This window comes from Peromyscus maniculatus, chromosome X, assembly GCF_049852395.1.
Source record: "Peromyscus maniculatus bairdii isolate BWxNUB_F1_BW_parent chromosome X, HU_Pman_BW_mat_3.1, whole genome shotgun sequence".
Lineage (NCBI taxonomy): Eukaryota > Metazoa > Chordata > Mammalia > Rodentia > Cricetidae > Peromyscus > Peromyscus maniculatus.
The window spans coordinates 109,173,239-109,461,596 of NC_134875.1; the positions used below are offsets into that span (position 1 = coordinate 109,173,239).

Genomic DNA, 288,358 nt, shown 5'->3' on the forward strand with positions numbered 1-288,358 from the left:
TAATATTTCAAGTTATTATCATGTGCTAGAACTTAGTTACATACATTTTGTGGTTCTATACCTTTATTCTTGTTGTCAATTTGGCAGGACCTAGGGTCACCTTGGGAGAGGATATCACAATTTAGGAATTGCATATATCAGATTTGCCCATGGATATGTCTATAGGGACATTCTTTATTTGCTAGTTGATGTAGGAGAGCTCAGCCTTCTGTGGGTGGTGCCACCCATAGAGAGGTAATTTGGGTATGAGAAAGCCAGGTGAGCAACATGGTAAGCGACATTCCTCCATGGTCTCTGCTTCAAGTTCCTGCCTTCAGGTCTTGTCCTTACTTCCCTCAGTGATGGAAAGTTTGCTGGAAGTGTAAGATGAAATTAACTATTTCCTTCCCAAGTTGATTTAAGCCAGACTGTTTTATCACAGCAACAGAAATGCAAACTAGAAAAACACCCATGCTGTTGCAATGGCTCCCATTTACATCTAGAGATTAAATCATTTGCAGAATGTCCCATGACTAATGAGTGATGAATCCATGTTTGGGGTCTTTCTTTAGAGCTCATGCTTATCACCATTCTCTAACTCTACATAAATTTACTTTGTAAATGATATATCTTCATGCCACAAGAATCCTTTAAAGTAGGTGTCCAAATGTATAGAGTTAGATAATAAATTTCTGATCCACACAGCTAAGTTATATTATCCATGTGCTGTTGAAAAGAAGTCATCTGGGGAGAGAAAGTTGTATGCAGGTTGTGACTAAAGCTTCTTTCTTTTCTTTTCATTCCTTTGTTTTTTTTTGCCCTTCCCATTCCAAAACTATATCTATATTATGCTGTTAGTTCTTAAGTTGTCTTAGTTTAAATCAGTGTTGAAGAGGGAGGGAAAATACAAAGTATAAATGGAACTATTTCAAGAATTTTTATTTGTAAATTGTGACATTGTTAAAATACCAATTCTGATTCTGTCTATCTGTGTATAGGGAGACCAGATGTTCTGCATTTCTGCCAAGCAACCAGTTTATTCCTTGATTCTCCATTTTTTGAATATCAATGAACTGGGGCAGAAGATCTCCTATTAGAAGCCTATGATATTGCTGTTTAGGAATATGGGAAAGGTATTTACAAGAAGTCATAAAGTCAACTGCAGAAAAACAGGACAGTAGGAGAAGGCTCAGAGAAAGTACAAATGGAGAAATATTTTTATTATTTTTTCTTTTATTTTTTGTGATTTTAAAATAATTACATCAATTTCTCCCTTCTCTTTCTTCCCTCCAAACCCTCCCATATACATATACATGCATATACATATATATGCATAGTATACTGTAAATACAGTGTTGTGAAACATGAGCATAAAAATGGGTGACAGCAAAGAAAGGCGAATATGTCTGATTTGAAGGAAGGTGCATTTAATTTAATTCTGGCTAATAAATACATGAGGATGAATGTTCCACTTATAACCATAGCTTTATGCAATTGTAAAAATTTCCACTGGTATTATTCTTTTCACAAGTTCACAAAAAGGAAAATGTAGCAATTTATTATCAACTTCTGAGTTTCTATATGTAATTACTCTAGTTTGTGGTTAAGTCTCCAAAAAAATATCCTTCTTTATCATTCAAGTTGTTTTCTCCCACCATCACATTACCTTGTGTGTATCCTGAAATCATAAAATAATTTTAATATCATCAGAAGCAAATACATATAGAGGATAAAGGTGAGTAGTTTGGTTTAAGTATGTTAAGAACTCTTGCATAATCAATGTAGACTTTAAGATATATCTATGTTGGATAGAATGGATTTGTGTGTGTGTGTGTGTGTGTGTGTGTGTGTGTGTGTGCGCGTGCGCGCGCGCGCATGTATATATTTAACATACATATATTACAAATTGTTGAATAAATTTGAATAAGCTCTGTAGAAAAACTTTTCTGTATTTAAAAAGGAAAATTCTCAAAGTCGCTGTTGTGACAAGCTATATCCTTTGGAAAGTGAAAGACTGAATAAGCAAAGGAGCCATTTTCTAAAGACCCTCCCAGATTTGACAGCTCACCTGTAATAGGCTTTCATTAAAACTGTTAACTGAGAGAAGCAATTAACATTTCACCTGTATAGGCTAACATGATTATTTATTAGTAAGGTTTGAAAAGCATTCTTTATTCTATGGAAAATTTATGCAAATAATAGAAAGCAATGTTTCTGGCCCAGATGTCACTATCAATTATAAGTCAGACTTCTATAAATTGAAGATGAACTTGGAGCGTACTCTGGAGGAGGGGGTTGAAAATATATTAAAGACATATATGATTTTTTAAAGTCACTAAGCTGGGTATGTAAAAAGGAAGGGAACTTAAACTTATATGAAAAGTCTGAAGAAATGTACTCCCCATTTTGGAGATGAGCTAAAACATGTCAGAATGAGCAGTGAGGGAGAGGGCTGAGAAAATAGGCAGGTGAACCAGGAGGTTGACAGCATGTACTGCCGGGTGAATTGGAATGAGGTCCACTTAAGGAGAAACACTGAGAATCAGTGGAACGGAACCACTGAAGTGCAAAGATAGGAACAGAAGACAAGTAAAGGAAAGCTTCAGGCACCCATAGCACAAGTGATTTCAAGAACTCTTGAATCAAGATCGTTAAGTCCCTGCTGCTACAACCGCAGCTTACAGAACAGCTGGGAGACTAGGAGCTGACAACTTCCTGTGGTGGCCCCAAGAGACTGAGAATAGCACTTGAAGGAAATCTGGCAAGAAGGCTGATCCAGTCACAACTGAGAATAAAAGGAAAAAATTAACTAGTCTTCAAAGTGAGCTATTTTGCTTTGAATATACAAATATATTGGAAGAAATCATAAAACCATGTGTGCCTCTGTTTTCCAGGAACCTTATCTACATACAGAAAAATTTTTTTTGTTCGTTTTCACTTCAAGTTGGCGATGTCTTTAAGTTTGGTTTCTGTGTTTTTATATTTCCACATTGCCATGTCTACATACCCCTTAGGTTTGCCATTGAGCAGAGAATGACCCCATGAGTCTCCAGAGTTGATATTATTTTATATTGTTCTTGGAGACACCAATTTTTTTTACCTAGCTTATTAAATGTATCTCATAAACACTGTTATTATATTTAGGTCTCTAATTCTCTGCCAGGCTATGTATTAGAATCATGTGAGAAGCCTTTTCCCGATGCCTTGTCTCAATGCCCCTATCCCTTCATGAACACACAAGAAAGATAATTCCAATTTACTATTCTAGGGCAGGTGCCAGATTTTGTTTTAAAACTCTGTACATAGTTTCAATGTGCAGCCAGAGTAAAAATTGCTGTTTTAGGTATGCTTGGAAGAGTTAAATAATAGTGTAATTTAATATTTGTGAAGAAGAAAACTATTAGAACTTCAGATATGAGAGATTCATATCATGTCAGTACACATGGCAACAATTAGAAAGTTCAATGAAAATGGTAATAATCGCAATAAGTCGTGTGCTCAGAGTGAACATTCATAAAGAGGATCAAGGATTTAATGATTTTATAGATCTCTCACTTATGGTAATGTTTCTTAAAGAGTCCTCTTTCCAGTATGACCAGCTAACCAAGGAAAAGGAACTATGAGAGTTTCTTGTTGGTAGACTTCATTAGGAGCAGAGAGAAAGAAATGATATTGACTATCTAATACATTATTCACCTCTGAAGTATGTGTTGTATTTTAAAAATCACAGGAAGGAGTCAAATCATACAGCAGGGCTCATGTGGGAGGTTTATTGAAGGGATGGGAGAGAAGGGGCAGAAGAGAGGCAGAGATCAGTCCCTGGGGACAAGAGCAAAGGAAGAGAAAGACAGGGGTTGCTCTTAGTGGCTATAGCTGAGATATATCCTGTCAGGACCCTAAGGGCAGGTACAGATGCCTAAATGCTAACAGCATGATCCTATGAGGCTGGTCTTATAGGCCTTCTTGAACTCTCATACTCACCGTGGCCAGCAATTCACATAATTCACCACCAGAAGCCTGAGGATATTTACATTAGACCATCATCTTAAAAATTCAGGGTGAACAGTTTCTCCACATGGCCATACATTAAATATTTGAGACTGCACAATCTATATTGCAACTATTCTGTACTGCTGTTATAGCCTTTGACAATATTCCAGTGAATTGGTTGGCTATGACCAGTAAATTACTTACTAAGTAGGCCACATTTGATATACAGACCATAACTTGCCATCCTGTACTATAACTGGGTAAGTTTGTTTTCATGAGTGTGATAAATGAGTAGTGCATCAATCATTCTTCTTTTAGCAAAATATAAATATGAGCCCCAACTAGCACAACAAAATACAAAACAACATTAAATTATCTAGAAGCAACTTACTATGTTGCTCACCCTGATGCTTAATTTGATGTCTGCTTTCTTTCAAGTCTAAAGTAAAAATCTACCTTTTCAGAAACATTGAAACACTTTAAGTCTATTTGCCATAGAGGTGTAAGAAGGCATTGTTAGGAGTTTTCATTTAGTTGTTTAGAATCCATGGTCTCTATTTCACCCTGTTTCCTTGGCTCTAACTGCCTGCTTACAGTTACCAGAGAGAAGCTATTACTTACCTTATAAATCCTAATAACTTTGAGTCACCTTTTTGACTCCCATTTAATTTTTCATATCCTACAGTAAAATTATCAGGAAAGGAGGTGCTTTCTGCATTATAGAGCTTGCATAAAAAATATAACTACTTTTCCTACTAAAGATTTCTCTGGAAACTAGCTCTAGGACCTACTGAGCAGAGGCTCAGTGCCCTCTCCACTCTGATACTATTGTTAAAGCAGAAAGGACTGCAGGAGTTCTGAGCAGATTTGATTGGTGGAGCTCCTGTATATGACTAAAAGGTATTTGTTTCATTTTGTAAGTAGAACTCATAGAGATGAAAGGGCTGCAGTTCTCATGGGGAGGAAACCATGCCAAGATTATGTAACACAGAGTATATTTTTCTAGGAAAGGTCTAGATGCAAATACTGGCAGACCATTCTGGTTTATTGGGCATGAAAGGATACATAAATATTTCTTCCATTATTTCTTCCTAAGGGCATGGATATATCAAATATATAGTGAGAAGGGAAAGGAGGAAGAGAGAAACATGTATATATATATGTATATGTATATGTATATATATATATATATATATATATATATATATATATATATATATATAGACAGAGAGAGAGAGAGAGAGAGAGAGAACCAGAAACACAGTACTCAACCATCCAATAGGCCTGACAAGCTGTGAAAAACCCAGGAGAACAGGAGACACATCTTTAGTGACATGACAGGGATAAAGCTAATGCCGAAGGTCAGCTCATATCAGCAAAAGACAATAGACAACAACAGCTACCTGATAACAAAATGCTTATGTCATTTAATGCCTGAAAACCATGTAAATATCCTCCACACCATGTCCCAAATTTGGCTGCCACTTCAAGGAGAAAGGACAGAAGATGTAAAACTCAAAATTGGTTTAGTAATTCTGATATACCTCAGTTTTCCCAAAAATATAGTGTTAAGTTTTCGATTCTTACTCTAAGGTAAAAAGAAAAAAAAAATCCTAACTTCTACATTAGTAAATTAAAGAGCATGTCATGGTTTAGATGTTTCTGTTTATATTGTACAGCTTCTCCTACTACCTATACCTGGGGATAGTGGAAAGATTAGCATTCACAGAAAGGGAACTGATCCATGCATCACCGTGTTGTGAGAACAATCCTAAGTAGTGTTTGCAGGCTATAGAGGGGTAAGAAGAAAAACCTCTCTTGAAAAGCACATGGAGTCCTAGTTTTAAACTCTGTGGCATAGCTGTAGACTCCCCAGAGAAAAAGGAAACTGACAGATCTGCCGTGCAAAGAGCAGTTAGGATTTCTGACACAAAGCTCAGAGCTTCCTCTAAGGCAGAGCCCATAGCAAAAAAAAAAAAGCATCACCAAATACTATAAGCCCTCCGTGTAGAAGCAAAGCCAAAAATATTCTTTTCATGTGGGAGGGCGGGGCTTCCAGGACTGTTTTGGCCTTTCACCATGGTGATCAGAAACAGGAGCTGCTGATGTAAAGGTCAGCAGAGCTTGTTTCTACCCTGGTGAGGAGAGATTTCCCTGACTGAGGGAATCTTATTGGTTGCTGATGAGTCACAGATGCTGAAGTCCACAGGCAGAAGCATCTGATTGGCTGCCTCTCTGTTTCAACATTTCCAGTCACGCAGGCCTGTGATGAATGGTACACAAGGAGCAAACGCTATGATTTGGATCAATTAATATGATGAGAAGGGTTGGGAGAGATAACTCTCCCACACACCTAAACTAATAGCTTTTCCTGCTGTTTCATTTCCTCCTGCTCTGTTAAAGGAGGCTTTTATAAAAACAATCATTGAGGAGATAGGAAACTTTCAAATGCTGCATGAATGTCAACTGTTCTATTGTTGTTCTGCTTCCATCAGAGAAGCGAGGGTTACGTGCAGGAGGACAAATACAGCAACAGTCGTGACGAAAAGCTCAGAGTACTCTGGCCAACAGAAAGGCTGGGGGATATGAAATAGAGCCTCTGGGACTCAGTTCCAATCTTAGCTTGGTTTGACGCTTGTCTCGGAAACCTGCAAGAGACATCTACAAGATGGATTTCCTTTCTTTCTCTCTAATTGCAAGACTGTTGTTAATTTCCACAAGGCTTTGAAGCTGGACCACACACTGAAGTCTCTCATACATACACTAAATCCCAAATGCTTAATTACTAGATCATAAGAAAGGTAATTAGCACGAAGATTGGATTTAACATGCACAGTTCATTTTGTATTCATAGCAAGACTGCAAGAAAATGCTATTATCTGAGTTTATAAGACTGAAAAATCTGAATGGTTAGAAAACTTAAAGGTGTTGGGCCAGTGAGGAAGCCAGTGGGTACCCTAGCATCTATACTGATTGTAACACATAAGAAAGCAGTCACTTCCAGAGATAAGAGAGTCCACCACTTAGTTCTCATGTATTGATCCTATGATAGGGATTTCTTTAGCAAACATTTATTAACCATTTTTGTACTAGGCCCTAGTGTGAACTAGAGCTATAAAAATAAATAGCTGGATTTGAGCCTTGAGATATTTACATTCTAGTGGGGAAAGGGGCCAGTGTGTGTGTGTGTGTGTGTGTGTGTGTGTGTGTGTGTGTGTGTGTGTGTGTGTGTGTATACCATGTGAGTCTCAGGGAACAAACATTGAACTTTGCAAAAAATGCCCTAAACTTGCTAAGTCATCTCCCTGGTTCAGAGGGTAATATTTTCTGTCAGCAGTTTTGTGGGTTTCACCACTAGTATCCTCACTTAATGTGTATGGTCCAGTCAAGGAACCATAACCCGGTGTCCCTCAGCAGTTAACATGGATTTTTGTTAGTCCTAAATATCTCTGTGAATTTGGTATCTATGTACATTTTTAGATAATGACTCTTTAACTGTTTTCTCACATCTACAAATCTAGACATTGCATGAAACATCAATCCAAGAGAGATATAAATAACATAAAATACTGATGGCCCTTTATAGACCATATATCATGCAAAGGCAGTGTCTAATTAAATTCATACCATGTAGCTATCATTTTAGAAGACTTCAAATAAAAAGTCTTACTAACTGAGTGACCATAAAAACTAGAGTTTCTAATTCAGAGAGCCTGTGTCTGTGTGAAACTTCAGGGAAAAAAAAAAAAAAACAACCTGAAGGTCACATCTGGGACATCAGAATCACTTTCTTTTCAGTAAAATATATTAAAGGATTTTATTTACTATGGAGAAGATAATTAACCCCACGGAACAATTAGGGCCATAAGCCATTGAATCAAGATGAATTACCTCAGTGAAAATTAAGTAAGGTTAAAGGGCATCTGGCTGGAAATCCTTTTCTAATTCATAATACCAGCAAGTCCAGTTCCCTCTTAGGCAGACTTCCAGACCTCACAGGTGGAGTCTAGTAACCCCAACCCCTGGGCTCAGCCAGACCTGGCCACTTAGAGTCTAGAAGCATAATGATCTGAAGTTAGGGACAAATGAAAAATCCCATAACATAAATTTGGAATCTTTGTGCTTTTTGACATTGTGTCCTACTCTGAGGATCAAAGTTCTACACTTCTGACAGTTGTCATGAGCAAAAAGGTAGATACACATATTTAGTAGAACAGAAATTATATTTTATTATGCTGGGAGTCACCACACAAAGTTCACACTCTGAATTCCTAACTGTTGTGCTAAGCCTATCTTCCCAAGGCTGCGCAACTGTGCAATGTATTTTAGCTGAAGGTCAGGTCCAGGCTCCTGGGGGAGACTCTCTAGTCACAAGGGCAGATCAAGGTGGCACCTCTCCAGATGTGCAGAGTAAAGAATTTCTCTTGGTCTCTGCATACAGACTCTCCAGTAGGTGTCACAGGGTTCTAGAACTGTGTCTGGTTATTTTGAGAGAGGTGATGCCAGTGGGTTCTGGGTATCAGGTGCAGCCTTGGATATAGTGATGATCTTGACCAACCTAATTTTACATGTCTAAAGGCACTTTTTTTTTTACTATGCTCATTACAACTGTGGACTGTTCTTTCATGGTAGTGTGCTTGGTCATTTCATGTATAAGGCCTTGCTTTGGCTTCTACAAGGTATTCTAGCAGGAATATAGAGTTCTCTATTGACTCAAAGCTTTTCACTTTGTGATTAGGGTTTATATAACAGGCATGCTTCACTTCTGTAACACCACAGGTTGTCGTACAGCCTTCCTAAACTAACCTCAATTCCTTCCTCAGGCTCCTCTAATTTTGTAACTAGACTCTTCCTGACTGTACTGTAGTTGATCTATTTAGTAATGTAACCTTAGTTACTTCCTGTGTAGCCTTTCCAATTGCCACCTGAGTTCCTATTCTGCCTGATGGAAATTAAGATTTGGTAACTAGGCTATGAAACTAGAAACATGATAAAGTACAAAACAGCATATGGGAGAACAAAATAGTATAATAAAAAGACCAGAATTCAAAATATTGGAGAATGACCAAAAGTAAATTAAACTTTAGAGATTAACCGGGCATGGAGGCACTTACCTGTAACTTGAGCACCTGCTAAACTGAGGGAGAAGGATCACAAGTTTTGGGTAGCCCAGATTAACTAGCTAAACAGGCCTTGAGACCAGGCTGGGTTTGCATAGTGAAATCCTGTCTCAAGAAAATGAAGTTTTAAGTTCAGAAGCTCCATATTGAATGAAGTTATGTGGAAAAATAGGCAAATTAGCATTAGGAATATGCATAATGATCAATAAATCATTTCTGGCTTATAAAAATCCTAACTTCATGAGTATGTTATTTTTTATAAGCACAGTTCAAGGAGGAAGATAAAGGCAAACTAAAAAATTTCATTATTTCTATTAAAAGCTTATTGCTATTCTACCCAGAAGATTAATGTGTGATGACAGTCATGTAAACATTCACATGGCATTAGATAAATGGCTTGAGAGTGATTACAGGGTTGAAAACCAAGAAGGATGGACAGAAATCACTGTCAGATGATGCAAGCTGAGAACTTGGATGCTGAAAAGACCATCATTTGTTGGCAAGATGATAGTGTCATATATCACTTTCCAAGTATTAGACAGGGCTGTGTGGTTAGATTTTGATAAGAGCAACATTTAAAACTTGATAGTTCATATCTAATTCTATAAAAAGAAAACTGGAACGAACAGTAAGCCCTTAAGAAGAGTGAAGTTGACTGAGATTTGTCCCAAAATAATTAATAGCATTTAATAAAGAATTTACACATTATGAAGCTGGAGAAATGGCTCCACAGGTAAAAAGCCCGATGCACAAGCATGAGATCCTGACTTTGGCTCTCCACCAGCACCCATGTTAAACAAACTAACAAAAAAGGAAAAAAAAACAGGCCTGAAGGCACAGCTGCAATCTCAGCACTGGAACTCAGAGAAAAGAGGATCCTAGGGATTGCCGGCTAGCCTGGCTAAGAAATAAGTGATCTCCAAGTTCAATGAGACCTTGTCTCAAAAACTTAAGATGATTTGGGAAATGTGGGGATGTGGGGTGGCTTGGGAGAGAGGGGTTGGGGGTGGGAGGAAGGAGGAGGGAGGAGGTGGGATCTGTGGGTGGTATGTAGAGTGAGTAGAAAACTTCTTTTTTTTTCATTTTTCTTTATTAAGAAATTTTATACTCACTCCACATACCACCCACAGATCTCCCCTCCTCCATCCTTCCACCCCAGCTCCTCTCTCCCAAGCCACCCAGCATCCCCACATCCCAATGAAAAAAAAATTAAGATAGAAATAAATAGAGGAAGACATTGACCTCTGATTGACCTCTGAAGTTCTTGCACACAGCTCTCTCTCTCTCTCTCTCTCTCTCTCTCTCTCTCTCTCTCTCTCTCTCTCTCTGTGTGTGTGTGTGTGTGTGTGTGTGTGTGTGTGTGTGTGTGTACAAGAGACAGATATGGAGGTGGGGAGGGAGAGAGAGAATGGGAACAACAGACATCATCAAATACCCAAAGCATACTAGGAAATGCAAATTGGGATTCTAGCACTAAACATAGTATTCATAAACTGTATACTGTTGGACCTCAGTTTCCCCAATCTAGACAAGGGATTCTTAGTCCATATCTAGGACATTATCATTTTCCCAGCATGAGAAAGTCACGATCTGAATTCACTCCTGAGTTGCTACATCACCAACATCAAAGCAAAAAACACTTATTTTCTAATTTTTCCTTTCCTCGCGTCTATGCCTATTTTCTGAAATTTACCAAGTATGTTCTAACTATAGCACCTCTTCTTTGTGTGTGTGCTGGAGAAATTATTAACCCTGAGAAATGAATGGACTCGAGTCATCTATCCCATATCCTGATTTTCTCAAAGAAGATCAGGAGGAAAGGCAGTGAGTGTACAATGCCAAGAAGTAACTACTCTGCGCCAAGAGTTCAGATCTCAGAAATGGATGGTTGAGGACAGAGTTTTTTGAAAAAGAACTTTGCAGAATATCATCCTACTATAGTAGTGGTAAATGCATTTGCCTTTGTTTCTTCTACCTTCTATTCAAGAGGACTTAGCTAACGACACCATTTCCATAGTCATGCTAATAGAAGCTGTATTTTTTTAACTGAATTGATAGAGGCAGAATGGGAAAAAGCATTGAGCTATAAGAAAGTTAAGGCATTTTGTTTTTGTCTGTTTAGTTGGTAGGTTTGTTGGTTGTTTGTTTGGTTCATTGGTTTTTTGAAACAAGGTTTCTCTATGTAACAGCCCTGGCTGTCCTGGAACTCACTCTGTAGACCAGGCTGGCCTCAAACTCACAGAGATCTGCCTGCCTCTGCCTCCTGAGTGTTGGGATTAAAGGTGAGTGCCAATGTCACATGCCCTTCGAGAATTAAGGTTTCTTACACCATAATAAAAGTATTACTTGGTGAGTTTTAAATTTAGCTGTTATACAATAACATAATTATTTAATTAACAATTATTTTCGAAGTATGTGTGATGTGCATGACATTATTACACACACAGAGGCCACTTGTGAATGGCACAGACAAAATTTTCTACCCTGATGTAGCTTCTACATGGGTAGTAAAAAGAGATTAGTCAAGAGAAAGAAAGAAATTGCAGACTTTGTTAACTAAAATAAGAGAAGGAAATGAAGATACCAAGTACTGATATGACTATGAGTACCACTGAGTATTTTAGCTAGATAAGGAAGTCTTCATTGAGACAGTGACTTGTGTAGGAAGTCCCCAAAGTGAGTGTTACATATAGATAGTTTCAGGAATAACATTCTAAGCACAAGGAATGGACAATGAAAAGCCATCCAGATGTGCATAACAGAGCAATCCTTTTGGTATATTTGGTGACAAACATGCTCCACGTGTTTGAGGAACACCAAGGAAACCACCATCATGGAGAAGTGAGCAAGGGTTAGAGAAGGGTTTGATGGTCAGAGAAGTAAGCACTGTGTTATTTAGAAGTATTAAGGTGAATATTAAAAGATGGTGTGCCAGTTGAACATAGTTACATTCAGGAAGAAAAAAAAACTTTACATGGAGAAGGGACAGCATCTTTCATTATAAATGCTACAGCCTTTACATTATGTGCTTGCCTTCCCAAACCTTTCTCCATGCTCCTTAGAGCCTCATTAGTTACCGGCCCCTGACCATTTGCAGCAAATCTAACTCTTTAGTTAATGGAATGAATAATCATCTTTTAGCCTCGAAATCTGGATTCCTTCTAAACCTTTCCTTCATGCATCTTTTGTTAGTAGATGTGTTGGCCTCACATAGTCAAGAGTTCTGATTCCCTCTTGTGCTGCAGGGTCTCTGGATAATAACCTCCATTGTTGATAGTTCTGTATTTCCTCTATGGGCTAGAATTGTGTAGTTCATCTGTGGATATTCTTCTCAGGGATCTCTTGAGAATGCTTCCTTTTGTTTTCCTCAGTGCCAATGGCAGACTCACATGTAAACTCAGCTTCAGAAACCATGCAGATTCACTCCAAAGTGCTTAACTCTAGGTCTTTTCCCAGACTAGATCTACTATGTATTAGGCATGAGCAGTTTTATAAATCATGGTGTGTTGTGTAGTCTAACAAAATAAGTCAAAGCCCTCCTTCAAATATACTTCATTACTTTTCTTTGCCTAGTCCAGTGAACTACTATTTGCTACTGTTTCAGACATTGAAAAAAAAAAACTGTTTTCTTCCTCACTCTTCTGTCTTTGCAGTGAGCTAGCCCAGTTCATTCCTTTCCCAATGAGCCCTCACTGCTATAGCCACCACTATTAACATTAAACTGATCCTCTGCATTTCAGTGTTCGCTGGAGTTACATAGTGTTTCTGATAACCATGCTCTCTCTCTCTCTTTTTTTTTTATTTAATCTCAGAGTAAATTTCAGGATATTGTTAGGGAAACAAAAGATTTTTTATTTGTTTTTATACCAGATGCCGTAAGTTTAGTGTAGGAAATAGTGCTCCATCACTTTTGGAAGAAATGGATGAGAAATGGTTAAGGAAGGTGATGTTGAAATTACAAAAGCTAATGCCTAAAGATTCAGTTAAAGTACTTAAATCAGTGGCTCCAGCAGCTCATTAGGACACTGCTGTAAATGTTCCATTTTCCCTTGGGTCTTACTGCAACTGCTTCAAGAGCGTAATAACCTTGCCTGCTTACTCATCTTCAAAATCTCAAGTTTCTGTCTTTCATTAGCTAACTGTACAATAAAGCTGTGAGTGCAACCGAATCATACCCGTCCCCACTTAAACTCCCTTCTCACTGCTCCCCAACTTACCTTCAGTTCACTCTGTGTTTTAAAATGCCTTCAGACCTTTTTAGAAAAACAGAACTCTCCTTCTCAAAACTTCTCCTAGAACACTCTCCTTCTCAAAACTCTTCAGTGGGTCTTCATTTATTTTAGGTAAAAAGCTTTAACAATATTAAGATCTTTGGGAATATTGTCCTACCTTATTTGTCTGAGTCAGTTGTTTATATTAGCTACCTTCAATTCTTTTCAATCTATTTTTAGTGAATGATTTCATGAGAAAATATGATTGCAAAAGAAAATTAATATACTACTATCTGGAGAGGTTCAAGTTTACAACCTTGTTATATATAAAGAGTAGACAGTGACAGTCACAAAGGGATGGCAGATGAATGGGGGGGGTAAATGATTTTGATAAAATATATGGAAGGGTAGGATGAATAGGTTTGTAATGCATAAGTATATTAATATGACTGAATGTAATGTGTTTGAAATGGGAAGGAAACCAATAGGTACATTACAGTTAATAGAATACTGAAAATAAACTCAGTTATTCACCCAAATTGTACCTCAAAATTATAGCTAATTATGCCAAAATCATGCTGTTGTCCTAAAGTACCCCTATTGTCTGAATTATCCATGTAATTGTGCTACTTCATACCCACACTTTGTCCACAGAAAACAGCCACAGGACTAAAAAGGTACTTTACTTTTAGACAATTCCAATACATCTTCTTAAGAAGAAAACGTTACCAAAGGTGGCATAATTTAAGTGTGATGCTTGCTCTCTTCTTTCATAGATTATTCACCCAAAAATACAAATGTTTTCAAAGCTGAAGTGAAATTCACTTGCATGTGTGTGTCAGGGCTTCCTCTATAGAATTCTTTTTTTCCATCTTTCAGAGAGACTCCAGGATATCATTTGACATAGACTCAACAGTTCAAACTTAAAGGTGCAAATTAGGAAAACTGGATACCTAACAGACAGAGAGGTTACGCTTTTTTAAAAGCAAGTGCTAATTAAATTTCCAGGGAGCATTAAGAAAATGATGTTCAGAGGAGTAATGCTCTTTTTAAGAGTTGGCAAGATTAGATTAATTGTATATTTTAAACAAGGTAGAACTATCCTTTTGTACTGTCTACTGGAGGGTTTTTTATCATTATTACTCAACACTTTAAGGAATATATTATACTTTTACACCAACTAACCTACAGTGTTGTATATTACATGAGGAGAGAGGAAGCATCTGCTGGGGTCCCCTGGAAGAAAAGGAGAAGGAATAATTTCTCTTACAAATTATTTTTATGTGGCTGTCTGGAGTCTTCACAAGATAAAAATGCCAGGAAATTTGGCAGTAGTCACTGACTGGTGACAGAACTTCTACAAAGATGACATGTTCATCACATACTCTTCTTGCTCTGGGAAGGAACCATAGGTGATGATGCACTTGAGCCAGAATGGTGACTATTTTTTTTTTACAGAACATACATGGCATATCCCCTTTATAAACAATAGTGAAGTTGGCAATGCTGATTCAGGCTGTGAGCTTGCCAACTCTAACAGTAAGTACATTGACATTGGCAGGAAGATTTTTGTGACTGTCCTTGAAGTCCAGTTGAATCTTTATTGAATTTCTAGATGCCTGTTCTTATATAGGTGAAGCATTCTTTAAAAATAAAAATATGTTTGCTCTCTTTAATAAAAAACATAACCATATACCTATTTATTGCAATTTCACTGTAGATTCTGCAAAATATGACTGACCTGACGTTATTTTTTAATTGATTTAAAACACCAATGTAATAGCAATGCATTATCATCACTGCATATTTTCAACATATATTATCTTTAATATAAAATGTAACATAGTTTAATATAATGGAGGACAGTGTACTACAATGATTTTGCAACTAGAGGTCTAAATACCTAAACTTAAGTTCTAGTTCAGTCACTTCATATGATGTAGCAGATATTATCTCTCATGTCATTACCCTTATTTTCTCATTCTTACTATGCCAGGGCACAACATCTATCTGCTAGCACATGCACCTACTTAAAATGGTTGAGAACTCCCTCTCATGGCTAGACCTTACTCCAATCCCAATATAAAAAGGTTGAATTCTGGACTGTTGTTGGCTCTTGGGAGCAGCCCTCAAATGAAAGGATATAAAGTTTCTAACTTCCTTGTCCTTAGTAGGATAACATGTACTCTAAACTGGCTCACAGTTTCCACAGTAGAATTAAGCTCCAGACTCCTGCAAATGCAGCTGCCTTGATAGTGCACCTTCCACTGCCTGTCTGTCCTTCCTTATGTCACTTCTCCACATCTTTCTTGAACTATACTTGGTTGTAAGGAAACACAACACAGACTATAGGTACTAGTTTACAAAGGCCATCCAACTGCTCAGTATCTCATATAATAAATGACAGAATTTAGCAAAACTTCTAACTATGAAACATTAGGGTTTGAATATTTCTCCTTGTATGGACTTTGAGTGAGAAATCTGAAATACATTAAAAGGGGGAATGTTTACTGAGAGCAGCAACCAATTGTTTATTTTATTATCATTTTCCCAAACTGTTTAAAAGGTGGGAAAGTCTCTACTTAGACAATTATCCCAAATGACAGTCTCAGATGACATTCTTCTCCAGCATTTTGTCCAGTTTTGAGTTTCTGTTTTGTTTGACAGAACTATGAGGCCTTAACAAAAAATATTTCAAAGTATACCATGAAATGACTCTTTAAAAGCTGTTTGTCAAAAACTGGAACACTTATTTCCTCTGTGTCAGGTCATCTGTATACTATACATATAATTTGTACTCGTGTATTTTAAGAGATCTCATCCATGCAACATGCTTGTAAAGTGGAGAGAAGAAAACTGGATAGCCCCAATTGCTACATGTGAGATCTGAAGTGTAAAAATCCCAATTGAGCATTTGGGAAACCAGGTCTTTTGTGTCTTTTCACAGGGACAATTTCTGCCCAATTCTATATCTTCCCATTACCCAAGAGTGCCTACATTCTTTGTTGAGCTTTCTTTCAGGGGTGTGGTGATATGAAGAAGAAAGCCCCTGAAAACTCATATATTTGAATGTTTGGTTCCCAGTTGGGGGACTATTTAAGAAAAATTTGGAGGTATGGCTTTGTTGGAAAAGATGTGTCATTGGGGGTGGACTTTGAGGCTTCAAAAGCCCAAACTATTCCATTAACTTTCTTTGCCTCCTCCCTGAAGATCAGGATGTAAGTTCTCAGCTACTGCTCCACTACCATGCCTGCCTACCTGTCACTGTGCTCCCCACTATAATGACCATGGACTAATCCCCGAAAACAGTAAGCAAGCCCTAATTAAATGCTTCCTTTGATAAGAGTTTGTGTCTTAATAAAATAAACATCCTTGTACAGGTTTCAGAGTAGAGGCAGCTATTGTTCTTTTCACTCTAATATTTTAGGTTCTTTTTGTGAAAGCAAATCTGTCATAGGAAAGGCAAACACCCACAAATTGATCATCTTAAATGGCATAGGAACAAAGGGAAGATTTTTGCATACAGAAAATAACAAAGAACAGCATCCTGGCACATTTGCCTTTATTATCTGTTGGAACTGCAAAAGGTCACAGGATCTTTGTCCTGGACATAACATAGGAAAGTCATTTACCTTTTTGAATGACAGTTTTTCCATTTATAAATGACAGGGCAGGAGTACATGATCTGCAGGATCTTCATAGTTCTAGGATGCTTTGATTCAATTTATTATATGCTGCCATAGACACTGTAACAAAAATGAATGACCTAATCCATTTGGCATCTGTTTTCTTGAATATTATAGCTAAGAAGCTAAAAATTGGTAATGAGATTCTGTGTCTGAGTAGGTAATCTACAGAAGAGTCTTCAAAGTGAAAAATGGGAAAAGGCAAAATGCAGAACTATAAGTCCGCATTATTCACAATGGACCCCCAACAATTTGGTAAAGGACATAAATCTGAAAGGGTGTATCTACTGCTATGAGCCTGACTTCTTATCAGTTTTTTTAGTCTAGATGCAGCTATAGGGCTGCAGGAAATACCTAATCAGAAGGAAACAATACTAGCATACAGTATTCACTATCCACTTTGTATGTTTTCCTATGCCAAGTACTAGGATCAGTTTTTGTGTTATCCCAAATGCAAAACTGAATTAAGGATTCCAGAGCAGCTGACTTATTTGGAAAGTATAACCAACATTGCTAGGGGTAAAGACCTGGTCCATAGAAGGGATACCAACAGGTTCAAAAGTCCATTATAAAACCTGCTACCACAATACTTCAAAGAAACCCTGAAAACTATATAAAACATATCCTTTAGACTTAGCACATTCTCTTCAAGGCTCAGTGGATCTATGTGGAAAAGGAGGTGGAAGGATTGTAAAAGCTAGAGGTGGTGAATAATTCCAAATAAAGCACATTTTCCAGACAAACAATCTAGTTCACATATGAACTAACAGAGGCTATGACAGCATACACAAGACATGCACAAGTTCAAACCAGACAAAACTCCAGAATGGAAATGAAGAAGCATAGACAAAGCCCCGCTTCTAAAAAATATGTTTGCAATTGATAACTATTGAGAGAAGGGAAGTCAGAGTTTTCTTTACAATGGGGTGACAATCACACCCAGGGGAATGATCAGAAATTGTTGGCCAATAAGAAGTGGACTCCAGGGTTTGTTTAGGTGGTTGTTTTTTTTTCTTTTTTTGAGTGCTTTTGTTTGTTTCTTTGTTTAGGTTGTATGTGTGTTGTTTCTTTTTTTTAGAGAAAAAGAGTACAAAGTTTGGTGGTAGGCAGGGAGGGGGTGATCTTGGAGGAGTTGGGAAGGGAAAATAAGATAACCAAAATATATTGCATTTAACATTATTTTTTTAAAAGGTCAAGAAAGCTGGGATAGTTGTACCCCAATTACAACAGTCATTGACTGCAGCTCTTGTGAATTGTTAATTTTTTAATCACTTCTGGAGGCAATGTAAGTCCTAGTAGCCAGACAAGACAAAGCTATTCAGCAAAGACCAAGACAAGAAGTTAGACCAACCTTCATGGAAGTAGTAACGAGATGTGGGTCAGGTATGGAAAAACATCACCAGACAAATATCATTCCCAAACTCTGAGGCCCATACTATTTTGTCTACATATCAGACAGCAGAGGTTCAGAGACTGTAAAATGTAAGGGGAGAGCTGAATGAACATAGGTATCTGTGACAAAATACAGGACATTGTTAAACACTACACCTGTGGATAATACAGAAAGAGACAAAAAGTGCCATCTATTGAAATAGCGCAAGTGCCCTTCCTCTAATGAATTACTCCTTCATTTTTGTCATTATTCTTCCTAGGTGTTGCCACAGACCTCTCTTGTCCCCATAAGAACAGTTATTATCCCTCACTGTAATTGACCATTTATATTTGCCATCCTTACTAAATAGATTCTTTTAGGAAAACAAAACCATTGGTTTCTCCATTTTTGTGTCACCATATAAACAAAGAATTAACACATAAATGAATGTCCATTAATCTGATAAGGTGATGCAAGTATTGAATTCTTTTCTGAAAGGCTTCAAATGATTCATAATTTACCCTTTAAAGGCAGCAAATATCGACAGAGTACCTACTGTATGCTAAATAGAAAAAAAATCCATAAAATGAAAACAATTATTGATCAAGGCACAATTACATATGTAAAACACAATTACTCCATTTCCAACATGTCTACCTGGGTTTGATTAAAATTTTCTAGGTCTTTGAGATATTACAAAAGAAGAGGCATTTTTCTTTTGAATCTTATTTTCCTCATCTGTGATGAATACTAACAAACATGTGAGTGATACAATGTGCTTCTTTTATGCAAGCTTGGCATGCATGTACATATCTGGTTCTAAGAGTCTACATTTTGTGAAACTGTGGTAGTGAACCTATTTCTAATATACACTATCTTGGGTTTCTACTGCTGTGATAAATATCATAGCCAAAGCATCTTGGGGAGGTAAAGGCTTATTTGCCTTATACTTATATGACACTGTTCATTATCAAAAGTAGTCAGAGCAGGAACGCAAGCAGGAGGGCTGGAACTTGGATGCAGAACATGAATAGAGTCCATGGAGGGGTACTTCTTACAGGTTTGCTTCTCATGGCTTGCTCAGCTGGCTTTCTTATAGCACCCATGACCACCAGCCCAGAGTGGCCTTAACCACAATGGGCTGGGTCCTCCACCATCAATCACCAATTAAGAAAATGACCTATAGCCCCATCTTATGGAGGCATACTCTTAACTGAGTCTCCCTCCTCTTTGCTGACTTCATGTTGTGTCAAATTGACATAAAACTAGCCAGCATGTACACCCAAATTTTATTGGTAGTTTGTGGCTCATATTTCTTTTGGGTTGTTGATATACCTCACTGAGTATAGTTGAGGTGGGCAATCATTTTCTACATATTTCTGTGCACAGCAAGAATCAGTTAATTTCAGTTAGACCAATCATTTTTCAGTACAGTACCAGGATCATATCTGCCAGGGGCTGTAATTTTGTAAGAGCAGAACTCTGGAAAATGTGTGGGAAAGATTAGTGGGCGTGCCTGAAACACTTTCTTTTCACTTTGTACTTGAAAAGCCTGAGGCAGAAAGTTTAGGAAGTGCTTCCATTTGGAGGTATTGGTTGGTTTTAGGGTTTTAGATGAACTCTAGAGGCAAACTCAGAGTTTCCTAGGAATGTAATTATCACAATTGGGAAGTGATCATAAATAGGCCAAAATGATATGTGAAAACTGTACAGACCCCATATTAGAGCATTTTTTCCTCTGGTGTTTCCTCCATTGTTTCAAGAACATTGATTCTCAATTTGAGTAGCAGTAAAAATGAAGAGTAGGGTTGTTCTGTGTCAGTCAAAACCTCTAATAGAGACTGGGTGAGAAGCAGGAAGTTTGTGACAGATCTGAGAAAATAAAAGCCAAATGCATGTACCAAAGACAGTGTCCAGTACTGCCCTAGAACCCAAAAAGGTTTATGTAACTGCATGCATTAGCACAGTGGCATATGCCAGCAAAAGGGCAATGTGTAATGACACCCGCTGAAACTGTAAGTAGGATGTCAGAACCCATAGCATACTTATGCTGTGTGCTTTATAGAAAAGGACATATCTCAAATACAGCATGACCCAGAGTCCAAGTTACCAAGTGAGAAGCATATATCTCATTTGTCTGATTCTTTTTGGCAGGAAGACTTTTAAGGACACTGGAAGAGGAGATGTGAAGAAAATGTCAATGTCACAGATACATATTCAACAAATACGTGTGCCTGTGATGTGGTCTTTCAATATGCTTCACTGTTTAAAATGCATACTCAAGCCCATTGGAGGGCCTAGAAAGCAATTTTTTGGTTAGAAATTGTATATTAAAAGAGAATAGAATAAAAGACAATAAATACAACAGATTACATCTCACATAATGAGAGTATTTTATGAAACTTTCTAAAATATGGATGTTCTCTTATGTTTGTGAATGTGTATTTATATACATACATATATTTAGAGTTACAGATATGTAAAATTTTTCTATATTTTATAATAACAAATCAACTAAGGCATAATACAAGTGATTTTTATGGATTACCATAATAACTATTGCAAAAAAGTTTGAAAGCCATTGTGCTTCCCACACTAAATCTCTGCTCTTCAAATTCTTACAGTGTAGTTAGGAATAAGACACATGAAATAAAAAGAAATAATTTATTTTATTCATCACTCACCACAATCAAGGTGAATAGCTTGTCCTAGCTGGTTCCCATGACATTCTCAGACACTGGATTTATTCTTATCATCATTTTATAGAAGAATAAACAAAATGTCTTGACTAAAGCAAAGCAATCAAGCCTGAGGCCAAATTAGTAGAGGCTATATTTACAGTCTTATCTGATGCTTAACACTACCATTTGTTTTTTCTATATAGCTTACTGCTTCCCTAATAAGGTAGCAAATATGCATGAAATAGGTAACATGAACAAGACTTTGGAATTTCAAAGAAGAGGTCACTATTAGCTGTCAAGAGAGTGAGGGGCTGTTTCTTGAAAGAGATGAGATTCAATTTTAAGATTCAATTCTGAGGACAGGAAAGGAAATAAGAATGAATTCCAAGTAATAGGTAGGGTGTGACCGGTTTTAGAGTAGGGAATGAAAATTGGGATCATAGGACCCAGAGAATTTTGCTAGTCTAGCTCAAGGGGAAAAAGTAACTATTTGGAAAAGAAAGAAAGACTACATACAAACTCGACCAGAAGGATATATCATAAACTGCTTTGCAGGCACTGTGCTAAGTTACTGTGCATCATTATGATTTATTTCCCATGACAACCATTATGTGTGTTTTGATGCTCATTCTGATGAGTTGTGAGACTTAAAAATTTCTAAAAACTTACTTAAGTATTATTGTGATGCTACGTTGAAAGGACACACATGGCTGAATGCACCTCTCATGTTGCTGGCCATTTTTGCTTTTCTTCCTCTTTTTGGAAATGATTTACAAATAAAGCTTATAATACAACCCTTTATTCCAGGATTGCATAGCCCCACTGGTGTTATTCCTATTTCAGTTCACATGAGAAGAGCTCTTGAGCTTTGTCTGTGGCAGGGTATGCATTGTTATACCCTTGGGGGGGCCCACTTTAGTCAAATGATGGAAATAACAAGGAGAGGAGAGGAATGAATTAATGTGGCATATTGATGAAATAATTGATTCAACTTGTAAACAAAATAAAGCAAAAAAAAATTCAAAGGTCATGTGGAAGTCTCAAGCTGAGAAAATTGAGTAACATTTGTAAGATCAAGAAATTGAGGTTTGGAGAGATGCTTCCAGGATAAGTGCACTTACAGAGGACCTGGGTTCAATTCTCAGCACCCACATGATAGTTCAAAACCATTTTAACTCCAGTTCCAGGGGATCCAATGCCCTCTTCTGAATTGTGCCAACAAGCATGCACGTGGTATAAAGACATACATGCAGGCAAATGACATAACATAAAATAAACACACAATTTTAAAAGAAATTAAGCACTATATTTAAAATACTCTCAAACAGATGAGATGCTGTCTGTGTGCATTCTAAAATTAACAAAGTATCTATGCTTGTTGTTTTCTCACAGTATGCCAGCCATGGGCCTAAGGATGTTAAAGCAATTCATTTATTTAATTCTCACAACAACTCAGATTAGGAAACCGAAGAGTGGGGTAGCTTAGCATCTTGCCACAGACCACACAGCCTATAAATGTCAGAAGCAGATTTCCTGCCCCAATGGAGAGTCTCCAACCTCAACTTCTCTTCTAAATCTCAACCTCACATATGTTAGAATTCCTAGCCACTCCCCTATGACTGCACATGCGCTAGCAAAATGCTTACTCATAATCTATGCGCATGTGTGGTGTAACTATATGTAAGCCCATGTGAGGGGAATCCATAAAAGCGGGTCCCACACATACCCCCCACTTCCTGCACAATCTTTCAATAGGCCTAAACACCCCCTTCTGTTTCCCCTAATAAACTCTTATAGTGAGTTTTGTTGTGCCTCGTGGCTTTTCTCACATGGTAAACAGCACCGCTTAATGAATAGCACAGTGCCACCTAATAAATAACAATATACCCATCTAGCTTCTTCGTGTTTACACTCAAATGATACCAGGAATCTCAAACTTCACATGCTTGATCCTTCCATTATCCCCCATCATCCCACCAAAAATGGGCTTCGAGCTAATCAACTGTCTCACTTATCCAGAGGGCCTGATTCAGTTGGGGGCCCCCCAGCCTTTGGTTCATAGTTCATGTGTTTCCATTCGTTTGGCTATTTGTCCCTGTGCTTTTTCCAACCATGGTCTCAACAATTTTTGCTCATACAATCCCTCCTCTTTCTCGCTGATTGGACGCCCAGAGCTCCACCTGGGACCAGGACCTGTCCTTAGTGCATGAGCTGGCTGTTTGGAACCTGGGGCCTATGCAGGGACACTTTGCTCAGCCTTGGTGTAGGGAGGAGGGGACTGGAACTGCCTCCACTGAATCTACCAAGCTGAGCTGAATCCCCAGGGGAGTCCTTGCCTTGGAGGAGGTGGGAATGGGGGATGGGCTGAGGGGAGGGGGGGGGAGGACAGGGGAATCCGTGGCTAATATGTAAAATTAAATTAAATTATAAAATAAAAAATTGGCTTCGGTTTTTTTGTTTGTTTTTGTTTCTTTCTTTTCTTTTTTTTTTTCCTTGCCTTAGGTAAAGATAGGCGCATTTGTTTTCAGGTGCTCTTTGAATTGTTGAGTCATTCTTGCCCAGTTTCTTGGAGCAAAAAACTTGGCGTCCTTAACACCTCTCAGAACAAGCAATGCACCATGTCTGGTATTCTTTCGGGTCAGATGCAGAACCTAACTAATTCTCACAGTCTCTGTCCACTTAGAAAAGGACATCCATAATATTTCAAACAGCATCCAATGGTTGTTAGAACCAAATCAAACAACACAAAATTAAACCGTGTCCTCATTACTTCTTGTTGCTGAGTGCTTTTTTAAGAATAATAAATTTTATCTGATAAACATATTCATTAAAAATTAGCCCAGGGCAAATTTACTAATTTAAATCCTTTTACTTGGAAGCAACAATCTTTTATGAAACTTTCCATCAGACTGTTAAACAGTTCAAATACCCCTGTCTCAATTCTGTGTTTTAAATAGCTGATAAAATTGCATTTGCACATTCCAAGTTTCTTGATAACTGTTGAAAACACTTACATCCTGGCTTAGGTTAAAGCAGTGTTCCCTAAAGTGCATTTCACAGAACAGTAATCCTACAAGTGTTAATTGGTACTGTTCAAGGAACAAAAAACTGATCCCAGGCAAATGAATGCTAGAAATGCATAACTACTCCAGAAACAAATATTTTAAAAATATTTTTAAATTTTAAACATTTTATTTTGAGATTTTCATACACTGATACTGTATCTACAATATTCCCACCCCTCTCCTTCCTAATTCAAGCTCCTTCTGTGTCCCACCCAACTTTCTATCACATTCATCATCTCTTTTTCTTTAATTAACACACACACATACACACACACACACACACACACACACACACACACGCAAACACAAATACACAACCATTACATTCTGTGCATGTGTATGAAATATACTGAGCCTATTTAATGCTGATCTTATGTACATATGTTTTGACCTGGTCACTTAGGATTAGACAACACACCTAAGGACTTATCCCTGGAGAAAACTGATTCTCCCTCTCTAAGTAGCTATGGATTTCCTATAATTTGTCATTTAAAAGTAGGATCTTGTGAAATGCCCCCATCTATATTGACATGTCAACCAACTAATGTTGTCATTGTGCCAGCCCTGTTTAACTCCTCTTCTTGTTAAGATTTTATGGGTGCACTTTTTCTGTCATATCTAGAAGACACTATTAACAAAAGCACCCTAGTCCATTGGTTCATTAACCACCCCCCATGATTTTCCTTGAGTCTTTGATATAGGGATGCTTTGTAGATATATTAATTTGGGTAATTTGGGTAACCCAAGGTCACTTATTCTCTGCATTTTGACCGGTTGTGGATATCAGATGAGTAGGATTATTAATTATTTTTATGCCCTTAGGAGCTTGCATAGCGCTTTCAAATACTATGAGAGATGGTGATGGAGGAGGCTTTCATTCAGCTTTAAGGAAAATGAAATTATGGAAATGGCAGGTAAGTGGATGGAACCGAAAAATATACTGAGTGAGGTAACCCAGAGCCAGAAGGACAATGGCAGGATATTCTCTTATTTATAATTCAAAGCTGTGAATATTTACACTTGAGTATATAATCTGATGCAATTGCAGAAGTCAAGGAAGTAAAAGGGCATTACAAATGAGGAGGAGCTTTATGCAAGAAATCCACGGGAGTCTGCTTAAGAAGTATCAGGGAATGTATTAAGATACAAGTTTGGGAAGTACACTCATGAACTACAGAACCAAGTAAACAGCTGAAATCTTCCTCTGTTCCTTTGGGGAGCTAATGCACCTGGCAAAAGCACCTGGCCATCTTGTCTCTGATCACGCCAAGCAGAGAGCATGACCCCTCTAACTTTCCTTTTAAGAGGTCATGTCTGCAGGCAAGAATCACTGCCTCCTTTAGGAGCAAATACCACTACATTTCCCCTATTTGTCTAAATAAGAAGGTTTTAAACCTAATGCAAACTACAAACAATAAAAACGATTATCAAATATTGTTCAGGAGAAACAAAGGGTAATAACATAAACAAAAATGGAACAAGAACAATGTCAAGTAAGAAGCATACTAAATGTCCAGATCATAGGTGAAAGACAAATTGCAGAGATTACTCCAAAAGCTGTCCTATCCAGAAGAATTTGAATATATTACCGAATATGCTCTTAGCTAAGATATGAGAGGCTTGTGACTGTAACTATCTAGTCTTTAACCCCATTGAATACCTGAGAAGGAAAATATTACCTGAGTAAACAGAAAGTACAAATGAGCAACTTCCAAAAATTGCAAGAAATGACAGAGACAGCTGGCAGCCTGGACAGTCACCCAGTGTTTCTCTGGAATATCAGGGCATCTATTTTTTGGCTATAGACCTAGAATATCTGACCAACCATTTTCAGAAGCAGGAATTTTGAAAGACCATCTTACCCTGTCTTGGTGAAGTTTAGCAGTCACTTATTCTTTGTCCTGCTTGTCCAGATTAGACAGCATGCTTACTGTCAGCAGTCGAGGCAAGGGCAGTCCTTTGTCCAACAGGCCATTTTTTGGCCAAAAAGAAGAAAAACTCCATATGGAGTATCTTCAGTGACCAACATCCTCTCAGGAGTAGATCAGTGCTCCCAGGAGCAATCATGTCTCATGTCAACAAAATTTTAAGTTATTAGAACATTTAAAGCCATATTCTCTAAGTCTATGAAATGTTTGAAGATTACCTATCCATCTAAAATATATTTCTGTATATCTACAAAATCTAACATGACTATAAATATGACAAACATAGGTGACTATTAACCTGTATTTCTTATCAACCTAAATAACTCAAGGACTAAAGCTTCACATTATAAGAATAAACAGTCTGTAAACAGATGTACAGTATAAGAACAATGACCTTGAATTTGTGACAATATACAAAATGTCTTAATCAGAGGTAGAAATGTATAGTGCAATATGACAATAATATCCTTAATATGTATCAATATACAAAATATCCTAAACAGGGGTAGAATATACATATAGTATGACAAATACAATTTTACATTTATATCAACATACAGAATATTTCAAACAGGATTAGGAACATATGTACAATATGACAAATATAGTTTTGTATTTGTATCAATATACAAATTTTCTTAAGCAAGAATAGAAAATAATTTAGAGTAGGATAGAAATACATAGGAAAAGGAGGAAGGAGATAGAACACTAACAATGTTTGAAAAAGCCATAGGGAAATATTAGTAAGCATATATAAAAATACATGATATATATATATATATATATATATATATATATATATATATATATATATTGCATGATATATTACATATGTGTGTGAGAGTTGAATTTGTTAGCTGAGATTATATAAAGTTGTTTATTGGGGGAGTTATTAAAGCAACTCCACATAGTTAAAAAGGAGGTTTATTTGGGGGTAACTTACATCTACCATCTCAGTCTACCATCCAGCATCCAAGATCACCAGGAACCAAGAGAGCCTGCACATCCAGATCCTGGGTCTTAAGGGCTCCTGTCTGGGACCTGCCCCATGGGGCAAGTCATAGGTAGGCATGGCAGTTACTAGAAACCTCATGAGAGGTAGTACTTCCAGGTCAAAGCTGGAACAGCTACCAACTACAGTTGTTGGTTAGAAGGGGTCCAAGAGATTCTCCCAACAATATAGACTATTGCCATTGCCTCTGGTTTCTGCTGAGAACGTGAATGTAAGGCTCTATTGCTGAAGCTATCATACACTTTGGACATAGGAATTGGGATACCCAAGCTTTAACTATTTGTTATCTGAGACGTCTCCAGAAAAGATAGTAGGATCTGGGGATCCTAAGAGAATGAATGAAATTCAGGGAGATTTCAAATTGTTCTCACTGTGGAAAATACTTTCAATAAACCAGCAAGCTGTAAAAGTGTTCCACAGAATACACTATGAGAAGCACCAAGGTAAAGTCTTAGCAAGAGTAGAACTATTAGCAGTCAGCTGAATATCTTCATAGAGGTTAAAGTATCTGGTGTTCAGACACATTGAAAAGTCTGGTGTGTGTGTCACTGATAATATTCTCAACTTCAAACTTAAAATATTTGACTCTCTGTGGGAAGAAAAGGTATCCTAGCCAGGATAAAATGAGAAAAAGAGCACAGCAATTACAAGGCATTTTTGCATCCTGATTACTCATTTTTAAAAATAAAATTTTCTGAGGTCTGTGTATTTTGTCTTTGTGAGATAAAGGTCCTGAATTTTTATGAGTCAGATTCTAAAGGTGATGTATTTTTTAATAATATTTTCAGGTATACAAGGCCCAGTGCAATTCTTGTGCTTAATTGCCCTGTTACCAAGGTGACCATTTGTCATGATACATCCAGTACATTCTGAACTTTCACCCTTCACTATGTGATTACTAATAACACCGCCTCCCCCGCCCTTTGGTCTATTTGGTGTGACAAACTAAGCTGTTACCATCCCAGCTATACATGTTTGGCATATTATGATTTCCAAAGAAATCCTTTCCTTTCCCTTTGCTATTCTCCCAACAAAAAATGGAGACTAGTTGTTCTCTTCTGGAATCTGGGAGGCCCTGTGGCAAACTTGTCAACAGTAGAATATGGCCCAAGGGACATTTCCTAACCAGCTGAATGCATAAAAGGCAATTCTATTGCATCCTTGCTCAATGGAAAATTCACATTGGAGCTGTTAGTCACTTGGTAAGGAATCTGACTGCACTAAAGCCACCATGCTGTGAGGAAACCCAAATTAGCTCCCTATATGAGCTCATGCAGAGAAGGCTTCAAACTGCTACTCTTTTCTCATTTCAGCCACATAAGAGATCAGGAGCAAGAAAGATCCAGCCACAAACGTTTTGGAAAACTGATATGATGGAATCATAAGCTAGCAGAATGCTCATTGCTATTGGCAGACACTGAGGTATGAGGTGATTTATTATACCCCCACATTAAGTGGATCACTGGAATGTATATGAAATAGGAAGTTGGAATGCTTAGGGTCTGTTTTACTTTGATTAAATTTGAAAATTGACAGCAGAGAGATATTTGCCTTTCTAAAATTCAGATAAAATATGTACACTATTATAAATGGTATATTGTGGACCCTCCTAACTAAAGATGAACTTGTAAAACAACAAAATTCTAAGGGACAAATGTATGGCTTTTCCTTTACCTTTACCTAAAAGCTTTACTTTTACTTTTGTTTCTGTTAAATATGCACAGAAAAGAGAATATAAATACTATCAGTCTAGCTTAAAGACTGAGTCAAAATGAATACTTGAGCAAAATGAGGTTTTCAACTTGAAAATTGAGTATGCCTAGTGATTTCAAATGTTCTAATCTCTTTTCATGGTCTGTCCAATTTCCATCTTTTCCATGACAAATGAATTCCTTATTGTCTTCTTTCTCCACAACTTACCTACAGCTAGATTTGAATGCATTGTGATTGAAGGATTGTTCCTCACAGTGACATTACTGGAAAGTAGTAGAACCTTTGAAATGTGGAACATAGTAGGAGGTCATTCGATCTTTGCAGACACACCTTTTGAAATTAGTTCTAAGGCAGCAATTCTCAACCTGTGGGTCATGACCCCTTTGGTGGTTAAATGGTCCTTTTCTCAGTGGTCACCTAAGACCATCGGGAAACACAGATATTAAGATTAAACATTAAGACATTAATGTTTAATTAATTAACATTAAACATTAAGATTCATAACAGTAGCAAAACTGTGGTTATAGAGTAACAATGAAAATAATTTTGTGGTTGGAGGTTACCACAACATGAAGAACTGTATTAAAGGGTCACAGCTTTAAGAAAATTGGGGGCCATTGGTCTGAGGAAGCACATGATTGTTCTTCTGAGAGGACTAATGACAAAAGAACAACTCTTCCTCATGTTCTCTGTTTCCATATGTGCCATTGGCTGTTGGCTATGAAGCTCTTAACAGATCTGCTCCCATACTGGCACCTTGCTTTTGAGCATCTAAGGAAATCTTTTGTTTTTATGAGATTAGCTGCTTTGTGGATTTGATAACACAAAACTCAATAAGTTGCTTACTTTTCCTTTAATATATTATTTAATTCTTCTAGGTATTGAACACAGAAACTATAATCTTGCCACTTGGTTATTTTGCTCAAATATATGGTTTGGGATATACTGATATTATCAGCATTAATGTGTATAGTTATATTCTTCTTCCACCCTTGTTACATAGCTTTTGTTTCAGTAAACTAAACTGATGTGAAATAAATGTTTCCTCAGAGTTTCCACTGAGTAAAGTGAATTAGCAAGTTAATGAATAAGGAACAAAAGCAAGAAAATATGAGAATGTTTGAAAAGCATCCATAATCCACAGATAAAGAAGAAAATGATCTATTTATTTCTTGCCGCTAAGGGACTTAAGTTGAAACAGTTTGGCCTCTGAGACAAGCTCAGATGATATCTAGATGAGAAAGAAGCTTAATATTTGCATTGTGTTAACTCAGCTTCAACAGAAATCCCCTAATGGATCATTATTTTCTCAGTATTATTGTCCTAATAGTGCCATAGGCTTCTGAAATGTTCATTTGTCCCACTTTTTATCTTGGTTTCACAACTAAGTTACTATCATGTGACTTATTATCAGAAATATGAAGTTAGTGCTTGTGGTATATCCGTATCTGAGGCCTCAGTATACATAGTCTACCATAACACTCCATGCTATTTTTTCTCTTTATGAGGACATCAGAGACAGCCATCCTATAAGATGAATAAAGCCTAGATCCCACAGTTGCCCTAAAAAATCAAGCAAGGAAGAGTTGTTAGGATTGAAGTATAGCTCAATGGTAAGTATGTTTGTGGAGCATACATGAATCTCTAGTTTTGATCCTCAGAACCACAGAAAAAGGAGAGTTGATCATCTAACTGACACTGGGTTGTGCCATAACAGATTTTAGAATTGTCAGAAGAGTATGATCTTGTTTTCTATTTTGATAATTATAATCATCAACTAATATAGAACACATAGCTAGAACTGGAAAATATTGTTTGCTTTTTTCTTTATTATTAATCCTATTTTAATAGGATACCAGAAGTGGTGTGTGCGTGGTGGTGGGGGGTGCACATGTGCACATATGCATGCATGTACACACATGTATGTGAAATTAGAAGAGGATATGAGATTAAAAGCTCTATAAGAAGCTGGGCGGTGGTGGCGCACGCCTTTAATCCCAGCACTCGGGAGGCAGAGCCAGGCGGATCTCTATGAGTTCGAGGCCAGCCTGGGCTACCAAGTGAGTTCCAGGAAAAGGCGCAAAGCTACACAGAGAAACCCTGTCTCGAAAAAGAAAAAAAAAAAAAGCTCTATAAGAGTAGCAAGTATAGTATTATTGTCTAATTCAGATATGTCTGACTTGTAGCCAATGGGCTACCAGTAGCTGCATGCATAGCCTAGGTTAGCTATGAGTACAGCCCAACACAAAATTGTGAACTTACTTAATCCAACATGAAATTTTTACTGTAGACTTCTCTAGATAGCTCTGCTCTGAAGTTTAGTCTCCACAGATTGTGTGGTGATGGCCAGGTGATCATGGGGAATCCTTACTGTATGTGGAGTTCCCTTATGAGAGTAGCCTCATGGTCCATGGAGTCTGTAATTATTCTTAAACTCAGTTGCACTGTTCTCAAGCATTAATTTTGTAGATGGCAATGACCTACCTACCACAATGTCAAAAGGTTGGACATTTCTGGAATCCTTACTATTTTCCTGGTAATGTGATAAAAACCTGTTATAAGTAGCTACAGTGCTTCTAGTCAGACTATGGTGATTTTATTTCAGCCATCAACACTATTTTTATGAGGAACCTGAAGTCTAATCATGACAGGACACTAATAGAAATTCTAGAGCAAGAGAGTTTACTAGTAATGGCTGGAACTCTGGTTCTTCTTTAGCAAAGTTAAATGCTACTAACAATAATGCTTAGCTGTTGAGCTTCCAGGCCTATGCCATGTTAGTAAGTCCAATAGGAGTTGGTCACTGAAAAGACTGGAGTGTTTCTCTGCTATAGTTGCCACATTTTGGTGCTTGCACTCTGCCACAAAGAGAGAAAGAGAACTTATTGAGGTTGTGTAGTATAGAAAACATCCATACTATGACTATTTATTTGCCCATGGATACATCATTATTGTCACTTTCAGGATAAACTCTGAAGAGAGAACAGACTAAAAATTTTAAAAAATGGCAAAGGACGAGCCTTGTGATATATATAAAATTGTGCTTGAAATCATTCAGAACAGCTGGTGGTCCACAGATATATTGACTTGTGTCTGGGTAGGGTTTCAAAGTCTACTAGTATTTTACAGATGAGTATTTGAAATGTCTAAATGTGTGTATGTCAGGGCACTATGGCTATTTGATTATTACAAATTATGTGGAAATTGATGTGTGATTGTCACTTAATACAATTTGCAGATACATGTTTATTAGGTATTTATTAATCTAAAAAATTGGAGACATTTAGATAAGTATTCTGAGAATCTGAAATTCATCAACTGCACTTCTGAAATGCAAATGGTCTCTCCTTTTAGTATAGAAGTGAGGTAATTTTATGATGCTCTCTGAGTGTGATTTTTTTTTCATGAAAACTACCCTTCATGTACTAAAGAGATCTAGGTCTATATGCTATGTATGGGGAAACAAAGAGAATTTCAGAATAATAAAACACCATGAAAATAAGAAGCATAGAGAAAGAGTAAAATGGAATATTCAAAAGGCAAGTGAAACTGTAATTGGAAGTGGGGCAAGTAATGAATTCATCTGTAATGGGAGAAACAAATGAAGAATGAATTTTTAGAAAATAAAAATTTAGGGTGTGTGTGTGTGTGTGTGTGTGTGTGTGTGTGTGTGTGTTTATACACATGAGTGTACATACATGGAAAGGCCAGCTGCATCTGCTATCCTGGGGCTGGAGTTATAGGCAGTTGTGAGCTGTTTGATATGATGTTGGGGGTAGACGTAGGGTCCTCTGAAAGAGCAGTATACCCTTTTAACTGCTCTGTTAAGCCCAAGAATATTTTTAAAGGAGAAAGACCACCACAAATTGGGACTATCCACATCCACCATGGCAGGTGTGGGGCTCATGAAGTCCTGCCCATTTACAGGGGATTTTTTTTTTTTTTTTGGTTTTTTCGAGACAGGGTTTCTCTGTGTAGCTTTGTGCCTTTCCTGGAACTCACTTGGTAGCTCAGGCTGGCCTCGAACTCACAGAAATCCGCCTGGCTCTGCCTCCCAAGTGCTGGGATTAAAGGCGTGCGCCACCACCGCCAGGCTATACAGGGGATTTTTACAAAGTTAACAGAAGACTGAGAAACATTTTCTTCAGTGGTGAAGTCACTGGTAGGTTACCTATGTACCTGTGAATAACCCCTTACTGATGATCTTGTAAGCAATCCTAAAGAAACTCATTGGATCACCACCAAGTATGAAAACAGACATACAAATAGAAGGGATAGTAAATATGAAGAAGGGAATCAGCAAGAATGGAAGGGTATAAGAGGATAATGTGGAATGGGTATGATTAAATGCATCTTACATATGATAAAAATGTCATTATGAAATCCACAATATGTATAATTAATATATGGTAATAAAATATTTATGCTATCACTTACAATATCTGTGAAGAAATATATGTGGTAACTAAGAACATTTTATAACAAGGAGCTTAAGAAAAGTCAGTAAGTTTTTCTTACTAAAGAAAGGTAAATATTTTAAAACAGTTGATAATCTGAAATCATTTTTTCTAGTCTTGATATAGACTATTTCACACACAAAGGCTATTACACACACACACACACACACACACACACACAAATAGTAACAAATACATGTCTGAACTCTTCCATTCTTGCCCACTGTATTCAAAAGTGTTTACATGGAAGAATCTCCTCCCAGTTGTAGCCCATATCAACACAGATAAGCCACTTAAGAAGGAAGAGATTAATCTAATCAGTTGCCTTATAAACCTCTGTAAGCTATAAAGTTTTTCTTTTGGAAAAACAGATGAAATAATATTACTATGGTATCAGGCCAATGTTCCCTGTCAGCAGAGGGGGAAGGGAGAGAAGAGATAAAAGAAGTCCTTTTAATCTGAATTACTCTGTGCCTGGAAATTCCCAAGTGCAGCCTGGAAAGCCTGGTCAACTGCTGCACTGCTGCTCACACCATGCTGAGAAGCTGTGCGGTTTATTTCCACCACCTCAGAACACTAGCAAGGAGGCCAGCAGCCAGCAGGTGACATAAGAAAGAAGGAGGGATATGAAGTCTCAGGGGATATCTCCTCTGATAAGCTGGCTTTACCACCCTTTATTACTGTTTTCCTAACTCCTTATCACATTCTCTTTCCCTTCCTAATGGTTCACCTTAGCGCACACACACTGGAGAGTTAATAATGAAGCTGGTTAAGGGGGGGAAATGGTGAACTTGTAGAAGTCAATTCCAAAGTCTGTCTTTCTTTCTTTCTTTCTTTCTTTCTTTCTTTCTTTCTTTCTTTCTTTCTTTCTTTCTTTCTTTCTTTCTTTCTTTCTTCCTTCCTTCCTTCCTTCCTTCCTTCCTTCCTTCCTTCCTTCCTTTCTTTCTTTCTAAATTTTGGTATTTCGAGACAGGATTTCTCTGTGTAGCTCTGGCTGTCCTGGAACTCACTTTGTAGACCAGGTTGGCCTCAAACTCAAAGAGATCTGCCTGCCTCTGCCTCCCGAATGCTGGGATTAAAGGCACGTGGCACCATCACTTAACTTGTTTTATTTCTAAACACATAGTTAGCATACACAAATTATTAGTTTTCTTCTTTTCTTCTCATCCCTGTTTCCTGCAATTTCTCAAGTTGGTTTTAGGAGGCTGGCATTGTGTAGTAGGTTGAATAAATGCCCACATATTTTTGTGTGTGTGTCAGCAAGTTCTATAGAGCAAGTTAAATCCAAAAACTGAGAACCACTATTCAATAATAAAAAAATAAGCCCTGTGTTCTTACATTTCACAGTTAAAACTAAGAGGTAAGAAATCTTTCCTCCTTCTCACCTGAGTTCTAGTGAAAGGATTTTTTTAAAAAATATTTTATCTTGTAAATTTCTTGGATTAGATTTTCCTAGAAGAAAATTGATACTATTAGTAATAAACAAAAGACTATCAAGCAAAGAAAGCCAGTCATTGGCAGTAACATGGGTAATTATATACATTTTCTTATGTTTTCCTTACAACAACCTTCATAGAAGGTATTATTTTCTTTATATTTTTCAGAATACAATTAAACTAAATAAGAACATTGGCTAGGTATCAGAAACAATTTCACACGTATTATCAAGCCCTAGTGATTTTTAAACTAATTCTTACTCAAGAGGAAAAGTTCAAAGATGCAGTGTTGCCTTCATCAATGGCGCTTTAATAATCATGAGCTAACCAAAGTTCAGCTGAGCTGGAAAATGCAGAGGACTCATTTAGGATCAACCCCTTTCCTTTTCCTCCCTGTAGTGAACACTATCAAGCACTTCCTTATGTCACCATTTAAACTCATCCAAGTAAATTAATTGATGGAAAAATATTGGAGATTATGTAATTACTTCCTCTGGCTCAGTGGTGTTGCCATCTGACTTCCAGTCAGCAAGACGAGATCTAAATTAAATGCAAATAATTGTTCACAATTAGGAAATGAAATGCCTAGAGAACCCCATGGTATTTTAAACAAGCTGATGTACTTCCCATCAATCAACAATTGAGACTTTCTAACATGTACTTGGCTAGAGTCCCAATGATTACAGTGTGCATAGCAGCAAGATACCCTTCTACATCAGAGATAATAATTCCCAAAATGCATTCTTCAGTCAGAAGTGGACACGAAGATTGTTGTATACAAAAAGTATTCATCATTCAAATTAGTGAGGGTCACCAAATGGTCAATAACAAGTCATGCGATGACTTGTATTGTAAAAGGATCCACTTAATCACCTAGGATATGTTGGATACATCTGGCCTTGAGGCCGTTATTTGAGTACATTTTGTATTGCTTTGTTTTAGTTACAAGCGAAGAAGCCATTCTTTTAAAAAAATGTTTCTCAGAATCCTTGGTGATGACCTTGCTGCATTGGATTCATCCATACCTACCTACAATGACTACATCTAATAATATTTTAAAGTTTTATTGCTTTAGGACATAGAAAAATATGATATCTTTTCAATAGAGAAAAAAGAAGGAAAGATGAAGGGAAGACATAAGCCTGAAAGAAGAAAGCATTTCCAGTAAAAAAAAAAATGGCCTTAACAGGCTAACAACTTAGTTGGCTAGGGAGGTTTTATAAACATCATTAGTATCCATTTGATATAGGTAGCAGACAGCAACAAGAATTGGAAAATAACTTGAATGTGATCACTGAAAGCACAGAGATAGGCAAAAAATATAAGTTCTTCATGAACACAAATCTCAGTGTCACTGGAGAGCACAGTTGGAATGTCCTCCTTTCCTGATTAGTAACCATCTAATCAAGGACACTGAGTGCCTGCCAGCTCTATATACATGCCATGCCGAGAAAAAAAACAGAAGGGATCAGGTCATGATGTTTGCAACCTATTGTAATACAACAGGTTAAGAGTGATTTAAAGTAAATCATTTGTGATGATGAGTTTGTTTAGCTGAGAGAGAAGTAGTTCTTTTCTATTTTTTTGTGTACAATAAAGAGAAATTTTGTTAAATGATCAAATAACTCACTGTTTATCAAAATTGTCTAAGGCAAGAAGGAATAGAGATGGGGATCATATTATACATACATATACATATTTATATGTGTGTATTCAAATACAAATCCATGTTCAGCAATTATTTATAAAAAAAAGCTCTTCAGCCTACAGATTCTGAAATATTATATAAAATCCTTCAACTAGAACTTTTGTTAAGACTTTCTTACAATGTCACAGCAGTAGGGCTATAATGTATAGGCTGCAGCATTAATATATTTGATTGCAATGTGAAATAGCACACTGTCCAGGACCTCCTCCACTAGTAGATACTTGACTGAGGCCATAAGCAAATGCATTTGCCCATTTTGTTTTACAATAAAGGAATGAAAAATCATCATAATCAGGGTGCTTTCTGAAGAGAAGTGATGCAAAGATTTCTGGCATGAGCCTCAGCTGCTCCATACATACACCTGCCAGAAGGACAGAAATGTAACATATGCTCACCTAGGCATTCTCTGTTGTTCAGCATTAATGCTTAAATAGAACTGGCTTTTAAAGGCTCCCCTTATCTCTTTGACCCACATAAAGTGCTTCAAGGCTCAAAGGCAATCTGAATAGTGTTTTAAGTGCAAGTGAATTAGTCAACAACCTCATGTTCTAATGGGAAATTATATTCAAAATAATCTTGTTCTTATATTCAAAAGTTGTTCCTTATATTAAAAATAATATTGTTCTGGTCAAGAACCTATATCCTATGCCTTAATGTAACTTTACTGTGGTGATATTTTATTTGTGCACCTCAATAAAGCTTATCTGGAGATCAGAGGAAAAAGCCAGCCACTATATTAAACATAGAGATCAGGCAGTGGTAGCACATACCTTTAATCCTAGCATTCAGGAGGCAGAGATTCATCCAGATATCTGTGAGTTCAAGGCCACACTGGGAATAAGGCCAGACATAGTGGTACATGCCTTTAATTCCCAGCACTAGTTAACCATGGAGGTCTAGAGGTCTGTACAGACACAAAGGAAGTGATGTAGCTGGGTGGAGAGAGGAAGTAAGAAGGCAGGGCACAGAAAGGATATAGGTGTGAGTATACAGGAAGTAGGCCTCTTTTGGGCAAAGGATTTCCTAGTGGTAAGAACTTATGGCTTGGCTGATCTCTCAGTTTCACCCCCAATATCTGGCTCTGAGTTTTTATTAATAAGACTGTTTAGCAATTCGTCTTACACTTTACCTATCTGTATGCCTTAATGTAACCTTGTCTATCTGTGTTTTAATCCTGCATGTTCTTTTCCATGTGACATACAAACTAAAGTCTGAGCTACAAAATTTGCATTTAAGAGAAATGCCAGAGTGGTAATTTTGGTAGACACTTGGCAAATAAAAATATCTTCTCTGTAAAACAAAGGAAAGGCTGTTTTAGAGAGCTGACACACTTCTAAAGGTCTTTGAGCTTATTGATTTGTTCATTTTTATAGATTTACTCACAAAGATACACTAAGGCTGAAATATATAATTTGAAATATTATTCTATTAGATCCTACTTCAGTTTCCACTTACTTTTCCAAATTACAGTAGTCTTCTTTTTTTCAGAATCATAGGTTAGTCTTTAGGTTGTCATAACTTTCTCCAGCCAACTTCAAATAGAATAGAAAGTTGAACTTCTCCAGGAAGGTAAGCCCTCCTTGGGGGAGTCAACAGAGCCTGGTACTTTCAGGAGAGGCAAGTCTAAGCCCCTCCCCCTGCCTCAAGGCTGTGCAAAGTGTTCCACCATAGGTAGTGGGAATGGGGGGTGGACTTGGGGGGGAAGGCTAGAGGGGCAGGAGGAGGGAAAAGGGGGATCTGTGATTGGTATGTAAAATGAATAAAAAAATTTTCTTAATAAAAAAGAATAGCAAGGAGATAAAATAAAAACAATGAAAAAAAGAAAGTGGAATTTCTGTTTAGCCTTTTAAAGGGACATATAAATAGGAATTATGTTACAAAATAAATTGTATTTAAGTCCCATGCTTACACTCAACCTAATTCATGCTAACAATGTATGCTAGGAAATAGAGAGTCAGCTGAAGTTTCTCCAGAGCTCTGAGGTACATTCTTTGGTGAATCATAAGTACTTGAAAATTGTGTCTAGATATAAGATATTTCAAGCATCATACTGTCTTTTGAGCTCATAATACAACCTAAGAAACACAACTGTATTGGCAATTAAACTATGATTGGGGGATACTTTAATTCTTAAGCTCTCTGTGTCTGATCATGCCATAAGACTGATTTTTCTGTAAAGATTTCTGGGTGGTTACTTATACTCAACAGGAAAAATTTGTAGAGTTCTTATTCTTATGTCATTCAAAATATGGTATAAACATTTAGGTCTGCTGGCAGCTGCCTATAATCCAGCATTTGGAAGACAGGGACAAGAGGACCAGGTCATTCTAGACTATATGAAACCTGTCAAAAGCTACCAAACAAAAATAGTCAATAAATCAATTGTATATTACAATTATATATTCTGTGAATGAGACAAACATTTGTAGAACATTACTGATCTTTTGCAAAATTCTTCAACCATACATTTCAGACTCTCTTCAAGTAAATAAAATAAGATATTGTTTATTTTTATATTTGGAAAAGAAATTTTGAATACTCTAGAGAACTGTAGATCCTAAATTAATGATTAGTTCCATATGTCAAATGTTCAATGAAACCAAAGATCCAGGTTTTCCTCTGTTTTATAGCTTCATGTATTATTTTATTTTTGCTATGTGAGCATTTTGCCTGCATGCATTTCTGTTCATCATGGTGCATACCTGATACTGGAAAATGTTAGAAGAGGACATAAGATTCCCTAGAACTGTGGCCACATGTTTTTGTGAGCTGCCACATGAATGCTAAAGACTAGATCTAAGTCATTTGCAAAAGCAGCTAATGCTCTTAACTACTGAGTCATATCTCCAACCTCTCATGCATTGTTTCTGCTACTTATTTCTACCACTTATTTCATTTTAAATGGTTTGAACATCTTAACTATTATTCAATTATTCTTGAATCTCTGGGCTTCAATCTTTCTAAAAATAAGACATAAAGTACCTTTTATTCTAGCCACATTCTTTCACATGCATGTGAAATATGTTTTGCATGCTCAAGAAGTAGCATACAACAAAGTTACTCAAAGATCGCTGGTATTTGGTATTTGTAAATGTCCTTACAAATATCTTCCCAAAGACTCTGTACATTTTGAAAAGGGAAGCAAAACAATTTCAGGCAGCTATGTAAATATGTCAAGTAAAAATGAAGCTAGTATTTATTTGTGGAAGCATTTTCCTTATTTAGACGGACAGACATTTGACCACTTTTAGTCTTCCTTCAAATTGAATGACAAATTTCTTCCAAAGACTACAGGATAATTATTGTGGGTGATGTTTTCAGTGGATAGGTTTTTAAATGAAAAAGGGGCATTAAGAGTGCAGTTTAACTCTTGAGCAAATATTGAGAATCTTTCAAATAATCTGAGTGGGAATAAAAAAATATTCCTTTACATAAATCTATTAGGAGCAAAAAGCCTTCAAATGCCATCACTGGGTGATGTATTAATGGATGAGGGAAAAAGAAAAGCATGGCAATTAAAGAAGAAAAGAAAGGAAAAGTAAAGAATGACAGCTATATTAGTATCCAAATGGGTACCTTGGCTAAAGCAAGGCAGTGTCCTAAATAAATGATTTTATAATGGTCCCATCTGTCTGCTTTGCAAAACTACCCTGTAGCATGGAACAGCTATTCTCATGTCTGTTTAGAAGAAACTAGGGAATGAACATTTCTTATGTGCAGTATATAAGCATCCTTTGTTCTCATTTGCTTTAAATTATAACTGATCATAATAGCTTGACTAATCATATTGAATAGTTTTTCCAAGCCCACACTTCCAAATTAAAATACTTGCAATCATACATATTTATTTGTTTCCTTTGCCTCATTCATTTGTGTTTCTCCTTTCTTCAAAGCCTATGTACCATGGTGGGTTAGCCTAATGACTCCAAGGTCTCAAATTCAATCACAGTTGTAGGCCTTACAGGTGTAAGTAAAGTAGCAACTTCTTGTCTCTTCAAACTGATAAGACTCTTTTCTCTGTTGTACCAATGCTCTCTGATACCACCATTTAGTGACTCACAGTTGTAGAGCAACTACATATATTAAGTCTAACCATGTCAAGACACAGAGGTCACAGAGAACAGGAATGTGGTGGTAATCTAATTGTATTGAAATATTATTTTAATTTGTACTGAAATATTAATTTGATTGTATGTTAATAAATAAAGTTGTCTGGGGGTCAGAGCTATTAGAGCCATAGCAAGAGTGTGGCGGTGGTGGCACACGCCTTTAATCCCATAGATATCTGTGTGTTCAGGGTCAGAGCTATTAGAGCCATAGCAAGAGTGTGGCGGTGGTGGCACACGCCTTTAATCCCTTAAGATCTCTGTGTGTTCAGGGATACAGCCAGCATTGGAGACATATGCCTTTAAGACCTAGGGGGCTGTACATTCAGACAGTGACGAGGCAGTCATGTGTTTGGGTTTACAACCAATGAGAAGGCAGAACAACATACTTTAAAAATACGAATGGACAGGAAGTAGGTCTCTTTTCGCGAAGCTGGGACAGCAGGAGGAAGGGTGAGATTTTAGCTCTGAGCTCTGACCTCTCGGCTTTCTCTTTTACATTGTTTCTGTGTTTCTTATTTAATAAGACGGTTGGTTACATCTACATCTGGCGCCCAACGTGACAAGAATCCATTAAAAACTGCTTGGCTTGGCGGCAGGTCCGCTTTCCCGCAAGGGCGGCAGGCGGCCCGCGGCGGCGGCGGTGGCGGCAGCGGCACGCGGCAGCCGGCGGCGATCGGCTTCTTAGTCCGAGCTGCTGGCGTCCTAGTCCGGGTAGCAACTTCTAGCCCGGGCCTAGGTCTGTGAGCAGCTTGCCTAAAGCCGGTGCTACAAACAACTCAGACCTGCCCTGCCGAACAGGGCCCTGCCTGTAAAGCCAACGCACGTGGTCGGAGCTTAAGGAAGCCAGACCCAAGCCTTGACTCGGCACAAGAGGGAACACGTGGCTGCATTTAAGCTTTAGCCGGCTACGCTTTCTTGTGCGTTCTCTCTTTTCTCTCTCTCTCGCTCTCTCTCTCTCTCTCTCTCTCTCTCTCTCTCTCTCTCTCTCTCTCTGGATTTACACCTGGGACACTAGGTGGCTGCTTTGAAAATCCCCTCGGATTTCTACTGTTCTACGCAGATTTGGTAAGTCATAATATATCAGATATTTTAAAGGAAACTATCTAAAAGAGAATTTTTTTCCACATTAAAAAACAAATGGGTTTTATGTGTACATTGGAAGAAAATTGGTTTTTGTTCGAAATTTTAGGCAGTCTGGCAATGGAACAACTATATAATATTAGTATTGGTGGAATTATGCACCTCATCACTATAATAATCCACATTTTAATATTTAAAAAGATAGTCAATTTAAGTGCCAGGATAACAGCGTTAGAAGAACTTGTTAAACCTGTAAAAATTCAGACAGAAGAAATTAACAGTGAAGTTGTTTCAAGTCGGGATCATAAGGTTGCAGAAAGAAAGCCTGTTTTCACACAGTCACCCTTAATTTATCCTGTAACAGTACAGCAGATGCCTGATCAAATGGCTACACAAAATACTTGGGCTCCAATTGAAATGTTGGATTTAAAAAGGTTTAAGGAGGCAATAGTATCTTATGGCATGCATTCCCCATATGTAAAGCAAATGTTAAACACTTGGTCAACATATAATAGGATAGTACCTCAGGACTGGCGGGACCTCGCACAAGGTGTTCTGGAACCCAGCCAGAGACTTCAATTTCTGACTTGGTTTAAGGAGGAGGCTAAAAACATAGAAAAACAATGGAGGGATAAAGGAGTACAAGTTTGCCAGGATCAGCTTATGGGCGAAGGCCAATATGCTTCAGCACAAGCACAATGTTTATATTTTATGTCGAACGGCAGCCTTGAATGCATGGGACAAAGTTGAGGAACCAGGAAAAAAATCTGAGTCGTTTACAAAGGTGAAGCAAGGCCCAAAAGAGTCTTTTACAGATTTTTTACAAAGACTGGCTTCAGCAGTAAAGAGAACGGTCTCGGATTCAGAAGCTGGTAAGGCAATAATTGAATCTTTGGCCTTTGAGAATGCGAATGCAGCATGCAAAAGAATAATCAGGCCATTAAGGGCAAGATCTGCACCTACGGAAGATTGGATTAGAGAAACAATTAATGTTGAAGCTGATGAGCATGATGATACATGGGTAGGAGAAGTAATTTCAAAAGGTTTGAGGAGTGTTAGATGTTTTGGATGTGGAAAGCAAGGACATTTGAAAAGGGACTGTAGACAGGTCATTTCCAGAAACAATGTTTCTTCAAGGAACAATGGCAACAGAATGCCCCTTCCTTCTGGAGTATGCAGAAGGTGTGGTAAGGGAAAACACTGGACCAACGAATGTAGATCAACAAAGGACAGACAGGGTAATCCTTTGCCTCAGTCTTCGGGAAACTCCCAGAGGGGCCTCAGGCAGGCCCCCAGTGCAAATCCAGTTCAAACCTTTCCGGCAGCCATAGAGGAAATGCCTGCTCTGGAGAGCGATTAAATAACCAAATGCCTATTGGAATAAATCATGCTGGTCAGAATGATGAAACAGAGAGAATAGAAAATTCAGGAGAAAACATAAAGAAAATTTTTTGGCAAACTTCTATTAATGAACAAAGACCAAAATTAACGATAAAAATAAATGGTGTTTTGTTGTCTGGTCTGGTAGACACAGGTGCGGACATTACCATAATTGCACCAGAATTTTGGCATCCAACTTGGCCTCTTCAGGAGGTAAACGTTCAACTGTTAGGAATTGGGACATTATCTCAGGTGAAACAGAGTGCAAGATGGCTCGAATGTATAGGTCCAGAAGGACAGAGAGGAAAATTAAAACCATATGTGGCTAACATAACTATGAACCTGTGGGGTCGAGACTTGTTGCAACAATGGAATACTCAGATTAACATCCCTCCAATCTCAGAAACAAATCATAAACTAGCACATGTTACTGAGAGAAATATTAGAAGATATTGTTCTAATGAGTGGTCACCAGCCATCCATATTATACAAGAACAGGGCACAATAACTGATGATCTTCCAAAGACACCAACAGCTCTACCTTTAAAATGGTTAACAGACAAGCCTGTATGGGTCCAGCAATGGCCTTTAACAACAGAGAAACTCCAGGCTTTAGAAGAGCTGGTAGAAGAACAGTTAAATGCTCAGCATATTGAAGAATCAACCAGCCCTTGGAATTCTCCTGTATTTGTTATTAAAAAGAAATCTGGTAAATGGAGAATGGTAACAGACCTTAGGGCAATTAACAAAGTAATTCAGCCAATGGGTTCTCTACAATCTGGGATGCCTTTGCCTACTCTGTTACCAAAAGGATGGCCTCTCATAGTTATTGATTTAAAAGACTGTTTCTTTTCAATACCCTTACAAGAAAAAGACAGAGAAAGATTTGCTTTTACAGTGCCTACTTATAATAATTCTCAACCAGTTAAAAGATTTCAATGGAGGGTCCTCCCACAGGGAATGTTGAATAGCCCAACTCTGTGCCAATATTTTGTACAACAGCCATTGGAAGTGATACGTAAAAAATTTCCTAAATCTATAATTTATCATTATATGGACGATATTTTACTAGCTGACTCAAATGCAGATACTTTAGAAATAATGTTTGAAGAAGTAAAGAAAATTTTGCCTCGCTGGGGATTACAAATTGCTCCTGAAAAGATACAAAGAGGAGATTCTATTAATTATTTAGGATATAAAATAGAGCTACAAAAAATTAGACCCCAAAAGGTGCAAATTCGGAGAGATAGACTACAGACTCTTAATGACTTTCAAAGATTATTTGGAGATATTTCTCATCTACGAACTATTGTTGGGGTAAAAAATGATGAACTGACTAATTTGTTCAAAACCTTAGAAGGTGACAAGGACTTAAATAGTCCAAGAGAATTATCACCTGAAGCTGAGAAAGAATTAGCCTTGGTAGAAAAGAAAGTGCATGAAGGACACGTGAATCGTATTGATCCAAAGCTGGATTGCATTTTGGTTATCTTACCTTCTAGGCGTTCTCCTACTGGAATATTAATGCAGAGGGAAGATATTATATTGGAATGGATATTTTTACCAAATAAACCAAATAAAAAATTAAAAACTTATGTGGAAAAAATCTCTGACTTGATTTACAAAGGAAAATTGAGACTTCGTCAATTAGCAGGCATAGACCCAGCAGAAATTGTCGTACCATTAACTAAGGAGGACATTGAAAAATTATGGACAGAAAGTGAACCTTGGCAAAGAGCTTGCAGTAATTTTTTGGGAGAAATTAACAGCAAATATCCCAAAAGCAATAGAATTGATCTTATAAAGAGAGCTGAATGGATCTTGCCTCGAATTGTACGGCAAAAACCCATATCTGGAGTTCGTACATTTTATACAGATGCCAACAAAGAAGGAAAGGCAGGTTACAAATCAGAAAATTTAAGTAAAGTGGTTCAAAGTCCGTATAATTCAGTGCAAAAATCAGAATTGTATGCTATTCTGTTGGTATTAATGGATTTTTCAGAACCTCTCAACATAGTAACTGACTCTCAGTATGCTGAAAGAGTGGTGTTACATATTGAGACTACAGAATTTATCCCTGATGCTTCAGAATTAACTTCACTATTTATTCAATTACAAGATACAATCAGGAAAAGGAATCATCCTTTATATATAACTCACATTCGATCCCATACTGGTCTGCCAGGCCCTCTAGCACAAGGCAATGAAGAGATTGATAAATTATTGATAGGAAATGTGCTGGAGGCCTCAGAATTTCATAAAAAACATCACGTTAATAGTAAAGGTTTAAAAAAGGATTTTTCCATAACCTGGCAACAAGCCAAAGAAATAATAAAGAAATGTCCTACTTGTTCCTTCTACAATCAGACGCCATTACCAGCAGGATGTAACCCAAAGGGTACTCAGAGAAATGAAATCTGGCAGATGGACGTGTTTCACTTTGCAGAATTTGGAAAATTGAAATATGTACACCACACTATCGATACTTATTCAGGATTTCAATGGGCAACTGCTTTGAGTTCTGAAAAAGCTGATTCTGTAATCACTCATTTGCTAGAAGTTATGGCCATCATGGGTATACCTGCACAAATCAAAACTGACAATGCTCCATCATATGTCTCTGTTAAAATGAAACAGTTTTTTGCTTATTACAATATAAAGCATATTACAGGCATACCACATAATCCTACAGGTCAAGCAGTTATAGAAAGATCAAACAGAACTCTAAAGGATATGTTAAATAAACAGAAATGGGTAACAAAAACCCCCAGAAATAGACTGCATAATGCTCTTCTAACTTTGAATTTTCTGAATGCCAATGAGAAAGGAACAACAGCTGCAGAGAGACATTGGATAATAGAAAAAACTACAGAATTAAATCAGCCTATATACTTTAAGGATGTGCTGACCTCAGAATGGAAACCAGGGTATGTATTACATTGGGGACGGGGTTTTGCTTTTGTTTCTACAGGAGAAGATAAGCTGTGGGTACCATCAAAATTGATAAAGGTTCGATTTGAACAAGAGAGACCTCTTAATTAGAGGAGGTGATAGTTCATCAACCAGCATGAACATCCAATTTAAACTAACTTGTATCAATAACACATGCCTTTTCATTTAATCAGATAATAACTTGTCAAAAGGAAACATCCCCAAAATTAGTCTTGGGGAAAGGTTTTTGTTTTTGTCTTTTAGGAGAATGAAGGTTAAGGAATCAGAAGAACACTGGACAAATGAGACAACTGAAGAAAAGGGACAAATCATCTATCCCAAGAAACAGAGTGAAACGGTGTATGGGTATATATTATCTAAAAAAAAATTTTATGTCTTCCTAAATGTTTGTTTCTGCTTTTCTCTAAAGATTTAACACTATTGGTCTTCTAACAGTCCCAGTTCAATTAAAATTTAAAGCTGACTTTGGAGTTGGAGAATGGCTCTCTCCTTCTTTAAAATCAAGCATGTTGTTAAAAGGAAAATGCAAACTCCCTGTATCATGCCAGAATAAGAGCCATCTTCTGCTATGGTACAGGACAAAAGCAAAATTAATTAAGGGACTATTCTATTACTAATCTCAACTCTTTGATTCTATTCTGATTCTTTAAACTTTTCTCAAAGTATAAATTTTATATCAAAATTTACAAGATTAATATATATATATATACATTTTAAACTTTGTTAAGATATGAATGGTCACATAGAGTACTAACTAATTCTAGAAAAAAGGCTAGCTGCATATATATGTTTTTGTGTTCGAGTCTCTTATCAGTTTTCTGCAGGAAATCATGGCCAGGCCTAACATCAACTGAAGTCTCCAGAAAGAAGATGGGGCCCCACAACAACAACAATTCCACGTGGACAATAATAATATCATTAAGCTGACAAACATCATCCATAGATCAGCTTTGAACTACAAGGTGCTCAGAGCAAATTTGAGATGACTAGCTGAGATGATCCAGTCTCAAAGACTACTTGAATAAGGACTTGAGATAAATCCTCAACTTTGGCATTATACACAGACTGGATAATGAAGGATATAGTTACCTCTCCTAGAATTTGACAATTAACCTAAAATTTTTCTTTCAGGATAAAGAAAATTTCGCCCATACCCAGCAGGAAGCAATTTTAAGAATACGACGCCCACATTCCCAAAGAGGTGGTGTGGGGCGGGTGGTTTTTTGGTCTTTTTAATGGGTTTTGGGTCTGGGATAATTTTCAGTATTTAGGGGGGTTGGTTACAAGTTATTGTCAAGGGTTAGGAAAAAGGCTAAGCAAAGGAGATTAGATTTAAGGTTCTTGTTTAAAAAAAAAAAGAGAAAGAAAGAAAAGAAAAAGACAATTACTAGTTTTAAATACTTTACATTGGATTGAATTGTTTTATATTATACACAAATTTGAAACTGATATTGTTAGAAAATGCTATATGTATATTTCTAATTGTATTTATTCCATCCATTTAACAATGTAATGCAAATTTCTGATCCTTGAATGTTATTATCAACTATTAGGATATAAAGAAATGAAAGCTAGTAGTTAGACATTATCATAGAACTTGTAGTCATATTAGATATGTTTTAAAAATTGAGCAGAGATGTTTTAGACAGGTCATCTTCAAACCCTTCAGAGATCTACAGAATATGGCATTTAAAATGTTTTAATAACTTAGAAAATTTTTCTTTTTTGAGACATGTCGGCTCCTGGCAGTACCAATCTACTTTAGAGAAAATATGGGCATTGAAGAAACTGCATATGGAGTCAACTTTCATTCTGGCAAAAGTTAGCCACTGGACAACAAAGTATCCTCGAATCAACAGGACAAAATGGACAGACAGATCACGAAACAAGGGACTACTGATTCTTGCCAAAACAAGTGTGGTTATGGCTTTATCAAAAGGCATCTTCTGAGGCCAGGACAATATGGCCCCATCCCTGAAGTGGCCTTCGCATCCGGAAAAGGTACGGTGCCCTTTTCTTCGAAGGCAGCTTAACAGGCAGAGGGCCGATGGATTCTGTTGTACAATGGAACAGCAGCTGAAAGCTCATGCCTCTCAAAAGTAGACTGGCATTTAATAGAGGGATGTGGAGAAGAAGGGGATGCTGAGATGAAGCCATATATACACAGCCAAGAAGAATGGACAGCTGAATTAAAAAACTGTCAACAATTTCCAGAATTTAAAATCCTGAATCATGACAGGACACTAGTGGAATTCAGGTGTTTCTGGTACGTGGACTGCTCTCACCCAATGTGAGGTTGAACTGTTGACCTTGTGTACATCCTACTTCACAAATGAGTCTGTCAGATACCCTAAGCCTATAGGCTGAAGATGATGCCCCAACACTGCGGAGAAACCTCAGGTGACTGCCCAGGCAGCTGGCTGTTTCTGTCAACTCACAAAATTTTTTTGGAAGTTGCTTGCATGCACTTCCTGTTTTTATTTTTGTTAGCTAATATTATTCCCTTCTTGGGTCTCTGAGGGAGTTGAAGATTAGTTAGTTATGGTTGAAGATTAGTTAGTTATAGTTGAAAATTAATTAGGATAGAAAGTACATTAGATACATCTTGGAATTATCAAAATAGGATAGATAATGGAATTATTTTCTCTGATTCGTCAAATACCTGTTTAGGTATTTATTACTTGTATATATTGTATATAGTTATTGTACTTTTGTATAAAGTTTTTCTTTTGTTAGTCATAACCTTTTGCTTTTTTTCTTTTTATTAAAATAGAAAAGGGGAAATGTGGTGGTAATCTAATTGTATTGAAATATTATTTTGATTTGTACTGAAATATTAATTTGATTGTATGTTAATAAATAAAGTTGTCTGGGGGTCAGAGCTATTAGAGCCATAGCAAGAGTGTGGCGGTGGTGGCACACGCCTTTAATCCCATAGATATCTGTGTGTTCAGGGTCAGAGCTATTAGAGCCATAGCAAGAGTGTGGCGGTGGTGGCACACGCCTTTAATCCCTTAAGATCTCTGTGTGTTCAGGGATACAGCCAGCATTGGAGACATATGCCTTTAAGACCTAGGGGGCTGTACATTCAGACAGTGACGAGGCAGTCATGTGTTTGGGTTTACAACCAATGAGAAGGCAGAACAACATACTTTAAAAATACGAACGGACAGGAAGTAGGTCTCTTTTCGCGAAGCTGGGACAGCAGGAGGAAGGGTGAGATTTTAGCTCTGAGCTCTGACCTCTCGGCTTTCTCTTTTACATTGTTTCTGTGTTTCTTATTTAATAAGACGGTTGGTTACATCAACACAGGAAATAAGATTTTCTGTCCCCAAAGAGCAAAGACACAAACACATAATTACAAAAAGTTATCAACTTGCAGGAAGACAAAGTTAGTACCTATGTAAGGGCTGAATATTTGGGGATGTATGTTTAAAAGATGTCTCCAAAGTAAACGTAAATGGAAAACTTTCTTAAGGTCTATAATATGGCAATACCAACAATAGCTGCAATTTTTAAATGCACAATGGAGTTCAGACACCATGCTGAGCACCTTATAGGATTCATTTCATTTCATCTTTTCAATGGCACCAGGAGATTAAAAGTTATCATTTCTCCATTTACATAGGAAAAAAAGAAAACTTGAGTATGACAAGTACACTAATCATAGGAATGGAGGCTTGAATCAAATTCTGTCCAAAATCTATCACTCTCCACACATTGTCCAGTTGTGGGTTTCTGTGTTAATTCTCATCTACTGCAAGAACAATCTTCTCTGATGAAGACTAAGCAAGGCAATGAACTATGAGTATAATGGTATACCATTATTAATCATTTATTGCCATGTTTCTTTAGCAGAATAATAATATTAGGTTTTCTTCTAGGCCCATGGCCTATCTTGTTTCAGATTCTTGGCCCCTTTAGAAGTGACAGGTATGGTTTCCATCTCATAGAGTTCCTTAACTCCAATAAGAAAGTTATTGGTCACTCCCACAATATTTGTGCCAATATTTCACCAGTTTATCTTGCAGGCAGGTCACTGTTGTAGATCACAGGTTTTGTAGTAGGGAAATATTGATGACTACCTTCCTCCTACCATAGCATGAAGCATGTGTTCCAATACCATGAACCCTAGATAGTAGGGATGAGGCTTCTAGTTAGGCACCAGCTCAACTTCTCTATGTTTGGTGACATGCATAAGTGTGTCTTCAGCAATAAGGCTTTATCATCACATTGTGGAGAATAATTAGAAACTTTGGCAATAAATACCTTGTGCTGTTTGAGGGTTTCCATGGGGCCCCTTTGATCAACAAGTAAACAAGATGTAACCCATTCCTTCCTCTCACTGGAAATTTTACTTGATGGCGCAAGATGTCTATCTGGAACATTTTCTTATCTATTCTTTGGTGAATTCATTTATATCCTTTTTTGTTGTTGTTTTTTTGAGACAGGGTTTCTCTGTGTAGCTTTGGTGCCTTTCCTGGAACTCACTCTGTAGCCCAGGCTGGCCTCAAACTCACAGAGATCCACCTGCCTCTGACTCCCACATGCTGGGATTAAAGACATGCACCACCACTGCCCAGCTAGATCCCTTGTTTATCTGTAGTTTTAGGTAGCTTCTACCATTGTCTGCTTCAATATGCTTTTTCAAAGGGCCTTTAGTATTATTGTCCCTCCACATAGTCCCTCATTTACCCTTCTCTTCTACTCCCCTCCCCATTTAATTCTCCTGTTCTGGTTTCCTTTTTATTGCTCCATAACACTGTATTCTTGTTCCCCTTCCTCAGGAGAGCCTCTCTTTCCTCTCTTCCCTTACTAAGGCACACAAACTCTGTGGTGATTTTGATTGTAATACACATGACAAAAGCTTTGTAGTGGTTAGCCATTCCAGCTTGGATCTGGAAGTTCCAACCCCCATTGAGACTCTGGCAACTGTCAGGCCTACAAGGCGGGGCCAGGGGAGGCACCTGGAGACCCAAGAGCTGGATGGGCCAGCGCTCTCTCTGTGGGCTCTCTCTGTGCCAGGAAGCTGAACGGTGGAGGTTGACTGAGCAGAGCTCCAAAGAACACCGCTGGACTGCGATACACCTTCCCCAGACCCTGCGACCTACCTATTACTTAATTTGTGAGTTACATCATTAAATAAATATCCTTTTAACTACGTGGAGTGGCCAAAATAATTTCGCCAATAAGCTTAGCTGTTAACATCACGTATAAGAGAAAACATACAATATTTGTCTTTTAGGGTTTGAGTTACCTCATTTAGCATATTTATTTTCCTGCTCCATTCATTTACCAGTGAATTTCATAATTCATTTTTTTTTCTTAAAAGCTCAACCATATTCCATTGTATAAATGTGCCACGTTTTCATTATCAAGACATCTAGACTGTTCAAAATTTCTGGCTATTATGAAGAGAGCAAAACACCTTTCCTCAAGGTTCAGGAATATATGAGGAAGTGGAATCGTAAAGAGTTTAAGAGCCAGAAATGATGCATGACTCCAAGGAAACAATGTCTTCTAGATATGACAGGACTGATGCACATATGAACTCACAGAAACTGTGACAGCATTTACAAGGCCTGCACAAGCTCAAGCCATATGAGATCCCATCACTGAAAATGGGAAGTGGACATGAGGTCCCAACCCCTTACCAAAAAGTTATCTGTAACTGATACTGCTAGCAAAGGATTATAAGTTTTCTCCAACAGAGTCTCATTGGGTATATCAACCACACATCATGGAAGGCCCCATACTCAGGAGTGGTTGGCCAACACAAAATGGACTCTTTGGTATTTTTGTGTACTTTTTGTTTGATTTTTCTTTGTTTGGGCATTGTTTGTCTTATTGTTTTTTTGATTATTTTGACTTTTGTTTTTGTGTTTCTTGGGTTTTTTTATTTTTGAGAGAGAAAAAAGAAAAAGAGTGTGAAGTTGAGTGAGTAGGGAGGTAGAGATGATATAGGTAGAACATGGAACTGAGAGAGGTAAATTACATGACGAAAATATTTTGAATGAAAAATAATTTTTCCATGAAAATATCTGTCAATTGTAAAGCTGTTCTTTTTTATTTAAAGATACGTTGAAATAATTCTATTTTAAAGAAACATTGCAAGAATTTATGAAGATTTCTAATGTCATCATCTAGATTCCCTGATAGTATTTTCTTATATGTTTTATTCATAAGCTTCCTCAATAGATACAGAGATAGATAGATAGATAGATAGATAGATAGATAGATAGATAGATAGATAGATAGATATATGGATGATGGGTGGGTGTGTAGATGGATGGATGGATGGACAGACAGACAGACAGATGGAGGTGATAGATGATAGGTAGAAAGATGATATATATATATATATATACATATACATATACATATATATATATATATATGGATGGGTGGATGGATGGATAGATAGGAAAGGATAGATAGGAGATAGAGAGATGATAAGTAGAAAGATGATAGATTAATATATAGAAGATAGATAGATAGATAGATAGATAGATAGATAGATAGATAGATAGATAGATAGATAGATAGATGATAGAGATAATTTTATTTTGAATCTGTTGAGAGCAAATTTCAGGGATGATGCCTGTTTATTTCTAAGTACTTCAGGATATACTGCAAAAAAAAAAGAAAATTCTCTAATAGATTTACATTACAAGAAACAGTATCAGAAAATGAGTATTGATACAATATTATCACGTCATCGGCATATTAAAGTCTCAATTATATACATTTCAATAAAATGATATTTTCTTCTAAGTGGAAATTATTCTGGAATCATATTTCTCTCTCTTACTTGTTCTGTATACTTGGTCTCTTATAAGAAACACTTCTTCAAGTATTCTCTATCTTTCATGATGCTGGCAGTTTACAGAGGACACTACAAATATTTTTGGGGAATCTTCATTAGGGCAGTCTTATGTTTTCTCAGGAAATTTCTGGTAGGATTACCACAGACAGGAGGAGGCAGTGTCCTTTTCAATGCCTATAATATATGGTTATTTTGTTTCTGATTATATTAACTTTGAACACTTAGTAAAATAGTTTCAACCAGGCTTTTTCTGTACTATAACAATAATATTGTTGTCTTTGTAACTCCTAAGTATTTTATGAGGAATATGAATAGCCTATTAAACATTTACCCAGTAGTTTTAGAGTTTTTTGTTGTTTAAATTAATTTACTATATTAGTACTATCATTGGCATTACACTACCAAATAGCAATTTTCTAATTCCAGTATTTCTTCTGCATTAATTAACTGGCATTCTACTGGTTAAATGCTTTCCCTTATCCCTTATTAATTTATATATTACTTATTAATATATACTTGTGTGAATGCTTGAAATTTTATTTTTTTCAGGAACTATAATTTGTTGATATGACTATTTACTGTTCTTATTGCAGTAGGTTTGACCAAAAGCCTTCCATCCAGACTTTTTCACACATTTTTATAAACATGTTTCCACCATTAAAGGCCCCTTATTTATGACACCATAAACAATACCCAGAAAATTCTCTATTCTTAGCTTGGAATCAAACAATTCTCTGAGATAAGTACTTCATTTTAAGTGGTTTTTCCTTTTACTTCTTTTTAATTGATTTTTGTTCTGTATATTTAAGGTATACAATATGCTGTTTTAGGGTGCATATATACAAAATTAATGTATCTATCAGTATACACAGTTGCCCATTTTCCTTACCTTGTGCTTACTAAGTATGATGCTGTGAACAGTGCAACATCAGACAAGATCTAGGGTCATATCTTACTTTTTCTTTTTAATAAATCAGTTTTTTTTCAGCTTTATATGTTTATAAAGTTATCTTAATATCCCTAAATGTCTATTAAAAACTTAATTTCACAACTATTACTATGACAATGAACTCACCAATGGTCAGTTTATAAACTCCCCAAATACTTTCCAAATCCTTGAATAAAGGTGAAGATAAAGGAAAAAAGAAAAGGAGATAAAAAGATGAAAAGATGAAAGGGTAACTAAAATAGGGGAAAATAGACATACAAGAAAACTGATAGAAGGAAATTTTGTAGTGTTTTCTTTGATCAAATTCTAGTATAAATACTTCCACATTCAGCTGCTCACTATATTATTATAACAAATTATTGGGGTATGTATTATTAACTTTGCTTAAAATAGTTCTATCTTGCACTTGAGGGAGAACTAAACATGGAATCGGCATTGAATTACAAACCATTCTTCTCTCCAACACTGCCCCTATCCAGTTGCATGGTAATCCATGTCCTACACTCAAGTTTGTAGTTGCATATCTCTATACAACTTACAAAATGGTGCTTGATTTACCCAGTTTTCAAATACCACAACACCATATGCTCAGACAGATGACAGGTTTTCCTTCGTTTTAAAAACGTGTTACACTACTCATCTTTCCTTGAATTAGGCTTCACCACCTGCTCTTTGGGTTTGCTTTAAATGGTGAACTCTGTGGTACAGTTATGTAGAATCAGTTGACACATCATAAGCATCAAACTGCTGCCAAGATTCTTATAATAAACACTACACATGTTATTTCTTAAAAACTAGAAAAGTTTCACACGGAGGGTTCATTTTGCTTCTAAAAGAGCAGTTAAGAGCACAGAAGTTTTTATTTCTCTAACAGGGCAGAACTAAAATGTTTGATTATATAGGAAGACAAGGTGATGGTGATGGTATTCATTCTGGACAGGAACTGATTAGAGATCAAGAACAAAATGCATTCACAAATATGTATAAGTTAGTTAAAACAGAGTTCTGGCATGATTCTTTCTACTCTGTGAAGAAACATGAAGAAATGCCTTATAGTAGAGACAATAATTTGCACATTTTTAGAAGTCCATTCATATGCATTTGCATTTCTATTGGAACTCATGAATGAGGGGAAACCTCATTGAATCCTTGTTTTATATCAAGGTTCAAAGAGTTGAAGTGACTCACCCAAGACTTTTTAGCCAATGAACTGGCAGTTGATACTCAAATCTTTATACAGTAACATCCTTATAATCCTACAGATTAAATGATTTTCTAGAATCTCACTAGGCTTAATCAAATCAATGTGAGATGATGTCAATCATAAGAAACTATATTCTCACTTTGTGCATTGAAGCCTGTTCATAGAGGTGAAAGAAGTGATGTCAAGCCTTTCACGGCATCCTTTCAGTAAAAATTATCTTCTGATTTTAGTATACAACAATATGATATATTAACCCTAATTATATCAAATTAATAGTATCCCTTGCAGAGAATTAATTTTGTTACTAATGTGAACATTTCATATAGAGATTATTATCTTCAATCATGTGAATAAAGATACATGTAAATCCAATGATAAGTAGTGGAGTACTATAAAAGCACAAGGGTTTAGAATTAAGCTACACACACACACACACACGAGAGAGAGAGAGAGACAGAGACAGAGACAGAGACTATAGTTACCAATTGGCATATGATATTAGAGATTTATATGATAATAAGCTTATTGTACTATAGAAATTTTGTGTTGATGTATGGTTATTACATTGATAATTATGTATAAATCATTTAGAGAAAACAAGATAATCAGTACCATGAATCAAATACTTTCTATGTGCTAATAAAAACACAAAATGTTTTATTGGAATTATTGGTTCTTATTAGCCAAACCTTTTATAATGGATATTTTTTTATTCCTATTTTGTAGATAATAATTCTAAAACCTAAATCTTTAAGCTAATTATCAAGAAATCCAGGATTACAATTTTATTGTTTTGTTTCTCAACAATATGACTATGCTACACAATTACAATATTTTAGATTCTCTGGTAGATATAGAGGTACTCTTGATTCCCAATATTTCCTTAGAAAGGAAGTTAGTGAATTGCTTCCAAATAAAAGAACTTGGATATCTCTTCATATTATCATATCTTTTTTAATATAGTAGTTTAATCAATTCTTTGAGAATTTCATACAAAGTATTTTGATAATATTCACCCCTCTACTCTTTTCTCTAGCCTCTACCCCCACTTTAACACCTTTTTCCTATTTTTAATAATCCACCAAGTTAAATTTGTGCTGCCATATATATATATTTCTACCTTTCAGGGACCAGGAGTCACAAAACAATATAGTCATCTTGTATATTTACATCCTACTCATGCTTTCTTAATGCATGCTCTTCTGTTCTCCAGTGTTTCAATCCTCTTATTTTTACCTCTCTCTTCTGGTGCACTGTGCTCCATTTCAATTACCTTTCGTTTGTGGATTTATCTGTTTTTCGGAGACACGCTTAATGCCTGTATTCTGTAACATTCATGTCAATGAACATGCACCTTGACTTTCATTGGCCAGTTTTTAGAACTTATTCATAACTAGTCTATGAAGTAAAGAACTTGCTCATATGAAGTTACTCCATCTCTTTATTGGGAAACAGCTATAACCACCAAACAGACTATCAGTAGAGAAGGTATTTTTTTGTTTGTTTGTTTTTTTGGGTTTTTTTTTTTAGATTAATTGTTCCCAAAATTCAAAATTACCTGGATGATGAAATAACCATGAAAATTTGGGCTATGTGCTCAAAGTATTTGTTTAATATTTGTTGGTAGATGATTGATATGGGTCTGAAGATGTTGCTTTTATAAAAGATTACAAGGTACTGTTTATATCACCAGTCTCATAGTCCTTTTGTTGGGAACCCAGTTGCTTCAATTTCTTTTAAAAAATAATCTGTCACATCTTAACACCTTTTGATATTGTGTATGAATAGATAAAAATATCTCTCAATAGACTCATGACTTGATGGGAAACAGGCATATAAAAATAAATGCAGTAAAGTATGGTGTAGATTATGGTAAAGGTAAAATAAGATGCAGATGAAAAAATAAAGGAGTGGTGACTTCTCAGAAAGTGCAGAAAGCTCCTTTTTGGAGGAGATATAAGAGGTCCATTCTAGGCAAAAATCAAATATGTTCAACATCACACGCAAAGGTTTGAGGGACTAGAGTGACCTTGTTGATCTTGATATAGTTGAATGAGGTGAACAAAAAGAGATATTAAGGAGCTATTATTGAACAAAGTGAAATTGGACCATGTGTAGGATCTGATATACCCCTTTCATAGGGTCATGAGAGTAACGAAGGCTTCAATTAGTAAAGAATATTATTAGACATGAGCTTTAGAAATATCATTATGGAAGTTAGTTGGGAGGACAAAAAAACACTGACAAGTAGAAAGCATGGGGACTCTTGAGCAAAGAAAGAGGCATCAATTAGGATAAGAAAATATTTTGATACTAAGGATATTTCCAATTAGTTTGGAAATATTTTGCATATCTTGTAGTGTAACAATTTTTGTTTAAAAGCTTATCTTACAGATTAGATACAAACTCTTTCATCTTTGTATCACTAGTAACTATCATAGCTTAGTTTTAGTAAAATTCAAGAAATGATGGCTGACTAACTGAATGTATGAATGAATGAATAAATAAATAAATAAATAAATAAATAGGTATACAATCAATCTACTGTCCATTAGATTTCAATCCTATTGTCTGTAAAATGGGGAGATGAGAAGAACTTATTTCATTCATTTGACAAACTATGGCATATTACTAATATGGTACATGCTTATTAGGAAGCAAATAGAAATGGGTAGCCTTTTGATGATAGGGTTTACCTCACAAATGATAACCAGTTGAACCTCTACTTACTTGAATAAAATTTCCTAAATTATCTCCAAATTGCTTTAATACAGATAGGGAGATTGAATTAAAAGTGTCATTACAGAAGCCTTCAAATGCCCACTAATTCTTTTATACCAGTAGACTCATTTGCAAACTTACCTATTCCTATATGAAATGAAGGCACGGCTGTTTCTGTCAGATAATTCCCTCAATTACATGTCTAGGAAATTAAATAAATTGCAGAAGAAGTCATTTGCTTCTAGAAACTCCATTCTGAGAGAAATTAAATTCTTACTTATAAGAGGCGATCAATGATCTGAATATAAATAAAAGAAATTTAAAATAACTTCTTTGAATCTTATCTACAAACTTTCCTAGTCAATTTTTTTGACACCATGGCATTATCAAAACCAAGATTTTTCATATTTCTATGGTTTTGTTCATTCTATCTAGTTAAAATGAAATTTCAATAGTACAAATTCTAAATAAAAAGAAATAATAAAATGAGAATTAAATTCAGACATATGATAGGAGGAGTTCTAATCCAAAATATCACACAAACAGAATTTTTAAATAACTGCAAAATAAAAAGAATTCATTTCTTTCAGAGTTAATGATACTGGGCAATGCTGAAATTTTTTCAGAAGTATGAGATCAAACGATTCTAACTATAGAACTCTTGACCTATCCAATCACAAAAGACAGAGAAATTTTTAAACATGAAAGGATTTGAAAAGTACACTAGATCCACTGTTTTCCTGAAAAAAAAAAAGAAATGGCTGAAATATATAATTTAGCAATACTAAAAGTCAAGAAGGAAAAACAAGAAGGACATCAGATACATGAAACTGTGTGAACAAAATCTATCCTTAAACTGAAACTACTGACATAACAGTTTTGGAAAGAATTCTGAGCACTGTAGGCACAAAACCTTTTTAAAGTGAATTGAGAGAGTAGAGCTACAATTGCAAAGTGCTACAGTGTGGGTAAGTGTTCTTCAAAGGCCACATGTTAACAGCTATGCCTGTACTCTGTGATGTTATTGGGAAGTGGTGAACTAGTTACAGAGACAGCACACAGTCAGAAGTCTTTAGGTCATTGGGAGCATGCCCATCAAAACGACTTGGGATCCTGGTTCATTCATTTTTCCCTATCTTGCTTTCTAGACATGAGGTTACTTACAAGTTACCCAAAACTCCTATCAATCTCTAGGACCGCTTTAAAAAAGGAAAGGAACAAATTCCAGCTACAAGGTTTCTGCCCCTATAAAATAATCACTTGCCTAAATTTTAATACTCTCAGCTTTTAGGCAGGATTTCAATATATAAATTATCCAAGGTCAGGGTAGGCACAAACATTCAGACCCTAGCATAGCACTGTGATATACTCATACAATGAAGCACTGATAGGCACTAACAAGAAATGAACTGTCAAGCCATGAAAAGACATCCTTCTTTTAATTTCTTATTTTATTTTGTTTTGTTTTGTTTATGTTTGAGAGAACGTGTCACAGTGCACATGTGAAGGAGGTCAAAGGCTATACATCTTTATAATTATATTACAATAAAGTATATGGATTAGTCATGTATCTAAAGATGACCTATGAATTTGGGGAAATAATAATAAAAGAATGTCATTTCATCAGACATAATAATTGTGCTACTCCAGCGCTGTATGTTGATAATGGCTGTGGCTGTGTTATCACAGAGAATTAGGCATAATTTGGAAACTAACGGATTTTCTACTAATTTTTCCTGTAAGGGCTAAGACTACTTTTAATAACAAACCTTGTTAAATTTTAAATATTTTGTGAGAGGTAATTTTCCTTTTCACAAATGAAAAATGGCCAAAGGAAAAATAGTGTAAGTAATATTCTAATTTAATATACTAATTAACGAACACCTATGTGGTAAGCCAGGATAACTTTCTGTTAGGGCAATGTTTCCTACTGGGCCATATTTTAAAGTCCCCCAAAAATTACTAGAAGAAATTTGTGGTGACATATATTAATTTCCTCTTTAAAAGCAGTAGAATATTCCTTGCTCTGGGACTTTATAGGTTTCCTCGAAAAAACCAAAACGAACAAACAAAAACAAAAACCAAAAAACTAAAGACTCACATAAAGAGGTCCAGTGATTGCTGAAAGAGAGTGTAGCTGTGACTGGTTACTAATTCTTGCAACTGAGACTTCAGATGACACTGATGACTAATTTGGTACATATTTGTTACACTTTTCTATAAAACATAGTCACTGTACCTGATAGTGTTGGGAAAAAAGACCTAGGCCTTTGCTTTCTAGATAATCCACACCTAGCATTACACCCCACCTCTGGGTATGTTATTGTAAGGGAGTTGCAAGCAAGACTGGGATTCTTTTCTGGGATCTTTCTATACATTTCAGTCTAGAAATGTTACAGCTATGTCTGATGGCTGAAAAAAATGACTAGGAGAAAGAATGATCCAAGATGTGAGATCCAGGCTATTGAAAGGTCAGGGAACTCTAAGGATTGTTGCCTCATGAATCTCACCTGATCTACAGACTTCTGGCATCTCTAGGGCTTAAAAATATCCCATATTTGTATTGCTGGACATCAAAGCAAAGATCCATCATATCACATTTTTGTCTAGGTAAATAGAACCACTTATTTTATCAGCTAAAGAAATGTATGTACATTCTATTAAATGTTTGCATCTGGCTTAGAATAATGCATGTTTGTAGTTTGTTTTCCAGCTTTAAAAAGCATTACAAATTAAAAAGGAAATTTTAACTTCTCCAAAACTATCAAGACTATTTCTTTCCAACAACTAAGGTCACTTCATTTAGCTATTGAAAATCACATTTACCACCTATTATATGGCTTAGCTTTGGAACAACCTCCATTGTATTTTTTGACTGCTGTTTTATCACTTTTTTCTGACACACAAAGAGAGTAACTCTTAATACCTCCTGGGAATAGGGCGATCATGTCCCTCAGCCATTCCTATGTGTATATCTTATGTATCTTCTATTTGCATCTACTCTAACTTTGCAAAGCATGCTTAATTTACGTAATTAAGTTTATTTATTTCAATATGGCAGGTTTGGGCTGCCTAAAAGTTAACCTTGAGCAAAATAATTCTTATTGACACTGTGGGGAAATACAACTATTGAAACATTTTCCTTTGATGGGGCTTAAGTAGCATGTTCAGAGAATAAGTGATGTGAGGACAGAAAGTTGTCATGTCAACATGATTTATGCTCTTTTAAAAATCTGCCACATTAATAAGATGATAACAACATCTATGGTTCTTCCCACAATTTCTGAAATTTTACTACAAGTATATGGTTGTTTGGGAACAATAACCCAACTTTTGTTTTACCTGTTGACAACCGAGTTTACTTCTCTAAATTATCATGTTTTATTATCACATATCCCTATAGCTTCTATGGGAGAGATATAGAATACTCTAGAGAAATTCAGAATAATGTAATCTCCTATAGGTTTTCTCAACAATATATTTGAAATGATGTAATTCTGCTTTTCCATATAATTTATTTCAGCAAATATACTCATAAGTGACTAGACTATGTGTGAAATTGAAATGTGAGGTGTGGGTGACCTTGAATATTGTCTGGTTCCTTTCTCTTTTATTCATTGTGATTTTTTTCATAGTTCATCTATCAAATGAGTCTACACCCTTTGCACCAGAAATATTTCATGAAAAGTGAGAGAAACAATTTTAAATAAAAAGAATCAGAGAGGTCTACATTTAAAACAACAGGGAGTATAAATCGCACTAGCAACGAAGAACTGTCTGCCATATTGAGACACTGTGGGAGACTCCCATGTTAACCAAAGATGCAATAAAGTTCCTTTTGCCTGATTTTATTTTATTCTCTTGGGATTTACAGCAACTGCCAGAAGCCACTTTATGTTTCTGCAGCCTATTTTCCACTTCTTCCATATTCTTTTTTTTTTTTTTTTTTTTTTTTGGTTTTTCGAGACAGGGTTTCTCTGCGTAGCTTTGTGCCTTTCCTGGAGCTCACTTGGTAGCCCAGGCTGGCCTCGAACTCACAGAGATCCACCTGGCTCTGCCTCCCGAGTGCTGGGATTAAAGGCGTGCGCCACCACCGCCCGGCTTTCCATATTCTTTTTAAGGCATATCTTTTTAAAACATTTTTTTTTAAGATTATGATATATCACATCATTTCTTCCTTCCATTTCCTTTCTCAGAACTCTCCCATACCCCCTCACTTCCTCGCTAATTGATGGCCTCTTTTTATTATTGTTACATATATATGCATAAATAAATAAATGCAACCTGCTGAGTCTGTCTAGTGTGGCTTATGTGTAGATGATTGAAGAGATGACCACTTTGTATTAAAGAGCCAGTTGGGGGTTCATCTCTAGGAAAGATTATTTCTCTCAGTAGCCATAAGTAACCTTTATACATCCCTGGCTGCCCTGAAATTTACAATGCATACCAGGTTGGCTTTGAACACTCAGAAAGCCCCCTGCTTTCCAAATAGTAGGATTACAGCTGTGCATGACCAGAGTAATGTGGTAACACATCCAACTTTTCTCAGCTCCCCTGACCAGAATTTGAACAGAGGCTGCAACAATAAGAGCCCTGAATCCTAGAGAGCATCCTTAAGTAATATTTTAAGGACTATTTATTCCAGAGATACTGCAACACCATCAATTAAAATATTTCAATAGGAAGATCAATATCATGAAAAGAAGATAAATCACATAAATTTTATGTTTCCAAATACATTCAAATGAACATGCCAACTACTTTAGCAAGAAATGCTTTTGGTGAAAAGAAATGGTGAATTCACTCAAGAGAATAATTAGAGGAAATGCTAGTAAGCAATGCTGGCACAGCTATCCTCCAGCATCATGGGGATTCAGAATCTTCTTTTTGTCTCTACCCTCTTGGGTATGTTGAATTTGAGCCTCCATGCTTTGGTATTATGATAGCAAAATTCTCTGTTGCATCAAGACTGAAATTTAGGAAAAGGGAAAGGGCTAATTCTGCAGCTACTGTTTCTTTTATCTGAAAAAGTAAAATTTCCCTAGAAGGGTACTAGCAAACTACACCTTCCATCACTTTGAATAATATGCTCATTTCTAGTTTCAGGAGGGTTGATAAGCTGTTTGTTACCTGCTATTTTAAGTTATAATCATAAGGAGGAAAGACACAGAATACTTCTATAGTTTATAAGCCAGAAAACCAAGAGTATCTGCAACACAAACTAAATTAACTCTTGTGATACAGGCTGTGTATACAATGAATATGTGACTATAGGAGAAAATTTTATGAAACTGAATTGTGAAAGACAACTCAGGGCACTGAGTAGGGAAATTTTTACGAGGAATTAAAATAGATTTAAGTGTATTTATAATTTAGTATAATTTATAATGGCCCCTCTCTCATACTACCTTTGAATATTAAATGAGACAATCTACATGAAGCATTTGGAAAATTACCGTTAACAAAGAAAGTACTCAAGAGATGATAGGCTAAATATTACTCTGCCAATATACAAAGAACATTCTACACTAATTGCATTGAGTAATTATAATCATCATGAAACTCATGAAATGAAGGGGGGGTTCTTTCTACTTCTATTATTCATCTCAAACTTTGCATACTATTAGAAAGTTCTCTTTTCCAAATTTATTTTGTTAAAACTGATTATTTACTAAGAATTTGATACTTTAAATTTATAAAAAAATATGCATATCATACTGAAAAATGATTTAGTATCTCACTCATTTTCTTAAAGATAAGATAGTTGATTTTGAACTTAAAAAATTAGAAATAAAAAGTGCCAAAATTCAAGTGAGAACACAAAAGATTACTGTTGTCTTTGTTTAAGAAGAATATAATAATTAGGGATCTGAGAAATTAAGTGGATGTTACTGGAATCTATAATCATTACGTTTCTAATGAGGGTGCTCTGACAAACAATTAATCAAGCTTCAACAATCTGGATGAATCATTCTCATTCTTTGACTTTGTTACTTATGAGGCATATTCTCTTTTAATTGCAGACTGGATAGATTTTCAAATGATGTTGATAATAATTATTGATAATTGAATTGCACAGGATTGTAGAATTTAGTTTTTTGGGGGGCAAAGAAATTCAAACAATTGAGCAATTAGATTCAATCCAATCAATGTAGCTGCTACAAAATCAGCTGGCAACAACATTATAGAATTTAATCTAATGTTGACATATTATGGGTTAGTACAAATGTGGGCCAATGATTTAGCAACCTGACTGATAATTTGAAATTAGAGAGTTTGGAGATTAGTGTTACCTTAGATTGTAGAGTAGAAGTAAATGAAGTTTAAAGTTAACTTCCTTAAAATCTTTAATGAGTGAATGACTTGATCAAGATAGTATAACTAGTTACTTATATCAAGAACTGGCACCAAACTGCCTTGACTCTTTTATAGTTATATGGTCCAGTAGTTTTCTGTGTTTCTATGGTCATACCACTATTTCTTTTTTTCATGCATTTTTAATTGAACAAAATTTCAAACAATATATTCTGATCATGGTTTCCCCTTCCCTGACTCTTCCTAGATCCTTCTCTCCTCTGCATCCTCCCAACTCCACTCCCTTTCTTTATTATTCTTTCTCTCTTTAGAAAACAAACAGGCAAATAAACAAACAAACAAATATCAGAATAAAAAAGGAAAAACAGATGAAACACACACTAAAATAAATATAATTAATCTTTAAAAAATAAAGATAGAAAATTTTTCAGACTCCTGAATTTTACACAATGATACATTGGGGCCAATAATTGGGGTTGGCAAACATTCCTTTTGTAGGCCAGCTAGTAAATGTTTTCAGTTTTGTAGTTTGCACAGTGTCTGTCATGATTCTTCAACTCTGGCAATAATCAAACAAACAAATAAATAAATCAACCAAAGAGAACAAGGCAGCTAAGTTCAATAAAACATTATTCACAGAAACAGATAATAAGTGGTGTTTGTCTTTTAAGCAGTAGTTTGTCTGCTCCTGATCTAAAACTATGGCATTCTTCTCAACATCACACATTTCTGATAATTGATGAGGGGAGAAAGGATAAACATATTTCTTTTGTCACTTCTTTAGAGACATCTTTAGAGAAGCTCTTCTTGGGTATGAGATAGGGGTTAAATGGATAATAATTTCTCCAAAGTAAAATAAATAAATAAATAAATAAATAAATAAATAAATAAATAAATAAATAAATAAATAATATATACTCCGGGCACTTGGATTCTCTTTAGGCAGGGAAATGACTTTGTTTAGGAAACAGATTTATAGGTTATTTCTGGAAGAAGATGATCCCTTTAGTTACAGGTTTAGCAGGAAGCAATAAAAACAAAGGGGATGACTCAATGAGTCTTCATTAGAAGTGGCCATAACCAGAATTAGGAAAAAAAAAAAAAGTGGAGGAGGGAAGCCTGAGGAAAGGAGCCAGTCACCAGATCTAGGGGATAAACAGTATTTTAAGAAAAAGTTACTTACGAAGTTTGTAAGACGTGAATGTGCTATGAGATGTTCTCTATGCTGTGAATGTGTTGATCTGACTGGTTAATAAATAAAACGCTGATTGGCCAGTAGCCTGGCAGGAAGTATAGGTGGGACAAAGAGAGGAGAATTCTGGGAAGAGGAAGGCTGAGTCAGGAGACGCTACCAGCTGCCACCATGAGAAGCAAGATGTAAAGTATCAGTAAGCCACAAGCTACATGACAACTTATAGATTAATAGAAATGGGTTTATTTAAGTTTTAAGAACTAGATAGCAAGAAGCCTGAGCCATTAGGCCAAACAGTTTAAATAATATAAGCGTCTGTGTGTTTATTTGAATCTGAATGGCTGCCAGCCCAGGCGGGACTGGAGATAACTCCAGCTACATGAATGGATAAAATGTAAAATTTCTATTGTCCTAAAAATTTAGTAAATTTGACACACAAATCAAAAACTTTTATGAATGGGTCTTTAAGGATATATGTGTGGGAGGAGTAAGAATTAAATAGGGAAGCAAGTATCTTGTGTGGGCCAATTCTTTTGTGTGTGTGGCATTTAATTAAATGCAACCTTCTACAGAGCAACCATCTGTTTTCTCTATTTTTGTTGTTAAACCCTGCCAGTGAAAGTCCTGTTAACAGGGTATGATGGTCCAGTTATAAATAGAACCTCCAACCTCAAATGAGCTCTAACTCCCCAATCTACAACATCTATTTGAAACTTCACCATTCTACTTAAAAAGCTCAGGCAGGAGAGAATAACCCCTGTAATCCCTCTCCCACTACCTAACCTGAACAAGGAATCAAAGGGATCTTTACTTTTGTGATATCCTCTTTTCTTACTGTGCCTCTGTTTGCATATGAATTCTGTCACCTCATGATCTTTACAGTGTCTGTGATCCAGGTCACTTCTCATTTCAGACTCTCTTCTGGAACTGAATCCTTCATACTCAGAGCTTGAGTAGTTACTATTTTAAAAAGAAGTCCCCATGCCACTACCCTCTACTATCTTTTTCTTTTTCTCTCACAACATACCTTCTTAAATGAGACGTTCAGAAACTCATTTCTTAATCCCCACACACTCCTTATGCCACACTAATCTGAACCTTTTTCTAGTGCTCTTTTGTTACTAAATCCAATGGAAATTGAAATCCTTAAGGCCCTCTGTAGCACTTGCAGTTGTTAATCATTCACTTTTTGAAAAACTTTAATCCTTTGGCTTTCAAGCCGTAGCCTTTGTTACTATTGTAATTTTGTTGTTTTCTCTTTTTGTATTGCTGTTGTTTGGTTTCAGGATTTCTTTGTGTGTCTCCACCATCCTCACTGACTACCTTTTTAGCACAGTTTCACAGGTCATCAAGCTTGTTGACAAGTACTTTTGAGCCATCTCACATAATAATGGCTGCTTTTTATATGTAGGCTGTTTGAAAGGTTCTAGATAAGTTAAAATGTACATATTATTATGTTTTGTACCACCATACTCCTCTTATAATCAGTAATATTCTGTAATATTCTGTTTATTTTGTAATTACTTTAAAGATGTCTTTTTTTCACAGTAACATACTTTTACTCCTATATGTCGCTTGGTTCTATACATATTATACCACCCCAAAACAATATATCCTGGGGACAGAGACATGTCTCAGTGGTTGAGAGCTCCTATTCCTCTTGTAAGATGCCTCAGGTTCAGTTCCCAACATCTACATGGTGTCTCACAGACTTCTGTAACTTCAGTTCCAAGGGATCTGACACTGTCTTCTGACCTCTGTGTGCACCAAGAGTACACATGATACACATATGTGCATGCAGGAAAAAAATGTGTACTCAAAATAAAATAAGTAAACCTTAATTTTTTTAAAGCAATAGATCCTCAATAAATGAGGAATGAATGAATGAGTGGTAGTGGGAAGAATACACAGGATGATAAAATGGTGTGCAGAATAGTGGAGCCAGAGGCAGCCATCTGATTATCATCTCTCTGGGAATATATAGAAATTTAGGAAATGCTATTATATTTTCTAAAGTACATGATACCGATGATTAAAGAAAATTCTATAGGCTATAGCTGACATAAAGAGTGGAGAAAACTTTATCCAGTACAAACAAAGTGTGACACAAATATGAAACTAAGAAAAGCTGAAAAAAATAAGGAGGCCCATTAATGGGGAAAAAATGAGTTCTAGATTGAAATTTGCGATGACAAACAGATTTTTCCTGTCAAATGACTACTGAGCAATTTTGTGAATTTTTTTTAATGTTCACTTAATTCTACTTTGTAAGGGGATATTTTTAAAGGTATTTCTCATTAAAAATTAAAGAATTAATCAGTATGTGTTACCAAATAATGTTCAAGTCCACTTTACACTAGAGTTTTCTCACAGAGGGACAATATACCAGGTATATTAAGAGCCAGCCATGCTGAGTAAAGCCTACTTAAACTTGTCTTAATTCTCTATTTTGGCCAGGAGGACTCATTGCAGTCATGAAATATGTCATATTTTACATATTTATGCCTTGGGTTTTATAGGAATTAAAGAAAGGTATAATTCCAAGGTATTAATCCAAGTCCCTCATCAATCCTCTGGCAGGCATCCAATGTTCCCTGACTCGGTTCCCCCAATTAATCATCATCTTTTTTTACTCAGATTGCTCACAGCTGTGATCAAATGCTGGCATAGCTCCTAAGAAGGAGGGGCATACAAGAACTGTTATTGAGCAAAGAAAAGAAGCTGTCACACATCCTGTGTTTAGTTATAAAAAGTTTGCAAACTTAGAGTACTGATTGCTGGGTGAGTGAAAGAATTTCATTGGAAAGGAAATCCCACTATTTAGATGTTTATCACTTTTTTGCCCAAGGTCGGGAGTCATACCAGTTAGGTGGTGAATGTTAAGAGAGAATAATCCATTGCCACACTAGAGTAAAGGAAAAGAATGGATTGTTCCTTAATAGCATGCTGTTTTCAAGTTAATTTAGAAATTCATAAATATTCCTGGTGTCTGAGTTTCAAAGGTGTTGAATAATTTGCCCATATTTATACAGCTAGTAATTACAAATCTGAAGTTCAAATCCAAGTCAGTGAGTGTACTCTAGGTCTTAGACCTTTACCAGTCTCTCAATTATCCTCATATTTTGTTTCATTTGTTCATAGGACTGACATATGACATAAAAAGACAAAAATCATTAACAAGGATACATATAATGGCTATGGTAACCTTGGCCTTAACCTTGTATAAGACCAGATGTTTTATGACATCATTCAGTTACTGAAGAAGAATTGCACCTAACCTCAAAATCATTCTCTAATCCCTCAAATGCCATAGACTGTTGTTTTATGTCAATGGGTTACTGCTTTGAATAGGAGAATACAAGTTTGCAATGGTGTGAAGTGTGGATTCCCACTAAAAAAAAGGAGAGCATTCCAATATCCTTAAGAGTGAAGGAAGAATAAAGTTAATTCTGACATTTTAATGCACATCATTAGCTTCTCTCAGTCAAAAAAATTTTATAGAATCCGTTGGTTTTTTTTTTTTTTTTTTTTTTTTTTTTTTTTGGTTTTCGAGACAGGGTTTCTCTGTGTAGCTTTGTGCCTTTCCTGGAACTCACTTTGGAGACCAGGCTGGCCTCGAACTCACAGAGATCCGCCTGCCTCTGCCTCCCAAGTGCTGGGATTAAAGGCGTGCGCCACCACCGCCCGGCCCCGTTGGTATTTTAAATACAGCATAATATTGAAGTTTGCATTGGTTATTTGATAGATATTGTTAAAATGCTGAGATACTGTTGGCAATTGATTGCTGCTGGAAGAGGGATAGTTAAGTTTCCCATTAGAGTATGGTCCTGCTAGGTCAATCATACTACAGTGGATGGCCTTGCACCCAAGATTTGGGCAGCACAAATTGGACTTAATAATTTTTATTTTAAAAAGCAAGAACACAAAGTTGGGTCCGTAGGTGAAGTGGTAGATTTGAGGTGAGTTGAGGGCTGATTGAATATGATCAAACCAGCATACAAAATTTTAAAGTTAATAAAAGTACTTTTTAAAAAGTTGCGTAAGTAGGCCAGCAAAACGGCTAAGGTAGTGAAAGCACTTGCTACACATGTCTGATGACCTGAATTGATGCCTAGATCCCAAAGTGGAACCAATCCCTGAAAGTAGACCTCCACATGTGTATCATGATGTGTATGCCTGCACACACACACACACATACACACACACACACACACACACACACATTATACACAAGCCTGATGACCAGAGTTGATGCCTAGATCCCAAAGTGGAACCAATGCCTAAAAGTGGACCTCCACATGTGTATCATGGTGTGCATACCTACACACACACACACACACACACACACACACACACATTATACACATGCACACACTGTAACAATAACTTTTTATTGATAAAATGGTGATAACTTTTTAATTAAATCTGAGCAGGTAACATACATTAATGCCTTTTTGTTTACAGAAGATTCCACACTCAAGAAAGCTAGGGACTAACAACCAAGTCTCTGGAAAACAGAGAGAGCTTACTTGTACTTGAAAGAAATCTGTCATGAGAAAGGTTCAATATGTTACTAATATTATTCTCCCAGAAATTAGAACCTTAAACGAAGCGTCTAATGTTCTTGTGACCAACAGCATTGTAAGATATCTTTAGTATTACTTTTATGAAAAGATAGAACAATGAAATAACAAAATGGATAAAATGTGTTTTTATCTTTAAAACATATGAGTTTGTAGGCAAGGGAAGAAAGGAAATCCTCAGGGGAAAAGTAATGTAACATCAGCCAGGTGGTGGTAGCTCACAAGGAAACAATTCTGCTTCTAAATTTTGGGCCTGAATAGAAGGGAATGGGTTGAGATAATCTACTTAAGATATGTTGGAAGTTCTGGATTTTATTTTCTGAATGGTCCAAAGAAACCCTACACCTGGGAATAATATTAATATCAGTTTTAGTGGTGATACTTACAGGATCACAGGTGAAAAAACTCTTTACCAAAGGAATATACCTTCTACACAACTCTTGAAGTGTTTTCATAGTGTAAGTTCAAAAAACATAGCATAAATACAAGTAAGAAAGTAATACATTACTAGGGAATGAAATTCAGAGAAAATGAGCAACATTAAGGTCATAACAGTAGAAGTAGAAAAACACAAAAGATCTATTTACATGACCTGGAGTGGTTATAACTCCATTACAGTTACAATCTATCATTAATCGAAGAGACATTGTAAAAATGACATTTTTATATTTTCATTTTTTATTAAATTTATCATTCAGACACATGCTCTATTCTTTTTGATGCAACAATGACAACTTTACTGAACTTCAACTGAAAAGATTGTGAAGAAAGGATTTACAAAACATATCAGGCTGGTCTTGAGAGTCCAAGATTTTATTTAATCCATTTGATTGACTAAATGCTTCTATTCTGCATTTTATCTAACCCATTCTGTTCACAAACACCCATTTTTCTCTCCCAACCAGCTTTCTTTTTCAGCTGACTATATTATTGTTTTGTTTGATTTTGTTGTGCCTTCATTTCTGCTGGTAGATAAAGATAGTATTATTATGAATACCCCATGTGTATGGTTTGGATAATATTGTTAAAATGTCCATACCAAAGCCACCTATACTTTCAATTTAATTTCTATCACCATACCAGTTATAGCAGGATTAGGAAAAAATGATCACAAAGCTCATATGGAAACACAAAACAAACAAACAAAACGCCTGTATACAGTCAGACCAATCACAAACCAGAAGAAGCTTTACACAAGCCTTCTTCAAAATATTCTACAAACTTTAGAAATAAAATAGTCTCCTAGTAGACTATAAATAGAAACTCAGATGCTAGCATAGCACAGAGAGCCTAGACTTATACCTGTGCATTTACTACCATTTATTTTTTAAATATGTTTTTCATTGAAAAAGAATTATATCAGTTTCCCCCTTTCTTCCCTCCTTGGAGCCCTCATTTCCCTCTGACTTCTCCCATATTCCCCCTTTCAGGTTAATAGATTCTTTTTCTTTCATTTTAATGTAACAAATGTGTGTGTGCATGTATACAGACACAAATATACAAATACAACCTGTTCAATCAGTTTTTTCTTGTTTCCGTGCATGTGGTTTCAGAACTGACCTCTCTCCATTGGATTATCATTAAGAGAGAAAAAGAATCAGCCTCTACCATCTAATTTTTAATAGGGTGCTAATAATATGTATCATGTGACAGAACTATACTATTCTTAGGTGTATATCCTAAAGAGATTCTAAAGCAGCATAGTGTGGACATTTGCACATTCATATTTATTGCTGCACTATTCACTATTATAAATAAAATTATGACAATTTAAAGGAAAATAGATTGATCTGAGGTCATTATAAGAAAAGTAAGCCAGATTCAGACAGCTATCATACAGTTTCTCTAATATGTAGAATCTAGATCTAAATTTATATATGTGTTTGGGGAGTATTAAAGTAGAAGGTAGACTAGTCGAATGGAAGAAGAGGTCTAAACTGTGAGCAGAGAGGACAAGAAAGTGTAATGGAATGTAGCATGAAAACAGGAAGAGAAGCTATTTGGGGAGAGAAAGGATTCCAGCAAGGGAAGGGACAATGTAGCATAAGGGAAGGTTGCAATGGAGATAAATAAGACCAAAACATAAAGATATATACAGATAAAATTTTAAGAATGAAACCCATTACTTGTCTGCTTATGAAATTGGTTTTAAAATTAAAATACAAATCTGCCTTTTTCATTTTTTTTTAAAGAGCAAACACAATTAGGTGGAGTCAGGCAAACAATGTGGCATTTATACAAAAAAAAAAAAAAGAAAGACACATATGCACCTGTCACTCAACTTAGGAAAGTGATTATTATCAAAGCTAGTGAAGATTACTGGGTGTCTATTGTAGCAGACCTTCTCCTTCATTTATTCTAGAATGGACTATAAACCTGAAGGGAGTATTACTTGTGGAATCTATTGAAATAAACATAGTTTTAGAATTTGGTTTTCTTGAAGTTGCTCTTTTTAATATTTTATTAAAGAATGTTAAATTTCATTGTTTTCATACGTTTTAAAATGATGTAGCATTGATGGTACCCTCTTTACATTATATCTGTATCAAATAAAAGTTTTTCAAGATATAAAAGAAAAATGAAAATGATACTTGCACAAATCCACAGAACAATATTTAAGATTATCTTGATATAATTGGAATGGTAGGAAGGTTGAGGTTTTTGCATTTCAAAAAACAATCCAATACAGGTTTCCCACCTATTAAAGACAAACATCATATGTTTTCTCATTTGTGGATTCTTAATTTTTATCTAGATATATAAAATCATGAATGAATATATAATACGAAAGCAAAGCTGTCAGAGGAACCCAAAGATTGACCAGAAAAGGAAAGAATAAGGATGATAGGAAGTATGGACATGCAATTCTACAAGAGTCTCTTTTCTAGAAAAAGAATATTTTACTTTCAAACACTGAAGGAAAATTCTTGTAAAACCCAAATCTTTTCATCTATTTTATTTTATAATTGCTTCTAATACTTTAAAAAAGTAACATAATGATTCAAAATAGCAAAAGTGTCACCACCATATTAGCCAACCTAGTCATGTTTTTCAAACCAAATGTCAGATCATGCCCTTGTTACCACTGAAATGAAACAGCCATGGTTTAAAGCTTTATTATGTGAATAGCATTAATTACATACAAAGTGGTCACTGGACAATTCTGATGGCTCCAGTTATGGCACTGTTACTGATTACTTCATATGAGTGGAAAGATATAAATTGTGTTCTCAAGCACAAGTTGTCCAGTTTCAGACAGATGACCTATTAATGCATAAAATCTCCCTTATCTCCCCCAAATAAAACTTACTTGTACTTCTTTAATTCTGTTTCTCCAACCTAAAACCATGACTGTGGTGGTATTGTGTTCCCCAAAATATTGTGTACCCTAATAAACTTATGTGGGGTCAGAGAACAGAAAAGCCACTAGATACTTAGGATAGGCAGTGGTAGCACACACCTTTAATCCTAGCATTCCAGAGGCAGAAATCCATCTGTTCAAGGACACAGTCAAGCATGGCAACTCATGCCTTTAATCCCAGAAAGTGAGCCTTTAACCCCAGGGAGTGGTGGTAGAAAGCAGAAAGGTATATAAGGTGTGAGGACCAGAAACTAGAAGCATTTGTGTGGTTAAGCTTTTGGGTTTTGAGCAGCACAGTTCAGCTGAGAGCCATTCAGATATGAGGGCACAGAGGCTTCCAGTCTGAGGAAACAGGATCAGCTGAGAAGTTGGCCAGGTGAGGTTAACTGTGGCTTGTTCTAGTTCTCTGATCTTCTAGTTCACCCCAATAACTGGCCTCAGGTTTGGTTTTATTAATAAGACTCTCTAAGATTCATGCTGCACATGTCTTTTCACAAAACAGTTTAAAAAATTAAAGGCATGTCTGCTTTTTTCCTGATTTCTGTGTGAAGGTAGAAAATATTGCTTATGTCAGTAAAGCAACATGACATTTTTGGAATTGTAATTTTTCAACTACCTCTGTCTTTGGTAGACTCCAAAAATATTTTCATTATTTTGAATTGCTACATAAAGTCCTAGAATTTCTGGATGGTGATAATTTAGTTTCTAGTGAGAGTTTCTCTTTTAGAAGGGAAAAACTCAGTTTAACTAAAAAGAAATGTGTAAGTCTAAAGAAAAAGAGATCTAAAGTTTGCCCCAAAAATTTCACTTGCAAATAAAGCAGTAGAAATGAGAACCTGACAGGAACGTATAGTCTTTCTTTCAGGTAATACCAAAGCCAACAGCAATATGCTAACATTTATTCAGTGCATATTCTTCCAGAATTTATGTGCATTATCTCATGCAAGCATCAATAAGCTTCTATAAGGCATGTGTACTGATGTGTTTATTGAACATTTTTTTAATCACCATGCTTATAGGTAAAATTTATTTCTTTTTGGTCTATTAGAAGTGTCTCCCATAATGCTCCCTCTGTATGTGGTTCCCAAATTGAATCTGCCACCACCAAAAAAATCCATGAGATTTGATTTTTGGAAATGTGTAAACATCCAGGATCTCCAACTACATGCAAATGAATGGGAAGAAACATGTTTCTATCGTATTTAATAGATAAAAATCAAATGTCTTCTATTGTATCAAGAAGAAATAACATACAATGTGTTCAAATCAATTGTATTTCTTGGCCATTTACTGTCAAGATGGAGTGGGCTCCACTATTAGAGGGTAATATTTGGGAACATATGGGAACAACCTAAGGGGCATTTGGGAACAACATTGTGAACTGATTGTAAATCACATTGCTTTTTGAGATCTTACCTCAAAAATCATACAGCTCCATTTTCCTTGACATCTCTTTGTTTTCAATGCAGAACAGCTGATATTCAAGAGACTGGAATTTAGATCCTAGTCTCCATAGCAGACATTTCTAAGAATTTGCATATTTTTTACATATGCTGTTTTTATATGTATATATTTTATTTTATTTTATGTTTGGCTTACCAGCACATATGTTGTGTGCCATGGTTATATCAGGTACCCATGGAGACCAGAAGAGTGGCAAATCTCCTGGAACTATAGTTATACATGGCTATGAGATACCATATGAGTGCTGGGAACTGAATCCAGGTCCTCCAAAAAAGTAATATATCATCTTAAACATTGAGCTATCTCCCCAGTCACTGCATATGTATTTTAAAACTCTCCACCATTCTTCAAAAGTTATTTCCATCTTCAAAATTGTTTCTCTTTTTTCTACATTAGCTTTTTGCAAAGTACTTATATACATGCTATGTGAGCATGTATATGCATATAGGTGTGTGCATGTGCACACACACACACACAAACATAAACATACACATGCCTTTGCCTAATGAAAGATATATGACAATAGAAATTATTTCTTTCATTTATAGTACCTACACAGTGCATGGCATATGGGTGTTCACTAATATCTGTTCAATGAATGAATGAAATAATTGTTCTGCGTAATATTACATTATCTCAGTGCTATTCTTTTAGTATTTGCACATTTTTAATTGATAGTAGATTTTGTAGTGTTCTCAGAAAAAATAGAGAACAAATTAGGGAAACTTGATCTAAATAACCCAGTCATGAACTTGGATAATTAAAGTAAAAACTTTCTTTCCTATTAAATTGGGAATTATTTGCTTAATGCTCCAATAAGAACTTCAGCCTTTGTTAATTCATATTTGCATCATCCAATTATTTCTAAAATTTAATTGAGTTGGCCTCCAATTAAAAAAAATAAACGTGCATTCTCATGTCTCTGTAAACCAAAAAAATAAATGTATCTACAACCATTCTAAACAAGATAGAGGAAAACATGTTGGTCATTGTGATCAGTTTAGTTGAATATAAGTTATACTGCAAAATATTAATGCTAATGTCCTTCAAAAATGAAAAGCATGGTGTCAGAAAAGTCAATAGAATGGCTTGCCAGAGGTTATTTCCTGTCATTTCAATCAGTGTCATGCTGCTACAAGCATCAGGCAAATAGCAGCTTCGTTGTCCAGTCAGGCATGTTTTAACTTGACCAAACTAGAACAAATGCATTTTTTCATTATGGCATAGATTGAGGAGAATGGGAAAAATTTAGGCAAGTATGCAAATCTGTAATTTGATTAACACTAGACATACACACAGATGCATACTTCTGGCTTTATTAGGTTTCTAACACTTCCTAACTATAAGCATGTACAAATAATCTTACCTCTGCAAGCCTGTTCTCTCATCTGTGAAAAACCTTCCTCTTAGTGTTCTTTGGAGATTAGCTGAATACTGTATAGAAAACCCATTGGTGAGCAGTCTAGTAAATCTTACCACTTAAGATATGGTAGCTGTCATCGCTAGTGGTAGGTAGAGAGTTCAAAAAGAAAACATAATAGTTTTTCCAAAATAAAAAAAAATGGTTTTGATAATTTATGTATTCTATAAATGCCCACCATCCTCCTCTTTCCTTGCTTCACAGAGAAACTGTTGGGATTAAACACAGATTGATGTAAGTCTAAGATCCAGGCTCTCCAAGCTAATGTTATTCTCACAACCCCTGTGTGCTGCTACTTTGTATCAAGAACAAGTGTAAATCTGGGAAAATAAAAGCCCTCACTATTATGTCATGACCAAGGATATCAGTATCATTCTGTCAATATTTTCAAATACATTTTTTTCATCATTCTCACCACAGGTGCAATATGGATTGTTTCAATGAAAGAAAATGTAGCTTTATCCTACTGTGAATAGTTATGTTTTTTATAGTGTATGAGAATATGTATAGTCATGGCGTTTAAATCTCCCTCAAGTCATCTCTTTGTCTGCTTTGGCATGCTCTGTGCTGACATTTTCCAGCTGCATACTAATGAGCTGAGTGATGAAGGAAGAAACTTGCCCAGAAAAGACATAATGGCTCAACTCCCCAGCTCTGACACTAAAGCTGGAATTGATTACCTCTAGCTAATAATCCTTCCCTCCTTGCATGACTAAGTTTTGACACTGAACATGTACCTGCATTTAGTCAACTCTCCCTCTTTTTAAAAAATAGAGATGCAAAGTTAAATCACACTTCTGCTATAAGAAAGCATTTCAGATTAATGCCCAAATACAAAATGACAACAGTTTTATTCAGTGTTTTATTTTTTTGCCCTTCCCCCAAAGCATATATGTCTGAGAAGTACAGATTTTTGATTCATGTGTAGCTACCTCTAATTGCATGAAGCTATGCTCAGGTTTAAAAGAAACAGACTTGGATAGACCAAATCAGGGTCTTGGAGAATACAGGTTGAAAGTCACATTGAGATCTTGGGCTATCAACTTAATTTTGCTCAAGATACTTTAAAAACAGGTTGACAGTAAAAACACATATGAAGTATTTTAAGACTATAAAACATGACTATATTTTTTCTTGAATGATAAGAAAACTCACTCTGAATAGAATGTCAAAAGATGTTTTTTTCTTTCTAAAGTCAAGGATGAAATTCATTTTTTTTCTAACCAGTGTCCTTCCTTTGGTATTTATTAATTGTATTTTCTCTATGGCCATAAGCCACCAAATTCTCAAGGGTTCCTATTAGTAATGGCTGGATGATATTAAAGCATGGATAACCATCAGCTCAAGGTGAACCACAGACATTTATCATTTATTCATATTGTGTCTGTTTCTTTCAAAAGTGCTCTACTCTTTCTGCTTTCTTACAGCAATGATAGTTTCATGTATGCTTTATAAAAACTCTCCACAAGAAAATATTCTATGAAAAATATTTCAACCCCTCTCTCAAATATACAAGGCATTTCTGTATAAATCTGTGTTTAATTGAAATATGATCAGGCTTCTGATTACTGGCTACTCTCACATGTTTTTACTATGTTCGGATTTTCCCATATCTATAACAGTCATTTGTATGTTTTGGTCAGCATGAACCTTACTAAATAGATCATCCGTCATTTCATGTGATAAAGACTGATTTTTTTAGCTGCATTACAATATAACTGTGGAAATAAATTTCTCCAAAGAAACTTGGTTTCAAAGTTTAACTACATCTGTTTGCTCCCTGCTTCTAGGTATGCGTTATTTTTCCTAAACTCAAATTATAAACACAAGTTAGTTGCAAAATAAAACTACCTTTTGGTTTTGAAACATTTTATATGGGCTTGAATTTCAGGCAAAAATTAAAGTCTGGGGACATAATCACTAAACCATTTGAAAGCGTAGGTTTCCCTCCTCCTCCTTGACAAACAGAAGTAACACTTCACCAGGGACCAAAAAAAAATGCTAGCAAAATTCAGTGGGGTATACATTTGCATAATGCATCTTTTAACAAGGGATTGAGTGAGGGCATACTTGACAATGCTAGCATGATGTTTTCTCCTTCCTGTCAATTATCCTTGAGTCACCCTGTCGTTTAAACTTTAGGTCAATAAAATGAATTTCAAAGCAGAAGCCTTCAGAACCATGAAGGAATTAACTCTGTGGGGTTGCTTGAAAAGCAGCAATGAGTTTTCCATTGCTTTTTACCTCATGAAATATTTTTCCAGTGTTTGTCTTTTAGCCAAAGGATTCTTTATTCATATTTAATTCAATTTCTTGATCAAATTTTATTTCTATAAACAAACATTTGTTTTTAATTGTAATAAGATGGAATTTAAGTTGTAGTTTTGAAAGTTAGTATTGAATCAAATATTCACAAGTAACTCTTTGGAGATAAACATGTTTTTATATTTCAGTGTAATTTCCTATGCTGTACAATATACTGTTTTTCCATGCCTAAAGAAAAGGAGCTATCTTCCCATGGATGGAAAGCAAGGTTTAATATGACTGTTCAGTTGTTGAGGGCAATCAGAAACCATCTTTCTTCAGCGAACTCACTATTAAAAAAATCTTCCCACACAATGCTAGCATGAACCACTAGCATTTTTCTTTCACTGGAAGTATTATTTTTAACAGTTTAAAAACATTATTTTACAACAGTTTTAGAGAGAAAGTGTGAATAGGGTACAAAAGGTACTTCTTAATAGCAATCAATATTATTGTGGCACATTTGTTATAATTTATGAACCCATATTGATACATTATTAACTAAAAATGTAGTTCATTCATAACTTCTCAACCTGTACCCAGTGCCCTCTCTAACATCCAGGATCCCTTTAGTAATAGAACATTCACTGTCATAGTCATGTTTTCTTCAACTCATCTGCTTCACACCTGCACTGTGGTGTTCCCCAAAATATTGTGCACCCTAACAAACTTATCTGGGGTCAGAGAACAGAACAGCTACTAGATATAGAGGCCAGAAAATGGTGGCACACACACCTTTAATCCTAGCATTCCGAAAGCAGAGATCCATCTGGATCTCTGTGAGTTCAAAGCCACACTGGAAACAGCCAGGCATGGTGACACACACCTTTAATCCTAGGAAGTGATTGCAGGAAACAGAAAGGTATATAAGGCGTGAGGACCAGGAACTAGAGTCTGTTAAATTTTTAGGCTTTTGAGCAGCAGTTCACCTGAGATCCATTTGGATGAGGACACAGAGGCTTCCAGTTTGAGGAAACAAGATCAGCTGAGGAACTGGCGAGGTGATGTTAGCTTTGGCTGGTTCTGTTTCTCTCATCTTTCAGTGTTCACCCCAATACCTGACTCTGGGTTTGTTTTTATGAATAAGACCTTTTAAGATTCGTGTTACACTAGTCCTTAGATTCCCTTGCTTTTGACCAGTTTGAAAACTATTTGAAAGTGACAATCAGAGATTGGAAATAGGCCCCTCACTTTAGATTTGTCCTTTTTTTATAATTTAGACTAGGACTTTGAGAAAATATGGTATTTTTACCATATGGCATGTATATACACCATTAATATGACTTTTGGTTGATGTTGATTCTTGATCACTACACTGAGCTAGTGTTTGCTAGATTTCCCCTCTCTAAAGTTACAGTTTTTACTCTTTTTATAAGTTATTTGCAGAGAGGAAATCAATATTTTTAACCTGCACTTTAATTGTATTTTTTCATATAATGTATTTTAATCATATTCTTTACCTTCCCCCAACTCCTCCAAGATCCTCCCTACCTCCATACCCACCCAACATCATATTCTATGTTTAAAAACATACCCCCAAAACAAAATGAGAAATCTAAACAACAAAACATCTCAAAAAGTAAAATACTACTACTAATAATAACAAAACAGAACAAAGCAAAACAAAACATATCATGAATACCCACAAATAAAACAACAACAAAAATATGGAGTCTGTTTTGTGTTGGCCAACTACTCCTGAGCATGGGACCAGCCCTGGAGTCTGGTTGATATATCCAATGATACTTTACAGCGGAAATGTATTTTCCCTTTCCAAGGACATATCAATTGCAAATAGCTTCTTGGTTAAGAGTAGGATTTTGTGTCTACTTTCCCTTCTTGACACTGGGAATTTGACTGGTTATGAGCCTATGCAGGCTGTCACAGTCTCTTTGGGTCCATATGTGTTTCAGGCCTTTTATACCTGGAAGATGCTGTTTCCTTGGAGACATTGACAACCTCTGGCTCTTACAATCTTTCTGTCTCCTCTTCTGCATAGATCTCTGAGCCTTGAGTAGAGGAGTTTAATGAAAATATTCCCTTTAGGACTGAGTGCTCCAAAGTTTCTCACTGCCTGCCCATTATGAAGTTGTGGTTAACTATTTTTTTTTTTGAGTTTTGTTTTCTTTCTCTTTTTTCATTTTTTAATTTAATTTATTCATTTATTTTACATCCCGACTGCAGTTTCCCCTCCCTCCTCTTCTCCCATTCCCTCCTACCACCTCCCATCTGCCCTCCCACCCCAAATCCACTCCTCCTTTGTTTCTGTTCAGAAAGGGACAGGCCTCCCATGGATGTCAAAAAGCATGGCATATCAAGTTGAGGTAGGACTAAACTCCTCTCCTCATATTAAGGCTTGGAAAGGCAACCCAGTATGAGCAATAGGTTTCCAAAAGCCTGCCAAAGCGTCAGGGTCAGGCCTGGCTCCCACTGCTAGGAGTCCAGAAGTAGACCAAGCTATACAACTGTCTCACATATGTAGAGGCCTAGGTTGGTCCCATGTGGGCTCCTTAGCTGTCTGTCCAGTGTCTGTGAGCTGGTATGAGCCCAGGTTAGTTGTCTCTGTGGGTTTCCTCATGATGACCTTGATGCCCCTGGCTCCTATAATCCTTCCTCCCTCTCTTCAACAGGATTCCCAGAATTTGGCCCAGTGGTTGGCTGTGGACTCTGTATCTGTTTCCATCAGTTGCGGCACTAAGGCTCTCTGATAACAATTAGGGTAGTCACCAATCTGATTACAGGAGAAGGCCAGTTCAATTTACCTATCTACTATTGCTAGGAATCTTGGCTAGGGACATCCTTGTACATTTGTGAGAATTTCCCTTGCACCAAGTTTCTATCTGAAACCAAAGTGCCCACACTGATTCTAGTCATCTCTTCCAGTATTCTCCCCTTCTATCCCACCCCAACCTAATCCTTCATGCTCCACATCCTGCCCCTAGTTTACCCAAGATATCTCTTATCTTCCCTTCCCAGGGATAATTTATGCATCCCTCTTTAGGCCCTCCGTGTTACCTAGCCTCTCTTGGGCTGTGGCTTGTAGTGTGGTTATCCTTTACTTTACAGTAAATGTGGTTATCTATGTTAATTACTATCTACTGCAAAGATGAGGCTTCTCTGATGGTGGCTGAGCAATGCACTCATCTATGGGTATAGCAGTATGCCATTAGAAATCATTTCATTGCTGTGTTTTTTTAGCAGAACAATACAAGTAGCTTTTCCCCTATAGTCCATGCCATATGTAATCTCAGGTTCTTGGCCACTTTAGCAGTGTTAGGTATGGGTTCCATCTCATGGAGTGAGACTCAAGTCCAATAAAAAGGCAGGTGATTTTTCCTATCACATTTGTACCACTATTGTACCAGCATTTTTCAGGCAAATCATGTAAAGAATGAGAAATTGTATAAATGAGTGCATAATATCTATATAGATTATTTGGAATTTTATTGCTTGGTTAATTTCTCTTTTCATCATTTTAGTTATTTGTTCAACTGCCATTATGGATTTATGAATATTCAAATTATATTTACATTTATAATATATCTATTTACTATTGATTTGATGTAATTATTCTAATTTGGGTCATTTGATATCCTTTCACTTGGTTCCTATGTTCTTTAGACATACCTAACTCTCCTCACTTACTTTTTTCTTTATTACTTGTTTTCTTTCTAGCATTACCGAGTGATCTGGCCTCATTGCTTCTTTTCCTAGGCAAGTCCTAAATGGAGCCATTATCTCCAGGGAGTTCTAGCTGTCAAATGTGCTTACTGCTACTGATATGGCATTGTTTCCTTTGTCTCTCAGACAGAGTAAAAAAAAGGTACATGTGCATATAAATGTGGATATACATATGCGTGTGTAACTTTTTCCACATGTAACTATATGCATCTTTATAAATCTTGAACATGAGTTCATAATGTTGTTGGCCTTCTCTAATCTAGTGACAGGAAAATCATTCTAGTCATTTTCTCTCGACCTACCTGCAAACTCCTACTCAAAATATTAAAAACTGTCCCCTATATAGTCTATTTATTTTTTCAAATCATTGTAGATGTTTATTAGAATTTGGTTTTACTAATTCTTTGAAATTTTCAAACATGTATACAATATATTTTGATCATATCTACCCTATACATTGCAAAAAACAACAACAACAACAAAAAAAACAAAACCTCCTTCCAGGTCCTCTCATGCTCCCCCATACTGGTTAGTTAATTCTTCAACTTCACATAATCTAGAGTCTCTTGAGGAGTGGTTTCCATCCAAGGGCCTTTGAGGAGGTCTGTGGATAATTGTCTTGATTGATTATTAATGTGAGGGTGTCAACCCACTGAAGAATTTTCCAGCACTGGAAAGGGGGTACTGGGTTGTATAAAAAAAAAACTGAGTGTGAGCAGGTAAATAGAACATGTTAGTAAGCATCATTCTTCCTTGGTCTCTGCTTCAGTTTCTGCATCCAGGTTCTTTCCTTGGCTTGCCTTCATAATGGACCAGCAAAATAAAACAATCCCCTTCTTCCCCAAGAAATTTTTGGTCAATGTTTTATCACAACAATAGAAAGCAAACAAAAGTACTACCTACTTTCATGTCTTCTTATTTTTGTCTCAGAGATAGGGTAGTAAAATTAATTTATTCACATTACTCTGAATAGTATACTCAGAAGGGTACACTAGTTTTCACTGTTATGAATTTTCTTTTTTATTTTTGAGAATTTCCTACTTATATATACTGAATCTCCTAAGTCCATATTCCAATGGATATAACAATATGTAAGCATACATATTCGCCATGTTTTGTCTTTAATTTTCTCCGTATCCCCACAACACTTCCTCTACCTAACTTTGTGTCTTGTTTAATAAGCCAGTAAGTCCAATCAGTGCTTCCCATATATGCATTGGTTGGGCTACTGAGTGTGGCATGAGAAATGTATGAGCAAGTACATCTTCAAATCAAAAAAGAATATTACCTTTCAAATCAGCTATCAGCTGCCAATACCTCTTCAGTAAGGGATGGGGCCTGGAAATCATCTCCTCTATCTTTGTTGGAATTTTTCTGTCACTATATTGATGTAGTATAGACTATCTCCTCTGTCTGTGTTGGAATTGTCACTATATTGATGAAGTGTAGGTCTTCTGTAGATAACCACAGCTGGAGTGAGTTCATGAGTGTCATAGCTATACCATGTCCAGATGATAGCATTTCACAAAATAGTACTCCTCAGCTTCCAGCATACATTCCTTCTGCATCCTCTTCAATGATGTTCTCTAAGCCTTGGTGGGGAAGGATGGGAGAGAATAAAGATGATCAAATTTGGGCCTAAATACTTTGACAATTATGTATCTCTGTTCTGAGTCCTGCCTACTGAAAAAGGATGTTTCTCTGACAAAGGCTGAGAGCATTCCTGATCTATAAGTATAAACAGCAATATTTAGAAGGACAATTTTGCAACATGATCAATTAATAAAATAACAATATAAGGTTCTATCATAGGGCCTTATGACTCCTCCAAGCCATGAGCTTTTAACTGGGGATATAGCACGAGACATAAAATTCCCCTTTGTGGAGTGTCTTAGTTAGGGTTTTATTGCTGTGAGGAGATAGCATAATCACAGCAACTCTTTTTTTTTTTTTTTTTTTTTTTTTGAATTTTTCGAGACAGGGTTTCTCTGTGTAGCTTTGCGCCTTTCCTGGAACTCACTTGGTAGCCCAGGCTGGCCTCGAACTCACAGAGATCCGCCTGGCTCTGCCTCCCGAGTGCTGGGATTAAAGGCGTGCACCACCATCGCCCGGCCTCACAGCAACTCTTATAAAGGCAACATTTAATTGGGGCTGGCTTATAGTTTCAGAGGTTTAGTCTATCATCATGGCAGGAAACATGGTGGCATGAAGTCAGGCATAGTGCAGGAGAAGGAGCTGAGAGTCCTACATCTTGCAGGCAACAGGAAAATGATCTGAAAGTCACACTGGGGGAAACTATATCTTGATCTGCAGGCAACAGGAAGTGAGCTGTCACACTAGGTGTGTCTTGAGCATATGGGCCTCCACAGTGACATATTTCCTCCAACAAAGTCACATCTACTCCAACAAGGCCACACCTCCTAACAGTGCCACTAACTATGGGTCAAGCATTCAAACACATGAGTCGATAGGGGCCATACCTATTCAAACAACCACATGGAACAATCCTCTGATCTAATTTTTTTTAAGTAGTTGGTTACCAATGAGAGTTGTGTTGTACCACTATTTCTCCAGTGGACATATCTTACCTGGCAGGTTGGCATTGTAGCATGCAGGGTTTAGCACTGGGTAAGATCCTTGTTGTCTTTTCTCCATCAGCAGCCTAAAGAATACCTCCTGTCACTAGTCATCAGGGAGAAAGTTTCGTGGTCAGTTTAAGATTTGTTTCTTTCTATCCTTTGGCTAAAGTGTGCTATATTAGCAATAGGATACTACCATACAGTTTCTTGGGGTGCAACCAAGGGCAATGGCAACAGCTTATGTATTTTTGGAGAGCTCTTGGGCCTCCCTGACTGATGATTCATGTGGAGATAGTATATGCCTTGTTCTGAAAATTTTGTTTAAATAATTCACCTGTTCTTAGGAGAAGTATTATCCATCCATGCAAGGTACCTCCATTTGAACTCTTTTATTGTTGTTGTTGTTAAAGTTAGATTTTGTAATTACCTTACTAACTAGTGAGTTTCCATAGGCTTTTTCTTACAACCTGTGTTATCTTACTCGATATTGCCTTCTCTTTCCTTCTCCCAATGCCAATAACCCACTGACTCCAAAATTAGTTCTACTCAGATACACATGAGTGTGAAGTCATCCACCAGAGAATGCTCAACCACCTGTATTTCCATGGAAAAAATCAACTAGAATTATAAATAGGATTTTATTTTCTCATGAATTTCTTTATTTTTATTTCATCTTTTTTTTAATCTGAGAATTTTCTGCATGCACATTTCATTTACAGTATTTCCAACTCTCCTCCCTCTACCTCCTCCTATGTTCCCCAACTCCCTCTCAAATTCATGAACTTTTCTTCTTTATCATGAACACACACACACACACACACACACACACACACACACACACACACACACACACACTGATGACTCCATTTAATGTTGCTCATATGTTTATGTGCTTAAAGCTGACCACTCAGGATAGGATAACCTATCAGGTGGCTCATTCTTGGAATAGACTGATTCTCCTTCTCTCAGTCATTAATTGCCCATAGCTCTTCATCTAAAGGTAGGGCCCTCTGAGATTTCCCCCATCCACATTTGCATGTGTTGTCATAATGCAGGTCTTGTTTAGGTGACCATATTTTTGAGATTTTATGGGTGCAGCTTCCCTATCATATCTAGAAGACACTATCTCATAGAAGGCTTCCTGGTTCTCCGGCTCTTACAGTCTTTCTGGTCTCTCTTCTATGATTTTCCCTGAGCCTTAGACACAGGGGTTGCATTGAAGATATATATCGATTGGCGTTAAGCATCCCATTATGTATTATTCTCTGAATTTTAACCAGTTATGGATTTCTGTAATCATCTCCATATACTTAAAAGATAAATAATTTTGATAAGGAGCAAGAGATAAACTTATCTATGGGTGTAAGGATTTTTTTCATTTTAAATTTTTATTATTAAGAAATTTTCTATTTGTTTTACATACCAACCACAGATCCCCCCTCCTCCCTCTTCCCGCCCATTCCCATCTCCTGTAAGTCAAGGTTTCCCATGGGGAGTCAGCAGAGCTTGGTATATTCAGTTGAGGCAGATCCAAGTCCCTCCTCCTGCATCAAGGCTGTGCAAGGTGTCAGACCTTAGGCACTGGGCTCCAGAAAGCCCACTCACACACCAGGGATGGATCCCTATCCCCTTGCCTAGGGGCCTAGCAAAAAGTTCAAGCTAAACAACTGTCTCATGTATCAGAGGGCCTAGTTCAGTACCATGGGGGCTCCATAGCTATTGGTCCACAGTTCATGGGTTCCCACTAGTTTGGCTGGCCATCTCTGTATGTTTTCCCATCATGATCTCGATGTCCCTGGCTTAGAGAATCCCTCCTTTCTCTCATCGATTGGACTCCTGGAGCTTGGCCTGGCACTCGGCAGTGGATCTCTATATCTGCTTCCATCAGACACTGGATGAAGGCTCTATGATGACAGTTAGGGTATTTACTAATCTGGTTACTGGAGTAGGCCAGGTCAGGCACCTATTGGAGAAATTATTTTGGCCACTCCACATAGTTAAAAGGATATTTATTTAATGGCGTAACTCACAAATTAAGTAATGGGTAGGTCGCAGGGTATGGGGAAGGTGTAACACAGTCCAGCGGTGTTCTCCGGAGCTCTGCACAGTCAATCTGCACCGGTCAGCGTCACGGCACCGAGAGAGCGCCCAGAGAGAGCGCTGGCCCATCCAGCTCTCGGGTCCCCAGGCGCCTCCCCTCGCCCCGCCTCGTAGGCGTGACAGTTGCCAGAGTCTCAATGGGGGTTGGAACTTCCAGAACCAAGCTGGAATGGCTACCCACTACATCTCCCCCTTTTTGTCTAAATAAGAAGGTTCTAAACTAATACAAGACTATATACAAAGGAATGGTTATCAAATATTGTCCAGAAATAACGTGACAGTTGCCAGAGTCTCAATGGGGGTTGGAACTTCCAGAACCAAGCTGGAATGGCTACCCACTACAGGCACCCTCATGACTATTGCTAATAGTCTAAGGTGGGGTCATCCTTGTAGATTCCTGGGAACTTCCCTAGCACCCTGTTTCTCCCTATCGCCATGATGTCTTCTTTTATCATGATATCTCTTTCCTTGCTCTCCTACTCTGTCCCTGTTCCAGCTCGAACCTCCCATTTCCTTATGTTCTCATCCCCTATTCCTTGCCCTCCATTACCTCCCCTCACTCCCAGCTTGTTCATGTAGATCTCATCTATTTCTCCTTCACTGGGCTATCTAGGTGTCCCTCTTAGGGTCCTCCTTGTTAGCTAGCTTCTCTAGAGCTGTGGGTTGTAATCTGGTTATCCTTTGCTTTAAATCTAGTATCCACTTATGAGTGAGTACATACCATGTTTGTCTTTCTGAGTCTGGGTTTCACTCAGGATGATAGTTTCTAGTTCCATCCATTTGCCTGCATATTTCATTTTATCATTGTTTTTTACTGCTGAGTAATACACCATTGTGTATATGTGCCACATTTTCTTTATCCAATCTTTGGTTGAGGGGCATCTAGACTGTTTCCAGGTTCTAGCTATTATGAATAATGCTGCTATGAATATAGTTGAGCATGTGCCCTTATGGTATGATTGAGCATTCCTTGAGATAGCCCAAGAGTGGCGTAGCTGGGTCTTGAGGAATATTGATTGCCAATTTTCTGAGAAACTGCTATACTGATTTCCAAAGTGGCTGTACAAGTTTGCATTCCCACCAACAGTGGAGGAGTTGTTCCCTTGCTGTGCATCCTCTCCAACATAAGCTGTCTTCAGTAATGTGGCAGGATACAAGATTAACTAAAAAGAAAAAAATCAGTATCCCTCCTATATACAAATGATAAATGGGCTGAGAAAGAAATAGGAGAAACATCATCATTTACAAAGCCATAAATAATATAAAATACCTTGAGGTAACTCTAACTAAGCAAGTTAAGGACCTGTATGATAAGAACTTTAAGTCACTGAAGAAAGAAATTTTCTGATATCAGAAAATGGAAAGATCTCCCATACTCATGGATAGGTAAGACCAAAATAATAAAAATGGCAATCTTACCAAAAGCAATCTACAGATTCAATACAATACCCGTCAAAATCCCAACACAATTCTTCACAGACTTGAAAAGAACAATATTCAATTTCATATGGAAAATCAAAAAACCCAGGATAGCTAAAAGAATCCTGTACAATAAAGCAACCTCTGGGTGGATTAGCATCCCCAACTTCAAGCTCTACTATAGAGCTATAGTAATAAAAATACCTTGGTACTGGCATAAAAACCAACATGTGGACCAATGGAATTGAATTGAAGACCCTGACATTAATCTGCACTTGTATGAACACCTGATCTTTTACAAAGAAGCCAAAACTGTACAATGGAAAACAGAAAGCATCTTCAACAAATGGTGCTGTCATAACTGGATGTCAACATATAGAAGACTGCAAATAGATCCATATCTGTTGTCATACACAAAACTGAAGTCCAAGTGGATCAAAGACCTCAACATAAATCCAGTTACACTGAACTTGATAGAAGAGAAAGTAGGAAGTAGTTTTGAATGCATTGGCACAGGGGACCACTTCCTAAATGTAACACCAGTAGCAAAGACACTGAGAGCAACAATTAATAAATGGGACCTCCTGAAACTGAAAGTAAGAATATTTTTTAGAATGCAGTTAAAATTCTTTACTAGTTTAGAAAAATAACAACAGTATGTTTTTCTCTAGGGTCAAGGACCTCACCGGCTACTGGCAGTTGATTAGTTTTATAGTAGTGGGCATAAATTGCCTCCTATTGAACATACCTTCAGTTCAGTTACATAACTTTTAGTTATTCCCAACATATAAGCATCATTATTGCATACTTGGTGATACCTTTCTGTGCTGCTCGTTGTTGTGGTTCATAGACTTCACAGCTGAGGTGACCCCAATTCAGAAAGAGAAACGCCACATGTTCTCTGCTATTCTGGGAGCCTAGCTTCAAATCTTTATTTATGTGTTTATAATCAAGAGTAAGCACAGAAACCAGGAAACTAAATATACATCGTGGGGAAGAAAATAAGAAGGGGCTCTAGAGAGGAATATAAGTAGGATAGAGGTGCTATGAAGGGGGAAAACAGAAAAATGTAGGGGATTTTAGCAGGGAAGGAGATAAAGAGGGTAATATACAGGGAAAGGAAGGGAGAAGGGAAAAATAACACTAAGAATATTTGAAGAAAAATAGGGAAATATTATATGTTTACTTAAAAATTATTTATAAAAGACAGATAGGAAATGTTTTGTGTTTACTTAAAATTATTTATAATAGATAGGTAGATAGATAGAGAGAGAGAGAGAGAGAGAGAGAGAGAGAGAGAGAGACAGAGAGAGAGAGAGAAAGAGAATTTGTGTACACACATACATAGTTTAAATGGAGCTATGCCTTTGGAGTTGATAATGTGACTATGTGCCATTTCTTCATTTTTTTGTTCTATAAGCAGAATTATTGCATCAAAATAATTAAATCTAAAATGTTCAAAGTCATCTCTTTCTATACTTACAATTCTATTCCCCATAAAAAACCATTCTTCTACAAACTGGTCATATAGATACCCCCCATTTTTCTTCATTACAATTGCTATTTGTGTCAGAGTTTATCCTAATCTCTCATTGACCAATGTAAAACTCTGAGGTGTTTTTATTCATCAATAAAAATGGTTCTTTTCAGCATTGACTACTTACAATTTACTCTATCAGGACCTTAAAATGTGCTGTTTAAAGTGTGATGTCAGTTTTTGTTGGTAATAGAGTAGTAGAAGAAACAGACATGTGCAGATGGGAGATTGTGTGGAAAGTTACAAGGTTATTGTCTTGGTTTCTCTACCTGTTGTGATAAGATACCCTGACACAGAGAAAATTAAAGAAGTTCATTCTGGCTCACGGTTCAAAGTATAATCCATCATAGCAGGGAAGTCCAGGTAACAGGAGCTTGATGCAGTTTATTCCATTACATCCACAGCTAGAAAAGGCCAATGCTAGTTCTCAGTAGTTCTTTTTATCTAGCTCAGGACACCAAGCCCAGACAATGGGACTACTCAGAGTGGGTAAGTCTTCCACATCAGTGTACATAAGATAGTCCTTCACATATAATTTCAGTGGGCTTTTCCCAGGTGATCCTAAATGGATCAAGTTGACAAGTAAAACTAACCATCTCAGTCTTGTAAAAGAAATATCCTTTACCTCCATCATGCATCTCAGATTTTACTGCTACTGTTCTTTTCACTTTATTTACATACATGTATAGTTGCCATTTCTACTTTTTGATTATAATCCAAAATAGTGTCTTCTATATAGGACAAGGAAGATGCACCCATGAAATCTCAACAATATAGTGACCTAAACAAGACTTGTATGATGACAGCACCAGCGGACATGCCTACATGGGTGGAGGAATTGTCACAAGGTGCCACCCCTAGATGAAGAGCCACCAACAATGGCTGATGAGAGAGAGAGAGATTCATTTTTCTTCTCAAGGATAAGCCCTTTCCCATATATTACTCACTTCCAAGTGGCCAATCTTAAATACATGTACATATTAGCAAAACTAAATGGAATCAGTGTGTTCCATTTGTGTAACAATAATAAAGCAAGAGGTCAGGAATTCGGGTGGGGGGGGACATGGAAGGAGCTGAAGGATAGAGCGGTGAGTAGAAACAATGTATATATAATACCCATTATGAAATTCTCAAAACTCTTAAGTAAGCAAATACATACAGAAAAGAATAAGTAAAGGTTAATAGATGTAGGACAATTTAGAGAACATGGAATATTGTAAAAAGAAAGTGGTACTCTTGAAGGACAACAAAGAGGACGTGTTGGTCAGAGTGCTAAGTGATTTTGTGGAGTTATATGGAGCAAGATTGATATGTAAATTGCCTACAGATAATGACAAATGACAGGCCTAAATGTCAGGTCATAGAAACAAAGGGACACTGCAGAATAGAACTGAAAAGAAGCAAAGAACTTCAGCTATTCAACTAGGCAAAAGAAAATAATGTTTCTAATCATTGTATAATTTATTAAGTGTTGTAGCTGCAATGAAAAAAATAAAGATGCAACCTGTAGTGATACTGTGTTCCCCCAAATATTGTGCACCTTAATAAACTTATCTGGGGTCAGAGAACAGAACAGCCACTAGACAGACATAGAGGCCAGAAAATGGTGGCATACACACCTTTAATCCTAACATTCCAAAGGCAGAGATGGATCTCTGTGAGTTCAAAGCCACACTGGAAACAGCCAGGCATAGTGACAACGTCTTTAATCCCAGGAAGTGATGGCAGAAAGCAGAAAGGTATTTAAGGCATTAGGACCAGGAACTAGACCTGGTTAAGCTTTTAGGCTTTTGAGTAGCAGTTCAGCTGAGATTCATTCCGGATAAGGACACAGAGGCTTCCAGTCTGAGGAAACAGGATCAGCTGAGAAATTGTGAAGGTGAGGTGGCTGTGGTTTGTTCTGCTTCTCTGATCTTCTAGCATTCACCCCAATAGCTGGCACTGAGTTTGTTTTTATTAATAAGAACATTTAAGATTTGTGCTACAGCAACCCCTAAATAAGACTGAATGAGATTGTTAAGAAGTTTGTTTTGATTTTTATTCTTTGATTTTTGAGAGAGGGGGTAAGAAGAGAAAAAACATAGACCTAAGTGGTTAGGGAGAGACGAGAGTAGTTGGGGAAGGGAAAATATGATCAAAATATATTGTATGAAAATAGAATTTTTTTAGCCGGCCGGTGGTGGCGCACGCCTTTAATCCCAGCATTCGGGAGGCAGAGCCAGGTGGATCTCTGTGAGTTTGAGGCCAGCCTGGGCTACCAAGTGAGTCCCAGGAAAGGCGCAAAGCTACACAGAGAAACCCTGTCTCGAAAAAAACAAAAAAAAAAAAAGAAAGAAAAAGAAAAGAAAAAGAAAATAGAATTTTTTAAAAATATTTTCAGGGCTGGAGAGATGGCTCAGCAGTTAAAAGCACAGGCTGTTCTTCCAGAAGACCCAGGTTCAATTTCCAACCATCTGCAACTTCAGTTCAAGGGGATCTGACAACCTCTTCTAGCCTCTTTGTGTACCAGTATGCATGTGGTGCACAGATATATCCACAGGCAAAACACCAATAAATATAAAATAAAAGTAACATATTTTTATTTTAAAAGGAAGATATTCAGCTGTAAAACTCTGCAATAAATATATTCTTATTCTAAAATTATTTTGTCCACAAATATACCATATTTTCAATATCTGTTTGCCAGTTGAAGGATGTTTAGGTTGTTTCCATTTACTAGCTGTCGTGACTAAAGAGGACAATGACTATGGCTGAACAAGTATCTCTGTAGCAGGAGATTTAGTCCTTTGTAAATTGAGAGGAAGACCACATGGTGAAAGAGAATCTTTGCCAGCTATATATCTGATTAGAAGATTAATATCCAGAATATACAAAGAACTCAACAACAACCACCCCCCACCAAAGAAAGCAAATGGTCCAGTTAAAACCTGAGCTACAGATCTTGTGAATGAAAACTCCTGAGGAAAAAAAAAAGCTATGTCTCAGAGACTGGCTGATTAGAATGTCAATACTGTGGAGAGATTGGAATGTTGCAGGTCCAAAGGCTAGTAACCTTTTCTTGGACTGGTTCTAACAGTTAACTTCTTGCCCAATTCTGTGTTAGAATTAACACCCTGTGACTAATAATAAAAAACCTTTTGGAATCTATTAACTCAAAACCTCAGACAGTATCTTAGGCTTATAAAAAAGCTTCCCCCATCTTGCTGTACCTACCTCTCTGATATACCCACCAATGTATTTTAATTTTGCCTTGACTTGTGACTGTTTTCCTTCTGTAAAACAATTAAAACTTCATGAAACTGCTTCTATATTGGAAAATAGAATCTGGGGTAAGATGTTTTCACGGGGCATGATCACTCAAAATGGCTCCAGAACAAACTGTCTTTTATTCTTTTAAGATGAAAGCTGTGGTTTTGCATTGACAATTATGGGGCAACAATATGAGACTCTGAGAATGATCCACTTTTCACCAGAGGAATCAACTGAATGGAAGGCAGGTACCTGCATGGACCCATTGAGTCCAGACCATCTAGTGTTATTTCCTCAGATGAGTTATTAGTGAGCTCTTTCGGGGGCTTCAAACCTCCCTTGGTTTGGCTGATGGTCCACACAGTTTATCAGGAATTGGTTAGTCAGGATGCTACTCTGATAGATATTTTTTTTGTCTGCTTGCAAGGTATTTTGGTTTAAGGTATTGCTATAGAAATAATATGCCTTCTCAGTGAGAAATCAGTCCACACACTTACAGATGAAGTAAAGCTCTTTCCTTAAACACCTGACCTACTGGGGCTAATGGCCATGTAACAATCAACCTAAAACAGAAGAATTCATTAGCTTGTATACAACTCAGTCTCATGCACTTTACATATGCTGTCATCCTTAAATCTCTTTTGGGTCCAGGCTCCAGGTTATACTTCGACCAATTTAAACAGAGATAGGAGACTACAAGTCTGACCATGTAGGCAGATAGGAAATTTACACAGCAAAGGTATTAGATATTGCCAGAATTATTTGAAGTATGCCAGTGTTGTTCTTTTTCAGAGTTGTTACTTATGGTCATCTTACCAACCTAGAAGAATTATGCCTTTCCCAACAAGAGCTCAGGGGATTTAATGGCAGACCTGGACTTAATGATGATTATGACCCTATAGGGCTCCTCTTACTCCCCAGCTGCCCATTAGAGGTATGTCTTTGGTATGGAAATCAGGGCCTAATGAATGGTCTTAAGTCTGTGCACTCTCCTATGTCATGGGAATCAGAGACTAATGGTTTGGCCAATCCACTTGAGTAAACATTTACATGCCAGCATCCTAAATTTTCCTTATCTCTAACAGGCCTGATTAGCTTACTACCTTTGGAGTGTTTCGGAGGCAGTGCTCTTTAGCTAAATTCCACTTGTGTCACTTAATGTCTCTTAAGCAAATCTATTAGTAAATTCTTTATAATACTAATTCTATCACTTTGATTTTCCACTATATCAGTCCTCCCTCCTATTGGAGCTTTTCAAAATATCTTACAAAGTTCCAATTAAAAATTCTATCATAAGAAACTGAATACTCAGGGTCGTCTTGTTTTACTACCTGATAGACTAGCTCAGAAGTTAGAATGATATATAGCTTCATGGCCTCTATCCAAGAGGTAATAAACTGGGTCAAACAGTTCAGGATTCATGATCCAAATAATAGGTCTAATAAGATCAGAAAGAAGACCTCCATTAGAGATACTAGGCAGGCTTTCCAATTCCAGTAGCCACTCCAAGAACACCGGAATACTCTCTGGGGTTTCCCTTGCATTGACTATGCTTTCCTTTTGTGTTTTTTACCTTGTTGCTATCTATTCATTTCTTGGTATGGTAACAACACTCTTTATTCAAATAGGCACATAACACCTCTGTCCCTTTCTAAGCAGGAAGTAAGTACATTTTGGCTTTTTTATAGAGTTGTAAGGCTATATTATTTTCAGGAAAATATTTATAAAATCTATAAGAACCAACTGCTTTTTGCATGCATAGCAAGGCATAACTCATTAAATAAATCAGGCAATTAGTTTACAAAGCATTATTTCCAAATATAACAGAGCTAGTAAAATTCTTTGTCAGAGCCCAGTCCTTGGGAGCCATTGTGGCTAGCCCTATAGGAAGTAATATAGCCAATATTGCGAAGGCTTCAAAGACAGAAAGAGGCATATTGATCCTTATCTCCTAATGACTCTTCTTGAATATCTCAAGCTTCTGCTGCAGGATTATCTGTTGGCTTCCAGGCTGGACTGGGTGGATATTCACAGTCCAGGCCTCCTGAGGCAGTCTTGCTTTCTTTACTCAGGCATGATGGATCCATAGTATGGCACCTGCCACTTAGTGTTTAAACAAGTATCTATAGTTTAGCCTGCTGTGCAGACTGGCCCTGTGGCAGAGTCTCTGTCCAAATATTATCTAAAACTTGATTGGGAACATCTTACAGAATCAGGTGATTGCCTTTCAACCCTGGAATTATTTTTTGCTAAGATGAAGAGAATTAGAAGCTAGGGTAGAAGATGTGGCCAGCGGAACTAGCATTCAGGTCCCATGCCAGTGAGATGGCAAACTTAGGTACAAGATTCCCCTGTTCACAGCATCCTCGTATGTCAGTTCAGGAGAATTTGGGTGCACCATAATTGCTATTTGCCTCTCTGTTGTTTGATATATTTAGAAAGAATTTGGTTCCTTTGTAGGTCAAACCTCTTCCCTATTTTTCCCCTTAAGCTTATAAGTAACTGTATACTAATAAACAAAAACCCATAAAAACCCAGACATATAAGGGGACTTGGAAAACATTGACATTGGGTTGTTTTTATAACTAAAAAGTAGAAACAAAAGCAAGAGTATTCAGGCTTGGTTGGCAGAAACAAATACAGACCATAGGCATAGGTCAAAGGAGTGGAAAGCCTATTCTAGCTCAGTTAGAGAAAACAGGCTTGGAGATTCAGTAAAAGGAGCAAGCAGGAATTAGGACCCAGTATAGCTTCTATCTCCAGTCTCCCTCTAGTCGTACAGGAAATTGGCATGCACCTCTTGGCCACTCTGAGGTGCGGCTCCTGGCCTCCCTGGCTGGCAAGAACTGTGGTCTTCTTAGTGGTGTTAAAGAAGGGCAGGAGAGTGGCTGTTCCATTGCTGATGCCACTGTAGTTGCTACTCCAGGGGGTCCACCTGCTACTATGGTATACTGCCCAGGCAAGGCTCAGTGGAGGAGATGAGAGATTCACACAGCAAAGATACACATACTGCCGGAATTATTTTAAGCACACCAGTATTGTTCTTTTGCAAATGGCCCACTCCTGATGATCAGGAGGGATACTTCCTGTTCCTTTTAGAGATATCAGACTCACTTTCTTGTTCTGAGCAGGGTTAAATCCTCCTTCCTCCTTATAGAAGGGTATTAACTAGATCTTTTGTGTCAGGAAAAAAAAAAAAGAACTCTATGGGTCAGCAGCTACACCCTAGAGAACAGATGGAGTAGGATTTAGAGATGAAATTGAGTTTACAATCTAGTTTTATCCTGCTCAAACCAGCTCAACAGGTGCCTAATTTCCTCTAAGAAAAAGTTCTTCCTAAAAACTCTGAACAAAGAAGGGGTCTCTGTAACATGCAGACAACTCCCTAGCAGTTAAATAGGCAAATAATGTTTTTCTGCTTTCCACTTTTAATTTGGCCCTTTTTAATTGGCTTGTTGTGGTGGAGTGGCCAAACCTGACTTGGGGCACTGGCTGTGACCCCAGTTACCTGCCTAGGACAATGACACACTATTCCTCCATCAGCTATTTTAGGGAGTGTTTTAGTTAGGGTTTCTGTGGCTGTGAAGAGACACTATGATCATGGCAACTCTTATAAAGGAAAACATTTCATTGGGGTTGGATTACAGTTTCAGAAGTTTAGTCCCTTATCTTTATTGTCATGGCAAGAAACACGATGGGGTGGAGACAGATACGGTGCTGGAGAAGGAGCTGAGAGTTCTACATCCACATTGTCAGGCATCAGGAAGACAATACCGCACTGTACCTGGCTTGAGCATCTGAGACCTCAAAGACTGCCTCCAGTAACACACTTCCTCCAATAAGATCATACCTCCTCCAACAAGGCCACACCTCCTAATTGTACCACTCCCTATGAGGCTATGGGGGCCATTTTCTTCCAAACCACCAGAGGGAGAGAAGGGTTGAGGGGAAGTAAGAGAGAAAAATGCAAGAGGGAGGGGAGAGGAAGAGGGGAAGATGAGAAAGGGAAGGTCAGAGTGAGAGTCAAAGGAGGGAGAGGGAGGGAGAGAGAGGGGGAATGGGAGAGGAAGAGGGAGAGGGAGTGAAAGAGAAAGTACCTTAAGCATATATGGAAATCTTCACCCTTTGATCTTTCGTGTTATTAAGCCTCCCTGGCATCTTAAAGAAATAAAATTTTCTACCTTTTTATCTAAACTGGGTGAACCTAATTTCATAAAAATGTGTCATGTGTCTAAGATAATTGGTTTTTGTATATTTCTGATTGCTTTCATATGTTGTGTCACAATATTTTTAACAGACTGTGGCCATTTCAGTTCTCTTTTCAAATTCATTTTTGCTATATGCTAAAAATATTTTTGGCATGCCCAAATAAAGTAAACATGGAAGGTTCAAATTTTAATATTGTGATCATATATTAAGGCCTGATGAATGCATACTATTTAATAAATTTGAATACTCTAAAATAAACTTCATAAAACATATTAAAATATATTTGGAAATATTAAACATTTCATAATCTTTTAATGTTAAATACATAGATTTTTGTTAAGGATTTCTTTCCAAAACAAATTCTAAAAATATATACCTGAATAATTTTTTACATTGTGGGTAACATAAAATTCATATGCTTTCTTCAAAATATTTTAATATAAAACTGTTAAGTGTAAGTTATTTTTATTAAGACTGGATTATATATAAATGAATATATATGTTTACTGAAGATCTCTATACTAAGCTTCCTTTTCACAATGAGGATTATAGAAAATATAATCCAAACAAACAATAACGTTCAAAATGTTGGTTTGGCCTCATGGTGGTGGCACATGCCTTTAATCCCAGCACTGGGGAGGCAGAGCCAGGAAGATCTCTGTGAGTTCAAGGCCAGCTTGGTCTACAGAATAAGATCCAGGACAGGCACCAAAACTACACAGAGAAACCCTGTCTCAAAAAACAGAACAAAAAAAAATGTTGGTTTGTTAAAATATATCTTATGATTGTATATATAAATGATCATTCTATGTGTGGTTATGGTTTGTTTGTTTTTACATAATGTGCTTTTTGCCCAGTTGGCTTATAAGTCAGTGCTCATGTAAACTCAAGGTAACTTGAAGGTTCGGTTTCATTTTTGCTCATAATGAACTAAAATTTTAAAGAACAAAAATTATACAAAACAAAATTAAATATTTAATCTATGTGACAACATAGGTAAAACAAATAGAAATGGCTAATGGTCCTAAATCTTACTTTGGTACAATTAATATGAACCTTTTAAATTAAAATTTTAAAAATATGCTTTGAAGGACAAGACATACATAATTATACAATTCTGGTCACAATGTTATCTCCTTGATCTTTATCCCAATTCTAGTTCCACAATGTGGTCCTTGTTGCTTGAGAGTATAAAATAACTTTAAGAGCTGATTGTGCCTACTCCAGTATCTATTTTTTTTCCATTAGGCAATTGCCCACATTTGAGATACTAAACACTTTATGCCAAAGATTAAGAGGACAGCTTATGTCTATGTTTTTAGATATACTGTACATGTCTATGAGTGTGTATATATAAATGCAAACATTTAAAGGATTTTAAGAATGTTTAATGACCACTGCTTCTTTAAAACCAAACAAATAAACAGATGTGTTTTTTTTCCAAATAATATGTAATACTGTAAAAGACTCTTGAGTTGAATAATTAAATTCAAAATTAGAGTTTTCCTCAAAGGATTAAAAAAAAGATTCTTCAACTAAAAGAATAAAAAGACATCACATCAAATATTAGATTCTGATTTAAAGATTAGGACTGTATCTAGGTATGTGCAATTCACTCCTAGGAGGAGATGAAATTTCTCCCATCATCTAAGAGCTCATTCTTGATTTATGTGGACTTTGAAAATACTGAGTGAGACATATTGTCAATGCCAGTGAAAATTGAATACCCAGAGTAACTAAACATTACTCTCATTGTTTATATTTCTTAAATATTTTGGCTATTAGATTTTTTTAAATGTTTAGGCTATCCAATGTTTTATCTGGTAAATTTCTAAATGATAAAATGATAGTAATCTTGGTTTTAATGAACTTACAAATGAAAATAGTATGTCTCTCATTTGATCATACCTTTTTTATGACTATTTGCTTACTTTAAACCCGTACCTTATTCAAAACTAAAAATTTTAAAACTTAAAATTTTTCTCTATCTTTATAAATACACACATACATTTATTCTCATTGTTCAGTATAATATGAATAAAACAAAAATGTAGCTTTTAAATTAAATTAAATTAAATTTTAATACCATTTCCTCTAGCTAGAGATACACAATGATTTGGGTTAATTATTATCCAAATTATACAAATGGTATCTAATAATAACAACATCCATGATAATTTATACCTTAAGCACTATTTTTTTTTATTTAATTAGTACCTAAAATGCAATTAGCCAGGATTAAAAATTTAATTAAACAATATGTGTATTTTACTAATAAAAAAGGGAGACAGTACTATAGTGACTTCCTCAAAAGTCTCATTTCTAACTACTTAAATATAAATAAGGTGATAGTTCATAGAATATAAGTACCTATAAACATATGGGGAACTATATAGTCAATCTTGTTTAAATTAGGTAAGTTTTGGCTATTTTAGAAACGTTTTTTCATTATGTACTTTCACCCCATTAAGTCAAACTGTGTTCTTGATTACTTAATTTTAGATATAGTAGTCTATGGTACATGTAAATGTTATCTCAGCTACAGAGGGTGTAAAAACAATTCAGATGCAGATCATGATGCTAAATAGTTTTGGCATGGTCCAACTCTCTCTCTCCTGAGACTCTCTCCCATCCCATTTACATCAGATCCTAGGAAAGGCCCTTTCTAACTCTGAGCAACCTTGCAATGTTTTATATATAATATGTGGACCCTGTATTCACAAAATATGATGCTTAGCCAACAGGGAGAACTGTGAACAAAAAGCTCTTAAAATGAATTTGTGTGTTCAGAGACTGATTAGTGATTAGAATTTCACTGTGGAGAGATTGGAATGTTGCAGGCCCAGTGACCTTACTTTGAAGTAGGTCTAGCCCTCCAGAACAACCACTCCTTGCCCACTTATGTATTAGAACTAACACCCATGACTAATATAAAAACCTCTTGGGATCTATTATCATAGCAGACCACTGGCTTTCACCAAAAGCTCTGATAGCATCATGGGTCTACAGAAAAGCTTCCTCTGTTTCACTGCACCTGCCTTTCTTATGTGCCCTCAAATAAACATGAACTTGTCTTGACTTATGACTTTCTTTTTTCTGTAAATTTTCATGAAGCAGATTCCACATTGGAGCATGGAATTTGGGGTAACCTAACGATGTTTTCCCAGACCACAGTCACTCAAAATGGCTTCAGAATAAAATATCTTTTGTCTTTTAAGATGAGATCTATGGTGTTTGCACTGACAATCTGAATACAGAATTCTCAAAAGAAGAAATTTGAAAAAAAAAAAAAAAACAAAGAAGCATAGAGGTGAGTCCCTGGTTAAGAGAATTCCCTACTCTTGCAGAGGATCTGGGACCTCTTCTTAGCACCCACATAGCAGCTCACAGCTCCAAGGGATCTAATGCCTTCTTTGGGTTCCACAGGCATTGCACACACTCACACACTGGGCACAGATAATGCATGCAGGCAAAGCATCCATACACATAAAAAAATGGCTAAGAAATAGTTTTAAAACATTCCCAGCAATTAGAGAAATGCAAATTAAATCCACTTTGAGATCTTGTCTTACCCCAATCAGAATGACTAAGATCCAGAAAACAAATGACAACATATTCTGGCAAGGATCTGAGGAAAGTTGCATCCATTATACCTCAACAATATGGCTGCCTAGATAAGACCTGAACAAGTGCAACCATTGCCATTTTTAAAACTTAGTGGTCCCATTATCTTACAATTCTACTTCCCATAAATAAAACCCTTCAGCAAACTAGCCATCTAGACAATCCTCCCCATTTTTTCCCTCATTACAATTGCTATTTGTGTCATGAGTTTATCCTAATCTCTCATTGACCAATGTAAAATGCTGAGGTGTTTTTATTCATCAATAAAACAGGTCTTTTTAGCACTGACTAACTGCAATTTACGTTAACAGGACCTACTCTACATATAGAAATCTTGACTAGAACTAGATTTGGCATAATGATTGGACTTTTCATTTTAGTTCTTTGTTATGTCATGAAAATGTTGGCGAGTTTTATTTGTTCAGAATAAGAGTTGTGGCCATCAGTTTTTCTCTCTGTTGAGAAATACATGAGAGAAACTGTGTAAAAGGAGGAAAGCTTCAAAAGTTTCAACCCAATGGGAGCTTGACTGATTTCTCTGGACCGAAGGCAAGACAAAATATCATGATGGTAGGCACATGTGGTCAGTAAGGACAAAAAGAAACAAAAGAAGAGGCCAGGGACAACACACAGCTTTCTAGGCATGCCTCCTCTAACAGCACACCATTTTCACCTAAAGATGTTGTATGATGAATCCATCAAGAAATTAATACATTGATTACATCAGAGAACTAAAGATCCAGACACTTCCCTCAAACCTGTCAGCTGTCAATTAATCTCCCAACATATGAGTCTTTCTGTGCAGGTGGGGACACTTCATATCCAAATCATAACAAGAGATAATTTCAAAAATCTTTGTATTTTGGAGCTAAAACTAGAATTATTCACCAAATTTTCTTGTAAAGGCTTATACTGTATATATTTTCAGCTTTGTGAGACATATGATATCTATTTCCACTCCTTAACTCAGTTTTTGTGCCAAAGCAACCAGAGACATTATATAAGTGAATTAGTATGGTGATTTTTCAATAAAACATTATTTAGAAAGACAAAAAAATAGGATATGGCCTGCAGGCCATGTTTTGCTGGCATGTGCTATAAAGCATAGATAGAAAATCTTAAAAGCCAGAAATCAATTCACAATCTAATTTATGAAATGGAAAAATAGCCAAATGCACCACTTTGCAGTTAAATGTTTGCAAGAATCTTGATGATGCTACCAATAAGCTTCTCTGTTAAAACTACCAAGCAGTTTTATGTATATCCTATGGTTTTAATAATTGTATACACTTCTGCTGTTACAACCTTAAGCATGGGAGTTAGTACATATACAGCCACATTTGAAAAAAATGGGTAAAAAGTCACTTAGGCCCTTGAAATTATTTTTATTCTCTATTTTGCGAAAGAGTAATAGTTGGTTCTTAATATAGCAAAGCAAGCAATGATCTATTTTCCTTAATTAAAATTTAAAAATGATCATTTCCAATGCCTTCAGTAAGAAGTATAAAAACATCACAAGCACGTGTGATTCAAGAATTGGACCCTTAAAGAAATTAGAAGACATGCCTCCACCTACAAGTCCCTTCTGAGCTGTATCCAAACTTTCCACACATCCAGATTTCCCACACCCTTTTCCAGGCTGAGTGAGTACACTGAACCACCCCCCTCCATTCCATACCTGCTCCCTAACCCATCTGGCTAGACCAATAATAAATAAGAAGATTGAAATAATAATAAAAAGTATTTCAGCTAATTAAATATCTAGGGCCGGATAGATTCATATCAAAACTATACCAGACTTTCAGAAGATATCTACAGCCATTCCATCTTAAAATACCAAAAAATAGAAACAGAAGGAGCACTACCAAACAACTTCTATGCAGCCACTATTACTCTAATAAATACCAAAACCAGGTAAAGGGACAGCAACAAAAAAAAGAAAACCGTAGGTGAATATCCCTGATGAACAGATTCAAAAATGCTCAATAAAGTATTTTCAAATAGGATATGGACATACATCAAAAAGGTAAGTAGGGAAATGGTGGCACACACCTTTAATCCCTGCACTCATGAGGCAGAGGCAGGTGAATCTCTGAGTTTAGGGCCATCCTAGTCTGCTGCAGATTTCCAGAATAGCCAGGGGTACACATAGAAACTCTGTCTCAAAAAATAAAACAAAACAAAGATTATACACCATGACCATGTTGGTGTTAACCCTGAAATGCAGAGAAGTTCCTATATACACAAACCAAAAGAATGTAATAAACCATATAAGTAGACTTAAGGACAAAAATCACATAATCATCTCAATAAATATAGGAAAAGCCTTTGACAAAATCCAACATGCCTTCATGATGAAAGTCCTACAGAATGTAGAACTAGATGGAACATACCTCAAAATAATAAAAATTATATATGAGAAACCTACCACCAACATCATACTAATAGAGAAAAGCTAGAAACAATCCCACTGAATGCAGGAACTAGGTAAGGATGTCATCTATCTCTACTTCTTTTCAGTATTGTGCTCCTAATAGTAGCTGGAGCAATAAGGCAAGAAAAGAAAATCAAAGGATACAAATAGGAAAAGAAGTCAAACCATACCTGTTTGCAGATGACATGATGCTATACAATAGAGAGCCAAAAAAAATTCTACCATAAAACCTCTAGAAATGATAAACAAATTCTGCAGTATGGCACAATATAGAATCAGCTTGCACAAATAAATAGATTTTCTATAAACCAACATTAAATATACAGAAAATGAGATCATGGGCACATTTCCATTCTCAATATCCTCAAATAAGATTAAATACCTAGGAATAAAATTTACCAAAGAAGTGAAGTATGTCTATATTAAAGTCTTTAAACCTCTGGAGAAAAAGAGAAACAAACATGAAAATGTAAAAAAATCCCATGCTCATAGATTTGTAAACATTAATATTATGGAAATTACCATTTTACCAAAAGGTATTTACAGATTCAATACAATCCTAAACAAAATTCCCATTTCATTCTTCATAGAAATATAAAAACTATCCTAAATTTCATACTTCTATAAAATAACTTCTACCCAAACCAGAATAGCCAAAACAATCCTGAAGTAAAACAAACAAACAACAAAAAACAGTGCTTTTACAATTACTATTTCGAATCTTAAGATATATTACACAGCCAAGGTAATAAAAAAAATTGGTATTGGCTAAAATACAAACATATTGACCAATAGAATAGTGTTGAAGACCCAAACATGAGTATACATAACTTCAGACATTTAATATTTGACAAAGATGTCAAAAAACATTCTGAAGAAAAGAAAGAACTTTTAACAAATGGTGCTCAGAAAACTGGATGTCCACATCAGAAGATTGAAATTAGGCCTGTATCTATCTCTTTGAACAACAACAACAACAACAAAAAAGCAAACTCCAAGTGGATCAAAGATCTTAATGTGAAACCAGAAACACTAAAACAGCTAGAAGCAAACAAATATGATATAGAGGTAGGAAATGCCTTCTTGAATAGGACTCCATTTGTGCAAGAATTGTGGCCAAAAATTCACAAATGGGACTTCATAATACTAAAATGATTTATTTAGCACAGCTAAATAAACAGTCAACCAGGTGAGGAGGACACCCACAGAATGCAACAGAATCTTTGCCAGCTATATATCTAACATAGGGTTAATATTCTCAAGACATAAAGAACTCAAAAAATATATATATAAATCTAATTACCAATTCAAAAAAATGGACTAGGGACCTGAACAGAGAATTCTCAAAAGAAAAAAGAAGGGGGGATAAGAAGTACCTCAAAAAATGTTCATCATTCCTAGCAATTAGGGGAATGCAAATCAAGAAAAGTTTGAGACTTCATCTTACCTTAGTGAGAATGGCAAAGATCAAGAAAATAACTGACAATGAAGACCACTGGGGTGGGCTGAAAAGGGAACCTCAGTCACTGTCATTGGGATTGAAAATTGGTACAGCCACTATGGAAATCAGTTTAGAGAAGTCTAAAAATAAATCTACAATATTACCTAGTTAAAATGCTCCTTGGCACATGCCCCAAAGATTTGACATCCTGTTCCACAGATTGTTCAACCATGTTCAATGCTGCTCTAGTCACAATATCTAGGAAATGGAAACAACATCAATGTCCTACAACCAACAAATGGATAATGAAAATGTGGTATATATTTATGATGGACCACTATTCAGCAGTAAAGAAAAATGAAATTATGCACTATTCAGTTCTCATTGAAGCTCCAAATCCTTAGATGTCAGTACATAGTCTATAGTTAACTGCAGTGGCAGGGAAAGTAAGAAAGGACCATTTCCAGCGTAGGGGCATGGGGGAGTGATAGAGAGGGGAATAGCAGGGTACAAGTGATCTGATCACAGAAATGGGAAAAGGGAAAGGGGCTCTAATTAGTGAGAGAGGGAGATAAATATGTAAGAAGGAGAAATGAAAGTAAAATCACCATAATGGTGTCTGAAAATTTCTTTAAGGAATCATATATTAACTATCTACCTGAAAAACCTATAATACATGCAAGTCTGTGTATAAATATAGGTACATGGTTTAAATGAAGTTATCGTTTAAATTTTCTCATCTGGACTGAAAATGCTCCCTTGAAGAGCCAAAGACACCTAAAAAATGCCCCAACACCATACTTATTAAACCTTTTCTTGGTTTTGGTTGTTGGTTGGTCAAGGCTGCCCAAGAGAATCTCCTATTTCTATTGCCTTGGTTGCCTCCCAGAGGTGGACAGTAAATCCCTATTGCTGTAGACACAAGGCATTTCAGACAGGGAACCTGGAGTCCATGAGCTGGAACTGACCTGAAAGCCTTCTCCCTGAAGACTAACTTTCATGGTATCAGCTCCCATGCAAGCTTTGGAAGGAGGGAAGCAACTGACATTCCTCCTCAGCTATGATGACTATGAACCACAACAACCAGCATGTCATGATAACTCCGAGGGTGTAGTAGTGGCAGGCATACCTTGGTGGTAACCAACAGCTCTCTAATTGGGCTTAAGATCTGCTCAATAAGAATAAAATCATGTCTGGTCCTGGAAACCTAGCAAACTACTCAGTACTAGTAAAATCATGGATTTTGAAAGAAAATCTACAACAACTGCTATCCCTTTATTAAATCAGCATAATCCCTAATTAAATATTTATCCATATACCCACAAATAAGTATAGTCCACACACTTCCTTGAGTAGGTTTCTCTTTTCAATAGGAGAATATTACAGAAACCACACCCAATCAAAATGCAGAGTTGTGGAGCCAGATCTAATGAATACATCTACAAAACACTTCCACACACACAGTTCAGGGACATTTCAGAAAAGGGGATAGAAAGATTGTAAGAGCCAGAGGATCAGGGAGTTTGTTGTGAAACTGTGTCACCTTGTGATGCCAGGAGCCACACCCATACTGTCTCAACATCATGACTTCCTAACTAAACATGAGCTGAACAGAAGCAACAACAACAGGCATGCAAAAGTAAAAAGGGGTGGGAGGAAGCCATGAGGCCTCAGTCCTGTGCAATTAATTCCAAGCAGTTAAGGAATGCTGAGAGTAGGAGAAATAGTCTTCTCCTGGGAAGACCATATCAATTTATTATTCAGTGCCAAGTGGTTAGTCTTGAAAATACACATACAATTAACCTTACTTAGATTCATGAGATTATATTTAGAAATGTATGCATTCATGTAACAACAACTAATAATAAAAAAGATACCATGAATTTGAAAGACAGCAAGGAGGGATATATGGAACAGTTTGGAGGGAGGAAAGGGAAGGGGGAAATTATATAACTTTATCATAATCTTAAAAATAAAAGAAATAATAAAAATAAATCAGAATATTTACAAAATAAGAGGTCTTCACTGAATTAAAGTTAAAACTTCATTGTATAAGAAGATAAGCATGTAGTATCTATTCTCATAAATTAAATTGTTTGAAGAAATACTATACAAGAAAAATGCATAATTTTTAGCAGACTGCAATACTATATATGTTTTAACAATGAGGTAATCAATTTATAATTTTTCTTACAAATACTGTAATTATTTAATGGCTATAGTAAAAACATAATACTGTATAAAATCATCCACAGAATAACTGTTCTAAATACTTAAAAGATGAAAATGTTTCACTGTGAAGTACATGAAACAAACAGTCCTCTTTCTGTATCTAATATTTCAAATTTCAAACACACAAAACTGATCTCCACTGTTGAATAGTATTAAATGAAAATGTTTTATGTATGTAATGAATTTGCTCTCGTCCAGCTCCTCAGACCTGTATGTATTCCACTTTGATTTATTGTTCTCTAACTTCTGGGAGCTAATCTATCTTTCTTGACATTACCTAAATCCTGTATTACTTATTCATTACTCCAACAATTAGTCCTAGTTGTTAACATATATAAAGGTGGATGACAAGTGCTATATTAATCTCTACTAACTGTCTAGTTGAGGCAGAGTGGTTTACTTCAATGACTACTGTCACTTTTTATCCATGTTAAAGTAGAGAGATGTGCACACAATAGCAATAAGAGTTTCAGAATTCAATGTCTAAAAGATCTAGATTACTGGAAGGAAGATGGCAGTTATTAAAGTGCCTGCTGAATGAGCATGAACACTTAGTTCATATCCACAGAATCCAAATAAGAGAGACAGAAACAGACATGCAAAGTATTGCACATCCTAATCTCAGTGCTGGTGAGTATGTTGAGGGTGTAGAAGGTGTGGACACAGGCATATTTTGGAGTTCATTGGCCAGCTAGCCTATCCAAATCAATGAGCTCAAAATTTAGTAAAAGACTCTACCATGAAGAGAAATAAGACAGGGAATGATAGAGGAAGATACCCAATGTGGATTTCTGTTCTTCACACACACATACACACATCTGCACATCCACTCATATGAACATGGGCACAGAGCACACACAACAAATAAATTAAACTGGATTTCCTTTTCATTTCAATGGCATTAAAATTTTGATTTATTAGTATTTAACATTATTGCTAAACATAATATTGATTTAAATAATGTCACCTTATTAATTAGCCTCAATGTGTTGTACTTTTCCTCTACATGCTATAATTATTAATGTTTTCTATGCAGGTAAGCTTTCAAATGTTTATTCAGATGTCTCTTACCAATAATAACAGCTTCCACTATTTTTCTTTATGTCCTCAGTAGACAATTGTTATTTAGTATCAGAAGGATATTGAAAACATCCAGGAAGTGATAAGGGATGAGATTGGGAGAGAATGTTGGATCCATAATAGACACATTTAAATATATGAGTTTATTTCCCTGGTCATGGATAACTGTATATACTAGACACATGGTTAGTCAGCCACTCTTTTTCCTGGGAATTTATAATAATAACTGGAAAAAGTAAAATATCATCTGCAGGTGTATAAAATTTCAATATGTAAACCAAAGAGCTTTATTGAAGTTATTTCAAATTAATGTTGTGAATGGTGGATTTAGGTAGTATACCCTGAGAGGGACAAAGTGGGCAAATGGCTCTGACATTTTTTAGTTGAATTCTTCTCTCATTCAATACATTCCAACCAGTTTCTCCTCCCTCCACTCCTCTCAGCTCTCTCCACTCCTTCCCTCTCTCAGATCCACTCCCCCTCCATTTCCCTTCAGAAAATAGCAGGCCTCCAAGACACAACATCCAAACACGACAAAACAAGGGCAATAAGACAAGGCAGAAGCCCTCATATAGAGGCTGAGCAAGGCAACCCAATAGGATGAAGAGTCCAAAAGCAGGCAAAAAATTCAGAGAAATACCTGTTCCCATTGTTAGGAGTCTCACAGAAACACCAAGCTAACAGCCATAACATATACACAGAGGACCTGGTGCAGAACCATGCAGGTCCCATGCTTGACATTTCATTCTCTCTGAGCTCTGCTTAATTGATTCAGTGGGTCATTTCTCCTGGTATCTTCCATCCCCTCTGACTCTATCCTGATTCAAGTAATCTTTTCATCCTCTCTTCTGCAAGGGTACCCCAAGCACTGAGGGGAGGGTCCTGGTTGAGACCTCCAATTTAGACACTCTCTCTGTAAAATGTCTGACTGTGGGTCTCTGTACCCACTCCCATCTGCTGCCAGAGGAAGCCTCTCTGATGATGACTGGACAAGGCATCGATCTATGAGTAGAGCAGAACATCATTAAGAATCATTTCTTTCTTTCTTTCTTTTTTTTTTTTTTTTTTTTGGCCAGTCATGTTTGGTTCTACCATCCGTTAGAATGATAACTATTTAATAAGCAACCAATATTGGTGAAAATATGGAGAAATTAGAACTCTCGTGTGTTGTTGATCTTAATGGATAATAGCACAGTTGTTGAAGAACAGAAATGTGGTGGATGCCTATAAAAAGTAAGCAGAGAATTGTCAAATGAGAAATTCCATTTGGGGCTATAGGTCCAAGATAATTTATAGCAAATCCTTGAAGAAATGTGCACTCTGGTGTTCATAATAGCATTGTTCATAAAGGGTAAAACCAACTCAACCTTTTATCTATGGATTTAAAAAATGTGCTATATACATGAACATTGTAATGAGATCCTCAAAGGTTGTTGGCGGGGGGGTGTAGCAGTGCAAAGAAAAATTGTGTGCATGCCTAGGGAGTGTTGGGTCATGGGATAGGCAGCCTTGGAGACTGCAGGGAGTGGTGGGAGGCTCAGGCAGGGCACATGGATTAGCCACAGGCCATGAGTTTCAGGTCACATTGGGTGCTACTTATAACAAGAGCCTCAATGGTATATATAGGGGTTAGTCTATAGGGAAAACAGATTCACTGATACAGGATGAGGTAAATCCAGTTGTAGAGTCCTTGGAAAGCTGGGGACTGATCACACACCGCTTCACATCACCTGATCCAATATTCACCACCCAAGTGACCGTGATTCCTTTCTCCTTCCTTTTAAGCAGTCACCTAGGCAGATGAAAAGCACCATCTCTATCAGGCCAGATAGCCCAAGGTCAAGGGTGAAGCGAATTTCCAGTACAGAACATTATTCAGTCTTAAACAAGGAGGAAATTCTGACACAGTTTATAAGATGGATGAGCCTTTTAAGAACATTATACTAAGTGGAAAGAACCAGACACAAAATGATTAATTTTATTATGTTCCAATTCATATGAGGTACCTAGAGTAGTCATCTTTACAAACAGAACATGGAACAAAGGCAGTAAACAGCTGAGGGAAAGGGGACTTGGGAGTCATTTAATAGATACAGTACTTCGGTTTTTCAAAGTGAAAGTTCTTCTGGAGATGACAACATGAATGTACTTAATACTGAGCAGTGCACTTAAAACAAGCATGAAAGGTAAGGCAGAAACTAGAAAATCATATTTTTCCTTATATTAAATAATGCTCACAAGCCTTGTGTTAGCACTTCATTTACAGAAATTTAGTCAGTAGTTTTATAACATTAAATAGGAGAAATTCCTTATTATTTTTTCTACAAATTCCATGCATAAAGCTATGATTTGGGGAGTATAAGAATGATTTTCCCATATGCACATGGCCAATTTGTTTTTAAAATTAAATTGTAGTTTAAAATATAAGGAAATGAGTTCCATTAACACGTTTTCATATGTATTTTTTGAGCTGCCTTTCCCCAAATCTGTAGTCTCATAGAGATTGGCAATGTTCCTTTTGTTTCTACTGTGTGAAACAATTTGAGGAGTATTGGTATTAGCTCTTCTTTGAAATTCTGATAGAATTCTGCACTGAAACCATCTGGCCCTGAGCTTTTTTTTTGTTTTTGGTTGGGAGACATTTAATGACCACTTCTATTTTCATAGGAGTTAGAAGTCTATTTAAATTACTTCTCTGGTCTTGATTTAATTTAGGTATATGGTAACTTTCCAGAACATTGCCCATTTCTTTCATATTTACAATTCTCTGGAGTACAGGTTTTTGAAGCATGACCTGATGATTCTCTGGATTTCCTCATTGTTATGTCTCCCTTTTCATTTCTGATTTTGTTAATTTGGATGTTCTTTCTCTGCCTTTTATAATTAGTTTGGATAAGGACTTGTCTATCTTGTTGATTTTCTCAAAGAGCCAACTCTTTGTTTCACTGATTCTTTGTATTGTTCTCTTTGTTTCCATTTTATTGATTTAAGCCCTCAGTTTGATTATTTTCTGGGATCTACTCCTCCTGGGTGAGTTTGCTTCTTTTTGTTCTAGAGCTTTTGTGTGTTCTGTTAAGTTGCTAGTGTGAGATTTCTCCAAATTCTTTATATAGGCATTTAGAGCTTTGAACTTTCCTCTTAGTACTGCTTTCATAGTGTCTGATAAGTTTGGGTATGTTCTACATTTATTTTAATTGAATTCTAGGAAGTCTTTATTTCTTTTTATTTCTTCCTTGACCCAGCTCTGAGCATTATTCAGTGTCCATGAGTTAGTAGGCTTTCTGTAAGTTTTTGTTGTTGTTGAATTCTAATATTAAGCCATGGTGGTCTGATAAAATACAAGAGGTTATTCCAATTTTTTTGTATCTGTTGAGATTTTTTTTGTGTGTGACCGAGTATGTGGTCAATTTTAGAGAAGGTTCCATGGGGTGCTGAGAAGAAGGTATATTCTTTTTTGTTAGGATGGAATGTTCTGTAGATGTCTGTTAAGTCCATTTGAGTCATAATGTCTGTTAGTTCCCTTACTTCTCTGTTAAGTTACTGTCTGGCAGACCTGTCTATTGGTGAGAGTGGGATGTTGAAGTCTCCCACTATTAGTGCGTGCGATTAGTGTGTGCGATTTGAACTTTAGTAATGCTTCTTTTACATATATGGATCCCCTTGTATTTGGGGCATAAATGTTCAGAATTGAGAGTTCATCTTGATGGATTTTTCCTGTGATGAATATGTAATGTACTTCTCGATCTCTTTTGATTAATTTTAGTTTGAAGTCTATTTTTTTTTTTTAGAAAATGAAAAGATCTCCCATGCTCATTGATAGGCAGGATTAACATAGTAAAAATGGCAATCTTACCAAAAGCAATCTACAGATTCAATGCAATCCCCATCAAAATACCAACACAATTCACAGACCTGGAAAGAATAATACTCAACTTCATATGGAAAAACAAAAAACCCAGGATAGCCAAAAGAATCCTGTACAATAAAACAACCTCTGGAGGCATCACGATCTCTGACTTCAAGCTCTATTATAGAGCTACAGTAATAAAAACAGCTTGGTACTGGCATAAAAACTGACATGTGGACCAATGGAATCAAATTAAAGACCCTGACATTAATCTGCACAACTATGAACATATAATTTTTGACAAAGAAGCCAAAACTGTACAATGGAAAAAAGAAAGCATCTTCAACAAATGGTGCTGGCATAACTGGATGTCAATGTGTAGAAGGCTGCAAATAGATCCATATCTGTCACCGTGCACAATACTTAAGTCCAAGTGGATCAAAGGCCTCAACATAAATCCAGCTACTCTGAACCTGCTAGAAGAGAAAGTAGGAAGTAGTCTTGAATGCATTGGCATAGGAGATCATTTCCTAAATATAACACCAGTAGCACAGACACTGAGAGAAACAATCAATCAATGGGACCTCTTGAAAATGAGAAGCATTTTTTTAGATATTAGGATAGCTACACCAGCTTGTTTCTTAAGTCATTTGACTGGAAAGACTTTTCCTAAACCTTTACTCTGAGGTAGTGTCTGTGTTTGAGTTTGAAGTGTGTTTCTTGTATGCAGCAGAAGAATGGATCCTGTTTTCATATCCATTCTGTTAGCCTGTGTCTTTTTATATGTGAATTGAGGCCATTGATATTAAGGGATATTAATGATCAGTGATTGTTAATTCCTGTTATTTTTTGGTGGTTGTATTGTGTTTCCCTTCTCTGAGATTTGTTGGTGTGGGATTATCTATTGCCCGTGTTTTCATGGATGTATCTAACTTCCTTAGGTTAGATTTTTTTCCTTCTATTGCTTTCTGTAGGGCTGGATTTGTGGATAGGTATTGTTTAAATCTGGCTTTATCATAAAATATTTTGTTTACTCTGTCCATGGTGATTGAGAGTTTTGCTGGATATAATAGTCTGAGCTGGCATCTGTGGTCTCTTAGTGTCTGCATGTCTGTCCAGGACCTTCTGTCTTTCAGAGTCTCTATTGAGAAGTCAGGTGTTATGCTGATGGGTCTGTCTTTATGTGTTACCTAGCCTTTTCCCTTTGCAGCTCTTCATATTTTTGTTTATTCTATATGTTTAGTGGTTTGATTATTATATGGCAAGGGGACTTTTTGGGGGGACTAGTCTATTTGGTGTTCTTTGAGCTTCTTGGGTCTTCATAGGCATTTCCTTTTTTAGGTTGGGAAAGTTTTCTTCTGTGATTTTGTTGAATGTATTCTCTGTGCCTTTGAGCTGATAGTCTTCTCCTTCTTCTATCCCTATTATTCTTGGGTTTGGTCTTTTCATGGTGCCCCAGATTTTCTGGATATTTTGTGTTATGACTTCGTTGGCTTTAATGTTTTCTTTGAAAGATGAATCTATTTCCTCCATTGTATCTTCAATTCCAGAGATTCTCTCTTACATCTCTTGCATTCTGTCAGTTATGCTTGAATATGTAGTTCCTGTTCATTTACTCAGATTTTCCACTTCCAGCATTCCCTTGGTTTGTGCCTTCTTTATTGTCTCTATTTCACCTTTTAAGTCTTGAACTGTTTGCTTCACCTGCTTGATTGCTTTTTCTTGGCTTTCTTTAAGGGATTTATTGATTTCTTCCATTTTTTTGTTTGTCCTTTCCTTGATTTCTTTAAGGGAATTTTTCATTTCCTCTTTAAAGACCTCTATCATCTTCTTAAAGTCATTTTTAAGGTCATTTTCTTCTGTTTCTTCTACATTGGGATATTCAGGTCTTGCTGATGTAGAACCAATAGGTTTGGTGGTACCATATTGTTCTTTATGATGTTGAATGTATTCTTGCACTGTTATCTATTCATCTCTTCCTCCAATCAGTACAAATGGTGTCTGTGTCTCAGGGGGCCACTCTTTGTCCAATCAGGGTTCTTGGTCCAATCAGAGTTTGGTCCAATCTCAGCGAGCAGTTGTGGTCTTGGGAATGGGTGGGTTTGGGCAGTGGAGTAGGGCTTGTTGGTTACAGGGTCCAGTGGGGGCAGATGGAGGTCAGGCCTCCTGCAGGAGTCCTGCCTGATGGCCTGCAACTGGGTCTGCAATGGGTGGTGGTATGGGGGAATGGGTTGTGCCCCTGGGCCTAAAGCCTTGATCAGGCTAGGAGAATAAAGATTCCGAGAGTAGTCTTGTTCCACCTACTACTCCAGTTAAGCTGTCTCAATACAAAAAACACAGCCAAGGAGAACGCTATGGACCAGTAGGGACTTCTAAGTATCCCGCAATGGTAAGTAAACTGCTTGTTTGTGAAGTTTAGAGGAGTTTATCTAATCTGAAAAAAAAAAAACAAGAAACAAAAACTGTAATTTCCAAACTTTCACTTTGATCATATAGTTAAAAAGAAAATAAAAACTCACTTATAACCTTGCGGTTCCTACTTGCCTGCTTCTAGCTGTTCACATCTTTTCTCAGTGCCTTCGCCACTCTCATAACAACCTTCTTGTAGCTACCCTGAAGAGTAATGAATAGAAATGAGTTATAAATATAAAATGGTGTGTAAATCTTTTAGCACCAGAGACTTGGGATGTTTTAAATACACAAAGGACAGGTTAATAAGACCATCAATCCTGTCTCCAATGTATAGACATTTACAAAGTACTATCACATCCATCTCTGACTCTTAAAGCCTCAGTTTAAAAAACAAAATCTCTATGATTTTGGTCAATGTAGAAAAGTGTGATCCTTTGCCTTTCTTTGTAGGGCCAATTAATAAATTTTTCTGTATGTGCCAAGACCATGTCAGATAGGTTTACATATTATCTCCAATGGAGCTGTGAACTCATTAAGGACTGCTTTGTTAGTTCAGGGGATTTGGTTTTCCACTTCTCTAATAGCATCTGGATACATTACATTAGGATAAGGGAGTGTTGATAGTATAGTTGTCTGAATATTGTATTAGCTAAAATACTAAAATAAACACAATTCAAATATAAAAGAATCAAGACTGGCAGTTTTAAAACCTTCTGAGACCTTATTTCCAATTGTGTTAATGTTAATACTGAATAACTTGGTTTTCCATAAGGCCTCAATATTTTTTGTTGAAATTTTTTTCATATAGTATATTCTAATCAGTTTCCCCTTCCCTGCCTCCCCCAAGATCCTCTCCACCTCCATATCCACTCAACTCTTCTCTCCCTCTTTCTCTCTCACTTTAGAAAACAAAAATGAACAGAAAGGAAACAAAGAAACAGACACACACACACACAATCCCCACAAAAATACAAAATCAGAAACCATAGCATACAAGCAAAAGACCAGTAAGACAAAAATATGCCAGAACAAAGCAATATGAGACAAAAAGTCTGCAAAAATACCATTGAGGTTGTTTTGCGTTGACCATCTGCTGCTGGACATGAGGCATACCCTTAAGTGTCGTTAATATACCCAGTGAGACTCCATTGAAGAAAATTAATTTTTCCTTTGCAACTGATTGTCAATTGCAGATAGCTTCTTGGTTAGGTATGGGAACCCATGTCCTCTTCCCCCTCTCAATGCTGATAGCTCACATGGCTTGGATGCAGGCCCGATGTGTGCTGCCACAGTCTCAGTAAGTTTATATGTGCATCAGTCCTGTTACGTCTCGAAGACACTGTTTCCTTGGAGTCATGTATCACCTCTGCCTCTTAAAAATCTTTCTTCTTCCTCTTCAGCATAGCTCCTTGATCCCTGAGAGGAGCAAATAAATGAATACATTCCATTTAAGACTGATTCCAAAAATCTCTCACTCTTTGCACATTGTCCAATTGTGGGTCTTTGTGTTATTTCCCATCTACAGGATGAAGTCTCACTGGGTATATTAACGACACTTAAGGGTATGCCTCATGTCCAGCAGCAGATGGTCAACGCAAAACAACCTGATGGCTGTGTGGCAGTGATCTATAGGTATAGCAGAATATTAGGAATCATTTAAAAATAGTATTTGGTTTTCCCTTAGGCCCATGACCTATCCAATATTAGGATCCTAGCCACCAAGTATAGGTACCATCTGGCTGAATCTTGCTAATCAGAGTGGGTTGTTACTCACACAATGTTTGTGCCACTCTTACACCAGCATATCTTACAGGCCCATTACAGCTGTAGATTGCAGCATTTATAGCTGGGTTGATGACTATTTCCTCTGGTAGTATGCAGAGTACCTTCAAGCACCATGAACACTAGTCAATAGGAGTGAAGCCTCTAGGTAGGCACCAACTTGACTTTATGGTGTTCAATGAGATAGATAATTGTTATCTTCAGCAATAGGGCCTTACTACTAGACTGTGAAGAGTAACCAAAAGCCTTGGCAATAGCTTGAGATATTGAGGATTTCCATAGAATCCCTTTGGCAACAACACAGCTAGATGTAAACTGTTCCTGACACTGGAGGCTTCATTTAGTGGTGAAAAATGTCTAGTTGAGACATCATCTCCCTATTAATTGGTGGCTCCATTTAGATGTCTTTTATTTATGTATATATTTTAGGAATCTTCAATAGTAGAAAGTTTCAATATGACCCCTCAAATGGCCCTTAGTGTTGGCTTTTCTTCCCCATATTCACTCCCTTAGCCCTGTCTTCCTTACCCCTGCCCATTTAATCCTCCCACTCCAGTTTTTTCTCTGTTTCCTTCCCTCCCCAGTAGTCCCTTACTAGATATTTAACCTCAGTGGATATATGTATAATAGCACACATATGGAAGGCTTAAAAGCTAGCAGCCATGTAAAAGAAAAAAACAAAATATTTGTGTCTTGGAACCTGAGTTACTTTACTCAGGATGACTTTTTTCTAGCTCCATCCATTTACTTGCAAATTTCATAATTTTATTTTTAACAGCTGAATAATATCCCATTGTATAAATATATCATATTTTCACTATCCATTTCTCAGCGGATAGAGAAGTTGATTGTTTCTAATTTCTGGTTATTATGAACAAAATAGCAATATAGAGCAAGTGTCTCTGTAGTCTAATATAGAGTCCTCTGGGTATATGCCCAAGGGTGGTATACCTGGATCTTGAGGTACACCAATTCTCAGTTTCCCAAGGAACTGCCACACTGATTTCCACAGTCACTATACAAGCTTACACTCCCACCATCAATAGATGAGTGTTCCCCTTTCCCCTTGCCAACATGTGCTGTAATTTATTTTATTGAACTTTGTCATTCGAACTGTTGTAAGATGAAATCTCAAAGTAACTTTGATTTGCATTTCCCTGATGACTAAGGCTGTTCAAAATTTCTTTAAGTGTTTCTCAGCCATTTGGCTTTTATCTTTTGAAAACTCTGTTTAGTTCTATACCACATTTTAATTATGTTGTTTGTTTTCCTGAGATTCAGACTTTTTTTCAGTTCTTTATATATTTTAGATATTATCCTTCTGTTGGATGCACAAATGGTATACCTGGATTGTGAGGTACATGATGGTAGGACCCAATATTTTGAATTACATTTGTCTGAGTGTTTTTAAAATAGGACAGTTGAGGCTATTTTTAAATAATAAGTTACCCTCAACTTTGTTCAACTCTGTGTGTTTTATTAAAAGAAAACAATCTAGAGGCCATTAACTTTTAATAATTTATGCATAAGAAATTTATGTTAAAAAGAATTTACCTTTGTGTAGAACCTTCTGACACAGAATTATATATTTTAAAAAGCATTTAACAAGATGTCATGAAATGAAAAGTGCTTAATCTCAACAACTACAGCATTACCATGCTGATGCAATCAATGCATTAATGATCATTTCTCAAATGTTCAGCATGAGATTTTGAAGAAATAATGGGCAGGAAACGTATCCATATAACTTTAGTCCCTGTAGTAAAGTTGGTGCCGTTCCACTCTAAATGCATCTCTCTCTCTCTCTCTCTCTCTCTCTCTCTCTCTCTCTCTCTCTCTCTCTCTCTCTCTCTCTCTCTCTCTCTCCCTCTCTCCCTCTCTCCCTCCCTCCCTCCACCCCCCTCTCTCTCTCCCCTCTCTCCTTTTTTTTTTCGAGATTACACTGCAATGCAATATCACAGCAAACTCCCAGATCTTCTGGTTCTTACACTCCCTGACCCCTTTCTGCAATGTTACCTGAGCTTTAGATACTTGAGTGCTTTGTTTGGACTGCACTCCACAACTCTGTTGAAAAGAGAAGTTGGCTCAATTGGGCATAAGGACTACTACACCTCCTCATTTAGACCCTGGTGAAGGAGGTAGGAAGTCTGGATGTAGCACTCAATCTCCCTTCCTTAATCCAGTCTGGATGCATAAAGAAAAGGGTGTCTTAGTGGTTTATCAAGAAGATATCTACAGAAGTACTTTTCATTTTCCATGGGTCTCAGAGAAAATGTCCCTATATACTATTGGTAGGTGTAGAAAGAATACAATAAGGTGCCACAATCTCTCTCTCTCCCTCTCCCTCTCCCTCTCCCTCTCCCTCTCCCCTCTCCCCTCTCCCTCTTCCCTCTCCCCTGTCCCTCTCCCTCTCCCCTCTCCCCTCTCCCCTGTCCCTCTCCCCTCTCCCCTCTCCCCTGTCCCTCTCCCCTCTCCCCTGTCCCTCTCCCCTCTCCCCTCTCCCTCTCCCCTCTCCCCTCTCCCCTCTCCCCTCTCTCCCTCTCTCCCTCTCTCCCTCTCTCTCTCCTTTCATAAAATAAAAATTTAAGATAACAAATGTGATTTCAAAAGGAGTAAGTTACTATTGAATTCTCATCTTCCTGTCCCAGGTTCTTACTTCTTCCTGGCCCATATAACTAGTATACTAAACAGAAGATATTTATAAAGATACATATTATACACTAACTGTAATTAAGGCTCAGCTTACAGAAGCCATCATTTTAAAGGCCAGTCTTCTTTCTGAGATCAAGTTGAGCTATCTTCTCAATTGGGTCAAATCTATTCATAATCAGATCCAATAAAATCACAAAAGAGTTAACTGTAAACATTGCACTTCCTTAGTTTTCCCACCAGAATGACAGAAAATTAACTTTCATACAAAGTATCAGAGGCCATTCTGAGGGAAATATACCTAGTTGTTTCGCCATTTCAGCATCACCACCCAGACCAAGGAAGTGACCTAATCTTCACTGATTCCTCAGGCTTTTGTCTTCAAAATAACAAGTTATCTCAGTATTACTCCAAAAGCAAAAGAGCCTATTAAAATACTAGTAACCTTGTTATCTAGATGCCTTAGATAGAGACCAGTACCAAGCAAACTCTGGCCTCTAGATCTGACCTAAGATCTAACTTATTCATGATCCCTATGAATATATTTTCTACATCTTAATGATTAAAAATAAACTTGATATTTGAAAATCATCACTGCCATTTCTTGTTAACATATTTTATTTCTGGTAATTCTCAACAGGAAAAACATAAATGGAAATGCTCAGACACACATGAACAAGAAATCTTGCTTGAGAGCTGATATGTGTTCAAAAGACATTTCTGGATAAACCTGAAGAAATTCTTCTTTTAAAAATGCAAAAGTCAACCTGAAAACCTCCATTTCAGTTTTCAAGTGTTGCTTCCTTCTTTTCTAGACAAATTAAAACTTGTCAGTACAAGCTACAAGGCTCATCACATTCATTTTTACTAAGAACCTGCCCCCTGTCTTTATAGCTTTGAAATGTTTTCAATACATCATACCCTGGTCCTGAAGAAGATCCCTTTGAGGGGTAATAAGGTATGATTCGAAGCCAAAAGCTATTTCTCCTTCTGAAACTCAAGTCTTTGTGACATCCAATAGAAATCTGGCTCTTTCCCACAACAGTTTATGGTCAGTGAAAACTGAATTATTCAATGACCTGGGCTTAGAAAAGCTTCCCTCTCGTTTCAGGAGGGAAGAATGCCAGGACTACAAGTTCTCTCATTTGGAGTGCTGCACATGACACTGCTTTTCATAGGCGCTGGATAATGCTGAAGGGCATGGATGCCAGGAGTTTTGTTCTGTTTCATTTATGGTTTCACCATACCTTTAAAGCCATTTGTCTTTCCCATTTAATGTCTTTCCAAAAAGCCATTCCCCTGAGTCATTCGAGAGTAGGAAGAAGTATGCGAGCTCTAAGATATACCTAAGATTCTTCCCAATCTGGTTGGAGGGAAGTTTCCCAAAAGCATTACTTCTAACCTTCAATTATTTCCACTCACATTGTACCCCACTTTTTATGAAGACAAACATTACTGCAGTGTCTGGGTATAGCCTCAATGTTTACTTCTGGTAATAGTCAAAGATGTGCTAATTTGATTTTGGAAAGTGTAAAAATCATTTTGGAGGGATTTTTATGCCCTACACTCTTTTACTCTGCTACAGAGAATAATCAGGGGAATATTCCATAATGCACAGTATGTAATAGTTAGGGAAGCTGGAAGAAGATGGAAGCATGCAGAAGGCCTGGATTCTTCCTTTGTTTGATTTCACACAAATTATCATATAGTTAATTTTGAACTTTTCTTATCAAATATAGTGAATACCCCTCATCTCTACTCACATCCCAATCAGGCCTTCCCATCTCAGTAACATGCCAACTGCCAACACTTTTTATTTGGATTTTCTCTAGTCTCAGGCTCTTTGGCATTTTAAATTTAATTTCTTTATATATACAGGAGCTCAAAACCACCAAAAACCATTGCCTCCCACAATGTTCTTTGACCAATGAATGTGGTATATAAAAATTTAGCACCCTTGTCTTTAAGGCGCAATAACCTACTCTGGTGTACCTTGTGGATTTAAGCAGTACCAATAACATAGCCTTTATTTGCTGAATTCCTTTCATTATTTCACCTCTCTATTCCTATACTTGTGTCTCCTAAGGTAGCACCCTATACTGGCCTTGAATCTGTGTTTATGCATCTAATTTGAAGAAATGCTATTTGGGAATGTGTGGTTTAAGACAAGACAATGAGCATTTTTCTCAATGAGGCTCACAAACTGAGTCCACCCTTTCCTGTACAACCCTTGCTCACTTCCTTTACTATATCTACTCTACACACAGATTTAGCCATAATCAGCTCCTGAATCCTTAGAGATAGAAAGACAGAGATGTCTTAAGATGTGTATGCTATATACTCCTTTGGAATGCTGTGAACATGTATCAAAAGGCTTCTAAATTCACAAAATAATGTACAGGGGTTCTCCAAGGAAAACAGTAGCAATGAAATGTAACTGGAAACAGGCTTCCATATATGAATATATTTCTATATACTTGCATAAAGAGTCAAGACATGTCTATTCTTACTTTACTTTCTCCAGAAGGCAGTGAGACTTGTAAGTAAATCATGATTTTACCCAACTCCAAATGTTCAGGTTTCTCCAGGCTTGTCAGTACCAAAATAAGAGTAAAGATTCTGAGTCACAAAGGGTGAATCATTATGGAACTCACAGGTTATCTCTTTTTACATATTCTTTCATTCCGTCCATTTTGAACCTAGAGATAGTCTCCTCAATTTGTGCCTAATCTAAGGAAGTACACAATTGTATTTTCTGGACAGATATGAGATTTCTGCTTTCCTTGGTTACTGTGATTTCAATCTTTTTCAATATTTTCTCCAGTCTGTCTCATCACACCTCTAGCCCCACTTGCTAAGGCCATCTTTCTTATGATCACAGTATCTTTAATGATGCCTACAACGTTTTTCTTACAGTGAAATATATTCATCGTATATAGGGTTGAGCATTATAAAGACAATGTCTCTTAAGTTTATCATTTACTTTGATCACATTCATCATCCATATCCTCTCCCTTTTCACCCTTTTCCTCCCTCTAGTGCCCCCTTTTCCTAACCTTCCATTTGCTTTCAAACCATATGTGAATAGATATGTATATATGCATGTATATGTGTATGCATCTGTATCTGTATATAATTGTATAGATCTGTAGGTTCAACAAACAAAGAAATGGTGACCTTTGTCTTTCTGGTCTGGTTTATTTTTTGTTAATATTATATCTCCAGCTGCATCCATCTTACAGAAAATAATATAATTCCCTGCTTCTTTATAGTTTAATAAAACTCACCCATGCATATATATATAACATTTTCTTTATCCATTCATCTGTTGGTACTTAAGCTGACTCCATAACTTAGCTATTGTGAATAGTTATGCAATATATATGGATATGTGTGTATTTCTGTAGTATGTTTACTTAAAAATCTTAGAGTTTGATATATATACACTGAAGTGTTATAGTTGGGTCATAGTAGTTTTTTTTTTTTTTCATTTCTTAAAGGATCTCCTTTCTGGTAACTCAGGAAACAACATCAAGAAATAACAAAACAGACACAAGCAACCAACAAATCAATAAATGAGTCAATGAAATGAAAAGATGGCTCTCAAATGATGAAGTATAAATGACCAATAAACATATGAAGGAAAATGTTTAGCGTCATTAGTCATTAAGAAAATGCAAACTAAAAATACACTGAGATTCGGGCATTTGCAACAAAAATTTCAACGAAGACTACATGATACAAATGTATTGATTTTTACTCAAACCTTAGGAGCAAGCAGTGGTTATAATCAAGAATCCATATGCAAGGAATGATGAGGAACAATTAATAAGAAAAGCCCCTCTGGAGATGGTGTCTACATATATCTCTACTCTTATATCAACACTAAAACTTTTTCTTCCATCAACACTAAAACTTTGCTAATTAGTATAACTAATAGAAATGAATTTATACTGGTGAAATTGTAGGTTGATAATCATGGCATGAAATGTTAGAAGTACCTGCTAGTAGGTGAAGTTAGTGGTGTTCAAAATGCATTTATTGGATAAAGTACTTGAAAGTCACAACCAATCTTTATATAAATAAATTAAGAAAATATAACATATGTTTTATATTTTCCATTAGATTTTGCACATTCTTTTTAACTATTAATCCAGAACACAGAGCCATTTGGAATATTCTTGATCATATTTATATAGTGGGCAGTTTGTCAAAGTCTACCACTACAATAATAACATAATGTTTGCTTCAAGTAAACATTCTATGCAAGTACCAGCAAAGAAAGATTTCTGTTCTTTGGAATCATATGGCTCTTCTTGAATGCTTGCTAATAAGTGTCTGTATGTTTAACAATATTTGACTTAATTCTCATTACTATAAAGTGGTAATGGATATGTGCCAACCTTGCCTATCTCTGTATATTTATGTTCAATATAAGCATATGAACTGTAATAATCAGATTGTCTTTCACCTCTCACCCTATACCTTAATCAAAGATCCTCAGTTACAAAATAGTGTAGACTTCCAATTATGTACAAGAGCATCATGTTGACACCATAGTGTCACCATCTTCTGTTGTGATAACTGGATGGTTTGATCCTCTCCACTACTCTGGTTTCCAACTCTGGTCTAGGATGAGTCTGTCCTACCCCTAATTTTGCCTTCAATGATAAGTTTTGTACTTGTGATGGCTGATTTCTTATCATTACTGGTATTAGATTCCTTCATCCATTCATTCAACAATGAAGAATTAAACACCATTTTTGTACCATGTGGTATTCTCAACACAGGGGATGTGCCTTTTCCATATTGCTCTGTGATATCTATCATGCCATGAGTAATGATAAGTAAAAGTGTGATTTTTTTCATAGAATAATTTCATACAATACTAAGTGCCTTGAAATGTAAAGTGATGAGCTGTAACAGTACAGCAGAAAACCAGCTACTTTGGAAATGATGGTTAAGAAAACCCTCTGGAGGATAATAAGCAAACTAAGCAGAGATCTTATAGTGCTCTCCACTGAGCCTTCTGCTATTTTATTGGGATTAGCAATCAGTGTAATTTACAATGAAGTTGACTCCAAGGACCTTACAAGTTCAATTTGAACCTTTTATAACAGCCAGCTCCTCATCAGTGCTATACCTCATTTCTTTAATCAAAAATGGCCTAATCAAAATGTGAAAGAATCCCTAAGAAACCAAGATCTGCTTAGCTTTCTGGAGGAAATATAATGCACAATTATAATGAAATAATGACTTTTTTCATTGAATTGATGAATTGGATCAGTTTGTATAAACTGATTAGTTTAGTTTAGCATTTTGTAGTCATCACAAATAAACTAAAAATTCAGTCAAAACCCAGCTTAATTCAATTAGTACTGATGGGGCACTGAAGAGCATAAAAGCTGAGGTGCAGAAAGGTCTTTGGAGAATCATGTACCCAAAAAGAAAACAAGTTCTACAAAATTAACCTTAAAATGCTCATGCCCACTTCGAATATTCAAAGTCCTGCTTATATTGCTGCTTAACTATAAACATTTTAACTATCAGATGGTTTGTTGTGAACTATTCTTAATTATAAATATAAATATATGAAACATTAAAGGGAAAAATCACCCACCATTTTTATTTATCTCTCATTTCTGGTGCCAAAAAAATGTATTTTGTTTTAGACCTAAAAATTCATAAACTTTACTATTTCTCTTTTTTGAGATTTATATTCATTGGCATACAAATAAAATTGTTTCATCATAACATTTTTTTTCAAACCCAATTTGTATCTATTTCTCTTCCCCCTCTTCTCTCCTTTCTTGTGCCCTCCCACCACCACCTTTCTGCCTTCATGTCTCATGTGCCCTATTGTCCCGCTCCTTTTACAAACACCTTTTGTTCTCCTCCCATGGCAGCCTATCTAGTGGCATAGCCATTCTCTCCCCCCCCCTCTCTCTCTCTCTCTCTCTCTCTCTCTATATATATATATATATATATATATATATATATATATATATATATATACACACACACACACACACATATACATACATACATATGGACATAACACACATACGTATATATGGCCTATACATATATTTTTGTTGTGGTACCATAGTGTCTCTGTCTCTATAGCTCCATAGTTAATTTTATATATAAAACTTTATAAGCTAGCATCTGCACATGAGAGAAAAGGAGGCTTTGTGTCTCTCTGAATTTGAACCACCTAACTTAATACTTTATAAATCCATCTATTTATTTCCTGAAACTTTTATAAATTCATTTTTCTTTATAGCTGAGTAAAAGTCCATTGCTCACATATGCCACAGTTTGAATTTTTCATTTCTCGCAAATAATGCAGCAATAAACATGGATGTACAAGTATCTCTGTGGTAAGACTTAAGAGTCCTTTGGATACACATCCAGGAATCATATAGCCGGGTCATATGGTAGTACGGCTTAGATATTTTTATTTCCATTGTGGCTTTATTTAAACTCTTACCAGTAGTGACTATGGGTTCTTGTTTCCCACATTTCACCAGCATTTGTTGTCATTTGTTTTCCTGATCATCGCCATTTTGACTGGAGTAAGAGAGAAGCTCAAAGCAGACTTAATTTGCATTTCCATAATGACAAAGGATGTTGAACATCAAGAAAATTATTGGTCATTTGTGTTTCTTCTTTTAAGAGCAGTCAGTTCATTAAACAATTCATTGCTTTGCAGGGCTTTGGGGGAGGATCTGTGTTTACATTTACTGCTCTTTATATATTCTAGACATCAAACTCCTGATGGAGGTACAGCTGGCAAAGATTTTCACACATTCTGTCTGTTTACTCTGCTGATAGTTTCCCTTGCTGTGCAGGAACGTATAAATTGCATGTAACCCCATTTGTTGATTCTGGAGATTATTTCCTGTGTACTTCTAATCCTGTTCAGAAAGTCCTTACCTACACCTATAGCTTGGACTGTATTCTCTATGTTCTAGCAGTTGCAGGACTTCAAGTGTTTAATGAAGGTCTTTGATTGATTTTCGTTTTATTTTTGTGCAGGATGAAAAATGTGGATCTGAGTTCATTTACCTGAAATTCTGCCAGCACCATTTGTTGACTAGGCTGAGTTCTTTCCAGTATATGTTCTTTGCCTTTATCAAAAATTAAGCAGCCACAGCTATGTGGGTATACTTCTGGTTCCTCTCTTTTGTTTCATTTTCACTCCATTGATTCTGCCAGTCCAGGAGCAGGTAAGGTCTGTCTATAATATGGTACATTTTTAATTTTCTTTTTTCTTTTTGGTGTCATAATGTTTTTATTGTATAAAAGTACATCTTTCATATCCCCTATGGTAATATAACAATCTTTTCCTAATTCCCCCAAGATTTTTATCATAAGGCATGTTAAACTTGTTAAATACCTTTCTTGTATCTATGGGGATGATTGTGTGATTTCTGTCTTTAAGTATATCTATATGGTGGATTAGATTTATGATTTGCATGTGTTGAACCAAGCTTAAATTCCTAAGAATAAGGCTACTGTATTGTAGTGTATGATTTTTTTCTCATTTTCATTGGTTATTTGAAAATTTTATACAATATACTTTAATCTTATTCACTCCCTTCCCATTCCTCTCAGATCTGTCACCCTTCTCAACCTGTTTTAATATGTCCACTTTTATTTTTTATTAAGAAAAATTTTTATTCATTATACATACCAATCAAAGATGCTCCTCTTCCCTCCTCCCATTCCTCCAGCCTCCCTGTCCCAACTCACCCCCCCATTCCTTCCTACAAGAAGATAAGACCTCCCATGGGGAAGTACATTTAGGAGAGGTAGGTCCAAGCCCCTCCCCTTGCCTCAAGGCTGTGTGAGGTGTCCCATCATAGGTAGTGGGCTCCAAAAAGTCTGCTCATGCACCAGGGGTAGATCCTGATCCTACTGCCAGGGGACCCCCCATGCAGATCAGGCTGCACAACTGTCTCACTATGCAGAGTGCCTAGTTCAGTCCCATGCAGGCTCCACAGCTGTTGTTCTAAATTTCATGAGTTCCCATTAGTTTGGTTTGATTGTCTGTGTAAGTTTCCTCATCATTATCTTGATGCCCTTGCTCGTAGAATTCCTCTTCTCTCTCTTTGACTGGACTACTGGAGCTCAGCCTGGTGTTTGGCTGTGGATCTCTGCATCTGTTTCCATCAGTTACTGGAGAAAGGCTCTATGATGACAGTTAGGGTATTCAGTGATATGATTACTGTGATAAGCCCATTCAGGCACCCTCTCCACTATTGCTAGTAGTCTAAGCTGGGGCCATCCTTGGGGATTCCTGGAAACTTCCCTAATATCCATTTTTTCCCTATCTCCATGATATCTGTCTCTATCACAGTATCTCTTTCATTCCACTTTTAATTTTTAAAAACACACTATCAAGTCTTATTTATCCTTCCTACATGCTCTTGTATGTGTGGCCTTCACTGGAGGATAGTCAACTAACCAGGGAACACAACTTAAAGAAAACTAACTCTCCTTTTTCCAGTAACTATGAAGTGCCCATAGAACCCAAGATAGGGATGGAAGTTTATGCCTATCTTCCTTCAACATGCTAGAATTTTTGTCTGTCTTACATGAACTTTTATAGGTTTGTGCATGATGTCTCAACTGCTGTAAATTAAATTCTTATATAAAACTTCCCTGCTGTATGAAGAAAACTGTTTGTTTGTACCCATCCACCATCTCTGGTTCTTAGAATCTTTCCACAGTTGTGCTTTGGAAGAGGAGGTGTGATATATATGTCTTATTTAAGGATCAGCATTCCATAGTCTCTTATTTTCTGAAACTTGACCAGTTGTGGATCTCTGTGTTAATTATCATCTGCTACAACAAGAAAGCTTCTCTGATAAGAGCTGGTAGACATGTTAATCTAAGGGTGTAACAATGAGTCACTTAAAAAGCAGTTTAATGCTATGGCCACTTAGCAAAAATAATAGCGGTAGGTTTTCCCATAAGGACTATGATCTGTCTATAGCCACAGGTTTTGAGTTCTTATAACATTGCCAGGTATGGGTTTCATCTTGTGAAGCAGAACTTAAATTTGAGAGTGATTGGTTATGCATATGATACTTGTGCCACTATTGAACCAATAGGTGTATGTTATCAGGTTGGAAGTTATTGTAGCTCCCAAGGTTCACAGCTGATTAAGACTGATGATTATTTTTCTCTTCTGGTAGTGTGAGTAGCATCTTCCAGCACAATGAAAACTAGACAGTAGGTATGAAGCTTCCAGGTGAGTATCAAGTTCAAGAGAGTAACCAAGAGCAGTGGCAGTCACCCGCAATGTTTGAGGATCTATCTATCCACGAGAACTTGCTAACCGAAAAGTACAAAAGCAACATTCCTGGCACTAGGAGTTTTTTTTTTTGTTTACCTATGGTGTCTAGTAGAGGCACTGTTGCCCATTATAAGGTAACTCCATTTTATCTCTTTTTATTTAGACATATGTATATATTTTAAGAAGCTTCTATGGTAGAAAGTTTCCATTAGCTTATTTGAAAAGTCTTTAGTGTTGGTTATCCTTCTCAGTACACCCATCTCTACATTTCCCTCTTACTCACTCTACTTAACTCTTCTTGTTCCATTATTACTTTTTAACCCTTTGTACTGTTGAAATAAATATTCATTATCTTGAAAGACCCACCATGACACCATATTAATTTCCTGAACTTTGTGTATATTCCAAATGGAACATGCATATATGAAGATTCAAAGTTGATATCCATAAATGTAAGAAAGCATATGATGTTTGTCTTTCTGGGTCTTGATTACCACACTCAGAATGGTTGTCTCCAGCTCCATCCATTTCCCTGTGAATTTAATATTTTTTCTCTTAACAGATAAATATCATTCAATTGTAAAAATGAACCACATTTTCATTGTCTATTTATCAGGTTATCTAGGTCATCAGGCCATCTATTAATGATCATCTAGGTTGTTTCCCATCCTGGCTAGTTTGACTAGAGCATAAATTGACATTGATGAGCAGGTTTTCTATGGTAAGATATAGAGTTCTTTGAGAGTATTTCCAAGAATGTAGAGCTGAATCATATGGTATATCTATTTTTAAGTTTGTGAAGACCTCCACACTGATTTCTGTAGTGGCTGAACCAGTTTGCACATTCTCCAGCAATGAATAAGTCTTCCACTTCTCTGGACCCACACCAGCATCTGTCCCCATTTGGTTCTGCTGTTTGTTTTACAACTGATGAGGGAGAGATTTCCAGAGCCATACCTGTGTCAGTTTCTGCAGTGGAGAAGACTGAAGCTAATTCGTAGGTTGAGGTGAAGCCTTGTCTTACAGATTCTGAACTCACTGTGTGACAGGCAAGCAGGAGTGGAGCTTTGAATGTACTTCTTCTAACCTCTGAATTATATACCATTTCCACACTGCTGTGCAAAATCTATGTTGTATTTAGTGTTTAATAAAATATTCCATTGAACCATTATATCCTAATTGTGTTACTCTCTCTCATGTTTTGGCTATTAGGACTATTTTAAATTTTTATTGTTATTCTAAAAATATTTTACTGCATAAAACATTTCTAGAATTTGGATTATTTCCTTTTTCAAAAGTTCCAAAAGGAAAATTATTAGTCTAAAATTTTAAATAGATTTATATTTATCCAAAACAAAAGCTGTTAGTTTCCATAAAGAGTCTACTAATATTCAAGCAGCAATAGTAAAAGACAGCCATGAATGTACTCATACTCATTAACAATATTTGTAAGGCTTTGCTATTCCTTTTGATTATAACTTGTCACATTTTCTCTTATGAATTGTCTTTCACATCTTTTTCTTAATAATTCTTTGATTTGAGAATTGGTTCATATGTTTTGACCCTTTGTAAAATAGAAATAGTCTGAGACATTTCTGCAGCAAATATTTTCCTAGAAGCCCTTTTATTTCCTTTTGCATAGATTATAAAATATTATTTGCAGCCGGGCGGTGGTGGCGCACGCCTTTAATCCCAGCACTCGGGAGGCAGAGCCAGGTGGAACTCTGTGAGTTCGAGGCCAGCCTGGGCTACCAAGTGAGTTCCAGGAAAGGCGCAAAGCTACACAGAGAAACCCTGTCTCGAAAAACCAAAAAATAAAATAAAATAAAATAAAATAAAATATTATTTGCATATCTTCTCCTTTGTAACTATACATTTCCTGTGCTTAGTAAGTCAGAATCCTCTGCAATAATTTTGATAAATGGTCAATGTAATTCATTGTAAAATTTTATATGTAGAAACGTGTTCCATTGTATCAAAAATTTATTTGTAAATTTATTTACTGTCTTCATCTTTTTTAGTCAGGGTCTTACTGTGTCGCTCTGGCTGGTCTCAACCTAACTTGTGTCAACATATTTATACTGTTTTTTGTAGGATCTTCTATTTTTATCTACAATAATCACTATATATTAACTGTGGCAATAGAACATTTACATTCAATTTAATTATTAATATGGTGGACTTGAAGCCTATAACTTCCTATTTCTTTGTTATATCTAATATTGTCTCTTCCCTTCTTTGAATTAGTTGAATATTTTCATTGCATGCTACCTCATTTTTTGGATTATTATCCTACAATCATTGCTTATTTTGGTAAATGCTTTGGGTTATATTACTTTCACATATTTCTGTTTATCTTCAGATGAATTCTATGTCATATATAGTATAAAATCCTTACTAAAATTATATATTATATATATATATATGTTTATATATACACATATATATTCCCTCCTCGTGTGTGAGTGTGTGTGTGTGTATGTGTGTGTGTGTGTGTGTGTGTGTGTGTGTGTGTGCTGTTAGAATACATTGTTAATAAATTTGGTAGTTCATATATTTTATTATGGAAAATGTACATAATGAACACCTTATCATCTTAATCCTGTTCATTGCTACAATAAAATTAGGTGAACTTTGAGCTACTATCACTATCATCCATCTCCAAAATATTTTTGTCTTCTCATCCCAAATCTCAGTGCCCATTAACAATAATTGCCATTTCTTTCACCCCCAGCTTCCACTTTCTGACTTTATGAATTCCTGTAACTCATATACATCATTAAATCAAAGTATCCATTATGTTTTTCTTTTGTGACTGACTTGTTCCTCCTAGCATACTGTTTTTGAGTTTCACTTATATTTTAATGTGTATCAGATTTCATTGCTTATGAAGGCTAAGCCATAATCTGTTATACATAATGTAACACATATTTATGCATTTGTCTCTCTGTGGACATTTTGGTTGTTTCTCATTTGAGTTCTTGTGAATCGTGCTGTGATGAACATTGGTGAGCAAATGTCTGTAAATGTTTATGCTCTCAACACTTTCCAGTGCATAGTTTCTTTAGTTGCTGGACTATATAGACCTTCCATGACAGACATGTACCTTTTGAAAAAGTTTTAAATAAAAATTGAATTGCTATGTGCGTTCTGTTTCTACTTATAATCTGTTCTGGAGGTTGGCATTCTTTTGTGAAGATCCATATTTCCAAAGTGTATTTATAAAGGTTAACTATTTGTTCTTACTGTTGACCTTTAGAATAAAATCGTCAATTTCCAGAAAAGTCATTTAGGATTAAGAATTGAATTTCAGACCGTATAAAATATAACTCAGAGAGGAAAAGCAGAAAATAATCAGTCTTTCTGTCTTATAATAGATAACACTTTTCCATTTCAATGCAACAAGAAAATGTTTGTGATTTATGTATTCTGCTTCTATATATTTATTTCTTTGATTACACTTATTTAGTGTGTGTGTGTGTGTGTGTGTGTGTGTGTGTGTGTGTGTGTGTGTGTGTAAGTGTATATACATTCTATTGTACATATGTAGAGATTGGAATCAACTTACAGTTGACTCTCTCCTCCTATGACCATGGCAACTCTTATAAAGGAAAACATTTATTTGGGGTGCCTTGCTTACAGTTCAGAGGTTCAGTCTACTATCATCATGGTGGGACAAGGCAGCATGCAGGCAGACATGGTCCTGGAGAAGTAAGATGAAAGTTCTACATCTTGCAGACAACAGGAAGAGGTCTGAAACACTGGGTGGCATTTTGAGCATATGTGAGACTTCAAAGCCTACCTCCATAGAGACACACTTCTTCCAACAAGACCACACCTACCCTACAAGGCCACACCTCCTAATAGTGCCACTCCCTTTGGGGATCATTATTTCAAATCACCACAGTGGGTATTTTGTATATATGTATGTCTGTAAATCGCATGTGTGCAATGCATACAGAAGTCATTGTGGGTCTCAGACCTTGAGCTCAAGTCATCAAGCTCAGCAGTGAAAAAATTTACAACTGAGGAGTCTCCTGGCCCTATATATTTTAATGCATTTTTTAAAAATTGGTTCATTTTAGTGAATTAGATGAGAACCCTTCTAAGAATTTTTAAGTATGATCTGACATTTGTAAAATTTATTCTCTAGCTTTTGTGAAGCTGCAGCAAAGAAAAAGAATGGAGTCATAGAGACGAGTAAAATCTATTGTAGTAATCTAGTGAGAGACTGTAGTTGTAGTTTTTCTGTGCCTACCCAGTTCCCATGTCCTCAGGGTCCCATAGCCACTCATACCCAAATGAACACACAGAGGCTTATATTAATTATGAACTGTATGGCCTTTTGGCTCAGGATTCTTGATAGCTAGATCTTACATCTTAAATTACCCCACTTCTTTAAATCCATACTTTGCCCCGTGGGTCGTGGCCTACCAGTATCTTTACATCTTGCTTCTCATGGCAGTGGCTAGCAGTGGCTCCTCTCTTCTGCCTTTCTCCTTCCGCTCTCTAGTTAGAATGTCCTGCCTAACCCTATTCTGCCTCACCATTGGCCAAACAGCTTTATTTATCAACCAGTCAGAACAACACATATTTGCAGCATACAGAAAGACATTCCCCCATCAAGAGACAGTGGTGCTTAGAGTCTTGCTTGGTAGAGTAGCACTTTTTTTTCTTTTGTTGTCTTAATCCTTCCTTCTTGCTTTCAAGAGTATTTTATTTATTTCTATTATGAATGCTTAGAATATTCTTGGCTTCTGGTATTTATCATTTGCTACTGCCATAAATAAACATTCATAAAGACAAGTCATTGTTTTTAGCTGCATGTCTCTGATTTCTAGTTGTATAACCATTTCATCTCATAATAATAATGTTGTGTATTATTTTTTACTCATTTCTTTTATATTAAGCACTTCATTAATAAAAGAGTCCACCTAAGATCTTACAATTAAAGTAAAAGTAAGAGCAGATGGTAGAATGTATGTGATATAAAAGAACAGGGAAAGAATACTGGGAGCTAAAGTTTAAGCAGGGATGGGGTTAAGGAAAAGGAAGGCTGGGGTGAGTTAAACAAAACTAAGGATGTATGAAAATGACTTATGAAACTCCACTAGTTTGTAAGGAAATAAAAATAAGAAAGGTGTTTAGTGTGTCAGAGAGATTGCTCAATGGTTAAGAGCACTGGCCATTCCTCAAGAGGACCTGGGTTATAAACCAAGTACCCACATGACAGCTCACAACCATCTGTAACTTCAGTTCCAGGAGATCTGATGCCTTCTTCTGACTTCTGTGTGCATTGCACACATGCGATTTACAGACATACATATATACAAAATACCCACTGTGGTGGTTTGAAGGAAAATGATCCCCAAAGGGAGTGGCACTATTAGGAGGTGTGGCCTTGTAGGGTAGGTGTGGTCTTGTTGGAAGAAGTATGTCACTGTGGAGGCAGGCTTTGAGGTCTCACATATGCTCAAAATGCCACCCAGGGTTTCAGACCTCTTCTTGTTGCCTGCAAGATGTAGAACTTTCATCTTACTTCTCCAGGACCATGTCTGCCTGCATGCTGCCTTGTCCCACCATGATGATAGTAGACTGAACCTCTGAACTGTAAGCAAGGCACCCCAAATAAATGTTTTCCTTTATAAGAGTTGCCATGGTCATAGAGTCCCTTGACAGCAATAGAAACCCTAAGACACCCATACACATACATTTTTTCTTTATTTCTCAACATATTTTTATTAATTATTTGGGAATTTCATACAGTGCAACCCAATCACACTTGTTTCCCATTCCTTCCAGGACCACACTCCCACCCTTCTGCCCCTTCCAAAGGAAAAAAGAAAAAATTATCCCAAGTCCAATTTGTTTTGCTCATGTACTCATTGGTGCATAGTCAAACTCCCAGTGGCCAGCCCCTTAAAGAAAATGGAGTTCTTCCTGCTTACTAGAAGCCATCAACTACAAGGAGCTACACTTCAGCATCTTTATTGCAATTTTTAAGAATTCTGTTCTATAGCTTCCTGTCTAGACTGTTTTTGAAGAGGAGGGTTGGCTGGGAGGTGAGGAGGTTGTCCGTGGTTCATGCTGCAGCCAGCTGCTGTGTACAAGGAAGCTTATTTTACAATGATACTGATGACTGCAAACTCATAACTGAGAATGAGAAACATTGAAGGCTTCTGTCACTTACATTTTTTAAATTCAATTTTAATTAAAATACAGTGACACCTTTCCCCCTTCCCTTTACACCCTCCTCTAATCTTTCCAATTGCCCACCCCTTATTCTCTTTCAAGTCGATGGTCTCTTTTTCTTTGATTATTTATATAATATATAGATACAACCTGATGAATCCATTTAGTGGTGCTTGTCTGTATATGATTTCAGGGCTGAACACTTGATATTTCTCTTAGTGTGGTGATTTGAAAGAAAATGTCCTGCAAAGGGAGTGGCACTATTAGGAGTTGTAGCCTTGTTGAAGTAGGTGTGGCCTTGTTGGAGGAAGTGTGTTACTGTGGGGGGTGGGCTTTGAGGTCTCTTTTGCTCAGCTTCACTCATTGTGACATTCAGGCTACTTCCTACTGCCTTCTGATCAAGATGTAGCCAGCACCAAGTCTGCCTACATGCCACTATGCTCCCCACCATGATGATAACGGACTGAACCTGAAACTGTCTTAGTTAGGGTTTCTATTGCTGTGAAGAGACGCCATGATCACAGCAACTCTTATGAAGAAAAAAATTAATTGGAGTGACTTACAGTTTAGAAGTTTAGTCCATTATTATCACAGTGGAACATGGCAGTGTGCAGGTAGACATGGTGCTTGAGAAGGAGCTGAGATTTACACATCTTGATCCACAGACAATAGGAAGTGAATTGTAACACTGGGTGTAGCTTGAGCATAAGAGAACCTCATTGCCCACCCCCACAGTGACATGCTTTCTTCAACAAGCCACAACTCCTAATAGTGGCACTCTCTTTGTGAGCCATTTTCAAGCCACCATAATATTAAAATAACCAATAGGGGGCTCATCCCAGGGAAAGGCTAATTTCCCCCTCTCTGCAGTCATTAGTTGTCTGTAGTTCTTTGTTCAGGGATGAAAATCTCTTGATTGAATTTAATGTCTGCTCCACAGAAAAGGACTGATGCTTGTACTGAAAACGCTGTTAAATCCCATGAATAGGTCCCATAGACCTTAGGAGAGAACCTATTGATGTTGGCATTCTAAGTGGCCATGTTTTCAAACTGTTCACGCTTATTCAGAGAAGTTTCTTATAGCAATGGGTAATGGTTAAGCAGAAATTAATTACTGTCCAAAGTGCTGAAATAAGGGGACTCTGAGTGTTCAGCCATAGATGGAATATCTATGTCAACAACCTCCCCTCCTTGGGAAACATAATAGAAGAAAAGCTGGAAAGGATGCAAAAGCTGGAGGATGGGAAGTAATATCACGAAATGTTGTATTCTAGACATGGCATGGCTGTTTTCTACCAACTCACAGAAACCATGGTTATCTACACAAGATCTGTATCAAAAACTAGTTAAAACTTCCAACACAACCCCATCTCTAGCTGAAAAGTTATTGCCATCTGATGGCTGCTGAAGGATGGAGAATGAATTTTCTTTGGGGTTGTAGACACTGAAATGTTCCTGATTCCCCAGTAGATAACCCCACATTCATGCACAATATGGGCAGCACTCATTGGACTTGGAGAGTTAAAAGTAATGCACTAAATAACTTAGCAAAATAAATGAATGGATGAATAAATAGTAAAGTGGACATTAAGTTGTGGGTATATATGATGGGGGATTCTGGAGGCAGATGGAGGAGGGAGCTTAGATGTGGATATGATCAAGATACTTTGTATACATATATAAAAAATTTCAAAGAATATTTTTTTTTAAATTTCACAATGCTACTACATAAAAACACTGAATGTGAGTATTTTCCGTTCCTGGATTTACAAAAAAGACATAATGGATTAAATAATACTATAATGATGTATCTGTGATGTATGTGTGTGTATGTGGAAAACTTCTATTTAAAGTTCCATTAAATGCTCAGCTTTATCAAATTTGTTTCTGTTTCTGCAACTACTGTATTATCTACATAATTACATTAATGTGTTTCTTTGGACTTTATCATTCCTGTATTTTTAAGTTAAATCCAGCTTTACCATAGTAGGTTATTCTTGAATTATACTGTTATACTCTGTTAGGGTCTTACTTAAGGTGTTAAAATGTGTGGTGGTAAGCAAAGAAGCAGGGAAATTTGTGATGCTCCACAAATAGTAATAAGGAACAAAATTATAATAAAAGGGCAGTAGCCTTATTAAACAGTGGAGAAAAAAGATATTCTTTGTAGGATTTTTCTTACTGTAAGTCATTAAGGGCTCCATTCCTTAAATGTGTGATAATTAACACAACTATAGCAAATGGATGATCCAGAGTAATAATTAGGAAATTGGGTAGAATTCTAAAATATAACATTAAATTAACTGTTAGGACAGTAACAGGATTGTCTTTAGTGGCCACACTGACCTGTCCAAACACTCTGGACAGAGTGGGAAGCATTGTAATCTCTCAAAGCTGTGATTCATAAAATCAACTTTATTGAGAAGTTTTTCTCCAATTGAAACAGTCTAAGCAATCAGATCTTTTAATGCACTACCTTATGGTGCACTTTTCCCATTCTTTTCTACTGCTTTATGGCATTTTCTGGAAAGCAGAGACCCAGAGACCGTGTGTGTGTGTGTGTGTGTGTGTGTGTGTGTGTGTGTGTGTGTGTGTGTGTTTCTTCATAGCTTTGGGGCTAAGAACACATTAAGTATTCTATAAATACCTGAATAAATTAGGAGAGCAATTGGGTCCTAATAAGTGGTTACTAGAAATAGCAAAATAAGACTTGTGACAAGGCAGCAATGCAAACAACTGGAGGACAATTTCTTTTGTCCTACAAAATGAAAAATGTTACAGTTTTCTGTTCTGTAATTTTAATTTATACATGTATATTTCATTTATCCAGGGATTGTGTCTATTTTTATACTGCTAATTTAAGAATACCTTTTTGATAATCAAAATGCAGTCCCTTTGGCAATCAAAGTTTCAAGGATAATATATCTGTGTTGACATAAACCATGGGAAGTTTGCTTGCATGATTTCATTATCTGATTACAGTTGTGACTAAAGTAATCTCTTAGAATGAGCACATTTTTTCTAACACACTTTATTTTTTTAGAGCCCTTTTAGGTTCACAGTGAACCTGAGAAGAAAGTACAGATGTTTTCTATACATCTTCTGCCACTAGACATGCATAGACTCACCCATATCAATAACCTACCTGAGTGGCACAATTGTTATAATTGATGTACCAAATTGACGCATTATTACCATCAGACTCCACAGTTTACAAGTGTTCACTGTTGGTGGCATTCACTCTTCATTTGCCTAAGTGTGTAATAAATGTATTCATCATTATACCAGCATACAGATTAGTTTCACTACCTTGAAATCTCCTTATGGTCATTTACTCATTCCTCTCTTTCCAACCACTGATTATTTTACTGTCTTGTTTATTTTGCCTTTTGAAGAATCTCATATAGTTGAAAGAATCCAATCTGCAGCCTCTTGAGATATGTTTCTTTTACTCAATGTCAAATATTTAAGTTTTCCTCATGTCTTTTCATGACTTGAAAACAGAATGAGCACTTGTGGAAGAATGATAACTCACAGGCCAAGTCCAGAGTTATAGAAAAAGATTTGCAAAATTATTTGTTATCCCTGCCCTTTCCTTGTTGATTTATTCTACTATTTTCCGTCAGTACTTCACTTATTTTCTTGTTAAGCAAGAGAATGCATTGGAATTGACATTAGTTGCACACATAAAGAGTATTTGGCTAATACCACTTGGCCAGGCGGCTTGTGAGTGAGCTATAGTGGATCATTTTACCTGTTCTTCTACTAGGATCTGTTACACCACAGGGAGTTGTGTCTGATAAAATGTTCTCAAAGTAACTCTGGAGTAGTCTTATGGAAATCATCTGTTTCAGCATATTTTTGAAAAACTGACTGTTTTGTGCTTAATTGGTTGGAATGCTTAATTTTTGAAGTTTGTGGCAGTTGCCCATCAGTCCATATTTTTACCTTGAGTCTCAAACACTAGTATAAAAAATATCTTCATCAGAGTGAATTTGGAAACTATTCCATAATGAACAATTGTATTTTTATTTTACTTTTTATTGAGATAATTGCATAACATAAAATTCATATTTTTGAGATACAGCCTTGCTATGTAGCTTAAGATACTTAAGATAGCTCAGAGATTATCTTATCACACAGGCTACCATTGATCCACACTCCTGTTTCAATTTCTTAAATGCTAATATCACAGGTATGTACCACCACACCTTTTTTAACTATGTTAAATTAAACAACTAATGTATTTCCATTTTAATAGCCAAAGTGTTGACAACCATAAGCACCATGCAATACTAGAATATTTCCATCACTTTTAAAATAATTTTATACCTTCAAATTTCCTATTGTCTTCATTCCCTAGCAACCACCAATCCATTTCTTTCTCAAGAGATTTGCCTATTTTAGACTGTAGTACAAATGGAAACATACAAGTGGCCTTGTGCATCTTATTTCCTTTAACTGCATGAAATCTTTAAGGTTTATGCATGTCATATATATCAGATTGCCATTCTTTTTATGGCCTGAATTTTATTTACTTATTCATCAGTCATTTCCATTTGGGTGAGGTGTTATCAGCTTTTCATAACCTTAAAGACATACTTAATATAGAGTACTCAAGAAGAGAAATAACTCTATTTGGCTCACCATTGAAGTAGCTAGAAGTCAAAATGACATATTGCAGGCTCTGGTTAGCAAAAGGAAGAGTGGATAGTCTTTTTTTTTTTTTTTTGTCTTTCGAGACATGGTTTTTCTGTGTACCTTTAGAGCCTGTCTTAGAACTCATGCTGGAGCCCAGGCTGGCCTTGAACTCACAGAGATCTGCCTGCCTCTGCCTCCTGAATGCTGGGATTAAAGGCGTGCACCACCACCACCCAGCAGGAGTGGATGGTCTTATACCTTGGTGGGCTAAAGTTACTTTAGCTAAGCAAAAAGGGGGAAAGGTATAAGAAAATGTAGTCATTTCCTCAACAGGATAGACATCTGTTAAACACCAAGGGCAGACTCTAGAACAGCAGTTCCCAACTTGTGGGTCGCGACCCCTGTGCAGGTCATCCATCAGATATTCTGCATATCAGATATTTACATCACAATTCATAAGAGTAGCAAAATCACAGTCATGAAGTAGCAACAAAATAATGTTATGGTTTGGGTCACCACAGCATGAGGAACTGTATTAAAGTTGTAGCATTGCGAAGGTTAAGAACCACTGTTCTAGAAGAAACCACAGGATACTAGTACAGTGCACAAGTAACAGCCAAAGAATGCCAAGATTCTGCTAAGCTCCAAACAATTATGACCTCAAAAGCCACCGATTCCCTGTCAGAAGAACAGGCTAAGGCTCATAATAGTCCCTATGATGTAGTTCTAAGACAATGGATCCCAAAAGAGGAACAGACACAGAATGCATATAGTCCAAATATTCTTCTTGTCTACACTGCAAAGGTCTTAGAGTAGCCAAGGGGGTCCTCCTTACCGAAGGAAATAATCTAGATGGTTATGGTAAAGGGCACCATCCTAAATGACAAATAAATAAGAGACTCTAAGGGTTCCTAGGCACCTCTGACTCTAAAGGAAGTAGACTAAAAGTATCCTCTGATCACTCAGTAAGCAAGAAGACTGAGACTGGGATGACCAGGGTCATATCACATGAGCAGGATGATGCTTAGAGAGTCCCTATAGGAAACTATCATGAAGACTTTCTGTAAACAAAGTTTTATGGCTCTGAGAATCCCAGCAATCTAATAGGATGGACCGTTTAACCAGAGGAGCCACTAATGAATCAGCATTGTACTGGTAAGAAGACCTAAGGTGATCTTGGTTCAAAAGGAAAGGAGAAGACAAAAAGACATTAGTACAAGGATATTACTACAGATTAAATGAACTACAGTTCTACAGCACATAGTCCAACTTGTGGCACAAATTATACGATAAAAATCAGATGACAGCATTGATCAATTTACAGAAGCCTGCCTCCTTTGCAAATACTAGATATATATCACATTGTACCTCATAAAGATGTGTAATTACTATGTGTCTATTAAAAGTAAATATTTAAAAAACTGAAAAGTAAAGAAACCTGCCAAGGAATTCAGACATACAGAATAGATTTCAGGCCTCTTGGACTTAATGTATTCAAAAAGTTGAGTAAAGCATTTACAACAATTTCTGTAACTCATCCACATAAATTAAACAGTAATGTTTAGGTCACTATTAGAGTGTAGATTGAAAAGAAGGAAATCATCAGTCATCAACCAACTAACTCCTCAAGAGTGCCTTTCATCAGCATTACTCTGGGATTATTGTGGTTAGTGTTAATAGTCTTCTTTAGACTGGAGTTCACATAGTTGATTCATCCTAGAATACTAAAGGATAGAATATATTTCCACTATATTTGTCCATTGTTTTTAAGTTTCTTCCATCAAAAATGGAGACATCATTATCCTTAAATTCTTTTGATTATTTCTTTCATTTTTGAGATCATAATATAATTACATAATTTCCCCCTTCTCTTTTCTCCCTCTAGACCTTCCCATATACCATTCCTTGCTTTTTTTCAAATTCATGAGCTCTTTTTAGATTAATTGTTCTTACATACATACATGTATGTATGTATGTATGTATTCTTAAATATCTAAATATAATCTGATCAGTCTGTACAATGTTACATGTATGTATGTTTTTAGGGCTGATCATTTGGTGTTGGATAACCAATTGGTGTGCTCTTCCCTAGGGAAGACCATTTATCCTGCTTACACTGTGTTTCCTTAAATTTCTGAATTCTAAATCTATTCAAAGGGAATGGAGGAGATTTGTCAATCAGTCAGTACTCTGCCAACATGTTTGGCTTGATATTATTTGTTGGAGCAAGAATGCCCCGCATATTAGAGGGCATTTAGCAGGATCCTGGTCTCTATTAGATTTTCATAGCAGGTTTCCCTAATATGACAACCAATAATGTCTCCAGGTATTATTAAATATCTCCTGGGCACCAAAATCACCCCAAATGGTACCAATGGAATGAAAATATAGTTTTTAATACATGCTTATCTTTTTCCTACTGAAACAAATCTTAGTGAAGCTAAAAATTAAACTAGTCTATACCAGTACCAGCCAAATGCTTACATGAAAAAAAAAAAAACACAGATAACTAAAATAAATAACTTAATGATTCACCTGACGACCTTATGAAAATGAGAACAAACCAAACCCAGAAGCAGTAGATGGGTAGAAATGATCAGGACAGAAATTAATGAAATGGAAATGGCAAAAATATAAACAATCAATGAAACAAACAAATGGTTTGTTGAAAAGGATAAACAAATATTGACAAACCCTCAGTGGACTAAACAGAGGTGGGGGAGGCGATTCAAATTAATAAAATTAGAGATGGAAATGGTGACATTAAAATAGACACCAAAGAAATTCAGAAAAACATAAGGACATACCTTAAATATCCTCTATTCCAGAGGTAGTTTAGTCAGTAGTTAAGACAATTTCCTTCTCTTGCAGAAGACCAGAGGTCAGTTCCCAGCATCCACATCAGGTAGCTCACAACCACCTGTACCTCCATCTTCAGGAGATTGAATGCCTCTGACCTCCATGGCCATATGTACTCATATTCACACACACACACACACACACACACACACACACACACACACACACACACACACACACACCTGACAAAAAAATGAATACTTAAAAAAGCTGTAATCTCTAAATTGGAATATCTAAAAAACAAAAAATGAATTTTTAGATGCATACCATATACCAAAGTGTGGTATTGTATTCCCCCAAATATTGTGCATGCTAATAAACTTATAGAGAGAACAGCCACAATATTAAACATAAAGGATAGGCAGTGGTAGCACATGCCTTTAATCCTAGCATTCCAGAGGCAGAAATCCACCTTTTCAAGGATACAGCAAGCATGGTGACTCACGCCTTTAATCCCAGAAAACAAGCCTTTAATTCCAGGGACTGATGGCAAAAACAGAAAGATATATAAGGCATGGAGACCAAAAACTAGAAGCATTTGGCCTGGTTAAGCATTTGGCTGATTAAGCTTTCAGGCTTCTAGCAGCAGTTCAGCTGAGAGCCATTTGGAAATGAGGACACAGAGGCTTCCAGGCTGAGGAAACAAGATCAGCTGAGAAGTTGGCCAGGTGAGGTTAGCTGTGGCTTGTTCTGTCTCTCTGATCTACCAGCATTGACCCAAAAAAAGTTTATTAGCATGCACAATATTTGGGGGAATACAATACCACACCAAAGATTAAACAAAAAAAAATAAATTATTTAAGCAGACCTATAACCATCAATAAAATTGCAGCAGTGATAAAAAGGTTTCCCAATTTAAAAACATCGAGTACCAAATGAATTTACCATAGAGTTCTACCAGAACTTCAAAGAAGAAATTAAACCAATACTACTCAAATCATTCCAAAATATAGAAAAGGGAAGAGGGTTCTAAACTCCTTTTATGAAGCAAATAATAACTTGATACTAAAACAATAGAAAAACACAAGCTTGTCTCCTTGAACATAGATATATGTGGCTAAATTATATAATTAAATTTAAATAGCGTTGAAATTTAATTCTTTAGTCAGACTAGTTACATTTAGTCAGAATAGTTACTCAATACCTACGTATGGTATGTGATTCTAGTTCTACACAATTTGGATAATTTCTACTTTTGCAGATAGTTCTGTCAGGAATAAATGGGTAGTTCAAAAAGTATGTGAGCATTGGCTCCACGGGGCAATATGAATGGAATATGATTATGACATAAGTAATATCCAGTGTGAAGAGTCTAGAAGGAACCTTTACTTTGCAAATATGTGAGACTGCTTTTAAAATTTTCCTCTGATCTTTGCAAATTCTGAAAATTTCAGGGAGCTTCTTAAACTTGCCAGGCCTTGCTCTACTAAATGTGAAGGTGTCTGTCACAAAATAGATGAGTTATATGTGTAAAAATGATTGTAGTGTCAGCAAATTTCTCAGGCCTCTACACTCATTGTACCTTGTACTGTTGGTATCACTTGGTCAACACTTGTAGCCTAATTCATTTTGAAATTAATTTGAAAGTACAGAAGTATGCGTCACCTAATCAATTCTTGCCCTGTTTATCCTTAATGTGAACTATTTACTAAATTTCCTATCATAATGGTGAAATTCCAGAATTGATGTGGAGGACCTTGAATGCCCAGGTTAAAAGGTTATTTTGCACTGGATAGGCAATACAAAGATAAAAAAATATTTTCAACATATTAATATAAACAATGAGACACTTTTAGAATGTTTAGTGAGAGCCTTTAGTGTAAGTCACTTGTGAATAAAACAACTTAGTATGAAGCTGGAGACAGAAATAAAGGCTGGTGAGCATATTAATGTAAAGCCTTACCTACCATGTTAAGTTTGTACTTTATCTTATGAAACATGAGAAAAGAACAAGGTGCTCTAAAGAAGGGTATAACCACAACTTGGCCATCTGATTGAAGTGGGGGAAGATTTGAAGGAATTAAGATAGGATAAAAGAAAGCTACTTGGAAACTTGGCATAGTTTGACTCTGAAATACCACTTGGTCCCCAGATGATGTCACTGAGGATGTTATGAAAAGTTTGAGACTGTGGACTAGCTTGTAAAAGTGCATCACTGGCAGGAGAAAGGTGGCCCTTAATGCTGATATCTGCCTTTGGTTCTCTTCCAAACTCTCTCTGCTTCCTGATCTGTCACGATGTGAACAAGCCATGCTGCAAACTTTCTCTACCAAAGATGGAGCCACCACAGCCACCAAGACTTTTCCAATATGATGGACTGATGTCCCAGCAAACCACAAACTAAAATAAGTCCTTTCCACTGTAAGTTGTTTCTGTCCGCTATTCTGTTACAGTGATGAGAAAATTAATAAGATTGTTTATTGCATTAGACAAAGAAAAAGAAATTCTGAATGGGAACAGTAGTGGTAGGTTATCATGAAATTGAAGGAGGAGTTTGAATAAATTATTATGAGGCAAACCCAACAGGATTTAGTGGGGAAACAATATGGGAAAATGAGAGAAGACTAGACTCTAAATCAAATGCTGAATGAAATGCTATAGAAGAAAGAAGATTAGAGATAAGCTTTGAACATCTTGAATCTGAAATACATGTAAATTATTCAGATAGATAGTTTTGTACATGTGGCATTTTCATGTTTCAAAAGGATGTTAGTAAGTGGATATCTACTGAACGACTGAAAACACAAAACTGGAACTCATTGAAGAGTTCACCTAAATTTGTTACTTTAGAAAGCTTGGCATAGAAATAATGATGAAATATGAAGAATAAATAATACTGACAATAATATGAATCTAGTATGGAAGAAAGAATATTATGAAAGAAGTTTAAGTAATAATCCCTGCATCAGCCAAGACAGTCCAAGTACTAAAGGTTTAAAAAAAATTCAATAATTTAAAATGAGAAAGAGTTATTTCCCACTTACACAAAGTCCCACACAGTTTCTGTCATTCTTTGGAATTTATGATGCTTCCAAGAGCCAGGGCATTTTTCCATACTATAGCTGATAAATATAGTCCTCTAGCATCCCAGGAAGAAGAAAGTTGGATATTGGTAGAAGTGGTTATCATTACAACAATTATTTAAATAAATTACAGTAAGAAGTAAACTATAGATAGGTAGTTTTGTAGCAGAAGAATGCAAACATACCAAGGTAGAAGAAACTAAAACAAGAAAGAAATTATTGACAAAATGCTACAGCGAATAGTTTACAATTGTTTTTTGTTGTGTTTCTTTATTTGTTTGGGGTTTAGGATTTTTGTGGTGTGATGATTGAATCCAGGGCCTTGTGTGCCCCATGCAAGCACTCTGTCTACCAACTGAGACCTGGCTCCAGATTCCAGTAACATTTTTTCACCTTTCTGATTGGATTAAAAAGAAGAGTAGCAGTTGCTCCCAGTGTTACCATTGTTCACTCTTTTAAGATTTCCCAAAACCCCTCCCAAAGTCTTACAAGCACAAGTACTTCTTTTTGCTAAACTCTCTAAAGCTACTGGGGCTCAGAGTGCCAATTGTTCCCTTACAGCATTGTGACTGATATAAACTCTGAATTACACTAAAAGTTTTACACCCTTGTTTCCCTGCCATTCTTACCTTGTCAATTTCTATGCTAGACAGTCCTGGATCCACATTTTTTTAATTTATTTTTTATTGAAAATAAAGTTATTTTAATACAATGTATTATGATCATGGTCTCTCATCTCCTCCCAGATCCATGGCACCCTTCCAACTCCATACTTTCTTTCTTTCTATATCTCTTAAGAAAATAAACAGGCAAATAAAAAAGACAAATAAACAAGGATAAAACAAAATAAATAAACTAACCAAAAAAATAGAAAAAAACCTATGAAAGAACATGAGAAATGAACACACACACACACACACACACACACACACACACACACACACACGCACCATAAAAACTCAAAATCAGAAACCATGCTATACAAACAGAAAAATCACTAAGGTTAAAAAAAATGCCCAAAGAAATTTGAGACAGAAAATCTCAAAAATACCTTTGAGTTCATTTTGTGTTATCCATCTACTGCTTGGCATTCGACCTGCTCTTAGTGTTGTTTGTATACCCAGTGAGATTTCTTTGGATGAAGTAATTATTCTTTTGTGAGCAGTTGTTAATTGGAGATAGCTTTTTGGTATGGGATGAGAGCTCATGTCTACTTTCCCATCTCAGCACTGGGACCCCATCTGGTTTGGATCTGTGCAGTCTCTATGAGTTCACATGTACATCAGTCTTCTTGCATTTGGAAAGCACTGTTTCTTTGGTATCACCCATGCCCTCACGCTCTTACAATCTTTCTGCATTCTTTTCCATATAGTTCCCTAAATCCTGAATGGAGGGATTTGATGAAGACATCCCATTTAGGACTGACTGTTTCTAGGTCCTTAACTCATTGCACATAGTCCAGTTGTGGATCTCTGAATTAGTTCCCATCTACTGAAAGAGGAAGAATCTCTGGTAATGGCTGTGTAAGACATTGACTTATGGGTATAGCAGTATGTCATTAGCAGTCATTTTATTGCTATGTTCCTTTAGCAGAATAATGATGTTGGTTTCCCCCAAGGTCCATGACCTAAGTAGGCTCAGATTCTTGGCTACCTGATCAGTGACAGGCATGTGTTCTATCTCATGGAGTGGGCCTTAAATACAATCAGATAATGGTTGGTTACTCCTAAAACATTAGTGCCATTACTGCATGTCAACATTGTAGATCAAAGAGTTCATTTTTACCTTCCTTCTCCGGTAATGTTCTGATTACCTTCTAGTACCATGAACACTAGTCAGTAGGGTGAAGTCTCTAGATAGACTCCAGCTCAACTTCTCCATGTTCAATGACATATATTACAGATGTCTTCAGCAACAGGGCCATACTATCAGTTTGTGGAGAGAAATCAATAGCTTTGGTCAAAGCTTGAGTTGTCCATGTGTTTCCATGGGGCCTCTTTATCCAACAATTCAATCAGATGTAACCTATTCCTGGAACTGGATGTTTCACTTGTTGGTAAGAGATGTCTAGTTGAGGATTTATCTCCTAAGTTATTTGATAATTTCATTTAGAGTTCAATCATATATATTATAAGAAACTTCTACTGTAGTAGGTTTCCATATGTGGGTCAATATTATTTATTTATTTATTTTCCTTTTATTTTATTTTATAATACCATTCAGTTCTACATAACAGCCACAGATTCCCTTGTTCTCCCCCTTCCTGCCCCCCTCCCCTTCCCCCAAGCCCACCCCCATTCCCACCTTCTCCAGGACAAAGCCTTCCCCAAGGATTGAGATCGACCTGGTAGACTCAGTCCAGGCAGGTTCAGTCCCCTCCTCCCAGATGGAGCCAAGCATCCCTGCATAAGTCCCAAGTTTCAAACAGCTAACTCATACAATAAGCACAGGACCTGGAACCACTGCCTAGATGCCTCCCAAACACATCAAGCCAATCAACTGTCTCACTTATTCAGAGGGCCTGATCCAGTTGGGGGCCCCTCAGCCTTTGGTTCATAGTTCATGTGTTTCCATTCATTTGGCTATTTGTCCCTGTGCTTTATCCAACCTTGGTTTCAACAATTCTCGCTCATATAAACCCTCCTCTTTCTCGCTAATTAGACTCCCGGCGCTCCACCCGGGGCCTAGCCGTGGATCTCTGCATCCAGATTCCTCAGTCCTTGGATGGGGTTTCTGGCACAACTATTAGGGTGTTTGGCCATCCCATCACCAGAGTAGGTCAGTCCCGGCTGTCTCTCGACCATTGCCAGCAGTCTTTTGTGGGGGTATTTTTGTGGATTTCTGTGGGCCGCTTTAGCACTTGGCCACTTCTTGAGACTTAGAGACCGGCCCTCAGCTCCCATCCGCCCCCCCTACACTTCCCTTCTGGACAAGAGCGCCCATCCTGCCCCAGACTCCCATCTAGATAAGAGCTTCCATCCTGCCCCGGAGTTCCCATTTGAACTAGAGAGCTCCCATCTGGACAAGAGAGAAAGACTTCCTGAATGTGTCAGCTCTGTCTAAACCATATTATTTAATCAATGAATTTGGTAGCAATAATGTCATGTACAATGACTAAGAGAATTGAACCCACAGATGATATACCTCAAACTTAAAGACTCTATCTCACTTGCTGTAGCCAAAATAAATATCCCATTGTTGTTTTCTGCCTTGTGGATTCTCAAACTGCTCTGAAAGAGGATGAGGGGGTGACTCAAGAATCAGAAAAAACTGTTTTGAACATCTTTTGTTTAAAAAAGATGTTGGGAATCTTCTATAAAAGACAATCATGTAGTGTACACATGAGAGATGGCTTCAGTTAACACTCATGATTTTTTTCTGTAGAAATATTCAACTGCCTTATATTCAAAGAAGGAATGCTATCAGTTATTTATTATTGTTTTACAATAATTACAACATTGCAGCTCAAACGAACACATATGAAATATTTCATTGTTTTTTGGGTCAAGATTCCAGGCATGGGCACACTGAGGTTACTCATTTCTTTTTCCCATGTGCTATTATTAAAATCTCTGTGCTCTATCTCTTATATTTTTGGTTGTGAGCCTAGCCTTTAATGGCTGAGCCATCTCTCCAGCCCTGTGTGCTCTATCTCTAATCTGAGGGCTCATCTTAGTAGAAATCCACATCTAAGATCACCTAGATGGTTGGAAAAATTCAGTTTCTTGTACCTGTGAGGCATAGACCTCAGATCCTATACATGGTTCACATTTATTTTCCCTGTGGAAAATAATATAGTTCACATAGCAGGTTCCAATGTAGTCATTTGCTTCTTTAAAATGAAGAAAAGAGAGAGAAAAGGAAGAGATTAATTAAAATCGAAAGAGAGGAAGAGACAGAGGTACTCCTAGCAAGATGGGGTCTTGTATAAAATGATAGAATCATTAGATTCAAAGTTATTTCAGCTTTACCATATTTTATCAGATAGAAGCAAGTGATCAGCTCCACCCATATTCAAAGGAAGAGGATCATTAAAGGGCATGAACACCAGAAGATAAGGATTAGCAAAGGTTACCTTAGGATCTCTCTACCATGGGAATTGACAAGGTGAGAAAGGCTGGCATCAAAGGTGCAAGAAAATAATGCAATGCAGAATTTTTAGCAGTCAGTCACAGTGCTGGCAGAAAATGGCTGACACTCTGAACCCTAGTGACTTTAAGGGGAGTTTAGCAAGAAGAAGTACCTGTGCTTGTAAAGCTTTGTGCAGGGTTGTTTGTTTGTTTGTTTGTTTGTTTGTTTGTTTGTTTGTTTGTTTCTGGGAGGGGCGTGTGTGAGTGAGCAGTGAGCTAGCACCAGCAACACTGGGAGCATCTGTTATTCCTGTTGAAGTCTAGTCAGAAAAGAAGAGGATTACCAGAATCTGCAGAAGATATGTATGGGTGCCTTTTAGGAAATCCAGAAACACAACTAACCTCTAGTAACCAGACAGAAATGGAGCAGAGGGCACTTGGATCAGCTTCTCATGGCAATGGGAACAAAACAGAGAAGACTGAGAAATGGGTTTGTTGAGGAGAATAGCAGTTCTAAGGCACTCTCAAGTAATATCTGATCATATTTTATCAGATGAAAACTGAATTCAGAATAAAAGACGTGGGGGAAATATGGAGAACAGGAATCACAATGAAAACAGGTAGAGATTCAGAATAAATGAAAGCAAAGGCACCTCTAGGTGATTTGGTGTTGAGAGTTTTTAAAAATCAAACCTTTATGAGTGATAACCATTACTCTGTATCTTTACAAGGACTAAAGAGAAAGTAAATCAACTTAAATATAAATGCAGACATTCAGTATCTGAGAAGGTAGGTGACATGGGCGTTTTTTATGTTTTAAAAACAATTATCAAGGAAATATCTTACATTAGGCTTTGTACAGGTGAGTGTCAAGCACTATATAAATTGAGCTACTGGATAGTTTTCTACGATGTTAAACCATCATTAGTGCTGTCTGTGTTTCTCAGCTATTATTAAGGGAATTTTCCTGTAGAATTAGTTTCTCAGTCACAGGAAGCCAAATGCTTTCACATTGAGTGAGGAAAGGCAGTCATTAATGGTTGCAACTGGGGTGTGTATTAGCAAGTCGACATCTAAATATTTGTACACGGATTATCTGACAGTAGGAGAAATGACAGCAGATATTTAATTCCTTGAAGCCATTTCCCTCCTCCCTGAGCTGTTTCATTCCTTCAGTATCATCATTAAGTTGGCTCCCTCCCCATAATTGAGCAATATCCTGAATTTGTATTGATTTGAAAGGAGTACTACTGAGAAGAAAATACGAAACTAGAAAGAGTTTTAAGTGGACCAAACACAAAACACAAAATTAAGGGATCAGACTCCAGTCAGAATCCTTTATCTCCCCTCTCTTCTGCTTTTCAAAGGTGAGAGAACAATTATTTCTGCCTATTTTAGTCTCTTTTTTATCTTCCTTTCTTCTTGATTTCCAGGCAGAACCATATGATGCTGTACTGTTCCGTTTCAAAGAATGCAAAGAATTGCAGCAACCCTGTCTGTGAAGGGGGTTGTAATGTGAAAAGAAATCATTATAATTTGAAGATTACTTTATTGATTCAGTTTTAAATTAAGTAACTACCTTGGATTTAGGACAACATAGGTGCTAGAATCTGAACACAAATATGTTGATGGCAACCTACTGACTTGCAGGAGTTTTATAAACAGCAAAGGGAATTTCCAACATTTTAGCTTTCAACTTGATCTTTTAAAATTTTATTTCAGCCTCTCCCAAACACTTGGCTGTTCAAGACATTCCCTGAATTATTAATGTCAGATACAGTTTCATGAATTCCAGTTGCACCTCTTGCACCGTGCAGAAGGACTCCAGGCCTTCCTTATAAAGCAGCAAAGTAGGGGGAGGGGATTGAAAACTACACTTCCTCCATGCTTCCCACACAAAAATAAATGCTCAATGGAGATTACCATTTGTAAACTAATTCTCAGGCTGTTAATGGCAAGATTCAGAGCAATCGCTATGTGTTGTAAAATATGCAGTTTAAGACTCCCCCATTCATTTAGAAATGCTCTGTGACTTAGCAGTGTATTCTCTCTGGTGGCTTTCTGCCAAGTCTGTATTTCTGTTGCATTTACCTACTCATGGAGAATTTTAAGAGAGTGCAAGATTAATTTCCAAACACCAAGAAGAGCTGTGAGGTATGATTTGTTGGAAAATTATATCATGTCTCCACTTCCAATATTCTTTAGACTTCCCCTCCTTCTTGAGTAGGAAAGTGGCTCTTGCTTTTCTTCTCAATACACTCGAATGTCCTGAGCTAATGACTAAAATGACAAGGAAAGCATTCCATGTCTCCAAACTAAAAGGATTCTGGAGGCAGAGGTTTCAAACAATCTCGTGCAAACTTTGCAATGATTTGTTAGCTGGCAAATATTGCTCATTGCCTACAAAATGTCCTGAAACATTTATACTCTTAACAATGCCACAACTAATTACTGTGGGACGTAGAGATAAAATAGGCTAGAACATGGAAGATTTTAGTTTCTTATCACTGTGCTTTTGATACATAATATAAAAAGTATATGTATTAGTAAGACACCATGCAGTGTTTTGATGCACTTGTATATTGCATGATGTTTAATTCAGTTGAAACATAGTTATCTTCTCAAACACTTACCATTTATGCTGAAAACTTCCACTTCCAATATGTTTTTTTTCAAACTTCTTGGAATATACAGTGTATATTTTTAAAAAATCTATAGTCACCCTATTATGCAATTCCACACTAGAACTTACTGACCACTATTCTACTCTCAATTTTGGTAAGAGCAGCTGTTTTAGATTCCACATGTGTGATCAAGTTATACTTGTCTTACTGTGCTTGACTTAATTTACCTACCATGTATACTGTAACAAATAATAGGATTTTGTTCTAATTTGTGGTTAAATAGCATCCAATTACACACACACACACACACACACACACACACACACACACACACACACACACACCACATTTTCTTTTTTGTTTTCTTCTTATCAGTAGGTCAACAGAGTTTTTCCAGTTCTTGAATGTTAGGAATAGTGTTGCATTGGACATAGGAGTGCAGAAATCACTTCAACATGCTGATTTTATTTACTGGGAGTGGGGTTGATAAGTCATCTGCTAGTTTCACTTGCACTTTCCCAGGAACCTCTACAGTGTGTGCTATAATGACTGGACTAATTTACATCCCTACTAAGAAAGTGAAAGGGATCCTTCTCTACATTCTTGACAGGACTTCTTTGTAATACCTTTCATATCAATAGCCTTTCTAGCCAGAATGAGGTATATCTCATTGTGTATTTGATTTACATTTACATAATTATTAGTGATGTTGAGCAGATTTTATATATGCATCAGGTATTTGGATGTCTTTTTTTATAGATGTCTATTTATAGCTATTTCCTCTTTTATATTCAGGTTGTTTGTGTTCCTGTAGTTGAGGTTTTGGAATTTCTTATTTTTTCTAGACCTTATCAAATGTGTATGTTGCAAATATTTTCTTGCATTCTTTGGGTGCTCTGTGTACTCTTTACTTTTCTCCTATATAGCTGCAATCTAGTTTGGAGTAACATCATTAAAATTTTGCTTTTATTTGGATTTGGAAATAAACTAAAAGAGATCATTATCTATCAAAAACCCTAAAATGTTTCCTGTAACTTTTCTTGTAGCAGTTTCAGAGCTTATATTTAACTCCTTAAATGATTTTGAGTCAGTTTTATAACTTGTGAGAGATAATGTCTAGTTTCATTCTACATCATGTGAGTATTCCATTTTCCCAACACTGTTTATCAAAGATTGCCCTTTCTGCAATGTGGCGACTTTGTAAAAAACAAACAAACAAAAAAATAGATGGATACAGATGATGCTTAGTTTTACTTTTAGCATCTCGATGATGCTCCACTGGTTTGTGTAAGAGTTTCTATGCCAATATAATGAATATCATGCAAAATGTTAGTATATTATGATCCAGAAAACTTTGGCTGTTGAGGATTTTGTGGTTTTATGTGATCTTCGGATTTTTTTTCTAGTTCTGTGAATATAATTTTTTAAGACACTTGCATTGACTCTGTAGATCACTTTGCATATGATTGACATTTTAGCAATATTGACACTTTCTGCCAACGAACATAGGGTGTGTTTCTACATCTTTTGGTTTTTAATTTCATCACCATAGATTTATATTTCTGATTAACTGTTATTCTCTCACACAATACATCTCAACCACAGATTCCCCTCCCTCCACTCCTCCCAGCTATCCCCCACTTCCATCTCCCCGAGATCTACTCCTGCTCTGTTTCCTCTTCAAAAATGAGCAGGCCCCCAAGACAAGACAGTTAAACAGGGCAAAACAAGATACAATAAGTCAATGCAAAAGCCCTCATCTCAAGGCTGGACATGGCAACCCACTGCGAGAAAGTTCTGTCTCTGACTCTTCTGCCTGTGTTAGTATCTGTGAGCCTATGTGAGTCCTGCTTAGTTGACTCAATAGGCCATGTTCTCCTAGAGTCCTCCATGCCCTCTGACTCCTATGATCTTTCCTCCCCCTTTTCAGCAGGACTCACCAACCTTCTAGATTAGGGACTCAATGGAGACCTCAAAAATTTTTCTTGATTTCTATCTTGGATTATTTGATATTAACAGATAACAATACAACTGATAACAGATAATTACATGTTTTTGTGTATTTATTGCATTTTTATTGGTTGAAATATATTTGAGTGGAATACTTGCAGTTGTCCATGTATATGATCATGCCATCTGAAAACAGTAACAAACTGGCAATTTCTTCTCCAATTAGGGTTCCCTTTATTTTTCTTACATAATGACTCTGGCTAACGCCTCCTTAACTATATTGAACAAAAGTGGTGAAAATGGGCATTCTTGCTTTGTTACAGTGCTTACAAAATTTGTTTTCCATTTTCAGTATAAGCTTAACTATTGACTTATTACAAATTACCTTTATTATCTTGAGAAGCATTTTTCAAAACTGAATTTGATCAGTTTTTATCATGAAAGAATGTTGAATTTATGAAATGCTCTATCTATTGAGTTGACCATATATATGACTTACAGCCTTCATTCTGATTATTCAGGGTATCACTCCTTTTGATTTCTATGTACTGACCCACCTTAGTATCCCTGGGATGAATCAGCCTTAGTCACAGTGAATAATGTGAATAATCTTTAAATGCGCTGTTGGACTCAATTGGCTTCTATCTTGCTGAAGATCTTTACATCTAAGTTGATCAATAATACTAGGGTATATTCATCTTAGAAAAACATATTAAGTTTTGGCATGAAAATAATTCTGGCCTCATGTAATGTGTTTGAAAAATTTATACATCTTTTCTAATGTGGAATAAATTGAAGAGAATTTGTGCCAGTTCTTTAAATATTTGGGAGAATCCACCAGTAACACCATCTTTTCCTGAGCTTTTATTTGGTGGAGGTGTTTTCTGTTTGATGGATGGATCTCATTCCTTGTGATAGGTCTGTTCATGGGTTCTGATTCTCCTGCTCCAGTCTCTGCAAATATCTGTGTCTATAAATTTGCCATGTTTTTCTAGGTTGTCAAATTTTTGCCGTATATCTGTTCACAATGATTTCCATTGTTTTTTGTTTTTTTTTTTTTGTATAACTGTTTTCTCTTTCAATATCTCCCTTTCTGTCTGTGATTTCATTTGAGATTTTTTTCTTATTTTCTTGGTTTTCATAAAGGCTTATGCATTTTGTTTTCATGGTACAAACTCTTGGTTGCATTTATCATTTATAGTGTTACTTAGTCAATATTTATTTCAACTCTGAGATTTATTATTTCCATCCTTGTACTAACTATGGATTTGGTTTGCCTTTGTTTGTCTAGTTCTTTGAGATGTAGTAATATGTTGTACATTTGTACTTTATTGATGTGTGTAATGACTGCTATGAGTTGCCTTTTTAAATTTAAATTATTTTTTGAAAATTTCATACCTGAGTATTTTTTCAATCATTCCCACCTATCTCTCTTACTATTTCAACTTCTTCCATGCCCCCTAACTACCTCTTATGTTCAAGAGCTCTCCTGTACTTCTATAATTTCTTCTACACACACACACACACACACACACACACACACACACACACACACACACACACAAATCTCACACATATGCACATATATAACACACTGATGACATTTAGTTTTGTTCTAATGTATCTGTGTTTAGGGTTGACCACTTGGGATTAGATAACCTAACATGCAGCATTTGCCTGGAAAAGCACAAGCACCTTTTTATAGTGCCTTTGTTACAAACACTCCCGTACAAACAAAACACTCCTGTTACAAACATAAGCACTGCCTTTGTTTCAGTGCTTACAAAGTTTGTTTTCCATTTTCAGTATAAGCTTAATTATTGACTTATTACAAATTTCCTTTATTATCTTGAGAAGCATTTTTCAAAACTTAAATTTGCTCAGTTTTTATCATGAATAAAATATTCCTTCTCTCATTAACCTGTAACTATCTAGTTTGGGACCCTATGAAATTTCTCCTATCCATCTTTGCATGTCAATTTATGTAAGCACTATTTTGGTCTGTTTTAGACAACCGTTATTGAGCATTGACAGGCATACCATCTCTGTGAAGTGCAGAAGACACCACCACCCTGGTTCTCTTCTTACTCATATTTCCAGCCCTATTCTGCAATGCTCCCCAAGCCTTAGGTGTAGGTCTTGTATTACAGATGGACCAACTGGGGCTGAGCATCCTATGGTCACTTACTGTTTGCATTGTAGCCTATTGTAGATCTCTGTAGAAGCTTCAGTCTATTGCAAAAGGAAGCTTCTTTGATGAAGGGTTGTAGTTACACTTATTAGAGAGTTTAGAGACACTTATTTAGAATATAGTGAGAAATGCTATTGGCTTAGGAAAATGTTATAGTAGGTTCTAATCTATGGCCTTTGTTTTGCTGTATCTCTTTGGTTTCAGTATATTGCTGTCCATATTAATTTGTTTCACAAAATTAAAAAAATTACCTTTCTAATTTCTTCCTGTATCTATTGTTTTGAAGTAAATTGTCTAATTTCCACTGTATTTACATAATTTCCAAATTTTCCTGTTATTGATTTCCAGCCGTATCATGTTATGATCAGGAAAGTGTGTGGTTTAATTTTTAAATTTTTGTTCAAACCTGTTTTGTGTCTTTCATATCATCTATCCTAGGGAATATTCTATGTGTTGATGAGAAAATTAAAATATATGTTCAGGAGCTACCAGATGGAATAGTCCATAGATCTCTTTTAGGTCCATTTGGTTTAGAGTCCCATTTAACTGTTGTTTCCTTGTTGATTTTCTGTTTGAACAAACAGTTCATTGCTTAATGTGGGCTATTAAAAAATAAATGAGAAATGAAGTGCCCAACTATTACATTGGAGTTCCTATGTCCTTTAGATTTATTAATACTTATTCTATATATTGGGTGCTTATATCAGGTGCATATACACCTAAAATTGTCATTTTATTTTTCTGAGTTGACCCTTTCATCTTCCTTAACTATAAATTCACGGTCATGCAAAAGGTACACCTTTTATTTTTTTGTATATATTCTTTTGAAGCATTAAGAATATTGTTTATTGTTTATTTTTTTAGCTGTCAGAAACTGATTGTAAGCTGTCTTAATGAAGACTCTGTTATTTTCAATTTGACTGATGACCCTTGACCTTCCCATATCTGGATATTCATATCCTTCTCTAAGTTTGGTAAGTTTTGTTATTTCTTTTAATAAGTTTTCTTCCTCTCTGCTATTCTGAAGTCCTCATAGAATCACAATAACCTAATATTTTCTCTTTAATAATAGCCCACAATTCTGTAAGTTTTATTCATTCCTCTTTGTTTATTTTCTTTTTATTCTCTTCCAACTGTGTATTTTCAAAGAAATGGCCTGCCTCTGAGCTCACTGATTTTCCTTTCTATTTGATCTATTCTGATGTTGACATCTTCCTTCATGTTTTAGTTTAACGGAGTTATCTTTAAACTCAACAGTTTTCTGCTTGTTTTCTCTTCTGTGTTATATTTCTCTATTAAATTATTGAAATATTCCTTTGCCTTTGATTCAAGCTTACTGTTTTTCCTCAAAAGAGATTATTAAAATTCTTTGAGAGTTTTTTTTGTAGTGATCATTATCACATCAGTTCCTGTACCTTTATTTTGATTACTAGGTAAGGTCATGACTTCCTAAAAGTTCTTGTTGCTTGTTGATACATGACAACACCTAGATATTGAAGAAATTGTTATTTATTCTAATCCCTAATCTAAATTCTCAATGCATGTCTTTTTCAGAAATTATAAGCAGGTGTTTTTTTTTTTTTCTAAGCCTGTGGTCAGTTCTATTATTTCAGCACTGGATGGTATTCAGATCCAGATTTTTCCTAGAAGGCTACTGTTTGTGCAGTCACTATTTAAGTACCATAGGGTCGTCATAGCCCATACACCATTGGTATATTGTCCAGAAGGAAACAAGAAAGTAAATAGAGTTTGTAGTCTATCTCCACAAGCCTATGGCTGGGGTCCCAGTGCCAGAGTAGGCCCAGATGCTTCATTTATGTCACATTTAAGTCCAACCACTGTAGTACTTTGCCTGAATCCAAGCAGGATCACTGTACACTAATATTTCATACTTGTGGCCACCAGTATCACCAAACTGTGTCATAACTCGAGCCTATAGGCTGCAAACACAAGCACAACACTGGGGTATTAATGAGGCCCACATTTCCATAGGCTACCTATTGCTGAAGTGAACTCATGGCCCAAAGCCTCTACAAGCAGTGACAGGTAATGCTAGCTACAGTAGGTTCAACTTTTACCCTGGCAGTGGAGCTGTTATGAAAACAGGAAGGTTGGGCATTAGAACCTGATCAGCATTTGGCTATGCCACTGCCTTTTTTGGTATGCCCTTTTATTTTGTTATGCTAAATGCAGATACTTATAGTTTCTCACTTAATTCCATTAATTAATCCTGATGCACTATGATATATCAAGGAGGCTTCTATTCCTTATACTACACCACATGAGGAGGCTGTTAGCCATTGTGTTGCTCTACCCCCATTGATTAATTAATTAACTAAAATTGCCTCTCTGTAACCTAAATTCCTTTGTAACCAAATCCTTTGAATTTGTTCTAGTTTTTTTTTTCTTTTAAGCCTTGAAGAATCTGTACTAGATTATTGAGTTCTTCTATAAAAGAAAATTTTTATTTTCTCCATCTTTCTCTTTAATGAGTTCAGAGAAATCTTAACTATGAGTGGTTCCATAATGACAAACATATCCAGATTTTACACAGCAAGCTTTCAAAGAATAAATCCAGGAAAAATATTAGAGGCTGGAAATGTCACATTAAAAACTATATAAAATGTTCCAACAGAGCTTTGTCATTGTTGAGACCTAGATTTGAAAATAATTAATTACTGTTAATCATTCTCCCTGGTAGGAAGACTCTATTCACCTGCTGCAGGACAAGTTTGTTCTTTAGACAGCCATTGCTTTAAGTGTCCTGTCAAACTGATTCAGATATTCAAGGCAAGAAAGAGATTTAATTTAATATTTTCAATAGAGTGGCTAAGCACTCATCTGCCATTACTGATTGATAGCTACAATTTGGTAGTTTGTAAAATCTCATCACCTTTTTGCTTAAACTAGTTTTAAATGATCTTTCATGCCCCAAATGCTTACCAACTCATAGCAGAAATTCTGGTTTGGGTACTTGGTATTGTTAAAATGTTCCTCCATTAGATTAGTAAGCTGTACTCACTTCAAACAAGCGAACTACATACTTTTTTGTAACACTCAAAGTGTATTACTTATATTACTCCTTCATGTTTTAGGTACCAATGACAAAGATCAGATTAGCTATCAAAGTAAGGAATTATAGTTTATCCCCACTTTCCCCATTCAAATTAATGGAAATGTTAGTTAGATTTCTGGAAGGGAGGTGAGAGGTATAAGTAAAAAAACTATGTCTCAGGAAGGGAATTCACTCAGACAATATTTGATTAATTTGGTGCTTTGTCTTTTTAGTCCTGTTTTTAGATCACTTACCAGCCTGCTGTAGCCTACAGAACTCCTCTAAGCAAATAATGATTCTTCTTACTTTTCTCCCTGTTTATCTTTTACTTGTCATAGCCTTGGCTTCCTACAGCTCTGCCCTATTTCTTTGACCTTTATACTCCAGCAAAGGCAGAATTAACTCCAGGACTGTGTGTTTCTATGAAAATATATGGGAAAGAATGAGCTGATCACAGATTAATGTCATGTGCCTACCTAACCTCTATTGTTTATACCTCTTTTAAAAACATAAAAGTCAATATATCAGTTTTAGACTTGAAACAGCACTAAATACCAGATTCATAGAGAAACGAAATAAGGAAGAAAAAGCACTGTTTTATGAAAACTTTTTCAGACCTTATGCTCCTGAAATCAGCAATTTTACTATGAGAGGGAAAAATGGCCTGTTCGGTTATGTGCAAAAGCTTTTCAACCATGAATGGAAAAGTGTCATAAAAATGCCACCATTGCCCTCAAATGATGAATTCTCCACTTGTTCAATTCCTCTGGTTATTCTGTAGAGTTGCTTAGCCTCTGTGCCTCTAAAACATATTCTGAGATTGCCACTGAAATGTAGCATTTATCACCAAGAGCTAGCAATGGCCCAGTAAAAACCTACTCTAACGTGTAGTGGAAGGGAAACATCAGTTTCTGTAAGCAGAATGTACTGAGTATTTCCAGTGGTGTGGACTGGGGCAGTATCAAAGAATATAAAACGCTAGTGTCTTCTAATCTAGCTAAGAAAACAAAGTATATTATAAACTTCCATTGTTGGCCTTGCTTCTTTCTTTCCTTGCTGATATCACTCCCATAAATATGGTGAACATTCCTAAGACCCGCCGGACATTCTACAAGAAATGTGGCAAGCACCAATTTCACAAAGTACCACAGTACAAGAAGGGCAAGGATTCTCTGTATGCCCAGGGAAAGTGGCATAATGACAGGAAACATAGTGGCTATGGTTGACAAACTAAGCCTATTTCCCCGCAAAAGGGCTAAAACTACAAAGAATGTTGTGCTGAGACTGGAGTGTGTTGAGCCTAACTAACTGCAGATCTAAGAGAATGCTGGCTAGTAAGAGATGCAAACATTTTGAACTGGGAGGCAATAAGAAGAGAAAGAGCCAAGTGATCCAGTTCTAAGCCCATTTCGTTATACAGACAATTAAATCATGGGTTTTTACTCCCCCAAAATAAGTGAAGTATATACAGATAGAAAGCAAGCAAAACTTTACAAAGCACCAAATGAAGTCATGTATGTAATAATTATTGTATTAGACAGCTATTGCTACCAACAATCACAAAAGCTCAATGGCTTACAGTAAGAAGAATTCATTATCTGTGATTCAGCTGGAGTCCAGCTGAAATTAACTAATTTTAACTAGGATTATCTAGGCATTAATTTTGAATCATACTCAGCTTGCTTGTCTGTTAGAGATGAACAAACAGAACAAAAAGCTACTTGGTCAGGTTTTAATCAAATTGGAAGAGATCAAAATTTCCCATAGCACAGACAATAATATGCAATTCTAAAGCCTACTCTTGACTTTGAAATGGCACAGATATGCCAGCATATTATTGGCTAGGATCACATGGGTAGGTCCTACATCACTGGGATGGGCAGGCATACTCCTTCTATAACAAGAGCAAGTCCATATTTCCTGAAAAATAACGCAATCTGCTACAATAGTATTTTGTTTCAGTGAAGAGATAATATAATACTGGAGTATTAAACATGATAGCTGTATTAGAACATGATTTCTCAGGCATTTAGAAACTGTAGGTACTTTCTTGACAGTTGCAGTTATAAACCATGGCCCAGAGTCCATTTATCAACTATCTATGAAATATTTTGTGATGATTTTCTGTTAGCAAGGAGGTGAGTTACTATTTCCTCATTATCAAGATGTTGGAGAAATGTACTAAGTTTTCTGAACTAGAACTGACTGAAGAAGAAAACTTATCCCATAACATCTTACAACCAATACATCGGCATTTTTCACTGATAGTTTTATGCAGAAGGTAGCTGATTATTTAAGGTAGTTGTTCTCAACCTTCCTAGTGATGTAACCTTTCAATACATTTCCTCAAGTTGTGGTGACACCCTACCATAAAATTATTTTGTTGCTACTTTGTAACTGTAATTTTGATAATGTTATGAATCATAATATAAATATCTGATATGCAGGATACCTGATATGCAACAAATGTGAAATGGTCAAGACCCACATGTTGAGAACCACTGATTTAAGATATCATGGAGGCCTCTTTACTATGTTGACATTTATGATACCTCACTTCTATCCCAGACCTCTAAGTTAGCCTTCCCTGAAATTCGTTGTCAACTTGATACAGTTTAAATAACACATCAATGGATGGTTGTGGAAAAGAATATTTCTCTGACAATCTCACATATTTAACTTATCTCATTTTGCTCCATTATTTGAACAGTACTTTATGTCTCTAGGATATAGTTTAGAATGTTTATATTCTAAACACTGGCAAGAAGAGTAAAGAAAGAAATTCATTTCTTTTCCTTTAAATAGCTATAATGGGATTAATTCACTTGGACAACAAATTTCATTAATAGGAGAAGGCTAAATATAAGAAATGAGAAATCATTTTGTGAAATTTCATTCACTGTACCATGTACTTCTATATGGCTTTGAGAAAGACATACTTTCTGGGATCTCTTCTCTTTTTAAAGTAAAGGATCAACATGAAACCCTATTTCAAAAAATTGGGAATATCTTCAACATAAAGAATAAGGAACTTGGGAATATGGTTTGGTTAGTAAAGTATTTGTCTTGGAAGCATGTGACATTGAGTTTTATCCCTAAAACCGCTGTAAAAGAATAAAACAAACAGCTAGGCATGGTGGCGTGTGGTAGTAAATTTGGAATTGGGGAGGCAGAGAAAGAACCCCTGAGAGTCATTGGTCAGCCACACTAGCCTACTTGGTAAATTCCAGGCCAGTAAGAGACCTGACTCAAATAAAAGAAAAGAAAGAAAAGAGGAAAATGGTTGACATAACCTGAGAAATGACACCCATGACCATCCCCTGCATGGTATACACACACACACACACACACACACACACACACACACACATGAACACAAAGCTCAACTTTGTAGACTTTAGAATTTTAGTGCTAACATTCTTGGTCTTCCAAACAGTAATATTTTATATTCTAATATCAGATTAGCATAGACACTGGGGAGCAGAGAATACCAGACAAGATAAAGGGAAAAGCAACAAAATTGGGTCTCAAATAATATAAGTGTCTGTGTGTTTATTTTATAAGTGGGCTGTGGGACTACCTGGGCTTGGTGGGGCCCAGAGAGAAAACTCCAGCTACAAATGGTGCCCAACGGCTCGAGTTTCCACCTAAAACCTGAGAAAAAAGATTTTAAAATGGAGCTAAAAACAGTTTCCTTGTTGTCTCTCTCAAGTTAACAGCAGCCTGTGGGTTTGAGCTACTATGGCGGTTTCCTGGTGTGTGCGTTTGACCGGCAGTATGGCGGGAATGAGGCATCTAAAGTGACAAATTACACTGCTGCATGGTAGATTTAGCCTTTGCTAGTTAAAAAAAAGAGGTTTCTGCTTTGATAGAACTGCTTCTGATAGTTGATGGTACACATGGCTCCAGACCCAGAGATGGTGGTAAACTGCACCACTGCCATGTTGGGAAACTGAGGTGGACAGAGCCAGCAGCCACAGAGGTTGTTTCAGTCTTAGAATGCTGCAGTTTAAAGCAATAGGTTCACAATAAGACAGATTCAGATGGAATAGTTTACAATGTGTGTAAAATATACGTAGGCTTGAAAGAGGAAAAAAGGTGATATATACAGTTATATCAAGAAATACATAATTTTAAAAAATAAAGTCTATACAGAGACAGTAAAGATAGTATACAAAATAAGCCATGTAAAGATGGATATTACACATAGAATCTGGGTTGTGTTGTCTTTGGGATTTTTAACTTCAGAAAAAAAAAATTGATTGTAAAAGCTGTTGAGGTAAGCCAATATGTATATTTTAAAGGTACCTTGACTTCAAAATTTTGATGTAAGGATATGTTGCTTTGGAAAGGAGGCTCTGCTTTTGTTCCCACAGAAAGCCAGATGCTATGGATTTGTTCCAGATTAAGATACATCAGATTTGACCACCCAAAACCCCCAGAAAGGTCTCCGATGACACCATGGCCCAGATGGTCCAACATCCAGAATGGTTTCAAGGCAATTGGCTCAGATGATACACCCTCATGGACTACCCCATAATCCTAAAATTTTCTTTGTGTCCCCATAAGATACAGCACCCCCCCTCCAGCAGGAAGTAGTAAGAGAAGTTACACCCAAATTTCCAAATATACCAAGTTGGCTTTGAAGATGGAATTGGCTAACTCCTTCTCTAAACCCAAACATATTGCTAAAAAAATAAAAAAATAAAAGACGAGAGATTCTTTTGTCCCATATCAGAAGAGCCCTCTGGTGTGGGACAGAGAAAAACCAATATTTTTATTTAAAACAGGTTGATTATAAATGCAATCTCTTTCTCTCTTTCTAAAGAAGAAAAGGGGATAGTTTAGATATGATAGGATGAAAGTGTAGATTCATGAAACTACTTTTAAAGAATAACAACTTGTTTAAAAATGTTTTACATTGCTATGGATTTTAGTTTATTGATATAAGTTTAAATTTAATTTTGTTATACTGTACATATATTTCTATTCTCATTTGAGGTATTATGTTTAAGTAATTCATTTAGATTATAATGGATAATTAAGAAATACAGATTATTAATTAGCATTCTATGATAGTCAAACTTGTAGCATGTTAGTTAAGTTTTCTAGGTATACATAGATATATTTCAGATAGACAGGTAATCTTCAAACACTTCAAGGACCTTCAGAATATGGCATTTAAAATATTTTTTAAAAAATTTAGACTTTCTGGACAATGAGACGTCTGACCCTGGCAGCACCAATTTACTTCAGAGAGGAGGATAGTCATCAAAGACACTCCACATGGAGTTTATCTTCTTCTTGGCAAAAATTGCCATTTGGGCAAGAACCTGTTCTTGCCTGGACTGCTTGATCAACTGGACATACAGGACCCATAGGAAGGTGACCATTGAACTTTGCTTGACAAAATGGTCCTTGAAGTTCCTGCTTTGCAGAGGAAACTGCCAGACATTCTACAGGACACAGAGAGAAGTGACTGAGAGACTCTAGACCTGTGGGCTGAAGACAGATGCCCCAACTTTACAAAGGAACTTTAGATGACTGTCCAGGCTGCCAGCTGTCTCTGTCTACTCTCGCAAGACTCGCTAAAGTTGCTTGCATCCTTCTCCCATTTCTCAGAGGTCTTTGATGTAGATGAAGACTAAAGTTAGAATTTCCTCAGTTATGATAAAAGGTAAGTTAGATATGAAACCTTAGACTCAAAAATATAAGATAGGATATCTTCTTTAATATTGTAACTGTAATTCTTGCTTGATAATTGTTTTGTTATATGTAATTTTACTATGTGAAAGTTAAAACCTTGCTTTTTGAAAAAAAAAGAAAAGGGGAAGTGCTGTGGATATCACTCTGTATAAATAAAATATTGATTGGCCAGTAGCCAGGCAGGAAGTATAGGCAGGCCAAACAGAGAAGAGAATTCTGGGAACAGGAAGGCTGAGGTCAGAGAGACGCTGCCAGCCAACTGCCATGACAAGCAAGATGTAAGGTACTGGAAGGCCATGAGTCATGTGGCAACTTATAGATTAACAGAAATGGGTTGATTTAAGATATAAGAAGAGTTAGCAAGAAGCCTGAGCCATTAGGCTAAACAGTTTAAATAATATAAGCCTCTGTGTGTTTATTTTATAAGTGGGCTGTCGGACTACCAGGGCTTGGTAGGACCTGGAGAGAAAACTCCAGATACAAAAATAAACACAATATACAGAGAAGGAACATTAAACAAATCAGATTCAAGCACACGAGAGCAATTTTCTAGGTGAGCAGCAAGGCCAACTATACAAGATCTGTGTAGCAGTAGCCAATGCTAATCTCTAACTTGCTCCTGGAAAATTTACCTTAGTGTCAGACAGAAAAATATTGACTAACAAGCCTTTGTAGATGATAATTCTATTCATCTTCTATTTTGATAGTTCCTAGACTTAGATGATGTTTTAAGCCCCTGTCTATACACATCATAGAAAATATTTCTTTTCATCTATCAGAAAAAAGGTTTTTTTATTCCTTCACTGTAAGATTTATTATCTTTGACTCTGCAGAGTTACAATGTTTTATAAAGAAAGAAGTCATCACATAGGTTCTACTTAATCTTTGACATGACTTGGGAAATAGTTCTCTTAGAGAACTCCTTACTTTGATTTTTGAAGGTAAATGACCTGTATGTAGGGTCCCTTATATAACAGGAAGTTCAGAAATTTATATACCACTATTTCCCTACAGAATAATCCAGGAGATATAGCATATACAGTGGTGTAGATTTCTCAAAATTATGATGAGTCATTGTTAATTTTGATATTTGTAAAACATTGCTAAAGGGTTGTTATCTAGAGATGTGATGATCAAATATTCAACTTCTTATGGATTCCTTATGCAGTAATAGGAGAAAAGCAATGACCAAAAACTTATGAAACACAGATAGGAAGATTTCTTCAAGTAGAATTATCTTTGTTTTTCATTGAAAACATGTCTTTAAGACATGCCAGATGTTAGGGTCCACAACAATTAATTTAGAAACTATGAATGTTAATTGAAGACAGTTTCAGAAAAAAAATCCACAAATTCGATTTATGCTGGCTAATTAAAAGGGCAAAATTCATTCCATTGTAAAAGTGAAGTGAGAATTCCTTCTTCCCACTTAGATGACTACATATGAGGGATGTGTGAAAAAAGAAGTCAGTGGGCAAGTAAAAATAAAGTAAGATGATACTAACTTTACCACTTTAAATCACTTTCATTATTAGGTTTAATGAATTGTACTAGTGTATCTTTCCTCTCATACAGAATAAAGATCATAAATTATAGAAAGAGATAAAACCACACATTGTGGTTTTGTATTTGAAGTAAATATAATTCTAGTGGCAGCTGTGTTCTAGAATTCCCTCTTGCCATCATTTTTACTTTGACTAATCAATGATGTACTCTACAGACAAACCACAGTTGGTCAACCCTTGAAATCATTACTGTAATGAAGCCACATTGTTGTACTTTTCGTTGGTTTGACTAGATCTATAATGAAAGAACTCCGCTGCTCTTTCAAACAGGACAAAATAGAAAACATTGATAATAAGCTTATATTTGTTTTGTTTTGTTTTGTGTTGTGTTGTGTTGTTTTGGATCTGGACTCACCGTGTAGCCTTAACTTGCCTGGAACTCACAGAGATGTGCCTACCTCTACCTCACAACTGCTGGTATTAAAGGCATTTACTACCATGCCCAGTAAACAAAAAAGTCTTAAGATTTTCTTCAAATCTTTTTCATAAGGTACACACAAGAAGAATGACCATAGGAAAATTAAATCAATCATAGGACTTTATAGCACAATGAATTATTTCAGTGTATGTGTACAAAATGAGATAGAGTCGCATAGGTGTGGTTAGAACTTGGGTAAGAGAACATTGGAAGCTTCTTTGGAAACTTCACAATGCATCTCAACGATTCAGTGTTCTAGCCCTCCACTGCCATTCCAAAGAATCAAATCCTGTTAAAATTAGCATTAAGAGCAACAGTGGCAGGAAGAAAACTGGGAGAGATCAAAGCTGAAATGAAAGGGTAAGAGTCCAAAGTGTGGTTGTAAAATGATGAATTGTATGATACCAAGGTTTCCTTCTTTTCTGCATACTCCCATCCAGACAAATAAAGACCCTAAATGCCAATTTCCAACAGAAGAACACTGTCAAAATCTTCTGAGTATCTCTATTTGTCAAACCTACACATGCTGACAAACAAACCAACTTTAGTTCTATCATTTGTTTTAATTTGCAGTTACATAATCATTGAAGTTAGAAGGCCTAACCATTGTTGTTTTGGATGTGTTTCCTTCTAAGTTGAACATGCAATCTAAAGGTGGTGAAATGTGAATGATATTCTGAAACATATATACTAACTTGTTATTTTTGAGATTTGATTTACGTGTGTCTGTGTAAGTATATGTGCATGTATGCTAAGAAGCACATGTTTGTGCATATACAGAGGCCAGAAGAAAGTGGTGAATCCCTCAGAGTTGGAATTAAAGAAGGTAACAGGACTTCTAACTTGATATATGGGTGCTTGAATCCAAATTCTGGTCTTTATGATTGCTCACCAAGTGCTGTTAACCTCTAAGCCATATCTCCAGTCCCTTACTTGATTTTTGATACAAAACTTTTAAGTTTGTTTCACTTGTATACAAGAGTAGCTTTCAAAGTCTATAAAACATTAAATGTGGCCATGGAAGAAGGCTTCATCAGTGAAGTACATGCTACAAAAGTGTGAGAATCTGAATTCAGTCAGTCCCCAGCAGCCACAAAAAAGTCAGCAGCTATTTATTATATATCTGATATATCTGACATATTGACGTTTATCAATTATACAGAAGGATTTCTATATCATTTGATTATACACACACACATATATACACCACACTTTGTTCTAATTCACCTTTCATAATGCTCTGTCATTCCTTCTACCCTCCCCCTTGTTAAGGATCAAGTTGTATAATTTGTGGGTTTGTCTCTGTATTTCCTATTCATTGTTTTGCATATCTGATAGTGTTATGGCTTCAGCACTGCTCTGGATATTTGGAGTCTTTTGCGCAATCTATGAATTTTAAACTTGGTTGTTCTACTTCTTTGAAGAATTTCATTGATATTTTCATGTTTTCACAAGTGGTATGTTGAGTCTGCAAATGTTTTTCAGTAAAATGACCATTTTATTATTTATTATTAATTTTCAAATCACTGGAATGAAACCAACATGATTATAGAATATGATTTTTAATGTATCATTAGATTCAACTTGTAAATATTGTATTGAAGATATTGAGGGTTTTATCTATGTTCACCATGGATATTGACCTATACTTTTTTATCTTTATCATGTTTGGTATCAGGATAATGACTTCATAGAATGAACTTGAAAGTGAACTTTGCCTATTTTATGAAACAGATAGAAAAGCAATGCTATTTACTCTTTAAGTCTGATACATGACTTTCCATTACTGCTTCAGTATCATTGCTGGTATATTTATATCTATTTAAATTTTGTATGTATTATTTTGTTCTTGATAAGAACATATACATTTATCCATTTATCCTAAGTTTTTTTAAACTAATTACATTCCTTCTAATAACTCTTCTTTTTCTTTTTGTAATCTTGTTGCTTTAATTTGGGTGGTTTGTTTATTTTGTTCTGAAACAGGGTCTCACTAGACATCATAAGCAGGCCATGAATTTGCAATTAATTCTCCTACCTCCTTTTCCTGAATGCTGACTGATAAAATTATAAGAGTCACCCCACAACCCACGCCTGGGTAATCTAATCTTAATTAAGGGCTCTCACTTTCTCTTGCTTGATCACTAAGCGTTCATCACTCTTATTTAACTTTTCAAAAAATAAACTCTTAGTTTCATTGATTTTTATACCAATTTTCGGTCCCTTAATTCATTAGTTTTTGCTCTAATATTTGTTGTGACTTCCTTTTGCTGTTGAGATTGTTCTTATTTTAATGTAGACACTTGTACATCTAAACGTAAAAAAAGAGAAAAGAATATAGATATGAGATAGATCACTGAATCTATTCTGAGAAAAAAGATAAAGAAAAGGATAAATGGGTAGATCACTGAATCTACACTAAAAAGAAAAAGAGAAAGATATAAAAATGACAAAAGGTAGATTACTGAATCTATTATGAAAAGAAAAAATACTTTTAAAAAGGAATTACTTGTTTTAAAAAAGGTAAGTAATGAAAATTTTTGTCTGAATTTGTCAAATGTTACTGGACTGGACATTGTTATATATTAATGGAGTTTTTTGTCTGAATCTGTCAAATGTTAATGGACTAGACATTGTTTATGTAATCTTTTTTTTTTTTAATTTGCTACGCCAATTTTTATCAGCCTAAACAAGGAACTAAAAATAGCAAGTGAAGTGAAAAGGGCAGAACAACTGACCGGTTCCACACAGGTAGACACCCCGGAGAACGTCACCTACCATCCCGCCTTTCTTCACAGCACTGCACAAGCTAACAGATTAAGTATCTGTTTTCTTACATTAACTCCCTAGGACTTGCTAAGGTTTTTGCAAGTCACTAGGTAACACATACAGTCCTAAGGAAATAATGTCACTTAAAAATCAACACTGGACACTAATTAAAGCGAGCTTGTGTGTGTCTACTGCCTTAAACTAAAAGTGAGGCATTGCTTACAAACTGTGACGAGCCACCCTCCACCGGCCAGCTCACTACTCCTGCCCCTCAGCTGCTTTTTCAAGGAAGTATACATTAACCAGATGGCGATTGAGGTGCTTGCTGTAATCCTTTTCCTTTCTGAAAGACCGATCACAGAAAATACAAACAAACTCTCCCTCGGTTATTTTAATTGCCAACCCCCCTTCCCACTTTTTGAACTTGCTTCTTATGGCACTGGCCGAGCCCCATGCAGCCCAGAATCCTCACTTCCCTCGTACATATTATCACTCAGGTCACTTCCATCATGGCTGTGGATGCCTTCATCTTCATCAATGTCCGGTGACTCGTTTTCAGCCAAAGTGATAGGAGGCGAGGCCGTTACGGTTGGTGATGGGACAGGAGGCAATGGTGACGCCGGTTCGGGTGCTGAGGCTTTCACAGAGACACTGTCTGGGTTCTGCTTAGTGTCCACTTCCATTTCACAAAGCCCAGCTGAACCAGTCTGACACTTAGCATGTAATGTTTCGCCACCTGACCCATTTGAGTTTTGTTCTGAGGATAAGACACTGGTAGATTCCTTGGGAGCAGCAAGCATAGCTAGACTCTTGCCAGCTTCCTCTGTTCCCACTTTCTTGAGAGGGGCCATTTTATTTCCTTCCCCATCAGAGCCAATTTCTTGGTCCTTTGGTGTCTTGTCTCTTCTTGAGTTTCCCTTTGGAAGATCCTGTGCGTGCCTGCTTCCCTTCAGAAGGTGGCTATCTCTAACAGGCACTAAGCCAACTTCAATAAGGACTTGCTCCTGCCGCACCACCTCACTCCGCATGCCCGACTTCTCCTTGGTACTCTCTTTTCGGGGAGAAGACCTTTTGGTGACTGGTTTCACTTGAAGAGGTGGCTCCATGACAGCAGGAGGCTCCTTCTGAACAGATCCCATGTGAGGAGGCCCTGTCTGAGCAACCTCCACCTGAGCATGGTCCAAAGGACAAAGCAGCTTCTTCCAACAATGTCCCCACTGAGACTCCATGGGAGGAGGTGGCTCCATCTGATCAGGCTCCATGGGAGGAGGAGGCTCCATCTGATCAGGCTCCATGGGAGGAGGCTGTTCCATCTGAGCAAGCTCCATGGGAAGAGGCTGCTCCATCTTTGGAGGCCCCGTGGGAGGAGGCAGCTCCCTCTGAGGAAGCTCCAGGGGAGAAGGCAGCTCCCTTTGAGCAGGCTCCAGGGGAGAAGGCAGCTCCCTCTGAGGAGGCTCCAGGGGAGAAGGCAGCTCCATCTGAGCAGGCCCAGTCTGAGCACTATCCATGGGAAAAGAAAGCCCGGGCTGAGTAGAGCCTGTAGGGGTGACCACCTTTAAAAAGGAATTACTTTTAAAAAGGAATTACTTGTTTTAAAAAAGGTAAGTAATGAAAATTTTTGTCTGAATTTGTCAAATGTTACTGGACTGGACATTGTTATATATTAATGGAGTTTTTTGTCTGAATCTGTCAAATGTTAATGGACTAGACATTGTTTATGTAATCTTGACTGTGTATATTGTATATACTTATTGGACATAATTTTTCTTGTATTAGTTATAAGCTTTTTTAATTTTAGACAAAAAAGGGAGAGATATGGTGGTATTGTGTTCCCCAAAATATTGTGCACCCTAATAAACTTATCTGGGGTCAGAGACAGAACAGCCACTAGATACAAAGGCTAGAAAATGGTGGCACTCACACCTTTAATCCTAGCACTCCAGAGGTAGAAATCCCTCTAGATCTCTGTGAGTTCAAGGCCACATTGGAAACAGCCAGGCATGGTGACATACGCCTTTAATCCCAGAAAGCGAGCCTTTAATCCCAGGGAGTGGTGGTAGAAAGCAGAGAGGTATATAAAGCATGAGGACCAGAAACTAGAAGCATTTGGCCTGGTTAAACATTTGGCTAGTTAAGCTTTCAGGCTTCCAGCAGCACAGTTCAGCTGAGAGCCATTCGGATATGAGGACACAGAGGCTTCCAGTCTGAGGAAACAAGACCAGCTGAGAAGTTGGCCAGGTGAGGTTAGCTGTGGCTTGTTCTGTCTCTCTGATCTTCCAGTATTCACCCCAATAACTGGCCCTGGGTTTGATTTTATTAATAAGACTCTCTAAGATTCATGCTACAACTACTATCACTCTTAGGGGATGGTCATTTTTTAGTTTCTTTTTTTCTGAGGATTTGTCTTGTGTCACTTTGCTGTATATGAAATATTATCCTTGATTAGTCTTCCTGTAGTTAGTTACTAAATTTGGGCACAGTGCATACAATGACAGCATCAGTCAGAGATATTTATAGGCCATCCAAGAGTGAGGACCCTCTATCCCTACCAGCAAGTATGCTATAGAGAGCAGTAGTAGGGGATAGTTACTATGCAGCTGCCCCTACACTCAAAGTGGTGATGGAGGTTTCCCTATGTATTGAGGATGGGAGCTCTTATACAAGAATTCACAGCATCAACAGTTTTAAGGCATCAATGAAATGAGTTAGATGCTCTCTAGGGAGAAGTAGTAGCCAGTCCTGTAGCACCACCCTTACACACAGTCCTGACAATAGTGCAGAGATAGCCAGTGACAGCAGAAAATGTAGTTCATCTGTACTAGTACTATGGTCATACCATCCCTGGAGTAAGCTCTTATTTCAAGTTGTGCAAAGCTATCTTTGTCACCAGCTATAGATATTTGGGGGTCAAGAGTCAGGCACAGGTATCTACGGTAGTAGAAACTGCATGTGTATCTGCCTTCAGTCCTGGGAGTGGTGTGAGTCTAAAAAACTGACTACATCCTTAGTCACAAAGGGAAAGTTCCCTGATTCCTTGGTTTTCAATGATGATGCCAGCCATCTCCCTCTGTGTTATATACCACCCATCCTCTACAGTGTAGGTTCCCACTGAACTTGAGTCAGAATCACTCTCCTATTCACACAGCCAGAGCAGTACAATGTCTGTGGGATCCCAGAGATGGAAATGTATAGCATTTTCTGACCCGAGGGCATACACAATTTATTCAATAGCTACATTCCTTCTTAAGACAGTTCCTGACTATAGCCCTGAATGTTTACTGGAACATAATATAAACTCTTTTTTCAAAGACTTCTATAGATTTTAGGTCAATTTACTTAAAAGTTGGTGAGGACTGTGAACCTTCCACTTACTAGAATTGCCAGTGTCTGTGCTCATATAAATTGCTTTGACTCTTCTGTACTCTTAACATGCAAGGAGATTTCCCCAAGTTGGGAGCTGCCATGGTGGACACTAGGGTATTTTTTCTCTTACTATGCTCTTGTACCAGGGTTGTAGGTCTTATCCAGATTCTGCTGTCTCTTCTGCTGATTTCCAGTGTTCTTGCTTGTTTCTTTGAATCTTCTTTATGAGTTCTGGGCATTTCTCTTCAGCCATACTGTGATCTGCCATCAGTTATTTTTCCTGATTCATGTAGGTAAGAAATGTGAGGGTCTGGAGCAAAGGAGAATTTCAATGTAAATAATTACAGTGAAGACATTTTTTGTAAGGCAATACATCATAAAAAGTTTCTGGGAACATATGTGAATTCACAAAACCTCCTAGGGGAGATGTATCATCATTAAAGAAAGCATATTCAGTTTCACTGGCTGTTTTTTGTGATTCATGAGTGATCAAAAATGACTGTAAAAATATTAATGTGACCAAATTAAAGACAATTTAAATAGAGGAAGAAGCCATGGGAACTCATCTTTTTACCTTGAAACAACACAAAATGTAGAACCTGACATTGATCTCAAAATAACATATTCCTGTTCATTGTTGTTTAAAATTACATTGTGTATACTCAGTAGAATTCTTCCTTTACAGTCTAAACTATCTAATTCTTCTTTTCTTAGAATTATACACAAAAGTTGAAAAAATCTGCAGTATGTTTTATTCTAAGACAAAAGTTCATATTCTAGCACTTACACATTTCCTAAGAGGCTATATTATAGAAAAATAAAAATGCTGAGTTTATATAATATATGAAATTAAGGGGCTTTGAAGCCTATACAAAGAGGTCAAAGCAGAATTTCATTATGTTGTAACCAAGAGTAGAAACAGGACTGTATGGTGGCATGTCCCACCATGAATGACTTCTTTAAAGACATTTTTAAATCACCGAATCTTGGCATTTAAAGAGGAACAAGGAACAAGGAAGTTTAAAAATTGAAACTAGAAAATTCAATTACTGGTAATTAGAAATTGAGTTTATAATTCTTTTTCCCTTTTCTGTTAGCTAGTAATTAATCTAACTCTTCCATCTCATGGGTGACTCACTGTATTTTTTTCTTTCAACTCATACTTTTTTAAATTTAATTGATTTATTTTACATCCCAACCACAGTTTCTTCTCCCTCTTCTTCTCCCATTCCCTTCACTCACCTCCTTTATGTGCCCCCCCCCCAGTCCACTCCTCTGTTTCTATTTAAAAGAAGGGGGGGCAAGCGTCCCATGAGTATCAACAAAGCATGACATATCAATTTGCCAAAAGACTAAGCACCTCCCTTTGCATTTAGGCTGGGCAAGACAATCCATTATGAGGACTAGGTTCCCAAGAACCCGCCAAAGCGTTAGGGACAGCCCCTGTTCCCATTGTTACAGTCCCACAAACAAACCAAGCTACACAATTGTCATATATATGTAGAGGGCTTAGGTCAGTTCAATGCAGGCTCCTTGGTTGTTGGTTCAGACTCTGTGAGTACTATGAGCCCAGGATAGTTGTTTCTGTGGGTTTTCTGATAATGTTTTTCACCCCTCTGGCTCCCACAATCCTTCCTCCCTCTCTTCAACAGGATTCTCCAACCTCAGCCTAATGTTTGGCTGGGGGTCTTTGTATATGTTTCCATCAGTTACTGGATGAAGGCTCTTTAGTGACAATTGGGGTAGTCACCAATCTGATTACAGGAGTTGGCTAGTTCAGGCTGTATATCCACTATTGCTAGGAGTCTTTGCTAGGGTCATCTTTGTAGATTTGTGGGAGTTTCCATTGCACCAGGTTTCTACTGACCCCCCAAAAGCCTTCCCTTTTCAGTCATCTCTTTCAGTGCTCTCCCCCTACACCTACCCCCAAACCTGATCCCTCAAGTTCCTATCTCAACCTGCCCCGTCTTTGGTGGACTTTTGCTTATTTTTTTATCTTCAACTCCAGAATAATACAGTTGGGAAACCCACATTATCGTATTTGAGTCATGTTAAATACTATCCTATTGATATTCACAATCAGTTATTAAGCATCTACCTTATATGGAAAACAGACCTTGGAAGCATCATTTTAAGAAAATGTATCACTTTGGTGCGTAAAATAAGTTTTTTCTCCAGATATAGCTCAGTAAATTTTACTAAATGTATTTGTGTTTTCAAACCTATCCTTGCTATCTCAATATTGGCTTCAAAGGTTGTATCACCAGTTACTAATGCAATCAATAAGCAATGGAGAAAGCACTGAGATCTGAATCTTGTCAAATCCAACAGAACTATGCAGTGAGATAAAATTCAAAACATAAAAACTCTACTTCCTTGATATAAGTAATTTGTCTAATTTTAATTATGACTCCAGCATTGAAAACTCAAAATACAGGTTCAATGGGGTGTAACGCCTGTCTTAGGGTATGTGCATATACAGTAAAAGTTCAGTACTCTGTTCAAGGGCTGGAAAAAAATGGTTCAGCATGCTCTTGCAGAGGACTAGAGGTTGGTTCCCAGCACTCATGTCAGGTAGCTCACAATTGCCTATAACCCCAGCTCTGGGAGGATCTGACATTCCTATCCTCCACAGATACCTGCAGTCACATGGATATACCCTACACACTACATGATTTAAAAAATAAATCTTAAAAAAAAAAAACAAGAATTCTGCTCATATCTCTTTGAAATTCACATTTTCTATGCTGACAATTAGTTGCAAGGATTTTTTTTCTGCTCTTGAACATTGTTGAGTCCCGCCCAACCTGTGGATCAATCTTGAATAGGGGAGTGAGGATTGAGAAAAGACAGCTAGGGAAAACAGACAGAAGATGACAGGGCTCCGAATCAACACTACAGCAGCCCTGAGTTTATTTCTTACAGCCTTTTTATGCGCAAAGCAGGGAGCAGGGGAAGACCTCCCCCTCTCAAGGACACCATTGTTCAAGGAACAAACAAGCATAAACACCTTCTTAATTCTCAAGACATCTGGTAAGCACACCTTTTGGCCAAACATCCTGTTAGCCAGCCTTAAAGGAACAAAGACAAGCTTGAACTCTCTGGCCTTGAGTCAAGAAGGAAGCAAGCCACAAGCTGGAGTCACTGTGGGCTGCCATCAGGACATATGCTTGGCTAGAGCACAAGAATGGCTAGTGTGCTTGCTACCTAGTTTTATGCCAACTTGACACAAGCTAGAGTCATTTGGGAAGAGGGAACTTGAGCTGAGAAAGTTTCCCCAACACACATCAGACTGGCCTGTGGGCAAGCCTGTGGTGCATTGCGTTTTCTTGACTCCATATTTATGGGGGGTGGCCTAAATCACTGTGTGGGGTGTACCCCTGGGCTGATGGTCCTTGGAATTACAAAGAAAGCAGGCTGAGTAAGCCATAGCAAGCAAGCAAGTAAGCAGTACAACTCTGTGGCCTTTACATCAGTTCGTGCCTTCATGTTCCTGTCTTGAGTTTCTGCTCTAGCTTCCATGGGTGATGAACTAAAAGTTGTAAGACTAAATGAACCCTTTCCTCCCAAGTTGCTTTTGGTCATGGTATTTTATCAAAGATATACAAACTCTAACTAAAACAGGAACATTAAGAAGTTAATAGTAGTCATCAGGTTAACTAATGTTGAATCAAAATTTATGCATAAATGTTCAGCTTCCCTTGCTCCTCAAGAAAGCTAATGCTATGGCACATACTATGCAGTTTACCATAAGCCTTCAAAAACATTGAACTCCATCTTTCCTCAATGGTAGCCACTTATTAGCACACTTTATATGGGATTATTTTTTGTTTCTTATTATTCAGAGTATCATCACTTCATAAATGTCTGCTAAAAACCACAACCTGAGAGTTTTAGTCCTAGGAGACTCAGTGGATAGTCTCTTGTATCAGTGGTTGTCAACCTGTGGCAAACTTCTGTCTCCAAAAATATTTACATTACAATTTATAACAGTAACAAAATTACAGTTATGAAGTAGCAATGAAAATAATTGTGTGGTTTTTTGGTCACCACAACAGCAACCGTATTAAAGTGTCACAGCATTAGGAAGGTTGAGAACCACTATTTATGTAAAGAAGCCCTCTCTGGGCAATTGTGTATAAAGAGATAGATGGTATCTCAGGGTTTTTTTTTTTCCTGGCAGTTATCGACTGTATTTGAACTGTCTTTATAGGATATATCCTCTCTCCTTCTGTCATCTGCCTTTGTCACCAATATTTTTCTATTTTCTCCTGTTCTTAAGCTCAAATTATGGGGCAACTATCTTGGGCAAGGGTAGGCAATAGATATACAACAACAAAATGTTTCTCTTTAATTTCCCATTATAAGAATCCAACTCCCTAAACTGACTCTTCTCTCAGCACCATCCATATAATACTTGCTATGTTCTATCAATAAAGCCACAAAAGTATATTTTAAGCAAGTCAGTCTTTTACTCTCACATATACAATTTGCGATTCATATGGCCTCCTCTTTCCTAGAAGACCTCATTTTTCTACTCTATTCCTTCTTTCAAATCTCTGTCTTCTTTACATCTTTCTACTTTATTCTATCATTTGTCATACCTCCAGAATATATTTGAAGGTTATAAATTGGTTCTTTAGCTTCCTGAATCACCTTTCTGCTTTGCAAAGGATCTTTCTGTGTACTTTGTTCTCTCTCTCTCTCTCTCTCTCTCTCTCTCTCTCTCTCTCTCTCTCTCTCTCTCTCTCTCTCTCTCTCTCCTGTATGTGTGTGTGTGTTGTGTATTTCCTCACCTTCAATAAAATGATTCCTCACCAGTCTAAAAAAAGACATAGAATAAAATGCCCTTCATCCTTTGGTTCCTTAATATTTGTGAAGTAACCACTTGTTCCTGACCACAGGAAATGCCACTGTCCACACTAATCACACACACTGTCATCCAGCATTACTGAGCCATTTTCAATTTCATAACACAAGGAAACATTTCAAGGGGTCTTACAAGTACTCTTGAGTCAAAAGCTTGTCCTCTTTCACCTATACCATCATTCTTGTGCACTAGTTCCGAAATGCAGCTTGAGTAAGAATGGGAAGGGGTAGGGTATTATTTCAACCCTCTTACAAAATAATTTTCCACATTTCACATGGGAATTTCTAAGTACAAACAGGAATCTGGGTGAGTAAGTAAAATAGCAACATAAATAAAATGCACACCTTTTAGGTCATATCAGGAAATTGCCTTGAGGTTTAAATAGCTGAGATCATTTCTACATTCCTCACAGATAGCCATCTATAATTAAACAGTGGCAGTAGTCGGCACACATTTATCATCTCTGAAGAAAAGGAAAGTCACCTCCATAAATCTCAAAATATGGGATATTAAAAGTGTGTTTCTATAATGGTTTCTATAAAACAATTTGTGCAAAGTAACTTATAGAGATTTAGTGGGAGGGGAGATGAGAGAGGGTAATGGGGGCATAAAGTGATCAAATTTCATCATATACATGGATGAAGTTACCTAATAACTATTATAATTATTATTATATCATAACTTCTGCTATAGTTAAATCCATGTCCCAAGACATGGATTATCCAGGTAATATAAACAACCTACTAATTTTCTTCTTATTAAAAGCAAAGGTACTAGGATCTAATAATTAAAATGCTATTAAAACAAACATGTTTATGTTTTAATTAACATTAGTGAATTCATCACATAATATAATGAGTACTAATCAACTTCTTACAAACACTTTTAGAATATTCTGTCCTAATTCGTATATTTACTTCATGCAATTCTCCCTTGAATTACTTTGATTGGCTGCTGAAAACTAACTCTCCTAAATGTAATTTCACTTCTAAGATGCTATGTGCAATTCTATCAAATTAACTTAGAATTCTCTCTCTTTTCTCTTTACCTTCTAGTCCCTTATCCAAAGTACCAAAAGCTACTATCCAATTCTGTCATTGTTGTATAGAAGCAGACATTGACAATACAAGCATGGATGTGTGGCAGTAAAAATTTTCAAAAATAGCCAGTAAGTAAATGTGGCCAGTGGGCTACAGTCTGCTAGGATTTTAAAATCCTTTCTGACATCTTAGACCAGTAACACTTGGATCATTACATTAATTTTAACTATATTTTGTTGAGCATTGCACATAAAAATAGTATTCCTTCCCTGAACACTCCAAATCCCCAAATCAAATAAGGTAGATATACTAATATTTTAAATGTGGTATATATTATCAATTGTAGGTCAAATGGAAATGTGATCAGAGATGGGGAAATTAATTTTGATACTTGTTATTCCTTACTCCTTGTCAACATTGAAATACAGTATGCTAACTTGATCAACTTGATTCCTTTTTTAGTTCTAGAGAAAGTAGGAGAGAGGGAGGGAGGCAGAGAGATTTAATTAAAATTTTAAAGATTTGTTTATTCATATTGTATCTGTGTGTATGTTTTATATGCATGTATGTAAGTGCATTATGCATATGCCTCCTGCACACAGAGGCCAGGAAAGGTCATTGGAACTGACCTGGATGGTTGTGATGGAAACCACACCCAGGGTCTCTGCAAGAGCAGCAGGTGCTTTTAACCTCTGAGTCATCTTTTAGGCCTTGAGAGATTTACTTTTAATTGTCAGCAACGAAAAACCTTACCCCAAGAACAGTGATGAAAAATAAACCACAGAATTTACATAAATTCTACAAATCAGAAGAATTAGGAAGATAGTAGGTATCAAACTTAGGGGCTTGTCTATGAGTATGTGCTCTCTCACTGAGCTCCACCCAGCCTAAAGGATATAGATGACTCTCTTTTTCTATAATTGTAGAATGCTAAGGAGGTAATGAACTTTGTACATGTTGACACATAGAGTCAACTTGTAGCCATTCTTGCTGGGTAAGAGGTAGGGTTGCCTTAAAGCTACTACTTCAGCCCAGGCTGAAGGAGAAGGCAAGAGATGTACAAGACTGTGAAATGAAACACTCCTCTGTTTCCCTATCTCATTCTTCTTTAACTATTATTTTGAACTTGAAGTAGTCAAAGCTAACATATTTTTGTATAGACAGATAAGTTACTTGCATATGATAGCCCTTGGAAATAAAGCTACATAAAGGTCTGATCGAGAGATGATAAAGGAATGATAATACCCAAACCATCAGTGGTAAAGTCAGGACTTCAATCAAGCTAGGTTAATTGAACTCCTCATTAATTCTTTCATTCTGCTGGTTCTCACATCTGTCTTGGTAAGAGCTGAAGTAGATAGCTTGACAGATTTTTCAGCTATTTCTGTTTAAATGTAGAGTGCCCCTTGCTCTTTAACAGATCTTGGTGATTATCTTGGCAGGCCATTAAAGACATGACATTACAAGCTTCAAGGGGCTCCTGAGGGATAAAAAAAAAAACAGTTTTGGGGCTGTCTAATTTCTAGTATTCTCACATCTGCAATAATTTTTAAGCTTCTATATTCGTCATTGAAGAAACATTTTAAACACAAAACAAAAAAGAATGTTTGTTGAGTTTTCCTATCACCAATAATCTTTTTCAATGAAGAAATTGCATTTAATATTGCCCAGCCTGAAATAAGGCTCTGGCCGGGCCGTGGTGGCGCATGCCTTTAATCCCAGCACTCGGGAGGCAGAGGCAGGCAGATCTCTGTGAGTTCAAGGCCAGCCTGGTCTACAAAGCAAGTTCCAGGAAAGGCACAAAGCTACACAGAGAAACCCTGTCTCGAAAAACCAAAAAAAATAAAAATAAATAAATAAACAAAAAAACAAAAGAAAGAAAAAAAAAGAAGGCTCTGATGTTTCAACTTTACATCTATAAGCAGACAATCACTAAATTAAAATATAAAGTGAAAGGAAAAGTCTCTCCTGCAATTACCCCTCCAAACAAAACAAATAAACAAGAAACAAACAACAGTACAAAACAAAAACACTTCAGTAGGACTTTGCAGCCATATGTATCTTGATAAGGCAGGAGCAGTGGATAGAAATGGAAGACTATGAACATGCCTTTAGCAAAACAGTTTATTTGGCTCCAGAAATCTTGTCCCTCCTGTTTTAGAATGCAAATGAATAATATATGTGAGAAAATGCTAGGCAATCTCTATTTTAAATATGCTAAAGAGATCTAAAATATCTCTATAAGGTATGCCAGCCTTCACACTTTGTATTAAGAGAAAGATCCATCTTAAATCATTTTCAAGGAACTTGCTAACTGAAGTATCAAAATGATATAACTACTGCTGTGTAGAAAAGCACTGTCATGTATAGAACTGCAGCTTGAAGTCTGCAAAAAGACAACCTAAGTTCCAATATTGGACAGTCATTAGATATGCACTTTCTCCCTTTGACATTTTACTAAACATCCATCCTTTTGTCAGGCTGAGTTAAATATGCTCCTTAGTGCTCTTACTGAAAATTTTGTCCCTACTTTCTTTCCTTTCTCTTGAGAGTGCAAGGACCAGCAATCTAGAAAAACATCTTTAGGGCTGTTCATCACCTTGTGACAGATGCAGCACAAAACCTGAGTGGCATATTATATACATTGTCTGTGCTAGTTGCAATGTACTTCAACTTAAAAGCACATTAAAATTATAATGATTTTTTTTTATCAAGCCCACAAATGATAATGCTTACCAAAGAATGATGTGGTTTACTAGGGACAAAGGATTCTTATTTTGCCTTTCCATGTGTGATACACTGGGGAGTTTTTCTTGTAAGCTGAGTGAAAAAGCTGCCAGACATCATCTTCTGGAAATGCCTGGAAGAGACATGAGCTAAGAGGAAAACAGCCGACTTTAAAAGAGAGATCTGCCAGCCTGCATCAAATCAAACACCCCCAAACTGGGCTCCTCACACTGACTTAGTAAGTTCACTCTACTGGCAATTCATGCACCATAATTAACTGTCCTTAATTCAGATGAACATTTTATGAGCCCACAGGGTCTAGAGAGGAAACCGTTAGCTTCACTGACTAATTTTTAGTTAATCAGCAACAGTTCACTCGACAGAACACTAATAGGGAAGCCTTGATTAGAAGTATATGGATATGATATTAATTGGCTTCTTCTACAGATATGAGGATGCTAAAAAGCAAAGACCATGTGTGACTGTAGCAAAGAAACATTGACAAGCACTTTTTGAAGGTAAAACATAAGACAAGAATAGGCTTTAATTTTCTAGTCAATCTACAAAATACTTCTTTACATTTATTGTGTCATTACTAATTTGATTGTTCATTTCAAAGGCAGGAAGTTCTTTCAAAACCTGTGGTTTAAGTGATATGTTGAAGTTGCGTGTTACTGGATTTAGAGTTTAGGACACAGTTTAAATATATATAAATATTAGGACACAGTTTAAATATAATTTATAAATTATACACACACACACACACACACACACACACACACACACACACACAAATTTACCACAGAAGAACACTGAGTACACAGACTTTCTTTGGCAATATCTCTTGTGATTTTCATGGTTACTATTTATTTAGAAGTATCTTTATTAGTTTTTAAATCTAGAATGCAAAACCAAGGGGGTTTGTTATGACATAATACTTTTACCTCATTTCTACTACACCAGTCCATCATCCCCTTGCCTACCTCCTACTAGTTCCCCTCGGTAGCCATATCAAATACCATTATCTTCTTCCCCCACCCTCGACTTTCTGAAGATCTCATTTTTCCTTCTCATAGTTCCTTCTAGGTTTAAGATATACCTCCACTACTGTGTGTGTGTGTGTGTGTGTGTGTGTGTGTGTGTGTGTGTGTGTGTAAATCTAGAATCTGCTTACAAGAGAATAGGTAGTATTTGCATTCTGAGTATGGCTTATTTCACGTAATGATTTCCATTTCCATCAATTTTCCTGCAAGTAGCATAACTTCATTTTTCTTTATGATTGAATAAAATTCCATTGTGTATATGTACCATATTTTCATTTTGCATTCATCAGTTGATGGACATTTAGACTGAGTCTAGTTCTTACCTATTATGTATAGGACAAAAATAAACAAAAATGTCTAAGTATCTCTGTAGTATGACTGAAAGGTTCCTTTGAGTATATAACCAAGAGGCACTGAGATAATGCATAGGATAGTTCTATTTTTAGTTCTTTTGTGGAACTTCCACACTGATTTCCGTAATGGGTACAGGAGATCATGCCCTCACTAGCAGTCCATGGGGACTGCTTATTATAGAGGTCTTTCCTCCTTAGTAGTTTATTACTATGTATTTTAGTTTTCCTGAGGCCATGGTTAATGGGCATTTTTCCGTGTTTCTTTCTCTACAACCATATTATAGGTATGTAGAAAAGCTACTGATTTGGGGGTGACTAAGCAGCATACAATGATGCTGAGACTATTCATCTGATCTAAGAGTGTTTTTTTTTTTGGCAGAGTCTCTAAAGACTTTTAAATATAGAATGGTGACATCTATAAACAGAGATAAATTTTACTTCTTTTCCTATTTGTATCCCTTTTATTTTTTTCTTTTGTCATAGCTAAGACTTTAAGTACTATATTGAGTAAGATCAGAGAAAGTGGGCAAGCACACTTGTCTCATCCCACATCTTACAGGAAAAGTTGTTTTGTCATCTAGAATAATGTTGAGGACAGGTTTGTTGTATATATAGCTTTTATCATCTTGAGATATATTCCCTTTATTACTTTCATGACTTTTATCATGAAAGCATGTTGAACTTTCTCACATATCTTTCTGAATCTATAAAGATGATCATGTAATTTTTGTTCTTAAGTCTATTTATATGTGATATTGTATTTGTTGACCACTATAATGTAACTTGCTTGATTATGATATATGGTCTTCTTAATGTGTTCATGATTTCAGTTTGCCAGTATTTTGTTGAGAGAGTTTGTGTCTATGTCCATTGGAAAAAATGCTCTATAATTTTTTTGTTATTATTGGGTTTTTTTTTTTTTTGGTTTTTTGAGACAGGGTTTCTCTGTGTAGCTTTGCGCCTTTCCTGGAACTCGTTCTGTAGCCCAGGATGGCCTCAAACTCACAGAGATCCTCCTGCCTCTTCCTCCGGAGTGCTGGGATTAAAGATCTGCACCACCACTGACTGCTTGGCTTATTGTTGTGTTCTTATCTGCTTTTGGTATTATGTAGACAAATTTCTAAAGGTCTTATTAAATAAAAAACACGGAGCCAAATATAGGGGTGAAAGCCTTAGATCAGGGAAATAAGGAAAGCCACCAGCCAACTTTACCTTACCAACTCTGCAGCTTCCAAATGCAAGTTACTTCCTGTCTACCCGCACCTATATGCCTTGCTGTTCTGTCATCTGATTAGCTCTCTGTCCAGCTACATCAATTCCTCTTCCTACACAGCTCTGTCACTTTGTATCTGTCTGTGTACAGATCTCCAGGTCTCTATGGTTGGTACTGGGATTAAAGGCGTGTGTCACCATGCTTGGCTCTGTTCCCTAGTGTGGCCTTGAACACACAGAGACCCTGCTTGCTAAGTGATAGGATTAAAGGTGTGTGCTACCACTGCCTGACTTCTTTGTTTACTTAAAATGGCTGGCCTCCTCCCCCCACCCCGATCTCCAGGCAAGCTTTATTAAAGTACAAATAAAATATCACCACATTTCAGCACAAATAAAATATCACTACAGTATTATAATAATATTGGCTTTCAGAACATGTACAGTAATGTTTGTGTTCTGTGGAATAGTTTGAAATATATTGTTGTTAGCTCTTATTTAAAGATATGGTAGAATTTGAGCACTGTGTGGTGGCATATGCCTTTAACCTTAGCACTTGGGAGGCAGAGTTAGTGGATCTCTGCAAGTTTAAGGCAAACCTGGCCTACGAAGAGATTTCTAGGATATCCAAGGCTGTTACACAGAGAACCCCTGTCTCAAAAACCAAAAATAATAATAATAATTAGAAGTTTGGTAGAATTCAACCAAAAAACTGTCTGATCACAGGCTTTTCCTTTCAGAAGACTCACTTATTGCTTCAATCTCATTGATTGTCATAGGTGTATTTAAGTTGTTTAATCTTGGCTTTGGTAGGCCACATATGCTTATGAACTTCTAGTGTTGCTCCATCCCCACAGCTTGTCTGCTTCAGTCACCTCTCTGTGCAGAATGTATGTAATTCCCAGTTACCTGTATGGAGTTTAATCAATCTTTCTCTAGCTTATTTTTCCAAGGTATCTAAGTCCCAGATAGAAAGAACACCTGTATGGCAGCTGCTGCTGACCAAGGCCTAGTGTAATCATGGTGGCATGACTGATTTATGGCCAATCTTGGCTGCTGCTTCTCATGTAAGCTTATGTATCATCTCTTTTCTTTATTTCTCTCTCACATAGAAATAGATTCTACTGTTTTTTTTTTTATTCTGACTATCTTTCACCATTTGGCTTAGAGATGGCTTTCAATATACCATCTTACCCACAAGCCTGAAATTATCTTTAAAATATTTAAAACATCTCAACTTAGTGGTACAGCCCTGAAAGTTCATCATCTGAGATACTGAGGCAAGAGGATATACATGAGTTACAGGCCAGCCTGAGCAACAGAGTGAGACCTTATCCACAAAAAAGAAAGAAAGGAAGGAAGAAAGAAAGGGGGAGAGAGGGGGGAAGAAGGAAGGAAGGAAGGAAGGAAGGAAGGAAGGAAGGAAGGAAGGAAGGAAGGAAGGAAGGAAGGAAGGAAGGAAACAACAAAAAAATCAGAATCTAAACAGCATATGTTCACATGTTTCAGTGAATGTGAAAAGACGAATTTTTACTTAGTGAAAATGCAGTGTGGTATTATTTACTCAAGTTAAATCTCAACTAACCAAGACTAGTATTGTGGAATATAGTTTAAGGTGTGTTACAATCGTTTATGCTGTGGAATATTTGTTTAATGGTACAAAGATGTGTTGCATTCCTTTATGTTGCATTTGTTTAACTCTGTGAAGCTGTGTTACTTTGCCTGCCTAAAACACCTGATTGGTCTAATAAAGAGCTGAATGTCTAATAGCTAGGCAGGAGAGAGAAGTAGGTGGGGCTGGTGGGCAGAAAGAATAAGTAGGAGGAGAAATCCAGGCTTAAGATGAAGGAGGAATAAGAAAAGGGAAAGGAGAGGAGGACGCCAGGGGCCAGCTACCCAGCCACACAGCCAGTCATGGAGTAAGAAGGAAAGAAAGATATATAGAATTAAGAAAGGTAAAAATCCCAGAGGTAGAATGTAAAGAGAAATGGGATAATTCAAGTTAGAAAAGATGACTAGAAACAAGCTAAGTTGAGGCTGGATATTAATAAGTACGAATAAATCTCTGTATATTAGGTGGTGGGCCACTAAGACAAAAAACAAAAAAACCTACAAACTAATGGATAATTTACTTCATTTTATTTTCCTACTAGTTAAAATTTAAACTTGTATCCATTTAGTATACTTCTTTTTTGTAGATATTTTGTTGTCTTACCCTAGTAGAGAAGATATAATTGAATGCATAGTCACTTGGGATTTTCACTAGGATGAATCACAAGATGATCTTTCTCACCAGAAAAAAATAAAAGTATAAAAACAATGCTCTTTAAATTAGTTCCATTTTGCTTCACCCTAGGACTGTATGTACTTCTCTCCTCTTTCACCCTTACCTCCTATCTTAAATAAATTTCATGAATAAAGCTAATTTTTTTCCTCCTCCTCCAGCTTCGATTAATGGATTATATTTTCCTTTGATTGTTTTTTATATTTATAAAATAGTAATTTTGTTGACCCTAAGGAAAGTATATCTTTTTGTAAATACTTCCACAAAAATAAATCATATATAGTTTGCATCTATTGTTCATTTGAGGGGATCAGTTCTATAACACAAAGCAATTAGAATATATGGTTACATGTCACTTAACAGAAATATGTACCAAAAGACATGTTGTTATGTTATTTCATCACTTCTATGACTATAATAAAGTCTGTTGACACAGACTAAGATGTGTATGAAATCTCTAAGAAATAGGATTATCTGGGATCACCATCATATACATGGTTTGTCATTGACTAAAATGCCATTATAGAATCCAGGACTAGAACTGGAAATCTAGTAATTTGTAAGCTCTTTCCAAATGTAGAAACAAGACCCAGGATCAAGTACAAACTTTACTACTTTTGTTCAATATGATTCATGATTTCTAAACATAGATGAACTTTCATTTCTGTATCTTATTCAAGAATAACTGACTTCAGCTTAGTAGTTCAACTGAGTGCTAGAGTTCTTACTTAGCTTTGATTTAGTAACATAGCATTGAATTAATATCCATCTCTAACTGAAAACCCATAGAAAGTCTGACTAGCAAGATAAATCTAAAATAATGTGACAATATTTAACACAGCTATCAGAAACTAGCAAATCATAACAAACAGAATGAACAAATACATCTAATACTTGATCTAAAATACATGTTAGACAATGCATTAAATAAATAGAGGCTATAAAATTGTTTCCAAAACACACTGGACATTTAAAGACAGAAAGAACCTGAAAAATCTCTCTCTAATTCATTTAAATTTAAATTAACAATTAATGGATAATCACAAAAGAGACTCACATGTCTGGAAACTACAATATGTACTTCTTAAAATTTCAGACTCAGATAATAACAGGTATGCACCATTTTACCTAACCAATGTTCTCTTCAATGCTAATGAAAGTATCAGTTATAGTTTTAACTTAGAGGGAAAATAATTCATCTTTTGCAAACACATGCAAAATAAAATATTTTAATTGTTTTTTGAAGTGAATATGAAACCAAACAAGATACTTTCAGTACAACTGAAGAAAATTATAAGCAAATCTATTTTATTAATATAGAATTGAAAATAATTGCAGGGTTAGCAAGATGGGACCATGGCTAAAGGCACGGGCCACCAAGCTTGTGAATCTGAATTATACATCTAGGACTCACATGGTTGAAGGAGAAAACCAATTCTTGCAGTTACCCTATGATTGTCACACATATACCATAGCACATACATGACCACAGAAAATATGTAAATAACGTGCAATTTTTTAAATGAGTGTGGTAATGCATATACTCAAATTTATAATAACATGTTGTTGCATGAATTTTAGAGGTCTTATTAATAAAATCAAGCCTGAGGCCAGTTATTGGGGTGAATGCTGGAAGATCAGAGAGACAGAACAGGCCACAGCTTCTTCACCTTGCCAGTTCCTCAGCTGATCCTGTTTCCTCAGACTGGAAGCCTCTGAGTCGTCATATCCGAATGGATCTCAGCTGAACTGCTGCTAGAAGCCTAAAAGCTTAACCAGCCAAATGCTTCTAGTTCCTGGTCTTCATGCCTTATATAACTTTCTGCTATCTGCCATCACTCCCTGGGATTAAAGGCTCGCTTCTTGGCATTAAAGGCGTGTGTCACCATGCCTGGCTGCTTCCAATGTGGCCTTGAACTCACAGGGATCCAGAGAGATTTCTGCCTCTGCAATGCTAGGATTAAAGGCATGTGCTACCACTGCCTAACCTCTATATTTAATATTGTGGCTGTTCTGTCTCTGACCCCAGATAAGTTTATTAGAGTGCACAATATTTTGGGGAACACAATACCACTACATTTCCCCTTTTTTGTCTAAAATTAATAAAAGCTTATAACTAATTAAGAAAAACTATCCAATAAGCATATACAATATATACAGTCAAGAATTATATTAACAATGTCTAGTCCATTAACATTTGACAAATTCAGACAAAAAACTCCATTTTATATATATTAACAATGTCCAGTCCAGTAACATTTGATAAACTTAGACAAAAAAAAATTTCATTACTTATCCTATTTAAAACAAGTAGTTCCTTTTTAAAAGTAGATTTAATAATTAATTTAATAATTAGGGTGCACAATATTTTGAGGAACACAATACCACTACAACATGTATACTCAAAACTCAAGGATAGTTTAAGATTAACAGTCTGGAATATTCTCAGTGTCCTGTGTCCTTGGCAGGTGGGCACCACTATGATGAACAAGTTATGTGGTAAAGAAATGGGAAAGAAGGAGAAATGGAGTGGTTTGTGCACTGTGGAGAGAAGGGGAACTAAAACTGCAAAGCTGATGAGGAACTGGCTGAAGTAAGGGGCTTATGCTGCTACCTGGGGCCCTGTGATGTTTGGGACTGTGCTGCTGCCGAGGGTCATGTCTGGGTCCATGGCCCTACTGCAGCTAGGGTCTGTGTTGAATGCCTTGGCCCAAGTTACCACTGGAAGCCAGATGCCTGTGATCTGTGGCTCCACTTGAGGCCATGTTGTTGTCCCAGAGCCACTGGGCCACATGAATCTGAGTATCCTGTGCTGACACCAAGGCCATGGTGATGTCCTGGCTGGAGCTGGAGCTGAGGGCTATGACTGGGTTCATGGCCCTACCACAGCTGGGGTCCATGGCCTGTGTTCTCACCAAAGGTCATATGAATACCCGACATCTAGGCCACCACCTGAAGACTTGTTGGTGTCTGATAGCCATACCAATCTGAATGGCCTACACTGCCATCCAAGGCCATGGTAACATCTGGGTCCAAGTTGCAGCAGAAAGTCATGTCTGGGTTTGGGGTCCTACTGAAGCCAAGGTCAGTGTTGATGTCTATGGCCTGTTTTTATCGTTGGGGGCCATGGGAGAGCTGGTCCCACCCCTCACAGTTCACCTCAGTGAGAGAGCTGTCCCCCTTCCTAGGAAAACTGACCCCAGTGGTGTGGACGCAGAAGAGCTGGCCCCCAACCTTTGCCAGCCCTGGGATAGCTGCTCTTGTTCTCCCATCATTGACTGCTGCAAAAAGAGAGCTGGCATCCAATGGCTTGGGCTCTAGAGAGCTGGCCCTGATCCTGACCTGAGTGTGAGCTGTCCCAGTAGAGGCCCGGAATGAACAACTCAATTATCAACCAAGCCCACATTCAGGGCTTTGAGTTGGTCCATCCCAACATCTATGACCTGCTGGAGCATGTGAAGGAACTGGTCCTGCAGAACCATAGCCTTAGGATTTTCATGACTCAGGACAACAGCAGGATTTCCAAGAGGAGTTTCAATGAGGATCCAGAAGCCAACTCCTTAAACCAGGCCAACAACCCATTGCAATGAACATTTACAAAGAAAGTTGTTTGGGCAAAAGGGTAAACTGCATGACACACTGCAGCTCCAAAGGCCACTATGACAAATGAATATGTGATGGAGAAACGAGAAAGACAGAGGAGCAAAATGTTTTCCTTTTTTCTTAATTTTCTTTTGGGGGGCAAATCTACAAGGGTGGAAGGTAGACATGGGAAGACTAGGAAATGAGTGGGGTTGAGATCCATGATGTGAAATTCCCAAGGAATCAATAAAAAGATTACATTAATAAAAAAATCTCTGGAATATAATGGAATAGACTAATGAAAGATAAGACTAGGAAAAATAATTATCCTTGTAAATGAAGGGAAAACATTCAATAATACTAAGAGCCATTTGTGGAAAATGGTATGTATAAACACTTACAGTAAATATATTTAGTATTGAAATTGTAGAAGTATCAAGTTTGTTTTACTTACTCTTATCTTTAATACTTACCATTGTAATAGAGACCCTAGATAATGCAGGTGCTTTAAATGTCAGTCTTATAAATGCTGGTAATAAAGCAGACAGTTTTTGTTTTTCACAAATATCATTTGGTATATTAAAAAATCAAGCACTTTATAAAAAATTCTACAGCATTCCCATTGTTCATCAATAATAAAATAGGGGTGAGAATCGTGTCTAGTATTTTTTTAACAGTTAAGATTGTAAATTAGGACACAACTCTAACAAATTTAATATAATAATCATTTTAGATTCTTTAAAATTTAATTCAAAGATATAAAAGATGATATGACTAGAACCCTATATCATTTTATGAGATGATAAAATTCAATAGTGTAAGATATCCATTTATCTCAGATGAGTCTATACATTTAATACAGTGACAGAGTCCTGATAATTTGGATAAAAATTGGCAAGTTAGGTCAAGTTTATATAGGAGAGGAAAGAATCCAAAAATCAATTTAGAAAAATAAAAGAACAGAGTAAGGTCAGATCCTTTCCTCTATTGCCATCTATTAAGGATGATTAAATACACATATATTAATCAAAGCCCTTTGACAGTAGGGAAATGATAAACCAAGGGCTAATGGAATAGAATAAAAAGACTATGTCCACATACCAAGAAAACTGATGTTTCACAAAGATAAGTTTTAAAGAATTTCTTGCTCACAGTATACTCTCATGTCTACAGGAAGTGTATTCAGGTCACTACAACTGCTATTTTATAATAAAACTCACTATTATCCTAAAATCCTTAAGAAAGGCAAAATAACATGGCACAATAATGAATAATAATTTAATAAAAGCATAAATGCTATGTCCCTAAATGAAAATCTTGTATAAACCACCATTTTAAATTAATAAAAAAATGTTAAATACTAAAGAAGCCACAAATAAAATTAAATAAACAATAGATGATATTTGGCACTTGTATAACTAATAAGAGATATTTTCACCAGGCGGTGGTAGCACATGCCTTTAATCCCAGCACCCAGGAGGCAGAGCCAGGAGGGTCTCTGTGAGTTTGAGGCCAGCCTGGTTTACAGTGAGATCCAGGACAAGCACCAAAACTACACAGAGAAACCCTGTCTCAAAAAACCAAAAAAAAAAAGAAAAAGAAGAACGAAAGAAAGAAAGAAAGAAAGAAAGAAAGAAAGAAAGAAAGAAAGAAAGAAAGAAAGAAAGAAAGAAAGAAAGAAAGAAAGACTTTCAAGGTTATGTTATTAAAGTACCTAGATACCAACAAGGAAAAGTTTTAAAAACACAACAAAGAACTGAAAAATTCATAAGAGGAAAGTATCTAACTGATTAATTAATATATAAAAAACGTGATTGAACTCACCATAAGGAAATTTTAAACAAACAAAAAGAAGGTATAACAGCCTAATTACCAGGTATATGGTTATGAGGAAGAATCACATAATACTAAGCATCTGAGAAGATGTGGAGATTATTAATATCCTGATAGAAAAAGTTTAAATAGTTACATAATTTTGGAAAATACCGGAGTACCTACCAAATGAATATTTCAAAATGTTTTTAATAAAGGAATTCCAAGTCTCTGACAGCCCATTGAATCTCTGCAGAACGTGTAAAGTGAAATATATACCTACTTGTACATTAGTGAAGACAGAGAACAAACAAACAAACAAAGTAGGTCTTAAAAGCAGCCAGATAGAATAGATTTCCTTACATGTCCAATATACCACTTCAATAGCCATGGAATAAACTAAGAGATACTGGAGAAACATTGTCAACTTGCTAAGAACCAACAACTCTACCAAAGTAAGTGTCTATTTCAGAAACAATGTCAAATAAAACCCTTTTGAAACATAACTGAGAAAGCTCTCTTAAGAAATCCCATCAAAACCAAATCCAAACTCTGTACTTCAGACAAATATTCATGAGAATATCATACTGATTTGTATACACGTGGATAAATGGGTAAAATTGGAACACTTGACAAAGGTAACACACTTCAGCAAGAATGATAATTATATAATTCTATAAGGTGACTTATCTGAATTTAGCAATGCTAATTGATAATAAATTAATTAAATATTTTCTCCTGCTATTAGGAAAGAGATGAATAAGTCAGCTACCACCTCTTTATCATTCTGCTAGAGTAGAGATTCCTAAACTGTGGGCTGCAATCCTAGGTATGTTCTGGAACTGAATGTGGGGGTCTTGAATACACTGGAAACAATGTAAAGGTTTCTGAATGCACAAAAACCACTAAACACCCAGGCACGCTGACTGAAAAAATTCAACTTAAACTTGTTATCTTTTGTTTTATGGACTGCAGTGTTTTTATTGTACCTATAACATTTTCTGCTTCTCTTTACACATAATTATTTAATAGTGTGAAACAGGTACCTTTATGACTTTCTTACCACCAGTGCTTAATCTTTCAGTATCAAATTAGTGTATCTTTGAGTTGGCCTATGTTAAAATTCTTTGATTATAAAAGTTGCTATTTGTGTTACTGAAATGAATTTTATTTAAAAAAATGATTGGTGAATTTTGGCTTGGGATCAGGAAGCAATTTTCAACAATATCTGAAGTGTCCCTAAACATAATTCTGCTATTTTCTACTACATATTTATGTAAAACATTGTTCTCAGTGTTGATAAATATAAAATAAAAAATTGATCAACTTTGACCAAATGTTGAAGATTCTGTTCTGAAGTATTAAATGCTACAAACTTAGTCAAGATTGAATACTCATTTTTTAAATAAATATTTTTAAATTTTGAATGTAAGAGTTTTGCCTACATGTATGTTTATGTACCCCATTAATTCCTGCTACCCCTGCAGGCCACATGAGTGTTCTTGATCCCCTGGAACTGGAGTTACAGATTTGGGAGTTGCATCATGGATACTGAATAGAATTCAAGTCTTCTATCAGAGCCATTTTTTCAGCCCCAAGATAGAACTCCTTATATAAAAATAAATACACACACACACACACACACACACACACACACACACACACACCTTCTTAGTTTGCAAATTTGCTTTCATCTTTAACAAATACCAAAATTATATAGAGATACCAATATCTTTTAAAATAAAATTCTTTATGACTTGTCAAAAAATGGTTGTTTCCATGTCGTCTATTTTTATATAGCTCTGTACCCAGGGTAGTATAAACACTTCTTGGATGAAGATGAGTCACAGGAATAAGAAATTCAAGTAGAAAAATTAAACTGATATTATTTTAGATGATGAATGGTTAAATAAATAACATCAAAGTACTCATATATGCCATTAGAATTATTATATGCACGTTAAGAAAGTACATAATGAGCCGGGCGGTGGTGGCGCACGCCTTTAATCCCAGCACTCGGGAGGCAGAGCCGGGCGGATCTCTGTGAGTTCGAGGCCAGCCTGGGCTACCAAGTGAGTTCCAGGAAAGGCGCAAAGCTACACAGAGAAACCCTGTCTCGAAAAACCAAAAAAAAAAAAAAAAAAGGAAAAAGAAAGTACATAATGATTTAAAAACATTCAGCTTCTTGGACTCAGCAACTACCAAATTCTTTGCCTTTTAAACATGTAAATATCCATTGTTGGGTTACTTATCTTTTACTGTGTAAGCTAATCTAAGGTAATGAATACACCTTCATAATATAAATGATAGATGGACTATACACATGTGTGTTGTTGGTTACATTCCTCGAGAAAACTATGTCTAATACTACTACATTCTGTACTATTTGAAATGTATGCATGAATTTTGTTCAATTAAAGGAACTTCTCTTCCAGAACCCGTATTATTAAAGGCAAATACCCATTATTTAGAGTTATTTGAATTTTGAATAATGAGTACTGAGTGTAAAGGGCTGTATAACTTTGATGTTACCTAATATTTCCTTCATATTTACCTACAGCTTGGAATGGCAAAGACTTTTACTTAAGAATTGAAAAAGGAGTAAATATATTAGAAAATCCAGCAAAATCAACATAACTTAGAACTATTAAAGTGTTTTTTTGAAGGTTTAATTGCTGCACTGATTTTTTTCATCCTTCACCTGTGTTCATTCTTATACACAGAAGACATTAATTTGTAATCTATACTTTAGAGTTGTAACCCTTGAGTTTTGCTTCGAAGTGGAACACATAAGAATCTTATTTGTGGAGCTGGAAATATGGCTCAGTAGTTAAGAGCATGCTGCTCTTGCAGAGGATGTGAATTGAGTTCCCAGAACCCCCATATGGAGCAGTTTGTAATCACCTATAACTCCAGCTTCAGGGGATCCAATACCCTCTATTGGGCACATACACTCACATGTGCACATCGCACCCATCCACCCCCCCCACAAACACATATACACACACACACACACACACATACACACACACACACACACACACACACCAAAAAAAATTTTTAAAAGGATCTTATTTGTGATGCCAGTACCCTCCATTGAAAAACCATCATAGATTGGAAGCTTTTTAAAAAGGATAAATTAGATTATCATAATATTTTCTCTAAAGGATAAATTTTGGTCAATAGAAAATGTTAATTTATTTTTTTACTAGAACTTGATAGCAAAAATAAAGACCTCCTCACATAACAGACATGTCACATAGCTAAATGAAGATTTGGAAGTGGGAAGCATGAAAATTTCTCTATGGCTAAGCAACTGGAAGGACTTAGTATGATTTTATGTGATGGAATTAAAGTTATTTCTTTCCACTTATCTTGAAATATACAGTCTCCAGGCCGTCATCCACTGGCATCTATTGTTGCAACCATGAATTAAATGTCTTGTAACAAACCACTAATATTTGGTACATCGTACAAATATCTCATGTATGAATAGTTTTCAATTAGATAGTGATGTAGCAGACACTCTTATGATCACATCAATTTATATACATTTTCTGTTGATTACAGATCATGTGCTTGGTAGCACTAAATTTTATTTTCTTCTCTCACACTCTATTACCATATGACCACTAAAGCAACTTCAAGATAAAATGCCTTACCATGACTCCAGAAAAATCAGAAAACATCCTGACTTTATTACAACAGAATTATCAAAACCCAGCTCTGTTTTTTTCTCTGTTTGCTAGAATCTATTCAAGATTTTTGTTTGTACACTAATAATAAATGTGATTGCTATACGCATGATGATGTATATATATAGATATAGATATACTTTGAGTGCCACCACATTCCTAAAGAGGCAATTTGTAATCACTGACTTCATCATTGGTGGTGTCTTCATTTGATTGTAGTTTTCAATTACTCTAATCTTTGCATTTTAATTATAAATACTGTTAATTTAACTTCATGATTATTAATTTATCTTGGGAATGGTTGTGTGTTCACATTACAGTGAGTAGGGATACATATTTTCATCAACAATATTCTTGATGATGTACAATTTTCAAATAACCAGATGTGTATAACTGACATTCATATATGAATTAGTCATTCTCTGAGCAACTAGATTCCTAAACTTCAAAATGCATTCAAAAGCTTATTTTTTCTGTAAGGTTAGTGACTCATATATGTTCCCAACAATTTTACTGCAGATTGTTTCTTCATCATCCTTGGTTATCATCGAATTCTTTCATTTGGAAAGTGAAAACAAGTAGTTTAACTAGGAGAAGTAATTAACAGTATAGGTATTCAACATATCACCTGTAGATTAGCCTCTGTGTGTAATTTATATGTCCACAAATTGAAGAATACAGTGTTTATGGCTCCATCTTACTATGTAACATGACCGGTATGGGCACAATAAACAATTCTAAAAACTCAGTTGTATATACACAATAAGCATTTGATCAACTTCCACGTTGGCAGTTGTACTAAATCTAGTTAGCTCGCTCAAATATTCCATATCTAAGATTAGGCTGGGAGCCTATTAAAATTAGCTGAATAAGAGGTCAGAATTACCAATTGTAGTTGTAATGTCTGTGGCAGCTTTGTTCCACACTACATGTCTCTTTGCTGGCACTGTATGGTTTTCATCTTCCTCCTTGGACGCTTGTGGTCATGGCCTATTGTGGTAGTGGTAATAACAAAAAAAGAGGGGGAGTCGTTTTAAAAGATGCAGACTGACAATATCTTTCTCACTCTACTGGCTAAAGCAATTCAGATGAGCAAAAACAAAGTAAAAGAATAAAAAAATATAAGGAAAGAACTGGCAAATTCACATAGCAAGGAGCGTGAATAGGAAGAAATAACTTCCTGATCACCAAGTTCTGTCTTTAACCCATTCATTTTACAGAAAACATACTCACAAGGTCTTATTTTCATTTAAAATAAACTTTTCAGAAGAAGAAAAGAAATAAACAATGATTTCCAGGGTTTGGCCATGAGTCTAAACAATACTTCTAGAACAAAACTAAAAATAGAGCAGGTCTCTCAAAGCTACTGAAAAAAAAATCACTGGATCTACAGGTTCAACATAACTCACACTTTACTTTGTAGAAAATATTGATTTTCTGTATTTCCAACCATGACCTTGCATGTGTGGTAACCATGGAAACAGCCTAAGCCGTGGTAAAGCCAATATGGTGAATTCATATTAGAAGAAACTAAACAGCTAGAGGAAACAGACAAGGAGGTTGTAATAGGAGTAACTGTTTATGTCCCTTAACCATCTAGGGTTTAATAATCTGAAACCTTTAACATCCTTCTCTGATCCAAAAGTTCTCAAACTTCACTGCACATTAGAATTTCTTGGAAAATTATTTGTCATATTAGTATCAATAGCAATAAATCTACTTCTATTAGCATGTAATTATACAACATAATGGATTTAATTATGATATTTTTATACATGTATATAATATACTTGGTAATATTTCTCCCCACCTCTCCCTTTCCTTTTCCTATATAGTTTCTCTTCTATATTTGTGACTTTTAAAAATCTAAATTCAGAATATAAGAGAAAACATGTGTTAATTTTTAAGTCTGGCTTACTTCACTTAACATGATGATTTACAATTTCATTTCATTGTGAACAAGGTGATTTTTTTCTTATTTTTTGATTAAAATTGTATTGTATTTTCATTATCCATTTAACTGTTGATAGATATCTAGGCTGACTCCATAGCTTGGCTATCATGATTATTGCTATTCCAAAAACAATGTGCAGGTATCTCAACTATATGCTAATTCATCTTCCTTCTGATAATTACCCAGAACTGGTAAAACTAGATGATATGATAGTTTTGGTTGAATTATTTCAAAGGACCTCCATGCTCATTTCCATATTAGCTGAACCAACTTACAGTTCCTGTGGAACTTTTTAAACATCAATGCCTAAATACACAAATACAATCTCCTCATCCACATAGCGTTACTTGTATGTATATAATTTCAAGACTGACTACTTGGCATTAAATAACCAATTAGAGGATATACATGTAACAATAATTAAAGAAAAAGAGGTCAGGGGTCCTAGAGAAAAAACAAGTGTGACACAAGGGAAGAGTTGGAGGGAAGAAAGGGAAAAGAAAAATGATGTAACTATATTTTAATTCAAAATTATTTTTTCATTTTTTTTTAAATTTTTGGTGTTTAGAAAAAAGCAATTCATTACATCCAGAGAATCTCCTAAACATATTATCCTAAATTTATCACTACTTATTAGCTATAATAATTTAACATCACTCATTAATTCTAATAATTTTTCTTGGCTTTCATGGATTGCTGCATACACAATTGAGCCACCTATAAGTAACAGCAGTTTCACTTTTTCATCTCTAATCCCTTTACAATTTTTCCTTGCCTTGCTAAAGTAGCTGGGACAACTGTGGAGATGATGGACAATACAAGGAGATTGGGTATCTTTGTCTCATTGCTAATCTATGAGAGGAAACATTCAAGAATCCCTGGAACAGAACTGATACAAAATGTTGTCAAATACTTTTTCTATGTGTAATAAGCTGATTCTGTGTTCCAAACCAAGAAAAAATTGTTCAGTGCCAAGAGCTCATCTAAAGAGATGCTTGATCAATTAGAGATAGATCTAGTATGTTATATAATATTTGTTCATTTTTATTTTACATGTATGGATGTTTTGCATGCATGAGTTTCTTTAGCACCACCTCCATGCCTAATGTCCATGGATACCACAACAGATCAAGAGCCACCATGTGAATCCTGAGAACAGAACCCAGATCTTCTGCAAAGAGCAAGTTCTCTTTACTACTGAGCTCTCTCAAGCTAAAACTTCAGCATTGTTTAACACGCCCCTCCCCACTTAATGCACAGTCAAAACTGACAACACTGTTCTGACCAAATATATACCTTCTCATTTCTAATATTCTCCATACTGTCCAAAGGTAATTATAAGAATGTCTTAACTAACTGTACAAATGGCACTATAAAAGCTAAGTCATTTCAAAACCAACAAGCCAGTGGAGGCAATATTCTTTTCTAGGAGAATTTGACTAGCTATAGGATCTTTGGTTCTAGCTTTAACACAGACACAAATATCACTGTGTGAGCTTAGACTACTCACTGTCCTTTCAGGGATACATTGACCTCATCTACAAAAGATCTACAAAAGAAGAGGATTTGACTCACTGATATACAATGTCTTTCAATGTTATGAAATCCCCCTCCTGTTCTATAATCCTGTGGTTTCTAAACTACAGGAAGATTAAACATGCTATGATCTGTCTTTCTCTTTCCTCCCTCTCCCCTTTACCCTCTCCTCCCCTCCCCCCTCCATGTTAAATTAAAAGCTCTAGGAATAGGATGTGAGTTCAAAATGCTCCCAAGCAATTCTACATTCAGCCTTTGATGCTAACATTTAAAATAAAAACCAGTAACATTGTATAGGCTAAATAAAATCTCATTACCTTTTTTCACCTTTTGGCACTTTCCATTCTGACCATATTCATGTGTCATGGTATAGCATCTGATTTCCCTCATCTCCTTTAAACCTACCTTATGTACCATTTCATTGAAAAATTGACAAAGTGATCAAAAGCAGTACTAATTGGGAAATGGAACTTATAACGCCTACTGCTAAGAGAGATGCCAGCAAAACTTCAATGGCACATATTTTATTTTGCAACTGGGAGGATGTGCACTTGTAGTAAGTAGATATTAATCATAATTCTTTGTAAATTTTCTAGTAACTGTAATGAGAGGAGAGTTGAAGTGACAGGAGCCATAAGCATAAGTGATCCTTGACACACATGCTGCCATATTTGGGCTTCTCTCCTTGCTTTCTAGATCTAGGCCTTTCTTAAGTCTCCATAGTACCAGAACTTCTCAGAAATGCCAGAACCTCTTCTCAGAAATCAGGTGACCGCACTGCGGTTAGGCAGTTAAGCAAGAATAGATAATCCCCATAGCAACATACCCTGTTGGCTGAACAACCCATAATTAAGAAAGTCCCCTCCCTGCTTGCACTTCCCCTTGCCCTTGCTAGATATGCCTTAAGAGGAAAACAAAATTTGGAGCTTGATCAGACATCCTGTCTTGCTCTCATTCTTTGTGTCTCTTGACCCTCTCATTTGCCAGGCCTCCCTTCAGGTCCCCGTTGAAGACCCCACTGGCTGGGACAATGAATGAGGGAGTGGGAAGGGAGGGACAGTGAATGAAAATATACATGAAAAGAAGCTAAACTTACTTAGATGTAGAATCATACTTTTCTTATATAAGGCTATTGAAAGCATGGTAGTCATCTAAACAACGTGGGTGAAGGACCAGTATCTGCAAGCAAAGAAAAAAATTAAAGACACTTTTGAAAATGCATTAATTTAACCCCAGTACTTCCTGATATCTTTTTCATTCTACTCATTTCTTTCATTGTTTATCTTGATTGAGGTGACAGTTCTGAGAGTTTGTCCCCCCTCCCCAGACTGCACATTTCAGAATTCCTACATGCTTCTAATGCCCCAAACAATAATCACTATCCTCATTTACTCATGTAAGTTTAAACTAAAATTTAGATTTTTAGGTCTTCTGTTATATCATATTTTACACACATAACCACACATGCTTATTGACTTCTTTATTAAACATTTACATCATTACAAAAAGTTCTAGTAGGTAGGGATCCCCTAGAATTTAGCAGTATAAAAGCCAAATACCTTTGCTATATAGAGGTAATTAAGTCTTGAATTTGCAACCTTACAAAACATTGAGATTAGTTTTCTGTGATTTCATTTTCTCAGCCTAAAAAAATGGATACAAAAATAATCACTGGCTCTAAAGGCCATGTGATAGATTTATGTTTGATTCTTAGGAAGCATAATTCTGACTCTGAATCCCTGTACATGGACAGAAACTGTTATAACTCACAATCTGGAGGAATCAGAGCCAAACAAGATAGGACAGCAAGTGATTCTCAAAATATGGCCCCCGTGTCACTTGCTTGAAACTACATTATATTACTTACTGAAAATGCATATTTCTGTGCCCAGTTTTCAGCATTACTGGATCAGAAAATTTGAAGTGGAACTCATAACAGGATGTTTTGATAAGTTCAATGATGATATTTATATATACTATCTGGAAATGTATTTTCTAGCCTTTGCCAGCATTTTGTAATTCTTGGTTACACTTCAATTTGACTAATTGAATTTATCACTTCTTTGAAAATTTGGTGTTTTACAAACCTGTTTTGGAAATAATCAGTTTCAGCCATGATCCTGCAGGGACAGTTAAATTGTAATGTATTCACACTCACTTTCCTATGACTGGGCAGCACCATTAAGTTTCGCTAATGTTATTTAGTATATCTTGCATAGATTGCTCATTTGAAGCTAGCCAAATGATTACCTAAGAAATATTTTGCACAGTTTCTGAAAGAAGCTGTTGCAATTGGGAACAGCAGGAAAACACAGCCATTAAAAGAAAGAGAAAGCCTATGTTTTTACAACAAAATAATTAGAAGCCATTACTGATGCTGTTTAGATTTCAGTGCTCCATCTATCTTACTTTCAATTAGAAACACTGTGCCCAAATAGGAAAAGTCTGCTTAAACATGAGTGTTTTTCTACTGCATGCCTTTATTAAAAGTGTGGTCCCCATCAGTAATATGTAGTCTATAAGGTTTGTCCCAAAGTACAGCTTTTGTGAGACAATAATGCATTTTTAGATAAAGAAATGGGCAACAATTTCACTAATTTATATCATTTATCCACTGTGATGAAAGATATGAGAGATGGAATTTTGAAAGCTAAATCCAAATTCTACCCAATATCTGAATCCCTTGCACAACTTACAGTAATTGTCCACCCTCTATTTGAACACTTCTAAAAATGAAGAGATCATTTTTTTCCAAAGAAACTTTCTCACTTTGGACTAGACCTAACTCATTCCAACTCTGTCTGTTAGTATTATTTCTGCTTTCTTGGATGACAAAGGAGTAAACCTAGTGCCTCTTTATGTGACAACTTTTCCCATCATAGAAAATTACTAGGGTGTTTCTCTTGTCATCTCCATAGTAGGTTCAGAGACATTTTCTTTTAATTAACGTATTCTGGCTTTCATCTAATGGTGATAAAAATAGAACAAATTATTACAAATTTCTTCTACTTCAAAACACTTTCACATATTAAACATTTTTTATTCATTTTACATGCCAACCACAGATCCCCCTCTTGTCCCTCATTCTGTTCACCCCCGCTGCCTTCCGCTCCCCTTATCCCATCCTCCAACAGGGTAATGTAAGTTCTCCTATGGTGGGGGACAGCTAAGCCTGGTACATTCAGTTGAGGAAGGACCAAGCCTCTCCCCACTTTATCAGGGGTGAGCAAGGTGTCTGAACACAGGTAATGTGATCCAGAAAGCCATCTCATGCACCAGGATAAGATTCTGATCACATTGCCAGGGTCCCCTCAACCAGACCCAGCTACACAACTGTCTCCAGAATTCAGAGGGTCCAGTCCCATGCAGGTTCCACAGCTGTCAGTCTAAAGTTCACGAGTTCCTTTGAGCATGGTTCAGTTGTCACTGTAGATTTCCCCATAATGATCTTGACTCCCACCCCTTGCTCATATAATCCCTCCTCCCTCTCTTTGATTGGACTCCTAGAGCTCAGTCTGGTGCATGGCTGTGGATCTCTGCATCTGCTTCCATCAGCTACTGGATGAAGGCTCTATAATGACAGTTAGGGTATTCACCAATCTTATTAGCAGGGTAGGCCAGTTCAGACATCCTCACCACTGTTGCTAGTAGTCTAAGGTGGGATCATCCTTATGGATTCCTGGGAATTTCTCTAGTACCAGGTTTCCTCCATACCCCATAATGTCTCCCTCTATCAAGATACCTCTTTCATTGCTCTCCCACTCTGACCCTCCCTCAGCTTGACCATCCTGTTCCCTCATGTTCTCATCCTCCATCCCCTCCCCTCTACTGCTCCCTCATCCCCAGTTTACTCATAGGGATCTCCTCTGTTTCCCCTTCCCAAGGTGATCTGTACATGCCTCTTAGGGTGCTCCTTGTTTCCTATCTTTATTGGAGCTGTGGGTTGTAACTGATTATCCTTTGCTTTACATCTATGTATCCACTTATGAGTGAGTACATACTATGTTTGTCTTTCTGAGTCTGGGTTACCTCACTCAGGATGATATTTTCTAGTTCCATGCATTTGCCTGCAAATTTCATGATGTCATTGTTTTTTACAGATGAGTAATACTCCATTGTGTATATGTGCCACATTTTCTTTATCCATTCTTCAGTTGAGGGCATCTAGGTTGTTTCCAGGTTCTGGCTATTACAAATAATGCTGATATGAACATAGTTGAGCAAGTGTCCTTGTGGTATGCTTGAGCATTCCTTGGGTTATGTCCAAGAGTGGTGTCACTGGGTCTTGACATAGATTGATTGCCAATTTTCTAAGAAACTGCCATACTGATTTCCAAACTGGCTATACAAGTTTGCACTCCCACCAACAGTGGAGGAGTGTTCCCCTTGTTCTACATCCTCCCCAACATAAACTGTCATCAGTATTTTTCATCTTAGCCATTCTGACAGGTGTAAGATGGTATCTCAGAGTCATTTTGATTTGCATTTCCCTAATGACTAAGGATGTTGAGCATGCAATTCAAAATGACTCTGACATATTAAGCTTCTTAATTTAGACAGTTAAGATTTGACAATTCATAGTTGCTGTGAAGAGACTTAATCTAACCAACCACAGATTTTCTTGACTATTGAAGATTCTTAAGGAAATATGCATATCCATTTCACCTAAACTCTATTGGTCTATACTGAATCTTCCTGTTGGAACTTTAAATTTTACTCAGTAATTCAGTATAAAGGATAGTCCTTAGCTTACAATTGGGTCATATTCCCACATACCCATTTTAAGTTGAAAATACTACAAGCTGAAAATGCATATTCATTTTCCCAATGAAGAATCAAAACATCACGTAGTACCTCACAAAAAAGGTGTGAGTGTGACAAGTTTTCTTCAGTATTTTTAATTTTTTATGTGACATGCCTAACCTATTGAGCATCAATCACATCATAGTGTAACTAGTCAAGTGTACCTTAATTTGAAAAATAGGTGAATTCCTATTAAATTGGTGTAGTTTTCTTATCATCATAAAGCTGAAAAATACTAAGTTGAACAATTAACAGACAGAGAGTTGGCCATCTATACTTATTAAATAACAATCTACTACATGTAGGGATTCAACTGTGTGTTTTAAATCAAGGGAATAAAATACACATATACCTATATAAATCAAATCTTAATCATTTTCTCTTTAGCATATTAACTCTCCTTAGGGGAAAGGGTGATTCAAGTACCAGATTCAAGTATTAGACTAGTTGCCAGACAGGCTTTGCTTTGCAAATCTATCAGGTGCCTCATTCACCTGAATCAGCTTCATAACCTATTTTGTTCACTGCAATGATTGGTTATATTTTAATATATTGAGATGCTGCTTGTCAAATGCTTTCTTATGAGGAGAGAATTTACAGAATACTAAATACAGACCCCCCCCCATCTATTGCATTGCTTTACCGTCTATGCAGTGCTCCTGAAACATTATATTTTTGGTTGTGAGCCTAGCCTTTAACGGCTGAGCCATCTCTCCAGCCCGCTCCTGAAACATTATATCCTTAACTATTTCCAAACTGTTTCTAAACTCTTACACTATCTGTGCAATAAAGAAACTGCAAAAGCAACAGGATAGGCACTCAATTATGTAGAATTTATTACAGTGACTTATATCATTATATTTCATACAATCATTTCCAAGTGTTTTGCTTGCTAATATTCAAAGAAAAATTTTATGTTCAATGTCAAATCTGCTTTCTACTTTTGTAAGAGCTAAAGCTAATGATTATATTGTCCTTTTTAAAGTCTTACCCTTTTTGTTGCAATAATAAGCTCTTGTGAATTCCCATGGTCTTTGCCAAAATGATCAAGTAACTGAATTTATGTGCTGAGCTCATTGAAACTTGTTTCCTATTTGACATTTTACCTTCTACTATTTTAAAAGTAGCTGATGAAACATAAATATCAGAAGAAAAATGAAGGCCTTTTAGTTAAGAGTTTAATCCCCTTCTGCATCAGTTCTTTTTGCCCAGAAATATATTTTGTACTGCTGAGTTAATTGAGTTTCACCTGTCTTAAGAGGTGGTAGACCTAGAACTTCCTTGCCATCATATTTCAGATTAATAATCTTAATAACTTTAATATTCTGGGATGTGTTTAATCTAGTCTTATTTGTTTGTACAAGTTAAAATTTTCCAAAGGCCTTTTATTGCTTTAGCAAGAGGAATTTTTTAATGGTCTCATGGCTTTTTAATACCTCAAATTCAACCCTTTATTATTGGCATTGAAAACAAAGAAGTTTTGAAATAAGTATTTTAGGTTGCCCTAAAATCCCCTATGTTTGGCTTTTATGTCATTGTTGTTGTTGTTTAAAAATAAAAATTCTTCTCATTTCTTCCCAGAAAAAAAAAAAAACAAAGAAAAAAACTAGCTGTTTTTGTATATTCTTATAGAAGTACCATAAAATATACCCTACAGTGAGCTTCATGTTTACCACATTCCAAGCGGTGACTAGGTATTTGAAACTGGTCTCACAAACTTATTTTAGAACTGATATTGATCAGCATCCCTGACATCAATCATTTTCCAGTAGTACTCACCATTCTCCAAGTTATGACCAAGAAAAATGTCTTCAAACATTTCCAGGTGCTCCCAGAGGGGACAAAATTGCTTATCTAAAACCCACAGGTATATTATCACTTTTAACCCTTGCTATATCCTGGGAAACAAATAGTTCTATCCCAGATTTATAGCTGGAAAACAACAGCTAAAAGAGGATAAGTAATTAGTCACAACTAGCAAAAGAAGAAACCAAAATTTATAACCCACTTTTGAATTTAAAGCTTTTTTTTTTACTGTTAATGCAGTCTTTTTTCAATAGTAATAAACTTACAGTCCTTGTTTCACTTATATGTTTTATTGTATCTCACTTGCATTATAATCTAGACAGCACAAAATGGCCATAAAAAGATCCTGGGTTCTGACATCTCCTAGAGATAGGTATCTTAGGAAAAGCATCAAAATGCCACCAAATCAAATCTGAATCCAACTCTAGTTCATATAAATGAAAAACAGGAAACAAAAGGCTTATAAATACACATGAAATGCATATGTATATTATTAGCTATAGTGCCAAATGCTTTCAGAATAAAAGGAGGGTAGAATTTATATTTTTTTCTTCTTTCCCTTTCTTAGTCCATCTTTTAAATCTAACATCCCAAGCCACGTAAAAAAACAACACTCAAGCAACAAAAATTGGAATCAGCCTCAGCTCTCTCTCGGGTTGCCAGTCAACCTTTCTGAGGTCAACAGACCAATCTCCAACAGAATGAGGGTTAAAGGGTGTTGAAAAATGTCCAAATGTCAAAAGAACAAAACTACATATGGAGTACAAAATACTGAAGGACATCTACTGAGTTGCTTAGGAATTATAAGGGCTTCTTAAAAATGTAGTATTTTCTAATATTTTTATTCTTTAAAAATTTCATACTTAAATATGAACAGATGCTTATGTAGTAGGATTTGTCTTGTTAAGTGTAACATGTGTACCTGAATATGGAATAAAGTTCATCAAAATATTGGGGGTTGGATATATTTCACAAGTTTCATTATCACTTAAGGGCTAAATCAAACTATTAGAAATGGCTTGTTAACTGAACTTTGTCTGTTTTGTTATCTAGTTTGTCTGTGTAGAAACATTGAGCAATTGAATGCTATGGGTTAAATGGACACATTTCTCTACTGTACCCAGAAATTCAGGACAAATGTACAGAGTAAAAGAGATAGCTTGATTTCAGCCTTTAAACGCTTCTATTGATTACTTTATGTGTACTTGAAAGACTTAGGGATTTTAGAGAAAAGACCTTGTAAGAATTATTTTTAAAAGAATTTATTTTTTTGGTTTTTTGAGACAGGGTTTCTCTGTGTAGTTTTGTGCCTTTCCTGGAACTCATTTTGTAGACCCGGCTGGCCTTGAACTCACAGAGATCCGCTTGCCTCTGCCTCCCGAGTGCTGGGATTAAAGGCATGCGCCACCACCGCCCAGCAAGAATTATTTAATAATAATACCAAGCTCAATATTGGAAATACCATGGCCAATGCCTATTTGAAGTAGAAATATTTTAACTCCCCAATTAGTGAGTTTTCTATTCTATTTTCAACTATAAAGTCACGTGGAGATATTGGCTTGAGCTATGTTTAGAATCCAGTGAACTAATCATAATTCTGGTCAATATGCATCTCTTATGGTGTGTCAAAGATACTTCAATGTCTTCCAAAGAAAGGCTTTTGTGTTCAGGGATTGGTCCCCAGCTTGTGTCACTGTTGAGTATTGATTGGATCATGATGGCACTAACTTCATCAATGGATTAATCCATAGATAAATTCATACTAAATGGGTAATTAGGAGGTGAGGCCTGGCTAAAAAGAATATGTGTTGTGGATATTACTTTGTAAAAATAAAATGCTGATTGGCCAGTAGCTAGGCAGGAAGTATAGGCGGGACAAACAAAAAGAAAATTCTGGGAGGAGAAAGACAGACAGTCATGAGACACTGTCAGCTACTGCCATGAGTACCAACATGTAAGATACTGGTAAGCCATGAGCCATGTGACAAGATATATATTTATAAAAATGGGTTAATTTAAGATATTAAAAACTAGATAACAAAAAGCCTACTGTGTCCATACAGTTTGTAAACAATATAAGTCTCTGTGGGTTTACTCAGTTCATCTAAGCGGCTGCAGGACTGGCCGGTGATAGAGATTTGTCCTGACAGTGGGCCAGACAGGACTGAAGAAGACTCCAGCTACAAATGGTGCCCAATGATAAACCCACTGTTTCTAAGAGTTGATGTCCCCCAGAGCTGGCAATAAACTGTACCACCGCCATGTTGAAAAGCTGACGGGGGTGGAACCATCAACCACAGTGCTGTTTCAGTCTTAAAATGCTAAAGTTTAAAACAGTAGGTTCACAATAGGACAAATTCAGATAAAATAGTTTACAATGTGTGTAAAAATGTACATATACTTTACATATATATATATATGTATATATATACACAGTTATATGAACAAATGAATAGTTTTAAAAAATAAAGTCTTTAAAGAAACAGTAAAGGTAATATAAAAATAAGCCATATAAAGATAGATATTACACAAAAAAATCTAGACTGTGTTGTCTTTGAGATTCTTAACTACAAAAAAATTTGATTGTAAAAGCTGTTAAGTTAAGCCAATATGTATATTTTAAAGGTACCTTGACTTCAAAATTTGGATGTAAGGATGTGTTACTTTGGAAAGGAGACTCTGCTTTTGTTCCCACAGGAAGCCAGAGGCTATGAATTTGTTATAGATTAAGATACACCAGGTTTGACCAGCCAAGACCCCCTGAAAGGTCTCCGATGACACCATGGCCCAGATGATCCAACATTTAAAATGGTTTCAAAACAACTGGCTCAGATGATATACCCTCCGGACTACTCCATAATCCTAAAATTTTCTTTGTGTCCCCATAAGACACAGCGCCCCCTCCAACAAAAATAATACAAAAAACTATGCCCAAAATTCCCAAATAAACCAAGCTAACTTTAGAGATAAAATTGGCTCACTCCTTCTCTAAACCCAAACATATTCCTAAAAAAAAAGGTTGAGAGATTCATGTGTTCCCATATCAGAAGAGCCCTCTGATGTGGGACAAAAAAACAACAACAATATTTTTATTTAAAACAGATTAATTATAAATATAATATATTTCTAAAAACAAAAAGGAAGATATAAATATATAAAATATAGATATGATAAGATAAAAGGATAGATTGTTAAACCTACTTTTAAAGAATAACAACTTGTTTAAAATGTTTTACATTACTATAGATTTTAGTTTATTGATACAAGTTTACACTTAACTTTGTTATTATTTATATATATATTCTCCTTTGTGGTATTATGTTTATATAACTCATTTAGATTGTAATAGATAATTAAAAATACAGATTAATAATTGGTCTTCTATGATAGTCAAACTTGTAACATGTTAGTTAAGTTTTTTAGATATACATAGATATATTTCAGATAGTAAATAATCTCCAAACACTTCAAAGACCTACAAAATATGACATTTAAAATATTTTAAAAATTTAGACTTTCTAGACAATAAGACATATCTACTCCTGACAACACCGATTTAATTCAGAAATGAAGATGGGCATTAAAGACACTCTATATAAAGTTTATCTTCTTCTTGACAAAAATAGCCATTTAGACAAAAAAACCTGTTTTTGCATAGACTACTTGATCTACTAGACATACAAAATACATAAAAAGGTAACCACAAAACTTTGCTTGACAAAATGGTCTTTCAGGTTCCTACTTCACAGAAAAAACTGCCAAACATTCTAAAAAAACACACCAAAAAAAGTAACTGAGAGATTCTAGGCCTATGAACTAAAGACAGATGCCCCAACTGTACAAAAAAATATCAGGTGACTGTCCAGGCTGCCAACTGTCTCTGTCTACTGTTGCAAGACTCCCAAAAGTTGCTTGCATCCTTCTCCTGTTTCTCAAATATTAGATCCTTCTGGGGTCTTTGATGTAGTTAAAAACAAGATAGTTATAATTTCCTCCGTTATAATAAAAATAAATTAATTATAAAACCTTAAACTCACAAATATAAGATAGATAAGATATCTTCTTTAATATTTTAACTGTAATTCTTGCTTGATAATTGTTTTCTTATATGTAATTTTACTATGTAAAAGTTAAAACCCTCCTTTAAAAAAAAAAAAAGAAAAAGTGCTGTGGCTATCACTCTGTATAAATAAAATGCTGATTGGCCAGTAGCCAGGCAAGAAGTATAGGTGGGACGAACAAAAAAGAAAATTCTGGGAACAGAAAGACAGAGAGTCAAGGATGCTGCCAGCCACTGCCATGAGTACCAACATGTAAGATACTGGTAAGCCATGAGCCATGTGACAAGATATATATTTATAAAAATGGGTTAATTTAAGATATAAAAACTAGATAACAAAAAGCCTAGTGTGTCCATACAGTTTGTAATCAATTTAAGTCTCTGTGTGTTTACTTGGTTGGGTCTGAGCAGCTGCAGGACTGGCGGGTGATAGAGATTTGTCCTGACAGTGGACCAAACAGAACTGGAGAAACTTCCAACTTTTTAAGAATTCATCTTAGCTCTAAAACCCTTTTAAGACTTTCCTGCTTCCTAGCTGTCACAAAGTGAGTAGCTGTGCTCTACTGTGTACTTTCTGCTATGACATTGTGCTTCACCATAGCCTATAACAATAGGGCCAGCTACCTATAAACTGAAACCTCTAAAATCAGGAGTTAAAGTCAGTCTTGATTCCTTTGAGTGGATTTGTTCAGGTACTTTGTCACTGCAATGCAAATTACACATATTGTTTTGATAAAAGTTCTGCAATGGTTCATGTGTTAAAGGCTTCACCTTCAAGGTGCCAATATTGTGGTATATGGACTTTAAGAGGTGAGGCCTTGTAGGAGGTCTTTAAGTCACTACCATAGACCATACTTATTAAAAGGATGTTAGTACTCTAGTAAACCTTGCTTCTTTCTGCTCCCTGACTCACAGTGTAAGGTGGTTCATTCTGCCATGTACTCTGGTTGTGATTTACTGTCTTGCTAGAAGCTAAAGGTTTTAGAGCCACCAGATCGTAGACAAAAACCAGGAACCAAACTATCATTTTTCATTATAACTTAACTGTCTTTAATATTTATTATAGTAAAATAAAACCTATTATCATACTAGCTACTTCTGAAATATTACTGTGACTTTATTACAGTACTACAAAGTGATACAAGATAGAAGAATGCAAGTTACTTTAAAACTTAATTATTGCACCAACTCTTATGAATACATATAACTATTTCAATGCCACTGATGTGACAATCTTGTATATTGTTCAGCTATTGCAAATTTTGCATATTATACTGGGGCTCCTTTGTGGACTAAAAGGAAATTAAGCAGATAATTCGATAAAATCAAACATGGGCTGTTTGCAGGTAAACAAACTGTTATGTCTGAGATCATCATGGTCAAATAGCTTTCATAGGAAATAGTTCCAGCAATTACTAAAAGGAAAATGATGAAACAAAACAGAAAAGAAAAGGAGACAGTAGAATCTTCTTAGTAAGCATATGACTATTTAAGCATAACTGAGTCAGAATCCACTGAAAAAAATCTAGGAGGCAATAGTGAGGATACCACAGAGCTGTTCCACCTAAAGGCCTTGGAAGCATTTACTATATAACTCCTGTTTTTCATGGATGGCTTCTCCAGAAGGTGCAAGTCCCCAACATGTGCCTTCCTTATGCATAACTTAAGCAAACTCCTCTGGTTAGAAACTGAGCTCTGGGAATAGAAGTGCTTGCAGGAAGATGGTATTGATTCACGAGTGAAACACTGAAAGCATCTGTGATGACACTGTTATTCCCTCAAATGTCAGAAGCTACCTCAATGAAAATTTCAGATGGTACATCACAATTTTAGTCCATCAAAGTTCCATTACCTGCCTTTTATTTTTTTTCCTAACCTAAAGAGACTCCTAGCAAAGTACAAGAAGCATACAAGATACCAAATAGGGATGGTGTGACAAGCTACCTCAAGATACTATTGCCCTGATGATAGATTGTCTCTTTAACTATGGTGCTACAATAAACGCTTCCCTCCTTTAAAAAAACACAGGCTGTTGCAAAGACAATAGTTTGCTCTCCACAAACTGACAGCAAGGCCCCAACAACACATACAAAACTCATTGAACATGGAGACATCCAAATGGTGCCTACCTAGAGCCTTTACCACTATGTACTAGTGCAACAGGATTCCAGAATGTGCAAATAAGTGAGTCTCTGACTCATGTGCCTTCTCTTGGGCTCTTTTCCTTCTGCTGGTTTATCTAATCCAACTTTGATGTGATGGTTTTTTATTTATCTTATATTTTATTTTGTCATGTTTCATTGTTATCTCTTAGAAGCCTATTCCTTTCTAATGAGAAAAAGAAAGGGAGTTGATCTGGATAAGAGGGGGTGGGGAGGAACTGGAAGGGGTAGAGGGAGGAGAAACCATAACCAGGATATATAATGTGAGAAAATGGTCTATTTTCATGAAAAGAACAAAAAGAAAATGTTTTAATTTTTTCCAGCCATGACCATAAGTAGAACTCTGAGAGTAGATAATACCAAAGAAGCCGCATCTGTGAACAGTAACAAACATTCCCATGGGAAGAGAGAAACCTGGCCTTCCTTGGCATCTCTCATAACTCTTGTAGAATCAAATTTCAATTTTTTTAAAAAAAGCTTTGACTCAGGGTCTCATGTAAGCCAGACTGGCTTCAGACAATGATGGTTGGTGAAACAACCTAGACTCTCCTAGGAAAGAAAGCTACTTTCCATACTTGTGGTGTGTCAATGACATGTCTTTAAAATAAAACAAAATAAAATAAAATAAAACTAACATTCTGCCTGTGTTCCTCCAAACAACTGCTCATCTAAGAAAACCTTAAGAACTCCTTGGGCAGAGTCTCCAGCTGTGCCTGTTGTGTGCCAACTCTGTCTAAAGATAAGCCCTCACTGGTTCTGACTTGCTTTCTGAGAATTTCCTGATGCCTGGGGTGCTTCATTTGCACATGCACTTTGTAACTGAATGAGTGGTCCTTGGAGAGGAGTCAGAGCAATCATTTTAATTAGCAGCAACTTGAAGTCTGTTCTTCCCCAATCCCCAGTAACTCACATGAACCAAGTGCGAAGAGTGTAAAATTTTGCCCCAAAGGCTCCTCAACTGGCAGCTGATCAAAAAGTGCATAGGCAATAATATCGGACAACTGTTTCATACTCAAGCAGATTTTTCAGCCGTTAATTACTCCCTACTAAGAGGCGAAGGAGGTCCAATAGCCACCAGAATTATTTCTAAGTTCTTATCAACAGTATTGTGTGGTCTACCCTGAAACCACAGTCTTCAGAAAAAGTGAAAAAAATCCATGCAATTTAAGAAGACAAACTTAAAAAAAAAGTACTTTATAGTGAAGAACTTAGCTCTTCAAAACTAGCCGTAATCTTACTTGCCTCAAAATTGAAGAAATCCTTAAATATGTAGCTTTTTAAAAATTGAACAGAAGCACCACAAGCATTGAAAACATGAAGCCCAAGCAAGATAAAATGGTAAAAACACATTCATTCCCATCTGTATATCTTTGGATCAGAGTTTCATTTGAGATGAAGTTATCTCCATTTTGGTCTGATTATTTTGTCCCATCGGGATGGTGGCTTTCTTGTTTGCTTTCCTTTCATTTTATTTGGAAAGGTCTTAAATCAATCCAATGTAAGAAAATGCCCTGTGGAGGGTAGGCACTTTTTTGTTTTCCTTTTAAAAGACTTAAACACCTGTACCCTGGCTGGTGCAGGACCAACAGAAGATGGTAGGGCTTCAAACTGATGGTAAAAGCAAAACTTTAATAATTGAGCTCTTCCCTGCAGAATATGGGTTTCAAATGAGCTTGTCATCATCATTCTTTTGTTTCCCAGAAACACATTGCCTGCTCTATTTTTTCGGTAACTAGTATCATTTTAAAGATACTCTTTATACTTGCAAGTCAGATAGCACATTTTAAATCTTCTCCTCTTGTAAAATGCCACAATCGAGAACATTATACAAATTCGGGGCATGTACAATACTATGCACAATTTGATTGAATAAAAATAGATCTGAGAGTTATATAGTTAGTGTCTACACAATTCTATAACAACCCATGAAATATGAAACACTCAGGCAGTTAAGCAAGTTGTCCCAGCTCCATTAAATCAAGAATATAGCATACAGATAAATCATTTAAATGCTTCATTACACTGTTTTTGCATTTGCTCTGGTGACTTTGATTCTTGATAGTAATGCCCTGAAACCCATTCTTACAAAATGTTGCATGTATTTCTGAATAACCATAGTCTCTACAAATTGTCTTTCCTACAGCTACAGGTTGATTGCATAGACCTTGGCTATTTAGCAGCTACAAAGAAATTGGAAACAATATTTGCAGCAAAACTTGGTAACTATTATAAAATGATATTAAACCATGCAAAACCCTGTTGACCTTGGGTTTTCTGGAAGTACAAAATATGTCTTGTTTTCAGAAAATAATTTAGAAAACTCTCTTGGACCATTTAATGAGATATAATGCCACAGACACTATGTTCTGTACTCTTGAAGAGGTTGGGTGATTTTTCTTTTTCTTGTCCACTCCAGTTCTCTTTAAGTGTTTCAAGCCTGCATGGATTTCTTTGGCATCTCAGCATGTAGCTTTTCCAAGACAACGGTCTGATGGCACTGCTGTGAAATGTGATTAGGGAATTTGCGAGGGAAAGTAGTTGGCTGAAGGTCATTACCAATTAGATGAAAATTCAGATGAAAACTAAAGGCTACTGAGCTACTCAAATAATGAATAATTTTCTGAACTTTTAAAAAGACATTTAGAATGTAATTTCATTGTGGATTTTCAGTAAATTTAAAAATGGCAGAAGTAGCAAGTCTACACAGATATCCTGATAATAAAAGATTAGAGAATAGGCTAAGGTTGGAGTAGGATTATGGGAATTGTATGCCATCTTCAATGTTTAAGAGATGCTCATGCCAAAGGATGTTCTATTACCTACTAGTCCTAGTAGCTTTACATGCCTAAAAATTATGGAGGGGATTTTTTTCCCATATTTTTAGACTTAACTACAGAAAATAATAGAATATCCATCTCCTAAGACCAGCAGGTTCCTCAACCATATGAGAAGAGATTAGATTCTCTGCTTGTTTTTCTAATGGAATGTTATAAAACACTAATTTCTCCAGCTTCAAATTATATTGCAAATATGCCCTGTGAGTATATAAGTATATAACAACAATTTAATTGTTTTGAAGGGCAAAATGCAGAATAAACAACTATCCACAAAACTGGATCCTTTTCTCATGTGTTACTTTAATTACAGTCATTTTAACAGCATCACCAATTGCATGCCCTATTATTCTTAGAGGCAATATAATTGCATATAACTAATCCAAACAAAGATGTGATGATGCAGGTCTAGAAGTATTCAACTGATTCTATTGAACCCAGAATGAAAAACATTATTATTGTACTCAATAACTAAAGGTTAAAATATAATGATATGTTTCAGCATTCAAAAGGAAATTCCTTCACCTCAAAAAGACCATAAGCAATAGAACAAGTCAAAAATTTTAATAAAATCGCCCATCAGAAATTGGAAGTGTGACAATATTCAGTAATTAGGCCCAAATAACACACAGGAACTGGTGGCAAATTCATTATTACATCAGGGTTTTTAATCCTGTAAATGACTATATCCCTATATATTTACCAATTGTTTTGTAAAATTAGAATATGTTGTGTCTTGGTCAGAAATGCTTGAAGTACACAAACACATGTAGGCTGTAATGTCTAATGAAATTATAGCAGTCAAATGTACCTATAGAAAATAGAGAAACTACATTCCACACTCATCCAGTGAAAGAAATACTACAGCAGCTGCAAATCAGTAACTGCAAATTAGCTCTGTATTTAATTTCATGACGACTGAAGCCAACATTCTTTAGGATTTTGATCATGAAAGCATGCTGGATTTTGTCAAAGACTTTTTATGCATCTATTGAAATGATCTTGAGATTTTTGTCTTTAAGTCTATGGTTTATTATATCTATTGGCTTGCATATGTTGAACCATCTCTGTATTTGAGGGATAAAGCCAACTTGGTCATAGTGGATAATCATTTTGATGTACATGTATATTCTGTTTGCAATTATTTTATTGAACATTTTAATCTATGTTCATCGGGGATATTGGTCTTCAGTGTTCTATTTTGTTGTTGTGTACCTGGTTTGGGTATTACAGTGACACTGGCTTTATAGAAGGGGGGTTGGGAATGTTCCTTCTGTTTCTACTTGTTTTAAAAAACAGTGGAAGAAGAATTGGCTGTATATCTTCTTTGGAAATCTAGTAGAATTCTCCTGTGAATCCATCTGGCCCTGAAGACTTTTTATTATCATTTTAATATTCTCCTTTGTTTTGGGTCTATTTCAGTAGTTGATTTCTTCTTGGTTTTGAAGGTTTGGCTGTATCAGAAAACTCGTACATTTCTTTCAGATTTTCCAACTTAATGGAGTGCAGGTGTTTGGAAATTCTTTGGTGTCTGTTGTAATGTAATATTAATTCCTGATTTCCTATTTAAGTCCTCTCTTTTTTTTTCTTTTGCTTAGTTGGGCCAAGGATCTGTCAATCTTGTTTGTCTTCTCAAAGAACCAGTGCTTAGGTTCTTTGTATTGTTTTCTTTGTTGCTATTTCTTTTTTTATTCTTCTCTCATCCAATACATCTCAATCAATTTCCCCTCCCTCCACTCCTCCTTGGCTAGCCCCCACCACTACTTCCCTTCTCCCTGATATCCATTCTTCTATTTCCTTTCAGAAAAGGGCAGGCCTCTCAAGGATATCAACTGAACATGGCATAACAAGATACAATAAGACTAGGCAATTTCCCTCAGTATTAGGTCTGAACAAGGCAACCCAGTAGGAAGAAAAGGGTCCCAAGTGCAGGCAAAAGAGTCAGACAATCCCCCACTCCCACAGTCAGGAGTCACACAAGAATACCAAGCTAAGAAGCACAGAATGTATGCATAAGACCTAGAACAGACCCATGCAGGCTCTGTGATTGCCACTTCAGTCTCTGTGAGCCCCTATGAGCCCTGCTCAGTTGATTCTATGTCCCCTGTTCTGATGTCTTCAATCCCTCTAGCTCCTACAATCCTTTCCCCTCTCTCTTCCATGGGTTTCCAACTTGTGCTCTCTCTCTGCCTAATGTTTGGCTGTAGAAATGCAAAAGCAACTCAGTGTTTTTTGGAGATAGGATTAAAAGAAGGAAGTTTGTTCCATGATGTAGTCTGTTTTAGAAAGTCTTTCATGTGTTGCTGAGTAGAATGTGTACTTTAATGTTTAGGTGGAATGTTCTGTAGATATCTGTTAAGTCCACTTGATTTATAAAATCTATTAATTCTGATATTTGTTTGGCTTTTGTCCAGATGACCTGTCTATTGGATAAATTGGGGAATGGAAATCACTTCCATCTATTTAAGGAGTCAAAAAAACAAATAAGAGTATCAAACACTAAACAGTAGATATTATTGATAAGCAAAATGTTAGTAAAATAGAAAATAAATATGGACTAGAGAAAAATAATAAAATATATACCTTTGCCTTAACAATTTATACACTTTTTATTTTAATCCAATCCTATTAAAACACTGAATTGATTTCTTACTTTTATGAAAAAAATCATTTGTTTTTATACGTGCAGGTCTCTTTCTGGACTGGATTATTCCATTCCCTTTGTGTCTATATTTGTATTCATTCTAGACTATTGACTAAGCTGTATTGTTTTAATAAGTCTTGAAATTGAGTTTAAGCTCTTCAACTGTGTTCCTTTCTTAAAATCTTGCCAATTTGGGATCTTTTGGCTTTTTCAAAAGACTTTTAGGATCATCTTGCCAATTTGTTCAAAAGCACATATTGGGATTTTAGTTGGAATTGTGTTAAATTTGTAAATCAATCAGTGAGAATATCATAATGTTTTATTGCCCAAAAAAGACATAGTATCTTTCAATTTATTTAGAACTCTAATTTCTCTTTAGGATATGTTTTAGTTTTTAGTATATAGCTCTTTCACATATTGAGTCAAATTAATATTAAAGTAGTTTATATTTTATGGTATTTTATTATCTGGTATCTCTTATAGAGATATACATGTTAATATTTCATATTATTTTTATACCTTACAAGCTTTGAGTCTCCCATGGGCTTGTAAGTAATTCTAAATACTCAATGGTTTTGGAAGAAATTGTTTCTTTGGTCTGATGGTGTCCTCTCCATTGGTATAATAAACTTTTCTTTACATCTCCCCAGAAAAAGTCATGCAATACCATTCCTGTGAGTAAGATTTTTTTAGTATGTTCCCCAAATCTATAATGATGTCTTCTGTATATTTCTATCTTTTGATTTCCATGATTCATTTTGAATATTATATTCTGGTCCATACTCCAGTTAAGTAACTATCTATTTGCATTCAATTTTGTATTTGTAAATAGCCATTGGTTTCTTTTTTTGCCATACCAGAGATTGAACCTAAGGCCTCCCACATGCTAGTCAACTGTTCTAACACTGAACTACATCCCCAAATTTCCAAATGTGCTAAAGATAAGAAAGTACAATGAAATTAATCTTAAAGAAATCATATATTTTCAGTCATCATAGTATATCATTTAAAATAATATATAGCATTTTATTTTCCTTTCTGCTATAACCATTTTAAGTGACACTCTAGAATTCACCCTGTTAATGATTACTTCACTATGCATCTCTGAAAATAGAAGAATTTTTGTTCCACATTTTAAAATGCCTAATTGAATCTTTCTTCATCATGAAAATATGAGAGAGTGCTATTTTTTAAAAAGAGTAAGTATCCTAGGGGTTCTGTTTAGGAATATGTTAAAGAGAACTATGAAGCATTTATCTAATTATTCTTTATCAATAAAAACTCAGGAGTCAGATATTGGGATGAAAATCTGAATGATCAGAGAAGTGGTGGCAAAGCAACCAGTGACCCCCTCTCTGTGATGTTCCTGGATGCAAAAGGGCTGAGACCTTCTCTAAGCCCTGCCTTACAACTTATGGTATCTCTGTCTGTTCTCAGTCCTCCAAAACCTCTATGGCTAATGTTGGTCATCTAGAAGCTAGCTCCACCCTCTGATTCAAAGCAAACTTTATTGTCAGACTTAGGAGCATCAGACTATGATCAAAATATTACTCAACAGAACCTCGTGTGTGTGTGTGTGTGTGTGTATGTATGTATATGTATACATGTGTGTAGGTATATATACACATACATGTGTATATATGTATGTGTGAATATATGCATATATGAATATATGTATGTATGTGTATATATGTATATTTATTCATTTGTGTATCTTTACCTGTATATGTACATGTATGTTTATCAAATACATGTACAAAATGTTCAGAACCATCATAATCATAAAGCTATGAACTGAATAGTGCTCAGTCTCCAATCAGAAGAGAATATATCTATCTACTCATGAATATAGCTATTGTCACAAGCAACAACACAAACTCCACAGACATAATGTTAAATAAAGTGAGATAGACAAAATGTGAACTGTATTATTGTACTGATGCCAATTTCAAAAGCAGAATCATACTTGTTTGGCCTAAGTAATAAAAGTAGATAATTCTGTGAGAGTGTACTGATTGAGAGAGAATCTTCTAGGATGCTGAAAACCTTCCTTATCCTTATGTGAATATATGTGGGTTACAGATAAATTCGGGGGTAAAAACATCATAGTTTGTACCTTTTGCTTTTGTTTTTGTTTGTTTGTTTGTTTGTTTTTGTTTTGGTTGTTTTAATTTCTGGAATTACTTTTACTTTATTCTACTTTGGGGATTATAATATAATTACACAATTTCTCCTTTCTCTTTCCTTCATCCAAACCATTCTATATAGCCCTCCCCAATTGCCTTTAACTTTGCAGGCTCATTTTTACTAAGTGTTATTGCATGCATATATATAACTATATAACTCTTAAATATAACATATTTGGTCTATATAATGTTACTTCTATGTACATTATTGATGAAATATTATATTCTACTTCAACAAAAAAAGAAGCTTCTAAAATAAGGAGAAGTAAGTATGCTCTAGATTACAGTTGGTAACAATTTTCTAAAACAGAGCAACACATGAGTTTTTGGCCTTTGTAAAAGATAGAGACTCTTGCCGGGCGGTGGTGGCGCACGCCTTTAATCCCAGCACTGGGGAGGCAGAGCCAGGCGGATCTCTGTGAGTTCGAGGCCAGCCTGGGCTACCAAGTGAGCTCCCGGAAAGGCGCAAAGCTACGCAGAGAAACCCTGTCTCGAAAAACCAAAAAAAAAAAAAAAAAAAAAAAAAAAAAAAAAAAAAAAAAAAAAGAGACTCTTGACAACTACACACCCCTATCAATTATAGCACAAAAAATAATATGTAAGCTAATAAATATAACTTTGTTCCAATAAACATGGGTTCCTATGTACATGGGTGAAGAGACAACTCAGAGAGTAAGATTCCTACCCATACAAGCTTGGTGAGCTCAGTTGAATCCCTTGAACAACATAGAACACCAGATGTAGGAGACAAATATAATCCCAGCAATTCTTCAGCAGAATAAACAAGAGGGGCCCTGCTTCAACAAGATTCAAAGCAAGAACTGAATCCTTGAAAGTTGTCCTCTGACCTCTATTCACGTGCTGTAATATGTGTGTGTATATGCACAGAATAAACACATACATACTTATATATATATATATGTACATATATAAGTAAATAAATATTTCAAAAATTATTTTTAGACATCAATATTTAAACTTCCTTAATTTCTCCTCTTGTGACATATTCATTTTCTCAAGACTTCAATTTTTTTAATGTCAAATGCTTTCTTAGCTCACAGACATACAAATGCTAATTCCTGCTTTAGGTGCATAAAAGCTATAAGCAATGTATATGTGAATATAATCACCATAATCTAAGTATTTCTAGACACCTACAAACCAAAAGAAAACTGACATTCACCAGTAAAAGATTAATTCAGGCTATCTATGGTTGTAAGGAGCAGATATATGTAATATATCCAATATTACATGATGATTGTGATGCTGGTCAGTAACAAGAATGTATATTGTTATGTTTAAACTATAATTTGCTGTCAAAAAAGTTAGACAATGGGGTTGTCATTCTTAGACCACCATGAATGTATTTAACATTTTATCCCTGTTATGTTCTTCCCTTTACCTGAAAGTTTTGCTACAGACCTATGGTTCTCAACCTTCCTAATGCAGTGACCATTTAACACAGTTCCTCATGCTGTGGTGACGCCAACCATAAAATTACTTTCATTGCTACTTTGTAACTATAATTTTGCTACTGTTATGAATTGTAATGTAAATATCTGTGTTTTCTGATGGTCTCCAGTGACCCCTGTGAAATGTTCATTTGATCCCTGAAGGAGTCGACCCACAGGTTGAGAACCACTGTCATAAATGGTAATCATTTGGCATTCCAGGTAGCTTACACTGCATTCAGGCAACCTATATGTGGAATATCTCAAATGCACTACCTCACCAGCCCCATCTGCAAAGTACATTTTTTTTTATTGAACGTGTTTTTCTGTGGCTTGGAAGGGTTCACAGAAGTGGTGATAAGAAGAGTTGGCACTTGTAAGATAGTGTTTTTCTCCTTTCAAAATGCTTCTCTTCACAAAATACCCCAAAACAGTATATTATAAATCTATTTTCCATTCATAGTAGTAGAAGCTACAATTTTAATGTACCATGGAATGGCTGTACTGTTTTCAAAAACATGTACTCAGTTTGCTGCCAGACAACTCTACATATGATGAGTATTTTTCCATAAAAAACAATGCAATTCCCCATTTTTATTCTATTATTTCTGTTCTTTCATTACATAAAATGGAATTAAACATGTCTCTAGCTGTGTAAGTCAGCATTCAATCTCCTAACTTAATTTCTTTCTACAACTTGGCTTATCTGAATAATTCTATTATCAAATATAGTGTGGATGTGCTTAATCTGGATAATTTTTCCATGCTGTTAAAATGTATTTCATTTCTGTGTGAAAAGCATTAGAATAGTGAAAAATTAGAGTTTCTTCTGTCAGCTAACCTGGACTCACAGGAGGTCACAGAGACTGAACCAACAACCAGGGAGCCTGCATAGGACTGACCTAGGCCCTCTGCATATATGTGACAGTTGTGGAGCTTGGTCTACTTGTGGGACTCCTAACAGTGGGAACAGGGGCTGTCTCTGACTCTGTTACCTGCTTTTGGGACCCTTTTCTCCTAATGGGTTGCCTCTTCCAGTCTTAATTGGAGAGGAGGTGCCTAGATTTACTGTACCTTGATATGCCAAGGCTGGCTGACATACATAGGAAGCCTGCACTTTCCTGAAGAGAAAAGAGGAGGAGTAGATGGGGGAAAAGGGGAAGTTGGGGAGGATGGGAGGGGAGGAGGAAGGGGAAAATGTGATCAGGCTGTGGAAAAGTAATTAATGAAAGAAATTAAAAATAAAGGAGTTTCTTTTGGGAGCTCACAGCCTTGAGGGAGAGGCGGCCTTTGAGAAGAGACCTTTGTGCTTCTCTCTCTACAATGTACAGTGGTACAGAGATGCCAGCCTCTACAAGTTGTGCCTAATTCAGAAATTGCCTGTAGTTACACATTGCTTTCTTGAAGCAGGTTTCTTTTTGGCTGCCAACTAACTCCTACCACTATCTACACCAACTTTCAAGTGTTAGCCATCAGCTTTGAGTTGAACTCTTTGGCTTACCAAACTCAACCACCTATGCAACTCAAATATGTGTCTTCCCTTGATGTAAGCACTGTTTATTCTTAGTGGTGGTTTGAATGAGAATGGCCCACTGTAGAAGTAACCGTCTTATTCAATAAGAAACACGGAGCCAATATAGAGATGAAAGCCAAGAGGTCAGAGCAATAGCTAAGAGCTAAAAACCTTACCCTTCCTGTCACTGTTGTCCTACCTCTCCGAAAGAGACCTACTTCCTGTGTGTCTATCTTTTTATTGTGTTTCTGTTCTGCCTTCTCATTGGTTGTAAACCCAACCACATGACCTCCTAGTCACTGCCTGTCTGTACAGACCTTCAAGTCTTCTATGGTTGGTATTGAGATTAAAGGTGTGTGTCTCCAAGCTGGTTGTATCCTTGAACACACAGAGATCTGCTTAACTCTGCCTCCCAAGAGCTGGGATTAAAAGCATGCACCACCACCGCCCAGCTTCTGCTAAGGCTTGCTATTAGCTCTGGCCCCCAGACAACTTTATTTATTAACATACAAATCACATTTTAGTACAAATAAAATATCACCATAGCCCACAAAGGCTTATAGAGTGGACAACTTGGTCCCCAGTTGGTAGAACTGTTTGGGAAGGATTATGAAGTGTGGCTGGCCTTGGAGGAGGTAATCACTGGGGGATCTGAGAAGTGCTGTGGGATGTTCTGTAGGTCCTGTGGGAGCCCATTCTCAGGTTCTTTGTGGTGTTACCCATAGAGGATGATTAGGACCATGGGCCTGAGTGCAGGTGTTTGAGATGGTCTGCACTTGGCTGTGCTGGGGGATGGTCTGTATGTCAAGTTGCTCTGATTGGTTAATAAATAAAACCTGATCGGTCGTGGCTAGGCAGGAAAGATAGGTGGGACTAACAGAGAGGAGATATAAAAGGACAGAAAGGCAGAAGGAGACGCTGCAGCCGCCGCAATGACCAGAGAGGCTGCAGCCGCTGCCATGACCAGAGACGCTGCAGCCGCCACCATGACCAGCAGCATGTGAAGACGCCAGTAAGCCACCAGCCACATGGCAAGGTATAGATGTATGGAAATGGATCAATTTAAGATAAAAGCACAGTTAGCAAGATAAGGACAGTTAGCAGGAAGCCTGCCACGGCCATATGGTTTGAAAGCAATATAAGTGTCTGTGTTTACTTGGTTGGGTCTGAGCGGCTGTGGGACTGGCGGGTGACAGAGATTTGTCCTGACTGTGGGCAAGGCGGAAAAACTCAAGCTACAGAGAGATTTCAAAATCTCGTGCCATTCCCAGTTAGCTCTCTTTCTGCTTCATGCTTGTGGGTAGGTGTAAGCTCTCAGCTTCCAAAGCCATGCTTGCCTGCATTTTATCATGCTCTCACCATTATTGTTATAAGCTCACCCTCCAGAACTGTAAGCCCCAATATACTCTTCTATAAATTGCCTTGGTCATAGTGTTTTTTCACAGCAATAGAAAAGTACCTAAGACAGGTTCAAGGGAAAAGAATTGTTTCATCAGTCCTAAATCCAAAGGATAATAATAACCTGACTTTCCAATTGGCATGAGAGAAAGTATAGTCTTTGGATATAGATCATTTAATAGAGTTGAATAACTGCAACAGGGGTACAGAAGAAGGACCAAATTTCCATGTATGGAGATCAGTAATTTACTGAATTTAATGCTATATTCATATAATAAATACTCTGTATTTAGATAGAGAAAATAAGTCTAATGTTGATTATTTGTAGCATGTGTTACCAAATTCAACATAGAGGAAGTAAGTTTTCTTTTTATACTGTACAAGAAGAGTTTGGAATCTCTTAGTATAGTTTTTTATTTGATACTCCACTGATAACTTGTATCTGGAGAATTTCTCTCTAGCTCCCACCAAGTCCCACCAGTCCCAGAGCCCACTTATAAAATAAACGCACAGAATCTTACATTATTTAAACTGCTTGGCCATTAGGTCAGGCCTATCATTGTCTAGCACTTACTCTTATATTTAGCCCATTTCTATTAATCTATACTTTGCCACGTGGCTCATGGCTTATTAGTACCTTACATCTTCCTTGTCCTGGTGGTAGCTCCAGGCAGTCTCTCTGCCTTCTTGTTCTCTCAATTCTCCTCTCTGTTAACCCCACCTATACTTCCTGTCTGGATACTGGCAATCCATATTTATTTATATAGAGTGATATCCACAGCAATAACTTCATAAATTAATATTTGATATTTGAAATTATACTACCATAATCTTTCAGTATATGACCATTCTCATGCTTCAACCTGAGGAAATTTTCACACCTAAAAAGTTATTTTCTTGATCCAGCTGGGGTCTCCCGCTCCACTAAGCTCTCTTCCCCTCGACCCCTGCCCTTCATTACACCTCCCCCCAATGTCCAGTTTGCTCATGTAAATCTCATCCATTTCTCTGTCATTGGGCGATCCCTGTGTCTTTTGTAGGGTCCTGTTTTCTAGGTAGCCTCCCTGGAGTTGTGAGTAGCAGTCTGGTCATCCTTTGTTTTACATCTAGTATACTCCTATGAGTGAGTACATACCATGTTTGTCTTTCTGAGTCTGGGTTACCTTACTCAGGATGATTTTTTCTAGATCCATCCATTTGCCTGCAAACCTCATGATGTCATTGTTTTTCTCTGCTGAGTAGTATTCTATTGTGTATATGTACCACATTTTATTTATCCATTCTTCAGTTGAAGGGCATTTAGGTTGTTTCCAGGTTCTGGATATTAGAAACAATGCTGCTATGAACATAGCTGAGCATGTGATCTTGTGGTATGATTGAGCATTCCTTGGGTATGTGCCCAAGAGTGTTATAGCTGGGTCTTGGGGGAGATTGATTCCCAATTTTCTAAGAAAGCACCATATTGATTTCCAAAGTGGCTGTACAAGCTTGCATTCCCACCAACAGTAGAGGAACAGTGACAGAGAACAAGGAAAAAGAGACCATGATAAATGAAGACTCCATGGGAATAGGAAGAAGCAAAGAGCTAGAGAGGTCCCCATAAATCCATAAAGATACCTCCACAATAGACTACTGGCAATGGGTGAGAGAAAGCCCAAACTGACCTACTCTGGTGATAGGATGGCCAAACACCCTAACTGTCGTGCTAGAAATCTCAACCAATGACTGATGGAAGCAGATGCAGAGATCCACGGCCAGGCTCCAGGTGGAGCTCCTGGAGTCCAATGGGTGAGAAAGAGAAGGGATTGTATGAGCGAGAACTGTTGAGACCAAGATTAGAAAAAGCACAGGGACGAATATTCAAACTAGTGAAAACACATGAAATATGAACCAATAGCTGAGGAGTCCCCAACTGGATAAGGTCCTCTGGTAAGTGAGACAGTTGATCAGCTTGAACTGTTTAGGAGGCCCCCAGGCAGTAGGACCAGGACCTGTCCTCAGTGCATGAGTTGGCTATTTGGATCCTGGGGCCTATGCAGGGACACTTTGCTCAGCCTGGGAGGAGGGGACTGGACCTGCCTGGAATGAATCTACCAGGTTGTGCTGAATCCCTATGGGAGTCCTTGCCCTGGAGGAGATGGGAATGAGGGGTAGGCTGGGGGGAAGGTGGCAGGGAAGGACAGGGGAATCTGTGGCTGATATGTAATGTTAAATCAAATTTTTAAAAAAGTTATTTTCATTTTATCTCATAAAGACAAGCTATTTTTCATTAGGCTGAGCAGAGCAGTAGAGTCAGCAAACAGAGCAACCAAAAGGTTAAGAACTGTGAGGTATTCTCTTTGTGGGACTACATCTATTCAAGCTGGAAAAATCAATGAATCTGGAGGAATGTACAATATTATTCCAGTATCACTCATGCTCAGAAGCCAACAAAAATCACAAAGATAAAAACTATATCAACTTTGTCCATGCAGAGAAACCACAGGTGAGGATGTTACATTCTCCCTCAGCTGCCTGGAAGGGAGTACCCATCTGATAGACATCCCTACATTTACCTTTAAAAACTGCAGCCACTAAAGTTAAAAGCACATAAGTCATGTGCTTATGGCTTAGGACAGTGGTTCTCAACCTTCCCAATACTGCTGCCCTTTAATACAGTTCCTCATGTTGTAGTGACCCCCAAACATTATTTTCATTGCTACTTTGTAAATGTAATTTTGCTATTATGAATAATAATGTAAATATCTGTGTTTTCAGATGGTCTTAGGCCACTCCTGTGAAAGGGTAGTTCAATCTCCAAAGGAGTCGTGACCCACAGGTTGAGAACCACTGGCCTAGGAAAAGTTTGGCTACATTTGCTTCTTTTTTATCATACTTACTTTGAGAGGAAGGTTAGACAGGGATGTTTCCTTGTTTCTTGATAGAAAACCTTGAGTGATATGGAGTTCAGGAAAGAGAATTCCATCATTGAAGCTAAAAATAGACTTTGCTAAAATAAAGGGATCTGTTCCAGTGCCTTGTTCATTGAGCTGTGAGATTTCTGTTACACAAATTCTAAAACTCTGAAAGTTTCCTTACTATGACTATTACTGAAAAAAAAAAAACATGCCTTGGAGGTAAATAATCTCTTGTCTCCCTGATATTAAATGTAAAAAGAAGGGACAATGAATTATAGCACGTCTCTCAAAAACATGAAAAGTCCTCTAAGAAGGGATACTTCTGATGGTGCCCCTTATAATAGTTAGCTATGCTACAGTAATGCTGAGTAACAAACTGGGCTACAAAACAAACAAAAAGATGTGGCATAAAACAGAACTATACTTCAGTTTGGATAGGATGGACTCCAGACACTATGTTTTGGTTTCCAGGTTGTTTTTAGGTGTGTTGAAATATATTTGCATTTTTTCTTGGGCCAGAAAGACCTGTGCTAGATCATGACTGGCAAACTCAGGCATGAAAGCAAGTTTAAAAACTGTATGTAGTGTGTAGCCATTCCAGCTTTGGTCTGGAAGTTCCAACCCCCATTGAGGCTTCGGTAACTATCACGCCTACAAGGCAGGGCCAAGAGAGGGCCCTGAAGACCCAAGATCAGAATGTGCTATGCTCTCTTCCTGCTTGGATGCTGGACGCTAGAGGAGACCAAGGAGAGTTCTCCAGAGAACACCGCTGGACTGGGCTGGGTCTTTCCCAGAACCTGCCACCTACCTATCCCTTTATTTGTAAGTCACGCCATTAAATAAATCTCCCTTTTAACTATATGGAATGGCCTTAATAATTTCACCAATACCTGTACACTTAATTGGCTAAAACAAGTCACATATTTAAATCCAAGGCCAAAAGCTAAGGAAATATGAAACCATGCAATTAAGTGAATATATAATTAAGTAAATTAAGTGCCAAAAGTAGTATCTCAATCTACTTTATCCTCCAAATGAGAGGAATATTCTCTTGCTATAACTATGAAATTAACATATTAATAGGGAGTATTTCTCCTTGGTCCCTTCAGAAAAATATATCCAGTTGCCCACCTGATTAGTCTCATTATATTTATTAAGCTGACAAATATTGATTGTTTTCACACATGCAAACACACAATTACAGTAAGGTAAAGAGTGAAATATTTTATATTTTCTTTTGTGGCTTATATGAAGCCTAGAGTTATGTTGTTCAATATGGTAAATATTTGTGTCAGGTTAACTGAATTTAAATTTAAATTATTAGAACATAAAATTTTGTTCTTCCGTTACACTAGGTCCATTTAAAATATTCAATAGGCTATCTTGCCAGATCAATTAAAGGAATTATAATTGCAAAAGAAGAAGGTAACGTCCCTGTTTGTGGATATCATAATCATGAAATACATAAATATAATTACAGACTCTACCAAACAACCATTAAAACTAAAGAGTGAATTTTGCACTGTTACAACATACAAAAATCAATAGCATTCCCATATACTAATAGCAACTAATCTGAAAAGCAAAGGAAATAATCCCATATCCAATAGATACAACAAATAAAATACTTAGGAATAAATTTAGGGAGTCAAAACTTCTCTCTTCTGAAAACTATCGGTCACTGGTAAATGAAATTAAAGATACAAAAAGCAGTATGATGTCCATGTTCATGGACTGGAAGATTAATATTGTTAAAATGTCCATACAATTCAAAGTGATTTGCAGATTCCATACAATCTTTATCAAAATACCAATAGCCCACTTTATAGAAATAGAATAAAGAATCTCCAGATTTGTGTGAAATCAGAAAAGACCCTGAATAGATTAAATATCTTAAGCAAAAGAAGTGGAGTCATCATACCACCTGACTTCAAAAATGTTCTACAGAGCAGCAGTAACCAGAAGAGCCTGGTACTGATATAAATACATTACAAATCAATAGAATGAGAAGACACCGAAGGAATAAACCCACCCATTTAAAGCTGTATTAATTCATTGTCTACTATCATAATGCTGGAACAAAATATCTAATGTCCCATATTTTTAAAGAAACTTTTACTTGGCTCAGTTTTTCATATTCAACAGCTTGATTAACATCGTCATCAGCTTCATAGTCAGTGGTATCACAGTAGTAGGAGTATTAATGTATATATGGCAAGACAAAAAACCCAAAACTACTTTAATTCCTGAGGAAAACTCTTTAGATGACTTCATAATTTCCCACTAGGCCCATCTCTTAAAGGTCCTACCACTTTTCAGCACTATTACACTGAAATATAAGCTTCCAACTCAAGGACTCTTGGGAGACAAACAATAACTAAAAAAGAAACAGCCAACTGAGTTTTCATGTAAGTACTCAAACCACATAATGACAGAAGTCCAATCTGTTTAACAATGGCAATTTGGAAAAGTGGAGAACCGCATACAAAGACTGAACACTGTTTCTATGGATAGAGCCAGATATGGAACTATTTAAAGATGAAGACAATTTCAAAGTCAAAAATTGTGAGACTATAAAAATATCAAGGAAAGTAAAAACTCCATGAAAGTGGTCTGTCTAGTGATTATTTTTAAAAGGCTCCCAGAGGCATAGACAATAAAAGCAAGAAGAAATGAATGAAATTACACAAACTAGAAAGTTTCTGTATAGAAAACAATCAATAGAGGAAGATGATATGTAACTGAAAGAAAATATCTACAAACTTTACATCCATTAAAGGACTAACATTCAAAATGTACAGGGAAGGAACACATATAAACCAACAGCAAGACAACACTAGCCTAAGTTATAAAATCAGGAAAAAGACCTGAATAGCCAGAAAACACTCACAAAAAAGCACTCACCATCACTAATCATCAAAGTAAAGCAAATGAAAGACACAGTGAGATATTACATGACACCTGCTCAATTGGCAATTATCCAAATGATATAAAATAATTAACTGTTGCTAAGTATGTGAAGAAAAATGAGCTCTTGCACACTGTTGTGGGAATATGAATTAAAACAGCCATTATGAAAAATAGTACACAGGTTCCTCAAAAAAATTTAAAATCACTACTGGCACACAATCTGAATCCTTGGTTACATAGCCAAAGGAAATGAAATCAGTATGTAGAAGAGACATCTGAACCCTTGGATTCATTGTAGCAGCATAACCAAGGTATGGAAACAACATAAGCACTCATCAAGCCAGGAAGGAAAAGCAAGTGTTTTACATATACACAATAGAGGCTGGAGTGAGTTGTGCGAAAGAGGGATTAAGACAGGTTGATCATTGAGTAGCAAGTTACAAGTAGACTGGAGCATGACGTTCTCATGTAGAATTGAACAATAAGGTGCCTACAGATTATAGCATATTGATATTTTTAAAAGCTATTTAATAAAATCATGTTGAGTTCAACCTCATTAAAAATGTATCTGAGATCAATGTTGTAAAGACACACAAAAAAAGCCTTTGCCACATTTACTAAGTCTGCTTAGTGTCATTCAAACTCAGCTTTGTGTGAAAAAACTTTGTAACAAGGATATTGGTATTGCAAATGTGAAAATGTCTAGAAATACAGAGTAAACAAACAGTCACACAAAGGACACTCATCATTTCAGAAAGGATTCATACACCATAAATTTCAGTATTGAAAGTACACAATCCATTGATTTTTAGTACATTCACTAGGTTATTCAGCTACCACTATTATCTTATTCCAGTTCATTTTTATCACCTCAATAAAGAACTCCTATGTTTGTTAATGGTCTCATTCCTGTTCTTTCCAAGAACACAGCACATGCATCTGCCCCATTTCTGGGGAAGAACTTGTACTATTTCAACTAGTGGTTGCTCAAGGGCAAAAAGGTACATACTAAAGAGAGAAGAACTATTATGGTTTAAAACTCATGTTGAGGTTCACTTCCTTCAAGGAGGGATTATGGTAATTTTTTTAAAGTTAAGTTAAATTTGTTCTATGTATAGAGTACATTCATTCTGACTACTCTCAGTCAACATCTTAAACCCTTTTGCACATTCATGTCTTGTTTTATTTTGTAGCCCACTGGGCCATCTGTGTTTCCACGAGTTTGAAGCTATCTGATAGAGCCTAGAGTGCCCCTGCCCCCAGTGTGTACTCAGCTGACTATAATGACTCCCTCTCCCTTCCTCAGAACCCATCAGTAGCCTATAGTTCAGCAGTGAGAGATAAGAACCCAAGAATCACTCCCCTATCAATACATGGCTATGTGCAGACCCAGAGGTGGCTACCATGACAGCAGAGAGTTCATGATTACAATGACTGTGTTATGCCCAGAAGGTAGCATTTTGAAGCTTTTCTCCCTATCTTTTGGATCATACATTCTTTTTGTTCCCTCTTCCATAATGTTTTCTAAGACTCAGAGGGGATGATATAAATGTCCTACTTAAGGCTGAGCACTCAACCATGACTAATTCTCAGTACCTACAACTCCCACAAGTCTCAGTTTTTGTTTCATTGGCTGGTCATTTTCCCAAGAGGGTTACTATAAAAGCTGGATCCTGGCCTCAGCTCACTAGCCCACTGCCATTCTTGGAAGTGCCTTCCTTCTTTTTCTCTGTCTGTTTCTATTCCACACCTAACTTGAAAAGCATAGGACTTTTTTTTCTCTTCATCTCTCCTCCTGATGGATGCTGGGATTTTCGCTTAACCTGTACTATGCTGTATTTATGTTTTTCTCTTAATAAAATTGACCTGGACTGAAAATGGAGTGAGGGGGAGCAAGGGAGGTAGAGAAGAAAGGGAAGGAAGAAGGAAGAAAGGAAAAGAAAACAGAAAGGAACACAGTTCTTTCTTTTTGTTTGTTTCTTTGTTTGGTTTTTGTTTGGTTTTTCAAGGCAGGGTTTCTCTGTGTAGCCCTGGTTGTCCTCTGGCTTCTGAGTGCTGGGATTAAGGGCATGTACCACCATGCCCAGCTGGCCCCAGTTAGCTTTCAGATAAAGATATATGACCTCGGAGAAGCTAAGAACACTCTCTGCTTAAAGAACAGTGTCTCCAAAACAAGTTCCATTCATCTTATATAAAATTGGACAGTCCAAAAAGAGCTAAAGCTTTACAGAGACTCATTGCATAGATACTTAGGAACTTGGCATTGACTCTGTCCTAAGCATCTCAGCTTCTGATTGTACTCACAAAAGTCTTATAACAATGCTCAGAAGTGGTAAAAGCAAAATAATTCAAGACTAAAATATAAATTTCAGAGCCCTACAGAAGTTTCTAGTCTATCAAAATAGACAGGAAATTATTCGAATTATTTTAATGCCACTTTATAAGAGGAATAACCTTAACTAAGAAAATAAGAGAGCAGAGAACATTAGTCAAGAAGAGCCATGATCAAGACATTACTACTCATGTACCACTGCTGGCATTTCTCAGCACTTGAGCCAAAGTTTAACAAATAAGATAATCCATTTAAGAATTTGATTTAATATTTCAGTTTTATTTTAAGTACTAAATTATAGCTTAAATAGAAGAGTTTAACAAGGCAATCCAGTATGCTAGCATATCAGTGGAATGAAGAAGGTACTGGGACTGGTAGCATGATAATCAACCCTAGACATTAATTTCTTATATGGATGATACAGGTTAGATAATATGTCCATATACTACAACCCCTCCATAGTTTGTTTAAAGAGTCATAATGCAGGGGCAGACTAAGAAGAAATGCTGCATAATTCTATGGTATACAAGACTGGGAAAAGCCCTTGTTTTCAAAAGTAGTCTTTTAGATATTTTCTGGTTTTAAAATAAATTTGTATACAATATAGCAACTGAAACTTTTAAGTTTATCATTCAAAGACAAGCATGAATGTTTTATCAAATTTTCTATTACTTTTTTAAAGACTAGTTTACCCAATCAATAATATCTCATGAATCTAATTTTGTTTATACCATTGTAAAAATTATAAATTTCCTCATTATTTGTATGTATACTATTATAAGAAGAATTCTTTTGGTAAGTATACTACAATTTGCAGAAATTTATTTTATAATTGGAAAAAAGTTGTATAGGAATTTTTGTTGTTGCTTTACTTTTTCTTAAAAGTAAAGCTGTATAAATAACTTTGCCTGTAAGTGACCTTTGGACTGCAACTCTTGGCAGCATTAGACAGTAAGTTCCAAAATGATAATAATTAACTCCCAAACTCTTGGGGGAAACATCTTTAAAATACTACAACTTGGTCACCAGTGAAAGTTTAAAAAACTTGAGACTTAATATAGCTATTTTTTCTTTTCTTTCAATATAACAGAATTTCTAACTTAAGTTTTCCAAATCTCAAGCTTATTTACATTTACAATAATCTTACAAAAGCATATCAGGATGCTTCTTGGGTGAATGTGCAAATTATTGTTTTCCTTTAGATACTCAGACTTAACAGTGGGCATCTACCTACATGCTACTTGGGTGGAAATGGATTTGTATTGCTTTGCATTGTTTTGAGCAGAGGCAGGCAATAATGCAGGAGTCAGGTGGATGACCATGAATAGGAAAGTTTCATTATGATTTCAGATTCTTAAACAATCTATTTGGGACACATCTCCAGGGAAGTCCTACAGAAAATGAATACATTTCTCCTTTAAGCTCAAGGACATAAATTTATAAAATCGCAAGCTGACTTTTGCCTTTAGTTCTCTAGGCGACCCCAGTAAGAAACGTGAAACAACATGCCTTTACCATCACACACAACAGAATATGCTTTTTCTCTCTGGGCAATTTGAATTGGAGAAAGTATACATTATAGAAGATTGAATCTCTATGCATTATGATTCCAAAATATGGTTTCTATTGAATTTGCATGAATGCAAATAACTTTTAGGGAAAGATTGCTCCTCTGTAATATGTTTGCTTGATTAACGTTATATCACTTATGGTTAGTACAAGTCCTGGCATGAGGAAGACCCCCAATAAGTACTTGTGAAATAAATTTCTAGTTTCCTTAGATTAAAAATTAAAAGACCAAAGACATAAAGATGGAGACAATCAGGATATCATTGACACAAAGCTTGAATAAAAATTATGAAAGAATGCCTTGAAGTTGGAAAAGGACCTCCCAGTGTCTCCAGGTGCTTCACACACACACACACACACACACACACACACACACACACACACACACACACACACACAAATAAATAAATAAATAAATAAATAAATAAATAAATAAATAAATAAATAATTATCATTAAAATAATATTTTCTTTCACCTAATAGGCAACTTATCCCTTCTTATCTCCCTCACTTGAAAAGTAAAAATATTTGAGGCCAGAAACTCTGTGGTTCTTTTTTATTTTCCTTCTCTAATCCCTGCAGCCATGTCTGTAGACCAGAGCTTATTTAAGTCAACTGTATAGTGTGTGTCAGTCTACTCTCCCAGGTTCAAGTTTCTACAATGGATTTTTGAAGACCACCTGCATGCTCTATTATTCCTTCATATATAGAAAATAAAAAGCCTCCTCTGAGTTATCCTAACCAGGTTACAGTATAATGTTTAACTTGACATCACACTTTTATTTCCTTTCTGCCCTATCTTAGCCTGTCTCGCATATGAATGAAGCATCCTTTCAAGAGACTTTCCAGGACTGAATCTGTGGTAATGTTAGAATAAAATCTCAGAGGATTTGAATTCATATCACTGATCATACTAACATGGTTAAAAAATAAATAAATAAAACTCCAATCTAATCAGTAGCTTAAACAAATAAATTCTAAAGTGGTCTTTAAAGTGATTGCATCATCTCAATCCCCAAGATTCAAATAGAATAAATTTTCTAAATCTCATAGGACAGACTGGTGGCTCCTCAAGCGAAGCCTAGTGTGCTGTCTTACTTGTGAATATCATTGTGTCTACAATATATCAGGGTTAAATGCATTCATTAACTTCCAGGGTGGAATAATAGTACCCACCTGCTATTTCTGCTTCCTTATTTATAAGTTTTCCCCTCTTTCATTTGCTTTTATAACTCTTTTCCTCTCACACATACAAATTTGGGTATTGTATAAAAGAACTAACTCTGACAGCAACTATAAGAAAAATAGAAGCAGAAAATGCATCATATAGAAATGAAAATTTTATATGGATAAAATACTATGCATGATTCCAAGGCTAGTGGCAAAAATATAATCATTAAAGATCTTGACAAAGAGACAATAAGATGAGTGGAACAAATACTAATCACCATAATTCTTTTGGAATTGAATCTATCAAATAACTTATGTTTCTTATTACCAATTAGAATTATGGCATTTCTTAAAGGTTAAATGGTAACCATCCAGGAAGGTAAGCCAGAGGTTAGGATTATACCAATTTCACAAATCACAAAATGAAAGCCTACAGGATCCTTGTGTGATTGTACACTAAAAACCTGGTTTAACATTTAGATCTTTTAACTGAAATTTCTCTATTTCTTATACCATATATAGTATCTGATGGGCCAAGAACCTTGTTAAAGAACTGGAGATGTATCTCAATTGATACAGTGTTTGGCTGGCAAATCTATAATCTCAGCAATCTTGAGAGAGTGGCAGGAGAGTCACAAGTTCAATACTATTGTTGGCAACATATTGAATTTGAGGTCATCTTGAGCTACATATATTTGTAATTTTCATTCCTTCAAGGCCCAGGGAACTTCACAGAAGATGAGATAAAAAGAATATAAGACCTAGAGAATGGGAAGGGGCATTGTAAAATGCTGTCTTCTGGACAGGAACACACACCAGTGGCTAAGACCTAAGTGCATTAACAATCCATCAAGGATGGAGGAGGGGATTCATGAGACTCCACTTCCCCAAAAGTGCTGTAGACAGTACTAAATAAAGAAAATAACTAATTGCCCCTCAACATACAGGTACAAGATAAATTTGATATGTAGGAAAAAAATAGTTGGAAATGATATTTGTACTTAGTCCTTCAGTATTTATTATGTGAATAGTTCGCTAAATGAGTAAATTTGAATGTTTACCTCAGAAAGAAATTTTGTCTCTCATGAGAATACATAATCTTGGCAAATACAAATGTTTAAGTCTATTTTGAAAATATCTCTAGAAGTATGAACCAATTGGCTTTTGTTTCAAAAAACAAACCCGTTCAAAATTGAACTCACAATGCCTTCAACACATGCACTAAATCTGAACTTGGTATGTTTTCTAACAGAGCCAACTACCATGTTGTGTCTTCCTTGTGGTTTTGTCTCTGTCTTTGCATCCTATGGTCTCTTTGATGCATTGGTCATAGTCTGTTGTTTATGTGTTTCTACAATATGGTATACTGTTGAGCTTTCATGTCACACTAAGACCTGTTAAAGTCTACTTTTCCGTCATTTATGAGGATAACCTGCCATTCTCTGAAACATTTCAAAGATGCTTGCCAATCCCTTTCGTGCTGCAAACTATCCAGCATTTTCACTGCTATCAGAGCTATAGACTGGGAAAGTTAGAAAACCTTATCCCATCCTAATGTTCTAATTTGTAGAATATAAACTCATTCCCTCAGGAGATACACTATTTACTTGAGCTAAGGACTCAGATTCTCAGAGTTTCTGTTCTTATTAAGTAGATTCAGTGTCATCCATTGAAGTGCCCTGCTGAGTGCACTAAAGGAACTGCCCAACTCTTTTCTGACATTCTTCTGCTAGTGTAAGAAAATCATTTGCAGATTAACTACTGTAAAGTAATAAGAACAAATTATATTTCTTCACAATAACCTATACAAATATCAAATCTCAATAACTAATCTGAGTGTGGGGTCTCACACCCAGCCCTCTGGAGGTTGAAGCAGAATTGCCTCAAATTCAATGTCAATTATTATGCAAAGTGAACTAGGGCCCAGAAAAGGCTATGTAGCAAGACCTTGTGTCAAAAAAAAACCACCAAAAATCAATAAAGGAAACTGATAATCAAACAGTAAATATGATATGATTGTACTCACTTCAATTTTAGATACAGGGGGAACAAATTCAACATGGAGTGTTACAAATGTGCATACTAGTTTTGCTTATACAAGAGGTGGTGAATAAATAGAATAGAACAGAGAGGGGCCTTCTGGGAACCTTATTGTTTCTTGACATGGATGTTGGGTACATGGAGGTTGTCGGATGACAAAACGTGGATCTCTTAACTTATTTATGTACTTTCCTGTATGTGTACTTGTTATATGGCAGTCTCCTCCAAGGTTAAAGCCTTCAATCTCAGAAGGAAACTTCCTAAGACATAGGATATAAAAAGGGAGGTGAATCTAGAGGAAACTATAAGATGGAATGTTTGTAGGGAGGTGGAACACTCTATCCTGCATGAAAGCTCAACACAGGAAGTCAACTTAAAATACCTTCAGGAAGTCTCTGAAGCTGATCAGAGTCACTGGGGCCCCTCCCCAAACATACGTTAACAGTATGAACTTACCAGAATCCATCTTAGATAAGTCTAGCTGCTTAAAAGAAGCAGAACAACTTGAGCTGCCTGGGAGAGACTCAGACCAACTAAGACACCTAGAAAGGACACTCTCCAGCCTGCTGAACTGCCTTTTGGTTATGCAGTGTGCTTCAGATTTCCAGGTTAGTGAGCTGTCACCCATGCTGGGTGGGATAGGCTTTTGTGGTATAGCCATCTTTGAGTCATTTCTATCGTTGTAATTAACCCAAAACCTACATTCCTATTAGTATCCTCAACAGAACTCATTGTAATTAACCCCAAACCTACATTCCTATTAGTATCCTCAAAATTGGACATAAGTAATATTCATACTTTGGTTTGTTGTTGGTCCCTATCTGTAGTAAGTAGGTGTTCCTTCACATATCCCCAGGAAGAGTACCATACCATAGTACTACATTGCAGTAAAAATATACCGACACAAAATAACTAAAAAAGTGAAAATTGAAATTTTTCCATCCAAAGTAAAAGTACATTGGATAACATAATATTAAATATTAATATATTAACAAACACTAGATAACCAATGTATTATCCAAATTTAATTGAAGAAGAAATTGTAGCCAAAAGGAAAACAATAGGACTAAAAGAGTGGTGAATTATAAAGAGAAGAACAAGTGTTAAAATGATGAAATTCAGTAAAGAGAATAATTACAAAATAGAATTGTCTTACCTTTAACTCAGAATATTGTATTTGTTATTCAAAATTCAATTTGAGTTCACAGACATGGGCAGGATTCTCTGAAACATTTCATATATGTTCACTACACGCATTGTTATCAGGCAGTTATAGGCTTCTGTGGGATGTCATTCTGTATGCTGTGAATATGTGTTGCTCTGATTGGTTGATAAATAAAACGCTGATTGTCTGGTAGCCAAGCAGGAAGTATAGGCGGGGTAAGCAGATGAGGAGAATTCTGGGAACAGGAAGGCTGAGTCAGGAGTTGTCAGTCAGACACAGAGGAAGCAAGATGACAAGGCAGAACTGAGAAAAGGTACCAAACCACGTGGCTAAACATAGATAAGAATTATGGGTTAATTTAAGTGTAAGAGCTAGTCAATAATAAGCCTGAGCTAATGGCTAAGCAGTTATAATTAATATAAGCCTCTGTGTGTTTACTCAGGGGACTCAAGTGGAAGAGATTTGTCCCAACCGCCAGCCAGCTGGGACATAGGGAAACTTCCAGCTACAAGAGTCCTTCGTTTATACTTGCAGCCCACGTTTCTTTGTTTCTGTATTAAAATGTAAATCTTCATATCATATGGCAGGTATTTTTGAATTCCCACTTCCTAGTGCAGTTACTGACACCTTCTGCATAATTAATACATATTTACCAAAGGATGAATGCAGAATGTTGTCTCTATTTTCTTCTTCCTTTTAAACCTCGTTTAGAAGACATTTGTTATGATTGATTTACACCTAGTACTAGATGCTCTCCCACCAGGCTCCAGTGCATATTCCCAATCCAGTGGTCACACGGATGGCCCTGGTTAAACCAAACGAGTCACACAACCAAACCAAAAGTCATGAGTCTGAGAAAAGGACAGGTAGGGAGGAGGGAGGTTGTCAAGGGGGATAGGGTGATAAGAACAGGTTGAGAGAAAAAAACCGGAATGGATCATATACATATATGAAATTGTCATAATAACTAAATAAAAACAGAATTTTATCTCCCATCCAACCAGTTGACTGATAAAAGAGACTTAAAACAAGAACAATTGCTTGTTCAAGATGACATAAATGCTCAGAAACACTAAGGAAAATATAACCCAAAGCCTCCTTTATAGAGGATGAAGAGTTTTCAGTGTAATAAGGCTGGCTGATATACAAGGGGTGCCTGCACTTTTCTGAAGTGAAAGGAGGAGTGGTGGATGTGGGTGAAAATAATGGGGGTTGGAGGGGACGGACTTGGAGGAGAGGAGGGAGGGAGGGAGGGGAAACTGTGATCAGGCTGGAAAATAATTAATTAATTTTTTTAAATGAGCTCCAAACATGGAAGGTTAAGGTAAAAATAGATAGTTCTTCTGTAATTTGCAGATTCTAGAGCTCCAGCTTTTGGGGATGTTACAGTACTAACTTCCCAAAGGCTTCAAGATCTCATAAAAAAAGGCATGAGAAACAAAATTGGCTTCTATGATTATCTTAGTATAAAAGACTCCATCAACTGAATGAGAATAACACCTTGGCATCTGGAAATAGCTGATTCCAATGACAAGCTGGCTTCATTTTAAATGGCCTGAGTCCTCTCTAGATCACTAGCTAACATTGAATGCAAAGAATAATTTCATATTTTAGTTTTAGATGGCATACCTTTTTGTCTATAAACAAAATGTGTTTTTTCTGTGGGCCAAATGTCTATCTCCAAAGGAATTCTTGGGAGAATAATCCTGCAAGAACAGGAAATGTAGTAGATATAAGAAGTCATTTTCATTCCCTCTGTTTCCTAAGCAATGACAGGCACTAGGGAATTGAAACATATGAGATTGTGTAGTGAAGAGAGTTCTTAAGGAAGCAAGCCACACAGGTAGACAGACTAATTTAGAATGAAGAGTCAATAGAGGTGAGGTGACAAATGGCAGCAAAGAAAGCTTTAAAAAAAAGCAATGGAAAAGATCTCTCCAGTCACTGAGGAGGAAAGGCACTGATTTTAGTTTTCTGCAACTATCATGAAACATTAGGTCACGTCACTAGAGGTATTGAACAACTGTAAAATAATGAAAAGAATAAATATTGGCAGTAACTGGTAGGAAAAATATAAATAAATAAAACCCCCATGAACATCTGCCTTTTGAAACTCAGTCTCACTCACTCATCACCTACTTCCTAGGTTTATTGAGTTCTGCCACAGGGCAAACCTAGGTCCTACAATGAACATTGTCTCCCAAGCACCCCACCTTGAAAAAGTATATTTGCTATAAATATGGAGCTGTATGTGATGGCTATCTGCCATTTCCCTACTTGGGGACTAAGTGCTGTTGTAAAACGTCAGTGTGCTAAAGCCATTACTTTGGGGAGCTCTTCCTTCAGAGGCTTGTCACAGTTAAAGTACTGCTCACTATAGAATAAGAGCTCACTAAAGATAACAGGCATCACAGTTGGGAAACATACATTTTTGGGGGTGTCATGTCCCCACCAAGGAATGTACAAAATGGTCAGATGCTAGTTTGAGGAATAGAATCTTTCCAGGTTGGAAGGCCAATATCTATGGATTTATGAATCTTTAAAACCTGCCACCCTTAAAGAAGCAGGTCAAGTGTCTGAGTATGCATAGCTTGGAAGTACCAGTAATTAGTCTTCAATATACTGTGGACAATCCCAGAAGTCCTGACTGTAAGTAGGTATAAGATTTTTTCACAAACTCAAACTCTTGATAAACTGCAGGGTTGTGACCCCTCTAAAAATGTCCTAGTCAGATGAATGTCTATGTGTCTGATCCTTCTCCATGGACATCCTATCCCAGTCCAGCCTAGGATGTTGGCATATGGAGAGTGAGCTGTTGTTTTGTCATGAACAATGTCTCAGAGTGTGGGAGAAAGCCAAAACAGCAATTATCATGACTCTATAAGGACACTAACATAAATAATTCTGTACAAACTACGTCTTGTAATGATCTGGTAAAACGCTATGGTAGTGATATATACATGTGTGTATCTGTGCATACTCATGACTGATGGTAATTCATTGATTGGATTATTATGATGTCAACACTACAATGTGCTAGCTACAATACATAATATAGTTTTTTTCTTTTCCCCAAACTCACCTTTTTTGGACAGTCTTCCTCTCTAAACAAAATCAAAAGCAATAAACACACCACCTAGAAACCATGCTTCCTTCTTCCCCTATCAGCATGGCCTTCATCTAAGACATTATATCATATGGCCTCCTTCCAAAACTTCTGTCCACCCATTGTATGGTTACATCACTCTAGGAATGCCATTTGCTTTCACTGGGAATTCTGACTCTAAGCTGCCAGCTTGTCCTCTTTCCAAAGCTTTCTCAAATAATATGAATATTGAGATTAGATAGACAACTGGAGGGGAAATAAAAGATGAGAGTCTGCTATAAAGAGACTTAATTGAGGAAACTCATGTCAATGGAGCCAAATGGAACCAGATCTCAGAATTCAATTTGTATATATCGACACAGCTGGGATAACAGGAAAAATCCAAAATGTCAGTTCTGTCACTTACTCATCAATAATTTTACCCTAGGGATATTTTATCAACTAAATTCTTACAGTTCTGTCTTAATTTTTCCAATTCCAAAACAGAAGGGATGTATACTAACCAAGATGATAAAAGTGAGTGATTTGCTTTTCTTCCTCCTTAGTAGACCCACAGAAAATGCTTTGCATCATGTAGACTCACTCCCAGAAGTGTCTGTGTATGCTTTTCTTTATAATCTAGTTCTTTCTTTGTCACTAGTCTTGATCTTTCTTGCATAAGCATCTCAAACTCTAGGCATAGTTCAAGTACTCAGTTTATGCTCTGAGTTTTTAATCAATGCCTTTAGAAAAAGCTTGGGATCAAGAAGCTAGTTTTATAATTGCATGAGACACTTAAACTCTGAAACCCCCAGTTTCCTAATCTGCTCTGGAAAGACATTTGATAAACTATCAGTAGGATTACCTCAAATTCTAAAAATAATCCAAAGTTTCTGGGGAGAAAGAAAGGAAAATACATAGTAAGCTCATTTTCCATTGGAACTGAAAACTATACTCCCCTTTCTTTCTCCACTTCTGTAAGGTTTTCTATGTAATGAAAATGTCAGATCCTAACAATTAAAAAAATACTGTAAGGAAAGCATTCTCCATTATTATCCTGCACAGTAAACTCTTTCAAATCATGGATAGTCTTTTTATTTTCATTGACTGGAACCTGTCACAAATCATCTCACTGATTCTTAAAGCATAAAGCATAATACCTCTCTCAGGTGTCTTTGTCATTATAATTACATCTCTAGATATACTGAAAGGTTTTATCTCCTCTTCCAGAAACTGTGAGGGAAGTGGAACATAAGACTTTTCTTTGGCAGCACATTCTTCCAGTATCCCTGAGGAATGGCATTTTGGTTGAGTTCTGTCTAATATGAAGCTGTGTTGGTGGCTTGCTGTGTATCTGGGATGAGAAAACCTTGAGGGAATGTTAGGATATAGGCAGGAAAGTCAAACAGAACAGGTTTTACAAATGACTATTTAAAGGATTTTTATTACAAAGAATAATCCATTGCTCAAGGAATAGCACATAATATAGTCATTATTGCTCTTAAAGTTGAAAAGACAAGAACATAGACCACCTGATAGGAACTTTGGTCTTCAGTGGACATTACCAGCTCACAATGGAGTGAGAGAGAAGGAGCTAGAGGAATACAAATCCTGAATCATTTTCTTCCTTCTTATCTAAGCTTTTCCTGGGGCTCCTACTGGCCAAAATCAACTAGACATTAACTGGCAAGAAAAGCTATATAGGCAGTCTATAAAACTCAGTGTACTAGGACAGGGAAGGAAAAGAATAGAATATAGACCAGGAGTGGCAAATAAAAAAGATCTGGTCCACTACTCAAACTGCTAACTGACAAGTGGAATAACTTTCATGCAAGCAATAATAGGAAAAGCCCATTTCTGACTAGAGTTCACAAAACCCTGTATACATCTCTAGTTTTAATAGGTCTGCACTCATAATAATGGGAATAAGAGCCTCCATGCTTCTAGAACAAAATAACCATTTGGTGATCCTTTTAAAACTATAAAGAGTAACTTTCTCATGGTCACCTTTGTCTAAGGCAGTGATTTTTAAACTGTGGGTTGTGGCCCCTTTGGTAAACCTGTATCTCCAAAAATATTTACATTATATTTCATAACAGTAGCAAATTGCAGTCATGAAGTAGCAATGAAAATAATTTCATGGTTGAGGTTCACCACAATATAAGGAACTGTATTAAAGAGTCATGGCATTAAGAAGGTTGAGAACCACTGGTCTAAGGTGACAGACACCATTTAAATCCTTGGTTTATGCTGAGAGCAAGAAAAGTCTCTCACTCCAAAAGTGATTGGTATGGGTAAAAGATTTGGTGTTCTTGCTTTCAGTTGTCATGCCTATAGGCCAGTCTCATCTCAGAGCATCTGCTAGTTGCCATGTTCTGAATAGTGATCAAATATGCTGCTTCACAGACCTGTATTTCTCATATAGGCTCCTTCCCATTTAAAAAAAAAAAAAGAAAGGCATCATCTAAGATCAAATGTATTTTTTTAAACAAAAAGCCATTCAATGGAAAACAGCTTCCTTTGGCATTGTACAAGTGCTACCTACAAGAAATACCTCCACTGCCACCCTCCTACCCTTGAATCCCCAAGGAGGAACTTTCCAAAAACACAAACTCAAAACATCTGTTGGAATCCCAAATGCAGATTCTTTCTCTTTTTAGTCTTATTTTACTGTGGCCTTGACATATGAATCAGATTGTAGATATTAAACTCACATATCAGCTTTTTTTTTTAATTTTTCTTTATTAAGAAATGTTCTACTCACTCCACATACTATCCACAGATCCCCCCTCCCACCTACCAGCCCTCTTTCCTAAGCCACCCTGCATCTCCACATCCCCCAAATCGAGGTCTCCCATGGGGAGTCAGCAGAGCCCAGCATAACGAGCCTAGGCAGGACCAAGGACCTTCCCACTGCACCAAGGCTGTGCAAGGCATCACACCTCAGGCACCAGACACATAAAAGCTTTAATGATGTCCAGTTTCACTGCTTATGAAATAGTTGACAGCAATGTGGTCTTGTTTGCTCATCACTGATATTGATGCTCTACCAGATTTTACAGGAAAATAACCCTTTCAAAGAAGTTAATGTAATTTTTAAAAGTCCTTTTAAAAATATACCAAAATAATCACATATCCATATTAGTTTAAGGCCTCAAAGGTACTCTTTCCTATATGACTATGGTCCCCCGTGCCTGGAAACAAACTGTCAAAAGACCACATTTTCAAAAGAAAGATAAGCTTAAGACAAACCAGAATGATAACAGATTTCATGGAGTCCAGATGGTTCTTTCAGACTTTTCTCTAGCTGCTTGGATTGTGATTATATATTTTTCTGAATACTAAAGAGATGTTGGTGATAGAAACATAGCTCCCAATCCCAACTGAATCACTATAGTAAACACATTTTAAAAGCACAGCCACTCTGTGTTTCACTCCAACAATCTCCTTGTCTCTGAGAGGTGAGACCCTGAAGCTCTACAAATGGTGTGCTCTCACAACTCATTGACTCTAGCTGAATGGACCAAAAATTAATACTTGATTTGAGGAAATCAATTCTGAATCTAAATTGGCAACAAAACTGTGTTTTACAATAGAATCAGTACAGAAAATTGCCAGAAGAATTCCAGAGCTTGACAGAAAGCCACCATTTAGAGAAAAATATGATGTGTCTTACTGAAACTTACCAAGACAATCAACACTGAATGGAAAGAGAAGCATGAAGCTAATTAATGAGAGACTAAAAGTTATAAAAGCATGTAATCCCAAAGGAATACTTGGGTACAGACATCAAATGTCTACCTTTATACTTATATTGATATTGACTTCCTAGGTCCTTGTTCCCATCACTAGTAAGGTCTTAATGAATGTCTTACCCCTAAAACCATGCAAATAACCTTATATCCAGCAAAGAAATACTCACATTTTGCTTACAACACTTCAGATTTTACCTAGATCTGTAATGAGAGCCTCAATGGACTATATATATATATATATATATATATATATTCATCCTATAATTGGTGCTCCAACGCGGCAAGAACTCACTAAAAAGCCTCCTGTGGCCTTACAGACTGCCCAGCTCAAGCTGGAAGTGCACGCAGCTGGATCTCTGCCCCACATGGCCGGAGTCTCTTTGGCTTTTTTACTCCTTGTGGGTGGTGGGCTCTCTCTGGATTCTCATCTCGGACTGCCACCACACTAGGTAACTGCTTTGAAATTCCCTTGGACTTCTACTATTCTTCGCAGTTGATAGACTTGGTAAGTCAATTAAGATATATTAAAGGGAGAAATTAGTTAAAAGAGATTTTTTCCCACATTAAAAAATGGGAAATATTTTTACAATGGAAGGAATTTGGTCTCTGTTTGATAACATATTAGACAATCTGAAAGTGGAACAATTAAATGAGAGGATAATTAATGTTGATGGAATGTATGTAACATCAATTGTGACTGTTATTTGTTTGATCATTTTTATTTTAGCTTTAAAAAGTTGGTTAATCTGAGTGCCAAGATAAAAGCTTTAAAAAAACATGTTTAAATGAATTATAGAGAAATTTAGACCCAAACAGAAGAATTTAAAGGTGAACCTATCTCAGGATTGACTTTAGAAAAACCTGTTAAAATAAATTATAGAGAAGTCCAAGACCACCGAAGAGGTTTCCAGATGATCCAACATCCAGAACAGCTTCAAGGCAATTGGCTCAGAGAATACAGCATCACAGACTGCTCCAGTCAGAACTTGACCATAATCCTTAATTTTCCCAGAATCCCCATAAGATTGTCAGTGCCCTCAACCAGCAGGAAGTAGTATGAGAAGCTATGCCCAAATTCCCAAAATATTATTTATGAATGTTTATTTTAATTTAAATCAGGTTGATTATAAATGCAATCTCTTTCTAAAGAAGGAAAGGGGATATAGGTATTATATGATAAAAGGATAGATTATTGAACCTACTTTTAAAAAGCAACAACTTGTTTAAAATGTTTTACATTGCTATGGATTTTAGTATATTCATATAAATTTAAAGTTAATTTTGTTGTACTGTATGCATGTTTCTACTCTTGTTTAAATTATTTTGTTTGTGCAACTCATTTGAAATTGTAGTGTATATTTGAGAAATACAGATTAATAGTCATTTATGATAATCAAACTTATATTCATGTTAGTTAAGTTTTTTAAATATACATATATATTTCAATTAGGTAGGTGATCTTCAAACACTTCAAAAACCTACAGAATGTAGCATTTAAAATGTTTTAAAAACAGACTTTTCTAGACAGTGAGACATATCTGCTCCTGGCAGCACCCATTTACTTCAAAGAGAAAGATGGGTGTTGAAGACACTCTATATGGAGTTTATCTTCTTCTTGGCACAAAATGGTCGTTTGGGCAAGAAACTGCTCTTGCCTGGATTGCTTGACAGGATGTTATATAAACTAGACATGCAGGACCATAGGAAGGTGACCACTGAACTTTGAAAGGCAAGATGGTCCTTCAAGTTCCTGCTTCACAGAAGAAACTGTCAGACATTCTACAGGACACAGAGAGAAGTGACTGAGAGACTACAGGTCTATAGGTGGAAGAAGGATGCCCCAATGTTACAGAGGAAATTTGAATGACTGTCCAGGCAGGCAGCTGTGTCTGTCATTTCCAGAATTTTGGGACTTGCTTACAATGTGTTTCCTGTTTACTTAGGTAATATTATATCCTTCTGAGGTCTTAGATGTAGTTGAAGACTATATAATTAAAATTATAATTTTCCTTGGTTATGATAAAAGATAAATTAGATATGAAACCTTAGACTCACAAATATAGGATAAATAGAATATTTTCTTTGAATTTGCCAAGTATAGAGTAGATACTATAACTGTAATTCTTGCTTGATAACTGTTCTATTATATGTAATTTTACTATGTTAAGGTTAAAACCTTCCTTTTTGTTTAGACAGAAAAGGGGAAATGCTGTGGAATAATGTTTTTGTTCACTGGTTTAATAAAACACTGATTGGCCAGTAGCCAGGCAGGAAGTATAGGCAGGGCAAGCAGATGAAGAGAAATCTGGGAAGAGGAAGAGCAGAGTCAGGAGTCACCAGCCAGATACAGAGGAAGCAAGATGACAAGGCAGAATTGAGAAAAGGTACCAAACCATGTGGCTAAACATAGATAAGAATTATGGGTTAATTTAAGTGTAAGAGCTAGTCAGTAATGTCTGAGCTAATGGCCAGTTATAAATAATATTAAGGCTCTAGGTGATTATTTTATAAGTGGTTGCAGGTCCATGGGTACCAGGTGGGACTAGAGAAACATTTGTCCTTCAATCCAACATATATTGCTGTATATCTAGAAAACCTAACTAACATGACTATAAATATGACAAGCATGTGTGACTATTAACCTGTATTTCTTATCAACCTAAATAATTTAAAGACTAGGGCTTCACATTATAGAAATAAACAATCTGTAAACAGATGTACAGTTTAGGGACAAGGACCTCAAAGTTGTGACAATATACAAAAATATCTTAATCAGAGGTAAAAATGTATAGTGCAATATGACAAAAATATCCTTAATATGTATCAATATATAAAATATCCTAAACAGAAGTAGAACATACATTCAGTATGACAACTACAACTCTACATTTGTATCAATAAACAAAATATTTCAAACAGGAGTGGGAACATATGTACAATATCACAAATATAGTTTTGTATTTGTGCATACAAATTATCTTAAACAAGAACAGAAAAATAATTTTACATTTGTGTCAGTATACAAGAATCTATACCAATGCAAATTATCTAAAGCTAATAGTTACTGATTTAGTTTACAAGTAGATACAATAATCTACTTTATTATCCTATCCTATCTATTTCCCTATTTTCTTTCCAAAAGAGAATCCTGAGTCTAAATTTTATTGTTCCACCCAACATTAGTACAATTTATAACCAACCCCTAACAGATGACAATTATCCATAACCCTGAGAAAACAAAACCTTTTGGGAGAGGGGCATCAGTTTTTTAAAATTGCTTCCTGTTGTCTAGGGGGTGATAGTATCTCTGTGGAATCCTGTAAGAAAACTAAAACAATGGTTAAGCTTCATTAGGACTAGCTGTAACATTTGTAGCCAGTCTCACAGAAATGGGTAAAGCTTATCTGAAGTTCTGCCTAGAGGTGTAAGATGATGGATTATCTTAGTTAGCCACCTTAGAACTATCCTGAACAGTTTGTAGTCCAGCGTCGATCTTTGTGTGCTGTTTATCAGCTCAATGGCATCATTATGAACCATATAGAATCAATGTTGTGGGCCCCACCTTCCTTCTGGAGACTTCAGAGATTACTGTTAGGAAAAGTTATTGTTCACTATAGAAAACATAAACATTATCAAAACAGAAAGTTTAAATTTAAGGTATCACTATATCCAAAAAAAAAAAAAGTTAAAAAGAGTCAAGAAAAAGAATGGGGAAAAATAGAACTTTGACAACAATAGTCTCTAGATTTTTGGTTTTCTTCTGTCTCACACCAGGTGGCTCTTCTGATATGAGGCAGAATCATAATTTTCTACTTTTTTTTTTTACTTTTTACTATTTTTTGTTTGTTTTATTTCAAGATAGGGTTTCTCTGTGTAGCTTTGGAGCCTGTCCTAGAAATCACTCTGTAGACAAGGCTGGCCTCAAACTCACAGAGATCTGCCTGGCTCTGCCTCCCAAGTGCTGGGAATAAAGGAGTGTGCCACCACCACCTGGTGAAACTTAATTTTTTGACAACATGTTTGGATTTAGAGAAGGAGAGAGCCACACTCCAACTTCAAAGCCAGCTTTGATTATAATTGATTTGGGACTACAACTTTTCTTAGAAGTAAAGAGATATGGACATTTAGGTAGTGAGAATTTACCCTATAGATAATATAGGTACTGTTAGATCAGATTTTTCTTTGCTTGGTAATTTTTTTCTAGAAGTTTCCCTTCTTCTTTAGATGGCTAGATGTCCAAGGTCTTTTGATTTCTTGAAAATTGGTATTTCTATTTTCCTGTAAAGACAAAAATAAACCCCTGACCCTTGTTTGGTGAGTTTTCCTTACAATTTGTAGAATTGTCACTTCTCCTTATGAAGAAATTTCTCCTGTTCAAATCAAATTTTTACTAATATTGATGGTATCTATAGCTTTTCTTCTCCTGTGTAAACAAAAGTTAAATCCCTTCCCCAATGTAGCACATATCCTGGTTTCCATTCTGAGGTCAACACATCTTTAAAGTACAAAGGCTGATTTAACTCAGTAGTTTTGTCTATTATCCAATGTCACTCCACAGCTGTTGCTCCTTTCTCATCAGCGTTTAAAACATTCAAGGTTAATAAGGTATTATGCAATCTGTCTTTGGAGGTTTTGGTTCCCCCTTTCTGTTTATTAAGCATTTCTTTTAAAGTGTGATTGGATCTTTCTACAACTGCTTGTCCTGTAGGATTGGGTACTATACCTGTAATGTGCTTTATATTAAAATATGCAAAAAAACTGTTTCATTTTACTGGAGACATATGCTGTAGGGAATTGCCTAGAAAATAATCTAACAAGAATGCAGTTAGGCTCTGGATTCACAGAATCCACATGTGCCTCTCCCATTTTCTTTTCCACTAGAGCCAATTTTCTCTCAGCTTCAGCTGACAATTCTCTTGGACTATTTAAGTCCTTGTCACCATCTGTGGTTTTGAACAAATTGCTCAGTTCATGATTTTTTAACCCAATAGTGGTCCATAAATTAGAAATGCCATCTAGCAATTTTTGAAAGTCATTAAGAGTTTACCAGCAATTGATCTCTCCTGATTTGTACCTTTTGGGGTCAAATTTTTGTAGACCTATTTTATATATTAAGTAATTAATAGAATCTCCGCTTTGTATTTTTTTCAGGAACAATTTGTAATCCCCAACAAGGCAAAACTTTATTTACTTCCTCAAACATTTTTTTCCAAAGTATCTACATTTGAATCAGCTCATAAGATATCATCCATATAATCGTAAATTATAGTGTAGAAACTGTATATAAATTATTTCCAATGGTTTTTGCACAAAATATTGGCACAGGGTGGGGCAATTTAGCATTCCCTGTGGGAGAACCTTCCATTGATATCTCTTTTTTTTCCTTTTATTTTATTTTACAATACCATTCAGTTCTACATAACAGCCACAGATTCCCTTGTTCTCCCCCCTCCTGCCTCCCTCCCCTTCCCCCCAGCTCACCCCCCATTTCCACCTTTTCCAGGGCAAAGCCTCCCCGAGGACTGAGATCAACCTGGTAGACTCAGTCCAGGCAGGTCCAGTCCACTCCTCCCAGACTGAGCCAAGCGTCCCTGATAAGCACCAGGTTTCAAACAGCCAACTCATGCAATGAGCACAGGACCCGGTACTACTGCCTAGATGCCTCCCAAACAGATCAAGCCAATCAACTGTCTCACCTATTCAGAGGGCTTGATCCAGTTGGGGACCCCTCAGCCTTTGGTTCATAGTTCATGTGTTTCAATTCCTTTGGCTATTTGTCCCTGTGCTTTATCCAACCTTAGTTTCAACAATTCTTGCTGATATAAACCCTCCTCTTTCTCACTAATTAGACTCCCAGAGCTCCACCTGGGGCCTAGCCGTGGGTCTCTACATCCAGATCCCTCAGTCGTTGGATGGGGTTTCTGGCACAACTATTAGGGTTTTTGGCCATCCCATCACCAGAGTAGCTCAGTTCCAGCTGTCTCTTGACCATTGCCAGCAGTCTATTGTGGGGGTATCTTTGTGGATTTCTGTGGACCTCTCTAGCACTTTGTTTCTTCCTTTTCTCATGTGGTCTTCATTTACCATGGTCTACTATTCCTTGTTCTCCTTCTCTGTTCTTGATCCAGCTGGGATCTCCTGCTCCCACAGGCTCTCTTACCCTTGACCCTCACCCTTCATTACTCCCACTCAAGATCCAGCTATACCACTCTTGTGCATATACCCAAGAAATGCTCAATCATACCACAAGAGTACTTGCTCAGCTATGTTCATATCAGCATTGTTTGTAATAGCCAAAACCTGGAAACAACCTAGATGCACTTCAACTGAAGAATGGATAAATAAATTGTGGCACATATACACAATGGAATACTACTCAGCAGAGAAAAACAATGACATCATGAGATTTGCAGGCAAATGGATGGATCTACAAAAAAATCATCCTTAGTGAGGTAACCCAGACTCAGAAAGACAAATATGGTATGTACTCACTCATAGGAGGATACTGGATGTGGAACAAGGATGACTGGACTGCTACTCACATCACCATGGAGGCTACCTGGAAAGCAGGACCCCAAGAAAGACACGGGGATTGCCCAATGACAGAGAAATGGCTGAGATCTACATGAAAAACCTGGCCATTGATATCTCTTAATTGGCTGAGAATTATTATAAGTAATTACCATGAAGGCAAATTTTTCCCTATCCTTTTCTTGTAGAGGTATAGTGAAGAAACAGTCTTTTAAGTCAATAACTATAATAGGCCATTCTTTAGGTAACAGAGAAGGCAAAAACATCCTAGATAGAGAGCCCATTGGCTGAATTACTTTATTTATGGCTCTCAGATCTGTCAGAATTCTCCATTTTCTGATTTCTTTTAATAACAAATACAAAGCCAGGTGGTGGTGGCACACACCTTTAATCCCAGCACTTGGGAGGCAGAGGCAGGCAGATCTCTGTGAGTTTGAGGCCAGCCTGGTCTACAAAGTGAGTTCCAGGAAAGGCGCAAAGCTACACAAAGAAACCCTGTCTCAAAAAAAATAATAATAACAAATACAAGAGAATTGCAAGGCCTGGTAGATTCTTCAATATGTCAAGCATTTAGCTGCTCCTGAACAAGCTATTCTAAGGCCTGTTGTGGCCACTGCCCAACCCAGAGAGGTTTGTCAGTTAGCCATTTTAAGGGTAGTGCCATTGGTACCTCTGAAAGTTCAATAGCTGTTGTGTCCTGTTTTTGTACAGCCTGAATAGTTGGCGACTGTTTTTTTTACAGTGTTTTATGATATTATTCCCAGAAACATGAATTGGTTTATTGTCAGCTTCTGAGATTGGAGAAATATTAATCTGGATATTCCATTGCTGTAACAGATCACAACTCTATAGATTCACTGCTACATTAGCCACATATGGGCCTCAGCCTTCCTCTCTGTCCCTCTGGCCTATGCATTCAACCCATCTCTGGCTTTGTTTTACCTGAGATAGGGTTCCAATTCCTAGGAATTGAACATCTACCTTCTGAAGAGGCCATTTCAGATGCCATGATTCTGGTATAATTATAATGACATCTACTCCTATGTCCAGCAAGCCTTCTATTATAATATTATTTATTTGCACCCTTAGCTTTAGCCTTTGTTCATTTATGGAAATTTGCCAAAATATTCATTTTATGGTTTTTCTTAGATTGTTTGATTCATCTTTCAAAGCTCTTCTATCATTCAGAGCAGTATTTTTTTTTTTTTTACGTTGGGCACTGGATCATGTAATTGTTCTGGGGAGGAGTTTTCTCCACAGTGACAGGGAATGACTGGACAATATTTGACCTGGGGGCCTGCAAGAGGCCTCCCAAAGTGTTTCCCAGTGGTAAAGGACTGCCTTGTTTGTCTTTTGTTGATCTGCATTTATTGCTCCAATGTCAGCCTTTGCTGCATCTTCTGCATAATACAGAAGGTCGGGGCCTTCTGTTTGGGTTATTCCTAGAAGAAACATTGTATCTAGGAGTGCCCTGTGTACAACTATAGACCTTCTTATATGTTCTGGTTTACCACAATTAAAACATTTGACACTTTGATGTCTCTTTATGCCTTTGGAAATCACCTTTCCTATCCAAGCTTCATCACTATAGTTAAGAGACTCAATACTGATTGTGTGTTGAATCCATTTTTATATGGGTGCTTATCTGAACTTTAAAGTCCCAATTATCTTTATCTGAACTTTAAAGGTCCAATAAATTAATTTTGCATTCTAAATTAGCATTTTCAAAAGCCAAAGATTAGATTAGTACTCATCTAAATTTTTGATCTGATATAGCACTGTTTACAGTTCTAGTCAGTCTTTGCAAAAAGTCAGTTGTTTTTTCTGGTTCTAGGATCTTATCCCAAGCATTTATGGCTACTGTATAGCATATGGACAAGGTATCCTCATCAATGGTAGCTTGTTTATTTACATCAGCAAAACAGCCCTCATCAAGAATCTGATCTTGAGAAATCTCAAAACCTCTAATCTTACCATGCTTTTCAAGGGCCTTAGCTTCTTCACTCAACTGCCTTTTCCATTGTAACTGATGACTATATTCTAATACTGCTGACATTAATTGATTCCAATCATTTGGAATTATTCTATTCCTTGAGGACCATGTATTTAACATCTATCTCACATATGGTGAATGCATACCATAGGTAGCTATTGCTTCCTTAAAGTCTTTTGAATCTCTCATTTGTATAGTCTCCCATTTACAATCTGCGTATCCTTCAGAATAATTGACATTTTCTGGCTTTTCACAAACAGTAACAAGATAAATTATAGCAGGTGAAGTCACAAACTTAGGCAAGTCATCTCTAATTCTGTAAGGTACAGGAGAGCTTAATTCCCCTCTAAGCTCTTTCATCTGTGCCTTAATGCTCTTTTTTATCAGTTTTAACAACTTCTTCTAAGGCTTGAAATCAATTTGACACCACTTTTTGTATGGTCTGAACCTCCTGGACAGTAAATGATTCCAATGACTTTATTAGATCAATCAGTTTCTTGATTTTATCATTCATATATGATTCTAAGGATTTCATTTTATTTATTAATGATATCCTTTGATCCTTAGAGATTGTATGGCATGCAGATTGCTTTCCAAAAATCATGTTCTATCCAATTTTTCATAACCATTTGACATGAAATTAATTGTGGCTGCTAATTTTGGGCTAATTTCTCATTACAACTTTGCAAAGTCTGCATCATTTCAATAGGATTCTCATTCTTGGCACTATTATCAAACCATTTCTTATGAATATGATATGAATTGCCAGGCTAATATCAACTATAGCTAAGAATGTGTATGTCCCAGGTAGGTTGTATATCTCTTCTAAGATTCCATCCTTAGCAGAAACAAAAAGTGTTTTAAATTCCTGAATGGTGTTATTATCTGACATTGGTGTGGAAGAAGTTTACAAATTATAAAATTAAAAAACATTAAAAAATTTATTTATTTATTTATTTATTTATTTACTTACTTACTTACTTATCAGTTTAAAGTATAAAGTTATCAAGTATTTTACTTCAGATAAAATCCTTGGGGTGATCGTTCTTGGTGTCCAAGGTTCTTAATTAACCAGGCAGATATGGATGGCTGTTTTGTGAGGTGATTTTAGGATGTACTGACAATGTTTGGCCAACAGGTGTAGCACCAAAGCAGGTTCTGGAACGCTGCTCTGTCTTGGCACTCTGACTTGGTAAAGTTGGCTGATCTATGAGTTCTGAGCAAAACTTAAAGGATATTCTGAACAGATTTGGTTAGAGAGAGAGAGAGAGAGGCTGAGAGGGAAGAGAAAGCTAAGAGCTGAATGGGTGGGTCATTCAGGGAGCAGTGTCACATGCAGAAGGTGAGAGCTCCAGCCATGCAGATCCGTAGGCACAGGACTGCATTTCTCAGAACCCAGTGTTCAACCCACCAACAGCACTCGTTTCTGGCAGCAGCTGCAGGCAAGCCAAGTGAAACCAGTTGGCGGGGAGTGAACTGCCAGATGTGGCCTTTAAAACCCTGGATTTGTCCAGATCAAGGTCTCCCCCGAGGACCGGGGTTGACCTGGTAGACTCAGTCCAGGCAGGTCCATTCCCCCCTCCCAGACCGAGCCAAGTGTCCCTGCATAAGTCCCAGGATTCAAACAGCCAACTCATGCAACGAGCCCAGGACCTGGCACCAATGCACAGCTGCCTCCCAAACAGATCAAGCCAAATGACTGTCTCACCCGTTCAGGTGGCCTGATCCAGTTGGGGGCCCCTCAGCCTTTGGTTCATAGATCCTGTGCTTCCATTCATTTGGTTATTTGTCCCGGTGCTTTATCCAACCTTGGCTTCAACAATTCTCGCTCATATAAACCCTCTTCTTACTCACTAATTAGACTCCCAGTGCTCCACCAGGGGCCCAGCCGTGGATGTCTGCCTTCAGATTCCTCAGTCCTTGGATGGGGTTTATGGCACCACTATCTGGGTGTCTGGCCATCCCATCACCAGAGTAGGTCAGTTCCTGCCGTCTCGCGACCATTGCCAGCAGTCTTTTGAGGGGGTATCTTTGTGGATCTCCGTGGGCCTCCCTAGCTCTCTGCTTCCTCCCCTTCTCACCTTCTCATGTGGTCTTCATTTACCATGGTCTCCTATTCCTTGTTCTCCCTCTCTTTTCTTGATCCAGCTAGGATCTCCCACTCTTTCCCTCGACTGTCGCCCTTCATTGTTCCCACTCATGACCAGGCTATTCATGTAGATCTCGTCCATTTCTCCGTGTCTTTTTTTGGGGTCCCGTTTTCCAGGTAGCCTCACTGGTGATGTGAGTAGCAGTCTAGTCATCCTTGTTCCATATCTAGCATCTTCCTATGAGTGAGTACATACCATATTTGTCTTTCTGAGTCTGGGTTACCTCACTCAGGATGATTTTTTCTAGATCCATCCATTTGCCTGCAAACCGTGTGATGTCGTTGTTTTTCTCTGCTGAGTAGTATTCCATTGTATATATGTGCCACAATTTATTTATCCATTCTTCAGTTGAAGGGCATCTAGGTTGTTTCCACGGTGGGCTGGGGGGAGGGGTGGGCGAGAGGGGGAGAACAGGGGATTCTGTGGCTATTATGTTGAACTGAATGGTGTTGTAAAATAATAATAATAATAATAATAATAATAATAATAATAATAATAATAATAAAATAATAATAAAAAACCCTGGATTTGGGGCACATTGATAGAAAACTCCCACTAGGAGCAGGCACATTGGTACATGTGGGCTAGCTGCAGAGCACAGGCACACAAGGGGCTGAAAGCTTGGGAGCTTGAAAGCTACCTGGGCCAGGATACCTACAGGCAGCTCTGAGCAAAGTGGAATTGTGCTTCACCACTGGTGAAGTGCTGGCACAAGCGAGGCCGAGCAGATCAGGGCCACTTGGACTGATGTGAGATCTGCTGGGAGCTCAGCTGGACCTCAAGCTCAAAACACTGAGTGCTTGAGCCTCTGGGGCAAGGCTGAGCAAGCCTGCCCAGGCTGATTGCAGCCTGCTGATTGGGGTGGGAAGCAACTCAGAGGCTGTGGAACTCGGGCACCACAAGCCACTATGAGTGGGGTGGAGTGGAGCCAAGCTGGGCTCCATTCGGGTAGACTGGCTACACATGGGCTGGGGTAGGGGGTGCATAGCAACACACAGCACAATTGTGTGCATGCCCGAGGAGTGCGGGGGAGGAGGGATAGGGAGCCTAGGAAACTCGAGGAAGTGGTGGGAGACTCAGGCAGGCCACATGGACTATCTGCAGGCTATCAGGTTCAGGTCACATTGGGTGCCACATGTAACGAGGGCCTCAATGGGAGATATATATAAATTTATTAAGCAGTAAGCAGTTCTATGGGGAAAACAGACTCAGTGATACAGGATAAGGCAAATCCAGTTGCAGAGTCCTTGGAAAGCTGGGGACAGATCACACCCTGCTTCACTTCATGCCACCTGATTCAGTCTTCACCACCCAAGTGACCATGACCCCCTTTCTCCTCCCTTTTAAGCAGTTACTTAGGCAGATAAGAAGCACTGCCTCTATCAAGCCAGATAGCCCAAGGTCATGGGCAGGGGAAATTCCCACTACATAGATCAGTGGTTCTCAACCTTCCTAATGTTGTGACCCTTTAGTACAATTCCTCACGTTGTACAAACATAAAATTATTTTCATTGCTAATTCATAATTGTAATTTTGCTACTGTTATGAACCATAATGTAAATATCTGATATGCAGGATACCACATATATGATGCCTGTGAAAGAATCCGTCCTTCCCAAAAGGGTTGTGCACCACAGGTTTAGAATCACTAACCTAGATGATCTGTGAAAACCTTAACTGCAGAAGGCACAAATCAAGAATCTCAGTGCTCTAGTTTCTAAAATGTAGTGTCATGTAGGAGAAAGAGTTCCTACCAAAATGATTCATTTAGGTAACTAATATCAAGACAGAGTGCATCAAAGGAATCTTCCTGTCAGATGATTAGCAAACATTTAGCAGAAGGTGAGTTACATGAAGCAGCTGTTAATTCCTTGGCCCTGGGCAGGGTATACGTCAGGAGAAGGGTTCCTCCACAGGATGTGCTTCCTCTCTGTTCTTTGTTCTTTGTATACTTCATAGAACACCAAGAGTTACGTTCACATCTTGTTTCCAATGGTAGCATTCCTTGTTTTATGCATCTGCTTCAAATTTATTTTAACCGTCCCAAGCTTATGACGTTATACTGACCCTATCAAATTGTACTCAAGTCTCCCAAGGATAAAAACATTAAAGTTCAATTGTGAAGCAATGCTTTATAAAATATGCAGGATGTACTACAAAATAACACTGTGTACTTTCATTCTCCGAAGTCCTTGCTTTGTTGTTGATGCAGTATCTCTAGGTAATAACTAAATTTGAAATTGCATGCCATAAATTTCAGAAGCTTTTAGATATTCTTCTTTAGTTATCCCTGCTGCAATCCTATGAAAGTTTGGCAGGGCAGGTTCTCATACTCAGTGGAAATGGGGAAGCTCAAATAGCCCAGTACAGCTATCTAAAATGTTTCATCTAATATGGAAACGCATCTGGATTGGGGATGTGTGGAGGAACTGGGAGGAATAGTGTGGGAGAAACTTTAACCAGAATATATTGTATGAAAAAAGCCTATTTTCAATAAAGGAAAAAGTAGTCAGTTTTCCAGACCAGCCTACCTAATCCTATAAAGGTTAAAAGAAATGAGCAGGAACACAAATTTAGAGGTATTACTCTGAAGCCTGTATCCATTCCATTGCAAAGGAAATGAAGAATACTATCAAATTTCTAAAATATAATCTTTATTTTGGAAACCTATTTAACACAGGTTCTAAATGTGGTATTTCTAGTTGATGAAACACAAAAAGAACAAGACTTGGGCACACATTCCCAGCACCCGGAACAATATGGAATATGGGAGAGGTCCATGATCTGAAATGGGTTCCCAGGAGCTAACTTTTAGGCGATATTCACATGAAAATGGGCTATTAAGCATGTTCCCAGGAAGTCAGTAGGGGACTAGGAAATTAGGATTAGATAGAAAGAGAAAAGGTAAAGATAGAATATTAATTTCCTAGCATGGGAACTGCAGTTAAATCCCACAGATGAGTTCTACACAAAGTCTATGTCATAGCTCAGATTTGACTCTGAGTACACATGCTAGCTAGATGTATTTCTTCCCATCTGTGAATACTTTTCAAAGATGCCCACAAGTATGAAGGGAAAGGTTAGTAAATCCCAGGAACTTTTGGTTCTTTAAGCAAAGTGGATTTGGGCAACCTGGGGACAAACCTTTAACAACACAAAAGGGATGCTGGCTTCTGCAAGTAACAGTATACCAAAAGTGATATGCACAAAAATGGTAAGGGCATCCAAAAAATATGGACTGATCACAAATGGCATCTGGTACAGTGTTCAAGAAATAGATGTTAGAAGTGAGGAAATAGCTCAATTATTAAAGTACTTGTGTTGCAAACACGCTGGGTATGGTGAGCACTTGTAATTCCAATACTGAGGAGAGTCGGATAGTCAGATTCTTGGGGCTCATTGGCCTAGCCCATTTTATAAGCTCTGGGTTAAATGAGAGACCCTGTCCAAAAAATCAAGGTGGAATAGAAAGAATATAAGAACTAGAAGATGGGGAGTAGTACTGTGAAATTATTTCACCTGGACATAGCATCATGGTCATTGCACTCATAAACTCACAGTGGCTGTGCTTAATGGCACAAGATCAAGCCAATCAAAATTCCAGCATAGATGGGGAGGGGCTCATGAAGTCCCATTCATACCTTAAGATCTATTGACAGTTGATAGCTGCTGGGGAATGTAGAGTCATTTTCCTTCTGGGGCTGTGGCCACTGTTATTTTGCCCATGTTCCAGTGAGTAAAATTCTAAAAGAGGAAATCAGTTTGGGAGGGAGACAGATTAAAGGGAATCTGGGGGAAGTTAGGGAAAGTGGGGGGTAGATGAACTCTAAGTACATGGTATAGATGTATGAATTTTTTCAAAGAATAAACTATACACAAAAACTCAATCAAGAGTAGATTCTCTCCAGAGGCACAATATACAAGGTTGACCTCTGGCTTCCCTATGCACACACACACACACACACACACACACACACACACATGCATATGTACTCATACACATAAGTGTATCCACCCCTGCATGTATATGAGCATGTACATACACTCAAAAAAGAAAGAAAGAAATGAGTGAAAGAAATGGGGAGATTAAATGCAGAACAGAGGGAAGAAGGAAAGGGGGGAAAAGAAATACAATTTCCCAACTGCTAAAGATATAAATATCACAGAAATAATGGTGGCTAAATGCCTTCCTCTATCCTACTAACGAGGGAACTGAAATTTGGGATGTTTAAATCATTTGCTTAAAGTCACACAGTTGATCATAGTATGCCCCGAATTTAAACAGGTCTATCTGATTCCAAAGCCTTATGCTTTGTACTATTCTTCCCTATCACACATCAATTTACCTGCTGCCCAATTTTCATGCAAAGTGCTTGGCCATTTCAACCCACCAGTGAGCTTTTCAGTAGTCATGTTTTGGATCACTTTGCACCAGTCTTCTACCTTGGTCCTATTCATGCAATTTTTCTTCTGCCTTCAGATCTCATCAGTTTACAACAGAATCAGAAGAACAGAGCTGGACATAGAGTTCATTGGATAAAACCTGTTGACACTGCTGTGTAGGCAAAAACAACAAAAGATGTTATGATGTCTTTCAGCAGTCCAGTCCCCTGAAATCTGGTGTTTTCAGCAGACTGCAGTTTTCTGAGAATTGCCTGTGTTTTCCAGAGCATATCAGCTAAGATGTATGAGCCAAAACCTCCTAGGGATTTTTCATCACTTGTTTATTGTGCCTGGATCTACTCGAGTGAGTTTATTATAAATAGGATAGAGTGATGGGTTTTTCTCCTGAATTGAGACTTAAATTTGTTTTAAATATTGTTTTTAGCTTCAGAATAACTATAAATGGCATTTAGACTGATTGCACTATTTGCAGGTAAAAGGTACAGAATTTTTAAGGGAGTCTGTCTAACCTGATTTAATATAATTATGGAACTAAATTACAATCAGACAAGTTTGGTAGAAGGGTGTAAGAAACAGCTGCTTCTTTTCTCCTATATAATAATCTTCAAGCCCATCTCATCACACACACACAGTTCCCCTTCAAAAATTGAGAAAATAAAATAGAATTGTAAATGTTCCTAGAGTATAGTGCTTATGGCATTAGCTAGCCTCCACTTTCCTCCAGGACCATTCACTTTTGCTTTACAAGTTTCAATATCATCAATACAAGTTGTCTCATTAAACATTCTAGCCATTCTTATAACTTGAATTCCAAAACCAGAACTAATCTAAGGCTGACACCAGTGGACTGGGCCTATTTAACATAAAATCTATGGAATCATATCAAATTTCATCTTTGCCATTCTTTCTTCTGTATCCTTAACCTTTCAGTGACCAACTCTCGTATTGCCATTGTTCACACCTAAAAGACTGATGATTGATAATTACTTAAACTCTCTGAAAGATACTATCTTTGGCAATGGACCCACAAAAAATTGATTGCTTAACCCAAAGGGGCTTCCTGAAGGTTCTCAAGGCAAATCACAGAGAAACTGATTTAGTCTATGGATGGGCTACATAAACAAGGACATTATTGCTTTGTTCCCATCTTCAAATGTGACAGTTTCTTAGTCTGCAGCCAAGGCTAGCCTCAATCTCAGGATCTTCTTGCCTCATCCTCCTAAATTCTGGGTTACAAGCATGAGAAAAACATACCCAACTACATCTCCTTTTAATGAGAAATTTAATCACATCTATTACATTATCTGACTTATATAATGAAATTTACTTTTTAAAAATATTTTTATTTTATAATTAATTTAATTTTACATATCAGCCACAGATTCCCCTGTGCTCCTTCCTCCCACCCCCAGCCTTCCCCCTCAACCTTCCCCCCATTCCCACCTCCTCCAAGGCAAGGTCTCCCCTGGGGAGTCAGCCCAGCCTGGTAGACTCTTTCCCATTAGAAAAAGATAGCCCTAATATAGGTAATTGTGCTGCAAAATTACAACTCTACTAATCTCCCTACCTACTGAGTATAACAATAATCTCAATTTTGTCCTAGCAAATACATACCTGATAATGTAAATGTACATGCTGCAGAGCCCAGATTAGTTCAGTAAAACACGTGAGTCCTGCACATTCACGAGTAGTAAAAATGGCTGATGTTTTAAGCCACTGAGTTTTATAGTGGATTATTAAAATATAAAAAGAAAAGGACATGAACTTGAGAGAAGGATGTAGGGGTTCCTTCTCTCAAAAGAAGAGGGAATAGTGGGGAATGGATATGATCCAAATGCATTGGATTTAGCCAACTGATACAGCAATGTTCTTTATTTCAAGTAATGTCATTATAAAGAACTTAGACACAAAAAGAATATTTCTATACAAATAACTATGAACTAAATACACATTTGCATGTACACACACACACACACACACACACACACACACACACACACACACCACATAACCCAGTATATGCTCCTCTAGTGCTTGATTTGTCAAGCATGAAAAGGATTCATTTGGATACTACCCATGATGTGCTGGTTAGTTGGGAGGTTTTTTTTTGGTGTTTTTTGTTTGTTTTCGTTTTTGTTTTATTTTGTTTTTGGTTAGTTTGGCACAGCCTACAGTCATCAGACAAAAGAGAACTTCAATTGAGAAAATGTCTCCATCGGATTGGCCTGTAGGCAAGTCTTTGTGCATTTTCTTGATTAATGATTGATATGGGTGGGTGCAATCTACAGAGGGCAGTATCACCACCCAGAATGTGGTCCTGAGGTATATAAGAAAGGTAGAGAGCAAGCTAGTAAGCAGCATTTCTCCATGATTCCTGCTTCAGTCCCTGCTCCTAGATTCCTGTTTTAGCTTCTGCCCTGACTAACTTCAATAATGGATTGTGACATGGAAGTATAAAATGAAATAATCGTTTTCCTCCCCAAGTTGTATGTGGTCATTGTGTTTATTACAGCAACTGAAAAACTAGTACACCACATCTAGGTGATTCCAGATCCAGTCAAGCTGACAATGGTAACCCTCACAGTATCTTATTTTTCCAATCTGCTATCTATCCTTAGGAGTGTTATTTATATACCTCTTGGAAATAATCCTAGCCTACCATCTGAAAGTGCTCAAGTGATTTCAAATCTCATTTCACCTTCAGAACATTTGAGAATCAGAAAAATCCAATTAGCTTGCCCAGGGTAATATTTTATAATTATATTGCAAAGACTTATTTCACCACAAATTCCTACTTACTTTTCAGGCCAACTTTAAATGTTACCCATTCTGTGAAGCCTCCAAGACCCTGCAGACAGAATTAGAGGCTCCACTGTCAATGCTCCTAGGGTTCTTTATGATATTATAGTGTGTTTTAGTCATTGAACAAGATGCCCCAGCTAGGAAGTAGCTTTCCAAATATCAGAACTACATCTTCTTTATCTGATCATCAGCGTTCAGTGTACTACAGTGAACTTTTCAATATATATAGACATATTAGGATTTTTTCCTAGATGGTGACTTTTTCCAGTAAAAATAGCATAAATATCCTCTGGTAATAGTTTAGGAAAGAATAAACATCACAGTGCTGAAAAAATAGATAGAAATTAGTTTGAATGCTGGCTTTAATCCATCACAAATGAATCACATGGGATCCATCTTACACAGTATCCACTTCCTTTATTGCTTAGGATTTCTTCTAAAAACCACATGGTTAAGTATAGTTTCTAGAATATGATGGCACTATAGTTAAAAAACTAAGAAAAATGTATAAGAAAGATTTTTAAAGGAGCAAATAAAAATAAATGGTAAAATAAAAAAGCTCAAATGCAATGAAAGCTTTCATTTAGTTCTTCTATTACATTTCTGGCCTTAATGACCCATAGTACAACTTCCCATATTCTTGTGATATATTAAGCTTTAGGCCCTGATAATGTGGTTGAATGAAAACACACTCTCTCCAGTCTGCAATGAATATCCCATGTTTTGCTACTGATAGGACTTCAGTAATAAGGACCATTTTTCCAGGAACAATACAAGCTCAAACTTGACTAGGATTTCCCAGCTTTGATGGTGGTAGTAATTTCAATAGATATATACTCGTATATAAAACCAAGCTGCTATTTGCCCAACCTTCCACTTCACATACATATCATACTTACAATTTCATTCTGGTTCCAAACAAGACAGATAGAAGGACCTTCCCAATTTTTTGGTCTATACTCTGGAGAGGAAAGATGCTGACCACACCCTAGGAACTTGGACAAATAATCATCCCACTTCTACATTTCAAGTGAGATATTAGAGAGTTTCAATATGACTGTCATTTCCTCTACTGGCAGAGAACGATAAATGAAACATACGTTCCTATTATCTGCTCACCTTTCAAAGTGATGGATCGCCTGAATGGGAAGGGATATTGCTCCTGGGCTTCAGAGAATTATAGAGATCTCTTCATGAATGTTAATATCAAATGGTAGGGTAAAAATGCCATAGAAGAGGCAAGAACTATTTGTAATTCTTTCTCCCTTTATTTTGTGTTCCACAAATAAGCAATGTCTTTTGCTTTCTGTCATTTTTCATATTTTTTTAGAAAGTAATATCATCATCATTCCTTCACTAATGGCAGCATTGCCCATAATTTCAGGCTGAAAAGTAGGATCAAATAGCTTCAAATAGTGCTTCTAGGTGTCTTAACATTAGCACTCTACTAAGACTTAATGTTGATAACAATTTGCCAGTAAAAGATCACTTCATCTGTAAGCTTTTGTAGAGAAAGCCTATGATCATTAATACTAATAACAGGACTCTAATTGCCTAAAATGCTCTGGCAACTGGGTACTTCCAGAAAGCAATTAAAGACTTACCTGAAACCTCACTTTACCACTTGCAGTTCAAAATCTGAAAAGTTTTTGATCTTAATGAATATGTTACTCTTTATCAAGAAAAGGTTAGAAAAAATGCCTTGAAATTCTCATAGCAAAGAGGACTGTTATTCAGATGAAGATAGGGAGGTGTAATGTGAATAATTAGCTTTAATGGATCTGACCCAGGACTAGTGCCTGGATGTTGCTTCATTAGCTATATCCCTTACTGCCAATTTGTTTCCTGGCCACTGGCCTCTGTATCTTCTAAGTCATGGCCAAAGCAATTCCCAGAATTTTGGTTCACTAGGCCAGGGTTTATAGTAGGAGGGAAACACAATGTTGTTTTGTGAACAAGACTTAGAATCCAACCTTTTAGAAAAAAATAAAGTTTGGCATTTGAGAATAGTATTTTATCTTTTTGTAGTGCCAGAGAAGTGGCTATACAAATGCTCTGAGCCACTAAGTCATGTTCCCCCCTAAAAGAGACTTTTGAAGGAAGACATGGGGTGATTTTATAACAGATATTTGTACCACATATTCTTGATTTCTGCTCAGACACACTTCACCTCAACTGACATGAGTGACTGTGAGTTTTCAGTCATCAAGGCACATTTTGCTATACACCTGAAACTCTGAGACCATTAAGACTACAGACCAGATCAGGCCCCTACCCCACCATGCTTCTAGGACTGCTTAGAATCTGAACCCAGAGTTCCAAACAACTGGACAACAAGCAAAGAATAAGTGTCTTTGGAATGCTCAGACCTAAAAAGGATGCTGATATCATACCCTTCCCCTCAAGGCTCTTACGAATCTAATGGAAGAGCAGGGAGGAAAATTTGTAAGAGCTATATGTGATGGATGATTCAAAGGAAACAGAGTTTTCAGGACACATTAGGGCAGACACACATGTGAACTCACAAAAACTATGACAGCATGCATAAGACCTGAACAAACTCAAACCAGATAAAATCCCAGCATGGAGACTTGCAAGTAGATATTATGTTGCACCCCTAGTCAAGAAGCTATTCATAATTGATAGCTGCTGTGAGAGGAAAAATCAGTTTTCTCCAATGGAATGGCACTGGCTTTTTCAATCACACTCCAGGTCAGGCCCCATGGCTCAAGCTGGCCAACACAAATTGGACTCCACGTGTTTGCTTGTTTGTTTTGAGAAAGAAAAAGAACATGAAAGTTGATTGGTAAGGATATAGGGGAAGATCTAGGAGGAGTTGGGAGAGGGAAAAGAATATGACAAAAATATACTATATGAAATTCTTGAAGAACAAAGCATTGTTTTTTTAAAGGACTATAGATCAAAATTTCACAAAAACATGTTTTCCAGAAAATAATACTGAGTAATTTTAATCTAACTTGATTTATAAAACAAATACAAATATCCAAAGTGAATATGGAAAAAAATTGTTGGCCCTAAAAGAGAACCATTTATTTGCTATGAGCTAAAATTCCCAAGATTTTTTATACACAATTCAGTCTAAGAACAATCTGTTATACAGTCATTTGAAATCCCTGCTCAGGGAGCATCAGGGGTGCCCACAACAGCTGATCTGGAAGAATGCTCAAGAAGAGGAAAATAAAAACAATAGGAGAACATTCCCAGCTGGATTATCAACTTCAGACTCCTTCATGTGTAAGATCAAATTGTGCCTTTGTAAATGTTTCACGTTTCAGATTTCACCTCTGAGACTGTGCAGAAGATGCTACTTTCATTATTTTAAACAGTCAATCATTTTTTTGACTTTCCAGACAGAAAAAGCCAAGCTAATGTGACACTATCAATTCCTTATGGGTTTTTTTATGAGAATCCAGAGGTACAAAACTCCAAGTTCCATAATTTTCAACCAGTGTTAACAGCATATATGCCCTGTATCTAGTTCATACTAACAGATGAGCCACTACTATAATGAGCATCCACACTGGTTGTCTACAAGAATTGGAAGCTGATGTGTCCATGATGGAAGATCTAATTCACAAGAACAGCTCACCACATTAAAAATGAAAAATACTAGTCTATTGCATTAACCTAAATTAAGCTTTAGTAAATGTTCAGACTTAGATGAGTCATCTGTTGGAGATGAAGAACGATTCTTTAATATATGATCAGGACTGAATTTGAGTTGTGGAATGTTTTTCTGTCTGTATGCTGTGAATATATGTTGCTCTCTCTGATTGGTTGATAAATAAAGCTTCATTGGCCTATGGCAAGGCAGCTTAGAGGCAGGTGGGAAATCCAGACAGATATACAGGAAGAAGAAAGGCAGAGTGGGGAGATGCCAGCCACCACCAGGAAAAGCAAGATGTGAAAGTGCCAGTAAGCCACAGCTATGTGGCAATTTATAGATTAATAGAAATGGGCTAAGTTATAAGAGCTAGCTAGCAAGAAGCCTGCCATAGGCCATGCAATTGGTAATTAATATTAAGCCTATGAATGATTATTTTATAAGTGACCACAGGGCCACAGGGCTGGGTGGGACTGGAGGAACGAGACCAAGGTTCCAGGCTGGACATAGGACAACTTCCAACTACAGAGGATCTAATTCACAAGAACAGCTCACCATATTAAAAATGAAAAATACCAGTTTATTGCATCAACCTAAATTAAGCTTTAGTAAATGTTCACACTTAGATGAATCATCTGTTGGAGCTGAAGAAAGATTCCTTAATATATTATCAGGAATGGATTTGAGTTGCTTATCTTATTGCATGTGCCAAGTGAACTCACTCTCATTTTAAGGACTTCGTAGTCTTTGGCATGCTATATCGTTACTTGAATATTTATGTCTTACAGTGATTATTCAGTGGCTATTCAATATGATATCACATTTCTGTGACTATTCAGAATATTTTGTTCTTTTTGATAAGGTCTCATTGTGGTGGTTTGAAAGAAACTGGCCCCCAAAGGGAGTGGCACTATGAGGAGGTGTGTTCTTATTGGAGTTGGTGTGGCCTTGTTGGAAAAAGTGTGACACTGTCAAAGTGGACTTTGAGGTCTCATACATGCTCAAGCCATGACCAGTTAGACAGACTGCTTCCTGTTTCCTGTAAGTCAAGATGCAGAACTCTCAGCTCCTTCTAGCACCATGTCTGCCTGCATGCTGCCTTACTTTTCTCCATGATGATAATGGACTAAGCCTCTGAACTGAAAGCAAGCTACCACAATTAAATATTTTTCTTATAAAAGTTGCCAGGTCATGATGTCTTTTCACAGCAATGGGAACCCTAATTAAGACACTCATATATTCCAGATTGGCCTTTAATTGGATATGTAACTAAGGATGTCCTAAAACTTCTGATCCTCTGCCTCCACCTCCTGAGTATATGGATTAGACTGGATGTGTTTGCCACCACACCTGTTTTATACAGTGCTGGGTATTGAACCCAGGGCTTTGTACATGTTAAACAAGCACTCTACTGACCAAACTACATTACCAGCCTGTACATACTCAGAATATGTCTTACCATTGTCACTTGGGTTCACAGATGCTTGCTTTGTTCCTATCATTTTCATGACCTACTAGCTTTGATCAAGCCAGTGTTCCCATCACTTACATTCAGGAATTCTGAATGCTTTGTCATGTCTTCTACCGAGCAGGTTGGTGATCACCCATTAGCTTGGTGTTTCTGACTCTTCCCACACTCAATTAAAATGTAGTCCACCTCCACAGACCAAGGTATAGAACTCCCTCTTGAATGTCAGAGTATTATACCTAGATAGTATATGACAATTTAATCACTTTGAGGCAAAACTGTAACCAAGGGACATAATAGAATGGGAAGAATCCCAGAATATAACTTTTCCACACTTCCCACCATGTGCTGTTTGTAGGTCTCTACACAACTTGTGTATAGACAAAGACATTCTAACTTAATGGACATATGCTTTCCAAGTAAGAAAGACAAATGCCAAGAAATTTGCTTTCTTTTTTGTTGTTCATTATGAAGCATCATTACACTTGCACATGTCTATGCAACCCCCCTTCTTTCCTCCTTTAACCCTACTTTTTCTGTACTGAGTTCCCACCTATCCAAGAAAGTACAGTCTATCCTTGTTCCAGGCTGTTTAGAATCTGATCTGAGATATGAAATTATAAGCCATCTCAATATTCTCAACTATTTTTTTCTCAGCTAAATAATGGGACACAGTACTTTGTACATGTATTTATGATGCTTTGAGTCCCCAAAACAGTAACAGTAAAACTAATATGTAGTTTTTAATATTTGAATACAAAAAGAAAACAATTTCATCACACTTAAACCATAAAAGGTCAATGAGAAAATAAGAAGTGACTGTTATCCTGATGGAAGAGAATATTTTGTTATATAGTTCCAATATCATAATCACAATAAAAATTATATGAACTCTAAAATGAAAATGGATGTGACTGATGGCTGATCTCTGCTACCTACTTAACTGTGAGATCTTAAGCTCCCAAAATTCATCACAATAATATATACTTCATGATATTGTAAAATAACAATCTGTGGTACAACATTGAAAGTATTTGATATTTACTAGCAATACTTATTATCATTATTATCGTAGAAGCTTTCCTATTAAGCAAATAAGACAAAGTTGAGTTTCCTATTGAACTTTTAGAAGAGTTGCAATGCATTTGAGTCATGAAGATGCAATTTGCTTACAAATAATACAGTCACTACTCAGATTTAAATAAGAAAAGAAAAATGTTGACTTCAAGCGAGTATTAGTTCTAATTAGTTTAGTCAGCTTCTTACTCCACCTACCAGGCTCCTTTTTTTTTTTTTTTTTTTGGCCCATTTTCTCGAACCACAAATGCTCTTCCATTATGTACCCCATTGGGTCTAGATTTACCTCATGCCCGCCTAGAAACCTCATTAAAAAGAAAAGAAAATTTTTGCTAACATCAGTGAATCAATTTTATTGGAAACACTAATGTTCCCTGCTAGTTTCACATACTTACCTTAAGTCAAACACAGTTGTGAGGATCCAACCATATGATTACTGGGAAGGGGAATGTCTGATCACCTGTCTCTCAGGGTGATCAAAAAGACAAAATCTATTATGCAAAAAAGGGGACTAAGAATGCTTTCTTCTCATATACATGTCTATACATGCATGTCCACATGCACCCCCAAAAGGCACTGTGTATGGAGTCACAAACTTTCCATAAGAATAGATTGAGCAGGGTTGAGGATTTAGCTCAGTGGTAGAGCGCTTGCCTAGCTGGACCCTGGGTTCGGTCCTCAACTCCAGAAAAAAAAAATAGATTGAACATAGATCAACCACTTTTTCCATAAATCTAGATAGAAGACAGGTTAGGTTTTAATTGTCACATAAGCTCTCAGCTGTACATGTCCTTTGTTTTTATTGTCATGATGGTAGGAATGATTTTTATGATGCTATGCAAATGGGAAAATCTTCTGTGATCATTTTCTGTATAAAATCCGTCTACATGCTATATTTTCCCTCGCCTGTGTACCTTTACATTTTAATATAAAGCAAGAAAAATGAATATGAGTATTTTTTCCCTGAATTAATGGTATGTAAAACACAGGGGGAAATGCTTAGTTTTAAACACTTCTTTAATTAGGCAGTTTGTTAGCAAGTGGGAATTGAATACCTGCTTTTGAAATTCTAAAACTAACAATATATCCATATATTGGGCATTGTATTGTAGAAGCACCAAGTTGCTTATATTTTACATATTGCTGTGTAATTGCAGGTAGATGGGAATATAATAGATGTTCTAGGATATGCAAAGAGGCAGCAGAACAAAAGAACAAATGGAGAAGCTTTATTGGAATGTCTATCCCTCTCTCCAGTAAAATATTCTTAATATCAAATAATGAGAATACAGGCAGAGTCAAACATTTAAGCCCTAATGAATTCACTTCCAAATCTGTTTTAATGTTAGACATCTTTATGAATATTTATGTTCCTCAACGTAAGTACCTAGAGAAAAGAATATTCAGCATTCCTTTACCCACTCCACCCACTCCCTCTGTCACCACTCCTATGCCCTTTTAATGTCATTTTCTATCAGTGAAAAAGAACATTGACAAGCTTAAGGTTATTGCTCAACATTAAGCAAATATAACAAAGTAGTCATCATTTAGGAGACTCCACATGACTAAGACTTCCGAAGCTTTACTTCTTAACATTAGACTGGGAATTGTAAGATGAGATTGCAAACTTTTATGTAGACAAACTCTGTAGTTTCACTAACTAACAGAAATTTACTTCTTCCCTGAATACAAACATAATAGCTACAGTACACTCCACTAGATCCTGGTCACAGATTCATACACTGTATAAAAACTTGTCTTCTGAGTAGCTAGCTGTGTTACTCATTATAATATGTGCTATATATAGTCCAGAGATCCTGGTTATGCTAATTATTGAAAGTTGGAATTGGCCTAGAAGCCCCTGAGCTGGAACTGAAGAGGACTCGCTTTAATAGTACCAGAAAGTGCTAATACTAGCTTCCAAAAGAGGAAAGCAACGAAGAATCCTACACAGTTATGATGGTTATGATGCCTATGACCACAACATCAACCAGCATGGCACATAAACCTAAGAGTGCAGCGGTAGCACACAAACCTTGTTGGAGGTAACCAAAGCATTGTCATTGGACTTAAGGTCCACTTAATAAGAGATAAACCATGCCTAGTACTGAAAGCCTAGCCAAATTCCCAGGGTTAATAAAATCATGGATCTTGGAGGAAAAGCTATAACCACCACTTTACTGAAATTCCTAACAACAATCTAAACACTTGTCCTTATATCCACAGATAAGTTGGTCCTCATTCCTCATCAAGGAAATTTCTTTTTCCAATAGATGGAGACCATGACAGAAGACCACAACTAATCAAAATGCAGAATTGTGGACTATAGTCCCAATAAATGCATCCACAAAACACTCTCACACCTAAGAATCAGGGGAAATTGCAGAAAAGAGAGAGGAAGGATTGTAAGAGCCAGATGAAGGAGTTAGCCATGAGACTCATCTCCTACTGACGTCAGAGGTGACAACCATGGGGTCACAAAAACGTAACTACCTAAACATGAGCTGAACAAGGACAACAACAAAAGAGCTGCCAAAGTGGATAAGGGAAAGACCATGGTGCCTTAACACTACGCAAAGAACTACAGGCAACTAAGGAAAGCTGGGAGCAGGAGAGTGGTTTTCCCTAGGGAAGAGGACACCAATTGGTTATCTAATGTCAAATGGTCATCCCTGAAAATAAATATATGAGTAAAATTATACAGACTGAGCAGGTGATATTTAGAAATATATACATATGTACATATACATACAAGCATGTAACAATTAATGATGGAAAGGTCATAAACTTGAAAGAGAGCAAGGAAGGGAGGATATATGCAAGAGTTTGGACAGAGGGAGGGTAAGGAAGAAATGATGGAATTATAATGTCAAAAGTAAAAGAAAGAAAAATAAGCTTTCCTAAACATGAAATTTTTCCTATAAAATGTAAACAATAATTGGACCCACTTCATGCGATTGTTGTAAAGATAAAATGAAATGACACAAAGAATGAAGCTCTAATACAGTACCAATGAAGAAGACAATGCTCAAAGGATAGTTACATCATTGGAGAAAGACAAAAGCTAAGACCCAGCTCCTTGAGTTGACCGTTTTAATGGAAGAAAAGGGTATATAAATAATATATATAATGTTAAGAAAATTTGGTGACAGACCTATAGGAGGAAACCTGAAAAAAGAAAACAGCCCTGAAGAAGTTGCACTGATCATCACCTGCTTTATTTTTTATCTTTTGTTCCAAATTTTTCTATCCCCATCAAAAAAGCATCTAATACATTCATGATATCAACTACAGGCTTTCCCTCAACACACAACTTAGTCCATGAGCAGCCTTTACTTCAGTTGTTTCTCCATTGCAGCATGCCTCATAAACAGCTATTTCTATGTCATATTCAGAGATACCTTTCATTTTGGAAGTACTGGATGGGAAAAGAGAAATGGAAGAAATGAAAAATACAATAAAATTATTCAAGATAAGAAGACAGCTCAATCAACCCACTAAAACACATATGTCCAAATGTCTCAGATACTGTTTGCCATCAAAAACAAAAAGTGATATTTAAAAACACCCAAAGTAATAGAACATGTGTGTGATACAAATGGGCACGGATAAAGCCACACCAAATATGGTCCTACATTGTTTTAATTATTTCAATTTTGATAATGAAATATAATTATAATTACATCATCCCTCCCTCATTTTCCTCCCTCCAAGCCCTACCATATACCTCTCCTTCCTCTCTTTCAAATTCATGGCCTCTTCTCTTCATTAATTATTGTTGCATGCATATGCATATACATACACACACATATATATATATATATATATATATATATATATATATATATATATTCCTAAATAAAACCTGTTCAGTCAAGAACCATTTTGGAGTAGGGAGCAGAAAGGTTGTAGAAGTCAGAGGACCAGGAGTTTACTATGAGATTGTGACTTTCAGTAATGTCATTAGCTGCACCCATAAAGTCTCACTAATATGACTCCAAACATGAGCTGAACAAAAAAAAAAGTATACCTGCCAAAGTGGACAGGAGAAAGACCTTGAGGTTTCAACCCTACACAAAGAACTACAGGCAACTGAGGAATGCAGAGAGCAGGAGACGCAGTCTTCTCCAGCAAGAGCACAGCAATTGTTTATCCACAACCTAATTTCTGATATAGCATGTATACTTTATGTTGGCATATACAATTTAATTTCTTTTTAATAATACTCAAATATTCAATAGAATTTTGCCTAAAATGTACTAATTGCTATATTAGGTCTTGGAAGATAAGACCTCAAAACAACTGAGATATTTTCTCTCTTCTGTATAACTTTGTTCACTCCTTGGTACATTACTCTTCTATGCTATATCACAAGTTACCACAACTTGCTGGGTTAAACATCATTCATGTACTATCTTATGGATTCTGGGAGTCAGGAGTCCAGGCCTAAGTTAGTGGGATTGTTACTGTTTTTTTTTTTTATCATATCAAAACCCTATAATCAAAGTGTTAGCTGGGGATGGATTATCATCTGGTGGCCCAACTGATAAAGGATGAAAACGATGAAGTTCCAAGCTCATGAAGTAAGTCATGGGCAGAATTGCTTTCCTTGCAGCCACTGTCTACCTCAAAGCTATTAAAAGTCCCCAGAGGGAGTTTGGTAGCAGGATAGTTACTTTTACATAATGTAACCTAACCTAGGAGTGGCATTCCATGTTTTTCACATCCCATAAGTTACAGGAAGTCAGAGATATAATGATAGATGACATGAAATTTTTTTTTTAAAAAAACCACTCCATTCATTCCTTTATTTATTTTTTTTTAAAGATTTATTTATTATGTATACAGCATTCTGCCTGCATGTGTCCCTGCAGGCCAGAAGAGGGCACCAGATCTCATTACAGATGGTTGTGAGCCACCATGTGGGTGCTGGGAACTGAACTCAGGACCTCTGGAAGAACAGCCAGTGCTCTTAACCTCTGAGCCATCTCTCCAGCCCCCGGCATGAAATTTTTAAGTATGTAAGCATCTCACAGTGGCCATCATGAGGGCCATATTAAAGCCTTTCTGCCACAATTTTGGATAAATACAAAAGGTATTTACAAAATAGTATGGAAAATATTGAAAGGGTCACATAATAGGGCCATATATACATTAGGGGTGGTTCAAGACTTTGAGGAGTAAGAACTGTTAACTCATATAAAGAAGATGTATATGTTAGGTCTGTGCTCCATACAGGGAATTCGATAGAATGAAAAACATCCCATAGGTAAAATAAAAATGCAAATCTTCAGACTATGTTGCATTTTGTACTCTGTGAATTGTTGGAACCTGAGTAAGAGAAAAATTCTACAATAAGCCCAGCACAATACTCAGTAAGTATACATACTTTGTTAAGAATTTAAAGGGAAAGGTGTTTTAAAATCATGCTCTTCATTCTTAGAGGGAATTGTTTCCAATGCATATTAAAGAAAAAAATCATTTAGTGTGCATCCATCGTTATTTCAAATAGTGATCTCCTAAGATCTTGATATATCCTTGGTCCTGAATGATTCCCAGCTCAGCTCTGAATACTTTGTCAGTCTCTGAAGTAATTATCTTCTGAGAAGAAAAGCCTCATGGGTGGGAGAGCACCAGCTGTTGCAAGCTTACTACTACATGCCAAGAGAACAGCCAATTGCCCAAATAAAAGCGGTATTGAGGCCAGGTGGAACTGTTTATTCTCATTTGCTCTCTAAAGCTGGAATACATCCAGTCAGCTTTTAAAAACGTGCTTGCAAAACAATAAACTATTATTGACTGTAGGAAAACACTCTTATGACACAAACTGAAACTTCACTTCAAGAAGACCCCTGCAACATATATAGACTGTAGTTCAGAGCTGTGCATTTTATTTGGGATTTCTAGTAAGAGTATATTATCACTGTTCTTGCATAAAAGAGGAAGAAGGGTAATTAAGTGAGATGATGAATATGTTCCTCTTACTCCCTCTAGCAACCATCTTTCCATCTATATTTGCCTCATAATATATGGATAGCTCTCACACATACAAACATTTTTAAAGGTCATGCCTGTACTTTGTCCCTTGCTAAATAACTGAAGGTTTCAGATTTCTCAGCTGTGATTGACAGCAATTCCAGAAAATGAGGCTTGAGAATGTGTTAATACAACAGATCCATTAAATAATTTTTTTTTTTTTTTTTTTTGGTTTTTCGAGACAGGGTTTCTCCGTGTAGCTTTGCGCCTTTCCTGGAACTCACTTGGTAGCCCAGGCTGGCCTCGAACTCACAAAGATCCGCCTGCCTCTGCCTCCCGAGTGCTGGGATTAAAGGCGTGCGCCACCACCGCCCGGCGCATTAAATAATTTTTAAACAATATGTACGAGTTGACCCATAAGTATACCTTGTGATGAGAAAAACACATGTTTTCATGAAAGAAAAAAATCTGAAAATAATTTGATAAACTGAGTAGACCAGAGACAGTATTGATATTTGTTAAAGATTGATCAAGTCTCCTATCTAGTGTTCTTCCTAAATTATAGGCAATTTTCTTAACAATGCCCACCCCCTTTTTTAGGCTGATTCCAAACTATGATTTCAAAACATTATTTCAGTCAGAGTTCTACACTTCTCTGTTTACATCTGAGAAGCTGCTTCCTTCAACTGTTCAACAAAAACCCTGTATACTAAGATAAAAATACCATATTTGACTAATTTCTTTAGCCATTTGTTAATGGACTCCATCCTATGATTTTGCAAATATGTATGGTTCTATTTCTCCACCAGTGTGTTATTTAGTATGAGAAACTGGTTGCTTTAAGCAGTGAGTAAGTTCTTCAGACTATCCAGCATCTACATTGCAACATATTTGTCTTAACTTTACTCATCTTTGTGTTCATAGCCCAAGTGGATTTATCAACCTAGGGAGTATGTGAAAGTCTACTGAGATGCATGGAAAGGCCAAGGTCCATCCTTCAGGGTTTGATAATGTACCACAATGGGACAACTGGAAATATCACTCCCAAGCATCTCAAATCAAAAATTTAGTTCAGCACAACCCAGAACCCCAGTATCTTAGTCACACAGATCTAACCTCTATATTTCCTTAAAACTTGAACACCTATTTATAGCAGTTACATGGTAGGGGGAAGGAAATGACTCTATCCAACCAGAAGCCTATACCTCACCAGCTTACAGAATAATCTTGGAATGTTACTTAATCCTGCCATTCAAGACTCTCTTTCACAATATTCTTTTGCCCCTAAAATTTTCCAGGCCTTCGCATATCTCTCAAGATATTATGAGACTTTTAGGAGCCAACCAAGTTATACATAATGCATTTTATGTTCCTAAATTAACAGAGTGACTTTAGATCTGTGAAGGGTGTTAAAAATTATATAAGCTATGCAAGTATTTTTATTTGTTCAAACATTCCTAGATTTCTTAGGGGCTTAAAAGTTTCAGAGAACTTTATATTCCTAAACATACCCAGCTTGTAGTATACGGGAAAGGGCTGTTTTTAACACCTGCCCATTTTTTCTGAGGAGCCTCACAACCAGCTTTTATTTAATGTTTTTATTTTTCAAAATACCAAACCCGAAACTGTGTAGATCTCTTTTCGCTTAGTTCTAATTATCATTCATTGAGTTCAGGTCATGATGACACAGAAATTTGAGTGCAAGCAGTTGATTTGAGAGAGAATCTCAAAAACACCAGTAGAGAAGGGAGATGGAGGATAATAGCATCCAATTTAGACATGCTGTCAGTGAAAAGGTGTCTACCATAGGCTTTTACTTGATTTGCTGCACTTTCTGGGCGTGTGTAGAGAATAATTATCCATGTTTATTCCATCTGGGGGTCAAAAAACCTGAATTTTACTCTTCAAATCCCTTCCATCATTGTTCAGGGGACTGTCCACAAGGGGGCATTAACTCCTGAATATTCCTCTCCTGTCAATGCAAAGGCCGAGGAAAAGTCCACAAGCAGATTTACAAGTGCCTACAGAATGAAGCAGATGGCATGCAGTGCTCCAGTAAGCAAAGGGAATCCACACAGGGCTCCCAACATATTTTCAACAATGACTAAGGGGAGAAAATGTATGCTGTCTGATAGTTACCATAATTATCACTGGTTGGTTTTGGTTGTTACCTTAAAAGAGTATTGCAGTCAATAGAATTCCAGTTCTTAAGGGGGTTTACAGAAGCCATTTCTTTTGCACAGCCAAGCATCACAGCAGAGTAAAAATAGCCCTACATTGGAATGAACAGAGTTGAATTATAGCCCAAACTCTGTGGCCTTATCTACAATAATTTATGGCTTTGAACCTCAGTTTCTTCAATATAACTATGGCTCTTATGCTTAACACACACACACACACACACACACACACACACACACACACACGCACGCACGCGCACACACACACACACACACACATATATATATATGACAGGCACCATTTGAGTTTCTTCACAGATATAAGTTCACATATCTCTCATGATATTTGATAACATGAGAACTACTATTATTATAAGATGATTGAGCAACTTGAAAGAGGTCCCACAGGTAATAGGAAAGGAACCCTAGTAGTCTGGTTGCAAAATGTGGAACTTTCACCACCACCATGCTTCTGAATACAGTTGTGGCTTGAATATAGATAGTATCCATGTGTTAAAAACTTTTTCCTAGAATGACACTCTTGGGAGGTGGTAGAACCTTTCAGAGCTACAGCATGATAGAGTTCTTTGGGCATTAGACATGTATCTTCCAAGGACATTAGTTGTAGGTCTCCAGCCTCTCTCTATCTCTCCTGTTTTTTACTTGTAATATGAGCAATATGGTATACCAGATACTCATGCCATTATGTGCTACTCTTGCCTGAGGCTCAAAACAACCAGACCACCAGACCTTGGGCTGGAAGATCTAGAAGCATGAACCTTATCTCTTTATTTTTGACCTAGTTATCATATTAGAGTAACACAAAGCTGATTTATGTACATAGTAATCTCAAGATCCCTTTTATTACTAATGATTAGCAATAATGGGCTCCTGATGAAATCAAGTAGGAGAATGCCAAATTGTTCTGTCATGTGTTTCAAGTTCTGTTGTTTGACACAGCCCAACTTATGTCATTCATCTTTTGGAGTAATTCCAAGGATGTGTTTATACAAATTATGCATATGCTACAGAACTATGTACCTAATAGGTCTTAATCTACCCCTCTAGAAAGGTCAATTCATGTCTCCATCAGAAAAGAAAGGTGTGACTTAAATTCTTTTCTTAAGAAAATGAGTGCAATGTCTTTTCAGTATTCTTTCAAATATTTCCTCAGCCATGGAAGCTTTAGACCATCAAAAGCCAATCTTCTGCTAGGTATATTACTAGTGTATATACCTTCCCAATTTATATTCTTTTTTTTTTTTATTTTTTATTTTTTGAGACAGGGTTAGAGACAGGGTGTAGCTTTGCGCCTTTCCTGGAGCTCACTTGGTAGCCCAGGCTGGCCTCGAACTCACAGAGATCCGCCTGGCTCTGCCTCCCGAGTGCTGGGATTAAAGGCGTGCGCCACCACCGCCCAGTACCTTCCCAATTTAAACTATATTTGCTCAAGTAAGATGCCATGAACTAGTCATCATGAGTATCAGGGGAGAATTTTCTACTGAAGGATGGAAGATATCAGCTTCAGATAGTCATTAGAGGCCAATTTTATCTTCTGAACTATGATCTAAAAATAACTTGAACACTCACTTTCAAGTACCTTAAAGTTTCTTTTAAGATCATATCATTATGATGAAATTTATTTAATTCATCTAGCAAATGTACTAATTTCCTGTTACATGACTTTATTTGTGTTAGGGAATCAGATCTAGGGATTTTCCCTTTAAGATGTTTAAAATATAACAAGTGATGGGTACAATACATTGAGAAAATGAGTGTATATAAATATGTATATGAAGCTAGTCTCTAAATGGAAAATAATATAAATTGGGCCATCTTCATGAATGGCAATGCTACTTAGTTTTGACTGCAGCTCATAATGCTTTTGAGTGTTTATTCACTTATAAAGTACTTACTGTTCATGTATTACTTGCCAAGATTTTCCTGTGAAAAAGTAAATACCTTTCAACGAGTAAGATAAAATCTAGATTGTGAGTTTGCGCCTTCACGGAGATTGCAGTTCATTCTTGTGATTTACAGCTGCATTAACATCTATTCTTTCCCTGACATGTCCCTGTAATCCACTTCTAGGAGCCAATTCTGATCCCTTATACATATATCCTGATTATCTCTACCTCACATCCTCACTAAGTGATTGAACAAAGTCAATGAGGATTTTATTCATGTGCTTTAAATAATAATAATAATAAAGTTATCCTATTGTGAAACAGAATATTTATTTAAATATGTAAAGATGTGTTGCTGCTTCACCTTTCCTGCCTAAGGCTTCTGATTGGCCTAATAAAAATCTGAATGGCCAGTAGATGGGCAGAAGAGGAATAGACAGGGATGGTTGGTAGAGATAAAAGGGGAGCCAGCCAGCCATGGGCCATCCAGATAAACCTGGAGAAAGCAGGAAAGCAGGATAGACACTATGTATATGAGGTAAACAATCCTTGGGGCAGCACAAAGATTAATAGAAATGGGTTGATTTAAGTTAAAATAAAGTTACCTAGAAATAAGCCTAAGCTAAGGCTGAGCATTCCTAATTAATAATAATTCTCCATGTCAGATTTAGGGGCTGGCAGTCCAAGAAAGCCTGCTACATTTAGTGCCCAATGTGGAGCACATATTTCTACATATGGACCAAGAAAGCTGGGGAAAAAAATAAAAAAATATTGACATGGCTTCCTAGCAACCCAGTGCTCATAGCATACAGAGGTGCAGTGAGCACTTGAGCAACCATCACATTAAGTAGAAATAGCAAGCTAAGTAAAAATGCCTGCTACAGTGCAGGCACCAACTTCCTACAGTTGGGACTGTTGAATACAGCTGGTTAGATGTAGCTCCTTGTTGAAGGCAGCTCTCTGCCAGGTCCACAGGCATAAGGTTGGCTCTCATGGACTTGAGGCAGGGGGAGTCAGCCACCAAAACCCTGGCAGAGGGCTCAGCTGCTGCTTAGCAGTTTAAGGTTTGGCTCACATGGTCAGAAAAGGCTAGAGACACACAGTAAAGCAGGTCCAATCCAAAAAACTCTAACTTTAAACAGGTTACAGTGTGTTTAAAAATGTGTGTAGATACTTAAGAAAGAAAAGAAAATGGATATGGACAATCATAGGAAAGAATAAATAGTTTAAAAGTAATAGTCTCTAAAGAGAGAGTAAAGTAATTTAAAGGAAAAAGTCACATAAGTATGGGAATAGACAGGGAGTCTGGATCCTGTATGGTATTGTGTTGACTGAATTTTTTGAATGCTGATGAGTGAACAACAGCTGCTGAGAGAGATTGGATTGTAAAAGGGAGTGATGAATTAAGCCAGCCTAGATACTTTAGGGATGTCTTAACTTTAAAATGGAATTCAGAAAATGTATTAAATTGGGGGAGAGGTTATGCTTTTGTTCCACAGGAACAGAAAGGCTTTGGATTCCTTCAAGGTTAATAGAGATTAGGTTTGACTGGGGGAGACCACCTGAAAATCTTGGCTACAGACATAAAGAAATAAACCAAAAAAAAAAAAAAAACTACAGGACTGGTGAGACATATGCTTATCCCTCTACATGGGAACAGTTCTGAGACTGAACAACAAATGTTACAACTATTTTTCCCAAGAGTTGACCATTGTCTTAATTTTCTCAGGGTACCCTGGAAATGCTGTCATGCCCAGACAACATGAAACAGTTTAGAGAACATAACACCCACATTCCCAAGAGGTAGGTAGGGTGGGTGGTTTGGGGTCATTCCATGGGTTATGGATGTTTGTCATCATTTGGGGGGGTATAGGAATAGGATAAAAAGATGATTATTAACCTCAAATATTTTTATTGGTATGGATTTTGGTATAGTGATACAAATTTAAAATTTTTGTTATACTGTATGTATGTTCCTACTCTTGTTTGAGGCATTGTGCTTACACAGCTCATTTAAAAATGTATAATTAAGAAATGCAGGTTAGTAGTTAGTCATCTATGACAGTCAAACTCATAGTCATATTAGTATGTTTTCAAAGATAAACAGATACATTTTAGATAGATAGATGCCCTTCAAACACTTCAGAGACCTACAGAATATGGCATTTAAGATGTTTTAAAAAAGTTTTTTCATGACTGCAAGACATGTCTACTCCTGGCAGCACCAATCTACTTCAAAAAAGGATGATAGGTATTGAAGAACTTCCATATGGAGTTTGCTTTCATTGTGACAAAGCTAGCCATTTGGGGGAAAAACTGTCCTTGCCTAAACTGCTCTCAGTATGCTTTATAAACTTGACAAGCCAGACACAAAGGATAAAGACTGCTGAATTTTGCCAAGACAAGAAAGGACAGTCCTTCAAAATCCCTGCTTCATTAAAAAAGTCTACCAGATATTCTAGGCCCATAGGCCAAAGATGGTACTCCAATGTTGCAGAAGAAGTTTGGGTGATGTCCAGGCAACCAGATGTCTGTTCTTTCTACAGTTTTGGTAGTGGCTTTCACTGCACTTCCAGTTTTTTCATGTAATATTATATCTTTCTGGGGTCTTTGATGGAGTTGAAGACTATGGAGTTATAGTTACAATTTTCCTTAATATTGATAGAAGGTAAATTAGGTAGAAAACTTTGGACTCACCAAGATAGGATAAATAATGGGGTATTTTCTCTGAATTTTCCAAATACAAATGGACTGGATATTGTAAATATAATTCTTACTTGACAGTTGTTCTTATTGTATATAGTTTTACTATGTTAAAGTTAAAACCTTTCCTTTTTATTTAGACAAAAAGGGGGAAATGTTGTGGAATAGAATATTTGTTTAACTATGTAAAGATATGTTTCTGCCTCACCTTGCCTGACTAAGGCACCTGATTTGTCTAATAAAAAGCTGAATTGACAATAGCTAGACAGAGGAGGGATAGGCAGGGCTGCCAGGCAGAGGGATAGCCAGCCAGCCAGGATCCAGCTAGCCGGAGGCCAGACAGACACAGAGGAAGCAGGAAAGCAGGATGGACAGTACATAGATGAGGTAAATAAGCCTCAGGGAAGCACATAGATTAGCAGAAATGGGTTAATTTAAGTTTAAAAAAGTTAGAAACAAGCCTAAGCTAAGGCTGAACATTTATAATTAATAATAAGTCTCCATGTCATTATTTGGGGGCTGACAGTCAAAGAAAGCCTGCTACATTATCCTTTAACTTTAAAATTCTTTGAACACACCAAAAAAGTGGCAGAGAAAGAAATCAGAACTAGGCAGAGTGTGGATGAGTATGGAATTTTCCATGCACTGAAGGATAAGGTTAAAAAAAATTGATAAGCAATCATCAATAAACATCAGATTCTACCTTATCTCATTTTCTTAAAGTCACATCCTCTTTTGAAACTTTGAAGGGAAATTTGTCTTTAGACATATTTCTTTTTCCACATCTCTCTTATGTAAGAGAGAAAGGGGGCAGGGAAATCCTATGGAAGAAAAGAGGTGAGAAGAAAAAAAGAGCCAATGGTGCTATAAAATGCAAGGGAACTCCCTTCTAAATAATAAAAGTAATATAAAGTGGAATGTGCCTTTGACATTCCCCAAAGCTCCTGGACAATCACCTCATCATTTTAAGCAAGAATCCAGTTGGTTCTTTACTAGCTTTACACTTAGATTTCTCACCATGTACAACACCTGAGGTTATGACTTTGGCTGTGATAGTGTACGATTCAAGCATGTCCCTTTGTTGTGGAATATTCCTTTACACTGTGTGAAGATGTGTCACTGTGATTGGTTCTCTAGACAGAAGAGAACAGACAGGATTTCTGAGGAGAGAGGGAACTCTGGGAAGAAGAGAAAAAGGGGAAATCAGTGAGACTGAAGAAGTCAAACATATGGTACAGAGCAGAGGTAACTGAGTCACATAGCAGAATATAGATTAAGAGAAGCAGGGTAATTTGAGTTAAAATAACTATTAGGAATAAGCCTAAGCTAAAGGCCAAAATTGCATAATTTAATAAGTCTCCAGGTTGTTATTTGTGGTCTGGCAGTCCCGATGAAAATGTATTACTACATACCTTGATGCATTCTTTGGACTCTTATTAGAAGAACTACTTGACTTTGACTGCCTTGTTGGCTTCAGGACAATTTACAGGATAGAGTTTAATTGTAGTGGCTCCTAATTCCTTTTATCCCCAAAGGCTCTCAACACAATGATCCTGGAATGATCCAGACCTAGAAATTCTCACATTCCTCTCATCTCTAGGACTACTTTTCTTGTTTTCCTTTGATGTTACTTTAAAATATTCTCACCTTAGGCCTGCAATAGAACTGAAATATCCTGTGTGCATATGGGTAGCACTGACTGGATTTGGTAGGATGAATAAGAACAGAAATCCTCATGTACATTGTGATTTGTTCTTGTATCAATTCTTCCTACACTTTCTCCTTTCTAAATTCATCTTAAACATCAGAATTCTATTTATCATACTTGCTCAAAAACCCCAGTAATCTTAAATACAGTTATCTTAGTCATTTTGTTTTTTGAAGTTTATTTTATTATTTTGTTCGTACAGCTGTTTTTCCTGCATGTATATTGGTCCATCACATGTGTGTGCTTCTGTCAGAAGCCAGATGAAGGCTTTGGATTCCTTGAAACTGGTGTTATAGATATCTGGTCATGAGATGTCATGTGGGTGCTGAGGCTGGAACCCTGGATCTTCTGGAATAGCAGCCAATTCTCTTAACTGAACCATCATTACAACCCTTAATTATAATTTTTTTTTAGAATTTAAGATCTTTCTTTAAATTCATTGTGTATTGCTTCTCATAGCTCAGAGTGAAATATGTCTTGAGAAGAACTGAGCTGTGCCTACATCCTTTCCCATCCCTTGGAGATGGGATTTACACTGGATTTCTGCTGGAAAAGATAGGTTGAACAGTCTTTGATAACATGAAGATGGGGATTCAGTGAATTGAACTTTTAACTTACTTGGTTTACAATTGATAAAATTACTGGTTCTTTCTGAAATCACATGCTCACATACAGAATGAAGATGGTGCTTTTTAATAGGACTGTTTTAAAAATTAAGTGAAAAAGCCTATAGAAAGTATGTGTTAATACTTGATGTTTGCCTTCAGTTTTAATTACTGAATGACTCAAATAATTCTTTAAAATCAATTTAATTGATTCAACATTCAACTAGAATCCTGAATCATAAAACTGACCAGATCATAGTAAAAACTTTTTAAAAGTACACAATGTCTCTCTTTTCCTAGAATATCTTCCCTCCACTGACCAAGTCAGGTATGAATATCTAGCTTAAGATAGTAGTTATAAACAAGCATTTACTAAAGATTCATTATATATTCAACATTATGGCCATAAATAGAGCAAGGCCTCATCCTATAAGGAGTTTATAATCTAGACAGACTAAACTGCATTTGGGCAGTTAAGCAGTATCATGAATTTTAGATAGGAATTCTCAAATCTAAAAAATCTTCATTGTGAACTAGATTACATATTAAATATATACTTCAGAAGGATAGATCCTATGATTTGGTATTTGTGACACACTGCTACATAATTTTGACATTTAGCCAATTTTGAAAGCTGTATTTCTTTTTTATTAGTTTTGTTTAATTTTTCATACACTATATTTTGATCATGTTCTTTCCTCTCCTCTAGCTCCTCTCAGCTCCTCCCCATGCCCAACTTCATGTTTTATTCCTCTAAAAAATGAAACAGGGAAAACAAAGCAAAAATCAAAATAGACAGACAAACTAAATAAAAAGAAAAACAGTAGGAAAAAAGGCATGAAAAAAACAGAACAAAAAGTGTGCAAAACTAAAACTAAACATAGAGTTTGTTTTGTGCTGGCCAACTACTCCTGGGATATGGCCTGCCCTAAAGTATGGTTGATGTATATACCCAGTGAGACTCTATTGAAGAAAACTGATTTTCGATTTCCCAGAAGATAACAATTTTAAATAGCTTTCTAGTTAGGGGTGAAACTTTGTGTCTACATTCCTTATCAGTGCTGATATTTTTTTGGTTTGACCCTATGCAGGTCTTCTGTATGCGTGTACCATACCCATAGAGCAGAACATTCTTCAACAGTCATCAACAAAGCTATTTCTTGCAGTGTGTGGGAGCTATCACAGAGACCCACAACTGTATAATGTGCAAAGAGTGAGAGACTTTGGAGCACTCAGTCCTAAATGGGATGTCTTCATCAAACCACTCCCCTCAAAGCATAGGAATCTATATGGAAGAGGAGGTGGAAAGACTGTAACTACAGGAAATAGTGTTTTTCAGACATAATAGTAATGATGATGCATATATGAACTCAGAGAGCTGTACTTGTAAAAAAATACTCATTACTGCACAGATGATTTTATAGCTCAAATTATATCATATTTAAAACTCTAGGAAGATGTGCTTGTCTAAACATTAAAAACTACATTAATTTCTCAACATTACCATTTTCTATGATTCCACTGTATGTGAATTTAGTTTTTGAACTTTTTGTTCTGTTAAATTGCTTTTTTTTCACCAGGCAACCTTGGCTGGCCTGGAACTCACCATGTAGACCAGGCTGGCCTCAAAACTCACAGAGATGGAATGCTGAGATTAAAGGCATGTGCCACCAAGCAACTTTGAAGGTCCTTTAGACAAATAACATGAAGAAAATTATTTTGAAGTAAAAATAACATGCACTGAAAGCTTTACAGAAGTTTCTCAGGGGTGCAACTAAATTTATGAATAAGAAAATAATTTAAAGTAACACAAAAATAATGAATAAGTAAATGTATTAATACGTATGGTCCTTAAACCTTCAAACTTCTCTATCTAATGTAACCTGCCCACATTCTCCAAATCTCTTCCTATGGAGTGGGTAGATCCCATTTAGTGTATAATATGCTCAAAAGCAATTGCCATCAGACTCTATGCTGCCATCTGGTAAGGTTGTATGAAATACTTTAACCATCAAAGCAGTTATTTTACAGAAGATAAAAATAACTCATTATATTAATGTTTCACAAATTCTGCTTTAAACAGACACAGTTTCTAACACAGTTTTTAGATTTGAGCCACATCAAAAAGCAAAACAAAAGATAAAGCTTACAAATTTCACTCACTCACTGATGTTGCTAAACCACCATTGATTGATTACATATATTTCCTAGGCACTGCCTACAACAGATGCTCTATCAGCCCTCATTCACCATCTCCTAGCTCTCACCATGGTCTTTATTAAATAACATTTGTTTTTTTTTCCAGTCAGTTACCTAACTTTCCTCACGAGAGTATTTCTAGACTAAGCTAGAGTAGAATGTGGGCCCCAGTGATGGGAGATAATGCCTAAGGGAGCAGTCTTCAATTAATGAAGAATGAAAGTTGATGAATATGTAGAGAAGAGAAGAGGCAATACCGACAGAGGGAATAGTATCAAGAAAGCCTAATATACTTATTCTCAACCCCCACCAACTTTAACACCAAACTAACTCTCTTTCTCTCTCTCTCTCTCTCTCTCTCTCTCTCTCTCTCTCTCTCTCTCTCTCTCTCTCTCTCTCTCTCCTCCTCCTCCCTCCTCCTCCTCCTCCTTCTCTCTCTCTTTCTCTCTCTCTCTTTCTCTCTCTCTCTCTCTCTCTCTCTCTCTCTCTCTCTCTCTCTCTCTCTGAATTTTTGGTATTGGGATATTGAATACACTGGGAAAAAATAAAAAAAAATATATTAAAACTTAGAAGGAATTTCTTGCTTGATAGTCTTCCAGTGGCCTCAAATGACTTTGTATCCACATAACAAGTCTTTTGTGTAATTTGTGCCCACGTTCAATTTGATCTACTCAAATGACTCCTCTATAGCCAATAGAATGCCCTGTAAGTTGTCTATATAGGTCATGGACTCGGTTTTTAGGAAAATTAGCTGCTCTTCCTTTTTAGCAGTCCTAAAATACCACATAAGAACTCCAAGCAACCTGCTGCATATTCCACATAGAGAGAAGTTGAGGAGAATGGGGCAGAAACATGAATGGTTTCAATATTCCATCCTAGTTGCTCTCTGACTTGATAGATCCATTGAGAAGCCAACAGAAGAACCATTCGAACTACATAATTATGAGAAATAATATTGAAAGCTTTCCACCTAAAGCCAATAAATTTAGGTTTCTTTTGCAGCAAAAGAGAATAATAGCAGCTGGGGAAGTAGCGTGGTGGGCAGAGTGCTGTGCCAGAGGCTCTGGGTTCATTCCTTAGCACCACATAAACTAGAGTGGTGGCACACACAGGCCTAGAATCCTAGACCTCCAGAGAATCAAAACAGGTGATAGAATCAAAGATGTTGCGTCCCACCTCAAGTGATAGGTTATTATAAAGGTGATAGCTGTGTACTATAGAATTAAAAGTAAATATTAGGTGTCCTGACTAGTTTTGTGCCAACTTGACACAAGCTAGAGTCATCTGAAAGGAGGGAATCCTCAATTGAGAAAATGCCTCCAGAAGACAAAGCTGTAAACAAGCTTGTTGGGAATTTTCCTGATTAGTGATTAATGGGGGAGGGTCAGCCCATAGTGGGTGGTGCTATCCCTCAGCTGATGGTCCCTGGTTCTATAAGAAAGCAGGCTGAGCAAGCCATTAGAACCAAGCCAGTAAGCAGCACTCCTCCACGGCCTCTATATCAGCTCTTGCCTCTAGGTTCCTACCCTATTTGAATACCTGGTCTGAAGGAAGTGGAAGCTGAATAAACCCTTTCCTTCCACAAGTTTCTTTGGTCATGGTGTTTAATCACAGCAACAGTAACCCTAACTAAGACACTCGAGTAGAAAGTTATTAATTCTACAGAGAAGGGGTTAAGATGAATATAGTGATATTCCTGGGTTGGTTTTGAGTTTGAATAGTATTATGCAGAACTTGTGATGATAAAGAAGACACAGGAAAAGAAATTCTAAAGCATATGAGGATTCAAAATTTTCTCTAAGTCACATTCTAGGTATCAGGGCAGAGATAGCCTTAACACGAGCCCTATGATTTCTTACATTGGACTAGGAGAACTTACACAAGAATCAGTAGAAGAAAATATTGTCTCCTTTTTTGTTCAAAGGGCATATTTTTTAAGTCTATGAGGAATGAAAGGGAAGAGTTCAGAAAAGTATTTTTAAGAAATATGGCAACACTATAAAATAGTATATTAATACCATTTTTCAAGAGCTGAAATATAAAAAAAAAAAGATATAAAACTGGATAGATTCACAGGAAATAAAAACCCAGTGTCCACACACTCATTCATTCTGAAGCACAAGAGATGGCCTAGAGAATATTGCTATGAGGACTGTGGCTACTCAGGGCAAAGAAATCAATCAACACCCCCCCCGAAATTAGCAACCCAACTTTTAGTGTGTGTGTGTATGTGTGTGTGTCTGTCTGTCTGTCTGTGTGTGTGTGTGTGTGTGAGAGAGAGAGAGAGAGAGAGAGAGAGAGAGAGAGAGAGAGAGAGAGAGAGAGAGAGAGGAGAGAGAGAAATAAAATGCTTTAAAATTAACAGTAGGGAATACAAAAATACCTAAATATATAAAATTCATAATGAAATCACATCTATCTTTAACATAAAAGCAATTAATAAATGAGGAAAATATATAAAGAAAATTAAGGCTAAGCATGAGTATGATAAAAATAATAGAAGATTAGAAAAATGGGAGGACAAGAGTTAGAAAATAAAATACAAGCAGAAGTAGACATATGGAAAGAATCAAAAAAGGATCATTGCTGGACCTGGAGAAATAGCTCAGCAGTTAGTAACATTTCTTATACTTGCAGATGACCTTGATTCAGTTCCCTGCACCCACACGGCAGCTCACAATTGTCTTTAACTGCAGTTGCAGGGGATCTGATAACCACCATGGTATATACACGAGGGAAAATACTCATACATATAAAATAAATAAATCTAAGAAGGTATTAAGTGGTCATTTTATGTGTACAACAACCCATGCCAAAATATGACTGAAGGCCTCAACAATCATTTATTTTGCCCTTGAGTTTATGAATTAGGAAGGGTTCGGCAAAACAGCTCATTTCTCTTCTATTCAATGTCACTTT

General features: G+C 36.6%; 2 long non-coding RNA genes and 2 pseudogenes across 2 annotated transcripts; 2 read left to right on the top strand and 2 right to left on the bottom strand.

Annotated features, from left to right (window-relative positions):
- The first annotated feature begins 24,922 nt into the window (after positions 1–24,922).
- LOC121825770 (uncharacterized) lies at positions 24,923–129,106 on the top strand. Its single transcript, XR_013048045.1, has 3 exons — positions 24,923–25,018; positions 28,358–28,466; positions 125,535–129,106. It is a non-coding gene; the product is annotated as an uncharacterized LOC121825770 (long non-coding RNA).
- Positions 129,107–159,481: 30,375 nt separating this feature from the next.
- Positions 159,482–159,807, top strand: LOC107400740 (large ribosomal subunit protein eL42-like; annotated as a pseudogene).
- An 8,962-nt stretch (positions 159,808–168,769) lies between these two features.
- LOC102917390 (RE1-silencing transcription factor pseudogene) lies at positions 168,770–171,697 on the bottom strand (annotated as a pseudogene).
- Positions 171,698–172,133: 436 nt separating this feature from the next.
- On the bottom strand, positions 172,134–199,514 carry LOC121825827 (uncharacterized). Its single transcript, XR_006068172.2, has 3 exons — positions 199,428–199,514; positions 195,728–195,831; positions 172,134–172,536 (listed from the first exon to the last, which is right to left on the bottom strand). It is a non-coding gene; the product is annotated as an uncharacterized LOC121825827 (long non-coding RNA).
- Between the last annotated feature and the right edge of the window lie 88,844 nt (positions 199,515–288,358).